This window comes from Biomphalaria glabrata, chromosome 7 (genome assembly GCF_947242115.1).
Source record: "Biomphalaria glabrata chromosome 7, xgBioGlab47.1, whole genome shotgun sequence".
In the NCBI taxonomy this organism is placed as follows: Eukaryota; Metazoa; Mollusca; class Gastropoda; family Planorbidae; genus Biomphalaria; species Biomphalaria glabrata.
In genome coordinates, this window is record NC_074717.1 from 20,689,332 (window position 1) to 20,977,689 (window position 288,358).

Here is a 288,358-nt window from a genome sequence, read left to right on the forward strand (position 1 = left end):
TGATAAGCACACATTTATTTGACACTAAATACAGCTAGAAACGTCTGGGATTCGCGCCTAATGGGACATTATAATAAGGGGTCGCGGAACTAAAAAGGTTGAGAACCGCTGCAGTAGAAGAAGGTTGAATACTTTACTGTCTTAAGGAATCCAAAAATAAATTCATTCGAGTAGTCTATACTTTTCTTTTTTTTTTTTTTTTTTAGAAAAAAAATTCATCGTTTAATAGAATATAGCAACAAGGGTTTATACAAAAACACAAGACTCTTTTTATACAAACAAAAATATAAGAAAAACATTTTTTTTAAATACTAAAAAAGAGAGGAAAAGATGAAGTTTCAATGTAGTGTAAGTGTATCAATGAGTCAAGTCATTACATTTGTAATAGATTCAATAACTCTGTGATATTAGAAATATTTTTACCAATTATTTTTTTTAGCGCTATTTCATGCTTTTAGCTCTCTCAATGGGCTATGATCCTATCACTTATCTGGACCAGTTGGAACCATGAGGGGGGGGGGAGAAAGAAAATATCTGGGTGGTTTTTACTGTCATTGGTTTTTAAAAGCATTTACAAAAAAAAAAAAAGAAAGAAATAAACGAGGGAACGACCTGATTTCGAACTCGTGTCTCACGCCTCCTCTCGCCGACGTGCTAACCACTCTGCCAGTGATGTACTTATAACTAGAGAAGATTATATAGTTATATAATGTTTGTTTCAATTTACAGCGGCGACCTAAAACGGGGACTAATTCAGCTCAACTCAGTCCATTTCTTTCCCTTGTTCGAGATACCAAACAAAATAATTAGTTACCAATAGTTAATTATCTAATTGGTTAATTTTCTAAAATTGATTCTTGTGCTAAATTTCTGCTTGATCCGATATGGGGTGTCGGACAAATAACGTGTACAAACTTTTTACACGCCAGACAGACAAACAGACGGACAGATTGAATTGATATAAGCTTTGTAAAAATAGGAACATACTAGATCTATATTACAACCCTAAAACACACATAGAAAACGACATTAAGAATGATATAACATTTTAAACATTTTGATAGAATTTCATTAAAAAATGTAAATATATAGATCTATTTATTAACTGTGAATAATATGTTCCAATATTTATCCACGGTCGTTAATTTTTTTAAAAATTGTCAGTTATTCCCAGAGTGCATTTTTTTACTTGGGTGTCACCCACCTAACGGATGTCACCCGGTGTGGACCGCGTCCCCCGGACCCCCCTAGTGACGCCACTGGTCTTTTCCCCTTTCAGGGTCGCTAAAATAAATACTTTTATCCTGTTTAAATAAAAGTTTAAATAAAGAAATAGTTTTGTGTTTCTTTATTGTCTTTTAATTATCAAATCAATAATGTAAAACTACTATTTACTAATCACCTTCACCTATCTACTAGTCTGTTGGACCGTTGGGCCACCTTTACAAGATCTGTTGACTGTCTTTCTCCATTCCTCTTTGTCTTTTGTCTTCTTCACTAGTGCTATTAGAGCATGGAATGGGTTGCTTGAGCCAGCCAGGAAAACTAGTGACTTGGCAGAATCTAAGTCATAGGTTAACATGTATGACTAGATGCATGACGCGTAGGACGTAATCATCTTTTTTGAAGTAGCGTCTGTATTTTATAAGATAAGATAAGGAAAGAGTCTCTTTCAATGACAGACCCGTCCATTCTTAAATGTTGTCTTCCCATCGCTTTCTATGTCTGCCTCTTCATCTTTGTCCTGGTACTGTTCCTCGAAGGAACATAGAATTTTAGCTTGCGTTTTTTTTTTTACAGTATTTAGCAGGTCATTGTGGGGTCATATCGCTGTACTAATCATGCCTCCAGTCTCTTCGTTTGTGATGCGGTTTTTAGTCTGTGATACCTGCAGGGAGGGCAGGCGGGGCTACAGAGAGACAAATATATTTGAATCTCGAGGGGTCAGAATCTTTAAGGTTTTTTTTAACGTTTTCTTTTTCGCATTTTTTAGGGCTGGCAAAAATGTCGTGATTAAGAAGTGTCCGCTTATAGCATGCTTGGATACAGCTCCGGATTTACGACAGTGCATCTACCAAGGGCCTTACCCTCCACAGACTCATAAATATTCACTTTTTTATACTAAAATATGCATATTAAATATTTTTCAAAAGGAAAGTGAGATAAAATTTACAAGAAATCTTGATAATATAATGATAATTTTGATACCCAGTCCGCCCCTGTCTCGGAGTACGGTGTAAAAGTACCTTACAGTTCTCATAACATTTCTCGGAGTACGGTGTAAAAGTACCTTACAGTTCTCATAACATCTCTCGGAGTACGGTGTAAAAGTACCGTACAGTTCTCATAACATGAGTACGGTGTAAAAGTACCTTACAGTTCTCATAACATCTCTCGGAGTACGGTGTAAAAGTACCTTACAGTTCTCATAACATCTCTCGGAGTACGATGTAAAAGTACCTTACAGTTCTCATAACATCTCTCGAAGTACGGTGTAAAAGTACCTTACAGTTCTCATAACATCTCTCGGAGTACGGTGTAAAAGTACCTTACAGTTCTCATAACATCTCTCGGAGTACGGTGTAAAAGTACCTTACAGTTCTCATAACATCTCTTGGAGTACGGCGTATACGTTTATTTTAGTCTCACAAAGAATCGAAAACATTACCTCAAACTTTAGACTCTTTGTAATCTATGGGCGTGAGAGTTTTTAATGCAAAGCGAAAAGAAAGTCATTCAAAATGTCAGAAAACCAGGATGCTCTAATAAAATCTAATAGAAAACAAACATAGAATACATCTTATGTCTAGTAATATAAGTCTTACATTGAGCCTATTATGTAACATTGCCTAACATATTTTTAGTGGTCCTCAAAAAGGGAAAAGCTGCTATTAGTTTTATGTGTTCTGTCCGTCCAACCGCATGTCCCGTTTAGAACACAACAATAGAAAAGATATTAAAAATTATAGGCCTATACAGTGGCGTAGCTACCAATGTGCGGGTGGTGCGGGCCGCACAGGGCACCAAGTGGAGAGGGGCACCAAAATTCCCCCAGTGTGTATTAATTTCCTATTTCCCTGAGCTTTTCAGTAAAAACGACTAATTGTATGGACACGAACAAACATAAACTAGTGTATTTTAAACATGAACGATTTATTAACTAGCCATGTCGCTATTTTGTTTCATCTCCTTGACTATTTCTTCCATACAATGTAAGCTATAGAACAGTTTGAATCTAATTTACTAGATTTATTTCGGACACACGGTGCATGTTGTTACTACACTGATCAATGCTCTGTAATATAAAGAAGAAGAAGATAGACCAACCTTTTTTTACTTCATTGTTTAGTCCAATGGTTTAATCTAGATACCGGTATTGAGTTTACAGATATATTTCTAAACTCTAGCTCTAAACAATTGTCTTAGTTTATTCATTTCTTTATGATTCTTTATAGTTTAATTTTGGAAATAATTCTATTGTAATGTCAATATTAAGCTAACCTTTGTTTTCTAAGAGTTGTTTTTTTTTTAAACTAACTAGTTCATTGTAATACTGTAACGTAAACAAAATGATGAACAGTGCTCAAGACTGACTTGCGCCTCACAACCCTTTTAAGCTCAGACGGAGAAATCGGCATTTCTGGTTCTGTCCGGTCTGGGTAGATTATAAGGGCCCCATACCCAGATCTATCGGGGTCCTTCATTACCGACCCATCGGTATAGCAGAAAATGGCATCTGATGGGTAGGACTTTAGTGTAGCTGATGCCAAGTTTTGGAGTATGGCAGGCGTTAATCGCCTCTTGGTGGCTCCCTCTTGCCCTATAAGGGACATGTTTATTTGTGGAGCCGGCATCTCCTCCACGGAGGGCAAGTAATAATTCTTCTAATAGGAATTCTATCAGCGGAGAGCCCAGCTGATTTTGACAAATTGGCCGCAATGTGGAGGAACGATCGCATTTTTATGCGGTTCCTCTCTCTTCACTGTTGCACTAAGATTGAGGTGGGTAGCCTAGAGTCGCCCCTTTTGTAGCTCTCGTAGGCCGTAAGTACCGCCTTCTCCCTCCTTAAATGTAAAGGGGCCACGTTTGTTAAGATTTCAGCAGCGTTTGTTGGGCTTGTCCGAAAGGTGCCACAAATGAACCTTAGTGCCTGTGATTGTACTCGGTCGAGTGATTCGAGGGCAGTTTTACTAGCATGTACTTGAACTGTATAGCTGTACTCAATTTGTGATCTGACTGCCCCTAAGTACAATGTGCGTAGCATGTCAGCTTTGGCACCCCACTTTGTGCTGGCCAGCTTTCTTAGTAACGCTAACTTCTCCGAGGCTTTTCTTTCAACATCCTGGACGTGCTGGAACATTGACAACTTTCTATCCAGGGTTACCCCTAGATATTTTGGCGTGTTTTCACGTTGAAGTCGCAGCCCACCGAGTTGAAGGCTGAACAGGGACCAGGTCTTTTTGGCTACGTATATCTGGATCTGTCATTTGTCGCAATACGAGGAGATGGTTTGGAGGTCTGCTTGTAATGCCGCCTGTATTTGGTCCGCTTTATTCACGGTTTACCAGAGGACAATATCATCCTCATAAAGCAGTTTCTTTGACCGCAGTGAGGTGAGTTTCTTAAATTTCTTAAGTCTAAAGAAGCATCGAGACAATTTCAAGTCACACCATTGCCAGCGTCCACCGACTATAGGCGAGCTGTTATTGGGTATGAATTAACTGAACAATTAAAAGCAACAAAGCAAGATGAGACGGTTATCATTTAATCCAGAAAAAAATGATGAGGCCGACATCCTGAATGATGAAAAAGAAGAAAATACTTCAATACTGCAGGTTCTAGAGACTAAAGGACAGCACACAAGCATGTCTTTAGTACACTCCTCAAAAATTCATACTGAAGAAGCTGAACCATCAGACAGTGTAAACAATCAGAAAGCAGGATAATAAACTCTAGACTGAACGGCATTGGAGATTGGCCTGATGTCATCACAGATAATATTCGCATACACCTTGTCACTCAAGGATCTGAAACAGTTCAGCGTATGGACAGTCAATTCAGAGAGGCGCATAGACATCAAGAATCAGCAAAAGAAAAGGCTAGAAAGCTTTCAATGGCTTGGTATTTCCGGCAAATGTCAAACGGCTAGAAAGTGGATGTGTTATTTGCCAAAAAAAAAAGAATCCTTATTTTGCTTCCCCTGCATACCTTTCTCAACAACATCAAGTACCAAATCTTCATTTAACTCCAAAGATGGATTCAATGAGTGGTGGAGGTTATGCCCGAAAATAGAAAAACATGAGACCAGCAGAGCTCACATTCAGTCATCGCTTGCTTGGAGGGAACTTGAAGTTCGCCTGAGAGTAGGGAACAATATTGACAACAAGGCCCAAGATTTGATTATACAAGAGACGAAAATTTGGAGAGTTAGTAAAATTACTATCAAAGTACGATCCACTCTTGAGGGAGCATGTGCTTCGAACTAAGTTTTGTTCCAGACCGAATACATACATGTCTCCACAAATACAAAAGGAATTTATTACAATATTGGGGGATCACGCTAAAAAACAAATCATACAGCAAGTAAAACAAACCAAATATTGCTCTATAATTTTTGACAGTACACCTGACATCTTAAAGCTGGATCAAACTTCCCAAATTTTACGGTACGTTGTCATGTATAATGACGGGGTGCAGATTCCTGAGTCTTTTGTTGACTTCATCGACACAAAGGACAAGCATGCTGCTGGAATCGCTGAGATGATTCTAGAGAAACTGCGTTCGGATGGCTTTGACATAATGGACTGCAGGGGTCAAGGTTATGGTAATGCTGCGGTCATGAAAGGTCAAAACTACGGTGTCCAAAAATGTATTCTAGAAGTCACTATTTATTGCCTGCTCAAACCATTCTCTTAATTTAGCAGAAATTCGAGCTCCTGAAGCTGAAGTCGATTCGGTAACATTTTTTGGTACACTGGACCGTTTACACGCCTTTTTCTCAACTTCAACACACCGCTGGGATATCCTCATCAAAATAACCGAACTAGCCTTAAACGTTTAGTTGAGACCCGCTGGAGCGCCAGAGGAAAAGCCTTCAAGATGGTTAGGGATACATTTTCTAAAATTATAGAAACTCTGGAGACATTAACTAGCAGAGATAAAAATTCATCGACTAGATCTGAAGCAGGTGGATTATTGGTTGTTATTCAGTCTTTTAATTTTCTCACCTATCTTGGATTTTGGGCTCCTGTATTAACTGAAATTAATGATGCGCAAGTCTACCTTCAAAAACAAGGATTGTCTATTCGAGACTGCTCACTCAAACTAAAAACATTAAGAGACATTTTTAAGTAGTAATCGAGAGGACATCGCTGAAGCCAGCATTACATTTGTGCTCAGATCTGAGAATCAGTACAGAACCTCAAAAACGTATTGGCCATAAGAAAAAGATGCCTGGTGAGAAAAGAAACTACTCTGTACTTACATACGAAGGGAAATTTATTCTACCTTGGACAGGATTGTTCAAGAAATAATCACCCGATTCGAGCAACTTCATGATGTAGCAGATAGATTTGAATTTTTGTCGCCTTCCCAGCCATGGGCGTAGCCAGGATTTTTTTTCGGGGAGGGTTTTGGGGGGGGGGGAGGGGGAACCCCCCCTCCCGGGCGAAAAAAAAATATATGTGTGTGTGTACATAATTAATCTTTATTACATTCTGACCCTTTCTGAAGACGTTTATTGTTTATTGTAGACTCCCCGCCCTTGCTAGCAAGGGGGTCTGGGGGAGTTCGCAGTGCTCCCCCAGCGCGGAACGAAGCCCCGCCGCCGAGCACTATTTCTGGTATTGAAAGCCAACAAAATACATATTCTGAGGTATCTACAGTGCATTATCTTGCTATTAAAAAGTTTTGTTTCAAAAAACCTAATGTGCTATTCTTACTGACTAAGACCCTCTCGCGCCGTTCGGCGCATTTTCCGGCAAGCTTTTTCCGCAACTCTTATTTTGCGTAATTCATTTTGTGTGAGAACATGTCCCGCAAAACCTCATGCGACGCTCTGTCACAACCTTACTAAGGATTCGACTCCCAGTTCGGCATATGATTTCTTTGATTTAGACCCGATCTCTATGACTGACTCCTAAAATCTGTCTTAACCATCTTTGTTGAGACACATTTAATGATTTTCAATTTCGGCAGAAGACTATTCACACTTTATTAATGGAGCCCAAGCCACTGGTAGAAATTTGTAACCTTTCTTGACTACGCTCTTGGAATTACATGCCTGTATTTCGCTTTAGATTTTATATCGAAAAGGAAAGTTTTTTCGTCAAATCATCTGTTGAGGGGTTTTGAACTAAGAAATCTCTGGAGTTTTTCTGTTTTGTTTTTAATTCAAAACCCCATTTAGCTACGATCTTAGAATTTGGTGACTGTAGTTTGCTTTAAAATAATATTGAAGAGAGAGGTTTTCAACTCTAAACGCTCTGTAAGGGAATTTTAAACTCAAAACCATCTGGAGGGGTTTTAAACTTTAAAGAAAAAGCCATCTGGAGGAGGGGGATTTAAACTCAAAACCCCTTTGGCTACGCTCATAGATTTTATAGTGTGTAATTTGCTTTTTTTTTATATTGAAGAGGTACTTTTTAGCTTCAAACCCCAACTGGAGGGGCTGGGGTTTAAACTCAAAACCCCTTTCGCTACGCTCATAGAATTTATAGTGTGTAATTTGCTTTTTTTATATTGAAGATGGGGTTTATCGTAAATTTTGGAAGGGGGTTTAAAATCAAAATCTTCCTCAACTGTGCTGTTGGAATTTGGGGATTGTTGTTTGCATTTTTTTTTGTTTTGTTTTATAGAAGAGGGGGATTAAACTGCAAAAACCTCTGGTAGGGGGTTTAAAATTCAAAACCCCCTGTAGGGGGTTTTAAACTCAAAGCCCCCTGGTAGAGGGATTTGTATCTCAAAACCCCCTGATAGGGTTTTTTTAAATCTCAAAACCCCCTGGTAGGGGGATTTAAACTCAAAACCCCCTGGTAGAGGGTTTTTTAACTCAAAACTGCCTCGGCTGTGCTGTGGTAAGTGATGATTTAGTATTAAAATCTCACCTAAAATAAACAAAATGAAAGCAAAAATCAGTCACTTAATTCCGTTCCCCCCCCCCCTGCGGGGGGGATTTCATTTCGGGGGGGGGGTTTGAACCCCAAGAACCCCCCCTGGCTACGCCCATGTCCTAGATACCCCCCACTGGTCCACAAATGAGATTGGACCAAAAGCGCTCTGAGCAGGCTATAAGCATGAAAGTAGCGCTATATAAAAGCTATAATAATTCTTTTTTTTTTTAAATCAGGTTTTGCTTATTTTAAGTGCAGAAAAACAGATCGTCCCAACTCCCGTATGTAGATGTAATCACAAAGCAGTGGACATCGATGTTGACTATTAGGAAGACATAGACAGAGAAAGTGAAAGTTTTGATCAGTGAAAAAGCGAGCCAAATGAAACAAGTAAAATAAAAAATAAAAATCCTTTAAAAAAGGCTTATCTAAGGGGAAGAACGCCACTTTTACAACTATATCTCTCAATAATGCAGAAGTTATTTCCCTTTTCGATATCAAATAACAAAAAATAATGTTACGTATTTCTGATTTTCTGGCTAAATGTGCTAGTAGGCACACACAAAAAAACACTGCAAAGAACTTGATGACTCAACTTTCAGTTTCATATAAATTTATTGACTATTAACTCTAACAATTCGTCACTGTAACATGTAGCGTAGAAGACTGTACAATATCTGTCAGTTTACAGTTAGCTATACTTCGTTGCAATTCATCTCTTCTCAACTTGCATCGAGCCGTACTCCACAGAACAGACCACCGACACACTTCCCAGTGTCGCTCCAGGTCTCCCAAAGCTGAACCAAGTCGTACTCAAGTCTACCGAATCAGAGCTGTACACGTCTTACATCGACTGTATCGACTGTAACGGCTCAAGTCCACTGTAGTTCGCTGTATAGACTTTAACGACAGTAGTCCACTCCAGTTAACTCTACCCTAGTTAACTTGCATCGAGTCGTACACATCTCTCTTCCACTGTCTCGCACAGTAGACAACAGTAACGACAACTGTACCTACGACTTCATACGACTGAATTTTTACATTAACTCTCTGGTTTATATAGAGTCCCTAATCGCTTGTCCAAAGTTGCACAAACACTGCTAGTATCTTCTGGAACAACACGTGAGGATACGTCACATCCTGCCTTTGTTTATACACGTACATTCCAGAGAACACTCGCTGCTGTGTTATCTCGCCGGGGTAACAAGTTAACCTCTTTCTGTCACTGGTCATTTGTAACAATAATTACAAATAATAAATAAATTAGTAGGTTTTTTAAATTGATCCATGTCATGTCTATGCCAATGAATATTTGTGCAAAGTTTCAACTTGATACGAGATAGGTTGTGGGAGAAATAGCCTGTACAATTATTATTATTATTATGTTAGAAACGAACGAGTATTTATTCTCTGGTGCTGCCAGGGTCGAGTTTCTTTAAAGAAAAACAAAATTTAATGTAGTCCCTTTATCAGTTTCCACCGAGGATTTTTCTGATGATGTGGCAGGTCTGCAGCACAGTACCGCCCTCTTAAAGGCAACGAGGATGTTCCTAGGAATGTTAAGGGCCTTGACGGTATCTGTAAGATCAGTTATTATTTTTATTTTTATTTTTATTATTATTATTATTATTATTATTATTATTATTATTATTATTATTATGGTTATGTAGGGTTAAGGAGTTTACGGAAAAAAGATCTATTCAGAAATTAGAAACTCATCATTTTATTTTCAGCTATAAAATTATCCACCAATAAAGTCAAAATAAATTTTATTCAGTTTGTAGTTCAATTGAAATAATATTATTTATTATTTGTAAATCGATCATACAGCAAAATGTTATCATTTTCCATCAATGTTGTAACGAAAACGGATGTCGCCTCTAAAAGTTTTAGAATACATCTCAACATCTTGACGTCTTCCTAACAATTCTTATTGAACAGAAGACATTATTCTCTACGTTTACTGTCCATGTTTCTCGACAAATTTAAACACCGTGTTCAGATCAATGATAAGTAGGTGCGAAGTCATTAATTGTCAAACACCAAGACGATATTTACAAATTTGACGTGTGAACTTTGAGTTGGCAAGTGAGTAGGTGATAATTGTGGTAGAGACCAAATTTGGCCCCGAGGGGCGGGGGGGGGGGCAGGGGAAGAATAGCATTCATTGATTTTTAGGATCGCGGGTATCCATTAAAACAAAGCAAACAATGTAGTCTGCACACAGACTATTTATAGGGTATTTTCTAGTAGACTAATTGCCTAATTAGGTTAAACATGCGACAATTTTTTTAACAAATGTTATTAGTAGGCCCCTATTATATTAAAATTTTGTTCTCTTAAAATGTTTAACTGACAATTTTTTAACATTTGATTATTTTTTATCAGATGTAGTAGCATAAGAGAGATGTGTTTAACAGACTGCATGCATTGTTGAACACACTCTGGTACAGTGGAACACTTTCATATCTAACAGACTTAAAGTCTGCGTCCTCCACAGTCCACCTTATTGCAGAATAAACAGTCAGATTCATGCAGTGTAAATAATGATTTGTAATGTGTGATACATTCATTTACAATATCTGCAGTCTATGTTACATCTCAAAGAACTTCTCTATAGCAAACTATTACAACCTTGAGTTTGATGATACTAATTACAGATCGCTTGCTTGAAGGTAGCCATATCAAATGAAGCAAGACAAGGTCGGCTAAATATATCTGCACTTGAACATTGTATTATACAAGATCTCATTGATAATTCGTAATGTGTCCACAGTTTGAAGCAAGATTCTCACAATGTATTGACTAACTATAGATCTGTTCTAGTTATGAGCTATGGTAGTGACCTACATTTCGTGAATTCTAATCACTTAATTTCCGGTCTGTTTGAAAACAAAAGTTCTGTAGTTACCGACATCAGTTAAAATCTTTTAATTGTATTGAAGAAGACGACACCCTATTATATTGAAGAAGACGACACCCTATTATATTTTGCATTAGGATAACAAGTAAAAAAAATCGATTCGAAATATATGTTCGTAACGTAGGATTTAAAATAAAAACATACATTCAAATATAAAGATTGATAATGGCTTGGGTAATGGCAGGCAGGAATGGTCTATTATTTTGATGACATATACAAATCTTACACCTCCAATGCTATTATGAAAACTCCGATGAGAAAATCAATATTCCATCATGTAGTTATTATTTTCCTTCAAATGAAATGAACCCAAATCGAAAAAGATCTTTGGTTCAGATAAGTTTTAATAAAAAAAAAAGACTATTATACTTCTACAAACAATGTTTTCATTCAACTTGTGGGTAACATCTTCAGAACAGAACGAAAGTGGAACTTGTACTTAATTAATATGCAAGTCCAGTGATGTGTAACGATACGGAATTTCAATTAGGAAATCAATTAGTCGGGGGGTGTGGTGGCTGAATGGTTTAGCGCTTGCCTTCTGAACCTGGGGTCCTGGGTTCGATTCTCGATGAAGACTGGGATTTTGAGTTTCAGATCTTTTTTTTGCACTCCTGGGTTCACCCAACTCTAATGGGTACCTCACAATAATTGGGGAAAAGTAAAGGCGGTCGGTCGTTGTGCTGGCCACTTGACACCCTGCTCGCTAACCGTAAGCCCAAAAGAAACGGATGACCTTAACATCATCTGCCTATAGATCGCAAGGTCTGAAAGGGGAACTTGACTTGACTATTACGTTATTAATGGCAAGAAAATACAAAGGCCATGAAACTAAGAGTCAAGATAATGGTATTCATCTGTCAAAAGACAAGGTTTATACGTCTCGTTCTGTTTTGTTTAAGGGTCATATTTCTTCTTAAGATTGTAGGTTGACGACATTGCCAAACTAGGATTAGATTATTAACGACTATTGGCTATAAACTTACTGTAATCATAGATCTAGTATCGTCTGCATTGCATGCCTCGATCGCTTCAAGAATGAACAACTTTACCGAAGGATTCGCTTTGATGGATACAGACTTCCCCTCGGATCCTATATTAGACGTAGTAATTGGCGAATGGTCAACTATTGTCGGGGGAGTCTTTCTAGGGAGCGTCAGCTTGCTAGGGGTCATCTTCAATGCTGTCAACGTCATCGTCTACGCCAAGATGGGTCAAGAAGACTCGGTCAATATCGCTCTTCTAGCACTGTCCCTGTCCGAGCTGGGTGCCTCAATCGTCCTCCTACTGATCAGTTGCTTTGGCGCCCCACAGCTGGCGGCCAGTAATGTTCCTGTGATTTACTTAATCAGCTGGTTCCACGTGATCTTCTCCCGCGTCGCCAGCTGCCTCACCGCGTTTATCACACTTGAGAGGTACCTCTGCGTGGCGATGCCCCTGAAAGTGAAACTGTACATCACAATGAAGAGAACGATTGTTATTGTCTCTGTTATTTACGCTGGTATGACGATCAGCATGGTTCCGCCGTTTTTCTCCAGAAAGATTGAATCAGTCTTGATGCCCGGAACTAACTGGACAGTGCTTACATTCTTCTTCAGGGACGAGAATAGCCAGGGTATGGAGAGAATTTCTATTACTGTCAATAACGTGACATTGTTGCTGGCTTTTGCTGTCGTGTTTATCTCTACGTTGCTTCTTGTCGTCACACTGAAAAGAAAGTCGAGATGGCGCAGTGAAGCCTCGTCGGCTTCGCGAAGTGACGTCACTTCCAGTCGAGATCAAAGAGTGATAAAGATGATAACTTTAATCGCCCTTATTTTCATCGTGAGTTACCTGCCCGTCGCTTTGACAACAGCGGCTATGCTTGGCGTCCCTGGATACAGCATGGAAGGAAAATATAACAAGATATTCTCCATAACTTGGGGAATAGATTTCTTTTTAGAAGGCACCAACGCTACAGCCAGTATCTTTGTTTACCTGACAATGAGCTCAAGATATAGGTCAGTGCTCAGGAAGCTGCTGAAATGGAATACCCACATCAGTTCCACTCGACTACCCTGATTCTGGTCATAACGGGTCATATCACTGACACTTTTCTTTCTTAAGTTCGACATTTTCGGAAACCATACATAAACTACATCCACACTTTCGTAGGATAGATCGGTGCCAAACAATTACAGTACAGTCTACTTGACATGTTCTTTCATCTTCAATATTGACATTTCTTATGCATAGAAGTGCAATGCTTGATGAGATGAAATGCGTTATTTTTTTTTTTACAAAGCTTATATCAACTCTGTCTGACTGGTAAAAAGTGTGCACATTCTCGGATCAAGGTGAAACTTTGCATAATTATTCATTGACATAGACAAAACATGAATCAAATTTTAAAAAAGTAACCAACTAGACAATTAGGTACTGGTAATTAATTTTTGTTATTTAATAGCAACAAAGAAACGAATAGGCCTACTTCAGTATTCACAGAGATGGCTACATGTGTTGGGTTTAGTCCCCTTCAAGAAGAGTTCACGCTATTTCTCCTTCACACATTCTCCGATCAAGTTGAGACTTTAAACAATTATTTACTGTTTCTAACAAAACATGAATCAATAAACAAAACTACTCAATTATTCACTTAATTATTGGTAATTAATTATTTTGTTTGATATCGAACAAGGAAAATAGCTTGTAAATTATTGGTAGATACTCCCCCTGTACTTCTGAGATACAGTTTACGTACTTTAAGGCTATGTGGGACACTAAATTTAGGTAAAAAGGTCACAAATTTCGATTTTCAGTTTTAACCTAATTTAAATAGCCCAACCATTTCTGGATATAAAAATATCATTTTCATGATTGGCAAATAATTACTTATTTTTTAATATCTTTTTTTGTAAGGTATATACAGCTGTCTCTTTTCCAATTTTGTTCGTTGTTTTCGATTTTCTCAAAATACTATTTTTATTCACTTTTTTTTTGTTTCGTTGTTTTCGATTTTCTCAAAATACTATTTTTATTCACTTTTTTTTTACTACTCCTTCACTAATTCTGCATAGAATTCAATCAAACTTGTCCTGCTTATTACTTACACCACGTACAACTTCTTGCTTACATTTTCTTAGTCTGAATTAATATTTTGTCTTAATTGCAATAAAATACTTGAAAAATGAAAAAAATTATGTTTTTCTATAGTAAGGTTAGAAAATTTTTTATTAAAAAAAAGGTTTTACTATATTTAGAAACTAAATGCTAGAAAATGTTCCGGTATGATTGATTTACACATTGTATATTTTTGTTTGGCAATAGCTTCAATAGTTTTAGAGCCTCAGCGATTTAAAAACGATAAACAAAAATCCAATATGGCGGCCGTTGCCATGACAACCATTATAAGAAAACAATTTTAACCACTTTTTTTTATGGTTATTCATAGGGATTATACATATAAAGTTTAGAGTAATTTGATCAATAAATTTTTAAAAAGTGTCAAGTGTCCCACATTGTCATTTTGCTGTAAATCGCAATTTATAAATTTTATGTATGAAAATCAACTTTTTTTTTTGATTGTTTGATTGTTGGAACACAACGAGTACAAAACATAGGCTAACCCAATGTTTGATTCTACTCTACGTTGACTAGATCTGTGTTACATTAATGTCATATTGATGTAAAGTAGTTCTCATTTTGTAAACAATCTCAAAGAGAAAGTGTCTCTATCCCAGTCATCTTTGCTTTGTTCAATCTTTGACGTTTTCGTGAAGGTGTGAACAGTGAGACAAGGGAGATAATCCTTTTTCACTCTGGGCACTTCAACATTATTTACTAGGTCGTCACGGACTGTATCACATCTAACAAATGGATGAGCCCAATGGAGCTGAGCCTTGAGGTTTCATTATACTCTGTGGGCAGAAGTTCCGGTGGCAGGGTTGGGTTTGTTTTGGCATCACTGCAAAGCAAATGTAGAAATGTAATGGCAATGCAATGGAGCTTCACTAAAAACGAATAGCATACGCCAAAAAGTTTCATATTTATGTGTTTGCCCCTTTCTATGATAATGCCAGGATTACCTCTCTTGTATGTGTAGACCTCCAGACAAAATTTAATTATTAGATTATTATATTTTGAAAAATTATAACGGTCAAACCAGTGTTTTTCCTTGTCTGGCATTTGCCACAATTCTCATATAGTCGGCCGTGGTATCAACATAATCTTAAGTGACTCCCCTCCCCCTTTCCGATCCAGAAGGTCAGATTATGTCCAATAAATTAGGGAATGACACTGAGATTACAAGTGGTTTAAGTGCGTCCCTTTTCGGTGTGATCGTCATGCGATCATCTTTATACTGTCCAACATTTCCTGTAGCGGGCCTCTGGTTTGATCAGTGAAAAGAACGGTGGTGTACAGCTCGGGAGAAATTTGATCTTTTTATCTGAAACGTAAGACGGCTGTCAGAGACACAATCCAATCTTGGTAAAATAAGTTTTGTGTTGAAATTTATGAGTACAATGCCAATACAACCAATTGTTTAGTCCCATTGCGAACCCACGTTCTCGGCAGGTCAAGTCCCACAGTTTGAGAAACACTGGTCTAGGACCGGGGTCGGCAACCTGTGGCTCGCGAGCCACATCCGGCTCTTTGGATGTGAAAATGCGGCTCTTTAGTTCCATAAGCAAATATAATTTATCTTCTTGAAACATTTTTTAAAATAGTTATGAATCGTTTGACGAGGATTAGGCACCGAGTCTATCTCTGAGACACTTGTACTCGCTTTTCACCACACCCCTCCCCCATTACAGCGTCGTCACTGTTGACAGTCCGACGGAAGCTCTCGGCCGTCGTCGAATGTTTCTATGTAGGTTTTAATTCGCTTTCTTGACGCAAGAAAAATTGGCATCTACATCACAGAGCTTTGGCTGTGATGTATAGTTTGTTGTTTCAAGTAAATGACTTAGAAGCGATTATCTTCTCAAACTACAAGTAATGTTAATCTGGCAAGCTTTGCGGTACTACTAGAATTTGCACAAAGACTGCTTCCTACATGCATCTGAAGAACTTTTTCTTCATTTAGAAAACAAACCAGAAATCTTGGAAAAAACATAACAAAACTATCCCCTAAAACAATACACGATAGAATAGCCAAAAATGTCTTCAAATGTAATATATTTGCGGGTAGAAGATATTGAACTTTCTTCTGTCTCATTACATTCTGACTCTTGACCCTTCATTCTTTTAGAGGATGTTTATTGTTCTTCCTGGATTGAGTGGATTAACTATACAGATGAGTCTTGTGACATAAAGACACGGCACAGGTTGTTATGTATATGTCTTCATAAGGTTTAAAAGAAGAACTTCTAGAATTGCTACCGCTCTCATGACAAACTAGAGGTGAAGATAGAGAAAAACCTGCAAAAAAAAAACGCCTTGAGGACAATAAGATCGATTGGAATAAAATCGTTTGGAGATAGAAATGTGGCAGGAAAAATAAAGGGGGGGGGGGCAACTACGATGGTTCGGAGAAAACTAAACCACGAAATCCTTACGTCTCATTGACAACAAGAAGCACTTTGTGCCCAAAACGTTTCCTACCGAAATAGTTGAGGTCATAAATTTGGTAATCAAGATTGTTAACAGCATCTTGTCAAAAGCACTCTACCATCGTCAGTTTAAACTTGAAACGAAATGGAGACTCAGTATTCCGAGCTCCTTCTTCCCAATCAAGTGAGATGTCGCGATAAAATCAGTGAAACTTTTGACACAAATTACTTCAGCACAGTTATAAAAAGTAAAACCAAAGATGAATTTCTTAATAGATTTGAGCTGTTCAAAACCAACAAACATTCTAGCATTCATAGTAAATCCTCTCAACACAAATAGTAATGAAATCCACATTGATCCATTTGGAATGAATACTGGATCTCTAGAAATGCAATGGATTGATTTCAAAAGTAAAGCTTTATAAGGTGGACAATTGACTGAGTTGAACATCAAGTTGGAAGTGTTGCAGGTCCAGAAATGTATTAAACACAACAAAAGTGGACAGCTTTAAAAGAAATGCTGCTAGATTGCTAAAGTAAGGTGACGAAGTTGACCTTTGCAGTGCTGCGTATCTTTGAATCGACATATTCGTGCGAGCAAGCGTTCTCTTGCAGGAATAGAATTAAAAGTAAAGTAAGAAGCCAACTCACAAATGAAAATTAAGATTCGTATTTGAAACTAAAAACAATAAGTTATGAGCCAAATTTATCCAAACTTTCTAAAACCATGCAAAGCCAATGCTCCCATTGAATTTGTTTGTCTAAGTGTTAGTTCTTGAAGTTAGTTAGTTAGTACAAGTTAGTGTTGTAAGTAAATGTTTTATTTTAATTGTTACAAAAATAAAAAAAATAATGATCTAATAATGCCATATATACATGGGCGTAGCCTCGATTTTTTTTCGGGGGGGGGGGGTTTGGGGGAGATTTTTCTTCTCCCACCCCCGCCCCCCTCGCAAAAAATATATTTATATGTATGTATGTGTGTGTATGTACATAATATTTATTACATTCTGACTCTTTTGTGCCCTAGAATTTCTTCCTGGAGTTAGTGGAAAAATTGATGACTCCCCGCCATTGCCAGCAAGAGGGTCTGGGGGAGCGCTAGCAGCTATTGAAAGCCAACAAAATGCATATTCTGAGGTATCTACAGTGCATTTTCCTGCTAGTAAAAAGTTTTATTTAAAAAACCTAATGTGCTATTCTTACAGACTTAGACCCTCCCGCACCGTTCGGCGCATTTGCCGCCAAGCTGTTTCCACAAAAAATTGTCACTGGTAATGTCTGAAGCCTCTTCCCACCTGCTCTGAGGACCTCCATAAATGTGTGGCGCCAAGTTGTACTTCATAGAATGTCATCGCAACTCTTATTATGCGTAATTCATTTTGTCGGAGAACATGTCCCGCAAACCTCATGCGACGCTCTGTCGAAATCTTATTAAGGGGTCGACTCCCAGTTCGGCATAGGATTTCCTTGATTTAGATACATTTCAATTTCGCAGATGACTATTCACTGCACTTTATTAATGGAGCCCCGCCACTGGTAGAACCTCTCTTGAATACGCTATTGGAATTTGGTGACTGTAGTTTGCTTTAGATTTTATATCGAAAAGGGAAGTTTTATTGTCAAATTTATCTGTTGGGGGTTTTAAACTAAAAAATCTCTGGAGTTTTTTTTTTTTTTAAATTCAAACTCATTTAGCTACGGTCATAGAATTTGGTAACTGTAGTTTGCTTTAGAATAATATTGAAGATAGAGGTTTTCCACCTCAAAACGCTCTGTAAGGGGATTTTAAACTCAAAACCATCTGGAGGGGTTTTAAACTTAAAAAAAAAAAGCCATCTGTAGGAGAGGGGTTTGAACTCAAAACCCCCAATTGGCTTGGCTACGCTCAAATATTTTTAGTGTGTAATTATTATTATTTTTTATTGAAGAGGTATAGCATCGAACCCCTCTGAAAGGGGTTTAAACTCAAAACCCCTTTTGGCAACGCACATAGCATTTTGAGTGCGTAATTTGCTTTTTTTTTTACATTGAAGATGTATTTTTTAGCTTCAAACCCCGATGGCGGGGGGGGGGGGGGGGGGGAGGGGGGTTAAACTCAAAACCCCTTATTGGCTATGCTCATAGATTTTAGAGTGTGTAATTTGCTTTTTTTTATATTGAAAAGGTATTTTTTAGCTTTAAAATCCACTGGAGGGGAGTTTAAACTCAAAACTGAGTCAAAACAAATTTTGCTACGCTCATAACATTTTGAGTGCATAATTAGCTTTTTTAGATTAAAGAGGTATTTTTTCAAACCCTACTGAAGCGGGAGGGAGGGGGGTTAAACTCAAAACCCCTTCAAAATTTTAATAGTGTAATTTACTTTTTTTATATTGAAGAGGGGGTTTATCGTAAATTTTGGAGGAGGTTTTAAAATCAAAATCTTCCTTAACTGTGCTTTTGGAGTTTGGGGATTGTCGTTTACATTTTTTTTTTTGGTTTTGTTTTATAGAAGAGGGGGATTTAACTGCTAAAACTCCTGGTAGGGGGTTTTAAACTCAAAACCCCCTGGTAGAGAGTTTTAAACTCAAAACCCCCTGGTGGGGGGTTTTAAACTCAAAACCCTATGGTAGGGTTTTTTAAACTCAAACCCCTTTGTAGGGGTTTTAAGCTCAAAACCCCCTGGTAAAGGGTTTTAAACTCAAAAACCCTTGGCTGTGATGGGGCAAGTGATGGTTTGGTATTAAAATCTCACCTAAAATAAACAAAATCAAAGCAAAAATCAGTCACTAAATTCCGATCCCCCCTGCCGGGGGGGGGGGATTTTTCATTTTGGGGGGGGGTGAACCCCAAAATCCCCCTTGGCTACGCCCATGCATATATTATCTAATTTGTTGTGAAAAACACTACTTATATATGAATAAATAGATTTTTTTTTTTCACAAAAAAAATTGTGTGAGTACTTTATTGTTGGCAAGAAAAAAAAATTGTGGCTCTTCTAAAACTTTAAAATTGTGTAAATCTTAATTTTTGGCTCTTTCGACTCAAAAGGTTGCCGACCCCTGGTCTAGGAGACGGTAATAATCTACCCAAATGATAGGCCCATGTAGGTTACATGTATGTCCGAATGTACAAAATACTTACGTTAGTTTTGATAGGACTTCCACATAAGGGAACAAAATATCATAAGTTGAAGTTTTGTTATCTCTGTATAATATCTGTGCTGAGTAATAAACCTAAAGCAATGTAGGCCTACTAACACAAAATAATATTGATACGACTAATATTTTTTTATGATTATATTGCCTTCTAATGAAAGATAAGTGTCATGGGTGGAGCATTATTAGGGCTTAATATGAGGGAATGATACCAACTTTAACAAATTAGATATCTTTGATTGAATCCTCACTTTGCAGGTCTCTAGAGCCAGTCCTAAGTCATCCAGTTTTCACAACGCTTATATCAGCTCTGTCTGGGAAAATGTTTGTACCATAGACGTAGGCCTATATTATATCTAGATTGGAAACTGGAAATAAATTCTTATCCGCGATTGATCGAGTCACAGACCTATACATATATGTACGTAAACTCTTTTTTCGGGCTCTAACACAAGGGGAGTCGCCCCAATCAATCTATTCTGTCTTAGAAAAGTAATGATCTTTAGTTTTCAAAGTTTAGAAAAAATGCAAAATCATTTCTCGGATATTGACGCAAATATATGAAACAAACCTATTTCCTGTTTGTTTCCATTGAGATAATGTTTCAAAAATCCTAGATGGAAATAATTCATGTTGATTTCAATCATCTTATGTACATTTAAATAGATTGATTACCTAGATCTTTCTAGATTATGTATCTAAAAATTGCAAAATAATAATTATAAGACGAGAGTACTCTTATTTTTTTATCTTCAATTACTAGATCTAGAAATTAAATTATATGTCACATTGGTTAGAGTTAGAAAAAAAAAAAAAACTTCTTTTGGTTACTTTACAAAACAACGCCTTGATCCAACTTTCTACAAAATTTTCACATTTTTTGTAGTGTTAAAAATCTCCATGTCCAGTCTAGAGTACTATATATACGTATATGGTTTGAACATATTATTTGTTCCACACTCAATCTTGGATAAGTTGAACTTTTGCACACTATTCCCTGTACCTGACAAAACAAAAATCAATAAAATAAAATAACGAATTAATTAACAATTGGTTATTTACTATTGTACTTGATTGATGCGGTTGTTAAGTTGAATTAGTCCCTTTGAGGAGGCTTGAGCTCTGAGTTGAATTCAAGAACAACTTTCTTTTTATGCATTTAAAAAGCGATCACTGTAACATTTATCCAGATAAACAACTGGTCCATGGTCCAGACAAGTGAGAGGATCATAGCGTCTAAGGAAAGTAAATAATAAATAGTGGTGCTATTTAGTCAGGTCATTCTAATCAATAATCAACAATACCAACCTAACCTTGAGTTAAACAACCAAGATTTCCCTCAATGGTTGGTCAAACACATCAGTTACCCAAATTGAAGTGATAACATTTACTGCCTACTATCTATTACTCACTTCATGACAAGGATATACAAAGAACAACAAAAGACTAGAGCAATGATTATATATGTTTTTATATGTAAAAAAAATTTTTTTTTCAAGAAAATGACATTTCTTTTTCAACTTCAGTTTGACAAAATGATATATATAAAAATAGTCAACAGAGTTTTTAAAAAAATTGTTTGTAATATTTGTTTTGACAAATGAAACAATTCAACATGAGAAAAAAAAAAAAGACTTTAAAACTTGAGTGCTAAGGGAAGTCAACTGCTGTGCTATTTCTCTACACAACTCTAAAGAAAGGATCACTGTCCAACTCTACAGTGAAGAACTGAAACACAACTAGACACTAGACCAGATCAATCCATTTTAAAACTAGTCACAGAATACAATACAAAAAACATTGACACAAGGTTAGGTGTCCCATTGATTTGAGACACATGGTTAGATGTCCATTTTTCACTTGAAACATTATGACTAGGAAAGAAATTCAAAGAACGCTTGATGTTGACAAACAAAGTAAAAAAAATGTGTTAAAAAACAAATGATGAAAAGATACATTTGAACTAATGGCAAATACAACTTGAAAAATATCTTGTGAAACCTAAAACAAAACCACAGAATGCTAGGTAACACTTTCAGAACAAAATGTTGAATTCATTCACAAATATTCAAGGCAATCCCCCAGATATTTTTTACCCAAGCGATTTGAATCCTAATCACCTTATGTTTTGTTTCAAGACCAATTGTCTCCTACCACTGCAATGTAAACATTAAATTGCTTGAATGTCAAGGTAACCATTGCTGCTCAAAATGACATCAATCAAAGACATTTCTGAAAGAGCACTTGGATCAATTGTACAAAAGTGTGTGTATTTCTATAAAAATACACATTTCATTTTTATATCTTTTCAGGTTTAGAAATACATTAACTTCATCAAGTGACAAGTCCAAACAGTTAAAGCTCATCCTATAGATTTGTTGTGAAAACAATTTGATTATGACTATTTAAACAATTATTTTGATATTGTTTTTCTGCATAATTAGTTTGTCCAAACATAAGATATAAGAACAAGTTTAATAACGATATTGACATTTCAGAGAGTAATCATAGTTTAGAAACTATTTATAGAAGTACTCTTTTCTAAACAACAAAGTTGCTCTAGATTTGATTCGCTATATAAACATATCACTGTATTTTAAATGAATAAATATTCACATGTGCAACTTTACAAATAGTTATTGCATAGAAAACACATTGTGTTCAAATGAAAAGCACTTGAGTCAAAAACTGTGCAAGGCAATGGACGGCTGCAAATCCAAACATTTACAAAACATCTTTTTTTGTCTTCAAATACTGCTTAGACACAAAGCCAGACAAAATATCCATTTCATTAAATTTTCATAAAATTATAAAATTAAATTAAAATCAAAGATCAATTTTAAGCTGTTATTTTTTTTATTTATTTGTCATTTATGTCCACAAAATCTGATTTATTTCATCTAATAAAAAATGTATTTTGACTTCTTGAAGACTCTTATAAGGCAATATAAAACTTGGTTAAATAATATTTTAAAATGAACATGTGTCCAGACAATTTGTTTCAATAAAATCGAGATTCCCTTAACTTGTCTGCTAATAAAATTTACAACCTAATAAAATAACTTGATGCCAGATGTGATAAAAATTATGCTAGAAATACAGAAAACAAAATGTAACTATTAAAGATTTGCAAAAACTTGTTTAGTTAAAGATATGTGTTGAGATATTTGAATCTCTTGAACCAGGTAGCAGAACACAAGCAAACAGTGACAAAAAATGAATGTATAAAAAAATATGGGTATACCTATTAAGTGTGCACCTACATTACCTATATCTTTCTTAGTGTATGTGTTTTTGTACAAGTCTTCCATGCAAGCATAAGAAGCTGAATGAAACATTCAAAATGAATAAGGTCAATGAGACAGATCTAGTGGAAAGACAAAACTAAAACCATTGCAAAAGTGGGAAGTTTATGAACAGTAGTCAACAGCATTGTAACAAAGAAACTGGGTTGTCAGTCAGAGTGTTTTAACTCCAGTGACTTCAACTACACACTTTAGCAACAAAAAAATGAACAAAAAATGTGTATTCATAACCAAACAATTAAAATATTAACAAAAAGCTTTTCAACTATTTACTGATCTATTACAGTTGTTTTTTTTGCTCAAAGCAAAAAAAAAAAAAAATGAGCCCCAAGGGCCAGTGGCCATATTGCACATGAATAGGTTGAATATAAATATTTAAATAGCTACGTCAATGACGTGGATGCTGATATACAGATATATATATATCCCATGATGCCACACTCAATGTACATGAAGATAAGCAAGCAAAGCAACCAAGTTTTAGGAGAAATTAAAAAAACTTTCTTCTAATGAATGAAATAATGTGATACTATCATTCTGCTAAACATTGCTACATTGTGTTATGTTCAAGATCAATCATCATAGCTGCATCATCAAAACAAAGAAAATAATGAACAAAAGTATATTTATTTTGTTACTATCGAAGGGCTAAAACAAAATCTCGCTAAATGTTTGAAATTCAACAGAAGAATTCTGTGAAAGACTTCATTCAATTTGATCCAGTCTTTTTCTTTTGGGACTGTACAATTTATAGCTTATATGAACAAAATGCATAAACATTGAATTAGAGAAACAATGGGAATTATATATTATAAATACATATGTATATATCTGATGTATAACACTTTTTCAGAGTAATTTGTGATAGAAAACACAAAGTCAGCCTACCAGTTTTAAACTCTAGCTACTAAATAATATGCAGATAAATTAGTAACCAAACGTATAATGCTCAAAGTTCTGTAGATCTATTAAAACAGATCAGTCCTGATCTAGTGAAGATTTACACCTAACAGTGTCAAACATGATCTGCATAGGAGTTGATCACCATCATTTCCTCTGAGTCCAGGCCTCCTTTCAGCGTTCGTCTCACTGAAACAAAAAGGAAAATTAATAAACCAGTGACCAACTATAAACACAAAAGCAGACAAAAGAACAACAATAACAACAAGATGACAAATTAACTTTATTCAAACAAAAAGGAAGATTGTAGAACAAAATGCTTCTAAAGAAAAATGCAACTTTAAAAAACTATTTACAAGTTGGCTATACGACCATTAATTGTTTTGTTGAAGATCTAATGACAAGGTCTATATGATACATCCTACTGTAAAGATAGATCAATGGTAAAGACAGATGCTGAACATTCTAATAGGCTGAGCTACAGTTATAATTACACAAACATCAATGTTAAAGGATTATTCCATTTTTTTTTAAAACTCAAAACTTAAGACAAAAATAAAACATATTATTTATAGATAACTTAACAGAAGTAATATATTCTGTAGCTAATTTGAATTATCTTAAAAGAGTCTTCATATAATGTAACAGTAATGGAAAACAAATCTATTATATAAAAAAAAAAGCAAGTTGTTGAAAAGATACAGAGATCTACTAAGGTGAATTGTTAATTGCATTTGGATAGAGAGAACAGAAATACAGAAGTAGATAGAAACAAACATTGCATGCTGGGATCCAGAATGGACACGCACAAACCTCATGAAGACAATTTATTATCTGGATTCTTATGTTTCTTTGATCTTCTAAAACTCACACTATTTCAAACAAGAAATGCAAGAGACAAAAAATCAATCCCTAATGTTTCTATTGGAGATTTAAATTCCGCCAAAAATAGCAAGCTTTTAGTGTACTGGTGTGTACGGGTTAGGGAAGTATTTGAATTAACCAGTTCATCATTTGTGTGTGCACTAATCAACACTGTAGAATCAAAGTTCAAAAGACTTTTGCATGTAGCTTAAAGTAAATGCATGACTAGATGGACCTAGGGACATGTGTAGAACGAAATCTTCTTTTTGAAGTAACGTCTGTAGTTTATAGGATAGGATCAATTATACTATTTAGTTGGCAACAGTGATCTTTTAATATGATGTCCTTGACATTGTTTAGTTTGTCTTATTATTTCAAAATCTTTCCACAACTTTCTCTTTCCTATGTCTGACATTTTTGTTTAGCTTCCATTATATTGCCACCACATATCTTCATTTTGTTTTCTTTTTCTCACTTCCTGTAGCCTTTTAGTCTATTGTTTGAGGAATGTAAACAGCTTCTTAAAAATCAAAAATAAAAACAAAGAGGAGATTACTGTCATTAACTTTGAATGCCATTGTCCAAATGTATCTAACAGAAAATCTGAAATCTCAGATTACTATTACTAGGATGGGTATACCCCCTTCTACTAAGATAACTTGTACTAGATGGATCTTTGTACTTATTGTATTTTTAAAAAAGGTAAGGAAATAGTTTTAGTAAAGTTATTAAAAGTACATCTACCATCACATGCCTTAGTACTTCTCTGAGCACTGGACATGCAGATATGAGAACCTACTTGTTCATAAAATACTAATTAATCAGATTAAATTCAGATAACCAAAAAAAAAAAAAAACATTAACCAAAAAGTGATTACATGAATGGAAAAGCTTTGAATCTTATTCGACTCTTGTGTTAACTCAAGTGTACAATAAGTTCAAGAAATGAAAAAGACCAAAAAAAATGTTCTAATTAAGATGAAATATATTTTAGAGCTAAAAATTACAATTAATTGAGTTGAAGACTAAGGATTAATGAAAGCATCATCATTAGAGCCATGCAGAATAGAGAAGCCAGATTAATTTTTTTTTCTGAAGGACTGTAGGAAAGTTCAACACTAGTTTGCAATGCTGGTCACAGGACTCCTGCCAACTTCAAGCAATCAACAAATCACATTAGTCCACATATTTTTTGTTATACCCAAATTTAAACTATTCTCTAAAATGAAGATTTGAGCCAGAATAATTTTTCAAATTCAAAAGAAAACATCTCTGTTGTAAAAAGGCCAACCTTAATGTGGATAGTGTTGGCATAAGTTGTAACAAAAATAACATTTCCATCAAACAAAACTTCAATGCATCAATGACAGCAACAACAAAAAGTGTCTAGCAATAAACCAAACAACAGAAAAAAAAAAAAAAAAACTAAATAAATTTAAAATTCAAAAAAAATTTTTTGAGACAAGACAGTATCAGTCTGTTACCTAGAAATCACTGTCCCAAAAAGCTGAGGAGAAGAGGACAGATTAATTGTCACATTGGCCACAAAATATAAGTAGAAACATACAGTCAAATCTCTTTATACAGGGTCGTGCTAAATAATTCATCACACTGAAATCTTAAAGTCAGAAATGAAATGGATTCCAATTTGTTTAAAGATTATACACATAAAGTGGTCTTTTATTCTCACATGATGGATTTTGGACAAAGTCACTTTAAGCTTTTAGCCACAGTCATCTTTTAGCCGACATGAATTTGGAATAATCGAATGAAATGGTCAACCAGTATGACCTATATATTGAGGTTTGACTGTAAGATCTTTGAGTTGATGGCAATAAAGACCAAAAAGTAAATACCAATGACAAAACTACAAAATATTTAAGTATGCATGAGTGAAAACAAATTTCTGTGAAAAGATTCAGTTCAAAACGAAAATATTAAGAAGTAATGAGCTGTGATGTAAAAACATGTCAAGAGCAGCAGATTGAATTGATACTTACAAGACTTTCTTTGACTGCGAGACCTCTTTCGTTCCCGCTGTGGTCGAGATGTGGGTGCAGTGGCAGTCCTGACACAAGCTTCTAAGATTTCATCATCACCAGTGTCATACATGTCAGAATCTGTTGTCATGCCACCTCTAGTGGAGCCCATGGACCTGGCATCTGTACAATGGATGAGTGACAACATGAACTTTAGTGGCTACATATCATAGGCTGATGTAAACACATTTTAAATGATGCCAAGAAGGACAACAAATAAAAACTGGCTAATATATTGAAGAATTAGTCGGATGCGAGACCCAGTGGCATCTACTGCATCGATACCTAACATGAGGACTTGAGTTTGAATCCCGATGGAGGCAAGAAATTTTGAATTTGACTCAGAGGGGTCCAAAGAAATCTGGATTCAAAACTGCAGTCTTCATTGAAATTCAAACCCCAAAACCCCTCTGGTTCAGAAGCCAAGCACTTAACCACTCAGCCACCAGGTACCCTAAACAAAAAGTAAAAACCTTGTACTTTAAATTTCAAGTAGATGGTAAGACAAAAAAGGTTTAATGGTTGATTTCTCAGATCACTGCATTTTACAATTGATAAAACCTATATCTACTAATAACCAACAAATGACCTATTTATCTTGATGAAGAAAAAGAGAAAAAAAAGAGAAAGTATTAACCTAGTTTTCTGCGATTTTTCTGTCCTGGTAAACCTCTTTCATCTGCACTTGTGTATCCATTTTTCAAAATTGCATTCAGAGCATCATCATTAGCTGCATCTTTACCCTTAAAATTTTCCGTCTGTGAAAATAAGTATCATAGAGTAATTCAAGATTATAAGACTGCATACTAAGAAAGAAATTATGAAAGTATTTTTTTTTAAATTTCAATGAAACAAAATAAAAGTTCATTTTTTAGAAGAATTAATAACCTCTTAACCTCAAGTACACTAGTGAATACTCACATCAATAACTGATATTGCTATCAGTGTAAGACCCTAAAGTGTACTGGGTACTCACATCAATAAATGATATTGCTATCAGTGTAAGACCCTAAAGTGTACTGGGTACTCACATCAATAAATGATATTGCTATCAAAGTAATAACCTCTTAACCTCCAGTACACTAGTGAATACTCACATCAATAAATGATATTGCTATCAGTGTAAGACCCTAAAGTGTACTGGGTACTCACATCAACAATCATCTTGCCCCTGGTCTTCTTTCTCTCCCTCTGGTTTGCCTTCTTCTGCAGCATCTGTAAGACTTTGTCCCTTGTGGTCCTGTACTCTAGAGCAAACTCACTGATGACTTTACAGAAGTGGTTGATCTTCATCTCTCTGGCATCATGAACAGCAAAGCCAAGAAACAGTAGCAGCTTGCTGTATCTGTAATGAGAACACAGTGGCATTAGGTTACCTGATTATGTTTTAGCATTAATGCCAGTAAACAGACTTGAAACAGACAGAAATACCTGTTTAAAATTCTCCTGTAAATAATGTGCAGTATCATGATTCTTTCAGCTGCATCAGCCAGAAATAATGACATTCTAGAAATGGAAATATTATCATAGAATTTAAAAACAAATTCACAAACTTTGGGTTGAGAATGTTAAGAGCATAAAGAAGCACAACTTTATTATAGTGTAAACTTTTGAAAAAGTTATATAGTGTAACAGGTAAAATCTAGATCCCACATCAGAAACCTACTGAAGTTTGTTATACAGCACTTCACAAAGGAAACCAAATGTACAATGACAATAAACTGAGATAATGTCTTGGCAAGCAGAATACATTAGTCTTGAGCACAACTTTACAGACACAAAAAGAAGGCAAGTAATGACAAACAATAATGTTTCAGTTTTATTTGACAAGTATTTATTGACTCACTTTCCCTTCAGATCTGTAGAGCTGCCGTCATGTTTCAAAATGGCACGGAGGTGATCCCAGGATGCTTTGCAATCATACTCCATTTTGTCCAGCTTCCTGGCAATTTCTTCCCAATCAACCTTTAAAAAACAAAACCATCAAGTTTTACCAACAATATAAGCCCCGCCTCAGTACCACATAAATGACATACACTGATCAAATGTCAATGATAATACAACTCTACTGGATGATTCCAAATGAAGTTCAGAAAACTATAAGTCTGATGGTTTACAATTATAAGCAATGGCACAGATATTTTAATCTAATATTAGGCATTACTAATTACTATTTTTTTGCAAGTGATAGAGTTCACCATACCACAAAAGGTTCACACAAAAAAGACACCAATTTTAAATTACACATGTTACTTAACAAAAAAAGATTCACTTAGGAGTACACTTCACTTGAAGTGCAAAGTTGATTTTCCTTGCAGATTAAAGCAGTCTATTCTATTCATAAATAGCAAGTGGAAGTGAAAGTGATTGGAGTGCTGGGACAAGTCCCAAAAAGCCAGCGGACTCTAGGAGTGCATGAGGCGCCCTGACCACACTTCCCTATGGAGGAGGCTGTCCAGGCCTGAGCAAGCTATTATAGCACAGTGTAGGACAGGCAGCTGTCCTGTTGGCTCATATTTCTCAGAGCTATGGCCCAACTTTGACTCACTGTGCCCTTGCTGTAGAAAACTGGAAAAAGTGTCTCATTTTCTGTTTGACTGCCCCAGACTTGCTGATCTCCATCTCTACAGTTCTGGGAAACCAAAAATTCTCGACCTGTACGCTGACTTATATGCACTACGCAAGACAGCAGGGTTTCTGTCCAGGGATTTTGCAAGAGGATTTGAGCCTCTCAAGCCCTGACTCAAATGGAATTTGATGATGAGGATTCATAAATGGCACTTGGAAAGTAACAAATAGAAATGCAAATAGAAAAAGAAAAAAATGTATTTGTTGTTTTTGTTCTGAGTATTTTAGTAGCTTACGTTTAGTATTAAAAACAAAGTTTAAATTGAAGGTTAGTTCTTGTGCAAATGAGATTCACATTTCTGTAAAACTTTGATATAAAATTTTAGCAACTAAGTTGTTTTAATATGGCTGTTCAGTATAAAGTTTATGTAAGCAAGCACTCACCCTGGAACACCTTGTGATTGGCCCAATGTCAGAATACAAGTCTGTGGAGTCTGGGAATTGCTCAATAATGAGTGTACACAAATGATGGAGCAGTGAGTGCTTATGTACAGTGTCTTTTATTTCTGGCACACGCTGCAGGAACTCTACACTGAATGCATGAACCTGAAACAGATGCGCCTTGAAGTTATTTTCTTGGTAGTCTACTCTCTTCATGCTTTTAGAAGCCATAACATTATTCAATTTAAAGCCAACTTTTTTGTTTTCAGGACCAAGTAGAGGGGATCAGTTAAGAAAGGATTCTGTATTTGTATTAATAATAAACTGAATGAATAAATGGCTAATGGTACGTGGTAATGGTTTGTGGTATTAGGTTCTAGTATGTCCACACAGGCTATATCTCAGAAAAAGCCATGTGACGTCAGGTCTAATGTGGGCAACATCTAAGACAAAGCCACACAAAGTCAGGAGTCTTGTTTACTGAACCACATGCACTTTCACAAACAGCACAAAAACTGGAATAACTCCATTTTTCAATTGTCCATTCAGAACTCTCATGGATTTATCAATTGAATCTGTGCCAAGTTTCCCACTAGCTTGAAGATTTTTTCCACAAAATGGGTAGGCTTTGGTCTAGCAGGATGTTATATAGGATGCATATTCTATACATTTGAAATTAAGAGTCAAAAGATTTTTTGCAATACCTTTTACAAAAAAAATTTGAATCAGTGGGAAATGGGTAGGCCAGCTTTAGAATATAATTATTTAAAAACAATTCTCATTTTTCAGCACAAAAGTGTAGAAGTTGGCTTTAACTTGAACTTGATTTAAATAAAGTTTATATGATAACTAAATATTCAATGAACATGAAATTCACAGAAAAGATCAAGTCTAAAAACTGAATGACAAAAAGAAAATACAAATAAAATTGACTCCCACCACACTTCTTGACTCATTTTTTTGGTTATGTCCAAAGTGGCGTTATGCTGCTGTGCCTATTTTTAGGTATTTGATATTACATGATTAAAAAACAACTAACCATTCAGAAATAAACCTATGTTTAGCTATTGCAAATGTCTGTCCCTGTGTAATTACATTGGATAGGGTTAAAAGAAAAATGTCTTCAAACATTTGCAATAAACATGAACCAGCTAAGTAAACAGTTGGTCTTTAGTTGATGGACATTTGGTTGAATTAAGACTCTTTTGAATCAGAATTTTGTTAAGAAGAAAAGAAAGAGACAATGAGAGCTTGATTGATACCAAAAATCATAATTTTAATTACATCTAGTGCTTCAAAAATTGTAAGAAAAAAAAAAACGAGGGAGGGGGGTGGTGGTCTCAGTAGCTCAGGAATAATGGTTAGGCTTAGGAGCTCTAATTGGGTCAAGGGTATTTGAACTTACCAACTTTTAAACATTATTAATTTTCTTGTATAAACAAAATGAAATCTGCTATAAAAGTATTTCTATGTTTGTAAATGTTCTGTTTTTAATGGTTAAAAAGTAAGAAGCATTGACTTACAGATGCACCATTCAAAAAATTTCCCATGGCTAAAATTCCTGAGAGAATACATCTGAAAGTTTTGTTCTTTTGGAGATCAACAATCCCTTTCTTCAGATCCATCAATGGTTCTGCTACTTCCTACAAACAAACAAAGTGAAAACAAACTAAATGCCTAGTAGAGAGAGAGAGGAATTGGATATCAACAGGTAAGAAAATAAGAAGGAAAGAGAGACAGAGAAAGGAGAGAGTGTGTTGTGTGTGTTACATGTTTTGGATGTTCCTTCAGAGATGAAGATAATTTACTTCCTAGTCCAATCCTCCCGCAGGACGACAGGGTATAGCAGCAGGCAGGGTATGAACCCGGGGACCATCAATAAGTCTGAATGATAGTCCAACACGCATACCCCAGGACCAGGCAGTGTACTGAACATAAAATGAATACTATGGATGCTGCTGCTTTCAGTTTATGTCAATTCAATTACCATGTGTTGTGATACAAGAAGAAAACAAAGTGTATTGTTTCAGATGATTATTTACTACTTCAAAGATATCATCCTCAGTTCTGGATTGAGATAGAATTTGCAAACTATTGCTAGAGAAAGAAATTCTAATAGTTTGCTGATTGCTGCAATAAGGGACTAGACTCACCTGTTCTAACTGTTCATAGTCTAACTTAAACAACCAGAGCTTCAGTCTAGCCTCAAGTTCAAATATTGAGGATAAGGTCAAAAGAAATTGTTCCGCAGTTCCCAGAGGTATATCGGGGTTGGCCATCTGTGCCTCCAATATTTTAGACTTTTCCTCTTCTGTTGGTATCATCATTGTCAAAATTTTCTATTAAAAAAAAAAGGAATTAATTTTTGTTGTTCTAACAAATATCCTTGAAAACACAACTATAGAAGTAGTCTAATTAACCAATTCTATTTTTTAGGCTGGTAGCATTTACAATGGTATATTATACATTTCTATAACAATTAGATGCAAATTAAAAAGCTTAAAAGCATGAGTTCGACATTCAATAGAAAAAGCCAAATTTTCTTTTCAGAAGGTTTTAGAACAACTTTGACATACTAGAATTAACTTAACAATGTATGATACTTGGCATCCATTAGTAAGATAAAAAAAAAAAAACAGAATTTTAGCTGCAGCACAACTACCATGAATGACCTTGGTCTTAGGCCACCTTCATAAGTTCTCTGTAATAGGGTAAAAACTAAAGTCCTATTTTACACATTTCTACAACTCAAACATGTACAGTTAAAAATGTATGGGATCGCCTACAACACACTGTGACCAAACAAGAGAGACAAATCAAAATGGGAGAAATCCTTGAGAAGTTAGTACAATGAGAGCTAGATCCACATCAAAATAGACCACCAAGATGAGTGAAAGAGAATGGGGAGTATTGAAATAGATTTTCTTAACTCTTATGTTGGCAGAATCAAGCCTATCTCTAAGCTTTGGTCATTTGAGCACAAACAGTTCTTCCACTTTTGTTAAGAAATAATAATTATTAGCCAAAAGAAAATCCAGTATAATGAAACTTTTCATTTTTCACTTCTGGTGCATAAGGTTCCCCTTTCAGAACTTGCAGTCTATAGGGCAGATGATGTAAAGATGCTTGACATTGTTTAATTATTATTAATTATTATTACAGCTTTTATATAGCGCTACTTTCATGCTTATAGCATGCTCAGAGCGCTTTTGGTCCAATCTCATTTATGGACCAGTGGGGGGGGGGGGGGTATCTAGAAGTTGGTTTTCCGTGCTGCCTTTAGGCGCTTAGTAAACACAACTCTGTCCCCGAGTCAGGTGTCGAACCTTGAGGTGGTTAAGCCAAGCCAAGTTCAATTATAATTAAAGTTATTAGAGAATTATTTTTTTTTACAAAATGTTTGATTTAAAGCCTTACCTCAATTCCTTCTTTGTTCATAATTGAGTTATCCATCTTTAGAATGGCTGCTTTGATGGCACGGGGTGGTGGTAGCACTGTCAGGCCAATGTTGATTGCATTAGATCTCTTAGGGTCTAGGACTGTTATCTCTTTCTTGCCAGTTGCATCTTGTTTCTACATTTAATTTTATATAATTGTTAGATAGCCTATGTTTTAATTTATGAAATAGCCAAATATAGCCAAACTAATAAGAATGATTCATTACAATAATTTTTTAAAAAAATGTAATTAAGAATGTTCACAATGTAAGGAAGTGATACAAATGAGACTAATCAACACAACATAAGGTTAATCCCAAAAATATTTTGTCCACATATTAATTTTAATACACTAATTATACTAGAACATACTTTTTTTTCATACTTTTATATTACTGTAAAACAAATTGTAATTAGCTTCAGAAACTTAAACATTTTTTAGACGTTTTTTCCCAAAACCAAAAAAAAATAAATAAAATGTACATGTAAGTGTAAGAAGAAAAAAAATAGTTTGGACTTGTAGTTGGACTGCAAGCAAAGTTAATAGGAAGGAACAGGTGGAGCCAATTTTCACAAAGGATAAGATAGGAATGATAATAAGAGGCAAGGAAAAAAAAACTATCACCCATATCTGGAATAAATAATTCAGGGAATAAACAAAAAAACATAAAAAAAAAAAGCCTAGCCAAAAAAAAAAGCAATAGGTCAAATATTGATAAGTTGCTTGTCAAGTTTTTAATTCAACATGCTTATTGATTTATATATATATTTATATACTGAAAGTTTCAAAATAAATTGTGTATATTGATATGATTATATGTAGCTCTTTCAACATCAATTCTACTTACAAGAGTTTTTATGACGCAGGGAATAAAAAGGAAAAAGAAACATGAATAAAAGAACGTACAAAATTATATAAAGATGACCAAAGTTTATTTCACAACTGTAGGTGGATACTAACAGCTAAGTTTCTAAGTTTTTTGTGAGTTTTAATTTTGGAGTTGTGCAATGTGAGATCTAAAAAAAAAAGGAAATCAGAAATTCTAGATTCAGTTGATATTAATACAAATTAGTTTATTTATTTTTCTTTCATTTATTTCTATTATATTTCTATTATAATTCTGGAATATTCTGAATGAAGATGAAACAGATGATGGTCAGTTGCGTGAGTTATATAAAAAATGTTTTTAGTTAGCCTAGCTGGCACAGCACACAAACTCGAGCATCACATTTTGTTTTGTTATAGCAAAAAAAACAAAACAACAACAATAAACAAACCCTGGTCTGTTACATTTTGTGTTTCCACACTTTTAAGCTTCCAAAGATAAAAACTATTTCCTATTACCACATTCAAAAGCTAATTAGAGCATAAAAAATGAAAATCTTATTTTCTTATGATGTGGCATAATTTATCATGCTTTTAGAAGACAACTGCTTCAGTCCATTGAGTTCATTCGTAGGTGGAAACAGAGTTTCAAGGGGATTTCAAGGAAAGAAACAAAAAGAATACAAACTATAAAAAGAGAAATATCTTACCACTTCCTGTGATATAAATGCATAGAACATGCAACATGTTTTTTAGACGCCAGTCAACTCATCCCAAGTCATGGAGAAAAGAAGAAACAATTAAAATCTACTTGCAAAAATAAAAAAAATAAAGCCTGGCCAACTGACTGTTCACAACACAGGTTATTGGCTTATTAATAAAACATAAGTCATGTTGCAGTACAAACCAGTCACTTGGTCAATATATATGTATAATTTTGCCTGATAGCAATCATAATGAACAAAAATCTGGAAAAAGGAAAGGTAAAATTACTAATTTTCTTTTCCCAAAATGTTAAGAATTTAAAAAATCCAGATCCTAACCCTAAAAAAAAAACAACTAAAGTTCACTTCTGCCTTTCACCAAGTGACTGATTGTATCAAGCACTGACACATATATGAAATATATTTAACCTATAAGCTACCCAGCAACCAAATGTTATTGCTCAATATCTAAATAAGTTGATTTTTCTGAAGTGGCTAAACTTGTTTTGAAATGCATTTCTTATGAAATTTCTAAAATACTAATATTTTTTTTTTAACTTTAAATTTAAACTTTTCTTATACCAAAAAAATAAATCATTTTTTTTCTTTTCCAATATTTCTTTATACAATAATTGTTAAGATGTCCAACAATTAATCCGACTGAAACCATCTCTTGGGCTCAGCAATTAGTGTGACAATGTTAAAGTGACAACAGTGACATAATATAATGACTAAAAAATAAAAAACACTTCTATCAAAGCACTCTTAGTTAAGCACTTGTCTTTGAGAAATAAAAAAATATTCAATATCCATATTGATAAGTTATAGATTTCTTGGTAAATTCGTTAAAATGAGTTGATATTTAAAAAAAAAATAAAATTATCTAGCCATCTCTAGTTAGTTGTATTTGTGGATTTCTTTTTTTTACAAAAGCAAGATGTGTGAAATATAATTAGCAGCTATAAATAAATTTTTAAAAATCTTCAGCTAGCAAATGTAATATTAAAAGAAATATACAATGGAAAAATGTGTTTGAAGTTTTATTTGAAGTTAAAGCAAAAGTTCTAACAATTCTATTCTATCTTATGACAGAATAAGACTATGTTTAGTGTTGCTTCACAACAACCAGTGCCCTAAGCTAGTGAGACCATTGTATTAGTTCAATCTTGAATACATACTGCGCTATTCATAAGCACACATTGGAGATAAGGAGAGATGGATGAAAATGTAAACACAATGATAATATTTCTACATAAATTGCAGGATTTATTTTAATTGCAAAGTTTAAAAATTATGAACTTTTTAATTCAAGTTATATGATAGTTAATATTGCAGATAGAAATGTGAAATTAGTTTGCAATAATAATAAGAAAGAAAAAAAAGTATTGAATTTGTTTTTTTAGTATTTTATAAGTAGCATTGAAGAAGTCAACTAGTAGTTAGAAGTAGACTAAAACTTGCCTTAGTTTTCATCTCTGTAGTTTTGGTCTCAAAAAGATGCTCTAATTTGTCTGTGTCTATCTTGATGGGAACTAACTGTTTCCAGATGATTTCCCCCTTCAGGGAAGGATGAGGCTCTACACCTAAGGTGCGCCAATGAAGGCGGACAGTTTTTTTGTTTTTCTTCAGGTTAGCACCGGGAGGAGGGGGTAGAGCTGGGGAGTTTGATGCTGGAGGTGGGGGAGGGCCTCTACCCCCTGGAGGGGGTGGGGGTGGAGGGAATCCACCTGGGGGAGGAGGCACACAACCTGGTGGGGGCGGAGGAGGTGGCATTCCTCCCATGGGTGGCGGAGGTGGTAAAGGAGGCATTCCTGGTGGAGGCGGAGGACCGAATGAATTATCTAAAAACATTTTTGGAGGAGAGAAGACATCCTCATCATCTTCATCTTTAAGGTCTGTGAAGTCCATGTCTTTGATCATCAGCTGCCTCTTCAATCTCCTCTGTATCCTGTCCCACTGTAGGTCACTCTCAGTTTTCTTCTCAGGCTCTGGTGCTGGGGCCTCTTTTGGCACGAACTGCCGGTTGAGCCCATCTTTTGCTGCAGAGATAAGCCCGCTGGTGTCTCCAGCTGGCCGCTGGGGGGATTCTTTCGGTACAGGAAGATCCACACCTTTCAGCTTGTTCAGCATGCCTTTTACCTGCCCTTCCCCTGCTGGAGGAAATCCATTCTCCACTTTGGGGGGTCCCACCTTGCTGCCCACATCCCCTGGGTGACCCTGCTTGTACATTTGCCACCGCTGATTGTTGGACTGTGTGGGATCATTGTGCTCTTCATTGATGGCATTGTTTCTGGCTTCCATGGAGTTGGAGTCCAGCTGGGCCTCAGCAAAACTGTGGTAGCCTGACTCATTATAGCTTGGAGAAGGATGACCTTTACCTTGAAAACTTTTCTGGTCTGAAAAATATTTACAGGTTTTGATGAATGGTAGAATTAATTAAGAACAAAGAAAAATAGTAGACATGAGACAGCAGACAAGACATAAGACAAAAAACATATGACAGAAGATAAGACTTGAGACAGGAGAAAAGTTAAAGAATGTTTCTAATTCATTTTAATTATACCCAAAAATAAAATTGTTCATTGCAATTATTGCTTATAAAATGTATTTAGTTTTACAATCATACTTTCAAATAAAAATTTAAGTATAAATGTTTGTATAGTCACACTTTAATTTGATAAATGTGAATCTTCATTGCTTAATAATTATAATAATAACTGCATTTCTATAGCTCAGTCAAGAAACATAATGTAGACTCAAGGTGCTGTGTGAACAAAACAAAAACCTGGGAGTTAAAATTACAAACTTATCATAAGTTTTGAACAAGCAGGACTTAATTTTCTTCTGAATTGAGTGTAGTGGTGTGTCTGACTTTAAAGGGGTACGAGTTGCTTTAGCAATAAATTCATTCAACATAACAATAGCAACAAAGATTTGTAAAATATTATATAAAGGAAGTCTAATAATGAAATGGTTTCACATAAACTTCAACATAATTTATTATTAATAATTTAATATAATTTAATCAATATGTATTTCTCTAAAAATGTTTTTAAATTAAATTTTTTTTTTCAAAAGTTAAAATCTATCTTTTCTGTCAATATAAAAACAAATAAAAGCATGCACTTAGTTATCAAGATGCAGGAGGATGAAAAATGGTTAACACAAGACTAATAAAACAAGGCTAAAAATTAATATCTCTATTGAAATAAAAAGTCTATTTGATAAAACTTTAAACCTTACCCACACCCTGGTCATCAAACTTATTAGACAGGACTGTCCACTTCTGGTCTTCACTGCTTGTGCTGTCCTGCTTGTAAATACGGCTCTGGTCATCTCTGTTAAAGTTTTCCTGTTTGTAAATACGGTTTTGATGATTGTAAAAATTGGGGTGGTGGGGCTTGCTCTCCTGGTTTGGGGCCTCCTTCACTTGGGATCCCCTGGAGGGGTATGTCATCTCCTGCATCTGGAGATGGTCACCAAAAGACCAAGTGTCCACACCGGTGTGCACTGTGTAGTTTGCTGGGACAGACAACTGCGGTGGATGATGCTCTGAGGTGACTGGGGTTTCATTCTGAGAAGAGTCTGACCTGCTCAACCGCAGTTCTACAGGATACCTGGAGAACTGTGAATGATTGGTGTTGGACTGATATGGGTTATAATTTTCTGGTGTCTGAGTCCTGTTCAAATATGAATCACTATTTCTATTTTCAACAGCTCCCCCTTTCTGTCTGAACATTTTATTTGCCTCTCGACTTAATCTAGTACTAGAACTCTCCTCATTGTTATTGTTGTAAATATCTTTTTCCATTACTAGGTTAGTATCAGTTTCCTGGTTATTGGCCACCCAGCTGGTGTTAGCTCGGTTAGAATAATTGTCTAAGCTGGTTCTGTTGAGATTTCTCTCTGTATCATTGCTCTGATTGCTTCCCATGGTGTTATAAAGAGCCCTCTCCCTTCTTTGAGCATTAAAATTTTTGAGGTCCTCGATCACGTCCTTGTTACGAGTATAGTTACTTTCACCCCAGCTCCTACTGGAGCTATCTCTACCCACTGTCGTCAAAGGATCAGTGGGGGGGTATATGATGCTTGATTCCGGGCCGGCATTTGTAGACAAAGAGGAGGAAGACGATGTGGACATTGGTGAAGAGGGAGTGGGCGAGTGAGAGCCGGATGAGTAGCCCAGTTGGGGGAAGATGGCTGGAAGGCTGTGCCTTGGCCGACAAGGTGCTGTCCCCAAAGGTTCAGCTGACATGACCTCATGGTGAATCGGCTTGTCCTGTTGAAGCTCTTGTTGCTCCTGTATAAGGGTACGCTGTCGATATCTCCGCATGTTTCTTGAACCTAGATGCAAGCAGGAGACAAGGCATGGGGTAGAGCATGCATGTTAGTCAACTACTACACAAACAGAATTCGTTAAGTACTCTAACTGCTCTATCAAAACAAAATAAATCTTCTTATAAATACAGTGAATTAAATATTGACTATTACTTATAAAATATATTATGAACTACCATTCCATTATAATCATGAAATGATGTTTAAGCATGACTTTTTTATTTTTATTATCAACACAAAAAACAAGGGAAATAAAGAAAATAGCATGCCAAAATTCCTTCTCTACTCTCCAATGGAAGCATTTGATACTATCCGAATAGGATGCACAAGAAACAATCATAGTAAGTTTAATTTAGCCAGGAAATAGATAAATAGCTGCTGTCTTTTGCAAGTGTTTAAAATAGTAAATTCTGTAATGTGTGAGGATAGTCCATTCAATGGAAGATGAGAAGCAAGCTACATCCTTCAAAGTTAAAAATGTTTCCCATTAAGTACAAATGTAACAAATATTTTTTCTTTTGTTTAAAATATTATAAAATGTAAGAGTAAAAAAAATGTTGTTATGCCAATATTAAATTAGCCAAAAGTCCCACATAATCACAGTTCACTATTTTTCAGTTTAATTTGTCCAAAAAGGTCACACAGAATCTAATGCCTTCTGCTTTACTAATGGATACTGGAGAATCCAGTACATGGGTGCTCCTTATTCAAACAGTTAAACCAAACTTCTTAAGATAATTAAAAACTCCTTCAGTTAAAACAAAATTCATTATCAAAGCTTATTTATAATGTTATTTGCCAATATTTATTTTCAATGTTTGAAAAACAAATCAAAGATAAAAGCTTTACAACTTCACACCATCAATTATTGTTGCCTAGGTCTTTAAAAGATCAAGCTTTACCTTCATATCAAGCCATTCTATTTCATATCTAAACTAGATGTCCAAATAAGCATGCTTAACAAGAAGTTTGTCTACTCAACTACTGGTGCAGAGAACACACAGAATTATTTATATGCACACACAAACTTTCTTCTTATCTTATTTAATACAGACGTTACTTCAAAAAAGAAGATGCCAAAAATAAACTTAAAATTATTGATTAAAGTAAAGTCAGATTTTTTGAAAGTCTGAAGGAAAGTATCAGGAAATGATACACCAGCTACATAGAAATTGATGCCTGAATGTCATCACTATTGTCAATGTTATATATATATATAATTATTATCCAACACAATACTTACTCTGAGGTGAAGTATTGCTGATTCCTGCAGGCTCAGGCATGGCTCTATCATTAGCCATTGGTCTTTTGGGTTTCTGGTCGATTGGCTCATCAAATGCATTAGCTGCTGGTGCCCCAAACTCTCTGAAGATTCACAAATACAGAAAAAAGTTATTTTAGTGCTCTACTAAAAGTCAGTGACATGACTACTTCACTCCTTTTGTTCTCTAATCCAAAGAAATAGGTAACTGATCAAAGAGAATAAATAGCTTGATATAGTTTGTCATTGATGTGTCAGTGCTAAGACAAACACTTGGTGCATTAGGTTTCAAAGACTTTTAAATAGTTAACAAGATTTATGTGACTATTAATAACAGTTACCCATGATGCTAAAATGATTACAAATACTCTTGAATTTGTATGTCTATATTTCAAAATGTTTAATATTATTTTCTTTTTTCCTATTACTTTCAACATTGATAGGACATTATTATTTTTTAAAAATCAGCCTTAGCCTCTCATCTCTAAAATGATTATTCTAGAAGAAAGAAATTTGACAGTATCAAATGAACAGGTGGCAGAACAGAATAGAAACTTATATACGCAAAAGCTCTTCATCCAGCTCTGTAATATGATCTATAATGTAACTGTACAGACAATAACACCAAATACTAAATGTACAACATACTCTTTCTGCTGCTGCCTTCTCCTCCTAAAAGCTTCTGCTGGACTCTCTTGCCCAGTGGCTTGGGGGATGTTGGATGTACTCTGAGCTTTGCTCAATTTTTTACCTCCATCAAGAGCATGTCTCTTGGACTTGCGAGGCTGACCTTCACTCTTCTGCCGAGGAACTCGCCTACATCCATTCAAAAAATGTTTTATAGAATTAAATGTGCTAAATGAAAAATATATATAAAATATCTAAATACCATTATTGTCTTGGACCCTCACCTAAAGAACCTTTTACCATGTATTTATAATGCATAGGAACAATTCCATAGAAGTTCTAAGGATGAAGTTAAGATACATTTCTAAATTCAACAGTTTTGGGGCTTTTAGGAGTCCAGCACAATATTGTAACAACCTGTTCTGATGTTGTATGCTTATACTAAAAGGGGGCGAAGGACTCAAAATCTTAATGTCAACTGAGACATTTGATATCAAAAATGAAGGTATTCCCCACCAAATCCCTTATTTTAATAGGCATACTGAGGTACCTCAAATTTTCCACTTGTGCTATCTCTGAAGAATCATCTCCATCTTCATGTTTTAAAGCACTCTGGGAAAAAGGAATCAAAATGTGAAGCAATTTATTTTCTGTACGTAAATATATTTATTTAAGGCAGAGCAACTTTTTTTTTTTTTTAACAAAAGTATGGTCTCCTTACCTCATAAAGCTGGAACTGAGTTAAAAGATCAAGGTCAGCCCCTTGCTTGTTCATGTGCCTCTGTGTGATGATATCCATGCCAAGTTCTTCCAATGCATCTGTAACATCATAGAAGGTATCTTGGTCTGGAATAGCACTGATCACCTGCAAGAGTGTGAACATTGTTATTAAAACGCCTCCATAATGTGTTGACTATGTCATTTTCTCATAAAACATAAAATCTTAAGTTTCTATTAATTTTTGTTCTAATTTCCATAGTTTTATAGTGTTGTAGTGACTCGGGCATTTACTATGATATTTTTTCCTTCATTATTTTACAAATTAATTTTAAATATTTGATACAAAACAACAGTCTTGAGCCTGAATCCCTTTCCCTAATACTACATTGTAAAACAGTAAAACACAATCCAAATAAAGTAATTAGAGCCCAGTGTCAAGACAAACTGTTCTATGGCTCATAAAAATCTTTTTTTTATTCATGACTCTGTTTGCAATACACCACCTTCCCTCTACTCTGATAAGTTTTTTTCTTCCTTTAAAACAACTGGGCTGGAAAACCTTTTTTTTTTCTTATTCAAACTACTAGGTTGGATAACATGTTTTCTATAAGAGCCACTGAGCTGTATCAAATCATTCTTCTCTTAAAACCACTGGGTTAAGTGTTCACCCAAGTTTGAATGACTGTTGGTGAGTTGATGGAGTGCAGTGTTCACAGACTCACCTTGTTGACAAGTGTCATGGCATACACTAAAAGCTCAGAGTCCGCCCCATCCTTCTCACTCAAGATGGTCATGATGTTGGTCCACGGGTGAAGCCCTCTGCGACTGTCCACTGTATTGACCGCCTTGATTAGCTGGTTGGTATTGGTCTCAGTATACTCAACAAACACCAGCAACAGCTTGAGTGCTGTCTTGACCACCAGCCGTCCCTGCAAGGTGGATGTACAGAGACATTTAATTATATATACAAGATACAATATCCTAGACAATAAACTAAATTTTACTGCAAATACTGATTATATCAGCAAAAAAGGGCAGCAAAGATTACGATTACTAAGAAAACTGTCCTCGTTTAATGTTAGTGAAAAGGCCTTGGCTATGTTTTAACACGCTCATATCTGCAATATTTTAAGTTTCAATATCACTGCCTGGTATGGCAATCTGAGCATTAAAAATAAACTTTATAGAATCCTAAATGCTGCTGGTAAAATCATTGGCAAAAAACAAACCCCATTTGGGCAGTTGTTTGAGACAAATATCTATAAAAAAGCTAAGAAGATCCTCGAAATAAAGAATCACCCTTTGTGTCAGGATTTTGTGATTTTACCATCACAAAAGAGATACAAGACACCGATAGCAAAGACAAACAGTCACAAACACTCTTTTGTTCCCCTGGCAATCAAATCATTAAATAAGAACAATCTGGTATAAACTTTGTCACATGTAAATTATGAGTGAGTCTGGTGTGAAAGTACACTTTGGTTTCTTATAGTTATAATGTTTTTTGTTTGGTGTAATGCACAAATTGTAAGACAATTATTATTATTATTATTATTAAGATAAAACATTTTATTAACTTTCTCAGCAATAATGCATAACTAACACATTTCATACAAACTCTTTAATGTTTCAATTAAGATTTACATTTTAAAATGTACAAACTAAATACTTTTTCTCAAAGATTTTTACTTAAGATTTTTTCATGAACAGGAAAACTATTTCTCCAGAAAATCAGAAACAATAAAAAGGCAACAGATATTAACAATTTAATGTTGTTATAACCAATTTGTTTAAAACGTTATAATATCAACAAAAATAATAACTCAGGCAAACAAATGTTTGACAGAAAGTAAAAAAAAAAGGTGGGTTACCTTTGAAGCCAGCAAAGAGTAGAGCCACTGCACTGTAGCATTGTGTCGTATAACACCTTCCATCCCATCCACATATAACATAACCTGACCCAAAGCTGTCAGAGACAAATAGATACAAATATGTATGCTTCATATGTTAACATACAGATGGAGCCTTTTTATCAAACACAATTGTAATTCAATAAAGCATCAATTTGCATTCAAGTTTTAAATAATAAGGCATTCTAGAAAGTTTTCCCCTAGTTCAGTTTGTTTCCTTTAAAAAGGACATTAAGTGAACTTTCTCCATTGTACCCAGAACAGCTTCACATAGCTCTGAACACAGATTTGTAATAGCATTGACTTACAATCTCAAGTTCCACTATTTCTCAACTACCAACAAAGTCAGCATGTACAAGCAAAGAGCTGAGTGATATTGGATAAACTAGTTTGCTTACCTCTAAGGATGTAGTTCTGATAGTTCTGATCAGCTTCTGTGCCGACCTTGATGAGACAGTCCAAACCATCATTGTTAACAAATTCATGGACAAGATCTTTATCATCCTTTGATAAAACAAACAAAATATTTAGATTTGAAGACTTGACTATAGTCTACAAGACAATGCAACAGCTGGCTAAATTAAAAAACATTTAACTTTGATAAAGCATAGCTAAAATCAATGTTAGAAATTGAAACACATATCTTAAAGCAACATCAAGTTAGCCAAAGATGTCTACTGAAATGTACATTAGTAGGTGAAAACATATTTCCTTAGTTTTCTACTAAATGTATACATAGTGAAAAAAATGTGTTTCATATTTACAAAACATTCTTTTGATTCTAACATCTTACAATAAACTTAATTTACATTTTTACCTGGAAAATTTGTTTCAGAGAAAACAAAGCCCTTCTCAATTCCCTGCCAGTTGAATTCAATAATTTTTCTGAAGAATAAAATGAAATGGAGGAGTCATTAAACATGGAATATTAAAGAATTAGGAAATAATTTAATCAATATAACCCTGAAATTTCCTTTAATAAAAAAATTTTAAAAATTAAGTGTTTAGTGAGAAATTTCAATATTTGTGTCTATATTCAAGTCACATGACTGAATGATTGTGTGGTATGCACTCAGGACCTCAATAGTCCTGGGTTCCAACCCTGTCTGCTGCCATCCCCTTCACTTCTTCATGTCAAAACTTGGCTATGATAATTGAAAGCTAAATATCCATGGCAATAAATGTATCTAGAATTAATGACTAAGACCAGAGGAATACTGAACTAAGAATAACTTATTTGGACCATAAGTTATCTTACACTTAGCAAACTGAAGTTTAAGTCAACAGACAGGGTAAGAGTTAAGTACAATATCAGTACAAAAATGTTTGTGGAAACAGATCAATGTGGTTAAGAACTGTTGAGTTTATGAAATAAAGTAGTACAACTATTCAAGATGGACATCAGGGAAAACAAAAAAGCTGATGTAAATTACATCTGACCAATTGACCATAAATAAAGTCAGAAAAGGTCTTGAGAAATAGAAAGAAAATATTTTCTCTCTTTCTCCCGGTGTATGTGTCAGACCATAAAGAAAAAAAACACAATAGTGAGAAGCCCAGCACAGAGAACAGAATTCAAGCCTTATGTGGAAAAAAATGACATCTTAATTGCGAACCATCTAATTAGAACTGTCAGTGCCATCACTTGCTGAGATGACCCCAGCAAACAGTGCATGTACTTGATGACATCAATGTCAATAAGTCAACAGACACACAAAGAAACTCAAGTGAGCTTGTTCTAGAGCAGTGCTTCTTACACGGATGGACTAAGAGCTTCTAAGGTTCTATTTATACACAAAAGTTTTCTTTTTTTATATCATTTGTGAATACAAAGTCTTGACTCAGACAAAGATAGATCACACTTTTAAAGTTGAGTTATTGCTAACACAAACACATGTATTCATACTATCCTACATTCTAAAGATTTTATTTGTATGATCAGTTTCCCATCTGTTAGCTTTGATCTCATTTAGACCACCCTTGTAGAGTAGTATTTGCTGAGTGGCTTTGAGAAAGATCCACTTGAGATTTCTGTTGATGACACCAGTAAGATTGAAGAGCTCAAGTAGCAACTCAAAACTGTCAAACAAAAAGTACTTGTAGTACAACTGGTTTGATTGAATAACTTCTGGAGGTAGCATTAGACAATAGTACACATTTAGAAAGATAGTCATTGTTCTAGTATAATTGTACATCTGTTTAGGGTTTAGATTAGAATTACATATTTTTTTAATGTCAGCAGTATAATAGTAGGCTCAAGTGATCGGCAGCCATAGTGTATATACAAGTGATCAGCAGCCATAGTGTATATACAAGTGATCAGCAGACATAGTGTATATACAAGTGATCAGCAGCCATAGTGTATATACAAGTGATCAGCAGCTACAGTGTAGATACAGGTGATCAGTAACTATACAGTATTGAATCTGTGTGTAATTACTACTTCCCAATGATCATCAGTTCAGAAATAGGACAGGAGAACAACATTATTCCTGCTAACACACAAGACTCCAGGAGATGTATTGATCTCTTCTTGTGGAGAGTGCAGTCACATTGAACATAGAAAGGGAACCATGGTTGGGGTACGGACTTGATCAAAGAAACCAGAAACAAAACAAGCAAAAGAAAAAAAATACTTACAAAAAACAAAGCGTGTCTAAGGGTTTAGCTCCCTTTCTGCTATATAAGACTAAATTAATTAATTAGTGCTAATCGGTTAACTAATTGGTTAATTTTTTTTATTGATTCGTGAATTGTCATGGACTATGAATAATTACGCAAAGTTTCAACTTGATCCGAGAATGGAAAGTGAGAGAAAAAAACATGTTCCAACTTTTGAACAGACAGACAGACAGAGTTAAAAAAAAAAAAAAAAAGATCTAGATTTACTTATTTCCAAAACGCTAATTTTAAGTCTTTCCCACTCTGATACAAAATTGAAAACGACGGTGATAAAAAAGAAAACAAAGTCTGTCGATACAGAAGTAACGCCTTTACGTAGCACTGCTGCGAGGTAACGTCTAGACCAGCATATGTACGTGACTATCGACTGGTTGGATGGAGATGCATTACGGCATAATTTAGTGAACATGGCCATGACAGGGTGAAGCAGATTTAATGTGGACCTGATGGTACTAGAGTCACGTTGGCAAACAGACAATGATACACAGAGAAATGTGATGGGAAACAAGGAAAGGTTCAAACAAGAAAATTAAAGTTATCATGTTTATACTCGAAGTATGATTGTTGTTGAAATGTTTGTCAAATGTTTGACATGTTCAGAGTTGATGATAATCTACTTCCTAGCCCAAACCTCTCGCAGGACGTCCGAGGATGGCAGCGGACAAGGTATGAACTCTGAACCATCGAGACAATCGAACGACGGTCCACGCCCATGCCGCATGACCAGGCAACTAAATGTCTAGTCAAAACACCGTAGTAACATGGATTGGATGTGTCCACATGGCAAAGGAACAATGGATTGGATGTGTCGACATGGCAAAGGAACAGTGGATTGGATGTGACGACATAGCAAAGGAACAATGGATTGGATGTGTCGACATAGCAAAGGAACAATGGATTGGATGTGTCGACATGGCAAAGGAACAGTGGATTGGATGTGTCGACATGGCAAAGGAACAATGGATTGGATGTGTCGACATAGCAAAGGAACAATGGATTGGATGTGTCGACATGGCAAAGGAACAACGGATTGGATGTGTCCACATAGCAAAGGAACAATGGATTGGATGTGTCGACATGGCAAAGGAACAATGGATTGGATGTGTCGACATGGCAAAGGAACAATGGATTGGATGTGTCGACATAGCAAAGGAACAATGGATTGGATGTGTCGACATGGCAAAGGAACAACGGATTGGATGTGTCCACATAGCAAAGGAACAATGGATTGGATGTGTCGACATGGCAAAGGAACAATGGATTGGATGTGTCGACATAGCAAAGGAACAATGGATTGGATGTGTCCACATAGCAAAGGAACAATGGATTGGATGTGTCCACATAGCAAAGGAACAATGGATTGGATGTGTCGACATGGCAAAGGAACAATGGATTGGATGTGTCGACATAGAAAAGGAACAATGGATTGTATGTGTCGAAATAGCAAAGGAACAATGGATTGTATGTGTCGACATAGCAAAGGAACAATGGATTGGATGTGTCGACATAGCAAAGGAACAATGGATTGGATGTGTCGACATGGCAAAGGAACAATGGATTGGATGTGTCGACATGGCAAAGGAACAACGGATTGAATGTGTCCACATAGCAAAGGAACAATGGATTGGATGTGTCGACATGGCAAAGGAACAATGGATTGGATGTGTCGACATGGCAAAGGAACAATGGATTGGATGTGTCGACATAGCAAAGGAACAATGGATTGGATGTGTCCACATAGCAAAGGAACAATGGATTGGATGTGTCGACATGGCAAAGGAACAATGGATTGGATGTGTCGACATAGCAAAGGAACAATGGATTGGATGTGTCGACATAGCAAAGGAACAATGGATTGGATGTGTCGACATAGCAAAGGAACAATGGATTGGATGTGTCGACATGGCAAAGGAACAATGGATTGGATGTGTCGACATAGCAAAGGAACAATGGATTGGATGTGTCGACATGGCAAAGGAACAATGGATTGGATGTGTCGACATAGCAAAGGAACAATGGATTGTATGTGTCGACATAGCAAAGGAACAATGGATTGAATGTGTCGACATAGCAAAGGAACAATGGATTGGATGTGTCGACATAGCAAAGGAACAATGGATTGGATGTGTCGACATAGCAAAGGAACAATGGATTGGATGTGTCGACATGGCAAAGGAACAATGGATTGGATGTGTCGACATAGCAAAGGAACAATGGATTGGATGTGTCGACATAGCAAAGGAACAATGGATTGGATGTGTCGACATGGCAAAGGAACAATGGATTGGATGTGTCGACATAGCAAAGGAACAATGGATTGGATGTGTCGACATGGCAAAGGAACAATGGATTGGATGTGTCGACATAGCAAAGGAACAATGGATTGAATGTGTCGACATGGCAAAGGAACAATGGATTTAATGTGTCGACATAGCAAAGGAACAATGGATTGGATGTGTCGACATGGCAAAGGAACAACGGATTGAATGTGTCCACATAACAAAGGAACAATGGATTGGATGTGTCGACATGGCAAAGGAACAATGGATTGGATGTGTCGACATGGCAAAGGAACAATGGATTGTATGTGTCGACATGGCAAAGGAACAATGGATTGTATGTGTCGACATAGCAAAGGAACAATGGATTGGATGTGTCGACATAACAAAGGAACAATGGATTGGATGTGTCGACATGGCAAAGGAACAATGGATTGTATGTGTCGACATAGCAAAGGAACAATGGATTGGATGTGTCGACATAGCAAAGGAACAATGGATTGGATGTGTCGACATAGCAAAGGAACAATGGATTGGATGTGTCGACATAGCAAAGGAACAATGGATTGGATGTGTCGACATAGCAAAGGAACAATGGATTGGATGTGTCGACATAGCAAAGGAACAATGGATTGGATGTGTCGACATAGCAAAGGAACAATGGATTGGATGTGTCGACATAGCAAAGGAACAATGGATTGGATGTGTCGACATAGCAAAGGAACAATGGATTGGATGTGTCGACATAGCAAAGGAACAATGGATTGGATGTGTCGACATAGCAAAGGAACAATGGATTGGATGTGTCGACATAGCAAAGGAACAATGGATTGGATGTGTCGACATAGCAAAGGAACAATGGATTGGATGTGTCGACATAGCAAAGGAACAATAAGATAAATGTATTGACCTCATATAGATCTAGTACCAGAGTATTACCAAATCAAAATTCGTCACAGTTAAGGTCCAGCAGACCAAAGGATAGGTGAAAGTGAATGTGAAGTTAGATGTGAACCTGGCCTAACTAATGTCTTATAATAAATAAATAATTGATCTAATTGTTTTGTAAAGGGACAAACTCTTATTCCAAAAGAATAAAACATTTCCGTAAAAATAAAAAAAATAAGAACATTTTTTTTCTTTGGTTAGGTGAGGTCACAGCATTGCAGTTCGCGCAATAATATGAAAAAATACTGATTTATTGTTTTAAATTATGTCTGACTTATATACTAAATAGATTTTTTCTCTTTAAAAAAATAATAAACATTTTTGTGCGTGTAAATATAGTACTTAGTATAACAGAACTTACATAACAATAACAATATATTTTTAAAAATTTTGACTAAAATCTACAACCGTTTGCATAAATGTGTTAAAAATATGGTTAAAGTGTATATCAATAATAAAGAGCCTCAAGTGTTTGTTACTATTAAAAATGAATAGTTGTAAAAGTGGTGTATTTTTATGAAAAAAAAAAACTGCTTGCATAAGTGATTTAAAAAATGAGATTTTTCGCTTTCAGAAAAGAAAAAAGTAGCCGTTGCGTCAGAACTTTGAATGATCTAAAATATTGTGATGTCGGATTTTCACTCTTTTCTAGTTTACGAGATCTAAACTGGACGGACGGACAAACAGGCCACACAAAACTAATAGCGTCTTTTCATTTTTCGGGGGCCGCTAAAAAAATGAGAAATACACTTATTGTCAGGTTTGATGGGGCTCAGAGACGTCCTAAAAATTCCGAAATTAAAAATCCATCTTCACCAAGCCTCGAACCCAAACTCAGGAAGCGAAGCGCTTTGACCACTCAGCCCCAACTCCCCCCCCCCCCAACACACACAAAACGTCTTCCCCCCCCCCCCCCACATACACACTGACAACTAATCCTATACACACGAGATTTAAAATAGCGCTTGATTGCCAAGGTTACTGGGGTATTAGGTAGAAAAGTAGTCGTGCTTTACTCTAATGGAGATATCGACATCTTAGTTAAGTATCTGACTACGTTGAGCACAATGATAATGAGGACTTAGAAAATATGTCTCAGTTCTTACGTGAACGTTGACAGCCCCAAGCAGATCATAATCACCCCCTCCACACACACATTTTCCCAAGCGCACACCCAGTGACATTTCATTTTCAACTGAGACCTGATTTAATCGGCGACTTCCTCATTCGCATGACCTACTTCTAAGGTCATGTGACAGACAAACGTAAAATAGACATTTAATAACCAGTTAACGGAAGCCGTGAATAGAAACTTAACAAGACTTGAATTCTTGATGTGAGCCATTTATTGCCTATAATTCTTCCAATCCAAAAGATATCACAAAATTATCAATAATTATAAAATTAATTTTTAAAATTTGTCCTAAAACACAAAAGGATTATATGGTGTCATTCTCTTGTAATTACAATGGTAGGCCTTTTGTCTTCGCAAGTCTACATGGTTTCTTAGTGACAGTTCCTCCAAGTCTACATGGTTTCTTAGTGACAGTTCCTCCAAGTCTACATGGTTTCTTAGTGACAGTTCCTCCAAGTCTAGATGGTTTCTTAGTGACAGTTCCTCCAAGTCTAGATGGTTTCTTAGTGACCTGAGATGAACTCCTATTGAAAAATCAGAGCAGGAAGGACTAGTCCTCCCGTAGTGCTCTGGCAAGAAACTTAGCCGTCCGGCTTAGTGCCTCATAGCTACCATACAAGTCGAGTGACTGCACAGGCAAGTCCCCCCTTAGCTCGCGGAGCTGGGGACACTCGTACAAGACATGCGACACTGTTTCGACGCTCTCTCCACAGTGACGGCATCGGGAGTCAAAGTAAGTATGCCCCAATAGGACAGTGTTCCGTCCTGCACTGCGCAACTATTGACTGCTCTGACCTCCTCAGTCGCCACCATGGATCGTCGCGATCTGGGTGACGCATGCGCTGCCAGACACCACGTGCTCTGTCGGATTCCTCCCAGGACTTTAACCACTTCTCATGAATGAGTGCTCGGATTTGTGCCGTTGCTTGTAAGTACGTGCTTGGTGCTTCGAGGTGTGTGGCTGCCATTGCACCCTCCCTTGCGAGGGCGTCTGCCGTTTCATTGCCCCTCACACCGCAATGTGAAGGCGCCCACTGCATATAAACGACAGCTCCAATAGCTCGGCGGATGTTATCTGCGGCGCCGATTGCCTCTTCTATTACGGGCGACCCCCCCCCCCCCCCCCCCGCCGCCACCCATAACTAGGAGACTGGAGCGAGAGTCAGTGACCAACACCACCGTAGTGGCGCTAGTCTCGCGTTGGAGCATTCGGGCCCTAATGGCCTCGAACGCCCTAGTTATCCCTGTAAGTTCGGCATCCATGGAGCATGCAGCGTAGCCGCATGGACCAGAGAGCCTATCTGGTTCAGTCCGGTCGGGGTAGACAATAAGGGCCCCATACCCCGATCTATCGGGGTCCCTCATTACCGACCCATCGGTATAACAGAATATGGCATCTGATGGGTAGAATTTTATGGTTATGGATGCCAAATTTTGAAGAATGGCAGGTGTTAATCGCCTCTTGGTGGCTCCTTCTTGCCCTAACAGGGACAGGTTTATTTGTGGGGCCGGCAATCTCCTCCACGGAGGGCACGTACTGATTCTCCTAATAGGGATTCTATCAGTGGAGAGTCCAGCTGTATTTCACAAATTGGCCGCTATATGTAGGAACGATCGCATTTTAATGCGGTTCCTCTCTCTCCACTGTCGCACTAAAATTGAGGTGGGTAGCCTAGAGTCGCCCCTTTTATAGCGCTCGTAGGCCGTAAGTAATGCCCTCTCCCTCCTAAGATGTAAGGGTGCCACGTTTGTAAAGATTTCAGCAGCGTTTGTTGGGCTTGTCCTAAAGGTGCCACAGATGAACCGTAGAGCCTGTGCTTGTACCCGGTCGAGTGATTCGAGGGTAGTTTTACTAGCGTATACTTGAACTGTATAGCTGTATTCAATTTGTGATCTGACTGCCCCTAGATACAATGTGCGTAGCATGTCAGCTTTGGCACCCCACTTTGTGCTGGCCAGCTTTCTTAGTAACGCTAACTTCTCCGAGGCTTTTCGTTCAACTTCCTGGACGTGCTGGAGCATTGACAGTTTTCTATCCAGGGTCACCCCTAGGTATTTTGGCGTATTTTCACGCTGGAGTCGCAGCCCACCGAGTTGAAGCTCGAATGGAGCCTTAAGGATGTCGATTCCTAGGCTGAACAGGGACCAGGTCGTTTTGGCAACGTTTATCTGAATCTGCCATTTGTCGCAATACGAGGAGATGGTATGGAGGTCTGCGTGAAGTGCCGCCTGAATTTGGTCGGCTTTCTTCCCGGTTGACCAGAGGACAATATCGTCAGCATATAGCAGTTTTTTGGACCGTAGTGAGCTGGGCAAATCATTAAGAAAGGCTATGAAAAGTGTACAGGACAGGGCAGAGCCCTGAGGCAGGCCATTAAGTTGTTGTTTTGGCTTGCTAAGGGAGTGCTGGTATTTTGTACGTGTGCTCCTCCCAGACAGAAAGGATTGTATCCAATTGTATATCTTGCCCCGCACACCCATAGCTCTTAGCTTAAGATAGAGGCCTTGCTTCCACACACGATCGTAGGCCTGTTTTAGGTCTATGAACACCGCGTATGTGCTCTCGGACCTCTGGAACCCGTCGGCCACCTCCTGTGCGAATGTCGTGACCTGATCGATCGGGCTCAAGCCTGCCCTAAAGCCGGCCTGTTCTGGCGCCAGGATACCGGCACTCTCAAAGCACCAAACTAGCCGCTCGTTAACCATTCGCTCAGCAATTTTGCCAAGGGTTGAGGTTAGTGAAATGGGTCTGTAGGACTCCACGTTAGTCGCGTCTTTTCCCTTCTTAAGGACTGGCACAATGACAGCACTCTTCCAGGCCCCGGGCAGTCTGGACTCTGCCCTGGTTCGATTCATAAACTCCAGGAGTTTATCTCTCGCAATGCCCCCAAGGTGTTTTACCATCTCGGGGGTAACCTTATCTGGCCCCGGAGCTTTTCGGTTTTTGCACTTAGCTATCGCTCTGTCCAGCTCAGCACGACAGAAGGGCGCGTTGCACGTTGCTTGGCTTTCCGGCTCATCTGTTTCTTAGTGACAGTTCCTCCAAGTCTAGATGGTTTCTTAGTGACATTTCCTCCAATTCTAGATGTTTTCTTAGTGACAGTTCCTCCAAGTCTACATGTTTTCTTAGTGACAAAAGGATTATATGGTGTCTTTTTTCTTAGTGACAGTTCCTCCAAGTCTACATGGTTTCTAAGTCTAGATGTCACACAGTTCTTCCAAGGTATGAAGACAGCCTTGTTTAGCAAGTGTTAATTGAGATACTTTGCACATTGTCTGCTTTCCTGATATAAGATTAACATTAGAACCCCGAGTCTGTATCCTTAGTGTGTTGTCTCTAAAGTTTTACACAAAAAAATCTTATATTATGCATTCTTTTAAAGTCATAGTATCAAGCATATAATAATATCACGTTTTTTTAGCGGCCCCCGTAAGGGGAAAAAGCCGCTATTAGGTTTGTGCAAAATGTCCGTTTGTCCGTCTGTCACACTCAGATCACGAAAACTAGAAGAGATATGAAAAATATTATTTCATCATTAAATGCGGCTTGAAAATTTTAGGTGCAACGGCTACTTTTGGTTTTCTAAAAGCAATTTATAAAATTAATTATGCAAGCGATTTTTTCAAAAAAAATACACCAATTCTAAAACAATTACGTAAATGTAAGGGAGGCAATGTTACAATATGCTAACAAAGATGAACGATTCTCGTGTATTTTCAGTATCATTAAGTCAAATATATTTATAAAATGTACAGGAAATATAAATAATAGTTAAAGATGTTTTTTCTAGTCAACTAGCTGCTAAAGTAAAAATAAATTATTTCTGTTTGTTTATAAAGGCTAATAATGCACTTTGAATGTAAACATCACGCACATTTTTTAAAATGGACTCTTTATTCAGCAACTTTCGTGCAGTATCGTAACGTCGCAACATGACGTGGTGCTAAACCAATTCCTTAAACTTTAAAAAAAAATCAGATTTTATTTATTTTTTGTTTAGTGCCCCCATCCGAATAAAAAAAGATTATTTTTGTGCGTTTTGTCTGTTATATTCCTTGACACTACGTCCCTATTGTTTATTTATCAATATCAATTGTTCCGAATTTATAACTTAACCAAATTTATGTCAAATAATTTTTTTTTCTTCAAAAATATCGACAATATTCAGGATTTTAAAATAAGAAAGTAATTTACTAGAAACGATTATTGAAAATCACTTTTTAGACTTATTTTACAGTTAATTTTCTTGCCGAAACATAATAAAAGTTGTTTAATCGGTAAAGAATGTTCCGGATTTTGTTTCGAAAAAGAAATCGACCTACATTACCTTTATTTTCTACAAATCGTCGCCAAAATGATCCGAATTTTATATGAAAAATCTAATAACGCTAATAAATGAAATGCTAAAAGATCTCACTCGGTGCACCAATGTCTATGAACACTCGACAAGCTGCTCGTATAGAAGACATTTTTTAGTCTAACTAGGACGTGTGACGTAATGGAATTTTTTTCCTTTGACGTCATATGGAGTTAATTCTTTAAATGAAATGCTAAAAGAACTCACTCGGTGCACCAATGTCTATGAACCCTCAACAAGCTGCTCGTATAGATGCTATTTAGTCTAACTAGGCCGTGTGACGTAGTAGATTTTTTTCCTTTGACGTCATATGGAATAAATTCTTTAAATGCTAAAACAACTCGGTATAGTAATGTTTATTAAACCTCGTAATATGACTCGTTTTTAAAAAGACATAATAGCTAGAATTAGATCTAATCTAGATTTTTTACACTAGATCTAGATTTTTGTAATACTAGAGCTAGATTTTTTTACACTAGATCTAGATTTTTTTACACTAGAGCTAGATTTTTAAAAATAGATTTATATTCTAATTAAAATTATTGTAGATTCTAGATCTAGAATTTCTTGGTCTAGTTTAGAATGTTTGTTGTTTTACATGTTTCGGATGTTCCTTCAGAGTTGTAGTCCAAACCTCCTGTAGGACGACGTGGGATGGGAGTGGGCAGGGTTTGAACCTGGGACCATCGATGAATCAAAACGACAGTCCAGTGCGTAAACCGCACTACCAGACAGCCATGATTTAGACTAGATCAAGATCTATAATTTTAATTTCTAGGCTTAAAGTGTAGATTTTTATTTCTAACGTCTTGATTGTCAATATTGCAATGTTATAAAATACTAAAACTAATCTACTATTTTAATATTTCATATTGCAATTAGTCTATTAATTGATTATCTAGTGTTTTTTTTTATATAAATCTTATCTAAATTACATCTACATTATCCCAAATATATAGGCCTATTTTAGATCTAGATCTAGTAGATATAGATATTGAGAGTGCTAAATTAGTAGTTTAATTTAGGTAGATCTACATCCTCATTCTAGTTCCATTTAAATGAAAATACTCAATAACAAAAGATTATCTAAAATCGCTCTTCTGACATATTGTACATATCCGGTAGTTGTCATTCCGTAATGTGTAGGTATATTATCAATAGTAGGCTATTAGTTTGTAACCAGTTTGTCATTAGATTAAGAGCAATGCCTGGTCGTGCGGTTAGCGCGCAGGACTGATTATCTCTACGATCTCGGTTTCATACCCTGCTCGATGCCATCCTCAGTCGACCAGCGAATATGCGGATCCGACTCCCACGGGGGCCGCCTCTGAGTTTGTGTGGCAGCACAAACTCTCTTTGTAATCTTGTTCTTCTTAATTTCATCTTTTTTTCTAATTAAACATAGTTGCAAATTTCTAATGGAAGGAGAAAAAAATGCATTGTTGAAGGAATAAAACAATGTCATTTGTCTAAAAGGCTCAATTTACTGAGGTCTCCAATCGGCTCAATGTTTTACACAACTATACGTAGAAAATGGAGGAAGCTCCCCAAGTGAGCACTAAAATTGTGCACAAAGTATTATACTCATTATAAAAGATTTGGGGGGGGGGGGGGCAACACTCTATGATTCATGCGTGTGTGGAAGAGATGGCCTAATGCTTTCCAATTATATTACCTTTGCCTTAGTGTGGAACAGGAAACTCGCGCGCGCACACACACACACACACACGAACTCTCTGGTATACAGCTTATATCAGTTCGTTTGGCTGTGTGTGCACAAGTACTTTAACGTTAATCTTAAGTCAGATAAATATTTCCCACAGGAGACTAAGGTAGCGCAATGTAGCGCTCACACCATACAAGATAAAAATACATTTCACCTAGAAGAGATTTATTTTTCTGATAAAGTAAAGTGAAATAGTCATTGCATCTCCTCGTAAGACTCAATCTATAAACAGGTTATAGAAGAAGTTGTCTTTATTACAGCAAAATCTGTCACTATTTATGACAACAAAACCGATACATGGATTAGAGAAAGTTATGTTTATTACAAAGAAATCTAAACGAAATTAGGAGAAATCTTTTTTTTTTTTACATCAGATATTATGTGGATAGTCTTTGATTAAAATTGTAGCATAAATGTAATAAAACACAAAAAATGTTTATCCTTTCATTGACTTTATACAACATAAGAAAATCAATGCTGTCCTGTGGCCCAAACAGACTACTGGCCTCCTTTTATACAGAACAAAATCTTTTCGCATGCTATGCCTCTGAGATATGTTTGCTAACAAACCCTTGAAGAGAGGTTACAGCTGTGAGGATGATCCGAGGAGATTAACTAACAATGCTCTTGCTGTCCGTCAATATGAATGTCAATCACACACAGCATTCAGCTCTAACAAGACCGTTATTGATAGCAGACATGCGGCTCTAAGACCAATAATCCTTGTTTTGCTTTTTTTTTTAAGCCCAAGTTATTGGTTCCTATTATGTTACAGTGCTATTTATAGAATAAGACTCAAGTCAAAGCCATGCACAACTACATTTGTATGTAAAGCATATCGTCTGACGCAATGGAGCACAAGAGTCTTAGGACTAAAGTTCACCACCCAAAAGTCACAGAAAGAAATGGGGACGAACATAACCATACATAAGACAATGTAGATATGGGCGCGACGCTGACATACCATTATGGAAGGTGGTGCACTGAATGTAGTTTAATGAACTGGAGCTGCTGAAGAAGGATGTTAAGAAAGGGGAGGGGTGGGTGTCCATTAAATGATGACCTTAGTAACCCCCTACAGCTTCTACGTCCTGAGAGAACTGTAGCAATGCATCGTTTCTGACCTACCACACCTAACAATACACATCTCATTCTTTCAACCTCCTGCAGGGACACCAGTTTCAACGGACTACGTATAGTACTCAACACAAGTTGTGTGGGAGCAGGACTAGTCTAAATACTCAACACAAGTAAAATTGTGTGAGAGCAGGACTAGTCTAAATACTCAACACTAGTAAAGTTGTGTGGGAGCAGGACTAGGCTATATACTCAACACAAGTAAAATTGTGTGGGAGCAGGACTAGTCTTAATACTCAACACAAGTAAAATTGTGCCGGAGCAGGCCTAGTCTGAAAACTCAACACAAGTAAAATTGTGTGGGAGCAGGACTAGTCTAAATACTCAACACAAGTAAAGTTGTGTGGGAGCAGGACTAGTCGTAATACTCAACACAAGAAAAGTGTGGGAGCAGGACTAGTCGTAATACTCAACACAAGAAAAATTGTGTGGGAGCAGTACTAGTCTTAATACTCAACACAAGTAAAATTGTGTGAGAAAAGGACTAGTCTAAATATTCAGCACAAGTAAATTTGTGTGGGAGCAGGACTAGTCTTAATACTCAACACAAGAAAAATTGTGTGGGAGCAGTACTAGTCGTAATACTCAACACAAGAAAAGTGTGGGAGCAGGACTAGTCGTAATACTCAACACAAGAAAAATTGTGTGGGAGCAGTACTAGTCTTAATACTCAACACAAGTAAAATTGTGTGAGAAAAGGACTAGTCTAAATATTCAGCACAAGTAAATTTGTGTGGGAGCAGGACTAGTCTTAATACTCAACACAAGAAAAATTGTGTGGGAGCAGTACTAGTCTTAATACTCAACACAAGTAAAATTGTGTGAGAAAAGGACTAGTCTAAATATTCAGCACAAGTAAATTTGTGTGGGAGCAGGACTAGTCTGAATACTCAACACAAGTAAAGCTGTGTGGGAGCAGGACTAGTCTATATACTCAACACAAGTAAAGCTGTGTGGGAGCAGGACTAGTCTATATACTCAACACAAGTAAAGCTGTGTGGGAGCAGGACTAGTCTATATACTCAACACAAGTAAAGCTGTGTGGGAGCAGGACTAGTCTGAATACTCAACACAAGTAAAGCTGTGTGGGAGCAGGACTAGTCTATATACTCAACACAAGTAAAGCTGTGTGGGAGCAGGACTAGTCTATATACTCAACACAAGTAAAGCTGTGTGGGAGCAGGACTAGTCTATATACTCAACACAAGCTTTTTTTTTTTTGTGCGAGGAAACAATGCAGCCACCAATCCAAAATGTTCTAATTTCAAAGTCGTGTAATGTTTAGCTATAAGGCTGTCATAGATAATCGACTTATATTCACAGGGTTGATCGTGATCGAAGTGGTTTGAACGACGAGACCAAAAAAAATATTCTGTAATCGATTGAACACATTTCTATAGGGTTAACAGAGTGCATTTACTATGTAGCAACATCTCTAGAGATCTATGGGCCACCTGATGGTAAGGCGTCCTGTGTCAGGACAAGTGATATCAATAGGGGATAGCTCCTCCAGGATAATTGATTGTAACAGAGGATATCTCCTCCAGTACAAGTGATTGTAACAGAGGATATCTCCTCCAGTACAAGTGATTGTAACAGAGGGTATCTCCTCCAGTACAAGTGATTGTAACAGAGGGTATCTCCTCCAGTACAAGTGATTGTAACAGAGGATATCTCCTCCAGTACAAGTGATTGTAACAGAGGATATCTCCTCCAGTACAAGTGATTGTAACAGAGGGTATCTCCTTCAGTACAAGTGATTGTAACAGAGGATATCTCCTCCAGTACAAGTGATTGTAACAGAGGGTATCTCCTCCAGTACAAGTGATTGTAACAGAGGGTATCTCCTTCAGTACAAGTGATTGTAACAGAGGATATCTCCTCCAGTACAAGTGATTGTAACAGAGGATATCTCCTTCAGTACACGTGATTGTAACAGAGGGTATCTCCTTCAGTACACGTGATTGTAACAGAGGGTATCTCCTCCAGTACAAGTGATTGTAACAGAGGGTATCTCCTTCAGTACACGTGATTGTAACAGAGGGTATCTTCTTCAGTACAAGTGATTGTAACAGAGGATATCTCCTTCAGTACACGTGATTGTAACAGAGGGTATCTCCTTCAGTACACGTGATTGTAACAGAGGGTATCTCCTTCAGTACACGTGATTGTAACAGAGGGTATCTCCTTCAGTACAAGTGATTGTAACAGAGGGTATCTCCTTCAGTACACGTGATTGTAACAGAGGGTATCTCCTCCAGTACACGTGATTGTAACAGAGGGTATCTCCTTCAGTACAAGTGATTGTAACAGAGGGTATCTCCTTCAGTACAAGTGATTGTAACAGAGGGTATCTCCTCCAGTACAAGTGATTGTAACAGAGGGTATCTCCTTCAGTACACGTGATTGTAACAGAGGGTATCTCCTCCAGTACAAGTGATTGTAACAGAGGGTATCTCCTCCAGTACAAGTGATTGTAACAGAGGGTATCTCCTCCAGTACACGTGATTGTAACAGAGGGTATCTCCTTCAGTACACGTGATTGTAACAGAGGGTATCTCCTTCAGTACAAGTGATTGTAACAGAGGGTATCTCCTCCAGTACAAGTGATTGTAACAGAGGGTATCTCCTCAAACTTCAAGGATCTTGACTCAGGCTGAAAAGGGTGGTGAAGGGCACATGTGCTTCAAGAATTCTTTTATTTACATTTAGAGCAGAAATAACTAGATCTGAATTGCTACCACCAAGTGCCATTAGTTTCAAGTGTTTGAGAAGAACTGTTAAGAGAAACAAAGTCTTGGTCTTTGTCAATAGTATATACTTAGAGTGTAACAAATCGCTGAGACACTACAAATACATTCATTCCAATGTAGATTCAAGTCACTAGCGATGTATTCCATGTATTCCTTGAAACACGCGTTGAGTGGGATTGGAAAGTGTTCAGTGTGTTTAGTGGCGTTGGGGAGTGCTTAGTGTGGTGGGAAGTGTTTAGTGAAGTGGGCAGTGCTTAGTGGAGGTGGGCAGTGTTTAGTGGAGGTGGGCAGTGTTTAATGGGGGGGTGGGCAGTGTTTAATGGGGGGTGGGCAGTGTTTAGTGGGGGTGGGCAGTGTTTAGTGGGGTTGGGAAGTGTTTAGTGGAGTGGGCAGTGTTTAGTGGAGTTTCTTTTTCCTACTTTTCTTGGACTTACTACGTTCTATGTGTTGATGGTATTGACCAGCATGACACCTTGGAGTCAATACTAAAACCTAAACACAGTTCTACCTAAGAGTTTCATTACCGCCTAGTTTACATCTAAGTATATTCTAGCACAGCTAAATAATGAATGGCGATAAAACTGTCAACCGCACCAATCAGATAATGACGTAAGCCGCTATTTATAGTATCATATTTGGCTGAAGCAGCGGGAAAAAAAATCGTCTGCAAGTGTGGCGCTCGGAATCAAAAGTGAACAACCACGGAATTCTGACCTTTGACACGGACCAATCGTTTTCATATAAAACTAAACAGATCGAATAGCTATCGGCTGGAACTAAACATTTTAAACGGGCTAGTGTATTGCTCGTCTATACAATTTAGTTCAATGTGAGACCAGGGAAGTGTTTTCCAATATACACTACCTAAAAGACATTTTCAACACTACCATGAACTTTAGTGACCCCCCATTTACAAGCCTGAGTAGAATCAGCAGCTAGACTGAATCTCAGTTCTAATAAGCAGGGCTAGTTTCTCAGATCTAGATCTCCAGCGTAGTCAGTTGAATGAGCGTAGTGGTCCAGGTACAGCAGAAGCAAGTTCTCTCTCACACATATACTCACACAAATATAGGTTTAAAGTAACAGATAATTAGTTAACATTGCTAGATAGGTTCTACTTTGTTAGGGTATTTACAGACAAAAGCTGAAGATTTAATGAATAGTTTTGTAATAAGGCTTCAAGCCAAGGCACGTGTCACCAAAATATATCAGACAAATGAGCGACATCTAGACCTCTCTTGTGGTGAACGTTGATTTCAATATAATTTACATATTTAAAACTAAGGACCCCTTTCGGACCTTGCGATCTATAGAGCAGATAATGTTAATGTCATCTGTTTCTATGGCCGACCGGTAACGAGGATGTCAAGTGGTTAGCCCAACAACCAACGCATTTACTCTCCCCAACGAATTAAGAGTTGGGTGTATTTAAACAAACTTAAATACATATTGCTTTGTGCCTACAAGTGCAATGCAAATACCAGCATACTTTTTTTTTTTTACGGTCCGCTAAGAATACAAATCTACTAGACGCCCCCTCCATATGCACATAATCAAAGAAAAAAAAAGACATTTATTTATTTGACAAAACAAAACAAAAAACATAGCGAAGAAAGGGGGTGGGGGGATGAACTGTTCGTGGATATTCGGAGCTACATTAAGTACAACGTTACCGCCCACTCCCCACCCTATGCCTCTATCAAATAGCAAAGCTTGCAGTGGACGTTCCCTTGTGATGGTCTACATTGTTACTGATCGATGGTCCAGAGGCTAGTGATCAACATACCACCGTCCTCTCAACATGGAACACTGCATTACAGCACGATACATAAATGCAGTGTTTCCGAAATTATGTTTCGCCTCACCGGAGGCCTGAATAGGTGTTCCGCGAACTACTGGACTAATAAACTAGTAGGCCACTATGTGAAGTAATCTCTCTCAAAAACAAAAACGTGTTCCATAAACTACTTGACTAATAAACGAGTAGGCCACTACGTGAAGTAATCTCTCTCAAAAACAAAAACGTGTTCCATGAACTACTGGACTAATAAACGAGTAGGCCACTACGTGAAGTAATCTCTCTCAAAAACAAAAACGTGTTCCATAAACTACTTGACTAATAAACGAGTAGGCCACTACGTGAAGTAATCTCTCTCAAAAACAAAAACGTGTTCCGCGAACTACTGGACTAATAAACGAGTAGGCCACTACGTGAAGTAATCTCTCTCAAAAACAAAAACGTGTTCCGCGAACTACTCAGAATGTGCGAAGTGTTCCGTCACAGAACAAGATTGGGTAACAATGCATGGTGCATAAGTGGCGCTGCATACAGCAGGTACAGACAAATAGAAAACAAAAGTGACTAGTGAACTCGCTCAAATCAAGGAAATCTAGGTCAAACTGTTCTGTATTTTAAAAAAGGTATTGAGAGAAAGTAACATTGAGAGAAAGTAACATTGAGAAAAAAGTAACATTCACAACAGAGATAGTAACAATGAGAGGAGAAAGAGTTTGATTGCAACAGGGGAAAAAATGAGAAAAAGACAGTAGAGAGAAGAGTGAGATAGCACTATAGAGAAGCAAGAAGAAGGAGACTGCAACAGTAAGAAAAGAGATGAGAAAAAGGCAATAGAGAAAAGAGAGAGTATATTGATAAGGATAGACTGGGGAGAGAAGAGTAAGATAACAATTTAGTGAGGAGAGAGGAGAAACAAAACAATAGAGAAAAGAAAGGAAAAGAACATGGAGAAGAGAGTGAAAAAAAAGAGAGCCTGAAGAGACACAAATTAAAAAACAACAACTTTAAGATAGAAACTAAAGCAAAGAAAGTGATTTCCCTTGGATCATGGCGACTAGAAATATTTACAGAATGAAAGTCTTATAATACAAGAGAAACCTGAACTCGAATTTCCCTGCCAATGTATCGATCCTAACCTCCCTGCGCCTAAGCCACCAAAGTGCAATAAACATCAAGTATATTTTCTATTTACATACATTAACCCAACAATGTGTGACCAGGGGCAATGCAGCTTAACATTCTACACTTGACAATCACAAGGAATTGCTACACAAGATGTCAGCGATACACAAGCTGTTATAGAGAAGCGATCAAATGCACAACAAAGCCAACAACGTAAGAGATATATTTAGCAACAAGATGAACTGCCGTAAAGGGAAATAATTCACTTGTATATAAAAATACATTTTTTTATGGTTACACTGGAGAATACAGCTATAAAGTTACGTCAGGCTTGAGAATCAAGGACACTGAATCTACCGGAAGGAACTTATCCCGACCAATAAAAGTTGACTACTTTTTATAAACAGCCGATTGTAGGTCTTGGTTTACTCAGCAGGTTAACACCACAGAATGGTAAATACAGAACAGTGGGCCGCCCCAAAAAATCATCTGAATTACGAAGATTTCACTGCTATGAAACGACAACCATATTTAGACTGGAAAACGGTAACAAATTTTTATCCGATAATGATCAGCAGATCATAGACCTATATATATATACTCCCTTTCCGTAAGGGAGGTCGCCTAAAATCTAGGAAAATCGATATTTTCTGTCCTAGTTTTCAAAGTTTAGAAATAATGCGTATTTTTGCGGATATTAATCACAGAACTATATATTTACGAAAATCTATGAGTTTGGGAATTACCGACCAAGAGTTATGGGCATTGAAAGATTGCTCAAAAGTAAACATGTACAATGAAGGCTAAGTGGTTGAGGCGATGATATGTTAATGATGAAGACTCACCTATAATTGCGTGGACTCTGACTGTCAGCTGTGTTCGTAAAATCAGTGTGTTTTTCCTCCTGAAATAGAAGAGTATTGGAATGTCAAGGTCAATGTTGCCATTGGTAACCCCTTCATTGTCATTCACGTCTGTAACTTTCGTCCGGAACGGTTTTTTACTGACGTGGCTATTGAACGTGTTTTGGTGGCCATTGTTTTGATAGATGTCGGGTCCGTTGGTTTCTGGTTGGGCCACCGTGTTGTTTCTATGGTGATGTAAGGCAGTGCCATTGTACAAGTGGTCTCTATTGTCCAGACAGTACCCTGTGTGGGGCATTTCACTGCCCAGCACCCCATCCAGGGTGGTATAGCGCTCGTAACCCATATCATATCTCGTTCTGTGCCCGTTGCTGGAGCACTGACCGGTGGACTCCCCTGAATGACCGTCACCCCACTTGCTACTGTGACCGTCCACGCTCCGGTCAGTAAACCCTTGTTTGCGCACGGTGGGGTCAAATCCACTGGCCCAGCTGTTGACACTACCATTCGTCCAGTTGACAGAGTCGCTATGGTAGTCACCGCCTTCTGGAGTCTCCTGCTCACTTTCATAAATAATGTCTCGGTCACACCGGCGGTGATGGTGTTTAGACGTACAGGCTTCGTTGACCGATCTGCTGCCCTCGCTGTAGTAGCTAACCGATGGAAGGAGTTGATCTTTTCGTCGTAACATAGTCAAGAGCCATTAACCACTAGCAATGGCGGGGCGAAAACACAGGAAATAAAGCCGCTCTTAGATGACCACCAAGCAAACCGGAAACACAAATTGATTTAACTCAGAAACAAACAACGACTGTGTTCCGTCACATGAACGTCTGCAGTTTGGGGCAAGTAAACATTACGGTGTTAAGCTTCCGCCAGGTTTCTCATCAGAACGTGCTTATGTCACATTTGTAACATGAGGGAAGAACCAGCATCCACCAGGAGAACTGGACACAACTGAGTCACATACGTGGGTCCAGGTCACGTAACGGTTTTCAGCAACACGCCAACTAGTCCTTGAAAGATCGTACGTTCAACTGCACTAGTCTTAAAGATGTAGATTGGTCAGGAAACGAAACAAATGATTGCATTTCGAGCTCACATTTAATGACACCTAAACTCCACTCAAGCACGTCACATTACTTGCTGCATTTGAAAGGAATACACCTGGCAACAAAAACTAAACATACATTCTGGAGCTCAACAACGTCAGAACATACCATTCTGCGTACGTGAGTACTCAACATAACACGTGACAGGGCAATCCACAAGTGGCATGACGACACATTAACACCGGAAGCACCCGACCGGGAACGGACTTATGGCGATTGTGTATGAAAAACTTCTTGATTCCTATCAAACAACGTTGCAGCTACTGCCAGAGATCACTACAACCAGAGATCCACCGGGAGCCGCTGGTCCCCAGCTCCAGGCCTAATTTACAATTACAGATGTACGACCGTTAGTTTTAAATGTGGCGCCAACGACGGCGGCAAAATTCACAGCAGAAAACATGGCACACACACACAAAAAATCGCCCCACCAAATTCAGAAAAAAAAGGGGGGGGGGGGAACATACAAAAAAAATGTTGGGACATCATGAAAGATAGGTAGCCCTGATATTAATGACGTAGTCAACAAGGTAGCGGGGGGGGGGGAAGGAGGGGGTTATACGGGATATCAAAGCTGCGTTTAGAACCATAATCTCTGTATTTTTCCCGCTTTGAGTCACCCTGGCTTCTGATAACGTACCGGTTTACTGCTCACGCAGCTTCCGTTGCTCGGATTGAGAACTCCCATACATCAGAGCAAGGTTTCATGGCTGCTACACCGACTGCAACACCCTCAGACACCGCCTCGTCATTTCTGACCTGATTTTCTATATTAGTGATAGCCTGTTATACGTCTTTGAGAAAAAATAACTTTTTTTTATATTCCGTGAACAAAGCATTGTCTCATTTTTGTTTTCCACCTTGCTTTCATTTCATAACTAAAAGAAAAATGTGTGAACCTTTTCAATCATCATCTGAAGAACAATATTTTGTTCTATAGTGAATGCAGATATTAGACATAATATCGATCCATGAGTCTAAAATGAAACATTCAAAACACTAGAATTTTTCTTTTTTTCAATAAAGTTTTTTTTTTCTTTATCGAGTTTCGACTGTCCTGGCAGCATTGGTAGAAGAACAATCAACAGTCAAGGCAATCCACACTGACTCCAGCTACAATAGCAAACCCAGTTTGCAGTCAAACATTTAGGCTCAGATCATTTTTACAAGTCACATAATTGCAGAGTGAAGCCCTTAGTTACCTGGATGACAGCTGTGGTCTTCATCGTATTGATGGATGAAATACACATACCTTAACAAAAGAACCAAATGAAATACACATACCTTAACAAAAGAACCAAATGAAATACATGTACTTCACCAAAAGAACCAAATGAAATACATGTACTTTACCAAAAGAACCAAATGAAATACATGTACTTCAGCAAATGAACCAAATGAAATACATGTACTTTACCAAAAGAACCAAATGAAATACATGTACTTTACCAAAAGAACCAAATGAAATACATGTACTTCACCAAAAGAACCAAATGAAATACATGTACTTTACCAAAAGAACCAAATGAAATACATGTACTTCACCAAAAGAACCAAATGAAATACATGTACTTCACCAAAAGAACCAAATGAAATACATGTACTTCACCAAAAGAACCAAATGAAATACATGTACTTCACCAAAAGAACCAAATGAAATACATGTACTTCACCAAAAGAACCAAATGAAATACAAGTACTTCACCAAAAGAACCAAATGAAATACAAGTACTTCAACAAATGAACCAAATGAAATACATGTACTTCACCAAATGAAATACAAGCCCCTCACCAAATGAACAGATGTGCATACAATTTGTGGACAGCTGAACACTGTGCAAAAAGCTGTGCACACACTATGTTCAATGTTTTACATTGGGCTTCTAAAAGTAGCTAGGGATTACTTATTCAAACCAGAAACGTACAAACTAGGGGTTTCATTAATTAGAGTCACTATCCCCCCCCCCACCCCCATCATGTTAAATTTCAATTACAGGCAGATTTACTTTTTTTTTTTGCTGGGAATATCAAAATGTTGAGAAAACCACCGCCACCACCACTTATTTACTGCCACTACTATTTTCTTGGAGACAACATCCTCGAACCTCACCCCCCCTATCTTTAAGTCACTATTTCGAGCCTCCCTTTCCATTAATGAAGTGAACACATTTCCTCAGTTCAGAACATGGCTTGGTGATGGAACTCAGGACCTTACAAGGCTCCCTCAGAACCTCCAGTTGGTCAAGTGGGCAGTGAACCAAACCCTTTTTTTGTCTGAGGTGGTCACAAAGAAAAAGGTTGAGAAACACTCACAGAGAGCTAAGTATATTTAACATAGTCTAAAACAATGCATTATTTCAAATTAATTTGCTTTTGTTTGCAAGCTTTTTTTGTGTGTGTGTGTGCAGTAGTGCAGAGAATAGAGTCAACAATATCCAATCTCTGTCCCTAAATGGAAGTCCCCACTCTTGAGAGAACACATTACAGTGGTCTGGTGCTGAGAAACTACAAAACACGATGAAAGGTCAGGTGGCCAGTACTCTGCAAGAGATAGACTCAAGTGGAAGGGGCTACCAGTCTAGTCTAGGGTGCTAATTTAACTCATTAATGGTAAGAGTTGGCATTTAGCCCAACTCTTAAAGAAAGAATATACCATTAGGATGCTTTCAAACAGAGTTGAGTGGCATTTTAATGTGAGTTGATAGAAGCCTAGCTTAATTCTGCCTAATTAAATGTACAACTTTATCTTTATAAACATTGTTCAACTATCTTTTATGTATTGAATTTATTGAATTGAATTCTGTAACAAATAAAATGAACACTGATTACATTGTAATTTAGAATGACATTTATATGAATAAACTTTGTTTTTGAAGAAGGTGAGGAGGATTCCAAATATAATCAGTACAAGATCAAAGAAGCAAGATACTTCTAATTCATTCATGTAACAGATTATTAGCATTATAAGATTAATTGCATATAAAGCACTAAAAAAAATGTAAAAAATGTTTAACACAGCTGTGAATATGAATACATTATAGGACAGTGTTTTAGAGTAGAATATAGATGAATCGTTTACAGCAGTATTCAGGTCATCTACACTTTTTCTTTTTGTACAAGTTGGTATATAAATACACTTGAGATTTCTAACCAGGCCTAAACACTCTAAGATTGGCTATCAGAAGGATGAACACTCACCAATTTTTTTGGAGACCAGACATTAACATCCTTTACTGTTGATGGAATGACTATTAGTCATAAATATGTCTTGTAAAGGGATGAATGAGGTGTGTGTTTTTTTTTTTTATATTTCAAATTAATCTAGACAAAGGTTTAGAAACTTGTAAAACTAAATATTACTGCTAGAAGTTCAAGGAGCTACATGATCTCACTGTGACTTAAGTCACATGATAGCTGAAGTATGACTTAATGACTTTAGTAATCAGGATAGCTGCAGTATCAAGAGATACTTAAATAGCTGAACAAAAAGGAATTCAAACTTACTGATCATTAAATCCTTCAAGTTCATCTGCCTGTTCATCTAAAGTAGATTCTAAGTCTAAATATGTTCCAAAGTCTGCCTGCCCACCACTGTGATATCTGTAGATTTGTAATGCACAGTCTTCAAGCTGAAAAACAAAAGGATATAAACCAATGCTGGCTATAAAAATTGATCAATGATTCCAGGTCATAGACTATATATTTCATGTCATTACTGTAAACTAAAAATTTCAGTTTATCAGTGTTTTCCAAGACTATTTAGACTTTTTTTTTTCTTACATTTAACAGATATTCTATTTATAAATAAATAAAAGATTACTTTTTAACAAATATTTATGATTATTTCAGATTTTTTTAAAGTACAGGCTACCATCACCTAAGATTAATTTTTAAAATACCAGTAACCAGATGTTTAACACATTTTTAAGTCTATTAAATATTAGTCAAAATGCAGGGGGCCCCAAAGAGGTCAATCCCCCCAAGCTCCAAAACGATGGAAAATTCCTAGCTACGCCCCTGGTCATACATCTCACAATGTCACATTTAGCTTCCTGCCTTAAACTATTACTTTGTATACTTGTCACTATCTCCATTGATTACAATAGCATCATACTAATTAGAGTCTGCATGAACAATAGAACTTATTTACTTGTCAGTCTCACAGATTAAGGATAAATTTGAGTGTAGAACAATTTAAATATATTTTTGTTTTGCTTTACACATATTTATTTAAGTAAACATTGTCCTATCTAACAGTTAAGATTATTATAATATATATTGCTAAACATTAATCCTAAATTCTAAAGCTATCACTTTTGTAGATATCTAGATTATTGTACTGGTGCGTACCGTCACAAAATAAAACACTATATATACATATAGGCTACATAAATCTGTCTAAATCTTGAAGGCCCATATATATATCTAGATTCTAGTACAGTAGCTTTTTGATTAAAATGATTTATCTATGGAGTCCTCACGAATGTCCTGAGTTACTAGATCTCTTTATAATATATTTATCTTTTTATATTTACAATGCATATGAAAAGAGTAAAAAAGACAGAGTTAGTATCTATATCTAGACTCTAGACCTCTAAATATAGTCCATATATATGTAGTAGTAATTGTATTTTTTTTGTTTTATAATTATATGAAGTCATATTTGTTTCAGTTTTTTAGTTCATCTTAATAACTGACATGATATTTTTTTGGCTGGAAAGACATATAAATATGCTCCAAGTAGATCTATAGCCTATATCTAGATCTATACAGACAATAATATAGAGATATTTATTATTGATCTATAGACTCTACTCTATTGACTATATAAAGAATTTATAACAGAAATAAAAATATTAATTCAATAAATCTCAATAATCTAGATCTATTCAGACTATTTCTAATATAATGTAGAATGTACATCTAGATCAAATTAATATTATAGACCAATTAGTGACTATAGAATAGATCTAGAGATATAAATATAGATATATAGATATAAATGTAAAAATATATATACGACTTATATAGATCTATAAATAATTCTAGAGAAATTCTAGACATCTATAATTATAATATATATATATACAAATATAGATTGTAGATCCATAGAATGTTTATTTATTATATAAAATGTTTAATTAGATCTAGAATCTAGATATATAGATATATATATATTAAAATATTATTTTATTACTACTCATACTAGATTCTAGTCTAGTCTAGTAGATTTAGATAGAAGGTATAGATCATAATCAAATCATATAATCTAGATCTAGATCTATATTCTATTAATATATATTATATATATATTATTATTATTATAATTATTAAATAATATATAATATTTAAAATATTAGTAACTATTAGAATTTAAGGAGTTTATGTTTAGAATTTAGAGTCTATTTGTCACTAAGACTAGACTAGAGTCTAGAATTAGAGTCACTAGACTGTCACTAGAGACAATAGACAGATCTAGATCACTACTACACTAGAGTCACTAGAGTCTAGAGAGACTAGAGACAGTCTACTATAACTATACTACTATAACTATACTCTATAGATCTAGATCTATTACTATAGTCTTCTATAGACTACTACAGGCATAGGATCTAATAGGATAGTGAATCATAGTGATCATTGTCTATAGTTATAGTATATTATATATTATAATATATAAAAGCTAGATCTAGATAGATCTACTACTAGCTAGATCTAGATGATAACTTAAATAACTAAAATTTAAAGTGTTAATAATTTATTTTATTAACTATCTACTATCTAGATTAGATTAGATCTTTTTAATTCTTTTAATTAATCTAGATCTAGACATACGTAGAATTTAGATCGCCTAATTAGATAAATTTAAATCTCCTTGACTCTAGATTTATATTGACATTAAATTAGGATTATCTAGACCTACAATTTCTTTTCGACAGACCTAAGACTAAGAATAAGAACAAAAAATGCGATACTTGAATTGCACTGGTGACTGGTGACCGTGACTGTGTTAATCCATATATAAAAAATAAGTCTTATTAGGGGCAATACTGCCAATAATAGGGCCTAAACAAACAGACAAATTACTTACTCGATGTGGCGCCTGTAATAATCGGTGTATTCCGGCTATTTGATTTATTAAAGGCACATCGTCTAGAAACGGATACGTTGGGGGTCTTGTAGGTTCTGGAAAGTTTGTATTAGCAAAAGGATCCCTATCATCAAGGAACTGAACACGGCAAGAAAACGTCGCCATGATGGTTTATGATCTTAAAGTTTAGGACACCTGTCAACTTTGACCTCAATATTCTTGCGCATAGTGTCAACACAAACGTCTCCTAACAGATTTACCAAATGGCTAATGTCAGCAAGCGTTATGGGAAATTGTTTACTAGATCTAGATTTAGATCAATATCTAGACTTAGAATCATCTAAATCTAAACTACGTTTCTTTTACTCTACCTTTTTAAATACTTATTTTACACTTTTATTGATATTGGAATGTTGCGATTTATTATAAATAGAAGATTGTTTTATAACCGCCTTTTTTTAACAACACGCATTCTAGACTCGACTATATAAAGATTCAGTCAGACCTAGAATCTAGATCTTTAATCCATATATTTTGTATACCTATAATGATGTATCTTTCTGTTGCTGATGTAAACAATAAGCATATAATATACTACGCTGTGGGTTACCGCGATAAGTGACAAAATGACCAGTTTTATTTATAGCTTTAGATTCTACCTGTGGCTACGTTGGTCTGTAAAAGAACATTAACATAATTATAATTTCCGATTCCGCGTCCATGCGTAAATGCCTTAAACAAGCTATTTTATCTATAAATTAGATATAATTAACCCTGTTTTACTATACAACCCTAGCCAAGCCATATGGTGCTATAATAGCTAGCGCAATATAAATCTAGATCTAAATGTAGGCCAACTAATTTGATTCTTCAATAAAAAAAAAATACACACTATATATAGGCATAGCCTAGGAGTATAAATTTGTATTTTAAAAGGCTGGATTTAAATTGTGTTAAAAATGAATGCAAGATACAACATTGTAATGTCCTATATGTGTATATTTACTTTACATTCAACATACATTTTACAGGCAATTTTTCTTTTAATGTACTATAGTGCCTCAAATCCACCCGCATATTTATATAAGACCTACCCTCCTCCTTTACACACCCAAATCAACATTTTATCGATAACAATAACATTTGTAAGCAAAAAAGGCTATCAGCTAATAATTATTTGATATCATTTGACGTTTAATTAGGCCTATATGCCAGCAATTTTTTTTCGCGTTTGAATAAGTCGTGGTAAAAAGAAAAAAAAAAGGGGGGGGGGGGGGGGAGAGGGACAGAGAATAACATCCAAAGAACGAGAACTCGAACATTCCTTATTTTACGACCAATTAGCGAGTGTTATCGCCCGTGACTATAGACGAGCTTCAACACTGTGACAAATGAGGCGTTATGATGTTAAGTCTTATTCGCGACTCTAACAATCAAATTCATAAATCTTTTTTGTTGCTTAATAAGAAAAATATCTGCCACATGTGTGTGTCCATGTGGATGTATTTAATAAATAATGAGTGCAATGTGCTTGAAAACGTTTAAAATAAAATGACCAAAGACTCATTCTGACTGTTTTTACAACGATCTGTTTTTATAATTTACACTACATATTTTGAAATAGGGTTATCTATCTATCCATCTATCTATCTGACAGACTCACCGTATGTACGTATTGCACTGACTGTAAGTATAAATAAATGCAATTATCAGTCTGAACTAACCCTTTACACTTTAGCAAGTTACAGATCAGTTTAATTTATATCAATTAGAAATTTGTTTAAGAAATACAGTTTTCTAATGTAACAATAAAATGATCAAATACGACTGACAAAACTATACATTAAGTAAATTGGTAATAACACTATTAATCAAACTTACCATCCTAATATCGACGCCCATGTTCTCCAGCAAATCCTCAGCGTTCTTGTATCCAGAGAAGTCATTCTCATCCGCCACTGGCACTGTGATGAGCTTCCTCTGTGGAGGTGGCTTTTCGCAAAGGCTGAGGAAATCTGTGATGGTCACCAGGCCCTTCTTGGCCTGGAGGATGCCCCACATCTGCTTGGCAGTAGCTGAGACTTGTTTGGGGCCCCTGGGCTGCTTGCTGTTGGTCTGGCCCGAGTTAGGCGGGGCCGATAGGTTTCCGGCGCGCTGCGCTTCCATGACGTCATCGTCGAGGTCGATGAGCTTGTCCCCGTGGGACTTGGATTGCTTGATATTGTTTCCACCGTGCTTCTTGTCCTTCTCAAAGGCGTAGCTGTTTGGCCTGGCCCTCCTGTCGCCGTCCTGCCCGGGGCTCAAAGGAGAAGCCGGGGCTGGCTTGAGTGGGTAGTGAGAGGTGTGAGGCACTGGTTCGTCCATGATGTTCTGGCCCCCTCTCGTAGATCTATTCCTGCTGTTCAACACGTTGTCAATGTCATCCACATCTCCTATCATGCCAGACTTCTGTCCCTTGTACTGCCTCTTCTGTTTCTGGTCCACCCACTCGTTCCCTGGACTGGGAACAATGTCGGGCAAGGACTGTTGAGACACTGATTGCGAAACCCTTCCGGCATCGCCGCTTACTCCAAGCTGACTTGGTCTTTGTCTGGCCGAGTTTTGTCCCCTTTCGTCCAGCACGTCCTCTCTAGAACCTGGGCGGCTACTCTTACCATGCTTGCTGTTTCTTCTGTTGGGAGATTCCTCCCTGTTAAATCCAAACTGCGATCCATTGCTGTCGCTCACCTCGTTGTCGTGTTGTTCGCGCCGAGAGCGGCGCCTGTCGTCTAAATTTTCTCGAGAGTTATCTCTGTTTAAGCGCTTGTGGTCTTCCGTTGCCTGTCTCGGGATGCCACTGTGACGGTGTCGGCTTGGGGAGTCTTCTTTCGAAAAAGCTTCTGAGGAGCTTCCCGATTTTTTCACCTTTTGGCTGTAGTCGTAGCCGTCGCTACGACGCTGTTTTCTCTTGTAGTCTGTAGGCGAAACATCTCTCTCGAAACTATCGGGATCTTCGTAGAAATGTTCGGCTTTGTTCAACTCTGACTTTCTGAAGTCTTTATTCGGAAGTCGTGGGTCTATTTCCTCTTCGTCTTCGTCATCAAGAATGCTGTCGTTAGAGGCGTGTCGGGAGACACGATGCCTTGATCGTCTGGATGGAGAGTTATCTCTGGAGTGTGGTGGAGATTCGTCTCGGTTGCTGTACTGCCTTGACAGGCGCGAGCGCCCGTCTCTGGGTGTTTCCTCGTATACTTCCTTTTTAACCTCAGCCCCTACGCCTGGGTGTCGTTTTGTGTGCCTGGCGTCAGGTGAAAGTGGTTCTGGAGGTGGAAGGTTTTGTTTCCATTGATGGACTTTCTCAATGCTGTCTCTTAAAGAAAGCGTTTCTGGAGTCAAGGGTGCATTTTCCCCTCCTTCAGGCTCATCAAGAAGCTCTTTGCTGGAGTGTCTCTTTCTGCGTGGGCGCTCATCGAGCATGTCCTCCCTGGAGCTTGACCTGGAAGTCTTCGACTTGCGTGACGATCTCTTGTCTTCTGTAGCACTGCCAATTTCCGCTTCCCTGTCTCGAAGTGTGCTAGGCGTGCTGGTGCGTGGTCCCTCCTTGCGACGGCGCCCGTGGCGGCTGCTCCTGTCGTCCGTATCGTCCTCTTCGTTCTCTAGGTCATCCTCTCGGCGCGTACTTCCACGCGAGGGAGGTTCTCCATACACTGACTGCCTCCACGAGCGTTCGTTAGGCGGAGTGCTTACCCCTTCGTCACCGTAGCCTCGCCTAGGCTCATCTTTAGCTGTTGACCTTGAACTGGTGCGCGATAGAGGTGCGGAAGAAGAAGGCTTGCTGTAGGAAGGTGCTGCCGGCCCGCTCCCTTTACCATAGCCATGTCCGGGGGCGGGCCCGCCCAACACCTTGTCTCTGTACTTGTAAAACGTCTCTCCCGGTTGGTTTGAGTTTCCTGAACCGGTTCCACCACCGGCTGGAGCGAAACTGGAGTTGGACGAAGTCCTCTGTCTTCGAGACTGTGGTTGGTCCAAATTGGTCTGTATTGCACAGTCTACTGTGCCCTTTTCGGTGATAATTTTTTTGCCACTATGTTTGTCTATACCAGCAGGACTCTGGTCTGGGACTCGGATTCGTCTTGTTCTCGAAATACTGGCTCTGTCCTTGACTTTGGCCTCCTTAGGTTCTCCCTCTGGTATCGGGGACGTCCCTCTACAGATAAGATACCGAACGGTCTGATCTCGTTTCTCTGCCTCCGGTGCGCTGTCGTCTGACTCACTACTCGCCACCGAGACCCCTCGCCTACCCCGCTTGCTGCTGGCTTCCTGCCTACCTGCAGGTAATCCAGGCACTCTTCCAGCACCTGTTCCACCCCCTCCGCCCACGGGAGACGTTTTCGCATCCCCGTTACCTGGCGTTTCGTAATTTCGAGATGATTGTCGCTCGTATGATCTTGCCGACGTTTTGGGGACGGGCGAGGCGTCGGAGCCGCTTTTATAGGAGGAGTATGTAGAGTAAGGGCCTGAGGCGCTGCTGCTGTAGTCATAGCGGGAAGACCTCGTGCTGACAGGGGACGCCTCTCGACTTCCCCCGCCGTAACGGCTGTTCGAACTTTTGGTCGAGGCTCTGTCCCAAGAGCCGTACGGACTTCCACCACCGTAATCGGACATGTAACCGCTTCTGTTTGAATACCTATCCAGGCTTGGGTATTTGTCTGACTGGTACCTATCAGTTCCGTAGGCCGGTGTTGAGTACTTTGTGTCAGATGAGCCGAACTTTTTAATGGCGTCGCTCACGTTGGCACTCCGGTATTTTGGTGGGTCGTAGCTGGAGGTACGTGCGTAGGACGGTCGTGAGGCGGCAGGAGTGTACGCTCGAGAGGACGGCGTATACGAAGAGGATGGGGTGTAGTTTTTACCTGTACCCATGTCGTACAGCTGTAACAGAAAGAAACAAAAAAAATATATTTCAATTTTTACTAATTTAATTTGGCATGTATTTTTAAAAATGTTAAATGAGATATTTTATTCACAAATTATGACGTCATGTTTCGATGTGCGTACTTCACAAGCCTTAGCATTGTTTCATCTAGTTAGTATGACGTCAAGTCTCATTCGCAGTTGAGAGAGAGAAAAGAAGAGAGTGTGTGTGTGTGTGTCTAAAAGAGAGGAAAATAAAAGAGTGAGAGATAGACAGCAAGACAGAGAAGCAAGGGAAAGATATTACAAAAGAGACAGTAGGAAGATAGGCGAAAGAGAGAAGAGACAGAAGAGAGAGAGACAGAAGAGAGAGATAGGAGAGACAGAAGAGAGAGACATTAGAGACAGAAGAGAGAGACAGGAGAGAGAGACAAGAGAGAGACAGAGGTCTGGGAAAATTCACTGTATAAGATGATGTACTAGAATGCGTCAATTCGGAACGAAAGATAAATTAAAAGTGATGTGACGGAGAACAAGATGAAAGAGGGGAGAGAAAAAGGGCTTTATTTATCAAGATTTAATTCCCTTTTTTGAGTTTGTAAAGCAGGTGCTAAACTATTTCACTTCTGTTTCTTTACGACATACTTGCAAAAACTTGTGAAGTCTTAGGAGAACAGTGAACAAATATATATTGGCTTCTCTCTCTAGCAACACTACAATAACTTAATAAATAGCTTTATCTATCTATCTATCTATCTATCTATCTATCTATCAATCTATCTATCAGCATGTATAAATACTAATAGCAACTCACACACACAACCCTGTTTACATAAACAGACTAAAGACAGTTTGTTTGTTCTACAAGTTTCGGATGTTCCTTCAGATTGAAAGATTGTTACTTCCTAACCAAACCTCCCACAGGACAGCGGGAAGATGGCGGCGGACAGGGGTTCAAACCCGGGACCATCGAGATGACTAACCAGAGTGCATACCGCACGACCAGGCAGCTATCCCTACAATAACCAACATTTATTAAACTATATTTAATACAATCTTCATAGATTACTTTCAGTCAGTTATTATCTTTTATCTTTTTCATTATCTGTTTAGACTTTCTCTTATTTTTTCCACCTAAATTTTTACACGCACTCCATTCGAAAAGAAATATATCTCTCTGAACTCTCTAAGTTATACCCCCCCCCCCCCTTTTTTTTTCCTCTTCTCATCACTCACGCTCCACTCCACCCCCCCCCCACCCCCCCCCAACATACACACGCAAACTTTTTTCCTGCACTTTTAATAGCTTCATTCTGATTGGATACCAGTTTACTCCCAAGTTTTGTAAAACTTCCGTCTTTTCCAGTAGTCTAGATGTTATCTTTAAACAAAAGAAAGAGAGGGAGAGAGAGAGAGAAAGAGGTTAAACGATTAAAGAGGAAGCTACTGAAACGAATCCGGGGAGGGTGTGTGTGTGTGTTGGGAGTGCACCGCTAAATGTCAGTTCTCCAGGTAAAACTAAAGAGGCTGCGATACAGTAATAACTCTGAAGTCCAACTAAAATAAAAATGTTTCCGTTTGTTTGTATGTTTGTAGCAAATCTACGTCATCTGTGCCGTCCTTTCATTTCATCCTACACGTGCAGTGCGTGGGCTGGTGTTTTGGTGTTTGGCTACTCGGCATCAACAGTTGATGGTCAGTCGTTCGATCTAAGTATTGAATTCTAGATCATTTATTCCTTTTATCGACTATCATAGAGCCGCCTTTGCTACAAAGACGCTAGTATAAGTTGGACATATAAAATTCGCATGTTTTATATTTCTACTGACAATTAAATGAGATTTGTTGACTGAATTTGAAATATTTAATGGTTTTTCTTTTTGCTACTATTTATACACAAAAGGGTAAAACAAATATATTACACTAAACAAGCAAAAAAAAAAAACAAAAAAAAAAAAACGTATCCAAGGGAAAGAACTCTGCACGTTAAACCATATCCCTCGATAAGGTAGAAGTTATTTCCCGTATTCAATATCAAACACAATTATTAATTACCAATTACTAATTCGTACATTTTAAAATTGATTCTGGTTTTGTTATGTACAATATATAATGGTTTAAAATTTCAGCTTGATCAGAGAATGGGTGTGGGAGAAAAAATGTGAACAATTGTAAAATGAGAACCAAATCCTACTTATTTAGCTATATTTGTGGATACTAAAAGATTGGTTTCCCTTGTTGGTATCAAACAAAATAATTAGTTACCATTAATTGACTATCTAGTTCGTTAATTTCTTTTATTGGTTCATGTTTTGTCTACGCCAATGAATAGTTGTGCCAAGTTTCAACTTGATCTGAGACTGGGTGTAGGAGAAATAACGTGTTCAAACTTTTTACCAGACAGACAGAGCCAGTAGATATACGCTTTGTAACAACAGACTCCTAAGATGACTGCAATTAGAAGTAGAGCAACTAGCCAACAGATCATCACTCTTTCACGAGTCAACAAAGTAAGCCTACACTCACTACAAAACTCCATTGAAGTCACTGTTGATATTTTAAACAAGTAAAATATTTAAAATACTTTAAAAACAAGGTTACAAAGACAGTTTGTGTGAAAACACAAACTTAAAATCGGCCCCCGAACTGGTCCACCCAGGCAGGCTTCAATATTTTCAGAAAGAACATCCAAATGAAATTATATCAAAGACAAATGAGAGATAAGAATGGAGAAAGAAGGTTGACAGATCTTGTGTAGTGCCCCAATGGTGCTGCAGATCAAAGGATAGGTGCAAGTGAATGCGAAGTTAGATGTGAACCTGGCCTAATTAGTTCCCCTTTCAGACCTTGTGGTCTATAGGGCAGATGATGTAAAGTTCATCTGTTTTTGTGGCCTACTGTTAACGAGGGTGTCATGTAGCCAGCACAACGACCAAACGTCTTTACTTTTCCCCAACTAATGTCAGGTACCCATTAGAGCTGGGTAGACTCAGAGGCGCCCAAGGATTCCGAAGTTGAAAATCCCAGTCTTCACCAGGATTTGAACCTGGGACCCTCGGTTCGGAAACTAAGCGCTTTACCGAGCCTCTCCTGGTCATTATATAATGTAATTATTTTGAAGAGACGTAGTCTTTTATTCGAATTCTCAAAATACAATTTATAAAAAAAAATGTTCAAGAAAATGAAATTTATAAGATTACTATTCGTTTTAAATTAGGTCTAACTTATAATGCATACTAATTAGCTTTTTCTCTTTAAAAAACTGCTTGCATAACTGATTTTAAGAATTAGATTTTTCGCTTTCAGGAAAAACAAAAGTAGCCGTTGCATCAGAACTTTGAATGGTCTAAAATATTGTGATGTCGGATTTTCAATATCTTTTCTAGTTTACGAGATCTAAACGGGACAGACGGACAGACATTTCGCACAAAACTAATAGCGTCTTTTCCCTTTTCGGGGGCCGCTAAAAAACGACGCTTATATTGAGTGAAATTGCATTAAATTATTTTTAATCAATCATGTCATTAATTTTTAATTGATCTAAAAAATCAATAATAAACTTGTACGATTGGAAATGTTTTTACTAATTGTTTTTGTAACTTTCATGCTTGTAAAATGCTCATAGCGATATGGTCCAATCACTTTTGTGGACCAGTTGGGGGAGGGGGGAAGGGGATGTCTGCGAGAACATTTTCCCTGCTGGTTTTTTAAAAGTTGGTCGAGTGTCGAGTCTGAATTCGAACTAGACGTCTGGAGTCTCCATGATGGAAGATCGACGCCTTAAATAATACTAATCTTTATGATATGCCTACATGTTGAAATTAGTCTTAATGAGCTATTCAAGAACTTAAACAAATAGAAGGCTTCATATTCTATGGTTTGTTTCAAATTTTTTGCGAACAAACTAATTCTCTACACAAAGGTTATCTTCTCTTAACTACGTACATTTTCTATATAAAACAAAATTATAATTAATTGATGAAATAACTGGTGTTATTTGATTGATTCATGTGTTGTCATCGACAATGAATAATTGTGCAAACTTTCAACTGGATTCGATACATGCGAATGGTGAGAAATAATACGTTAAAGATTCCAGACCAAATGAGTCAATATAAGCTTTAGTACAAAGTTTTAAAAGGACGACTAAGAAGATTAAATTTATTAGCAAGTATAATATTTATTATTAAAATTAAACAGCAATTAGATTCAACAGTGCTAAATATGCCAAAATGTATTACATGGTTTTAAATATAGATTTCTGAGTCTGTTCTCCGGATACACCAAAAGCTTATTATTTATGGATTTGCCTCCCTTTTATTGAAACTATCCAGTACACCTCTTTCCATTTAATAGTTCAGAAAAACAAAAGTTCATTTGTATGCAATGTCTAATAGGCCTACATGATGGAAATTTTACAGACTTATTCCTAGATTTTATAGACTGCAATACGCTATATCTATTTTAAAATAAATCTTCATTTGCTTATATATATATATATATATATATATATATATATATATATATATATATATAAGCAAATGAATATATATATGAATATATACATATTGGTAATAACTTACACCATCTTACCGGTAGAACTTTATAAACTCTCACACACACACACAGATCTACTGCTAGAGGTAAACAAACACAACTTTAAATGCGGTCATGTCAGGGAAACGAACGAGAAGCTTAGCAAACTAGGTCAGGAGGCACTTCTGCCAAGATTTCAGGCCTCAAGAACTAGGCTTGTACAACGCTCACCAGGTAATAAAAAAAAAGGTTGAGGAAAAAAATCACTTTTCAACGTTAATTTCCTACTAATCAACCAACACAGTTGTCTACCTTTGAGATCTAGTTAGAGAATCGGCATTTTTTAAAGTTAAATTGTTTCCTTTACTTTGATGGGGAACATGGGATAAATACTTTCTATCTTATCTATCTATCTATCTATCTATCTATCTCTCTGTCTATCTATCTATCTATCTCTCTGTCTATCTATCTGTCTATCTATCTATCTTTTAGAACACATTCGTATAAGTGCACCTTCTTAGAGGATGGAATCAGCCAAGAGAACCAACGACTTAGCAGATTTTAAGTCACTGATCAACATCAACATCATGCAGGACTAGATTGACACATGAAATGCGTAGGACATAATTATTATTATTATTTGAAGTAACGTCTGTAATCTTTAAGATAAAAACTACTGGTCTAGAGATGTAGATTTTAAAAGTGACCTGTGATGGAGAAGTAAGGCGTATGTATGTATGTAAACTACGTATGGTATGTATGTATGTCCCGAATACAAATCAAAACCGTTTGACCAATCCTGATTAAACTTGGCATAAATGCTCCTTAGAGCATAGCGGAGACCGTAGTGTATGTTTAATGTTTAATCTATAAATATAGATTTCAGTAGTGGCTAATATGACTATAAATGTGACAATAGATGTGGACTACAAATGTGAATACAGATATAGCCTAGAATGCAAATATTAGAAGACATGCAAACAGGCTGACCCGATAGCACGAGAGTATTGGTCATCCGAGACTATGACCCTCTTCCTTAACTCTACCACAACTCAATGCTATTTAGAATTTCTTAAAGTTCAAGTAAAAATCCTGGCTGGCCAGTAAAGAGTTTGAACAAAAAATGTCGGGTTGGGGCCCCACACGGACTTCCACTCATCCACCTTATATTTTCTTTCGGAAGAGCTGCAAACATTGTTTTACTGAAGAAATAGTAAGACCACGAATTAAAGATTTAAAAAAATTAAATTTTTAAAGAATAAGATCCAATAGGAGAAGGGGCAGAACGAGGTATGCCAACAACAGACGATTGGATAAAACGAATATTTTTCATTCGAAATGAGCATTAGTGTCATAACTAAAGTGATATCAGCTAACTGTAGACTGGTTATGTAATGAACGGATACGTATTTAGACTGGGCGTGTCACAGATGGCGTCCAAATACGACAAATTTATATAGGTCTAGATAAACATTTTTGCACTGGCTCCAGACAAATAAACAATGCAGATAGAAATATGTAATATAATTTCTAATATACACTAGCGGATCCAGAACTTTGGAGTGGGGGGGGGGGGGCGATTTTTTTCCAAACCCTAACCCTAACGCCCAGTAAACCCTAACCCTACGCATAAACGTGCATACAGAGCGCGCGCGCGCACACACACACACACACGCGAACACACACGCGCGCGCGCGCACACACACACACACATATATATGTGTATATAAATATGAGAATAAAAAAAGCAGCATTTCTCAACCTTCGGCGAAAAACAAAACAACTGGGGCAGCGCTATAAGGTTCTCTGGTGAAGTTCGGGGCGAAGCCCCGACGCCATAAGCGTTTTCTTGCTTTTTTTTACTGCAGAAACGCATTCTCCTGACAAGTACAGCTCATTATTCATCAATGGAGTTCGGGGCGAAGCCCCGACCCCATAAGCGTTTTCTTGCTTTTTTGACTGCAGATACGCATTCTCCTGACAAGTACAGCTCATTCTTCACAATGTAGTTCGGGGCGAAGCCCCCACGCCAAAAGCGTTTTCTTGCTTTTTTCACTGCAGAAACGCACTCTCCTGACAAGTACAGCTCATTATTCATCAATGGAGTACGGGGCTTCGCCCCGACGCCAAAAGCGTTTTCTTGCATTCTTCATTGCAGAAACGCATTCTCCTGACATCTACAACTCATTACCCATAAATGAATTTCGGGGCGAAGCCCCGACGCCAAAAGCCTTGTCTTGCATTCTTCTCTGCAGAAACGCATTCTCCTGACATCTACAACTCATTACCCATAAATGAAGTTCGGGGCGAAGCCCAGACGCCAAAAGCGTTTTCTTGCATTATTCATTGCAGAAACGCATTCTCCTGACCTGAAGCTCATTATTCATACTATTAAAAAACGACCTTTCGAATAATGTTGTACTTGAAAAATATTCTAATTTGAATTTATAGGCCCATAATAGGCCTACATTGCAAATAAAACCGATTTGTTCCTTGAAAAGATAGGATACCCCACGTATTTAGATTTTTGATTTGAGGATCGCCGCCGAAAAAAAACTTATTCGATAAATAGTATTCATGGAAACTATGGTATAAATTGTGAGTTATAGTCCCAAAATTTTTTAGCTAGAAAAATATCAGATTGAGTAAAGGTTGGGAAAAGGTGACTATGAAAATGTTATTTGAGTTTAGAACTCATCTCAATCATGACTCTTATACTGAAAAATTTCGTTTGAATTCTAACTTTTCCAATGCAAAGTCTTTCTTAAAATACTTCTGATAACTTCATGTGAAAACTCTGTCTGGAAATGGGAATGACGGTAGAGTGAAAACGATTAATCCTCTCTCCTTTACTAATTTCTGCTAAAGATTGCATTTGGCATTAAAGAATAGGTATGGGGCGACTCGATATAAGAATTTAATTTATAGCATATATAAATTATATTAGTGATAGATTTTTTTAATTTTGTAATTTCTTAACTATAATACAAAAAGAAAAAGTATTGATTTGTCCGATGGGGGAAATGCGATTGCATGTATCGCCCCTACCACCTGGTACAACCCTTTTTCATTTAAATTTACTAATGATACAATTTGAGATTAGAGTGTGGTACGACATATTTACAATGGGTCACATATCAATACGTAGTTTATATTATATAACTAATTTTATTCAAAAACTATGATTATCCACAAAAATAGGACCGCCCCCCCCCCAGCACTTAGAGTGGGCTAGAGTGGGGAGGGCAGTACATGCAATCACCCCCCCCCCTCACCCCACCAGAAAGGGAGCGACATAATATAAAATTTATATATTAATTCAACTAATTTTGTTCACAAACTATGATTTCTCCATAAAAACGGACCGCCCCCCCCCCACTCAAAGGGTTTAGGTGGGAAGGGCAGAAGAGGTATTCGTCCCCCCCCCCCCCCAACCAATCGGCAAACAAGGAACGACATAATATAAAGATCGGTTAAAATATCAATAACAAGTCACAAAGATATAGATATTTGATTGATTTGTTAGCAGGCTGTGATTTCTACCAATAAATTGGACCGCCCCCCCCACTCGAAAGTGTAGGGGGGGGGGCGGGATTGATACCATCGCCCCCTCCCGACCCCACCAAATCGGCCAACATACTAGAGGGGGGGGCGAAATAATCTAAAAATAGGTTGAAATATAAATAATTAGTATATATTTTTAACATAAGTAATAAATTCGTATGCAAATTGTGTGAATCCTATACTAAAGTTCGTCCGCCCCCCCCCCTTCGGGGGGGGGGGGGGGGTCGGTCGAGTGGGGGGGGGCGATCGCCCCTACCGCCCCCCCCCTGGATCCGCCAGTGCTAATATAAGCTGGATTTTTGTGGTTCCAGTTTTCCTTAATTAAAATAAAGCTCGTTTGAAGTCAATAGAGAGTGCTAAAAATTGCATAATAATTATCAGACACGTTTTAAAAAACATATCTAATCAGACACCTTTTAAAAAACATATCTTATCAGACACCTTTTAAAACACATATCTAATCAGACACCTTTTAAAAAACATATCTTATCAGACACCTTTTAAACACATATCTTATCAGACACCTTTTAAAAAACATACCTTATCAGACACCTTTTAAAAAACATATCTTATCTGACACCTTTTAACAAACATATCTTATCAGACACCTTTTAAAAAACATATCTTATCAGACACCTTTTAAAAAACATATCTTATCAGACACCTTTTAAAACACATATCTTATCAGGCACCTTTTAAAAAACATATCTTATCAGGCACCTTTTAAAAAACATATCTTATCAGAAACCTTTTAACAAACATATCTTATCAGACATCTTTTAACAAACATATCTTATCAGACACCTTTTAAAAAACATATCTTATCAGACACCTTTTAAAAACATATTTTATCAGACACCTTTTAAAACAAATATCTTATCAGACACCTTTTAAAAAACATATCTTATCAGGCACCTTTTAAAAAACATATCTTATCAGACACCTATTAAAAAACATATCTTATCAGACACCTTTTAACAAACATATCTTATCAGACACCTTTTAAAAAACATATCTTATCAGACACCTTTTAAAACACATATCTTCTCAGACACCTTTTAAAAACATATCTTATCAGACACCTTTTAAAAAACATATCTTATCAGACACCTTTTAAAACACATATCTTATCAGACACCTTTTAAAAAACAAACATGTCTCATCAGACACCTTTTAAAAAACAAACATATCTTATCAGACACCTTTTAAAAAACATATCTTATCAGACACCTTTTAAAGCACATATCTTATCAGACACCTTTTAAAACACATATCTTATCAGACACCTTTTAAAACACATATCTTATCAGAAACCTTTTAAAAAACAAACATATCTTATCAGACACCTTTTAAAACACATATCTTATCAGACACCTTTTAAAACACATATCTTATCAGACACCTTTTAAAACACATATCTTATCAGACACCTTTTAAAACACATATCTTATCAGAAACCTTTTAAACACATATATTATCAGCACCTTTTAAAACACATATCTTATCAGACACCTTTTAAAACACATATCTTATCAGACACCTTTTAAAACACATATCTTATCAGACACCTTTTAAAACACATATTTTATCAGACACCTTTTAAAACACATATCTTATCAGACACCTTTTAAAACACATATCTTATCAGACACCTTTTAAAACACATATCTTATCAGACACCTTTTAAAACACATATCTTACCAGACACCTTTTAAAACACATATCTTATCAGACACCTTTTAAAACACATATCTTATCAGACATCTTTTAAAACACATATCTTATCAGACACCTTTTAAAACACATATCTTATCAGACACCTTTTAAAAACATATCTTATCAGACACCTTTTAAAACACATATCTTATCAGACACCTTTTAAAACACATATCTTATCAGACACCTTTTAAAACACATATCTTATCAGACATCTTTTAAAACACATATCTTATCAGACACCTTTTAAAACACATATCTTACCAGCACCTTTTAAAACACATATCTTATCAGACACCTTTTAAAACACATATCTTATCAGACACCTTTTAAAACACATATCTTATCAGACATCTTTTAAAACACATATCTTATCAGACACCTTTTAAAACACATATCTTATCAGACACCTTTTAAAGCACATATCTTATCAGACACCTTTTAAAACACATATCTTATCAGACATCTTTTAAAACACATATCTTATCAGACACCTTTTAAAACACATATCTTATCAGACACCTTTTAAAACACATATCTTATCAGACACCTTTTAAAACACATATCTTATCAGACATCTTTTAAAACACATATCTTATCAGAGACCTTTTAAAACACATATCTTATCAGACATCTTTTAAAACACATATCTTATCAGACACCTTTTAAAACACATATCTTATCAGACACCTTTTAAAACACATATCTTATCAGACACCTTTTAAAACACATATCTTATCAGACACCTTTTAAAACACATATCTTATCAGACATCTTTTAAAACACATATCTTATCAGACACCTTTTAAAACACATATCTTATCAGACACCTTTTAAAAAACATATCTTATCAGACACCTTTTAAAACACATATCTTATCAGACACCTTTTAAAACACATATCTTATCAGACACCTTTTAAAACACATATCTTATCAGACACCTTTTAAAAAACATATCTTATCAGACACCTTTTAACAAACATATCTTATCAGACACCTTTTAAAACACATATCTTATCAGACACCTTTTAAAAAACATATCTTATCAGACACCTTTTAAAACACATATCTTATCAGACACCTTTTAAAACACATATCTTATCAGACACCTTTTAAAAAACATATCTTATCAGACACCTTTTAAAACACATATCTTATCAGACACCTTTTAAAACACATATCTTATCAGACACCTTTTAAAACACATATCTTATCAGACACCTTTTAAAAAACATATCTTATCAGACACCTTTTAACAAACATATCTTATCAGACACCTTTTAAAACACATATCTTATCAGACACCTTTTAAAAAACATATCTTATCAGACACCTTTTAACAAACATATCTTATCAGACACCTTTTAAAACACATATCTTATCAGACACCTTTTAAAACACATATCTTATCAGACACCTTTTAAAACACATATCTTATCAGACACCTTTTAAAACACATATCTTATCAGACACCTTTTAAAACACATATCTTATCAGACACCTTTTTTTATTTTGTACACCGGATACACCATGAAAGATGATAGTTTGTCCGCCATGTTTGAAAATCTCCATTAGGTTTAAAATTTACCAATATTCTTTTTTTTTTTTTTAAAGAGAACAGAATGAGACAACAGACATTCTGTGAAATGAACATTAAGACTGGTGTCAGAAGAGAATGCTGATCACATTCTTCATCCCTATCAGAGGCCCGAATACTAGTCCCAGAACAATCCTTTAAGAGACCAACAGTATAAAGAGAACTAGTTAACTGAATCTCCTCAACTTGATAATGAGAAGGAAGAAGAAGGAGAAGAAAAATAAAGTCCATACCTATTTATAGACCTGTCACAAATGACTATTAAAAAATACCTCTTCATAGACCTGTCACAAATGTCCATAAAAATACCTATTTATAGACCTGTCACAAATGACCATAAAAAATACCTATTTATAGACCTGTCACAAATGACCATAAAAAATACCTATTTATAGACCTGTCACAAATGACCACAAAAAATACCTATTTATAGACCTGTCACAAATGACTATTAAAAAATACCTATTTATAGACCTGTCACAAATGACCATAAAAAATACCTATTTATAGACCTGTCACAAATGACCATAAAAATACCTATTTATAGACCTGTCACAAATGACCATAAAAAATACCTATTTATAGACCTGTCACAAATGACCACAAAAAAATACGTATTTATAGACCTGTCACAAATGACCATAAAAAAATAACAGCTCTTTTTAGTAAAATGGTGTTTCAATGATAACGAAAACTGTTGCACACTCCACCCTCAAGAACATTTGTTTTAGAGGCCCTTAGTTTCAAGATTTCTTTGAATATACTTTCCTTCTTTTTCTTGCTATGTTCTTCCCTTATTCTTTGGTTTCTAAGACATTGCCTTGTGTTCTAGACAGTCGCACGATACAATGCAATAAACATTTAGTGGAACTCGGAACTCTGCAAATGGTTATTCCGAATCTATCTCAAGTTAAAAAAAAAGATAAAGATAAAATAATTTGATTGATCCAATCAAATGAAAATTCAGTTTGACTACAATTAAATAAAATGTTAAATTTAATATACTAAATAATTGTGTCTTCTAGATTGTCTGCTAATAGCAACAAGTCAATAAGTACATTAAAGTAAAAAAAAATCAAAGTTTATCTATAACTAGACATATGTTACCCGCGACCCGCGGGTCTTTATTTGAGCATTACTTTCGATATAGTCACTGAGAGTGTTTTGTAAACAATTAAACGAAATAATAATGTAATAAGTAAAGCGAATGTGTCAATGTTAAAATAGTGTGAATGAAGCTATCAAATCAAAATAGCTAATAGGCTTAATTAAATCCATTTTTTTTTTCAAATTAAAACATTTGCTTGTAGGCCTACATATATTTGATTAAAATTTGAGATGAATAGACTAAATTTTGTATGTTCATGTGTATAAAGTATAAAGTAGATCTTGAGGTAGACGTAGATCTAAATCTACACTAATCTAGAGTTCTGTGCTGCGCATGCGTGAACTTTTTTTCATGAATGAATATAGGCCTACCTCAACACGGCTACGCAGCTTTAGCGAACAGCGAACGAATGTATTAAAAATGCTTTAGAAAAACAAATTTGAATGTTAATTGATTAAAATATGAAATGAATGGACAATAATTAGTATGTTTATGTGTTAAAGCATAAAACTATCTTTGCGAATTGAAGTTTTATCATCTTAGAGTTCAGTAAGAGTTTTAGACCTAGGCCTAGGAATAGACTCAGACCTCAGAAGAGAGATGTGTTAATGTGTAACCATTTGGTAATGTCTAATGAAAGAATGTTCGCCAGGAAATCTGTAGATATCAGGAACTAATTTATGTAAAAAATGCTTTTGAATAATCTAGTGGATTGGATTTATAGGCCTATGTATGTTAAACTTAGCTAATGATCCTTTCACGTTATTTCTCTTTCGCTACGAAAATAAAATTAGGTTTGCGAAAATGGGTTTACCCGAAGTCGATACATTCTTATATATTAAAAACGAAAAGAGCGATAGCTTTGTTAAATGAATGGGATTATAAAGTGATCAATTAAACGAAATAATATTTAGTACGCGATTCATGAATGAATATAATAGATCTAGGCCTATCTCAACTCGGCTTCGCAGCTTTCGTACACGAATGTAGCTTTAGAAAACCAAATTTGAATGTTTATTTGATCAAAATATGAAATGAATGGACTTTAATTAATATGTTTATGTGTTAAAGTATAAAACTATCTGTGCGAAGAGAAGTTTTATCATCTTAGAGTTGAATTAGAGTTTTAGATCTAGGGATGGGATTATAAAGTAAACAATTAAACGAATTAATATTTAGTACGCGATTCATTACGGTATTGTCTAATGAAAGAATGTTCGTCAGGAAATCTGTCGTCACAGATATAAGGAACTAATTTATGTAAAAAATGCTTTTGAAACACAAAATTGAAGGTTAATTTTATTATATAATGAAATCAATGGATCTTCTTTTGTATTTTCATGTGTCAAAGTAAAAAACTATCTGCGCAAAGTGTATTTCTTAAAATTAGATCTAGGTCTAAATCCTTTCTATCTTTTCTAATGTCAACATTGTAGACATGGCCTAGATCCATAAAATACTATAGCTGTAATAGAGTCGGACAACATTATTTTTTTTTTAGGGTCTTACGTTTGTTTTAGGGCTACAATACATACACTAAGGTCTAAGTTGGTACCCAAGAAACATTCCTGCCAAGTTTTATCAAGATTGGTCAAGCGGTTTTGATGTCTATAAGTAACATACATACATACACCACACATTCTACTTTATAATATAGATTAAATAATGTTTAAAATCGACATCTTCAGAATGACTAGTAGACCTACTAATGTCTCCGTATTGATTCCTTCTTTTACAACGATTGTTGTAGACAGGTTTTGTATTGGTCTAGCCAGTGAAGTGTTCTCACAAACTTTGGGGACCAAGGGTGACACTATAGTATCTTATCACACTCATCAAATGTCTTTTTAATAGTTTTATAAGGTTGTAAAGTTAGACACTATAGTATCTTATCACACTCATTAAATGTCTTTTTAATAGTTTTATAAGGGTGTAAAGTTGAACACTATAGTATCTTATCACACTCATTAAATGTCTTTTTAATAGTTTTATAAGGGTGTAAAGTTAGACACTATAGTATCTTATCACACTCATTAAATGTCTTTTTAATAGTTTTATAAGGGTGTAAAGTTAGACACTATAGTATCTTATCACACTCATTAAATGTCTTTTTAATAGTTTTATAAGGGTGTAAAGTTAGACACTATAGTATCTTATCACACTCATTAAATGTCTTTTTAATAGTTTTATAAGGGTGTAAAGTTAGACACTATAGTATCTTATCACACTCATTAAATGTCTTTTTAATAGTTTTATAAGGGTGTAAAGTTAGACACTATAGTATCTTATCACACTCATTAAATGTCTTTTTAATAGTTTTATAAGGTTGTAAAGTTAGACACTATAGTATCTTATCACACTCATTAAATGTCTTTTTAATAGTTTTATAAGGGTGTAAAGTTAGACACTATAGTATCTTATCACACTCATTAAATGTCTTTTTAATAGTTTTATAAGGGTGTAAAGTTAGACACTATAGTATCTTATCACACTCATTAAATGTCTTTTTAATAGTTTTATAAGGGTGTAAAGTTAGACTACTTGTTAGTTTTAAGTTTCGGATGTAGCTTCAGATTTGAAGATACTTACATCCAAACCTCCCGCAGGACGGCGGGGGATAGCCGCACAAAGGGTTCAAACCCGGGACCATCGAATCCACGGAACGACAGTCCCGAGGACATACCACACAGCCAGGCAGCCATTTTGTATCTGGTACACATTTATTTGAAAGTTTCAGGTGATTCAGTCAATCAGTGATCCAATTACTCGGTCACAGTCATTCAATTAAACAGTCATTCAGTTAGTTACACAATCTCTGTAATACAACAGAGTCATTTCATCTTCTCAAATCTTACGTAGTTACCACGTGACTATCGATCAAAAGGTTATATAAATTCTACTCACCATGGTTAATTAAGTGCTTAAGAGAAATGCATCCACAAGAGAACACTTTTCCTCAACTAAGTCAAGTCTTTGCTCCCAAAGAAAAGCTAACTGCACCCTACCTTGCAATCCAACAATGAATAAAAATAAAACAAGAGTCTATCCCAAAAGGAGTCAGAACTCAGGAACTGTGCAAATTAATTCAGTGTATTGTTTCCAGACTCAAGTTACAAAGGAAAGGTGTAGTCTATATATATCTATACAGCTGTACAGACAGAATATAGAAACACAATCATCCTTGCCTTGAACAACAAAAGCGACTCCCTCCCCCCCCTTTTTTTTCGTGAGCGCACACACATATACACAGAATGTCTTTTTTACATCTACCTGTTGAAACTCCTCCTTAAAAGTAGGCCCTGCCGAGACCCCACCCTTGCACGTCTTCTCACCTACATAGGCGAGTGACCATTAGAAGTTGAAAACTACGCACGTTGGAGTCGGTTTTTTTTTTTAATTAGGCCAACGGTTCTCATATGTGTAAACGTAGTCTTCTTTAATTATAGTAGTTGAGAAACGATCCTTCCCTTTAGCGACGCGTCATCCTTCTCTCCCCCCCCCCCCGCTTTCTGCTCCACACACACCAACCTCACACAACACTCATGCACTCTTAGTGGGTAAATGTGTGGAAGTGTCGATGACGTAGCCCAGCAGTTGCTGACTCTTTCGACTTCTGCTTTTGTTTTCATTTAGTTGTTTTGGGGTCGTTTGATCCTGCCTACCTCAGTCTTCCTGCACACTTACAGCCTCCTCCTTCATAAGCTGATTGTTTTGACACTTGTGTACATTTTATGTGTAGTTTTTATTGGCCAAAGATACCATGAGACAAACACGAATTCGTAAATAAAGAAAATATAGCTCTAGCTATTTGTCATAAAGCCGCTTTGTTTATTTAGTTATATTAAAGTGTGTTTTACTTTTGTTAGTGTATCATTAGAGGTAGCACAATCTATACAAATCTAGATAGTTGGTGTACTCGGTGGTCAGAATATGGAGGTATTTATAAGTTTAGCAATTTTTACAATACAATTTAAGTCAGACATTCGGAGTGGGCAAAAGCTCCAATCTTCTGGGTGGACATGGTTCTCGAAAACGGCTGTAATGATAGTCCTAGAAATTTGACAGTTGATGTATATCGTTAGGAAAAGAATGACCAGCTCGTTGGCCACATTGATAAGACTCTAGTTTGACTGTTATAAGTTTTAAACGTTTAAATAATAATTTAAATAATTTAAATTAGTCTAGAGGACTAGAAAATTCTTATCTTGAATAGGCTATACGTTTTCGGGTATTTCCGAATCATGATCAGAAACATTTTGCGCACCGTCCTCTCAGTCTGGATCTAAAATCTTATCACTAGAATATTATAAAGTCTAGTAGATTTGTACATTCGACCAAGAATTTTCCTAGGGGGGGGGGGGGTGATGGAGTAAAAAATGTTCCTTTTTTAAAAATCTAACATTCATTAGTTCTTAATAGAAAAAGAATCGCAGCCCCTGTATAAGATGTATAAATGAGGTATTGTCACTCTTTAAAAGTTATTTTGTAATGCATTTCATGTTTAAAAAGAATTTAATAGTTATTTTTGTGCAATTTTCTAATAACCACTAATAAATTAATAAATTATACACTAGTTGGTTAACTAATTGTTTAATTTTGCATTGATTCACGTATTGCCATCCACTATGTATCATTATGGAAAAATTTGAACTTGATCCGAGAATTGGAAGTGGGAAAACGTGTACAAACGTTAAAAGGAAAATAATTCAACATATACAGCCACAACTCTCAACGAGTAGCATTTATTTCCCTTTTTCAATACCAAGAAGCATAATTATTAATTAACTTATTTATTTATTTTTTTGTTTGATTCATGTTTTTTTTTTTAGGTACAACTAATAATAGTGTTATTTCAACTTGATCCGAGAATAGGTGTGAGAGAAATAACGTGTACAAAATGTGTACCAAACAGAAAGACAGACAGACAGACTGATAGACAAACAAACAGAGTGAGTTAATATAAGCTTTGTAAAAAATAAATAATTTTCGAACGCACGAGTTCACATCGGTTTGAAATGTGAGGGACATAAAACTAATATAATACTGGGTGTGATTGTCTGAGGCACCACTGCGCATGTCAATGTTTCGCCACAGATCTCACCTTTAGTCTACACATGGTGAACACAACAGATTTGTATGATTACAAATTTAGACAAGACACATGGTCGAAATAGGTCTACTTTTGCTAATTCACTAATGTTGCTTTGAGAGGGGTCTGGAAGAAACATTTTTAGGACTGCTTAAAGGCGATCGATAGATTGGACACCACAGTGACCTGCTAACTATCGTAAAATAAACGCACGCTAAAAAAGGGATCGCAAAGACCTTCCTTCACGAAAAAGTACCAAGCAAAAGAAGAAGAGGCAGACAGAGAAAGCAATGGAAAGACAACATAAAAAATTGGACTGGCCTGCCATTGAAACAGTTTCTATCTAAGGCAAAAAAAAAAGAGAGGAATGGAGAAAGATGGTCGTCAAATTTTGCATGGTGCCCCAACGGTTCAACATACTAAAGAATATGTAATTTTAAATATAAAAAAAAGGCGTTCAGCTCTATTCGGCCAATTATTGTGTGATTGCATCATGTCAACTATCACGTCTGCTGAGACTGAGGTATTGTTAGACATTAGTAAGGACGGAAGTCTGAAATATATAGATCAGTTCGTTGGAAAAACAAAATGTTAAAAGAGTAAGCTAGCACATATCATGTATATACAAGTGTCATATCTGCAATAAATAGGGAATCTTACAAAGTAAATTGAAGCGGGCAAACTAATTTGACCGGCTTAGAACTGGTTGGATTGAAAACAAAGGCAATTAGCGAGCGGCAATTGATCATTGGCTAAAAAAGGATTAACGGATTAGACAAATGAGTGCCCACCTTGAGAGATTGCTAAACGTAATTGAATTTAATTTGAGGGATTTGATTATTTTGTTAAAAAGGTAATCATGAAGCCACATTAAAACTCGGCATTGATCCAAATGTTTTCACTAAAACCTATCAAACTAATCTTGTACGTTTCGTCACTTTACAATTTAGGTTAAGATAAACACTAATATCTAATGAAAAAAAGACAATTGCATATTTAAAAAACTACAAGAAGTATTTTTAAGAAACAAAACACTATTTAACCACTCACATTTCCTTGCCATTCTGAGCACAAGGTACATTTGTGTTACGCCTGCCTACCTGTTCAGGTGTTCAACTTATCCTCATTCACTCCAGCTTTCCATCATCTCGAAGAAGCGGGATTTCCAGTCAGCAGAAGTCATTTGTTTGCCCAAGGGTGTTTTAGTATTCTAGCGAAGGTTCTATACACTAGGTTATAGGTATTTGTTCTACAATACCACTAATTATCTTTCCACGTGGATATTAACCTTTTCGCATCCACAGACAGTAGAAAACTACGTGACTATTAACCCTTTTGCACCCACAAACAGTAGAAACCTACGTGGCTATTAACCCTTTTGCACCCACAAACAGCAGAAACCTACGTGGCTATTAACCCTTTTGCACCCAAAAACAGTAGAAAACTACGTGGATATTAACATTTTCGCATCCACAAACAGTAGAAACCTACGTGGCTATTAACCCTTTTGCACGACAAACAGTAGAAAAACTACGTGGCTATTAACCAAACAAAACCTAATGAAGTACTCAGAAAGATACAAAGAAAGAGGCACATTTCTTATTCCATACGCCAGAACACATTCGTACAAGCACTTCTTTCTTCCCTAATGCCATTAGAGAATGGAATGGAATGGGTTGCCTAAATCAGCCGGGAAAACCAACGACTTAGCAGAGTTTAAGTCATTGATTAACATGTATGACTAGATTGACACATGAAATGCTTAGGACTTAATTATCTTCTTTTTTTTTTTTTTGAAGTAACGTCTGTCCTTTACTAATCGGTGATCTCCCCTTTTGATAGATTTCTAAAATGTTCTTTAATTCTAATAAAACCCCAGAGGATGAGTTTAGGGGAGAATAAATTATCATTTCTTACCTAACAAACATTGAGGTTGGGATGCCTTAGGTCCGACACTCATTTTTAACGCGATCCGAATCTTTTCTAATCATTGTAAACATTGTCAGTTGCGCTACTCGTTATTGCAGACTATGCATGAAGGTTGTCAAAATAACGGTTCTTCAAAGGATAGTGAGTTCTTATCTTAGTGCACATCTGACTTCCAGGTAGAAAGTAGATCTACAGTGCAAAGCAAAACGTTTGGTGTAAAAACTTCAGGAGTCTGCTTTATTCTCTGTTCATATCAACTCAACAACCACACGTACACAATTAACTTCTGACACGTTACCTTCTCAAAGGTTTAGGTATTAAAAACACAAGTCTGGGTAGAAAGTTGCAGCAAGCAATTCAGAGTCTGGCATTTCGCAGTTCATCAATGTCATTCAGGCATTCTTCCACTTCTTTTTTTCAATTACTGATTTTCCTGCCACCACACTTACAACAAACTTCTTGAGTACTTCCTTGCAGTACCGAACACATGCCATCTACAATCTACACAATCGCTCTTCCCGAGTGTACAAAGAGATCAATCAAAGTCTTGTTCATGTGAAACCAATTCAACTTTCTTTACACCAATAGCTCTGGCGGAATTGTGCGAATAAACTTAGTTTTAGGGCAAGTTATAAATCTTCAGTGATTCTCAATTATATTGATAAGTATCTTTTGAATTTTTGTGCATTTAAAAGAAATAGCAGTAACCAAATGTAGAACGGACATTCATGTTAATACTCCGTGTGAATTGTCCAAGAATGTACATACACCGAAACTATATACCCTATAACTATATGTTGTAAGTGGAGATTTTCACACTATGATTTATAAGATTCCATTGACGCTCTTTAAGCACAGAGTGTGACAAAGAAAAGAAGAAGGCAATATGACGAAATGTAGTGGAACCTCAAGACAAACGTAAGAAAATTTAAACAGAAAAAAAGAGGGGGGAGACATGTATAGAATTTAAACATCGTTCCAAATTCAATCAACAAAGTTAAGGACGCCATATTGAACGATCACTGTTCCCAAGTAAATAATAAAACCGACATTTTGCTACTAGCTACTTCGAAGTTTGCTGCTACAAGAAGTGTTCTGTACACCGGAAACACCTCGCAATTCTTGGATCGTCCTCCACATAGGCAACTCTTTATCAAATTATACATATTTTAACAATAAGTATTAACATCTTTTTGATCAATAGATTTCTAAATATTAGTTAGTAAATACAATTGTACTTCCTTTACAGCGTTATGTCATTTTGACACCAGCAACGCCCATCTAGCCCATTAAAAACATAATTAAACATAAATGCCAGCTTGCACTTTACAGAATGTCGAACTTCAGGTTGGCCAGATTTCTAAACTAAATAAATTCAATGTTTTTTTTTTATGTTTTAATAATTGTAAATAAATTGTTTATATAAGAAGATTAAACAGAGCCAGCAACTTTCAAGAAAAGGTAAGACAAAAACTCTAAATATAAGAACCTTTAAGCTGCGTTCCAAATGATACTTTCTGTTCATTAATATCAAGGAAATTAAAGGTAAGCCACATTTCAAACAAATGTCAGATCTTTTTAGAAGTAGAATTTTTCGTTATGTAAAACCTCCAGATGAGACTCTAGGCTAATACACACGTGGACGGTGTATATAATTAAACACACATTTAGTGACGTTTCCAAAAATTGTATTGTTAATGCACCTATTTTTTTTTTTTACTTTTTAAGTTATGTTATTAACAGATGTCATGGGCGTAGCCGGGGGGGGGGGGGGTTGGGGGTTCAAACCCCACCCCCGAAATGAAATCTTCCCCCCCCCCCCCACCCCGAAGGGAGGGGGAACGGAATTCAGTGACTGATTTTTTGCTTTCATTTTGTTTATTTTAGGTGAGATTTTAATACTAAATCATCACTTACCACAGCACAGCCGAAGGGGTTTTGAGTTTAAAGCCCTCTACCAGGGGTTTTGAGTTTAAAACCCCCTACCAGGGGTTTTGAGTTTAAAAACCCCTACCAGGGGTTTTGAGTTTAAAACCCCCTACATGTGTTTAGAGTTTAAAATCCCCTACCAGGGATTTTGCAGTTAAATCCCCCTCTTCTATCAACAAAACTAAAAAAAATGCAAACGACAATCCCAAATTGCAAGAAAACAGCTAAGGAAGATTTCGACTTTAAAACCGCCTCCAAAAATTACGATAAACTCTCAATATAAAAAAAAAGCAAATTACACACTCAAATTTCTATGAGCGTAGCCAAAGGGGTTTTGAGCGTAGTCAAAGGGGGGTTTGAGTTTAAATCCCCCTTCAGAGGGTTTTGATGCTAAAAAATACCTCTTCAATATAAAAGAAGCAAATTACACACTAAAATTCTTTGAGCGTAGCTAAGCTAATGAGGGGTTTTGAGTTTAAATCCCCCTCCTCCAGATGGCTTTTTAAAAAATTAAAAACCCTTTCAGATGGTTTTGAGTTTAAAATTCCCCATACAGAGCGTTTTGAGTTGAAAACCTCTCTCTTCAATATTATTTTAAAGCAAACTACAGTCACCAAATTCTATGACCGTAGCTAAATGGGGTTTTGAATTAAAAAAAACAAACTCCGGAGATTTTTTATTTAAAACCCCTCAACAGATGATTTTGACATTAAAACTTTCCTTATCGATATAAAATCTAATCAAAATGCAGGCATGTAATTTCAAGAACGTAGTCAAGAGAGGTTACACATTTCTCAGTGGCTGGGCTCCATTAATAAAGTGTGAATAATCATCTGCCGAAATTGAAAAACACTAAATGTGGCTCAACAAAGATGGCTAAGACAGATTTTCGGAGTCAGTTATAGAGATCGGGTCTAAATCAAGGAAATCATATGGCAAACTGGGAGTCGAACCCTTAGTAAGGTTGTGCGAGAGCGTCGCATGAGGTTTTGCAGAACATGTTCTCCAACAAAATAAATTACGCATAATAAGAGTTGCGGAAACAGCTTGCCGGAAAATGCGCCGAACGGCGAGAGAGGGTCTAAGTCAGTAAGAATAGCACATTACTTTTTAATAGCAAGATAATGCACTGTAGATACCTCAGAATATGCATTTTTTTGGCTTTCAATACCAGAAATAGTGCTCGGCGGCGGGGCATCGCCCCGCACTGGGGGAGCACTGCGAGCTCCCCCAGACCCCCTTGCTAGCAAGGGCGGGGAGTCTACAAGATTTCCACTAATTCCAGGAAGAACCTATTCAAAGGCACAATAAACGTCTTCCGAAAGGGTCAGAATGTAATAAAGATTAATTATGTACACACACACACATATATAATTTTTTTCCGCGGTTTCTGTGCCAATGCTGTTTTGATTTCCTTCACTAAACTTACTTTGTTGCTGTTGTATTTAGTAGTTTGTTCTCTCGCTGAGAAAAACAAAATGAAAGTGCTACCCTTGTCTAAGAAATTCTGTATTTAAAGAAAGAAAAAATCAAACTTCGTTTGTTGGTAGGCTTTAGAGTGAGTCAGGAGTTAGCACAGCTGACAACTCATTTTTTTTTAACGAAATTTTCTTTTACATTCTATCTAACAGAGTTACTCACCTGTAATGCATCAGAAAGGGGAGATTATATATTGTTTCCTATTACAAGTGACTCAACCAATAAACACAAATATTGAGTAGTGGATAGAATAGAGTCGTGGGTGGGAGGAAATAGTAAAAAAGTACGTAGTATGAGGATACGTCATGGCTTTATGAGTGACGCCACGACCCTAGTGCTGGAATCTTTTAATTGGAGGTAGAACTAATTAGTCTACAAATAACGATATAGATACATCTGGTCTAGTAAATCTACCTCTAGTGGAAACTACAACAGAACTAATATAGAAAACCTCTCTTGAATGATGTCCTTGATATAGACTGAAAGTGTTTTAATATCCGCAACTGACTATTTACACGAACATTAGCAGTACATTGTCATTATAGTATTTACACAACTTCTTTTTAGTGTTGAAATAGGTTTCAATTTGTCAGATTGTCTAGAAGATTTGATTCCAAGAGAGTACAGTCTTCACGGCTTCACTATTGCTCACCAAGACTTACCTAAACGTGAGAGGTGTGAGGTGCATGAAGAGAGAGTTTCTCCATTGTTTACAATTTACTGAAAGTGTAAACAAATGCAGTGTTTTTTGTTGTTGTTGTTTTTTTGTGACGGTACGCACCGGTACGACGTACCGGCACCATTTTCAATGTTGGGAAAAAGTATCACTTTTCTTGTATTTTAACGTCTATTATTAATTTATTAGTAGTTAAAAGTTAGGCCATCTATCACTGAGTACCGGCACCTATTTCTTTGTACAAAAAAAAAAAAAAAAGCACTGAACTCATGTGTGAGCTTGCGCTCCCAGAGCTATTTTTGTGTATTTTATTTTTATAGGCTAGTGCCAAATTTATTATGTGTACTTCCCCCTATTGTTATGTAGGTTGGTTATTACTGCTGTTTTAACTGCTGAATAGAACTGCTGAACTACATGCTGCTATTACTCTGCTGTGCTATAACTGCTATCACTCTGCTGTAGATCTAGATTTATTTTGTGTCTGTAGTGTTGCCTTAGTGGCTTAGTTATAGTCTGTTTCTGTTCTTAGTGAATACTAATAGTAAGGTACTAAGACTAAGGTGTTCTTGTTTTAGTGTTATGGGTTGGTTGTAGTAGTAGGATATTGTAGATCTAGACTAGTTTATTGTAGTGTGTTTGTGTAGATCTAGGTCTAGCGAGTAGTAGTGGTAGTGGTTTAGTTAGATAGTTGGTTTGATCTGTTTGTGTTAGATAGTTGGTTTGATCTGTTTGTGTTAGATAGTTGGTTTGATCAGTTTGTGTTAGATAGTTGGTTTGATCAGTTTGTGTTAGATAGTTGGTTTGATCTGATTGTGTTAGATAGTTGGTTCGATCAGTTTGTGTTAGATAGTTGGTTTGATCTGTTTGTGTTAGATAGTTGGTTCGATCAGTTTGTGTTAGATAGTTGGTTTGATCAGTTTGTGTTAGATAGTTGGTTTGATCTGTTTGTGTTAGATAGTTGGTTTGATCAGTTTGTGTTAGATAGTTGGTTTGATCTGTTTGTGTTAGATAGTTGGTTTGATCTGTTTGTGTTAGATAGTTGGTTTGATCAGTTTGTGTTAGATAGTTGGTTCGATCAGTTTGTGTTAGATAGTTGGTTTGATCTGTTTGTGTTAGATAGTTGGTTTGATCTGTTTGTGTTAGATAGTTGGTTTAATCTGTTTGTGTTAGATAGTTGGTTTGATCTGTTTGTGTTAGATAGTTGGTTTGATCTGTTTGTGTTAGATAGTTGGTTTGATCAGTTTATGTTAGATAGTTGGTTTGATCTGTTTGTGTTAGATAGTTTGTTTGATCTGTTTGTGTTAGATAGTTGGTTTGATCAGTTTGTGTTAGATAGTTGGTTTGATCTGTTTGTGTTAGATAGTTGGTTTGATCTGTTTGTGTTAGATAGTTGGTTTGATCTGTTTGTGTTAGATAGTTGGTTTGATCTGTTTGTGTTAGATAGTTGGTTTGATCAGTTTGTGTTAGATAGTTGGTTTGATCTGTTTGTGTTAGATAGTTGGTTTGATCTGTTTGTGTTAGATAGTTGGTTTGATCTGTTTGTGTTAGATAGTTGGTTTGATCTGTTTGTGTTAGATAGTTGGTTTGATCTGTTTGTGTTAGATAGTTGGTTTGATCTGTTTGTGTTAGATAGTTGGTTTGATCTGTTTGTGTTAGATAGTTGGTTTGATCTGTTTGTGTTAGATAGTTGGTTTGATCAGTTTGTTGGTGTTTTTAGTGGTGTAAAGGGGGGTTAGTATTAGTTGTAGTGGTTAGTGTGTATATTATATTTTATTATTGATTTATTTTTTTGTATGTTAATAAAGTTTCGTTTTGTTTATTTATCCTAAACTAAAGTTTCGTTTGTGCTTTCATTTAGTATAGTTTAGTATGTCTGGTTACTTAGGTGACTCTAGCCCCTTGGTCGTAGACTGAGGTGTCACAGACTGAGCCCACCCAGTAGCGCTAACATCTGCCTACTGTATAAAATTTAATGTTGAGCAGAGAAAAGGTCTCCACTCGAGCGCCTCCTGACCTGCTCACACATGTAACACCAACAGCTATTGGTTGAAATTTATGTCGAGGTAAAACTGAAATTTTGATTGATCTTCTTTATCAGAAATTAAGCTATAAAATAACATCACAGAATTACTTCCTTCATTTAAAGTTCAAACTGACTTGAATTTAAGTGCGTAGTATGAGCATGCTACAGTAAGACAGAGCTGGTTAGGAATCAAGAATAAAGCAATTAGTGGAACAGTAAGACAGAGCAAGATGTGAGTGAAATAATTAGTGGAACAGGTTCCAGACGACACTCTTTTGTGTCCATCACGTTATTACTTATGATGGTTAGTTGTTTTTCTTTTAGAGAAAACATGGCACGGAGAATGTGTTTACAACCTTTTGTGTTGGCCTGTCTATTAGGGAAAGAATCGACACGTTTTGCCGGCTGTTTAAAGAAATCTACTGAACAAAACAAAATCTCTAAGTCTTCTTAGCATGGGTGTAGCCAGGTGGTGAGTGTTTTCAGGGTTCAATCCCCACCCAGAAATAAAAATAAACTTCCCATCAACACGTTGCCATTATTGTAGCCTATTGTGAGGTTAACCTTGACCTTACCTCCAATAATAAAAAAAAAACTCAAGCAAATCTACAGTCACCAAAATCATGGGCATAACCGGGGTGAGGGTGGTGGGTAAGAAGGATAAATCCCTCCAATAAAAAATGAAGCAAAACTACAATCACCAAATTCTCATGGTCATAGCCGGACAAGAGGTTCATCTACAGTCACCAAATTCTTTGATCGCTACCCAGGAGATTCAACTCCTTCCCCATTAAAAGTCGCTGGGGTCCCTGCCCTCTACTGCTCTAAAAAATTCAGGACAACGCCTATACTTTATCGTACTTGTTTTTCAAATCTTAAACTTTATAATTTGGCTAGAAACATTGATCCAGCATTGCCGTGGTTTTTCACGTAAGGTTAAAACTGCTTTCGTTGGCTATAAAAGAAGAAAAGGTTATGCCAGACTTTGAAATCAATGACCTGACTTACGGTCAAAATATTTGATGTCACTGGACGCTGGAAACTGAATGTTACGTTCATGTACAAAAAAAAGTCTTCTTAAAGATTTGGTTTCAGAAAAATTAAAATGAATACGAAATAAAGAGAGAGAGAGGGAGAGAGAAAGAGAAAGAGAGAAACAAGAAAGAAAGAGCGCGAGAGAGAAACAGACATGTCTTAAACAATATTTAAAGGTAAAACATGAAAATATTTTAAAAAATACTTTAACAAAAAAAAATATATTAAGTATAGTTGTATCAATTAGTTTGGGATCATTTATGTAATTAAATTTTTAATAGGTATAGACAAACAATGAAAAAGCATTTAAAAAAATAATTTTTGCATTCATCGACGACAGTGCCTTAGGATTTCCTAGCATACAGGATGTGAACTTTGACCAATATCTAGGTATTACGGTTACACACCATACAAGCGGTGAACTTTGATTGCTCAATAACCTCCATATGTGAACTCGGTGTATGCAGTATTGCCAAGACAACAGACGCCATGACAAAAGAAGCGTGCAGATTGTTTACCCTAGTTACCTCAGGACGTAGTTAACAATGTGCCCAGAGGGAGTGAAAGAGACCTATCAAATAAATCGTCTGGTCAAAGCTCAGGTGCAGGTGAGAAATACAAATAAAGAAACAAAACAAAAACAAACAAGAACAATAAAAACAATAGCATCATTAGGGTGCTACAGTAGCTAGAACGATGTTTATTCCTAGGACTTTGTCAAGATAGTTGTGGCAACACACTTTGTGTCAGTGGTCATATTCGAAGGTACACAGTTAACATTTCTGATGTTTACATTTATTGTACATCCATATAACCCTCATCTCTTCCATTCAATTAGTTCTCTGCATTGATATATGATTATTTTCTACCAGTCGTGTAGCTATGAATTTTGGGGCCCTAGGGCTTGACCTTTTTAGAGGCACCTGCATTTTTACATTCGACATCATGACATGAGATAATGGTAAAATATTTAATGTAAAAACACATTTTGGGCATTCCTTTGGGGTCCCCCCTCATGTGGGTGCCCGAGGGGGATTTTCACATTTGTCCCTCCCTCTCACCCTAGCTACGCCACTGCTTTTAGCTTGTCTATGGAAATATTCCCTCTTACAAAAAAAAAATTGTAGTAACTTGGTCAATAAAACTAGAAATCTGGTTTCTCAAGTAAACATGCAGTTTTTATTTTCAAGTTTGTTTTTAAAAGCCATTACTCATGCATCCACGTTGAACTGTGAATATATTATTTATACACTAGAGAGACGTCTCAATAAATTCTATGAAACCCATTCAAAGTCACAAAGTTATAACAATGTATATGTGAAGTTATTGTATGTTATAAACACATCTGCAGCTTTTCTGTAATACAGTGTCGCAAGATGTCTTTACTAACATATTGCTTTCCAGAACATTCAGATTTTTAAACAAAAGATTGGAGAAAGAAAGGGAGATAATTAGAAATTAAAAGCTTTACTTTATTTCTTGTTTGAGGTGTGTCTATTTAAAAACCTATTTACTTCATAGCTTACACCAGAGTCTGTCAATCACTAAGTTTTAAGCTTCATGTTGAATTAAACGTCATATTAAAATTTAGTACTATTTTATGTTAACACTACACAATCTTTTGATTTCTACTGAAGTGTTTTATTTCGTCAAATGGAATTCTGTTGTTTAATTTCGTATCATAATGAACATTTCCGGCATACCTTGGACATCAGATATAACTTCTGAAAATATGTACCAACCAGTGCACTCCTCCAATACATCCAGGAGTAGAAATATCTTTTTTTAAAGAATACTATTGCAATAGTACATGGTATAAGAATAACAACAGCGACAAAACCACTTATCTAGAAGACACCAATAATTCAAAATGAACAGATAGAACATTAAATAAAAAATTCAAGTCGTCTAGAATAAACAATACCGATAGTTTAGTACATAATGGTATTACCGGTATAATAAAATTATCTAAAATATCTAAATCATAACAACAACAAAACCAGTGATATACAACACTAAAACCATTATACCGCAAATGGTCAAGAATACAAAAAGAAACTACCAGTGGTCAACAACCCTAAAACAAAACCAACTCGGTCTTCAAATGAACGTGTGTTATTTACCTGCATAAGTCTTTGGAAATAGCCAGCACTAAGCGGACTAGAGAATGTGATTAGAATTTATTAGTCCAGAAAGAGAAATAAAATTGTCAATTTTTTAAATGTGTGTTTGTTTATAAGTTGTATAAAAAAAGTACACATAAGTCTGCTCGTTTCAGGTGAGTTCTTTTTTTTTTTTTTAGGGTTGATTAGTCGAGCTGTGCCTGGCACTCCTCTGAATGTAAGGGAGAGAAGGGCGAGAGAGAACTTTAAGAACGTAAACACAAAATTCTAGAAAGGGGGGAAGGGTAAGGAGTGAATCTTGGCAAATTTTTTCTAAAGTAGCAAAACCTTATTCTATTTCTCTGTCTAACTGTCTTTATCTGACTCTCTTATACATTATTACATTGTACAAAAAAGTAGGTTCCGGTACTCAGCGATGGATTACCTAACTTTCAACTACTAATAAATTGATAATAAACGTTAAAATACAACACCAATGATATTCGCCATGACAAAATTTAAAAAGATGCCTGTACGCCGTACCGGCGCATACCGTCATAAAAAGCACTGTATATATATATATATATATATATATATATATTCATTATTTGATTAACTAAGGCTTAAGAGTTCGTATATTTGTATTTCAATCCGTCCATCTATCATTCTACCTTGATCAGTATGGCTGCTTAGTCTTTTAATTAAGTTTTATTAACTCACTCCTTCTGTCTGTCTTTCTGTCTGTCTGGTACAAATCTTATAGTTGTTATTTCCTCCAATTCTCATTCCCGGATCAAGTTGAAACTTTGTGCAACTCTTCATTGTCGAAAAAAAACATTAAACATTAAACAATTAATTACCAATTAATTAATTAATTAGTGGTAATTAATACATTTTGCTTTATATACGAAAAAAGAAATAAATCTTGCAGTATTAAGAGATAATTGTGCAGCTCTTTCCCTTTTACAAGGTTTAATTTTAATATATATATATATAAATAAAGTTGTTTGCTTTTTTGTTTTTTCTAATTTGTTCGTTGTTTGTCTTTTAGATCGTGGTTCGATTGACTGATTCTATGTTTTTATATGCTCTATCGTCGTATTCCTCTAATTGTAGTATTTGTCCTAAATTTCTTTGCTACACCTTATTTCTCATAATATATCCTCTCTCTCTCTCTCTCTCTCTCTCTTGACTGCACCTGGACATGCCAACTTGTATAAGCAAACAGTACGTACTCTCTAAAGTCTTGGAAGGAAGAAGTGTTTAGAGAGGCGAACAGAAAGCGGAGATAAGCTGCAAATGAGTTGATTAGATCAAAGAGTTGTATCCCCTTTACTGACGAGCAGCGGTCAATTGGAGAGAAACATCTCTCTCAGGCTGCCTACGTGTGGATCTAAATATCTTAATCTTCTATATTAAACTCGGTTGGCAGGGCCGGATTTAAGAGAGAGCAGGAGTGTCTACAGCCTCTGGGGGGGGGGGGGGGCTCCACATGAGAGGGGTTCCACACAATACAATAAGAAACGAAAAATATAAAAAATGTCGACGGGTCAGCAAAATTTTTCGTTTTTGTAAAATATAGACTTTTTAAAACCTTTTTTACCGACAATACTTTCAATCTTACGGTTGACAACACTTTTGTGGTTAAGAAGTATCAGCTTGTAGTGGGCTTGTAATTTTTAAAATGAAGCTATGAATTTACTGTGTCAACCCATGACCTTACCCGCCACAAACTCAAAAGTCTAAAAAAAACCTTTTCTTTTTTACTTAAATATGCATACTAAATATATAAAAAAAGAAAAATGAGCTTATACAATATACTTATATTTATAAAACTCGATTTCAGTCTTCTAAAACAAGATATGGTTTGACTATAAGTCATTCTTATTATTAATTGGATTTTTATGAAAGTTTTCCCTATGTGCTGATATATCTGATCTATTTTTAGAAAATAAACAATCAATAACGAGAAACAGGAGAAGATTATTTGGCATGTACTTTCAAAACAAGATTGGAATTAAAAAGGGAAGGGGATGGGTTGTTCTGAAGGCTCTGCCCCTGCCCACAGCTGATGCTCAGCTGGTCTTGATCATTAGCGTCCAGGGTTTCTGAGTGTGATTAGCTGGAGAAGGAAAGGGTGTGAAATTGGCTCGCGTACATTGGACATGTCAGTCTGACCTGCTCGCTTTACATTTCACAGCCCATGTGTAGCATACTATCTGTCTCTTTGACTCTCTTTCTCTCTCTGACTCTTTTTGTCTCTATCTCAGATTCTTTCTTTCTTTCTTTGACTCTTTCTTTTTCGCTGTGTGTCTTTCTGTGTCTCTCTCTCATACTCTCTCTCTCTCTCTCTATATATATATATATATATTTATATGACGCTCTCTCACTCTCTCTCTGTGTGTCTCTCTCACACACCCTCTCTATCTCTTTCTCTCTCTCTCTCTTTCTCTCTCTCTCTCTCCCTCTTTCTCTCTCTCTCTCTCTCTCTCTCTCTCTCTCTGACTGTGTGTCCTTTTATCTTTATGTGAATTACGTTAATGTATTTTGATATTGAAATACTTATACAAAAAATGTTATAAAATACAAGCTTTTTATTATTCTTAAGTTTGAAGTTCAAATTTATTTTGTAATATAAAAAAAAATTGAGTTCAATTATACGCACAAATTATTTGAATTTAATTTTTTAATACAATTTCTAAAAGTCATGAAATAGCATATAATTACAACTAAATTAGTGCTTTTATATTTTTGTTATGTTTGCGGATGTCATAAAGAATAATCTCCCATATTCCGTTGCATGGTCATCAATACAAAAATAGCTTATCATTACACCTATGGCTACAAAGATTGATTGACATTTCCTTATGTCCGAGGAGAAGTGGGGGGGGGGCAAGGCTGCAGTTGAAGGCTCTGTCTCACTACCTCCAGCCACCCTAACCCTAACTCCAAAGACATGTCCACACAGTCAAGCTCCATAAACAACTTTTCTCTACTATACAATCTGAGAGAGATACATAGATACATAAAGAGAGAGACGTAGATAGATAGATAGATCGATAGATAGATAGATAGATAGATAGATAGATAGATAGATAGATAGATAGATAGTAGATAGATAGATAGATAGATAGATAGATAGATAGATAGATAGATAGATAGATAGATAGATAGATAGACAGATAGATTGATAGATTGATCGAGAGAGTAGATAGATATATAGATATATATATAGATATATAAATAGAGAGAGAGAGAGAGTATATTAGAGAGACAGAGAGAGTACGAAGAAGGGAGAGAATCACTACTTCATTAAACAACGCCATTTTTTAAAACCCCAACGTAAGCATAAATAGAATGACGAAGACACAGATGAAGTACTTCCTCAAACCAAAACGACATCTTTCAGTCTAAAAAGTTCACATTAGTCATTCAAATCAATCAAACACATAGACACGAAAACACACACACACACACACCGATGAGTAAGTTAGGGCCCAAGGTGAGCACTCTAGAACATTAGTCAAGCTGCAAGTACAAGCTGCGCAGTCGACATTGACGTCATAGGGCGGTGAGCCTCACACCAACTCCCCAACTCAGTTCTGCTGCCGCCTACGTGAACTCTGAAGGTTGAAACTGATTTGACATTGTTATCTTAAGCCCGATAGAATCACAGCTTCTGCCAGTTCTGCATTGAGTTCTATACGCTGTTTGGGGGGAGCCATTTTAACTGTCAAAAGAAAACTGAGTATTCGAAATTTTTAATACAACAGCTTTTCCCCCTAAGTATTATACTAGATCTAATCATAACCCTAACCCTAACTGTAAGCCTAAGCCATAAACTGACCCTAAATAGAGGAAAAAAGGAGAAGCTGTTAAACCTTAATTAAGCTCAAATAGAATCATAGCTTCTGACCTTGGTTCTAAAATTTATTTGGAGGTACTAGTGATAATTGCACTCTGAAAGAAAACTTAAGCTGCATTCGAAATTTCAGGTACAAGATTGTTACAAATCTTATATCAACACACTCTGTCTGTCTGTCGGTTAAAAATTGAACATGTTTTTCTCCCATTTCCCATTCTCGGATCAAGTTAAAACTTTGCAAAATTATTTATTGACCCTGACAAGACATTTATAAAAAAAATAAAAAATCTACCATTTATTTAATTAATTAATGGTGATAAATTATTGTGTTTGATATAGAAATAAAGGGAAATAAAAACTGCTTAACGAGAGATGTGGATGTATATATGGATTTTGTCCCCTTATAACGTTTTGACAATTTTTTCTCCCACTTCCCATTCTCGGATCAATTTGAAATTTTGCAAAATTATTCATTGTCTATGACAAAACATGAATCAATCCAAAAATTATCAATTATTTAACCATTTAGTATAAAATAAATACTGTTTTATATAGCTTAAAGGGGGCTGAACCCTGTAATTTTCAGATCAATGGCAGTAATTAATGGTTCTTTCTCTTAAATAAGCTTTCTTTTGAAGTTTTCTATTTGCTTGTTTATTCCATTATAATAACTCAAAGCCTACATCTAACTCGGAAATCTTTTTTTTAAATTAATTGTGATTTCAATGGAGGTCCTTGGGAAACTCACACATTACCTTACACGCGAATTCAATTCATTGGCCGTGAATAGGCCAGTAAGAGACTATAATTATCATTGAATATGACGCTGCTGCAGATGGGGAAATGACGAAAAAGAAATTCAGAACTAGTTCAATGTTCAAAGCAAGTTAGTTCTACACAGGTCCACATAGCCCACTGTGGAGCTCCCAGTCCACACAGCATTGGTGATTTTCATCCTTAAATACTTTTTTGTTTGGTGTATCCGGTGAACAGAAAAAAAAAAAGCTGTTTTCTTGTTTAAAAATCTATTTTAATTTGTTTGCACTTCTGTCACTTCTTAGCTCTGCAGAATCAAATTCTCCAAACACTTCTGATTGTAGCACAAACTAATGTCAATCTGGAGTGTGTGTTAGACCTTCACTCTCTGACAGTGTATGTGTTAGACTTTCACTCTCTGACAGTGTATGTGTTAGACTTTCACTCTCTCACAGAGCATGTGTTAGACCTTCACTCTCTGACACAGTATGTGTTAGACATTCACTCTCTGACACAGTATGTGTTAGACCTTCACTGTCTGACACAGTCTGTGTTACACCTTCACTCTCTGACAGAGCACAACAAACAGCGTATTTCAATTCCACTGGGCAACAAGCAACAAAACATATCGATAGGAAGATCAACTGCTACACTTTAGACAGTGTGGGGACAGAAGAGAATGCACTGCCACTGTGATGGCAATAGAAAATTATTCTGGTACGTAGAGTGTAGTCAAATTATGTTCTTCAGAGAAGGTGCAATTTTAAAATCATCACGATTAAAAGTGTGCATTTTAGAATTGTAGGCCAGTGCATTCATATAATAAAATTAAATTTAAAATAATAGCTCACTTTTCATTTACTTGGCAACTGTGATTTAACGTCTAGGTGTTTAGTTTATCGTTGAATCCCCAAGAAGTGTGATAGTCCATTTGGTAAAACAATACAAAAGAAATAATTGAACAGATGGGATCACTCAAATTAAGTACAAAACAAAATGGCAACAAAAACAAAAGATGCCATCACAGATGACACATGCTTCAAACAGTTGAATGCCGCCCTGTACGCCCCATTGTGCTGTGTAAACAAGTCACAGACAACAGCCTGTAAACAGCACAACAGGGGAGCTGTGCCAGATTGTGTACAGATCTCTTAGACTTTGGGTAAATTGTTAGCGAATGTTTATTTGATTGGCTCGTGTTACTCACGTGCAGTGAGAGGATTTTTTAAAGGAAATTTTTAAAGCTCCATTTTATTTTTAAGCGCAGTATTCCAATGCAGACGCAATATTCAGATGCAGATGCAGTATTCAGATGCAGCATTAGACGCTGACACAGTTTTAGTCGAAATATTCAGACGAAGACGCAGTATTAGTTGACGCATTCAGACGAAGACGCAGTATTAGTTGACGCATTCAGACGAAGACGCAGTATAAGGACGCAGTATTTGTGTATGCCAATTGGGGGCGCGGTGGCTGAATGGTTAAGCGCTTGGCTTCCGAACCTAGGGTCCAGGGATCGAATCTCGGTGAAGACTGGGATTTTGAATTTCGGGATTTTTAGGGCGCCCCTGAGTCCACCCAACTCTAATGGGTACCTGACTTTAGTTGGGGAAAGTAAAGGCGGTTGGTCGTTGTGCTTGCCACATGACACCCTGCTAGTTAACCGTTGGCCAAAGAAACAGATGACCTTAACATCATCCGGTCTGAAAGGGGAACTTAACTTTTATTTGTGTATGCGCACTTGTATAGCAACATCCAAGAAAACGTTCAATACTAAGAGTAAGACTTAAAGTGGACAATCTAAACTCACATGGACTTCCTACCAACACGTTCAATATGTAAGAGTAAGACTTAAAGTGGACAATCTAAACTAACATGGACTGCCTACCAACACGTTCAATATGTAAGAGTAAGACTTAAAGTGGACAATCTAAACTAACATGGACTGCCTACCAACACGTTCAATATGTAAGAGTAAGACTTAAAGTGGACAATCTAAACTCACATGGACTTCCTACCAACACGTTCAATACTAAGAGTAAGACTTAAAGTGGACAATCTAAACTCACATGGACTGCCTACCAACACGTTCAATATGTAAGAGTAAGACTTAAAGTGGACAATTTAAACTCACATGGACTTCCTACCAACACGTTCAATATGTAAGAGTAAGACTTAAAGTGGACAATCTAAACTCACATGGACTGCCTACCAACACGTTCAATATGTAAGAGTAAGACTTAAAGTGGACAATCTAAACTCACATGGACTGCCTACCAACATGTTCAATATGTAAGAGTAAGACTTAAAGTGGACAATCTAAACTCACATGGACTGCCTACCAAGATGCACTTTTTGAATCTTTCTCTTCTCATTTTGGGTTGATCTCATCTCTTTTGAAACTCCCAGCAACTAATACACACATTGCTAGGGATTTAATAACAAATCAAAGTTGTGAACTCTCTTAGACACTCCTCCACAAGAGAATGATCTCTCTTTCTCTCTCTCTCTCCTTCTCTCTTTCCAAAAGTATGAATATAAATAACAGAAATAATGAAATCATATATATATATATATATATATATATAGAGAGAGAGAGAGAGAGAGAGAGAGATAGATAGATAGATAGATAGATAGATAGATAGATAGAGATAGATAGGTAGATAGATAGATAGACAGTGCTTTTTTTGTAAAAAAAAATAGACGCCGGTAGTCAGTGATGGATTGCCTAACTTTTAACTACTAATAAATTAATAAACTTTAAAATAAAACAAAAGTAATAATTTTTCCCCACATTGAAAAAGGTGCGGTACGCCGTACTGGTGCGTACTATACCAAAAAAACACTGTAGATATATAGATAGCTAGATAAAGATCCATTAGAGAATGGAATGGGTTGCCTGAATCAGACTGAAAAACAAATGACTTAGCAGAGTCTAAGTGACTGAATCACATGCATGACTAGATGGACACATGAAATGCTTTATAATCAAATACAACAAATTCAGTTTTATATTCTAATACAACAATAACTAAATATATCCCAATAAATTAAATCAATTGTAATTCTGTATGTATGTCTTATTAAGCCTACTTGTGTCAGAGACTACGAAATGAAGCGGCTGTGATTGCCAGCGACCTTGACATTGTCGTCGACAGTTGAAACAAAAAAAGCGATGAAGTAAAAACAAACAATGAAAGAAAACAAAAAACTATTTCGAAATATTTATTTTTAACCTGGTTACCTTGGCAACAAGGGCAGTGAACTTATCCCCGCCAAAAGTTCCAATCTATTATTTCTGCGCGGTAAAATCTTGAGTAACGAAGACCTGAGTTGCCTCCTTTTCTTAGCTTATTTTCTTGTCTACCTGCTCACCTTGTCTTTCCCTCTACCCAGCATCCCCCAAGCCTCACATGATCGCTGCGGCGTGTGCCACGAAATACAAACCCAGGAGAAGTTAAAAAAACACACGTCCTCAAAACCTGTGTGCCCCCTTGGTAGCCTCGTTCTCCTACCTAACGAGTTTTGCCAAAGAAGCACTTTTCTCGTGGTTCATTAAGCGTATTAAAGCCAAGGTATACAGAGGAATCCTCCACCCGAGCTTAACCCTCTGAAGAAGGGAGGCCAACCCCACATTGCTTGTACGTATTCAGTCCCTTGGGGGGTCAAATTGTTTAGCAAAGCACTCGACTACAAAGTCATTTTTTAAAAATATTTTTTAACACCAGATGGAAAAAAAAATGTCTGTGTAAAATGTTATTTCCTAAGTAGTAAAACAGCAGCATAGATCTGTGAAGATCTCCCAATCACTGTCTATATTTATCTACTTGTGGTACAGTATATTACCTTTCTACTGAGTCGTGTTCCGAGAGCGGTGAAATACAAGGGGAATAACTCATTATAAGACGTTAAAGCGGTATGAAAAGAGTCGTTTCCCCTGAATTAACAAGTAGTGGATTTGTAAAGTAAGAAAATAAAAGAAGTACATATGTAATACAGAATGTTCTATTTGAGATACAACGACTGTCTAGAGCGTGCTGGAAGTATCTTGCAAAGTTAATTCAGTTCTTCTACAAGAGAATCCATTTTTGGAATGAGTTAGTAATTTTTTAATATATTTTTTTCTTTATCTACATTTCAAATACAGTTTTTTTTTAAATTCAATTACTCTTTTCGTTAACGGATCTGCGTCAAGACTTTAAAACACGATGAAGCGGTCAACTGTATCGTGAGAATGTGTATACTTTAAACATTGAGTAGTGCGGAACCTCCAAGACTTCTGAAATAATCCGAAATTGGATACTGCGAGACTAAGTAGTGCAAGAAAGTGTTTTTTTTTTGTTTTTTTTTTTAAATACAAAAGTTATGAGCACTTGAAATATTCTTTAGAACAGATTTACCAAAATCTAGACAACTGCCTCATTACGAAAAAACTTCATAGGCCAAAGGGTTGCAACAGAATCTGTAATAAAAGAAATTCTATAATGGCTTATATGACCGCTCGAAAGGCGCTGGATAAGAACCAAAAGGGAAGTAATAAGTTGTTTTTTTTTAAATTAGAACTTCACAATGTTACTTCTCTTTTTTGTTAAGTTTTAATGCAGGCATATCAGACATTTACACGCAGTATGAAAAACTTTCTTTGAACTTAGGGGCCGCAGAAAAAAAACCTGTTGCAAAATAGCCTACTAGTTTTATGTTAATTAGAAATAATATAATAGAATACAATAATTAATGGCATACCTGTACCTCAACTCATTTAATTTGTAATGCTTTATCTTAATTAAACATTACAATGGTTACGCATTATCCACATTGTCCTGATGCTTGACATCTTTTCTAGGATACAAGTCTACCAATGTCAGGTTGAAGTTTGTTTGCCACTGAAACTTTTATCAATGATGACCAATTTTGATCAGATAATCTCGAACGGTGAGGTATTTTTGTAGCTTTCATTATGGAAAAGAACTGCTCACAGAAATCAGTGCTTGCAAACATAGCTAGAATTCTGGCTGCAAATTTTCGCACGTATCGTTCAGGGTAAAAACTGTAAAATTTTGGCACAGCCACTTCTATCTATTTCTCTTTCCACAAAGACTCTGACTGCTATTCTATCAGCTCTAGTTGCACATTACCAGCAGCATTTTCAGAAGCAAATGAGAATGGAAATACAAAGAAACTTCTTGCTCGTGTGAAACACAGTCATGAAAACGGTCATTGAAAGCATCTAATAACGATTGCAGGTGTAAGACATATTAACTAAATGTTGCAGCCGTTTTTAATCTTTTCCGTTCCTGACATGTTAAGAAGTGAACACGATGTTCATATTTGGTTTATCCACAGTCGTCACTTTGCTTGAAAACACTTCACATGAAGTCGTCACTTTGCTTGAAAACACTTCACATGATTACACGCAGTTGTGACAATTTTGTCTTTACCTTAAAGTTTCAAATTCAAGTATTGCAGTGGGCTCAACTGCTAATGCCAAATCCCGAACCCATTCGTCAGTTTGGAAATGTTCAACAGGTTCACCTTTCATGTTCAGAAACAGTATAAAAACAGTGCAAACAAATCTCTTCAATACTTATGACATAAGAGCCAGCGGACTTCTGTGTAGTAGGGAACACAATCAAATTCGTGTCCAATGTCATCCAGAAACATTGAAAATTGGGCGATCATTGAAGCCAAGGGCACGAATACAATTGAGAGCGACTGAAAACGGTCTTATGACATGTTGAAACTGTAATTGCTTTGCGCAGAATGTTTCTTTGTGAATAATGCACTGAAAATGAGCAAATTTAAAATTAGCAACAGTCTCCCTTATTTTTGAAAGTAGCTTTGCATAAAAACAACTTCATTTCATGGTTGGTGCGCCATCCGTTGTTAGACTAGCTAGCTTTACCAAAGATAAATTGAACTGCAATATCACCTTTTGTTATTTCTCAAAAAAACATCCTCCCTTGTTGTTGTGTTATGCATAGGACAGAACTCAAGTAACTTCTCATGTATCTCAAAATTCCTGTCACAAGTCCTTATGAATATAACCAACTGTGCTACACCCGTTACATCAGTGGCCTCATCGAGAGCCAATGAAAATAATTCAAAACCAACTATTTTGTTCTTTAATTGTTCACGCAAGCTGACTAACATGTCATTTATTCTATCTGCCACAGTGTTCCTAAATGCTTTCACCTTTTCTGGACAAATTACTTCCGCAGCTTTAACGACACACGCCTTAATAAAATCACATTTACTAAAAGATTTGCTATGGCTTGCAATTAAGTTTGACAAAATGTAGCTGGCTTTAACTGCAGACTCACCCTCGTTTTTCAGTTTAAACAAATACTATTTTTCAATTGAAGTAGCTTGTCATCTCTTAATTTCCAGCGTAATTGTTTAACATTATTTTGATAATTTTTTAGGTGGCCAAGCGGGCCGCATGCAAAGTGGTCACGGGTCGCATGCGGCCCCCGAACGCCGTGTTTGACATGCCTGGTCTAATGGATTAAAATCAGTCACCATGCCGTACTTATAAACAAAAAACTGAACGTTAAAAAGCTCTAAAAGCTCTATTGTATTTTTTTTATACAATGATAATTCAAACATTTATTTTACCCACTTGGATTTGAATGTTATAATTAGAGTCTCACGCCTGTGTGAGTACACATACATAAACCTGTATCCACGTGCGTTTGTTCTAATCACTGCTCACCAAGAATAAAAGGTGATACCAAACAAATTGGAGATGATAAAGATAGACTGAGAGTAGAGAATCCTGATGGCGTTTTGGAAGGTACTATGTTCGAATCCTTAGGGTCATCCAATGTTAACCTAGATAATTGGACTAAAAAATAAATCACTTCGACACGTGATTAGCATCAGGTCTTGACTTAAAATGTGGATTGGAGTGTGATTCTGTTCAAATAAAATCTTGTCCTATTCTATTAATGGACATTATGAAATGCAAATGACTAAAGATAGTGTAATTTCATACGCAGGAGTGATCAATTCCAATTGCTTTCAAGTTGTGCTCAGCATTAGTATGGAATGACTTGCTTGTAAGAGCATTATGAAATTATATTATTTTTATTTTATTTCATTTGTGTGGAAGACCTATAAAGCAAAACATCGGCGCCTTCTGAACAATCTATATTTAGTAAGATTGTATCATTTATTATCAAGTATATTAGTATATTATGTGAGGCGCTGGAAGAGTTGGAAAGCTTCACCTATCTCGGCAGTATTCTAGACCACCATGGAGGAACAGATGAAGATGTCAGAACCCGCATTGGTAAAGCTCGAGCAGCCTTCCATCAGCTGAAGAACACCTGGGGATCTAGGGAAATAAGCACCACCACCAAGATCAGGCTCGTTAATACCATTGTTAAGCCGATACAACTTTATGGAGCAGAGACCTGGAGAACCACCATCACCACCGTCAAGAAATCCAGGTATTCAACAATACCTGCCTGAGGAAGAGTCTTATAATCCCCTGGCCAGACAAGATCTCGAATGAGGAACAGTGGCAAAGAAGAAACCAGCAACCCATTGAAGTAGATATCCTTCAGAAACGCTAGAGATGGATAGGTCACACCCTTCGCAAGCCTGCATTCAACATAACAAAGAAAGCCCTAACCTGGAACCCCTAAGGAAAGAGGAAGAGGGGACGGTCCAGGAATACATGGCGCCGCGATCTGGAATCAGATGTCAAGCAGATAGGCAAGACAGTTGGAGAGACTCGCCCAGAACCGAGATGCCTGGAGGAAGCTGGTTGGTGGCCTAGGCCCCAGAAGGGACCACTGGCAGAGATGATAATGACGATATTAGCCACGCTAAGTCCGTCTATTTTTGTTTATATTATATGGTTAGTATATGTGAGAACCGCTGTAAGTTGCTCTATTGTTATTATAGCTTTACAATACTTGGACACATTGACTGAAGTAATAAATGTAAGTGGTTCATAACGTCACCTCGCTACATTATAGACTAGCCGGATTACTTTAACCAACAAACTGACATTAAAAACGATTTAGAGCGCGTTCTATTTGAAGGAACTACTTTGACCTAACAGCATTCTGCATGTGCCTGCCCTTTCTAACCTTGAGAAGAATAGGTTAGGTTACATACAAGGCTCAAAATGCCAGAAATTGCAGCCTCTCTCTCTCTCTCTCACACACACACACTATCTCTCTCTCTCTCTTACATACATCATCATATATACTAAGACACATTGAAACCTACAAGAAGGCTTTATATGAAAGCGCTAGTTTGCACTAAGACTAGGGCTGGGGCTAGGCAGGATGCCTTGAAAGTTGTGTGAGAGTCATAAAAAGGAGATGGGGGGGGGGGTGGAGGCAGAGGGAAGATAGGAGCCTGTACTCAACAGGTAGCAATCTAATCTAAACATTAAGTCACTGATAAGAAAAAAAAAAGGTTTTGTCTGGAATACGATCCTAAATTGTACTGGCAATCTGGTAACAATGTGTCTTTAAGAACAACGTGGGGCTTGGGGGAATCTTTGGAGAGGGGAGAGGTTAGAGTGAGGGTATTCAAGGATATCGATGAGGGTGAATACCATTGTAAAGTCATCGACTACTAGATAACATTTCATGTAACAATCGTACCGTTAAAGCAAATAGTAAATCCCTACATATCATGGAAATATTGGAAGGAGGGAGAAGGACTTGTGGTAGTGTTTACTATCGTACAGTAAGGCTGTACATACAAACTTGAAATAATATTAAAATAAGTTTAAAAATATAAAATGAGTAACTGTGTATTCATGTTGATATTCTTAAAATCAAATTGAGTTTGTAAAACAAAACCAAAAAATAAATTATCGGCTTTGGAATATCCCGTTTCTAAATATAAGTTATGCTAGTTTATATGTTAATAAGAATAACTTGGAAAATATATAAATATTGAATGGATGATAAGTTGGGAGTTATCTTATTATCATCCCCCTGATGGGTTGTAGCCTAGTGACGTCACTGTTGTAGCCTACAAGGAAAGTGGAGGCCGGAATAGGTTCATAGATGCTTTGGGCTACTGCCAATACTAACATAGTGATCTTGTTTATAGAGATGGTGGAACTCTATTGTAGTGTAAGTCACGGAACGATATTACAGTGTATGAGAGAGAGAGAGACAGAGAGAGAGAGAGAGACAGAGAGAGAGAGACAGAGACAGAGAGACAGAGACAGAATAATGTTGCCAAAATAAAAAAAAAAAGCAGAAGAGAGATAAATAGAAAGGATAAAATATATCGAGAGAGGGTGAATATGAGCAACAGAGAGAGAGAGAGAAAGAGAGAGAGAGAAGGAAAGAGAAGAGATAAAATGAGAAGTAATCTCTCTCTCTCTCTCTCTCTCTCTCATATATATATATATATATATATATATATATATATATATATATATATATATATATATATACTAGACATATGTTACCCGCGACCCGCGGTCGCGGGTAACATATTTTACGCAAAAGATGGATTACGCAAAAGATGGATTGTAAAACTATAAGACGGATGTGAGATGTGGTTGGTCTAGACTATAGGAGGACTTAAGAGACTTTATATTTAATCGCGTGTGCAATTACATTTAGAACTAACAGAACACTAAAGCGACTCTTCAGATTAGTAGTCTTTATCTGATCGTTCATTTTTGTAATTACAACAATAGCCCAATAGTTTTACGCGAAAGAAGCAATGTAAAACGTTAAGACGTGAGCTGTGGTTTTCTATAGGCCTACTGTTGGGGGGACTTTCTATTCAAATCGCCATGTACAATTACATTGAGAACTGACAGAACGAAAAATCAACTCTTCGGATTGAGTCTTTACCCGATCGTTCATTTTCGTAATTACAACAATATTCCCAAAATGACTTCGGGTATATATCCTTCCTTCACAAATTATTCATCCGAGCGAGGCTCGGTCACCTGATATTCTATTAAAAACGAAAAGAGCGATAGCTTTGTTAAATGATTGGGATTATAAAGTGAACAATTAAACGAAATTATATTTAGTACGCGATTCATGAATGAATATAGATCTAGGCCTATCTCAACTCGGCTTCGCAGCTTTAGTAAACGAATGTAGCTTTAGAAAACCAAATTTGAATGTTTATTTGATCAAAATATGAAATGAATGGACTTTAATTAATATGTTTATATGTTAAAGTATAAAACTATCTGTTCGAAGAGAAGTTTTATCATCTTAGAGTTGAATTAGAGTTTTAGATCTAGGGATGGGATTATAAAGTAAACAATTAAACGAATTAATATTTAGTACGCGATTCATTACGGAATTGTCTAATGAAAGAATGTTCGTCAGGAAATCTGTAATCACAGATATAAGGAACTAATTAATGTAAAAAATGCTTTTGAAACACAAAATTGAAGGTTAATTTTATTATATAATGAAATCAATGGATCTTCTTTTGTATTTTCATGTGTCAAAGTAAAAAACTATCTGCGCAAAGTGTATTTCTTAAAATTAGATCTAGGTCTAAATCCTTTCAATCTTTTCTCATGTCAACATTGTAGACATGGCCTAGATCCATAAAATACTATTGCTGTAATAGAGTCGGACAACTTTATTTTTTTTGAGGGTCTTAAGTTTGTTTTAGGGCTACAATACATACACTACGGTCTAAGTTGGTACCCAAGGAACATTCCTGCCTAGTTTTATCAAGATTGGTCAAGCGGTTTTGATGTCTATAAGTAACATACATCCATACACCACACATTCTACTTTATAATATAGATATACTAGACATATGTTACCCGCGGGTCTTTATTTGCGCATTACTGTCGATATAGTCACTTAGAGTGTTTTGTAAACAATTAAACGAAATAATAATGTAATAAGTAAAGCGAATGTGTCAATGTAAAAATAGTGTGAATGAAGCTATCAAATCAGAATAGATAATAGGCTTAAATCCATTTTTTTTTTTTAAATTAAAACATTTGCTTGTAGGCCTACATATATTTGATTAAAATTTGAGATGAATAGACTAAATTTTGTATGTTCATGTGTATAAAGTATAAAGTAGATCTTGAGGTAGACATAGATCTAAATCTACACTAATCTAGAGCTTTAATAGACTATTGAGTTCATTCTGTGCTGCGCATGCGTGAACTTTTTTTCATGAATGAATATAGGCCTATCTCAACACGGCTACGCAGCTTTAGCGAACAGCGAACGAATATATTAAAATGCTTTAGAAAAACAAATTTGAATGTTAATTGATTAAAATATGAAATGAATGGACAATAATTAGTATGTTTATGTGTTAAAGCATAAAACTATCTTTGCGAATTGAAGTTTTATCATCTTAGAGTTCAATAAGAGTTTTAGACCTAGGCCTAGGAATAGACTCAGTAGAGAGATGTGTTAATGTGTAACCATTAGGTAATGTCTAATGAAATAATGTTCGCCAGGAAATCTGTAGTCACAGATATCAGGAACTAATTTATGTAAAAATTGCTTTTGGGTAATCTAGTGGATTGGATTTAGATGTATGTTAAACGTAGCTAATGATCCTTTCACGTTATTTCTCTTTCGCTACGAAAATAAAATTAGTTTTGAGAAAATGGATTTACCCGAAGTTGATACATTCTTATCCTATACTCTTAAACGAGCAATTCTTGTATGTATGTATATATATTTATATATATATATATATATATATATAAATTTTATTTCAAAAACGGCTCTAACGATTTTCTTTAAAATTTCAAGGTATGTGCATATTAGTGAGAAAAAAATTCTTAACTCATTGGCCACATCGGGAAAACTCGAGGTCGACCGTTATATCGGTTTGAAAATGCCTCATTATCGAAAAATTAATTTTGGCTAGAATGTTTTATGAATGAAAATTTTCCATGACGTAAACGGGAAAAACGCTGCTTACGTCACTAGGCTTACAGCAGTATACTAAAATATTTCTTTGCAAACAAGAACAAGTTTTAAAGAACCATTAGACCTAATTAAACATTTGCGCACCATCTTACTGTAGATTGATTTAGTATTTGAACTATGAAAGAGAAGTAATGAAATTAAATGTGCCGATGTATGATTAGTTATTGTGTTTTAAGTGCTTAATAAATTGTTTACTCTTTAATTGCGTAGAGTGGTGTAGATACCTTTTACATTGTTGTTTGTTTTGCTGGTGACCTCCAGCTGTCTCGTTCTGTGCTATCTTCTATGTCAGCTAAGGCAAGTTGGCGCCTAAACTGGTCTTTTAAGCGTTACGGTGTTACGTCGACCACTTTTTAGCTCACCAAAAAAGACTGCCTTTGGCATACGTTCGTCTGAGATTCGTCTCCCATACAGGATACTGCTCTGTCCATCGTAACTGTCGGACTTAAAGAATTCCATCTATACAAAGGACGCGGATACACATTTGAGACCAAAATAAAATCTGCTGCCTAGGACAGACGCAGACGCTAAAAGAAAATCTTAATCGATCACCGCGGACAATGGTTATGCTTGCCCTGTATGTGGCAAAATATGTAGGTCACATCTGCAATCCTCATTAATTTTCGGACTCGAAGACAAGGCTTATTATTATTATTATTTTGCTGGTGAATTATTACCATGTGTTCATGCTTCGGTGTCTACTGTCCTGTACCAAAACAAAGGAAATGGTCATAACACAGCTTCTCTGCGCCTTACTTGCTCACACTAAACATGATATCCATTTAGCGGTCAACGAGTTTGCGTACGATGCAGCCTCTTTTGATTTAATTATAAACCTCGGTAAAAAGCTTGGAATTAGGGCGTGTTGACGCATGGCTTAGGAGAGATCTGAATGGAGAGATCTGTAAAAGCAGTCCATATCCCTCCACGGGCTGTAGCACCACTGGGATGGATGGATGACAAAAGCCGGTATGAACTTCTTATAGTCCCACAGTCAGGCTGAACAGGGCACGTATCCCGTATGGGGGACGAACATATTTTTCGTCGAAACATTGTTGCCCCACGGAAACATTTCTTTAGAAAACTAATGCAATGGTTTAAGTCTATTAAGAAAAAATTTGCCAAATCTGAATGGAGAGATCTGTAAAAACAGGCCATATCCCCCCACGGGCTGTAGCACCACTGGGATGGATGGATGGATGACAAAAGCGGTTATGAACTTCTTATAGTCCGACAGTCAGGCTAGGCAGGGCATGTATCTCGTATGGGGGACGAAGAATATTTTTTCGGCGTAACAGAGGTGCCCCACGGAAACGTTTCTTTAGAAAACTAATGCAATGATTTAAGTCTATTAAGAAATAAATTGCCATTTTACTTTGTCACAAGTGCCTGTTTTACCCTATAACGTAGAGATTTGCGTCACTTGATGTTTCGTACTAAAGCCATAATGAATGTATACTAATTCCATAATTAAATGTCTGAACGTAACCATCTAAGAAGTAACATTGCAAAGACTTTCTTCCAAGCCAATAATAGTAGGCCTACAATAGTTTTACGCAAAAGATGGATTGTAAAACTATAAGACGGATGTGAGATGTGGTTGGTCTAGACTATAGGAGGACTTAAGAGACTTTATATTTAATCGCGTGTGCAATTACATTTAGAACTAACAGAACACTAAAGCAACTCTTCAGATTAGTAGTCTTTATCTGATCGTTCATTTTTGTAATTACAACAATAGCCCAATAGTTTTACGCGAAAGAAGCAATGTAAAACGTTAAGACGTGAGCTGTGGTTTTCTATAGGCCTACTGTTGGGGGGACTTTCTATTCAAATCGCCATGTACAATTACATTGAGAACTGACAGAACGAAAAATCAACTCTTCGGATTGAGTCTTTACCCGATCGTTCATTTTCGTAATTACAACAATATTCCCAAAATGACTTCGGGTATATATCCTTCCTTCACAAATTATTCATCCGAGCGAGGCTCGGTCACCTGATATTCTATTAAAAACGAAAAGAGCGATAGCTTTGTTAAATGATTGGGATTATAAAGTGAACAATTAAACGAAATTATATTTAGTACGCGATTCATGAATGAATATAGATCTAGGCCTATCTCAACTCGGCTTCGCAGCTTTAGTAAACGAATGTAGCTTTAGAAAACCAAATTTGAATGTTTATTTGATCAAAATATGAAATGAATGGACTTTAATTAATATGTTTATATGTTAAAGTATAAAACTATCTGTTCGAAGAGAAGTTTTATCATCTTAGAGTTGAATTAGAGTTTTAGATCTAGGGATGGGATTATAAAGTAAACAATTAAACGAATTAATATTTAGTACGCGATTCATTACGGAATTGTCTAATGAAAGAATGTTCGTCAGGAAATCTGTAATCACAGATATAAGGAACTAATTAATGTAAAAAATGCTTTTGAAACACAAAATTGAAGGTTAATTTTATTATATAATGAAATCAATGGATCTTCTTTTGTATTTTCATGTGTCAAAGTAAAAAACTATCTGCGCAAAGTGTATTTCTTAAAATTAGATCTAGGTCTAAATCCTTTCAATCTTTTCTCATGTCAACATTGTAGACATGGCCTAGATCCATAAAATACTATTGCTGTAATAGAGTCGGACAACTTTATTTTTTTTGAGGGTCTTAAGTTTGTTTTAGGGCTACAATACATACACTACGGTCTAAGTTGGTACCCAAGGAACATTCCTGCCTAGTTTTATCAAGATTGGTCAAGCGGTTTTGATGTCTATAAGTAACATACATCCATACACCACACATTCTACTTTATAATATAGATATACTAGACATATGTTACCCGCGGGTCTTTATTTGCGCATTACTGTCGATATAGTCACTTAGAGTGTTTTGTAAACAATTAAACGAAATAATAATGTAATAAGTAAAGCGAATGTGTCAATGTAAAAATAGTGTGAATGAAGCTATCAAATCAGAATAGCTAATAGGCTTAAATCCATTTTTTTTTTAAAATTAAAACATTTGCTTGTAGGCCTACATATATTTGATTAAAATTTGAGATGAATAGACTAAATTTTGTATGTTCATGTGTATAAAGTATAAAGTAGATCTTGAGGTAGACATAGATCTAAATCTACACTAATCTAGAGCTTTAATAGACTATTGAGTTCATTCTGTGCTGCGCATGCGTGAACTTTTTTTCATGAATGAATATAGGCCTATCTCAACACGGCTACGCAGCTTTAGCGAACAGCGAACGAATATATTAAAATGCTTTAGAAAAACAAATTTGAATGTTAATTGATTAAAATATGAAATGAATGGACAATAATTAGTATGTTTATGTGTTAAAGCATAAAACTATCTTTGCGAATTGAAGTTTTATCATCTTAGAGTTCAATAAGAGTTTTAGACCTAGGCCTAGGAATAGACTCAGTAGAGAGATGTGTTAATGTGTAACCATTAGGTAATGTCTAATGAAATAATGTTCGCCAGGAAATCTGTAGTCACAGATATCAGGAACTAATTTATGTAAAAATTGCTTTTGGGTAATCTAGTGGATTGGATTTAGATGTATGTTAAACGTAGCTAATGATCCTTTCACGTTATTTCTCTTTCGCTACGAAAATAAAATTAGTTTTGAGAAAATGGGTTTACCCGAAGTTGATACATTCTTATCCTATACTCTTAAACGAGCAATTCTTGTATGTATGTATATATATTTATATATATATATATATATAAATTTTATTTCAAAAACGGCTCTAACGATTTTCTTTAAAATTTCAAGGTATGTGCATATTAGTGAGAAAAAAATTTTAACTCATTGGCCACATCGGGAAAACTCGAGGTCGACCGTTATATCGGTTTGAAAATGCCTCATTATCGAAAAATTAATTTTGGCTAGAATGTTTTATGAATGAAAATTTTCCATGACGTAAACGGGAAAAACGCTGCTTACGTCACTAGGCTTACAGCAGTATACTAAAATATTTCTTTGCAAACAAGAACAAGTTTTAAAGAACCATTAGACCTAATTAAACATTTGCGCACCATCTTACTGTAGATTGATTTAGTATTTGAACTATGAAAGAGAAGTAATGAAATTAAATGTGCCGATGTATGATTAGTTATTGTGTTTTAAGTGCTTAATAAATTGTTTACTCTTTAATTGCGTAGAGTGGTGTAGATACCTTTTACATTGTTGTTTGTTTTGCTGGTGACCTCCAGCTGTCTCGTTCTGTGCTATCTTCTATGTCAGCTAAGGCAAGTTGGCGCCTAAACTGGTCTTTTAAGCGTTACGGTGTTACGTCGACCACTTTTTAGCTCACCAAAAAAGACTGCCTTTGGCATACGTTCGTCTGAGATTCGTCTCCCATACAGGATACTGCTCTGTCCATCGTAACTGTCGGACTTAAAGAATTCCATCTATACAAAGGACGCGGATACACATTTGAGACCAAAATAAAATCTGCTGCCTAGGACAGACGCAGACGCTAAAAGAAAATCTTAATCGATCACCGCGGACAATGGTTATGCTTGCCCTGTATGTGGCAAAATATGTAGGTCACATCTGCAATCCTCATTAATTTTCGGACTCGAAGACAAGGCTTATTATTATTATTATTTTGCTGGTGAATTATTACCATGTGTTCATGCTTCGGTGTCTACTGTCCTGTACCAAAACAAAGGAAATGGTCATAACACAGCTTCTCTGCGCCTTACTTGCTCACACTAAACATGATATCCATTTAGCGGTCAACGAGTTTGCGTACGATGCAGCCTCTTTTGATTTAATTATAAACCTCGGTAAAAAGCTTGGAATTAGGGCGTGTTGACGCATGGCTTAGGAGAGATCTGAATGGAGAGATCTGTAAAAGCAGTCCATATCCCTCCACGGGCTGTAGCACCACTGGGATGGATGGATGACAAAAGCCGGTATGAACTTCTTATAGTCCCACAGTCAGGCTGAACAGGGCACGTATCCCGTATGGGGGACGAACATATTTTTCGTCGAAACATTGTTGCCCCACGGAAACATTTCCTTAGAAAACTAATGCAATGGTTTAAGTCTATTAAGAAAAAATTTGCCAAATCTGAATGGAGAGATCTGTAAAAACAGGCCATATCCCCCCACGGGCTGTAGCACCACTGGGATGGATGGATGGATGACAAAAGCGGTTATGAACTTCTTATAGTCCGACAGTCAGGCTAGGCAGGGCATGTATCTCGTATGGGGGACGAAGAATATTTTTTCGGCGTAACAGAGGTGCCCCACGGAAACGTTTCTTTAGAAAACTAATGCAATGATTTAAGTCTATTAAGAAATAAATTGCCATTTTACTTTGTCACAAGTGCCTGTTTTACCCTATAACGTAGAGATTTGCGTCACTTGATGTTTCGTACTAAAGCCATAATGAATGTATACTAATTCCATAATTAAATGTCTGAACGTAACCATCTAAGAAGTAACATTGCAAAGACTTTCTTCCAAGCCAATAATAGTAGGCCTACAATAGTTTTACGCAAAAGATGGATTGTAAAACTATAAGACGGATGTGAGATGTGGTTGGTCTAGACTATAGGAGGACTTAAGAGACTTTATATTTAATCGCGTGTGCAATTACATTTAGAACTAACAGAACACTAAAGCAACTCTTCAGATTAGTAGTCTTTATCTGATCGTTCATTTTTGTAATTACAACAATAGCCCAATAGTTTTACGCGAAAGAAGCAATGTAAAACGTTAAGACGTGAGCTGTGGTTTTCTATAGGCCTACTGTTGGGGGGACTTTCTATTCAAATCGCCATGTACAATTACATTGAGAACTGACAGAACGAAAAATCAACTCTTCGGATTGAGTCTTTACCCGATCGTTCATTTTCGTAATTACAACAATATTCCCAAAATGACTTCGGGTATATATCCTTCCTTCACAAATTATTCATCCGAGCGAGGCTCGGTCACCTGATATTCTATTAAAAACGAAAAGAGCGATAGCTTTGTTAAATGATTGGGATTATAAAGTGAACAATTAAACGAAATTATATTTAGTACGCGATTCATGAATGAATATAGATCTAGGCCTATCTCAACTCGGCTTCGCAGCTTTAGTAAACGAATGTAGCTTTAGAAAACCAAATTTGAATGTTTATTTGATCAAAATATGAAATGAATGGACTTTAATTAATATGTTTATATGTTAAAGTATAAAACTATCTGTTCGAAGAGAAGTTTTATCATCTTAGAGTTGAATTAGAGTTTTAGATCTAGGGATGGGATTATAAAGTAAACAATTAAACGAATTAATATTTAGTACGCGATTCATTACGGAATTGTCTAATGAAAGAATGTTCGTCAGGAAATCTGTAATCACAGATATAAGGAACTAATTAATGTAAAAAATGCTTTTGAAACACAAAATTGAAGGTTAATTTTATTATATAATGAAATCAATGGATCTTCTTTTGTATTTTCATGTGTCAAAGTAAAAAACTATCTGCGCAAAGTGTATTTCTTAAAATTAGATCTAGGTCTAAATCCTTTCAATCTTTTCTCATGTCAACATTGTAGACATGGCCTAGATCCATAAAATACTATTGCTGTAATAGAGTCGGACAACTTTATTTTTTTTGAGGGTCTTAAGTTTGTTTTAGGGCTACAATACATACACTACGGTCTAAGTTGGTACCCAAGGAACATTCCTGCCTAGTTTTATCAAGATTGGTCAAGCGGTTTTGATGTCTATAAGTAACATACATCCATACACCACACATTCTACTTTATAATATAGATATACTAGACATATGTTACCCGCGACCCGCGGGTCTTTATTTGCGCATTACTGTCGATATAGTCACTTAGAGTGTTTTGTAAACAATTAAACGAAATAATAATGTAATAAGTAAAGCGAATGTGTCAATGTAAAAATAGTGTGAATGAAGCTATCAAATCAGAATAGCTAATAGGCTTAAATCCATTTATTCAAATTAAAACATTAGCTTGTAGGCCTACATATATTTGATTAAAATTTGAGACGAATAGACTTAATTTTGTATGTTCATGTGTTACAGTATAAAGTTTAATAATAATAATATAGTAGATCTTGAGGTAGACATAGATCTAAATCTACACTAATCTAGAGGCTTATATAGAGTTCATTCTGTGTTGCGCATGCGTGACCTTTTTTCATGAATGAATATAGGCCTATCTCAACACGGCTACGCAGCTTTATTTAGCGAACGAATGTATTAAAAATACTTTAGAAAAACAAATTTTAATGCTAATTTGATTAAAATATGAAATGAATGGACAATAATTAGTATGTTTATGTGTTAAAGCATAAAACTATCTTTGCGAAAAGAAGTTTTATCATCTTAGAGTTCAATTAGAGTTTTGGACCTAGGCCTAGGAATAGACTCAGTAGAGAGATGTGTTAATCACTGTTAATGTGTAACCATTTGGTAATGTCTAATGAAAGCATGTTCGCCAGACATTACCCGCGGCCTGCGGGTCTAAGTTTGTGCTTACCACTCTAGTCAGTCTAGTGGATTGGATTTAGATGTTTGTTAAACGTAGCTAATGATCCTTTCACGTTATTTCTCTTTCGCTACGAAAATAAAATTAGTTTTGCGAAAATCGGTTTACCCGAAGTCGATACATTCTTATCTATTAAAAACGAAAAGAGCGATAGCTTTTTTATATAAATGTGATTATAAAGTGAACAAGTTAAACGAAATAATTTTTAGTACGCGATTCATGAATGAATATAGATCTAGGTCTTTAACTCGGCTTCGCAGCTTTTGTAAATGTATGTAGCTTTAGAAAACCAAATTTGAATGTTTATTTGATAAAAATATGAAGTGAATGGACTTTAATTAATATGTTTATGTGTTAAAGTATAAAACTATCTGTGCGAAGAGAAGTTTTATCATCTTAGAGTTGAATTAGACTTTTAGATCTAGGGATGGGATTATAAAGTAAACAATTAAACGAATTAATATTTAGTACGCGATTCATTACTGAATTGTCTAATGAAAGAATGTTTGTCAGGAAATCTGTAATCACAGATATAAGGAACTAATTAATGTAAAAAATGCTTTTGAAACACAAAATTGAAGGTTAATTTTATTATATAATGAAATCAATGGATCTTCTTTTGTATTTTTATGTGTAAAAGTAAAAAACTATCTGCGCAAAGTGTATTTCTTAAAATTAGATCTAGGTCTAAATCCTTTCTATCTTTTCTCATGTCAACATTGTAGACATGGCCTAGATCCATAAAATACTATAGCTGTAATAGAGTCGGACAACTTTATTTTTTTTGAGGGTCTTACATTTGTTTTAGGGCTACAATACATTCACTAAGGTCTAAGTTGGTACCCAAGGAACATTCCTGCCTAGTTTTATCAAGATTGGTCAAGCGGTTTTGATGTCTATAAGTAACATACATACATACATACATACATACATACATACATACCCCTCACATTCTACTTTATAATATACTAGACATATGTTACCCGCGACCCGCGGGTCTTTATTTGCGCATTACTTTCGATATAGTCACTGAGAGTGTTTTTTAAACAATTAAACGAAATAATAATGTAATAAGTAAAGCGAATGTGTCATTGTAAAAATAGCTAATAGGCTTAAATCCATATTTTTTTAAATTAAAACATTTGCTTTTGAATAATCTAGTGGATTGGATTTAGATGTATGTTAAACGTAGCTAGCTAATGATCTTTTCACGTTATTTCTCTTTCGCTACGAAAATAAAATTAGTTTTGCGAAAATGGTTTACCCGAAGTCGATACATTCTTATCTATTAAAAACGAAAAGAGCGATAGCCTTGTTAAATAAATGGGATTATAAAGTGAACAATTAAACGAAATAATTTTTAGTACGCGATTCATGAATGAATATAGATCTAGGCCTATCTCAACTCGGCTTCGCAGCTTTCGTAAATGAATGTAGCCTTAGAAAACCAAATTTGAATGTTTATTTGATCAAAATATGAAATGAATGGACTTTAATTAATATATTTATGTGTTAAAGTATAAAACTATCTGTGCGAAGAGAAGTTTTATCATCTTAGAGTTGGATTAGAGTTTTAGATCTAGGGATGGGATTATAAAGTAAACAATTAAACGAAATAATTTTTAGTACGCGATTCATGAATGAATATAGATCTAGGCCTATCTCAACTCGGCTTCGCAGCTTTCGTAAACGAATGTAGGCCTAGCTTTAGAAAACCAAATTTGAATGTTTATTTGATCAAAATATGAAATGAATGAACTTTAATTAATATATTTATGTGTTTAAGTATAAAACTATCTGTGCGAACAGAAGTTTTATCATCTTAGAGTTGAATTAGAGTTTTAGATCTAGGGATGGGATTATAAAGTAAACAATTAAACGAATTAATATTTAGTACGCGATTCATTACGGAATTGTCTAATGAAAGAATGTTCGTCAGGAAATCTGTAGACACAGATATAAGGAACTAATTTATGTAAAAAATGCTTTCGAAACACAAAATCGAAGGTTAATTTTATTATATAATGAAATCAATGGATCTTCTTTTGTATTTTCATGTGTCAAAGTAAAAAACTATCTGCGCAAAGTGTATTTCTTAAAATTAGATCTAGGTCTAAATTCTTTCTATCTTTTCTCATGTCAACATTGTAGACATGGCCTAGATCCATAAAATACTATAGCTTAATAGAGTTGGACAACTTTTTTTTTTTTGAGGGTCTTAAGTTTGTTTTAGGGCTACAATACATACACTACGGTCTAAGTTGGTACCCAAGGAACATTTCTGCCTAGTTTTATCAAGATTGGTCAAGTGGTTTTGATGTCTATAAGTAACATACATACATACATACATACCCCTCACATTCTACTTTATAATATAGATATATATATATATATATATATATATATATAACGAGATAAGGAAAATAATAATAAAATCTCTAAGGAATTAGCAACAAATGTGAAAGAAATGAAATAATTGAGAAGTCGGAAGAGTGAGAGAGAAACTATTGGGATAAGGAAATAAAGAGACATGGAGAGAAGAAGACAATAAATAAGAGAAAAAAGACAAACAGTGAAACAGACACATGTAGTACAATTGACTGTGTCCAGACCTAGAGAGACAATCACATTTGAGTTTCACATACTATACGAGTTATCTTTCAAATCGCAACCCCACTCGGCCGACCCCCTTCTGGGGGCGGACGAATTTGTTATAGAATTCACACAGTTTGTATACGAATTTATTGCTTATGTTTATAATATATACTAATTTTTTTATTTTAACCTATTTTTAGATTATTTTGCCCCCCTCTAGTATGTTGGCCGATTTGGTGGGGTCGGGAGGGGGCAATGGCATCAATCCCGACCCCATAAGCTTATGAGTGGAGGGGGTCGGTCCAATTTATTTGAAGAAATCACAGCTTGCTAACAGAATTAATTAAATATCTATATGATTAAAACTTGTTATTGGCGATTTAACCGATCTTTATATTATGTCGTTCCCCTGTTGGCCGATTGGGATGGGGGGGGGGGGCAAAGGCCTCTACTGACCACCTAAACCCTTTGAGTGGGGGGGCGGTCCTTCTTTTATGGGAAATCATAATTTGTGAACAAAATTAGTTGAATTAAAATAGAATTTTTAGATAATGTCACTCCCCTTCTGGTATCTTGAGCGATTCGGTGAGGTGGGGGGGGGCGATTGCATCTACTCTAGCCCTCTTAGTGGGTGGGCGGTCCTGTATTTATGGAGAAATCATAGTTTGTGAACAAAATTAGTTGAATATCTATATAATATAAGCTACATATTGATATGTGAATCCATTTGTATATTATGTAATGTGCAAGCTCTAATCTCAAATTTTATCATCAGTAAATATAAAATGAAAAAGGATTGAACCAGGTGTAAGGGGCGATACATGCCATCGCCTTCCGCCCATCGGACAAACTAATACCTTTTCTGTTTGGGCAATATAGTTAAGAAATTACAAAAATAAAAGAAAAATGTGTCACTAATACAATTTGGATATGCTATAAATTAAATTATTATATCGAGTCGCCTCACCCCTATTCTTTAATGCAAAATGTAATCATTAGCATAGTCAACATAGCGACAGAAATTATGTAATTTCATATGAATTTATCACAATTTTTCAAAGAAAGACTTTGCTTTGGAAAATTTAGAATTCATACGAAATTTTTCTGTATAAGAGTAAGATTGAGAAGAGTTCTGAACCCAGATATTCTTTTCTTAGTCGCCTTTTTCCAACCTTTACTCAATCTGCTATTTTTCTAGTTAAATAAATTTAGGAATAATGCTCACAATTTATATTTGAATCCTAAAAATGCAAAAACATTTAGAGTAGAATCTAATTGGTCCACTTCATTTCTCCTCCCACTTCCGATTTTTTGTGTTAAAGTTTTGAATTATAATTTTAAAACAAAACAAAGTTACAAACATGCCTATTTAACAAAATGTATCACTTACAAATGAGCTTTTTTTTTTAAATATTATTTTATATATTATTCAAATATTTTTTTTTCGGAGGCGATCCTCAAAGCCTTAATCTAAATATGTGGGGTAACTTCAAATCGTTTTATTTGCAATGTAGTAAGGGCCTATAAATTCATATTAGAATATTTTTTTTCAAGTAAAACATTATTGAAAAGGTCAGATTTTAATAGGATGAATAATGAACTGTAGATATCAGGAGAATGCGTTTCTGCAGTGAAGAATGCTAGAAAACGCTAATAAATAATGAGCTAGAAATGTCAGGAGAATGCGTTTCTGCAGTGAAGAATTTAAAAAATGCTTTTGGCTTCGGAACTTCGCCCCGAACCTCACTGATGAATAATGAGCTATAGTTGTCAGGAGAATGCGTTTCTGCAGTGAAGAATGTAAAAAAAAAACGCTTTTGGCGTTGGGACTTCGCCCCGAACCCCACTGACGAATAATGAGCTGTAGATGTCAGGAGAATGAATTTCAGCAGTGAAGAATGCAACAAAACGCTTTTGACGTCGGGGCTTCGCCCCGAAACCCGCTGAGTAGTCTTACAGCGCTTCACCAGACCCCTAAGCAATCAGGAGAAAAAGCTCAATATGATTGTTTTTTTTTCGCAGAAAGTTGCGAAACACTGCTTTTTTTAAATTCTCACTCACACATATATATATATATGCTGTACCGCACGTTCATCCCTCCCCCCCACACCAAAGCTCTGGATCCGCTAGTGGGCCAAAGTAGTGTACTTAGTACAGGACTAATTAAGTTTAGGAGACATTACTAATTTTACATATCAAAAATGTATAAATGTACACTTTAAATATTTATTTTGTTACTTTATAATACAGTTTTTATGTTTCTGCATAATACTTTAAAAAAAAAATTGCCTTAATCAAGACCATAGACTTTATATGATCAAAGCAAAAACCAGCTTTGTAATTTATTGTATATCTTATAATAATAAGAAGCGATGGATTTAAATATAGGCAACGTAAGTATTAGCTCATGGTCTTCATTTTGCTGGCGGCACCCAAGTATTGTTTTGAAGAAATAGAGGAGAATACATTCCCTTATGTCAGGTGTCGGCAACCTGCGACTTGCGAGCCACAAGCGGCTCTTTTGATGTTAAGCTGCGGCTCCTAACTTCCATACTCAAATATTATTTATTTTATCGAATTAAAATTAAATTGATTAACTAAGACTAGGCACCGATCCTATCTCTCAGCCACTTGTACTTGTTTTTCACCTCACACCGCCCCATGTCTTCAAATGTAACATATTTGCAGGTAGAAGAACTCAACTTTCTTCTGCCTTATCAATGATATAGATACGTCTTGCGACATAAAAAAAAAACAACAACCGCACAAGTTGGCTTTCTGTCAGGTATATGTCTTCCCAAGGATTGCTAGCGCTTTCGTGACAAACTAGAATAAAAGATTTAGCGAATGCTGTGCAAAAATGCCTTGAAGACAATAAGATCGATTTAAATAAACTCGTTTCAATGGCAACTGATGCAGCCAGAAGTATGAAAGGAAAAAATAAAAGAGAATCTGCGAGTCTCCACGTATTTCTTACTTTTCATTGCCTACTCCACCAAGAAGTGCTGGTTAATAGCACTCTACCATCGTCAGTTTAAAGAATTCTTTAACGAAATGGAGACAGTATTCCGACCATAGTAGTATATATAAGTCTTTGATTCCGACCTCCTTCTTCCCAATAAATGCGATGGCTTTCTACAGGTATGGTGTTGAAACTTCTAGCTTTGTGATTGAATGAAATAAATACATTCCTAAATGAGAAACGTATTAATCACCCTGAGTTAGAGAACGACAATTGGTTGCAAAACATTACTTTATGATGGATATATCAGCAAAAGTAAATGAGCTGAATCTAAAACTATAGGAAATAGAAAACCCAGCCGATGTTTTGGTAGAAGATAAGAGCGGTGGCTGAATAGTAAAGCGATTGGCTTCCGAACCGAGGTCCCGAGTTCGAATCTTGTTGACTGTGATTTTTCAACTCTGGATATTTTTTAGCGCTTCTAAATCCACCCAGCTCTAATAGGTACCTGACAGTTGGGGAAAGTAAAGGAGGTTGGTCGTTGTGCTGGCCACATGACACCCTCGTTAACCGTGGATCACAGAAACAGATGACCTTTACATCATCTGCCCTATAGATCGCAAGGTCTGAAAGAGGAACTTTACTTAATCAGAACGATAAATGCTGTTATCGATAATGGATAATTGTGCGAAATGTCAACTTGATCCGAGAATGGGAAATTGGGGAAATACCGTCTACAAAATTTAAACCAAACATACAGAGCTAGGTAAAAAAAAATATAGCTCTATCAACTATGGTTCATTTTAGGGTTTTGAAGTTATATGAAGCAACATTTCGTTTACAGCGGTTTATTTCGAAATTGGGGCTACTCTATGATTAAAAAAAAAGAACATCCCAGCTGTAGAGATGAAAAGATTGCCAGAAGACAACATTCAGGGCCTTATCTCACTCCGACACATAAACACAATCCATTGGTGTCTGCTTGCTTCTGTTTTATGCTTGCATACCTTCCCTAAGTAGGAACCACATTCCACCACCACACACACACACACCAAAAAAAAATCTACATATTTGTCTACACATTAATCTTTAATCTCTACATTAACAATCCTTCACAGTGATTCTCAATCGAGGGCATGCGGGCCATATCCTTGACAAGGTGCACGAAGCGGCACAGATTCAATTCTATTGGACGGTGATGCGGCACATGGCAGGAGGATCAGAAACTGAATGGCTCCAAGGCTGAACAGGTTTAAGCACCAATACTCTATTCTTGTTTTATTTTCTTTCAAATATTCTGTAAATGTCCAAGGCTGAAGCACCAATACTCTATCCTTGTTTTATTTTCTTTCAAATATTCTGTAAATGTCCAAGGCTATCCCCACAACCTATACAAGCAGATCGTAATCGCATGATCTTCTAGGATCCAGCATATTGAATTTCAGTTCTGCTATGTTCCCAATCCCGCTCCGCCCTCAACTCAATATTCTGATCTCTTCCTGTTTCTCTCTCACCTATTGTCCCGCCTTGTACGTTAGATATTTAGCGACATAAAAGTTTGTATCTGGTTTTACAAATGGATTTAAAAAGAAAATGGATTCTAACGGAATTAAGCGGGTTTTCATGAGCACAGAGAGAGTTAAAATGAAAAATAACCAATTAAAAAAAAAGGATGTTAAAAAAAGCAACGAGTCAAAACAAAACAAACAAAAAAGGATCTACACTATTCAAGTGCACCATCTAAAAAACGCACACGCCAAACATTAGGGGATGTGGAAGGTTAAAGGTTATCAAGGGTCAAGGTCAGTGAACTCGGATGCTCCCTAACCTGTTCAAGGACGCAGAAAACTGGATGCAGAGCTGATTTGGAGAGTATGCATCCCCCCGTGGTTGTTACATTTTTGCCCGGGATCAGCCCGAGCTGTCTGCACTGGATACGGATGACGGACCGCAAGGATGTGACCGGAAGATGATGGCTAAGGTCACGTGACATGCCCAGTAAGGACAAGATCTTAAGTAACTTGCTCATCTCTGGGTTGACTTTGAAACAATGTTTTCCGTTCGACTTCAGTTCAGTTTTGAGCAATTCGTCATTTAGAAATGAGAAGCCCTCTTCCTTTTCACTCAGTCGATGTGGCTGTCCATTGTGTATTGAGCCTTCTTCCTTTTCACTCAGTCGATGTGGCTGTCCATTGTGTATTGACCTAACAATTAAATAGTCCTTAAACCGCGGTGAAATCCCGGCCGGCTCTCTGAGATTGAAACTCAGTGCGTCCTCGAATCGTTCGAGTTCTTCCTCGTCGCTGACGTCATTGCTTTGAAGGTGATCAGCATCGTCCTCGTAGATAACCGGAAGTACTTTGAGCTTGGTGTTTTTCATGACATTGACGAACTCTTCTTCCGAGGAGTCGTCATCGTCGTCGCCGCTTTCGTAGCTACTACTGTTTTCGTCCTCTTCTATGAGCTGATCGTCGAAGAAGCACGTGTAGTCTAGTTCCGGTTTCTTGGGACTCGCAGACGTCAAAGTGGGGTGACGCGGAATCAAGTCGAGTGGAATGTTAGCACTGGGAGAAACAAAGTTAACAAAGATGATGTCGTCTACATCTTCAGAGTCGTTGCTCTCGCTATAGACTGCTTCATCTTCCTCTTTTTCCGACTCTGAAGAATCACTTTCATCGCTGAGAGTGATGGCGCTCACCTCAGCGGAGTCTCCGGAAGTCACCACTATGTCACTTCCGCTTAAGCTGAGAGGGATACCTAGCGTGTAGTAGTTACTATCACACTGGTCAATCTCTAATGTTGTCGACGATTGTCGACGATCCTCGGCACAGCTGCTGGGCTCAGATGCAGAGTTACTGGAAATAATGTTTTTATTGTCTGTAGGGAGAAATATTTTATAGTCACAAGAAATAGTCGACATGTCTGTATCACAAACTGGGATGAAATCTACTGGCTCAGCCAAAGGAGGAGACTTTAGAGATTCCTGGCTGCTTTTATTTACCATATTTATTTCTAATGTACCCGTTTGTTTTATTTTATCTTCTGGTATTCCTGGCGTCTCAATTATTATTCGTACATCCGATTGTATCAAATTATTATCACGCTTATGTTCAGATGATGTATTTGTTAGGTTTGCATCATTTTCTGAGAATTCTGCATCAACTTTCGCTAATTCATTTGAATCACTCTTTGTTCCAATGTTTGAATTTAAAGTTGCTTTATCAACATTACTATTGGGTTTATCCACATCATCTTTATTAGTTTGGGCGCAATCAGTTGAATTACTGAGAGTTTTAGTTTCTTTGTTGACACATTTTGTACCCAAGAATACTTTCTTGTCATGAAGAGTAGCAGAAGTATTGCTATCAGGACTTAAGTTACTGCGACATACTTTTTCTTTGATAAAAACTTCACCATCTCTTTGATGTAGAAGATCTTCTTCTTTGAGTGTTTCAACATCGCTGAGTGTCTGATTGACTTCTTTGAGTGTTTCAACATTGCTAAGTGTCTGATTGACTTCTTTAAGAGTTTCAACATCGTTGAGTGTCTGATTGACTTCTTTAAGAGTTTCAACATTGCTAAGTGTCTGATTTACTTCTTTAAGAGTTTCAACATTGCTGAGTGTCTGATTGACTTCTTTAAGAGTTTCAACATTGCTAAGTGTCTGATTGACTTCTTTAAGAGTTTCAACATTGCTGAGTGTCTGATTGACTTCTTTAAGAGTTTCAACATTGCTAAGTGTCTGATTTACTTCTTTAAGAGTTTCAACATTGCTGAGTGTCTGATTGACTTCTTTAAGAGTTTCAACATTGCTAAGTGTCTGATTGACTTCTTTAAGAGTTTCAACATTGCTGAGTGTCTGATTGACTTCTTTAAGAGTTTCAACATTGCTAAGTGTCTGATTGACTTCTTTAAGAGTTTCAACATTGCTGAGTGTCTGATTGACTTCTTTAAGAGTTTCAACATTGCTAAGTGTCTGATTGACTTCTTTAAGAGTTTCAACATCGCTAAGTGTCTGATTGACTTCTTTAAGAGTTTCAACATTGCTAAGTGTCTGATTGACTTCTTTAAGAGTTTCAACATCGCTAAGTGTCTGATTGACTTCTTTAAGAGTTTCAACATCGCTGAGTGTCTGATTGACTTCTTTAAGAGTTTCAACATCGCTAAGTGTCTGATTGACTTCTTTAAGAGTTTCAACATCGCTGAGTGTCTGATTGACTTCTTTAAGAGTTTCAACATCGCTAAGTGTCTGATTGACTTCTTTAAGAGTTTCAACATCGCTAAGTGTCTGATTGACTTCTTTAAGAGTTTCAACATCGCTAAGTGTCTGATTGACTTCTTTAAGAGTTTCAACATCGCTAAGTGTCTGATTGACTTCTTTAAGAGTTTCAACATCGCTAAGTGTCTGATTGACTTCTTTAAGAGTTTCAACATCGCTAAGTGTCTGATTGACTTCTTTAAGAGTTTCAACATCGCTAAGTGTCTGATTGACTTCTTTGAGAGTTTTAACATTGCTAAGTGTCTGATTATCTTCATTAAAAGTCTTAACATCGCAGAGCGTATTGTTCCAATCTTTGATTGTTTTATCATTACCTATTATATGATTCCTCTCTTCGATTGTTTGATTATTTGTTTGAATCATATCTTTATCCGTTTTAATATTATTTATTTTAGTTTTAGTGTTATTTATTCCTGATCGCTTATCAATAGGAACAGAAATATTTTCTGTCTTAGTGCGTGTCCGTTGATCATCATTGTATGTGGTAGTGCTACTGTTTGATAATCCAATATTTTCTTTCTGAGGGGAATCATTCTTATCACTGGCTGGTCTAAAGCATGTAGTAAGCTCTTCTAGAGATTCAGTGTCATTGTACGCTGGCTTAGAGCATGAAGACTGCACCCCGCTGTTGGGTACTTTCACAGTTAGCTCTTCTTCTAGAGATTCAGTGTTATTACAAGCTGGTCTTGAGCATGTAGTTGGCCCTTCTAGAGATTCAGTGTTATTACAAGCTGGTCTAGAGCATGTAGTTGGCCCTTCTAGAGATTCAGTGTTATTACAAGCTGGTCTAGAGCATGTAGTTGGCCCTTCTAGATATTCAGTGTTATTACAAGCTGGTCTAGAGCATGTAGTTGGCCCTTCTAGAGATTCAGTGTTATTACAAGCTGGTCTAGAGCATGTAGTTGGCCCTTCTAGAGATTCAGTGTTATTACAAGCTGGTCTAGAGCATGTAGTTGGCCCTTCTAGAGATTCAGTGTTATTACAAGCTGGTCTAGAGCATGTTGTAAGCCCTTCTAGAGATTCAGTGTTATTACAAGCTGGTCTAGAGCATGTTGTTAGCCCTTCTAGAGATTCAGTGTTATTACAAGCTGGTTTAGAGCATATTGTTAGCCTTTCTAAAGATTCAGTGTTATTGCACGTCTCTGAGAGAGTTTCACCATTCCATTGTGCTGAACACAGGTCTCGGTTGCTGTTGTCACCACAATATAATGAAGTTGTCTGCGGTTCACTTACATTCTCATTGACAATAAGGTCATGTTGACAACAATGTGGGTGGTCACTTTCTTCTCGAATACAATTGGCTGTTTTGTGACTATTGGGTAGCCCTTGGTCTGTTAAGCAACTCTCCGAATTTTGCTGATCTTCGACGCCTTGATAAACGATATCTGACGTTTGGTTAATTGTTGATTGATGTTGTGAAGAGTGGGGTCCAACTATTGCGTCTTGCGTTACAGGGGAATGTGTAAAAACGTCTGCTGATTGTTTACTTACTTCTGCCAAGTTGTCTTTGCATAGAAGAGTTGATGCGCTTGGAGGGTTCTGTGTGATGTTTTTAATGGCAGATAACTCAGGTTGATCTTTTGTTCTTAAAGCTTTTTGTCCTGGCAATTTAAATGCAATGTCGTTGCCCCGAAGTGATGAAGGAATCACTTCAGGGTCAGCAATGTTATCAGGGCTGAGCCCGCTAGTGAGGGTCTCAAATATATCGACATTAGTTGAATTTGATGCCGATCCATCGATCTGACAATTGTCGACGCTCGAATTAAAATGTTCACAATAATTACACTCCGTGAATACATTCTCTGAATTTTGTTCAGAAATTGTACAATCTTTTGATGATGTTGTTTTCAAAGAGTTGCATCCTTCAATATCTTTTTGTGTCTGAATGGATGGGCTCACAACTGAATCAGTCAATGAATGGTTCAAATTACAATCACACATATTTTGCTGAGCCCCAGCAGGTGGCCGCCGCTGCTGTACATCGTTACATACTTCTGGGATCAAGTCCGCGTTTAACTTGGCTGGGGTAGAGGAATGTTTAGGGGGCATCTCTTCTGTATCCAGTGTCCGCCCCTCTGAGATAAGCTTTTCTTTTTCTGGGATGTTTTGGTGTTTACCAGCAACTTCCTCTTGGTAAACGATGTGACGCGGATGACCTTTAGTGTCGATCGTGTGCAGATTTAAACCACGTGGCTCATTAATTAGAATGCATTGGTCTCTATTTTCTATAATTGCATTGAAAGCAGGGATGGATAACTCGTGGTTAATTACTTCCGTCTGATCTTCGCAGGCGTCTTCAAACATGAAGTCCGCGTCGGACAAGCCGGACACTACGCTCAGCTTTCTGCTTTCCGTCCCGGATTGAACTTCACTGTATTCAGAGTCCGAAAACGCGCTGTAATTTCTGCTCGCGTTGAACGTCCAGTCGTCCGGCTCAGCGTCGGAGGGTATGAAAGAGTAGACGCTGACCTTGCGGTAAGTGGGAACCAGGTCCACAATTCCAGACAAGTCGTCGGTCCAGCAGACCTGACTGGAGGAGTCGGAGGATCTCGGGAGGATCTTGATGCACTCCCCCCTCTGTAAACTGTCGATGTCGTTGTTACGACAAACAATAGTCTCGTCGTCAAACACATCCGGGTATTCAACCTCGTCATCCTCCGCCTCGCTGAAAACACTTTCGTTAGCGGCCAAAGCTGCAGTCACTGGGGCAGCCGATGCCACTTTCTCGCAGGCGTCGTCTCTCTTCTTCGTTTTGCTGGTCTTTGAGACATTCTGGCTCCCGCGACCGCGGGTCACGTTGACAAATATGCGCCTGACGTAAGCGGCTACCATATCCATCGTGAGCGAGCCTTGTCGTCCTCTAATGCACGCGCATCTCTGGCTTCGAAGTAAAATAATTCGAGCTAATTGTCAGCACTCATTTATGCAGCAAATTTGTGTATTCCGTTGTCATGGAGATAGTTTCGATTTCTTTTGAAATTTAAATGTAAATAAAGCAATTTTCCACAACATGCTGCTCATTTTATTTACAAAAGTAATTTTTTAAAAAGTCCTTTCTTTCTCGTGGACTGTATTGTTTTTGTGAACAGTTTCTTCAATACCTTATACCAGTTTGATTGCTAATTAGTGTGAACATTATAGTGGAATTCTTATCAACGTTCGTTACTAGTTTCTCACCTACATATTTCCAAACAGTTTCTGCACGTTGTAAACACGAGGCTTTTCTTCTACAATTTATAAATAGTAAAGTTTTAATCTCTGCTCTCTGGTTTACTTTATACTGTTATAGCTTGCATTCATATGCAATATTAATGTTATTAATTAGCTTTGCAAGATGTGGCATATATAGCATAGGAAGCATTAATGTTATAAACATTGATCAAATAATCACTCACTGGCAAGTCACGGTGAACACACGAGGAAGCTGCACCACAGACACATTGCCTGAAATACTAGAAGCCATGGCGACACACAATGAATTTATAAGCACAGTCTCAGCAGCGATAATTAAGAAGTTTTAAGCAAAAGTCAATCACAAAGCACATAGAGTATAGATTTTTTTTTTAAAGCTGACACAGCGTTTTTATAGAAGAAAGAAATCAAGTGCAAGTACACAGTAACACAAGCACACTACACGTAGTAACACATACACAGAGCCGGTACTTGCATCTTCAGCTGAGACGAGAACAGAAAAAAAAAAGGAAATAAGGTAACTGATGGCACAAATTCCTTCCGGTTCAGAAACTTCTCCTTCGATGACCTAAATCTACCTCTACCCCCTTCGAACCCATTTCTACCTCTCATCTCGATCTTTGTTTCTATGCAGGTAGAAAGAAAAGGTAGAAAGAACATGTCTGGAGAACTCTAATAATATATATATATATATATAAAACCCAGAAAAGTGCGAAAAAAAACGCGTTGCAGACGATATTTTACAAGGAGAGATAACTCCTTGTTGTCTGGCAACTATGTTTACAGGAGCTCGTCTGAACATGTATTACAAGAAAAGGTGTTACCTGAACATGCATTAAATGAATATATTTTACAAGCATAAGAATGTGTGAGGCGTTGAGATGTCTAGTAAAGTGTGCAAGATTATTGAAACAAATAGGAAAGTTGACTATCATAACTAATTTATTTTTCTCTCCTTGTGCACTAATTGAATAAGTATACTTTTGATGTAGAAAAAATATATACACTGGCAAACATCTTGGAACAACCTTTGTAATACAAAACGTGAATAAGGTTTTCACGATTCTCTTCTTCACACGAAGTTTATGAAAAATACGCACCATAAACACTAAGACACCATTCTGATGCGTCCAAGTTATACAACTAAACACTAGCAGATCTCATAGCCAGCTGATGAGGTCATCAATAAAAGAGGAGTAGATCATTGCTACGTAACAAATGGGATGTTGCTAGCTAAAACTCTGAGTATCATACGTACATTTGATTTATTTTTTTTCTCGGAAGTACAAGTCCTACCCATATTGCTTGGATTATTGCTCGTTACTACTCTCCCTTTCTCTCTAAGCACACGATTTAAAACAAAATAGTTTTCTAGTTCAAGAGAGTGGTACATAAATACGAACTTGTGCCGCCCAAGTCAAAGCAGAAGTATAGGAAACATTCCAATATTAAAAAAAAGTTCTCTACTCCATTATATGTGCAGATTTAAACCTAAGTCTTTGTCCCCCCAACGAGTTCCCACTCCCCCCAACCCTCTGATGCCCACATGCCCACATGCAAATACATCCTACCATCACTGTTTTTATTCTAGACGTTTTGATGCACAACAATGGCTGTTCTGGCAGGTGCTGCACAATTGACGCCATCCGACTAAACAGATGGACGGCACACCCACACGTTTCATTACGCGTCGCCATCGTTACTGAATCTAATTATAATTCAAACGCCATTGATGCTAGTCTATCGGGATATAGATTTATATTTAGACTGCAGTGCACGCGCTCCTAAACTGTAATAGACTAATAGACCTTGGGACCTATCTAGTACATTTGAGTTATCTGATCTATACCTTTAGAAAAATGGCTTTCATTTATATAGCACTGTTAACAACCATAAAGCGAGTTCAAAAGATCAAGCGTTTAGGACACTATGAGAAGAAGATGTAGAGGTTGACATAAGAAGTCAAACTAAAGTAAGTATTGGGCTGCAGTAGGTCTTGGTGCTGAAAGAAGAGAAGCATTTCGTTAGAAGGCCACTGGGAAGCGAGTGCCACGACCTTATTCCATGAACTGAAAAAACCCTAGAAGTCTATGATGTCTAGGGATCTCTGAGGGACATATAACGTGATTAGTTCTTTGTGTACTTGGGCTTTTCATCATTAAAAAAAAGCCGTTATGAAAAAGTAGGACCAAATTGTAAGTTTTTCTTGCACTCGCAGGGTTCAAGAAATACAATCTTTCACTGGCAGATAGAAGGAGAAGGTGATGTGTGTCCCCTGACCCTAGAGACATGCTGGGAACATTCAACAGACATGTGTTGTAGGACTTTTAGAATGGAGGCTCATTAACAACTCGTGTTTTTGTTTTTGTTTGTTTTGTTTTGTGGTGTTTCAGGTGCACAGACTAATATTGATACCTATTCCAAAAGAAGGCCTACGTAATTAAATAATATATTTTTCGGCCAGGGCCGCCGCGAGGGTTGTGGCCGCCTGCGTACGAAATTAAAAAATACCGCCCTCCCCTTTTTTTATAGAAAAAATCCATTAAGACTGACCTAGTAACTGTTCTAAAAGTGGCTTTTGATTTAAATTCATTTTTTTGTAGACCATTCCATATCATATTCGCAGAGTTGTTGTACCCTTCAAGTACAACTATAAATCATGCACTAGGAACAATTTCGGATAGACATGCCTACAGAAATCTGAGATCTTGGTGTTTTGTGATAAACTTCAAAAACTAATCTCGTTCTGACTACTCGCTTACGCTCCTGTTTTACATTATAATTATTACAATATTACAATGAACGGTGTAAATGATCATGATCATTATATACAATATCTCGATGACAGCTCAACAGTGTTACATAGTCTGGACGTGGATATTTTAACTTGTTTGTTATTGTACGTTACAGTATCTTTAAAGAAAAGCTCGAAATACAAAAGTCATTGACAGTGGAACTTTTCAACGTTCGTACACTTTCATAATAATTATCACGATTGTATTTTGGAGAGATGTGCATTGTATCCACAATCATCTGACATACACGGATTCAAAGTCGCCAACAAATTTATCCAGCAAATGAAACAACTCAGCGCTGAATATTTGTCTTTGACTTGAATACAAAGAAACTAATCCAGAATACAAGTCACTTATACAATGACTTGAAATAAAACAGTATTTCTCACATTCCCGGGTGGCGACTCCCTAGATAACATTTTCGTTCGAACCCGTTTTAGAAGCTGGAGCCCAGAGGAGGATAAAGACTAACACAGTGAGGTCTGTGAGTTGTTTTAAGAAAAGAAAAGAAACTTAGTCACAATTTTAATGCTATATTTTTCATTTCTATTCATTTCATTGTGTGTATAGAAAAAGTTTATTGAGAAGTTCTTGTTCTTTTCGGAAATTGTATTGCATACATCATTTAAAGCGTTGTAACAAATTCCTGGAGATAGAATTGAAGATGCGGCAGGTTTTCGCTCAAGTCGGTAACGGGTCTGAAACTTTTTTTTTTGCCGCTCCACCCCAACCCACCCCCTTGTTGGTCGATTGTTGGCTTGTAGCTCCCAACAGCTAGTATAATTGAACCGACGAAGACGTTTTATATTTTTTAATAAATAAACTTTCAACAAACTTCTTTGTGAACAAAAACTCAATAGAACTGTTAGTATTCACGATTTAACTTGAGATGAAATCTAGATCTAAGAGTCATGAAACAGACTGATATTTAAACAAAATCTAGCGCACAGCAAAAGTCTTTACTCTTTCATGTCTTAAGATTGTCTCACATTTGCACTAGGTACGTTAATTTCATCATTGTCACTGCCGCACCAATCAATCGTCTTCTCACGGCCGCTTAGGAAGCACACGCACTCCACAACACCCCTTTTGTCAGGACTTTGCGCCCTCCCCCCTCCATATGAGAGGAACTAGCGCCCCACCCCCAGTGAAAATGTTGTTAAACTTGACTTTTTGATTACCGGTAATAGATCTACTTACAGAGCGGGATTTTCGACTCAAAACAAATATTACAAACAAAGCGCGAAAATTCAAGGCCAGAAATGAGTAGGCGTTCAGTTTACACCAACCACTTTCTGAGTGAATTTCAACCACTTGATTGGACCTCATCATCCTTTCCTTGGTTGTACATACATGCTACTCTATACCCACACTTTTTTTTTATACCCGACTCACACATTCCTGTTGAGCTATGATGGTCTGGCAAGGGAAGCAACTGTATTTTTTGTTCAAAGTTTACCTGCAAGTATTGAGTACCTTCCCTTTAAACGAGAGCAAAATAAATGTTCCTCCACCTTTCTCCTCCTCATGAAATTAAATTAAGGACTTGAGAACAGAAGGAGTTGAAATCTGGGTTGTTGTACTGGCTGGCTCAAAGGTTGTCAAAAGTGCATTTAAAATGACACTTCTAAAACATTACAGTTAGTGTGTGTGTGCGCGCGTGTGCGTGTGTGTGTGAGAGAATAGGTTGTGCATTAGTGAGAGGAGAACACATAGTCATATAAAGCCTCGAGTCTTATTAAACAAACTCGGACAATATTAATTATAATATTATTACAGCAGAGACGTGGGTTTCATGGGACATAATCTTGAGGCAATGGTATATCCATACATAGCTCTAGATTACACTGTGTGGTGCAGAGGTAACATGGGACTGTGAGAGGGAATACATAGCTCTAGATCACACTGTGTGGTGCAGAGGTAACATGGGACTGTGAGAGGGAATACATAGCTCTAGATCACACTGTGTGGTGCAGAGGTAACATGGGACTGTGAGAGGGAATACATAGCTTTAGATCACACTGTGTGGTGCAGAGGTAACATGGGACTGTGAGAGGGAATACATGGCTCTAGATCACACTGTGTGGTGCAGAGGTAACATGGGACTGTGAGAGGGAATACATAGCTCTAGATCACACTGTGTGGTGCAGAGGTAACATGGGACTGTGAGAGGGAATACATAGCTCTAGATCACACTGTGTGGTGCAGAGGTAACAGGGGACTGTGAGAGGGAATACATAGCTCTAGATCACACTGTGTGGTGCAGAGGTAACAGGGGACTGTGACAGGGAATACATAGCTCTAGATCACACTGTGTGGTGCAGAGGTAACAGGGGACTGTGAGAGGGAATACATAGCTCTAGATCACACTGTGTGGTGCAGAGGTAACAGGGGACTGTGACAGGGAATACATAGCTCTAGATCACACTGTGTGGTGCAGAGGTAACAGGGGACTGTGACAGGGAATACATAGCTCTAGATCACACTGTGTGGTGCAGAGGTAACAGGGGACTGTGACAGGGAATACATAGCTCTAGATCACACTGTGTGGTGCAGAGGTAACATGGGACTGTGAGAGGGAATACATAGCTCTAGATTACACTGTGTGGTGCAGAGGTAACAGGGGACTGTGACAGGGAATACATAGCTCTAGATCACACTGTGTGGTGCAGAGGTAACATGGGACTGTGAGAGGGAATACATAGCTCTAGATCACACTGTGTGGTGCAGAGGTAACAGGGGACTGTGACAGGGAATACATAGCTCTAGATCACACTGTGTGGTGCAGAGGTAACAGGGGACTGTGACAGGGAATACATAGCTCTAGATCACACTGTGTGGTGCAGAGGTAACATGGGACTGTGAGAGGGAATACATAGCTCTAGATTACACTGTGTGGTGCAGAGGTAACAGGGGACTGTGACAGGGAATACATAGCTCTAGATCACACTGTGTGGTGCAGAGGTAACATGGGACTGTGAGAGGGAATACATAGCTCTAGATCACACTGTGTGGTGCAGAGGTAACAGGGGACTGTGAGAGGGAATACATAGCTCTAGATCACACTGTGTGGTGCAGAGGTAACATGGGACTGTGAGAGGGAATACATAGCTCTAGATCACACTGTGTGGTGCAGAGGTAACATGGGACTGTGAGAGGGAATACATAGCTCTAGATTACACTGTGTGGTGCAGAGGTAACATGGGACTGTGAGAGGGAATACATAGCTCTAGATCACACTGTGTGGTGCAGAGGTAACATGGGACTGTGAGAGGGAATACATAGCTCTAGATCACACTGTGTGGTGCAGAGGTAACATGGGACTGTGAGAGGGAATGAATAGCTCTAGATCACACTGTGTGGTGCAGAGGTAACATGGGACTGTGAGAGGGAATACATAGCTCTAGATCACACTGTGTGGTGCAGAGGTAACAGGGGACTGTGAGAGGGAATACATAGCTCTAGATCACACTGTGTGGTGCAGAGGTAACAGGGGACTGTGACAGGGAATACATAGCTCTAGATCACACTGTGTGGTGCAGAGGTAACAGGGGACTGTGAGAGGGAATACATAGCTCTAGATCACACTGTGTGGTGCAGAGGTAACAGGGGACTGTGACAGGGAATACATAGCTCTAGATCACACTGTGTGGTGCAGAGGTAACAGGGGACTGTGACAGGGAATACATAGCTCTAGATCACACTGTGTGGTGCAGAGGTAACAGGGGACTGTGACAGGGAATACATAGCTCTAGATCACACTGTGTGGTGCAGAGGTAACATGGGACTGTGAGAGGGAATACATAGCTCTAGATCACACTGTGTGGTGCAGAGGTAACAGGGGACTGTGAGAGGGAATACATAGCTCTAGATCACACTGTGTGGTGCAGAGGTAACAGGGGACTGTGACAGGGAATACATAGCTCTAGATCACACTGTGTGGTGCAGAGGTAACAGGGGACTGTGACAGGGAATACATAGCTCTAGATCACACTGTGTGGTGCAGAGGTAACAGGGGACTGTGACAGGGAATACATAGCTCTAGATCACACTGTGTGGTGCAGAGGTAACATGGGACTGTGAGAGGGAATACATAGCTCTAGATTACACTGTGTGGTGCAGAGGTAACAGGGGACTGTGACAGGGAATACATAGCTCTAGATCACACTGTGTGGTGCAGAGGTAACATGGGACTGTGAGAGGGAATACATAGCTCTAGATCACACTGTGTGGTGCAGAGGTAACAGGGGACTGTGAGAGGGAATACATAGCTCTAGATCACACTGTGTGGTGCAGAGGTAACATGGGACTGTGAGAGGGAATACATAGCTCTAGATCACACTGTGTGGTGCAGAGGTAACATGGGACTGTGAGAGGGAATACATAGCTCTAGATTACACTGTGTGGTGCAGAGGTAACATGGGACTGTGAGAGGGAATACATAGCTCTAGATCACACTGTGTGGTGCAGAGGTAACATGGGACTGTGAGAGGGAATACATAGCTCTAGATCACACTGTGTGGTGCAGAGGTAACATGGGACTGTGAGAGGGAATGAATAGCTCTAGATCACACTGTGTGGTGCAGAGGTAACATGGGACTGTGAGAGGGAATACATAGCTCTAGATCACACTGTGTGGTGCAGAGGTAACATGGGACTGTGAGAGGGAATACATAGCTCTAGATCACACTGTGTGGTGCAGAGGTAACATGGGACTGTGAGAGGGAATGAATAGCTCTAGATCACACTGTGTGGTGCAGAGGTAACATGGGACTGTGAGAGGGAATACATAGCTCTAGATCACACTGTGTGGTGCAGAGGTAACATGGGACTGTGAGAGGGAATACATAGCTCTAGATCACACTGTGTGGTGCAGAGGTAACATGGGACTGTGAGAGGGAATACATAGCTCTAGATCACACTGTGTGGTGCAGAGGTAACATGGGACTGTGACAGGGAATACATAGCTCTAGATCACACTGTGTGGTGCAGAGGTAACATGGGACTGTGAGAGGGAATGAATAGCTCTAGATCACACTGTGTGGTGCAGAGGTAACATGGGACTGTGAGAGGGAATACATAGCTCTAGATCACACTGTGTGGTGCAGAGGTAACATGGGACTGTGAGAGGGAATACATAGCTCTAGATCACACTGTGTGGTGCAGAGGTAACATGGGACTGTGAGAGGGAATACATAGCTCTAGATCACACTGTGTGGTGCAGAGGTAACATGGGACTGTGAGAGGGAATACATAGCTCTAGATCACACTGTGTGGTGCAGAGGTAACATGGGACTGTGAGAGGGAATACATAGCTCTAGATCACACTGTGTGGTGCAGAGGTAACATGGGACTGTGAGAGGGAATACATAGCTCTAGATTACACTGTGTGGTGCAGAGGTAACATGGGACTGTGAGAGGGAATACATAGCTCTAGATCACACTGTGTGGTGCAGAGGTAACATGGGACTGTGAGAGGGAATACATAGCTCTAGATCACACTGTGTGGTGCAGAGGTAACATGGGACTGTGAGAGGGAATACATAGCTCTAGATCACACTGTGTGGTGCAGAGGTAACATGGGACTGTGAGAGGGAATACATAGCTCTAGATCACACTGTGTGGTGCAGAGGGGTGGTAACATGGGACTGTGAGAGGGAATACATAGCTCTAGATCACACTGTGTGGTGCAGAGGTAACATGGGACTGTGAGAGGGAATACATAGCTCTAGATCACACTGTGTGGTGCAGAGGGGTGGTAACATGGGACTGTGAGAGGGAATACATAGCTCTAGATCACACTGTGTGGTGCAGAGGTAACATGGGACTGTGAGAGGGAAGCAAGTCAAACAACACCAAACGAAATATAAACACGCATACTAAAAATAAAATCCTTTTAAATAAACAAACAAAGCATTTCTAAGGGAGAGAACTCCACACTATATCTCTAGGCTATATCTCTTTTTCAATATTTAACAAAATAAATAGTTACCACTACTTCATTGACTAATAGGTTGATATTTTAATTGTTTCATGTTTTGTAAGGTACAATACATACTTGCTTACTTGTTTTAACTTGATCCGACAATGGGTGTGGGAGAAATAACGAGTTCAATTATTCGAGAGAATAAAAACACGAAATATTTAAACATATCTGTGAATACTTAAGGATTAATATCCCTTGTTGGTATAAGGGTAGAGCACAAAATAACCGGTATTTGAATCTCGTAATATGTGTTTTTATTGATTATTAATTATCTACACCAGTGTTTCCAAAACTTTTTCCTTAACGGAACACCTCGCACATTCTGAGTATTGAACAGAACACTTCACACATTCTGAGTATTGAACAGAACACTTCGCACATTCTGAGTATTGAACAGAACACTTCACACATTCTGAGTATTGAACAGAACACTTCGCACATTCTGAGTATTGAACAGAACACCTCGCACATTCTGAGTATTGAACAGAACACTTCGCACATTCTGAGTATTGAACAGAACACTTCGCACATTCTGAGTATTGAACAGAACACTTCGCACATTCTGAGTATTGAACAGAACACTTCGCACATTCTGAGTATTGAACAGAACACTTCACACATTCTGAGTATTGAACAGAACACTTCGCACATTCTGAGTATTGAACAGAACACCTCGCACATTCTGAGTATTGAACAGAACACTTCGCACATTCTGAGTATTGAACAGAACACTTCGCACATTCTGAGTATTGAACAGAACACTTCGCACATTCTGAGTATTGAACAGAACACTTCGCACATTCTGAGTATTGAACAGAACACTTCGCACATTCTGAGTATTGAACAGAACACTTCGCACATTCTGAGTATTGAACAGAACACCTCGCACATTCTGAGTATTGAACAGAACACTTCGCACATTCTGAGTATTGAACAGAACACTTCGCACATTCTGAGTATTGAACAGAACACTTCACACATTCTGAGTATTGAACAGAACACTTCGCACATTCTGAGTATTGAACAGAACACTTCACACATTCTGAGTATTGAACAGAACACTTCGCACATTCTGAGTATTGAACAGAACACTTCGCACATTCTGAGTATTGAACAGAACACTTCGCACATTCTGAGTATTGAACAGAACACTTCGCACATTCTGAGTATTGAACAGAACACTTCGCACATTCTGAGTATTGAACGGAACACTTCGCACATTCTGAGTATTGAACAGAACACTTCGCACATTCTGAGTATTGAACAGAACACTTCGCACATTCTGAGTATTGAACAGAACACTTCACACATTCTGAGTATTGAACAGAACACTTCGCACATTCTGAGTATTGAACAGAACACTTCACACATTCTGAGTATTGAACAGAACACTTCGCACATTCTGAGTATTGAACAGAACACTTCACACATTCTGAGTATTGAACAGAACACTTCGCACATTCTGAGTATTGAACAGAACACTTCGCACATTCTGAGTATTGAACAGAACACTTCGCACATTCTGAGTATTGAACAGAACACTTCGCACATTCTGAGTATTGAACAGAACACTTCACACATTCTGAGTATTGAACAGAACACTTCGCACATTCTGAGTATTGAACAGAACACTTCGCACATTCTGAGTATTGAACAGAACACTTCACACATTCTGAGTATTGAACAGAACACTTCGCACATTCTGAGTATTGAACAGAACACTTCACACATTCTGAGTATTGAACAGAACACTTCGCACATTCTGAGTATTGAACAGAACACTTCGCACATTCTGAGTATTGAACAGAACACTTCACACATTCTGAGTATTGAACAGAACACTTCGCACATTCTGAGTATTGAACAGAACACTTCGCACATTCTGAGTATTGAACAGAACACTTCGCACATTCTGAGTATTGAACAGAACACTTCGCACATTCTGAGTATTGAACAGAACACTTCACACATTCTGAGTATTGAACAGAACACTTCGCACATTCTGAGTATTGAACAGAACACTTCGCACATTCTGAGTATTGAACAGAACACTTCACACATTCTGAGTATTGAACAGAACACTTCGCACATTCTGAGTATTGAACAGAACACTTCGCACATTCTGAGTATTGAACAGAACACTTTGCATTTTTTAGAGAGATTAATTCACGTGGTGGTCTACTAGGAACAACGATTGAGGAACACAAGGGTTCAGCGGAACACAGTTTGGGAAACACTGGTCTACGCCAATGAATAATTGTGCACAATTTCAACTTGATTCAAGAATGGGTGTGGGAAAAATAACGTGTGCAAACTTTTGACCAGACAGACAGACAAGAAAGACAGACAGAGTGACTTGATATAAGCTTTTTAAAAATATACAAGTTTCAAATAAAACATTGTAATTTGAGGACATTAGTTTGCAACTCATTTCACTTTGTCTAGAAACAAATCTTGTTTATGTTCTAACTAATCCTAGTGTTTCCTTCTCCAGCCAATACAAGATGGATCAGTCTAGTCTGTCACTCTGTTCACATAGTATTGTGAGGACTGAGCACAGGAGTCAAATCGAGATTAAACTAAAACCGTATCTTTATTGCCACAAATATAGTTGTATTCTATTGAATCATTATACTGGAAAAATATATTCCTATTTATAGTATACATTGTAGTCAAAGTCATGAAACTTTCTGGTTCCAGCCTACAAATACAGAAAGTGGCACAAAACGTCTGGCTCATTGTAACATGCAGATTAATGTGACGTTTGTTCATTGCAAGTGAGTCAAGTATCAACTCACCAAACTAACAATATTTCTTATCCAGAATATGCTGTGTTCATTTATCTAGTTTTAGGTGAGCTACGTTTATTGTAAGAGTCAGAGGGTAGAAGGCCCTTAGAATAAAACTCTAGAACTAAAGAGCTAATAAAGCAATGGTAATGAACATTTAAAATAAGAATTTAGCCATTTAGGCTATTGTCCATAAAGATATTTTTGGGGATTATCACAATCTATAATATTGATATATAATGAAATTCACCTAAGTTGTGTTTTCATAATATATTTTTTTCTTTCTATGTTGTTTATTCTGGGTTTTTCTTTTCTTCTAGTATTGATTATAATAGTCTTTCGTTTTCATCTCTCAGAATCTCTGCCCTTGACCTTACACCCCAGCCCACCCCCCTGTTGAAGTTGATAAGCCTACCTGTTATTCACTTGTTCTTTCATCACATCTCCACACAGCCCTTAACTTCCCCATCCCCTACTCCCTCCCGGCCTAACATTTCAATCCACAGCCTTGCGGGCACGTCAGTCTGTAAACAAAGTTAGAACCGCTGACGAGCTGTTCTACAGCTTCTAATCCTCCAGTTGTTTTTTGTTTTTTTGTTTTTGTTATTAGTTTCACTGAAATTACAAAACAACTTCATCTGGCTCCATGTGAGGACAATTTCATGTGTCTCATTCATCTACTAAATGTAGTATCTACCAAGATATGATAAAAGTTTATGCGATCCTCAGGAAACTACTGTTGCATGTGTCAAGGAGTTGTACACACTTCGTTCATTGACTTGTACACTTACACTTTCAAGTTTTCAACCGTGGCAATGACTACTGAAGATCATGTCTCTAAATAAACAGTTCTCTAATAACTAAGCGATAACTTTATCCGAACATAGTGAAAGGTTTAGTTATATCCGAACTAATGAAATAATGAGTCAGTCTTACGAACTAAAACGACCTACAAATCATCTAACTAAACTGAAACGTCAATATTTGAATACTGCTTCCATTGTCCGAAATGTATGAGTCAATATTCGAATTAGTTATCGAGAGGCTAAGTACGCTTGAACGTAGCTTGGCTTGGCTACCTATGAAGGGGGCTCGAGGTTCGACACTCGACTCGGGCAGAGTTGTGTTTACTGAGCGCCCAAAGGCAGCACGGAAGACTACTCCTAGATACCCCCATCGCCCCACAGGTCCACAACTGAGATTGGACCATAGCGCTCTGAGCAAGCTAAAAGCATGAAAGTAGCGCTATATAAAAGCTATAATTTAATTTTTTTAAATTTCATTGTCTGTAATGTATGAGTCAATATTCGAATTCTGCTTCCATTGCCAGCAATGTGCGAGTAAGAATGATTTCGATATTTGAGCAACTTCTTAAAACAATTACAACGAATTCGAAGGCTGATGGTGAGCGCAATGTTGAACGTAAACCCAAAGATCGACCAAACGTGAAGAAGTAAAAACAACGAGTTCTCACGTGACATGCCAAGTATGGGGGTCTCAAAAGGTTTTTGCCCGATAATAAAAAAAATAAAGCAGACATATTAAATTAAAATAAAACCTACAGACTCCCTAACAAGGCGAACAAATTGACTTAGTTGATTCGTAAATGTATATTTATAGCCCAAAGTATCAAACCTTGTCCCATCTAGTAAACTTTTCTTTCTCCAGGTTTTGTATGACCTTTGAAGAGTTTACAAACAGCTTGAGACTCAGCCTAACTTTGATGTATTGTTCAATATGTTCACACTTTCAAAAATAACAACGAGTGGCATCACTGTGTGTGTGTGTGTGTGTGTGTATGTGTGTGTGTGTGTGTGTGTGTGAGGGGTGCGGACCGCATCGGGTGACACCAACTCAAGTGACCCCACTGCCAAATAGAAAAGTAAAGACTTTGTTGCAAACAGGTGTTGAATGAGACACTAAAAGTCTAGTAAAAATGTTGCCAACTTAAATGCTTCATGAAAATGGTGAGACACAGTTATCAGTCTTGCAGTAGGTCTTTGTCAGAGTAATCTGTCGTCTTCTGAATTAAAATAAAGTACTTTGATAAGAGTTATCTTCTACTTATCAACAGCGATATATTTGTAGTTTATTTTTAAAATAAACTTTCCCGAGGTTCAAGTGGCGGTAAACACATGTATGCTGTTTTGTCTTTGAAGTTTATCTAGGTCTAGGTCAAAAATTTATGTCAGCCTTTACAGCTAAAATGAGGACAAGTATAATGCTGTATAACTAACTGTACGTAACTGTATAAAAAAAAAAAGATATTCCCCATTGGACAAAGATTGTCTTTCTCTATTTGGTACTTATGTAATTGTATAGTTAGTACATATAAATAAAAGATAATTATTGCCAACTATTTAATAAAAATTACTTTCATTCCATTGATGTTACAGCGCTAAAAAGTGCCAAATAATCCTACATCTATCAAATCCATAGTTTATTAACATCTATCAAATACATAGTTTATTAACATCTATCAAATACATAGTTTATTAACATCTATCAAATACATAGTTTATTAACATCTATCAAATACATAGTTTATTAACATCTATCAAATACATAGTTTATTAACATCTATCAAATACATAGTTTATTAACATCTATCAAATACATAGTTTATTAACATCTATCAAATACATAGTTTATTAACATCTATCAAATACATAGTTTATTAACATCTATCAAATCCATAGTTTATTAACATCTATCAAATCCATAGTTTATTAACATCTATCAAATCCATAGTTTATTAACATCTATCAAATCCATAGTTTATTAACATCTATCAAATCCATAGTTTATTAACATCTATCAAATCCATAGTTTATTAACATCTATCAAATACATAGTTTATTAACATCTATCAAATACATAGTTTATTAACATCTATCAAATACATAGTTTATTAACATCTATCAAATACATAGTTTATTAACATCTATCAAATACATAGTTTATTAACATCTATCAAATACATAGTTTATTAACATCTATCAAATACATAGTTTATTAACATCTATCAAATACATAGTTTATTAACATCTATCAAATACATAGTTTATTAACATCTATCAAATCCATAGTTTATTAACATCTATCAAATCCATAGTTTATTAACATCTATCAAATCCATAGTTTATTAACATCTATCAAATACATAGTTTATTAACATCTATCAAATACATAGTTTATTAACATCTATCAAATACATAGTTTATTAACATCTATCAAATACATAGTTTATTAACATCTATCAAATACATAGTTTATTAACATCTATCAAATACATAGTTTATTAACATCTATCAAATACATAGTTTATTAACATCTATCAAATACATAGTTTATTAACATCTATCAAATACATAGTTTATTAACATCTATCAAATACATAGTTTATTAACATCTATCAAATACATAGTTTATTAACATCTATCAAATCCATAGTTTATTAACATCTATCAAATCCATAGTTTATTAACATCTATCAAATACATAGTTTATTAACATCTATCAAATACATAGTTTATTAACATCTATCAAATACATAGTTTATTAACATCTATCAAATACATAGTTTATTAACATCTATCAAATACATAGTTTATTAACATCTATCAAATACATAGTTTATTAACATCTATCAAATACATAGTTTATTAACATCTATCAAATACATAGTTTATTAACATCTATCAAATACATAGTTTATTAACATCTATCAAATACATAGTTTATTAACATCTATCAAATACATAGTTTATTAACATCTATCAAATACATAGTTTATTAACATCTATCAAATACATAGTTTATTAACATCTATCAAATACATAGTTTATTAACATCTATCAAATACATAGTTTATTAACATCTATCAAATACATAGTTTATTAACATCTATCAAATACATAGTTTATTAACATCTATCAAATACATAGTTTATTAACATCTATCAAATACATAGTTTATTAACATCTATCAAATACATAGTTTATTAACATCTATCAAATACATAGTTTATTAACATCTATCAAATACATAGTTTATTAACATCTATCAAATACATAGTTTATTAACATCTATCAAATACATAGTTTATTAACATCTATCAAATACATAGTTTATTAACATCTATAAAATACATAGTTTATTAACATCTATCAAATACATAGTTTATTAACATCTATCAAATACATAGTTTATTAACATCTATCAAATACATAGTTTATTAACATCTATCAAATACATAGTTTATTAACATCTATCAAATACATAGTTTATTAACATCTATCAAATACATAGTTTATTAACATCTATCAAATACATAGTTTATTAACATCTATCAAATACATAGTTTATTAACATCTATCAAATACATAGTTTATTAACATCTATCAAATACATAGTTTATTAACATCTATCAAATACATAGTTTATTAACATCTATCAAATACATAGTTTATTAACATCTATCAAATACATAGTTTATTAACATCTATCAAATACATAGTTTATTAACATCTATCAAATACATAGTTTATTAACATCTATCAAATACATAGTTTATTAACATCTATCAAATACATAGTTTATTAACATCTATCAAATACATAGTTTATTAACATCTATCAAATACATAGTTTATTAACATCTATCAAATACATAGTTTATTAACATCTATCAAATACATAGTTTATTAACATCTATCAAATACATGGGACTCAACCAACTCTACCGACTCTGCTGACTCTACTAATTCTACCGACTGTGCTGACTTTACCAACTCTACCAATTCGACCAGCTCTACCGAATTTACCAACTCTACCAATTCGACCAGCTCTACCAAATTTACCAACTCTACCAATTCGACCAGCTCTACCGAATTTACCAACTCTACCAATTCGACCAGCTCTACCGAATTTACCAACTCTACCAACTCAATCAAAGCTCGATCAGCTCTACGACTCTACCAAATCTACCGAATTTACAAATCTACCGAATTTACAAATCTACCGAATTTACAAATCTACCGAATTTACCAACTCTACCAACTCAATCAAAGCTCGATCAGCTCTACGACTCTACCAAATCTACCGAATTTACAAATCTACCGAATTTACAAATCTACCGAATTTACAAATCTACCGAATTTACAAATCTACCGAATTTACAAATCTACCGACTTTACAAATCTACCGACTTTACAAATCTACCGAATTTACAAATCTACCGAATTTACAAATCTACCGAATTTACAAATCTACCGACTTTACAAATCTACCGACTTTACAAATCTACCGAATTTACAAATCTACCGACTTTACAAATCTACCGACTTTACAAATCTACCGACTTTACAAATCTACCGACTTTACAAATCTACCGAATTTACAAATCTACCGAATTTACAAATCTACCGAATTTACAAATCTACCGACTTTACAAATCTACCAAATTTACAAATCTACCGAATTTACAAATCTACCGAATTTACAAATCTACCGAATTTACAAATCTACCGACTTTACAAATCTACCGAATTTACAAATCTACCGAATTTACAAATCTACCGAATTTACAAATCTACCGACTTTACAAATCTACCGAATTTACAAATCTACCGAATTTACAAATCTACCGAATTTACAAATCTACCGACTTTACAAATCTACCGACTTTACAAATCTACCGACTTTACAAATCTACCGAATTTACAAATCTACCGACTTTACAAATCTACCGAATTTACAAATCTACCGACTTTACAAATCTACCGACTTTACAAATCTACCGACTTTACAAATCTACCGAATTTAGAAATCTACCGACTTTACAAATCTACCGAATTTACAAATCTACCGAATTTACAAATCTACCGAATTTACAAATCTACCGACTTTACAAATCTACCGAATTTACAAATCTACCGAATTTACAAATCTACCGAATTTACAAATCTACCGACTTTACAAATCTACCGAATTTACAAATCTACCGAATTTACAAATCTACCGAATTTACAAATCTACCGAATTTACAAATCTACCGAATTTACAAATCTACCGAATTTACAAATCTACCGAATTTACAAATCTACCGACTTTACAAATCTACCAAATTTACAAATCTACCGAATTTACAAATCTACCGAATTTACAAATCTACCGACTTTACAAATCTACCGACTTTACAAATCTACCGAATTTACAAATCTACCGAATTTACAAATCTACCGACTTTACAAATCTACCGAATTTACAAATCTACCGAATTTACAAATCTACCGAATTTACAAATCTACCGACTTTACAAATCTACCGACTTTACAAATCTACCGACTTTACAAATCTACCGAATTTACAAATCTACCGACTTTACAAATCTACCGAATTTACAAATCTACCGACTTTACAAATCTACCGACTTTACAAATCTACCGACTTTACAAATCTACCGAATTTACAAATCTACCGACTTTACAAATCTACCGACTTTACAAATCTACCGAATTTACAAATCTACCGAATTTACAAATCTACCGACTTTACAAATCTACCTAATTTACAAATCTACCGAATTTACAAATCTACCGAATTTACAAATCTACCGACTTTACAAATCTACCGAATTTACAAATCTACCGAATTTACAAATCTACCGAATTTACAAATCTACCGAATTTACAAATCTACCGAATTTACAAATCTACCGAATTTACAAATCTACCGACTTTACAAATCTACCGAATTTACAAATCTACCGAATTTACAAATCTAACGAATTTACAAATCACCGACTTTACAAATCTACCGACTTTACAAATCTACCGAATTTACAAATCTACCGACTTTACAAATCTACCGAATTTACAAATCTACCGAATTTACAAATCTACCGAATTTACAAATCTACCGAATTTACAAATCTACCGACTTTACAAATCTACCGACTTTACAAATCTACCGAATTTACAAATCTACCGAATTTACAAATCTACCGAATTTACAAATCTACCGAATTTACAAATCTATACCGAATTTACAAATCTACCGAATTTACCAACTCTACCAACTCAATCAAAGCTCGATCAGCTCTACGACTCTACCAAATCTACCGAATTTACAAATCTACCGACTTTACAAATCTACCGAATTTACAAATCTACCGAATTTACAAATCTACCGACTTTACAAATCTACCAAGAAAACTTCGATATTCTTAGTGTTAAACGTAAGCTGTAAATAACATTGCACTACATAAATAAAGTGTTTGTTTCCCTCCAGTGGATGTAGATATCAGATGTAAGCGTGCAGTACAAAGCAGTGGATGTAGATATCAGACTTAAGCGTGCAGTACAAAGCATTGGATGTAGATATCAGATGTAAGCGTGCAGTACAAAGCAGTGGATGTAGATATCAGACTTAAGCGTGCAGTACAAGGCAGTGGATGTAGATATCAGATGTAAGCGTGCAGTACAAAGCAGTGGATGTAGATATCAGACTTAAGCGTGCAGTACAAAGCAGTGGATGTAGATATCAGATGTAAGCGTGCAGTACAAAGCAGTGGATGTAGATATCAGATGTAAGCGTGCAGTACAAAGCAGTGGATGTAGATATCAGATGTAAGCGTGCAGTACAAAGCAGTGGATGTAGATATCAGATGTAAGCGTGAAGTACAAAGGATTGGATGTAGATATCAGATGTAAGCGTGCAGTACAAAGCAGTGGATGTAGATATCAGATGTAAGCGTGCAGTACAAAGCAGTGGATGTAGATATCAGATGTAAGCGTGCAGTACAAAGCAGTGGATGTAGATATCAGATGTAAGCGCGAAGTACAAAGCATTGGATGTAGATATCAGATGTAAGCGTGCAGTACAAAGCAGTGGATGTAGATATCAGATGTAAGCGTGCAGTACAAAGCAGTGGATGTAGATATCAGATGTAAGCGTGCAGTACAAAGCAGTGGATGTAGATATCAGATGTAGAGTCTAGTTGAAACACTTTTTTTTAAACAGACCAAATTTCTCGATCTCACTCCTTGTAGATCGCAGTAAGACTAAAAGTTTCACCTGCCACTTTGTTCAGATCTCACTCCTCGTAGATCTCAGTAAGACTAAAAGTTTGACCAGCCACTTTGTTCAGATCTCACTCCTCGTAGATCTCAGTAAGACTAAAAGTTTCACTTGCCACTTTGTTCAGATCTCACTCCTCGTAGATCTCAGTAAGACTAAAAGTTTCACCTGCCACTTTGTTCAGATCTCACTCCTCGTAGATCTCAGTAAGACTAAAAGTTTCACCTGCCACTTTGTTCAGATCTCACAGTTTATAAAAAGAAATCCCTTCAGAATTGTCTTTACATGATATTTGTGAAGTCTTGAAAAGTGCCTTAAGCCAACCAGACATTATGTTTGAACCAGGCGATGGAAACAGAAAGTACATGACGTTAACATGAAAAGCAATTTGTCACAACTGAACTCGTAGATTCACCCAAGTCAGACGGTGGAACTACACGAAGCAATCTTTACGAAGTTTATCTAAGGGGTAGAAATACACATTTACAACTATATCTTGCAATATTGTAGATTTTTTTCCCTTTTTCGATATCAAACAAAATAATTTATTACCAATAATTAATTGGTTAATATTTTTTAGTTGATTCATATTTTTTGGGTACAATAAATTATCTTGGAATTATTTTTATATTTCAATGTGCACCTATCAAACCAATAGTACCCCTTTTACGTGGGTTAAAATTGTTGACTTTCTATAGAGCGTTTTACGATTGTTCAGTTGATGTCTTCTGCTGACCAAAACAGACCTACTACAAGAGGATTCACTTTACATGAAGATAATCTTACGATGATTATGGCATAGAAAGATATATTTATGCTACATATCTCTCGATAGTCACTCACGCTTCTGTATGTGCCAGTACCCCCCCCCCCCACCAGGGACGGCCTTAGATAATTGAAGGCCCCTAGCTGAAATGAATTTGGTGTCCCCAAATGAAATAAAAAAAAAAATAAACAGCGAAAAAATACAATTAGGCCATTTCACTTTAACCCTAGTGTACCCCAACAATAACATTGGGCATACGTGTCGTCGCTATGTCTTCTCTAACAAAATTCGTTTGGAGTTCTGTGCGAGGCTCCCATCAATCGGAGGTCCTAGGCGGCTGCCTAGTTAACCTATGCATAAAACCGGCCCTGCCTTCACCTTATTTTTTTTCACTCAGTTTGACCTGTCGTTATAATAGGATGGACAATGAACGGTAGACGTCATGAGAAGGCGTTTAAGCATCTATTAAATTAAGAAAGCCCTTGGCGTCTGAGCTCCTTCTCGACGAAGTGCGTAAGACGTTGCTTTCAATTCATATCAATCTATATGTATTTAAGTGTGTGTGTGTGTCTGTGTCTGTGTGTTTATCCATAGAGTTAGGGTTTACGTAAGGTTGGGATAAGAGTTTGCACAAAATTGCCCTAAATCCATTGTTCTGGATCCGTTATTGCTGCACACCTTGTCTAAAACTCAAGCTTACGTTCTTAGATTCAAAAGATGTCTACACAAATTGCCTAATTCTAGCCACGTTTAAAGATAAGGTGAAATATTTCGTCATAAACAAGGATATAAAGAGCACCACTCATTGGTTGAAACAGATTGAAACTTTCAAGAAATAAAAACACAACATTGAAATTGATATCGACCAGGTTCCGGTTTCCTTTATCATCCATCGTCTGCACCATTTCTGTATTTTTTTTATCATCAAGCTAGCGCACACTCGTCTGATTACTTGGAAAAGATCTAAGGGCGTATACACACCTTCCTAAAAATGATGCTAATAATCTCTCCTGGCTACACCCAGAATAAAGTGTTTAGTATCAGCATTAGTCGCTAGTTTGACCACAGCTAGGAAATGTCAGCGTGACCACAGCTAGGAAATGAAAACTCAACTTTAATGTCAGCGTGACCACAGCTATTAAATTGAAGTTCAATATTGTAAATTTCTTTCACAACGATCAGCGTTAAAAACATAAAGAAAAATCTTGACAGACAACGAGCTGAGGCTACCATCAACAAGACAGACGCAAATCTCTCCCTCTCTCTTTCTCTCTCTTTTTGTCTCTATGTTTCTTCTTTGATGCTGCTCCTTCTTTTTAAATTAAAATTTCCTAAATGTCATTTGGATGTAGTTTTTTTTTTCAATAAGGTTGTGGAATCGAGAGGGGGGGTTAGAGAGAGAGAGAGAGAGAAAGTCTCCTAACGAAATAGAGTACTTTGACTGGTGTTTTAAAAGTGAAAAACAAAGAATCTGATTGCACATAATAATACATTGTGCTCACGACGGAATGTTAAAATGTTACTATAAGGCTGTAATTGTAACTAGTTTGAATCTGCTGTGCTAGAGAATACAAACTTCCATTTTTTTGGATGTTGACTGCGGGGCATGTGTTGACTGCGGGCCATGTGTTGACTGCGGGGCATGTTTTATTCAGCAGAATTTTCTGTCAATGTGTCGACATAAGTCAACAACAACAAAACATTCCTAAATACATGCATTCATAGCAACAACCTTGACCTTCTCAACCCCATTTAGAAAGTACACTCTACATCATTCTGCATTCTTTTCTTCAAAAATTTTCCAATCTCTCCCAAAGATCATCACTCAAGTCTAATGGAAGCCTGGGTTTCCAAGCTCTCCCAAAGATCATCTCTCAAGTGTAATGGAAGCCTGGGTTTCCAAGCTCTCCCAAAGATCATCTCCCAAGTGTAATGGAAGCCTGGGTTTCCAATCTCTGCCAAAGATCATCTCTCAAGTCTAATGGAAGCCTGGGTTTCCAATCTCTGCCAAAGATCATCTCTCAAGTCTAATGGAAGCCTGGGTTTCCAATCTCTGCCAAAGATCATCTCTCAAGTCTAATGGAAGCCTGGGTTTCCAATCTCTGCCAAAGATCATCTCTCAAGTGTAATGGAAGCCTGGGTTTCCAAGCTCTCCCAAAGATCATCTCTCAAGTCTAATGGAAGCCTGGGTTTCCAAGCTCTCTCAAAGACCATCTCTCAAGTCTAATGGAAGCCTGGGTTTCCAAGCTCTCCCAAAGATCATCTCCCAAGTCTAATGGAAGCCTGGGTTTGATATAATAACCTGCATTGATGCTTGCGCATCCGTCAGCCTGACGAGTGAATGTTTTCTGAAAAAGTAAAGCTGCACTGATGTTTTATCAACTATCTGTCGCTGAGAGATAAATGCTCGAATGTTGTTATTCATTGTGTATTTAGCCTTTAGCTGAAACATCACGTTTGTGAAGTGTTCCGTGACTGATGTATGAGAGTTTGATATAGTACTTTTACTTTTTAACAATAAAAGCAAACAGGTTTTTAAAATAAGCTTAGAAAATTATTTAAAATTATACTCTAAGAAAATAATTCCAGGATCAATATTAGAAAATAATCATTCAAATGAACTTCGGAAAATAACCTTATAAAATAATTTTAGGACGTAGAAACTTATAAAATACCGGTAACCTTCGAAATATTAGAAAATGACCTTTGCAAAATAACTACATGAAATAACCTAAGAATATAACCAAGTAATTAGCCTTTGAATATAACCAAAGGAAATAACCTAAGAATATAACCTAATTGAATAACATTAAAATATAACCTAAGAAAATACCAGTCCTCACCGAGATTTGAACCCAGGACTCTAGGTTCGGAAGCCAAGATTCTGATTCAAATTAACTTCAAACGTAGCTATCGATATTATTGTAATCTAGTCTGGAGCCTAAACTGCAGCGCAAAGCAAAGAGATCTTTTTTTTTTTTGTTTGGTAACTTCGAAATTCTGAATACCCCACATTTATTTTAAAATTTCTAATCTCCATTAGTTTATAGGTCGGAGAAATATCTAGAAACTAATTGTCTGTTTTAGCTGGCTTAGCATTCTTTTCCTTTCACATTCACAACTAAATTAATTGACCCAATTGGATCATCATCACGCATTTCATTGGTAGGATTAAGAAAGGAACCTGGGACTTTTCAGTGAATGACTCACACGTTTATGTCAGGCTACTTCATTGTACTCAGTCAAATAGTAAATTAGGTCTATCAAAACAATGCATAGAAGAAAAAAACAACAAAGACAAGCACTACACGTTGCCTGTATTTCTTGTAAATACTGTAATGAAGTGTAATGCACGCACAGATTTAATATGTTTCAATAGATTTATTTTAGTTGACTGGTGGAGTGCTGGCTCTTCTGCAAACATCAAGGCATGATAAACCCTAACAGCGCCACAAGAGCGCACTCGCAATTCTACTGGGATACCTTAAAGATAACTCTAATAATATAAACTGTAACTTATACAAACAAAGTATCAGGAAGCCAATATATCTATAGTTAGTAATTGAACTAAGACAGATCAATCAATACAACACGTGAGTTGATCCAAACAAGTTCCAATTGGAGTTTCCATTTTTGTATGTTTCCAAACAGAATATAAATATAAATATTTCATTTCAAATATTTTGTTGCGTTTAGTAACAATTATTATATTTGCCAATTGAATTATTTTCATGATATAAATAAATAAAGGTCAGAAGATTAGTGTGGAATGTAGTATTTCCTATGGCCACGAAGGCCTATTTGCGACTTACATGTGACATATATATATTAACACAAATGTCCTGTTAAGGGCTATTGTTAACCTGAATTATTTTTTTTCTGATATTATTCTATCATACATGAAAATGTATAATACAGGCGCGACATAAAAAGCAAATGTGAACCAACACCAATCTATTTTTAGAATTAAAGAAACCAGTTCATATCAGACTGGTAGTCACCAGTATATAAAAGAAAATTGCTTACATAAAAGAAAATTGCTTACATAAAAGAAAATTGCTTACCTAAAAAAGATGAAAAACGGACAAACAAACCGAACACCGTTTGATTCCGAAAGTTGTCTGCGTTGAATTGGACAAGTTATCGCCCTTGCTTCCCTTGTAGTTTTGTCTTTCTGCCTCCGCCAAATGTTCTCCCCTTCGTTCTTCTTTTTTTCCCTCTTCCCCCAAAAAACAAGAATACACCCCCCTCCCCTCAATAGATAGAGATCGGTGCTAAAGTACGCTGGCATTTTCAGGAGGTCGCGAAGAAAACAAAGTCTGGTCTATTACATTGGAACTGATCTCTACAAGAAGTCAATTTATTGGGCGACTTTCTGGAGCTACTGGTGTAAATACATTATCACTACATCGTGGGAGTCTCAAGACTTATTTCCCTAACGTATGGCAGTTAGGCCTTCAGTAAGGTGGCGTTATACTTCACTAGGGTGACCGATATGGCTTCACTAGGGTGACCATTATGGCTTCACTAGGATGACCATTATGGCTTCACTAGGGTGACGGTTATGGCTTCACTAGGGTGACGTTTATGGCTTCACTAGGGTGACGGTTATGGCTTCCTTAGGTTGACCGTTATGGCTTCCTTAGGTTGACCGTTATGGCTTCACTAGGTTGACCGTTATGGCTTCCTTAGGTTGACCGTTATGCCTTCATTAGGATGACCGTTATGCCTTCACTAGGATGACCGTTATGGCTGTAATACGATGACCGTTATGGCCGTAATAAGATGACCGTTATGGCTTCCTTAGGTTGATCGTTATTGCTTCCTTAGGTTGACCGTTATGCCTTCATTAGGATGACCGTTATGCCTTCACTAGGATGACCGTTATGGCTGTAATACGATGACCGTTATGGCCGTAATAAGATGACCGTTATGGCTTCACTAGGATGGCCATTTGTTATGGAGTATGTGTGTGTGTTTTTAGGGTAACGGTGGGAAGAGGTTAGTTATACAGTATGCATGATGCAAGATAAGGACAGACGACTTCAGAACGTCAGACTGAAAAGACGTTTTTGTAGTGTGTTAGTTTTAAAAAAAACTGCATTTTTGTATTATTATTAAAGTCTACTACATTTATTTGATTTGATCTCAAATTGATTTTGTCGACACTGTTATTAATGTTATATTTTGTATTTTCACATAGAAGTTATTCAAGTTATTTCAAATTTGTCAATCTAAATTCTTATACTCCTACAGCGGTTTAGTTGTCTACCAGAAGTTTGGTGCTACACGTCAACGACGGTCAAGCTTCAGGAAGTTGGACGTTATGTCTTCAGGAAGTTGGACGTTATGTCTTCAGGAAGTTGGACGTTATGTCTTCAGGAAGTTGGACGTTATGTCTTCAGGAAGTTGGACGTTATGTCTTCAGGAAGTCGGACAGAAAGATCCTAGCAATGGAACTAAGATGCTACGGAAAGATCCTAGCAATGGAACTAAGATGCTACAGAAAGATCCTAGCAATGGAACTAAGATGCTACAGAAAGATCCTAGCAATGGAACTAAGATGCTAAATAAAGATCCTAGCAATGGAACTAAGATGCTACAGAAAGATCCTAGCAATGGAACTAAGATGCTACGGAAAGATCCTAGCAATGGAACTAAGATGCTACAGAAAGATCCTAGCAATGGAACTAAGATGCTACAGAAAGATCCTAGCAATGGAACTAAGATGCTACAGAAAGATCCTAGCAATGGAACCAAGATGCTACAGAAAGATCCTAGCAATGGAACTAAGATGCTACAGAAAGATCCTAGGCATCACATACAAAGACAGCATCACAAATGAAGAGATTAGAAACATGATTAATACAGTTAATTGACCCCACGATAACCTGCTAACCACTGTCAAAAAACGTTAAGTCAAGCTATTTGGCCAAATCACATGGTCCTCAGGGCTCGCAAAAACCTTCCTTCAGGGAACAGCACCAGGAAAAAGAAGAGGCAGTCAGAGAAAGAGATGGGAAGGCAAGATAAAATAATGGACGGGCCTGTCATTGAATGAAGTTCTATTCAAGGCAAAAGACAGACAGGAATGTAGAACGACGATCAACTGATCTTGTATGGTGCCCCAACGGTTTAACAGACTAAGGGATAGGTGAAGGAAGGTGAATCATTCTCTATGCCACGATACGCCACGCCACGATATGTAACAAAATGCTGATAACTAATGAGTCATTATCATAACTAGAGAAGAATATTTTCACAGTGATGGCCTTCATAGATAGCGGGGCGATAGAGAGCACGGTCTCCTCTTACCTTTCTCTTCACTCTCCCTAGTTACACTCTCCCTAGTTACACTCTCCCTAGTTACACTTTCCCTAGTTACACTATCCCACGAGATGTGCTCTACGTTCGAATTACTCACACCACTATCAGTTGTTGTTTTTTTTTTTTGTCTGGACTTGATGTACACCTCCTCATCTCCAAGACATTAACGGACACCTCCACAACTCCAAGACATTAGCGGACACCTCAACAACTAGTGTTTGTTTTTTCTTTTTGCCACACCTTTCTCTTCAACCCACCCCACCTCCCAGGGCGATCCCCAGACACAAAGTGGCTAACTTATCTGGCTTGATCAAATATATCCATTGACGCTACGCAGACACAAAGAGGGAACAATGGCGGTGGCTGTTTCAAAGGCTTAAACTGCAGAAGTGGCGCATTCACAAGACCAGCCCTGGCGTCCTATTGCAAAATAGCCATTGAAAAAAAATAATTTTATGATCATTTTGAATTAACCCTGACATTTTATACTGACCTTTCTTAAGGTAATACAGACCTTTTATAACTTAATTTTTATTAGCTTTTTAAAATTCAACAACTACATTTTCAACGTTTACCTCAGACCTTTTAAAGTAAACCCTGATTTTACTTTAAGCTAAACTAGGATTTTTTTAAAAGTCATCCTGATCTTTTAAAAGAGAAATTCGAGTATCAACTGTTGCGTTCAGCAGACGACATAGATTGTGTAGGGCGAACAGGAGAAAACTTAGACTACTGGGCGTTGATGTATGATATATGTGTGTCTCAGATAAAATAGTGAACTTATTGTATTTTGTTATATTTAGGTGAACCTTGATAAAAATATAATATGTGAACACTTGGGACGTATGAGAAAGAGAGAGTTTAGCTTACTAGTGAAGTGACAATGGAAGAAGAAAGTCAGTTAACCAAGTAGTCATGTAACAGTAAGTTAATCAAGTAGTCATGTAACGGTAAGTTAACCAAGTAGTCATGTAACAGTAAGTTAACCAAGTAGTCATGTAACAGTAAGTTAACCAAGTAGTCATGTAACAGTAAGTTAACCAATTAGTCGTGTATCAGTAAGTTAACCAAGTAGTCATGTAACAGTAAGTTAACCAAGTAGTCATGTAACAGTAAGTTAACCAAGTAGTCGTGTAACAGTAAGTTAACCAAGTAGTCATGTAACAGTAGGTTAACCAAGTAGTCATGTAACAGTAAGTTAACCAAGTAGTCATGTAACAGTAAGTTAACCAAGTAGTCATGTAACAGTAAGTTAACCAAGTAGTCGTGTAACAGTAAGTTAACCAAGTAGTCATGTAACAGTAGGTTAACCAAGTAGTCATGTAACAGTAAGTTAACCAAGTAGTCATGTAACAGTAAGTTAACCAAGTAGTCATGTAACAGTAAGTTAACCAAGTAGTCGTGTAACAGTAAGTTAACCAAGTAGTCATGTAACAGTAAGTTAACCAAGAGACCATGTAACAGTAAGTTAAACAAGTAGTCATAACCGTAAGTTAACCAAGTGGTCATGTAACAGTAAGTTAACCAAGTAGTCGTGTAACAGTAAGTTAACCAAGTAGTCATGTAACAGTAAGTTAACCAAGTAGTCATGTAACAGTAAGTTAACCAATTAGTCGTGTATCAGTAAGTTAACCAAGTAGTCATGTAACAGTAAGTTAACCAAGTAGTCATGAAACAGTAAGTTAACCAAGTAGTCATGTAACAGTAAGTTAACCAAGAGACCATGTAACAGTAAGTTAAACAAGTAGTCATAACCGTAAGTTAACCAAGTAGTCGTGTAACAGTAAGTTAACAAAGTAGTCATGTAACAGTAAGTTAACCAAGTAGTCATGTAACAGTAAGTTAACCAAGTAGTCATGTAACAGTAAGTTAACCAAGTAGTCGTGTAACAGTAAGTTAACCAAGTAGTCATGTAACAGTAAGTTAACCAAGTAGTCATGTAACAGTAAGTTAACCAAGTAGTCATGTAACAGTAAGTTAACCAAGTAGTCATGTAACAGTAAGTTAACCAAGTAGTCATGTAACAGTAAGTTAACCAAGTAGTCATGTAACAGTAAGTTAACCAAGTAGTCATGTAACAGTAAGTTAACCAAGTAGTCATGTAACAGTAAGTTAACCAAGTAGTCATGTAACAGTAAGTTAACCAAGTAGTCATGTAACAGTAAGTTAACCAATTAGTCGTGTATCAGTAAGTTAACCAAGTAGTCATGTAACAGTAAGTTAACCAAGTAGTCATGAAACAGTAAGTTAACCAAGTAGTCATGTAACAGTAAGTTAACCAAGTAGTCGTGTAACAGTAAGCTAACCAAGTAGTCATGTAACAGTAAGTTAACCAAGTAGTCATGTAACAGTAAGTTAACCAAGTAGTCAAGTAACAGTAAGTTAACCAATTAGTCGTGTATCAGTAAGTTAACCAAGTAGTCATGTAACAGTAAGTTAACCAAGTAGTCATGTAACAGTAAGTTAACCAAGTAGTCATGTAACAGTAAGCTAACCAAGTAGTCATGTAGCAGTAAGTTAAACAAGTAGTCATAACCGTAAATTAAACAACTAGTTATGTAACAGTAAGTTAACCAAGTAGTCATGTAACAGTAAGTTAACCAAGTAGTCATGTAACAGTAAGTTAATCAAGTAGTCATGTAACGGTAAGTTAACCAAGTAGTCATGTAACAGTAAGTTAACCAAGTAGTCATGTAACAGTAGGTTAACCAAGTAGTCATGTAACAGTAAGTTAACCAAGTAGTCATGTAACAGTAAGTTAACCAAGTAGTCATGTAACAGTAAGTTTACCAAGTAGTCATAACCGTAAGTTAACCAAGTAGTCATGTAACAGTAAGTTGACCAAGTAGTCATAACCGTAAGTTAACCTAGTAGTCATGTAACAGTAAGTTGACCAAGTAGTCATAACCGTAAGTTAACCTAGTAGTCATGTAACAGTAAGTTGACCAAGTAGTCATGTAGCAGACAGTCTAGTTTAAGATGTAAGCTAACGAAGTAACAATGTAGTAAGATATTTTATAGTCAGTCTTGTACCAATTAAATATATATACTAAAGTTAATAATACCAGTGTGTATTTCAAGGAAGTATCAATGATATCAATCAGTTATGTTCCTAGAAGTTGGATCGATCTTGTAACATGTTACAGTAACATTCATCCAACTGTATCGTCATGTCAAGTTGGATGGATCTTGTAACATGTTACAGTAACATTCATAGAGCTGTATCGTCATGTCAAGTTGGATCGATCTTGTAACATGTTACAGTAACATTCATAGAGCTGTATCGTCATGTCAAGTTGGATCGATCTTGTAACATGTTACAGTAACATTCATAGAGCTGTATCGTCATGTCAAGTTGGATCGATCTTGTAACATGTTACAGTAACATTCATAGAGCTGTATCGTCATGTCAAGTTGGATCGATCTTGTAACATGTTACAGTAACATTCATAGAGCTGTATCGTCATGTCAAGTTGGATCGATCTTGTAACATGTTACAGTAACATTCATAGAGCTGTATCGTCATGTCAAGTTGGATCGATCTTGTAACATGTTACAGTAACATTCATAGAGCTGTATCGTCATGTCAAGTTGGATCGATCTTGTAACATGTTACAGTAACATTCATAGATCTGCAAGTACGTCTGCAAGTAGTTCCTGGGATTAATGTCCAGTCTCCGGACAGTAATTGTGAGCACAACTGCTATGCTTACAAATAGGTCATCTTGTAGCAAGATCTAAATTAACCATATTTATTGACAAGGGGACTGACACATCAACGCACAGAAACAAATAGACGATGAACCAAAGTGTCCAATACTTCAACGACGAATTCAAAATCGAATTCGGAGACCGGAAACTGGTAGATAGAAAAAAAGGTTAAAAAGTTGAGATGAAACATCAAGATTTGAACTAAAACTTCTTAGACCTCTGCGACAACAGCGAAAGTAAAAAACAAGAAAACAGTATAGTGCTAGGCAAAGATGAAATTGATATGCCCCTTGGTATTCAATGTGATTTCAATGATAAGTTTCAGGTCTGATTATAAATAAAATAATAAATAAATAGAAACATTGTTATAAATAAAAAAAAATAATGAAATAAAACAATCAAAATAAAAACAAAACTTTAAAAAAGCTATGAACTGCAGAACTAATGCGATATTATAACTCAATATTGCAATATTTATCTCCTTTTGCTACATAAAACAAATTTAATTAATTACCAAATCCATCTTTAATTTATGTAAGAATGTTGAATGCTTGTGCTTGTAAGATTTATTGTTTTGCTATTTTTAACAGATTTTAAAGTTTTCCAAAGCGTCCAAATACATATTTAAATGACATGTTATTTTGATGAATTTACAGATTAATTTCCAGCGCGTTGGAGTCAGCTTCACGATCATAGATTTAAACCCTGGTCTATCAGGATCTTGCACTTCTTGCTCTTAGACAAATAGAGACTCTTGTTGAAACATGATTTTATTCGACGCCCTGGTGCTACGTCACGAGTTGTTGATCCTCTTGTTTCTACCTCTCTTGGAGTCTAGTCAAAGGTGATACAATAACAGGAAGTGAACAACTGAGTTGAAGGTTGGTCATAAACTAGATTCGTGAATGAAAACACCGCTACTTTGGACTACGCTACGCTAGCCACACACAGAAAAGACGTATAGCCCCCCCCCCCCCCACTTCCCAAAATAAACCAACCAAGAAAAATAAAAAAATACAACTTATCACTCCCTGTCACGTGCAAGACTAGATAAAAAAAAAGATATCAATAAAATTCAGGCTGCTAAAAATAAAATTTAAAACAAACTTCTGTTTGATAAAGGAAGATGAAATGAGGCTATTTATAGTGCAATGAAATAAAGCTGGTGTATCTTCACAGTTCACGTTCAGATTGCCAAGTCGCGAGGTGGAGACTTCAAGAGTTCGAAGCTAGAGACACTTAGACGCCACGACTGATTTTTTGAACAATTTTATACTAGTAATGGTTTGGTGCAATCAGGATCATACAGTTTTTAAAGATATCACTTCGACAAATAATTGTAGTCGTTTATTTATTTTGGTTTGAACACGGTCAGTATCAGAAATAGAAGTCGCCAAGTTAGCATCGATCATAGAAAGATACAAAAAAAGTTGATGTCGTATTTGACAATAACTTTAGAGTTTAATCAATAACTCTACAATACTACTGTTTCTAATTTACATAAATGCCCTACCAAATTGTACTAGTTCAGTAACAAAAGTATTTGCACATCATTAAAACATTAAAAACAACACAAGATAATGAAATTGTGCAAAAAATAATTAGAAGAATTACAGAAATGGGGATCAAATTAGAGCACGTCTTTCCACCCAGAAAAATGCCAGTTATTAAGAGTAACGAAACAATTAAAACCAAAAAAAACTACATATTTTATTCAGGGTATTCCAATAACTCAGACTAAAAACTCAAAATATCTAGGTGTAATAATACATGAAAATTTATCATGGAATCCCCATATTGATGAAATTATTTAAAAATCAAGCAAAACATTAGGATTTATTAAGACAAATTTTTGTATAACTCAAATAAGAACATAAAACTAAAATTAACTGTTTAAATTTATTTGGGGCGATATTAGAATATACATCCTCTGTTTGGGATCCCACAACTCAAGAAAACTTTAAGAAACTTGAACAAATACAAAATAGAGCAGTAAGATTTACAACAGTCCAATATTCAAATTTGATTACAGTAACACCATTAGTAAAATCACTTAAACTTAAAGACACTAGAGGACAGAAGAATAAAAGTAAAGTGGCAATAATACATAAAACACCGAAATAAAATTTACAAATAAATAAAACAAAGCCAAATAAAATACTCAGAAAGACACAAAGATAGAGGCACATTGTTTATTGCATACACTATGACAAATTCATACAAGTGCTCCTTCTTACCTGGTGCCATTAGAGAATTGAAAGGGTTGCCTGAATCAGTCAGGAAAACCAACGACTAAGCAACGTTTAATTCATTGATTAACATACGTGACTAGATTGACACACGAAATATATAGGACATAAATATCTTCTTTGTTGAAGATAGGATAAAACACTCAATAAACAAAGTGACTGTTTTGTATAGTATTTTTTCAATGGACCTCATTCACCAATCGTAAACAAACAACATTTAGTCACGTGATAATATTGATAAACCAACGGAAAAAAACAATCACGTGATAGCCATTGTGTATTAAAAATTAGATCGTAATTTGTATAGAAGAGATAGAGAATCACGTGGCTAAATGTTGTTTGTTTAAGATTGGTGAATGAGGTCCATTGTATCCATTGTCATCATTACCGAGTGATTATTTTTTTAAAGTATTTTATGAATAGTATTTCAATCATGAGTTTGTTTTTCTTTCTTTCAAACTTTTATCTCCAGTAGCTGTCAGCAGCTTCCAGATCAACAAGCTATCATTGCAAACATAAATCTACACATGACCACACCTTTTTTTTTTATAAATCTACGTGCTAGGCTAATAATAGAATCTTTTATATTTCCGTTTCCTGAAGTACATTCACCTCAACCACCCCCGCACACACACACACACAACCACTCAACGTTTTTAGCATTAGGACTTTTATATATCGCCTATACACTGCAGGTAATGGTGTAGAAGTTACTTTACATTGACAATGCATTTGATTAAAGTTAACTTACATTTTCTTGTTGGCCTCCTTCAGACTTAGACTTTGGTTGATCTCGTAGAACACTCTTTCATGTGAATGTAGAACCCATTTCTCGATAAGTATTCCAGTCTACATATAACGCAGGTTAAAACTTACAAAGCAGATTTTATTCAGGTTAGATTTAACATCTAAACGGGAAATAATCACATATTTATTTGAAAACAAGGTTACAAAGACAGTTTGTGTTAGAACACAAACTCAATATCGGCCCCCGAAGTGATCCACCAAAGTCGGTAAAAAGGCGGGTTTCAATATTTTCAGAAAGAATATCAGAATGAAATTCAATCAAAGTCAAATGACAAAGAAGAATGGTTAAAGAAGGTTGACAGATCTTGTGTAGTGCCCCAATGGTTCAGCAGACCAAAGGATAGGTGAGTGAAAGTGAAGGAGAAGTTAGATGTGAACCTGGCCTAACAAATGTCCTATAATAATTATCTAATTGATCTAATTGTTCTTATTCAAAGCCTCAAGAAAAAAAACAACATTTCCGTAAAAAAAATATCAAAACGTTCTCCCCTTCCTTTAGTTCAGTATCTTGCGTTTCTGCTGTTGAATTGCTGTTCAAGCGATAATATGAGAAACTACTTATAAATTGTTGCTTTAAATTATGTTCCACTTATATGCATACTAAATAGGATTTTTTTCATCTAAAATAAAAGTAAACATTTCTTTTTGCAAATGTAGTAGTTAGTAGGACAGGACGTACTTTAACGTAGCAATACAACTGTAAACAAAATATTTTTTTTTTTGACAAAAATCTAAAACCGTTTGCATAAATGTGTTAAAAATATGGTAAATAGTCATCTTCTTTACTAATTAGCCTCCCGTGTTTGTTACTATTAATAGTTAACAGTTGTAAAAATGGTGTAAGTTTATGAAAAATAAAACTGATTTTAAATTAAAATTTTCACTTTCAGAAAAGAAAAAAAGTAGCCGTTGCATCAGAACTTTGAATGATCTAAAATATCATGATGTCGGATTTTCAATATCTTTTCTAGTTTACGAGATCTAAACGGGACGGACGGACGGACTGACATTCCACACAAAACTAATAGCGTCTATTCCCCTATCGGGGGCCGCTAAAAAAAAAAACAAGATTATGCACTTTATCAAATAAATCAGATTTGATCACTTTTATATTTAAAGTGTTCAATAAAAGTGACAATACTAGAAAATAAAGCTTAAAATAAGGATGAATTTAAACTTTTAGTTATATCTACCTTCCACCAATTTTCATAGAAGACCTAAATATTTACCTTCAACGTCACAACCTGTAGGAAGTGGAGACCAATACCTCTATGGCTCGTCACAGGTCTGTCACAGGTTGATGTCTGTTGAGGCTTTCTATAACTTGTGGTCTTGACTAAGTAATTAGATCTAAATACATTCTGATTCTGTTAAATTGGAGGGACCACATTAAGCGCAATTCATTTTGTTCCTAATGATTTTAGCGTTCGATTACACAAACACTTCTGCTCTCAAACAAACACGTCTGATCTCGCACAAACAGTCTGCGCTCATACAAACACGTCTGCTCTCATACAAACACGTCTGCTCTCTGACGGTTTCATTACTTTAGAATTCGGTCGAATTAGTCAGTGGTCCGATTACTAACATTTCTGCTATCACACAAAACTTCTGCTCTCACACAAACAGTCTGTTCTAATACAAACACGCCTGCTCTCATACAAACACGTCTGCTCTCATACAAACACGTCTGCTCTCATACAAACACTTCTGCTCTCGTACAAACATGTCTGCTCTCACACAAACACGTCTGCTCTCACACAAACACGTCTGCTCTCTGACGGTTTCATTACTTTAGAATTCGGTCGAATTAGTCAGTGGTCCGATTAAGCGATGGTCCCATTAACCGAATGCCATTGTATAAAAAAGCCATATAAGATAACCAATTATAAGACACAATTAGCATGTTAAAATATTGCTCTTCCCGTGAATTCAGTATAACGGATAATGCTCTCTTAGTCTTAATCTCTAAATCTCTGTCGTTAATCCAAAGTTACTTTTGATTCTCAGTCCTTAGATTGTAGCCCCAGACAGCTAGTACAACTACATCGGTGTGGCCGTTTTATCGTTTTAATCAACTTGAGCAGACATAGTTTTAAAATACAAACTAATTATAACTTTTTTTTTTCAAATACAGACAGCTTTCTGTTTCAATATACATGTATGTAGAAACAACGAAAATCGTTACAGCCGTTTTCAAGATACCCGTTGAGATGCCCATCCAGAGTCCAGGGTCCACACAGTTTTCTTGAGGAGTTTGACGTAATGGAATAATAGGAGGTATTCCAACAAGAAGATTGATATGCAAAGACATTGAAACCATTCAAAGAATTTACATTATTTTGCATATTTCAAAGTCGAAGTCAACCTTGTTAGGTCATAAAATGTGAAATATTAACAAAATGTTTAAAAAACTTTGAAATATTTTTCAATATAAGACAAACATCGATTATGGCTATGTGGAAAACTGATCCTAGTTCTGTTAACTTGTAAATGTAATTAATCAGTCCAGTTATTATGTTCACTTAAACACTCTATACCCTGGTTACAATATTTAAATTGAAAACACGTACGTGCGGTGTAAAGTCTTTCAAAGACTGTTGGTGGGCTATGACTTTGTTTTTAAAGCGATCTCTTGTCAAAGGATAACCGCTGATTAGTGTATATTTCTCGGAATGTGTACATTAAATTTGTTGGAAAGTGTCTGCAAGCCGTAACTTATGACAATCTTATTAACCAGGAATAATATACAATTAGTCGACCGGCCATTTTGCAGGGCCGGCCTTAGCGACCTATGCGACCGCATTGGGCCCCGGACTTTCATAGGGCTCGCGCTAATTCTAGGTGTATAAATTATTAAATAAAAACTAATTTATAACTTATAACAGATTTCCCGCGGCCTCCTGTCGATTTACCAGGAGATTCTAGAAATCTCCTGAAATTGCAAAATATACGAAAAAGTCTTGGAAATATCTGGAAATTATTAAAATCTTTAGAAAACTCATACAAATCTCCTGAAATATATAGACAAAAATTGTCATTTGGGGTGTCATTCAATATGGAAAACGCCAATCCTACGAGCGATAAAACATTTGGTAATTCTTGCTATTGACCGTGATCTATGTAGGAAATATAATTTTTATGATATACTGTGAAAAATAATTTGTATGATATACTGTGTATGACTTCGCTACACGCAAGGCTCGTAAAGTAATTCTGTACGTAGAAAAGAATGAATAAAATGCAAAGACGAATGTATTTTCTATTATAAACTCTTTACTTTTCACGTATAACCCGTATCCCTACCCAAACTGGGCCCCGCGAATTCTGTTTCGCATAGGGCCCAACAATGGTTAAGTCCGGCCCTGCTATTTAGTGACGGGTGAATACAGAGTAGATTATTTGTTCTCCTCCCCCCTCTTTTTTTGGCGGTAAAATTACGTGGGGTAGAAATAAAAAAGAGTGATCTTTCACTGACTTCTTGGTCACAACGGTTTAGTCCGGCCCTGCTATTTTGTGACGGGTGAATACAATTTGTTCTCCCCCCCCCCTTCTTTTTTTTTCGTAGGGTAACTCTAGTCCGACTTGCAGAAATAAAAGAGTGATCTTTCCTTTACTTCTTTTCCAAACTCTTGAGCCATGAAGAGAATTATATACAGAGATTTATAACTAACGTTTGCTTGGCTCTTACGGGGGACCAAAACAGTGTCAGTGTTTGTCTTGTGTTTCATGGAATTGAAATAAATACGAACAAAATAATAAAGCTGAAAAATGTTTGAATGAATGGTGACACTGACTCTTTTGACTAGTGCAAGATTTTATTGGAAATTCGTTCATAGGAAACCTTCTGCACACCACAACTCTATTTCTTCTCTGTATTATAAACAACCAGCCGGATAAGACCCGCAGCAGCGGACCCTATGTCGAGTATTACTGTTCTGCTGGGTTGAATGTAGATCTATGTTAAACTTCAAATTTTTTGTGTGTGTTATTTTGTCACGAAAAGAAAAGTAGAGTATGAAATAGAGTTTACCCTTTCAGCAGACATCCTCATATCAAAGATATATTTCTGTGAAAACGGGTTTACCCGCTTTGTAAAAAAAAGTTTCGTTATTTAAAAGAGATACAATTAGGTACTTTTTGTCTATTTATAGGCACCCCAGGTTGTGGGAGGATCAATAAACATACATTACGCCATGATCTAAGGAACCTTTGTGCCAAGTTTTATCAGGATTGGTCAAACGGTTTTGATTTTTATTAGGAACATACATAGGCCTTACTTTCTGATTTATATTATAGATAAAAACTGTCTACATAATTGAGAGGCAAAAAGCTTTTGTCTCTGGTAAAGTAGAATCCGAAAATAAAATGTGTCAGTTGTATTACATATAATAGAATGAAAGCTGTAGCAACGAAAGGCCTATAACTCTTTACGAATATAAACGTAACATAAATATATGTAGAGCTATGAATTTAAAGATCTTTAGCGTTCACCTGGAGTCCTTGAAGATTGCTTTAAGAAAAAATTGTAAATGTATGTGAAGTTTTTTTTTGTTTTTTCTCTCAAAAGATGTTTTCTTCTAAGAGTTGTGCGCGTAAGAAAGACAAGCAGGCGATAAGACACCTGAATGAGTTGCTCGTCCTGTGACGCCATCAAAGTTGTGAGTGATTCATCGGGTACTCACGTGTCTACGTCATGGAAGATAGGGTAAATATATTACTCACACACAAGCGAGGGTCAAGGGGAGATACCTTTAGAACTGTAACAGATGATTACTGTTCTTACCTTATTTACTTTAAGTAATAGCTGAGTACTGATCTCACGTAATTAGCTTCAGCTGAGTACTGATTTCAGGTATGTAACTTAAGCTGAGTATTGATCTATCATAGATATCCTTTAGCAGTCTTCTCCACATCCATTGGTTATATTTCAAAGTAGTTTTTATGTCACTAAAACGTTTGATCAGAGGGGGGGGGGGACGGTTATATTATTTGGGGCTATATTATTATGAACAAGTTGATACTTGTGATGGTTCGCTTGAGCAGAGAAGTTTACAGAGAGAAGATGCGATTAAACTAATCGGACATTGTCAGTTACATCCCTATTGTTAGGGAGTGTGGGTGTGTTTCCTAGGTGATATGGAAAGGGAGTATTTATTGTTAGTTGTAGAGAGAGAGAGAGCATTAATTTAAAATTTTAGTCTTGTAGAATGATGCAAGATAATTGGAACTGTCGTAAGCTGTTTTAAGTACGCCAGACGACTCCAGAATGCCAGAGTGTAAAGACGTGTTTTTATTTTTATGCGTTAGATTTGTTTAAATATTAGTTTATTTTATTTCATATCAAGTTGAAATTGTTTATAGATTGTAATAAAAGTTTTATTTAGTTTCGTTCACAAAGTCGTTGTTGAAGTTTTATCTCAAATTTCATAAGTCCAAATATCCTACGACTACAGCGGTTTACTTGTTTACCGGCCAGTTGGTTGCATAAAAGTGAACGACCGTCAAAAACTCTTTTCAATGAACTAATAATCCAAGCACATGGAAAGAGAACTCAGGAATGATAGACACTGTGTAGGCAACATTAGAAGAAGATGACATTTCATCAGCACTCTTGCATCCAGCAGGACACCTTCTTTGCAGAAACAGAAAGATTAATCAAGCCTGATTGATTCAATGACAGTCTAGGATTTTTCAAAAGTACTTTTAGCTTATTTATCAAATTAACTGCAGTAGAGCTTTGTTGCTAGTCTATATCAAATTGACTGCAGTAGAGCTTTGTGGCTAGTCTATATCAAATTGACTGCAGTAGAGCTTTGTGGCTAGTCTATATCAAAGTGACTGCAGTAGAGCTTTGTGGCTAGTCTATCTCTTACATGTTGTTAAATTGTCCACATAATTGTGTGCGCTACACCAAGTCTATACTAGGCCTCATCGAGTTCTTTGTGAGGTCTCCGCGAGGTCTGAGGTCATTATGAGGTCTATGTGATATTGTGAGGTCTTCGCAAGGTCTTTGTGATATATATATTTATATATATATATATATTTATATATATATATATACTAGACATATGTTACCCGCGACCCGCGGGTCTTTATTTGCGCATTACTGTCGATATAGTCACTGAGAGTGTTTTGTAAACAATTAAACGAAATAATAATGTAATAAGTAAAGCGAATGTGTCAATGTAAAAATAGAGTGAATGAAGCTATCAAATCAAAATAGCTAATAGGCTTAATTAAATCCATTTTTTTTTCAAATTAAAACATTTGCTTGTAGGCCTACATATATTTGATTAAAATTTGAGATGAATAAACTAAATTTTGTATGTTCATGTGTATAAAGTATAAAGTAGATCTTGAGGTAGACGTAGATCTAAATCTACACTAATCTAGAGTTCTGTGCTGCGCATGCGTGAACTTTTTTTCATGAATGAATATAGGCCTATCTCAACACGGCTACGCAGCTTTAGCGAACAGCGAACGAATATATTAAAAATGCTTTAGAAAAACAAATTTGAATGTTAATTTGATTAAAATATCAAATGAATGGACAATAGTTAGTATGTTTATGTGTTAAAGCTTAAAACTATCTTTGCGAAAAGAAGTTTTATCATCTTAGAGTTCAGTAAGAGTTTTAGACCTAGGCCTAGGAATAGACTCAGACCTCAGAAGAGAGATGTGTTAATGTGTAACCATTTGGTAATGTCTAATGAAAGAATGTTCGCCAGGAAATCTGTAGATATCAGGAACTAATTTATGTAAAAAATGCTTTTGAATAATCTAGTGGATTGGATTTATATGTATGTTAAACTTAGCTAATGATCCTTTCACGTTATTTCTCTTTCGCTACGAAAACAAAATTAGGTTTGCGAAAATGGGTTTACCCGAAGTCGATACATTCTTATCTATTAAAAACGAAAAGAGCGATAGCTTTGTTAAATGGATGGGATTATAAAGCAAACAATTAAACGAAATAATTTTTAGTACGCGATTCCTGAATGAATATAGATTTAGGCCTATCTCAACTCGGCTTCGCAGCTTTCGTATATGAATGTAGCTTTAGAAAACCAAATTTGAATGTTTATTTGATCAAAATATGAAATGAATGGACTTTAATTAATATGTTTATGTGTTAAAGTATAAAACTATTTTATCATCTTAGAGTTGAATTAGAGTTTTAGATCTAGGGATGGGATTATAAAGTAAACAATTAAACGAATTAATATTTAGTACGCGATTCATTACGGAATTGTCTAATGAAAGAATGTTCGTCAGGAAATCTGTAATCACAGATATCTATATTATAAAGTAGAATGTGTGGTGTATGTATGTATGTATGTTACTTATAGACATCAAAACCGCTTGACCAATCTTGATAAAACTAGGCAGGAATGTTCCTTGGGTACCAACTTAGACCGTAGTGTATGTATTGTAGCCCTAAAACAAACTTAAGACCCTCAAAAAAAATGAAGTTGTCCGACTCTATTACAGCTATAGTATTTTATGGATCTAGGCCATGTCTACAATGTTGACATAAGAAAAGATAGAAAGGATTTAGACCTAGATCTAATTTTAAGAAATACACTTTGCGCAGATAGTTTTTTACTTTGACACATGAAAATGCAAAAGAAGATCCATTGATTTCATTATATAATAAAATTAACCTTCAATTTTGTGTTTCAAAAGCATTTTTTACATAAATTAGTTCCTGATATCTGTGACTACAGATTTCCTGACGAACATTCTTTCATTAGACAATACCGTAATGAATCGCGTACTAAAAATTAATTCGTTTAATTGTTTACTTTATAATCCCATCCCTAGATCTAAAACTCTTATTCAACTCTAAGATGATAAAACTTCTCTTCGCACAGATAGTTTTATACTTTAACACATAAACATATTAATTAAAGTCCATTCATTTCATATTTTGATCAAATAAACATTCAAATTTGGTTTTCTAAAGCTACATTCGTTTACGAAAGCTGCGAAGCCGAGTTGAGATAGGCCTAGATCTATATTCATTCATGAATCGCGTACTAAAAATTATTTCGTTTAATTGTTCACTTTATAATCCCATCATTTAACAAAGCTATCGCTCTTTTCGTTTTTAATAGATAATGTATCGACTGCGGGTAAACCCATTTTCGCAAAACTAATTTTATTTTCGTAGAGAAAGAGAAATAACGTGAAAGGATCATTAGCTAATTAACATACATCTAAATCCAATCCACTAGATTATTCAAAAGCATTTTTTACATAAATTAGTTCCTGATAGGCCTATCTGTGACTACAGATTTCCTGGCGAACATTCTTTCATTGGACATTACCAAATGGTTACACATTAACACATCTCTCTACTGAGTCTATTCCTAGGCGTAGGTCTAAAACTCTTATTGAACTCTAAGATCATGGGCGTAGCCAGGGGGGGGGGGTTCTTGGGGTTCAACCCCCCCCCCCCCGAAATGAAATCCCCCCCCCCTAAGGGGGGGGGCGGAATTTAGAGACTGGTTTTTGCTTTCATTTTGTTTATTTTAGGTGAGATTTTAATACTAAATCATCACTTACCACAGCACAGCCGAGGCAGTTTTGAGTTAAAAACCCTCTACCAGGGGGTTTTGAGTTTAAATCCCCCTACCAGGGGGTTTTGAGATTTTAAAAACCACCATCAGGGGGTTTTGAGATACAAATCCCTTTACAAGGGGGCTTTGAGTTTAAAACCCCCTACCAGGGGGTTTTGAGATTTTAAAAACCACTATCAGGGGGTTTTGAGATACAAATCCCTTTACAAGGGGGCTTTGAGTTTAAAACCCCCTACAGGGGGTTTTGAGTTTTAAACCCCCTACCAGAGGTTTTTGCAGTTAAATCCCCCTCTTCTATAAAAAAAAACAAAAAAAATGCAAACAACAATCCCCATATTCCAACAGCACAGTTGAAGAAGATTTTGATTTTAAAACCCCATCCAAAATTTACGATAACCCCATCTTCAATATAAAAAAAGCAAATTACACACTAAAAATTCTATGAGCGTAGCCAAAGGGGTTTTGAGTTTAACCCCCCCTCCCCCTTCCAGTTGGGGTTTGAAGCTAAAAAGTACCTCTTCAATATAAAAAAAAGCAAATTACACACTATAAAATCTATGAGCGTAGCCAAAGGGGTTTTGAGTTGATGGCTTTTTCTTTAAAGTTTAAAACCCCTCCAGATGGTTTTGAGTTTAAAATTCCCCTACAGAGCGTTTAGAGTTGAAAACCTCTCTCTTCAATATTATTTTAAAGCAAACTACAGTCACCAAATTCTATGATCGAAGCTAAATGGGGTTTTGAATTAAAAACAAAACAAAAAAAAAAAACAGAGATTTTTTAGTTTAAAACCCCTCAACAGATGATTTGACGAAAAAACTTTCCTTTTCGATATAAAATCTAAAGCGAAATACAGGCATGTAATTTCAAGAGCGTAGTCAAGAAAGGTTACAAATTTCTACCAGTGACTTGGGCTCCATTAATTAGTGTGAATAGTCTTCTGCCGAAATTGAAAATCATTAAATGTGTCTCAACAAAGATGGCTAAGACAGATTTTAGGAGTCAGTCATAGAGATCGGGTCTAAATCAAAGAAATCATATGCCGAACTGGGAGTCGAATCCTTAGTAAGGTTGTGACAGAGCGTCGCATGAGGTTTTGCGGGACATGTTTTCCGACAAAATGAATTACGCAAAATAAGAGTTGCGGAAACAGCTTGCCGGAAAAAGCGCAACACGGCGCAATAGGGTCTAAGTCAGTAAGAATAGCACATTAGGTTTTTGCAATAAAACTTTTTAATAGCAAGATAATGCACTGTAGATACCTCAGAATATGCATTTTGTTGGCTTTCAATACCAGAAATAGTGCTCGGCGGCGGGGCTTCGCCCCGCGCTAGCGGAGCGCTGCAAACTCCCCCAGACCCCCTTGCTAATAGGGCGGGGAGTCTACAATAAACGTCTTCCGAAAAGGTCAGAATGTAATAAAGATTAATTATGTACACACACACACACACACACATATATATATATATATATATAACTTTTTTCCGCGGCGGGGGGGGGGGGGGGGGAGGTCGCCCCCCCCCCCCCAAAACCCTCCCCGAAAAAAAATCCTGGCTACGCCCATGTAGATGATAAAACTTCTTTTCGCAAAGATAGTTTTATGCTTTAACACATAAACATACTAATTATTGTCCATTCATTTCATATTTTAATCAATTTAACATTCAAATTTGTTTTTCTAAAGCATTTTTAATACATTCGTTCGCTGTTCGCTAAAGCTGCGTAGCCGTGTTGAGATAGGCCTATATTCATTCATGAAAAAAAGGTCACGCATGCGCAGCACGAGAATGAACTCTATAAAAGCCAATTTTTAACTCTAGATTAGTGTAGATTTAGATCTATGTCTACCTCAAGATCTACTTTATACTTTAACACACGAACATACAAAATTAAGTCTATTCATCTCAAATTTTAATCAAATATATGTAGGCCTACAAGCAAATGTTTTAATTTGAAAAAAAAATGGATTTAAGCCTATTAGCTATTTTGATTTGATATATAGCTCCATTCACACTATTTTTACATTGACACATTCGCTTTACTTATTACATTATTATTTCGTTTAATTGTTTACAAAACACACTATATCGAAAGTAATGCGCAAATAAAGACTCGCGGGTCGCGGGTAACATATGTCTAGTATATATATATATATTATTTGTTCAAATCTCCACCATAATCCAATATTTTCTTTCAGTAGGTGTCATCAAATCGTTTCAATTGTTTCCATGTCATTTTGATGTCTATTTTCCTTAATTAACTTGGTATCAAACACAACTTTGGAACTCTACCGACTATCTAGTGCAAACCTTTACCTTACCAATACGCACCTGTTTCCAGTTGCCTCATCTCCTTGTCCGCCCCCCACCATCAGCATCAAAAGAAACCTGACCTCCCTCCCTCACCCCTACGTCTTCTAGTCCAACCTTTTTTTTTTTCGCCCGTTACCTTGGCAACAGTATCAAAGCGTTGGAGGAAGTTATTTATTCTTCTTGATATCTGACAGGCCGCCGAAAACAACCCTGCTCCCCGGCGTCCCCGCATCTCTGTGCACTTAATATATGACTTAGGTGTGCAAGTGTGCTAGTGTGTGAGTACAGTGTGTGTGTGTATGTGCTACAGTCAATATACATGTGGGCGTGTGTGCATTTCTTTTAAAGTTTCTTTCTTGGCCTGTGTATGTGTGTGAATTGGTCAATACTGAAACGCTTGTGCTTTCAAGGGCCAGCTGCATCAATAAATGTATTTCATACGAAGGGTGAATTTTGTGTGTGTCCTAGGTGGTAGGTGAAAAAAGAAACTGGTGGGGGGGGGATTGTTAACTCATCAGGTGGACAATGCAGCGGGTTCATAACAAGTGCTACAGAAGTTTAACAGGTCACCATGTGTCCAACAATTTACGCTCTATGCACGCACACCTGTATGAGGGACGTTACGCCTTTCTTTCTGGAAGGTGTGTGTGTGTGTGTTGGTGATGTGTAAGTTGAAGGGCGTTGTTTCCCTTAGCACATGGCGTCCACGCTTCTTTGAACTTTATGACAAAAGAGTCACAGCGTGCCACCACAAGTCAGAGCCGCAGAGAGTCATGTCATGGAGCTCAGGGAGAGATACAGCTACTTTTAAATACAACTTCTGGAAATCGAAATAACATTCTTAGTGATACTCCTGCCGCCGCTCTATCAACTCATTATAGTTTACTCGTCTGTCATGTTCTTTAACATTTGTTCTACTGAAATGTTTTGAGGTGCCCGTGTCTTTCTCTGTGTGTGTGTGTGTGTGTGGTAATTTGTAATAGACGTTTCTTCTTAGAATGAAAAGTCTGTTTGCAGCTCTGTAGTTATTACAATACAAAAATATGGATCATTGATGTCGTGTCACCTTTATGTGTACAGTCTGGGTTCCATGTCTTAGACTAATACGTGGTACTTAAAGCTAAAGATTAAGGAAGAATGTTAGACAAACTTACAATCAAGATCTACAGTCACGCCTATTTAGGATGGCAGGTTTATTTATTTATTTTACATCTTCTTTTCGTAAGTCTAAGAACGATGTGTCTTGGCTTAATGTCATAGAGTATTACATTGAAATGTGTTGCTAGTGTCTGATTTTATTCTGTTTAGATTTACTTTAAAACGTAAGGAGATCCAGAGTTACTAAACGTCCAAGCAGTACCCAACACTGACGACTATCCAATTCTTCGCTTGGAAGTAGCATCAGCGGTGAAAGTCCTGATAAAGGAAAATCACTATGATTTGCTACAAGATCTGGCAACCTGGAAAATGGCCTAAGCCCAGTCACTCATCATCACCCTGCCAAAGAAAAGTAATTTGCAACTCTGCCAAAACTACTGTATTGTCCAGCTCTAAGTCAACCCAACGAAGTCTTGTTAAAAATCATATTGAAAAGTCTAAAAGATTTTGTATCTACAAAAACATCAATACAAAACATTGGACCAGGTATTTTACAGTTTAAAGAAAAACAAGAAAGTAAAAAAAAAAAATACTTTTGAAAAAGGAAAGTTTATATTAAGCATAATTACATCAATTAATTTTGATCAGTTATGTAATTAAATTTGTAAAAATTCTAGACTAACAATAAAAAAAAAAAACATTAATAAAATATAAAAGGGGGGGAGGGGAATGACCGGAATTTGAATTCATGGCTCAAGCCTTCTTAAGCTTCTTATGCGAACACAGTAACCACTCTGCTAGTGGAGAAGATTTGAACAGTGAGGATTGTATAGTTATCAATTGTTTCTATAGTCTAGTCCTATTTTTCATGTTTTGTTCACCTAGACTCAGAAGAAGACCTATAAAGGGGACTAATTCAGTTTACTTAAGCCAAGTAAAATTTTTTTCCCTTGTTCCAGATACCAAACAAAATAATGTATTACCAATAATTAATGAACTAAATGGTTAATATTTTTTAATTGATTCTTGTCTTATCAGGTAAAAAAAAATAAGTGTGCTAAAATTTAGCTAGATCCGAGATTGGCTGGGGTCGTGTGGGAGAAATAACAGAAAGACAGAAAGACAGAAAGACAGACAGACAGAAAGACAGAAAGACAGAAAGACAGACTTGCTGTAAGCTGACAGACAAACACTCGTGTGGTGCTTCATACGCTCAGCGACAATGCCGGAAAACAAACGACGGAGTTCAAACTGAAGAGTTCTGTCTCTAAACGAAGAAATGGAAGTCGTAATAGACTTATTCACTAATACTGTTGAAAAAAAAAAGGAACTATCCAAATGGACATTCACACCCATATCCTGTAAGATTTATTTACCTTTTTCGGTAATAAACAGACATTTCTAAATTATCACTATTTAGTTGACTAATTATTTTATTCTTTTTAATTGATTCATGTTGTGTTAGAAACTAGGAATAATTTTACAAAGTTTCAACTTGTGACCCCCGAATGAGGAGTGGGGGAAGCAAGGTGTTCAAAACTTGTTTCAGACCGAGTCAGTCGATATGTGTACAAATATCAGTTAGTGTTAAGACTATAAAGCAAGGCACAATGATATAGAAAATTATTGAATTATATTTGGAGCTAATACATGAGAAATGAAAGATTTTGAAGACGATCATGTGACCGGAAGACGTAAATGTAGAAGACATTAGTCGACATAGAGTACTGACACACATCAGGGAAAGTCTGGATTTTATTGTTAAAAATGAAAACGTCGATTTTACTACTAGAAGTTATCTGATTCACTAAATTATTTTTTTTGTCATTCCCTAGTGACATTAGAAAATGGAATGGGTTGCCTGAATCAGCCAGGAAAACCAACGACTTAGCAGATAACTACTGATAAGCATGCATGACTAGATTGAAACATTGAAATGCGTAGGGCGAAATTAACAACTTTTTTAAAGTAACGTCTGTAATCTATAAGATAAGATGATACTATTTTATATAGTAAGATGTTAATATAAGCTCAATAGTAAATTGAAGTGTAATATATAATTAATATTTCTTTCATTACTGGATATATTGTTATAGTTTAAACACTTTATCGTATACGTATGCTGTGCTGAATCTAAATGATAGTTTTTTGTTACACTCAAATTGAGTCCCTGTGTATTATGAATCCCGATTGCGATAGTGTGGCTGAAGATAGTTCCTGCTCTAGGCTGATATTGTTACTGGGCTACCCGCTACACCTTAGCGGCTACAATAATGTAATAAAAGTCACTGCCATATAGTTACAGGTACATCTAAATGTCTTGCTAGTGCACGGTCTGAAGTAAGACACTACATCCGCCTTGGGTCAAACAAATTCACACTCTAATATACACTGACATGTCATTCACTATCGTGACAATCTTTGACATGACTGTGACATGACGTAAAGGCTACTCACCGTCCCGTAGGTCCTGCCACTGGACAAGCTGCCATATCTGTCGTAGGAAGGCTAAAAATAACAAAAATAAAAATAATAATTAGTTTATATTATTAGTAAAACTAAAAAAAATAATACATATTAAAATTAAAAGTATGTCTACTAATTGAAAATTGATAAAGATATTTGTAAAAAATATATTGTTTGTCTGCGTTGAATATGACAATCAAATATATTTTAGCTATGTAAATTTGTCAATTACTGCACCAATTATATATATTGTGATATTTAAGGTAAAATATCAGGTCAAAATGTGGCAAATGAAAACTGGCAAAGGGTCAAAAAAATGAAACTCTGCTGTAGACAATAGTACATGTATTGACCTTCCTTGTTGTTGTTTAGAAGTATAAACTGATTTATAAAATAAAAAAGTAAGTTTTACTAAGTATAACAATATTTTACCTTAATACCTAAAAGTCCAAGCTAATTTACTTAATTCTACACTCACACACACTGACAGACACTGACAGACGAACTATACAAAATATCATATTTTACAACATTGAATAAAACAACATTTTCATTAAAAAACTACTAAAGGAACTTTGTAACATAATTTTAAAAAGTAAAGTAAAAAAAAAAAATAATTTAAAACATGTGAATTGTATAAGACTTACAAATAAGCGCAGGTTTAACTTAAAATACTATGAAACAGGATCATATTTAATCAAAAGTTATTAGTCCATTAGTGCAATATTATTTTAATGGCATACATATAAATAACATACATTTTAACGATATAGACTTATAGTAGGAACATGTCAAAGCAGTTAGTTGACTATGAAATAGACACTGCTAAAATGGAAAAAATAATTATTTAAAATGCATCTAATATTTCTAGAGTTAGGAGTAAATTCAATTTTAAAAATTTTAATTCGGAGTAAGGATTCGTATGTTTCTTTTAAGAATCAGAAAATATGATAAAAAGATAGTATCTTTCAATTCTGTATAAATTATTATTGAAAATCAACAAACGAATATTCACATTTGATTAGAGTAACAGCTAGTAAAATCTCTCAACTTAAGAGACCCTTCAGGACAGAAGACTCAAAAGTAAATTAGCATTTATACATAAAACCCTCAACCTAATTTACAAATGCAAAACGTAATAAATACCCAGACACAAAATAAAAGCACATACGTGACGAATGTATAAAGATCAAATTTGTACAAATGCTCCTTCTTCAACAGACTTGAAACAAGACTGAATCATCCAGGAAAAATAATGATTTAGCAGAGCTTAAGTCTCTAATAGACATGCATGACTAAGTATTAGACGTAATCATCTCCTCTTTTGAAGGAAAATGTGTAATTATAAGATAAGATAAGATATTCATGTTTCGTTTTTTTTTTAGAGATACATCTGATTGTAAATTTTAAATAAATCATTAACACAGGTTGTGTCATAGATCCAATCAAAAGTTGGAAAGAGACATCAAGAAACATGAATGCGGAAACACGAACATCTGGAAATATAAGATAAGATAAGATAAGAATATAAACAGCATTAGCTACATGGAGAAGCAAGAATGTTACAAACAACAACTAGCCCCACCCTCTCTCTCCCAAGCCAACAACAACTAGCCCCACCCTCTCTCTCCCAAGCCAACAACAACTAGCCCCACCCTCTCTCTCCCAAGCCAACAGCAACTAGAAGCAACTAGAATGAGCACAAGAAAAGCGTCTCAAGTGTTAGCACCAATAAAGCAATGCAATATGTAAGCATTAGACACACACACTAGAAGCCAGCGACTACTTCAAAACACCATCATGACACCATCATGACACCATTATGACACCATTATGACAAGTTTTTAGATGATTACCATTTGTATTGAAAGACTTTCTCAATAGCTTTCAGTGTTGGAGATTGAATGATACGCAAAGCTTGATTTGAAAGTACCAACTATTGGTCTAGAAAATAAGGAAAAATATTATTTACATAAGTGAAATTGATTGTGTGTTAAGTAAAAAAAAAATAAATGAAAAAATGTGTTAGTAGCGGATGTAAAGACAAAGAGAAATAACTAAACCTATGATTAAGTCAGAGAATGTTGTCTGTAAGTAGTGTCCCTTGAATAGTTGTAATGACGTTTTCTCAGGTGTAAAAATAAAAGTATTCAGAAATATTTCTTGATTTTAGTGAAAGGTCGCTTAGAAAAGAAAAAAAAAGACTACATAAAATACTTTTTGTGACTTTTAAAGTCATGCGTGGATTTTTGTTTTAACTATGGCATAATAAACACTCTCGTAGTTACAATAACATTAATCTTGATTACTCTTCCCCACCCCATCCCATCCTAACCTATTATTCATATCTCAACCATCCCTAGACCTTTACAAATCCAATGGCGTTACAAGAAGAATAAGCTTATTGGTTCCCTGATAAATTACAAGATATTAGATTTTCTAATTTTTTCTTCCTCCAAAAGTCAATAGATAGAAACATACATAGATAGGGGGATTAAGATATATAGAGACTACAAATAAAAAAAAAACAAACAAATATTTATTTTTAATATTAAAATTGCATCAAAATCTTTCTTATTTTAAGTGTTTTGATACATTATTCTATGGACGCAACTGTTTTTAAGTTGAATAGCAGCTGCATTTGGGGTTTCGTTATTATCAGGATGATCATCGGAGTACACTTATACCACTACTAGCCTGTACAGGAAGAAACATACAAAAGTACAAAGTTTTAACTCTATCATTCCAAATATTAAACGAGGCTCGAACTCACCTGCATAAATTTGTTGTTTTTTTAAGCTGCTATCTATCTGTTTGAGCTAAATTTAGATAATTCAAACGAAGAAAAAAATACTGCTGAAAGCGCTATCTGTAATACATGATGTACATTTAGTGACTAGAATATCAGAAAATAGTTGGATTTTGTTTCCCTTTATAGACTTCTACATTTTGTGGAAAAGAAAAATAAAACTATTGACTTATTCTGGTGAAAGCGGCTATTAGATTTTCGTGCTATGGCAGCTCTGTCAGTTCAGTAAAGAACTCAAACACTAGCCAAAAGTAAATCAGTTCAGTAAAGAACTCAAACACTAGCCAAAAGTAAATCAGTTCAGTAAAGAACTCAAACACTAGCCAAAAGTAAATCAGTTCAGTAAAGAACTCAAACACTAGCCAAAAGTAAATCAGTTCAGTAAAGAACTCAAACACTAGCCAAAAGTAAATCAGTTCAGTAAAGAACTCAAACACTAGCCAAAAGTAAATCAGTTCAGTAAAGAACTCAAACACTAGCCAAAAGTAAATCAGTTCAGTAAAGAACTCAAACACTAGCCAAAAGTAAATCAGTTCAGTAAAGAACTCAAACACTAGCCAAAAGTAAATCAGTTCAGTAAAGAACTCAAACACTAGCCAAAAGTAAATCAGTTCAGTAAAGAACTCAAACACTAGCCAAAAGTAAATCAGTTCAGTAAAGAACTCAAACACTAGCCAAAAGTAAATCAGTTCAGTAAAGAACTCAAACACTAGCCAAAAGTAAATCAGTTCAGTAAAGAACTCAAACACTAGCCAAAAGTAAATCAGTTCAGTAAAGAACTCAAACACTAGCCAAAAGTAAATCAGTTCAGTAAAGAACTCAAACACTAGCCAAAAGTAAATCAGTTCAGTAAAGAACTCAAACACTAGCCAAAAGATATTTTGCAGCTTGCAAACTTCTGATGCAACAGTTTGACTTGTTCTCTTCCGAAGCGAGTGGTTCTTGTTTTTGTTTTGAAATGAAATATGTAACGCCCTTTTTCAAAAATAAAATACATCATTTTTAAAACTATGAACTATGAAAAGTAAAGAGCAAAAATTGAATTTAAAAAATATGACATTGAAATAAAATAATTGATAGACAATATGTTTAACTTCTTTGCTTACGGCTTTTCATTTAACATACTAAAGTTATAAATTGTATAAATATTAAAATTAAGTGTATTTTTGTTATACGTAATAATTTACTGATTTTCTAGATAAAGAAATAATGCATTTTGTATGCAACTCGATATACTTCACCAAAGGGTATGACTTTTTCTTAGGACATGAATGGTAGTTATTATCCAGAAAGTAGCCATTTTAATCATAAAAACAAGAAAATAAATAAAAAAAATACTTTAAAAGAGAAAGCTTATATTGAGCGTAAAAAAAAGGGGGGGGGGGGAGAAGCATGTATCTGTGTGAATGTTACCGTGATCGCTTATTTAAGTGCAATAAAAAAAAATGTTGAACGATCAGAATTCGAACTCGAGAGATCAAGCCTCATCATGACACCCTCATACCTGATTTTAGTTGGGGAATGGTCGTTGTACTGGCCGCATGACACCCTCATACCTGATTTTAGTTGGGGAATGGTCGTTGTACTGGCCACATGGCACCCTCATACCTGATTTTAGTTGGGGAATGGTCGTTGTACTGGCCACATGGCACCCTCATACCTGATTTTAGTTGGGGAATGGTCGTTGTAATGACCACATGATACCCTCATTAACCGTGGTCCGTAGAAACAGATGACCTTTACATCATCTGTCCTATAGATCGCAAGGTCTGAAAGGGGAACTTTGTTAGCTTCAAACTTTAAAAGCGGTGACTTATTTCTCTCTACAAAGTATAAAGGGGACTTGTTCAACTTATACTACGACATCGGTCATGTACAATTTCTTAATTACCAATAATTATTAAATAATTGGTTCAATTTTTTTAATGGAATCTTAGTATGTCAGGTAAAAGAAATAATTGTGCGAAATTTCATCTTGAAGCTACTAGTCTATTTCTCTGTGCGCTTACGCCCTATCATTGGTGTGGCAATGTCTATGATATTTACGTAGTGGTCTACAGGTGCTCAGCAAACAGGGCTCAGCACGAGCTAAATAACGAATCAAAGATTTTTTTTTAAAAATGAGCGGTTTTTGCCACAGCCCTTTAAAAAAGCAACTCCTATGAGATCAACAGCAGTTTGATATTTATATTTAAAACAACGTTTGCTTTGGTGTATCCAGGATTCATCAATTTGAGACCTTATTAAATGCACGCTAATTAAATGTCATCACAGAATAAATTAGTCCCGACCATTATATTCCGTGAGTACCTGGTCCACAGAAATGTTCCCAGCTGTTTCCTGTTTATCGCCCATTCCGCCTCCTCCCGTAACTTCTAACAGCCTCACCTCCACCTCACACATACACACACACATACACACACACATCTACTAGCATAACCTGGCCTGAGACACGCGACTATCTAAGTATGACTTTATCTAACCACTTGGGAGTGTTGCTATCTACACTGCTCTATCTGAACACTTGAGTAGTACATCTTTAAGTTTTTGTGGGGGTTTTTTTTTGGTTTGACCATCTGGAAGTGATGTCTAGGGGTAGTTGGAAGAAACGTATCACCTCTGAACAAATCTTTTAGATACTAAAGGAAAAAGACCAATGAAAGAGTTTGATTTCAAAAATTGGATGATGACTGTTGAATGACTGTTAAATGACTGTTGGATGACTATTAAATGACTGTTGAAAGAGTGGCAAATGACTGTTGGATGACTATTAAAGGACTGTTGAATGACTGTTAAATGACAGTTGAATGTATGACTTTTGAAAGAGTGGTGAGGGACCGTTAAAAGACTGTTGGATGACTGTTGAAAGAGTGGTGAATAACTGTTGAATGGCTGTTAAATGACAGTTGAATAACTGTTGAATGACTGTTGGATGACTGTGTGAATGACTGGTGAAGGACTGGTAAAGGACTGATGGGTGACTGTTGAATGACTGTTGGATGACTGTTAAAAGAGTGGTTAATGACTGTTAAATGACTGTTAAATGACAGTTGAATAAAAGTTGAATGACTGTTGGATGACTGTTGAATGATTGTTGAATGACTGTTAAATGGCGGTTGAATGACTGTTAAATGACTGTTAAATGACTGGTGAATGACTGGTGAATGATCATACGGACATGTGGGGTGTCAACGGGCTGTTGGTCTAAACTGCCCACAGGTTGTGACGTTGTATGTCAGTGTTCAGGCCTACTATAATGACGGACCTCGGTTAAACACTCTAGCTGATTGACTATCTAGGCAGGCGAAAGAATTCTACAACGTTTTCACATTCAAATAAATGGACCCACACAAAAGTCACGTGTCGAACCAGAGCTTTTTGTTGTTACAATGTTTATGTCAAATCACTCTGGTAACATAAAATGTGAACATGTTATTTCTCACATACACATTCTTGATCGACTTGACACAATTATTTGTTGTAAGTAACATGAATGTAAAAAAAAATATATTCAATTAATAAATCAATTACTAGTAATTATTTATTTTGTTTGATACCAACAATGGCAAAAAATCTTTCAGTATTAATAGACATGCGTCTAAATATGTGGGGTTGTGTCCCCTTACGTAATTGTACATGTCATTTCTCCCACACCCATTCTCGGATCAAGTTCAAACTTTCTAAAATTATTTATTTTACCCTAAAAAAAGAGCATGAATCAATTAAAAAATTTACCGATTGGTCAATTAAATATTGGTAATTTATTATTTTGTTTGATATTGAAAAAAAAGGGAAATTTATTCTACATTACTGAGAGATATAGTTGTAATGTAGAGTTCTCCCCCTTAGATACATTTTATTTAAACAAACATTTTAGTGTTTTGTTTGTTTGGCTTTTTGTTTGAGGCTGAACTATATTTGTGTTGAACTAATAAGTGAATGAACAAGTCACTCGATACAATGGACAAGACTGCATGCTTTTAGCCACGTGTTGATAGACATGACACAGAGCCATGTTTAAGTTCAACAGATTGTATTACAGGAGTGAAGGGGAGAGGAAACAGTTCCTGGAAAGATCAAATCACATCGACCGACAAGAAACTTATCGGATACATACATCTTTCAATCGTGTTTACTTCCGGTTTAGACATTTTTAAAAAGTGGACGGTGGAGCGACAAAAGAAAACAAAAAATAAATAAAATAAATAAACTTAGTAATTTATGACTGTTATATCTCTTTGTAATGTTCGTCCTACACAGAACATACTTGGGTCACAAGTTGGGTGCTTGTTATTTTGGAGAGATCATCAGAACAAAGTAAAAACGTATCCTGGGAACTGGCTATTATAGAGATTGGCTTTATGTAGTTTTGTCTGTATTAGGTCTCATAGAAAATGTACTCATCCCTAATTGTCGGAATCGAAGACATTGCCATTATTAATATACATCAGAGCGCCAGTCAGTCTTCCCCCCTCCCCCCAGTCCAAAGAACATTCCTTATATCTAGACTGTTGTTTGTTGTGTTTTACCCATTCTAATTTAGACTTACCGATTTGAAAGTACTAGTATGGTCCCAGGAGGGGCGACGGCTGTACATAGTCTTTCCCCCTGCCTGGACCAAATTGTGAAGATTAGATTCTGAAGGCTCCGGGAAATGACGTCACTTCCTGTATGTTATTTGTGTTCATCAACCACCAACAGAAAGTGAAGCTACCTCCACCTGCCAGATATAGATGTAAATATACATGTATACAGGATATTTCAAACTGGTGACCCCCTCCTAGAGTTCCCAGACACCCAAAAGCCCAGAGGAAGACACAAAGGAGGCCCAAACCCTTAAAAAAAAGAAGGGCGAAAGACAAAATAAATTTTAACAAGAAAAACAAAACAAAATAATTTTTTGAAACACTAGGCTTAAGTTAAGTGTAATTGTATCACTTAGTTTGGATCAGTCATGTAACTATAATCTCTATATATGATAGACTCAGACATATAAATCTGTGCTATAGAAATATTTTTAGCTATTGTTTTGTTAGGCTTTTAGCTTTCTCAGTACGCTATGATCCTATCACTTTCTCAGTACGCTATGATCCTATCACTTTCTCAGTACGCTATGATCCTATCACTTTCTCAGTACGCTATGATCCTATCACTTTCTCAGTACGCTATGATCCTATCACTTTCTCAGTACGCTATGATCCTATCACTTTCTCAGTGCGCTCTGATCCTATCACTTTCTCAGTACGCTATGATCCTATCACTTTCTCAGTACGCTATGATCCTATCACTTTCTCAGTACGCTATGATCCTATCACTTGTCTGGACCAGTTGGGGAAAAGGGTATTCTTTGTGAATGTTTACATAATCGTTTTTTAAATGTATGTTTAGGTCAATCAATTGCATGACTGGTCCAAACTAATTGATACAATTACACTTAATATAAGCATTTTTTTAGAACTAGTTTTTATTTTTCTTCTTGTTATTTTAATTTAAGTCTGAGTTTATTGCGTGTTAAAACTAGAAGTGACAGAAGATGTGAAGGATTGTTGAATAATATTTGATTATATTAAGCAATACACCAAAAGCCGAAGCTCAAGTTAGGCCAATGCCTGCCAGACGTCAAAACCTTCCAACCTTTCCTAGCGCCACCAAAACACAATGTTACGATCGCGCCTGCTTGAGTGTCTTAAATGTAATTATTATCATGTTCACACTGCATGGGAGACGCAGAAAAAACCCAGATATATTACATCATTAATTCACCTGTCTTCAATTTGTTTTTTTAATCAGTGCATTTAATCCCATTCCGAGGCAAGCTTCACAACGGGTAACGACGACAAGCGTTGTCCTGCTCTTTCTGCTTCCAAAGTTCTTTCCCCTGGCGCACTCTGTCACTTAAAGCAAGTAGGACGGGCAGATGTGAGAGACGGTACATCTTGGAGTTGGCTACATTTAGAGTTGGCTACATTTGGAGTTGGGCTACACTTGGAGTTGGCTACATTTGGAGTTGGATTTGTTCCTCAAGACGTATGATAGTGGACCTGTTTTTGTTCGTACAAAACAATATTAACTCAGCAACTCAAAGTTACTCTGGAGAGAGTTCGCTTATGTACTTCTAGAATCACACTGGCGAAGACTTATTGAAAACATTTCTTTGTAAAAACTTTTAAATCGTTTTTGTGGTTGGCACCAACCCCCCCTTTCTCAATGACTCAATGTGAAAGTTACTACGTGGAATTTAATTAACTTTTACATTTTTTTAAACGTCAATAGTTATTACTTGATTAATTCCAAAATTGTGAATGATAACTAGACTGCAATACGACAGAGCTTTGAAAAAGAAAACAAAGACATCATTCACTTTTGTCATAACCAGAGTTTTATATCTTCACGAAATACTATGCTGCTTATGTCTTGACAAAAGAGAAGATTTCAGCACATTTCTATTCACATAGATTTGAACTAGGTGGATTAACATCGCTATAAATGTGATTTAAAAAAAAAGAATTTTGAAATGAAAGTTTACAAGTAAAAAGAAACCTATTGGAAGCCAAATAATGTCTTTGCCAAACTTTTCTACTGAAGAATTTCGTTTTCCAACTAGAAATACTCTCTATGTCTCTCTCTCTTCCTCACATCCACCCGCTCTCTCTCTCTTTCTCTTGACCTCTCAATCTCTCACTCTTCCCCTCTCTCTTCCCCTTCCCTCTCTCTCTATCAAGAGAGATAGGGGCAGAGAGGAGACAGAGAGAGAGAGACAGAGAGAAAGGGAGGAGGCAAAGAGAGGCAGAGAGAGAGAGACAGAGGCAGAGAGAGAGGCAAAGAGAGGCAGAGAGGAGGCAGAGAGAGAGAGAGACAGAGGCAGAGAGAGAGGCAGATAGAGAGGCAGAGAGAGAGGCAGAGAGAGGCTTGTAAAAGAAGTCAGAAACATTTCAAATTTAATTTCATAGAAACAAGTTTTAAAAGTTTGCGTAATTTTAGAACAGGTCATTTGTTAGGCGCGGTGGCTGAGTGGTAAAGTGCTTGGCATCCAAACATGAGGGTCCTGGGTTCAAATCTAGGTGAATACTGAGATTTTTAATTTCGGGCTCTTTAGGGTGCCTCTAAATCCACCCAGCTGTAATGGGTAGCTGACATTAGTTGGAGACAAACTAAAGATGGATGGTCACATGAACTCCTCGTTAACCGTGGGCTATAGAACCAGACTACCTAAGATTATCTTCTCTTTAGACCGCATGCTCTGAAAGGGGTCCTTACTTTTTGGTCTCATAGTTTGTACCAGGTGTGAGGCGATCGGCCAGTGACTGTATTATACGTAAAGTGGTGTAAAAGATGCTTATATTAAGCGTACTTGTATCAGTTAGTTGGATCAGTCATGCAATAAATTTGTAATAGGTCTAGAATAACAATAAAAAGCTTTTATACAAAAATGTAAAAAGAGAAACGATCTGAATTCGAATTCATGGCTAAAGCCTTTTCAGGCTTCTCAAACCAACACGCTAACCACTCAGATAGTGAAGAGCTTATGAACATGGAATATTGTATAGTTATCTAGTATTTCAATAGTCTCGACCTATTTTTCAGCATTGTGTTCACTCAGACTCACGACGACCTATAAAGGGGACTAATTCAGTTAATACCACCACTTCAATCAATTACAATTACTTTAAATTGTTCCAGATACCAAGCAAAATAATTTTTTTCCAATAGTCAATAAACTAATTGGTAATTTTTTTTATTGATTCTTGTGTTGCCTGTTAAAAAAATAATTGAGCAGAATTTTGGCTTGATCTGAGATGAGGTGTGGGAGAAACAACGTGTAATCTACACAATGTTTAAGACAGAAAGACAGCCAGGGTGAGCTGATAGAGGCTTTGAATCAAGATGTTACTTCATATTCCAAACCAATTGATACAATTACGCGTGATAATAAGTTTTATTTTAAATATTTTTATGTCTTTCTTTTATGTATATACTGTCACTATAGCTAACTCTTTTTATAATTGTGTGTATTGTTTTTGTCCAGTCAACACAAGTGTGTTTACGAATCTTTGAAAATAAGTGTATGTCTAATTTGTATTGCATTACATCTAATCTTACTTAAACTAACTAGGTCTTAAGGTAAATGAAAAAAGTTATCATGGAATCCCCATATTGACGAAATTATTTCAGAATCCATCAAAAGCATTCGGATTTATTAAAAGACATTTTTACGAATTAAACAGGAACATTAAACTGCAATGCTATTGTACCTTGGTTAGTATACATGTTTAGCCCAATATTAAAATATGCATCCTCTGTTCGAGACCCCTCAGAAAATATAAAGAAACTAGAACAGACGCAAAACAGAGCCGTGAGATTTATTACAAACAAATGTTCACATTTGATTAGGGTAGTACTGTGGGTAAAATCACTAAAGCTAGAGACTCTTCAGGACAGAAGAATGAAAAGTAAAGTAGGTATATAGGCTGATACATGAAACATTGAATTGACAAACAGAAAACAAAGCCTAAATGAAACATTGAATTGACAAACAGAAAACAAAGCCTAAATGAAACATTGAATTGACAAACAGAAAACAAAGCCTAAATGAAACATTCTAAAGACACAAAGATATAGGTACGTTTCTTTCTCCATTTGCTAGGAAAAAATCTTACAAGTTCTCCTTCTTCACTTTTGTCATTAGAGCATGGCATTGGGTTTCCTAAATCAGCCAGAAAAACGTACAACTTAGCAGACTTTAAAATTCGTGACAAGATTGTTACAGGGACACGCGTATTTTCTCTTATGAAGTAACGTAAGTATTTCATTAAAAAAATATTTTTAGTTTACAATAATTCAGTATCTTCTGGTTGTATCACGTGTGATCAGTAGCACAAGAACCAATCATCTCTCTTATATCATTTACGAGAATAAATTATAATCACGAAAGGTTACCAAGGACACCGTATTTATTGATGGTTTACAGATGATCTATAGTTGCTAAATTTTAAAAACTAACAAAATATGTAAAGTTCTGGGACTAGAGCATACCAAATCAGAAACAGATATTTATTTAATTAATTAAATTACTAAATGAGAGCACATGTCTCTATCCACCGATCACACCGAAATTCTTCCACAGTAATTCAGCTATAATCCTTGCATTGAATGTGTTGGATGGCACATTATTTACTCAGCATATGGTTCACTTCATAACTGCTTGGTTGGACAAATGGTACACAGGAAAATAATTCACTTGCCAAATGATTTACTTGATAATAGATTCACTCAAGAATTGGTTCACCCAGTTGAAGACAATTGGTTCACAAAGGTTTCACTAGAAAATGGTTTCTTCGACAAAAAGTTCAATTCGCAAATATTACACCAAAACATCGTTTGACAGACAAGTGATTGACAGACAAGTGATTGACAGACAAGTGATTGACCGACAAGTGGTTGACAGATAAGTGATTAACAGACAAGTGATTCACAGAGAAGTGATTGACAGACAAGTGATTGACAGACATGTGGTTGACAGATAAGTGATTAACAGACAAGTGATTGACAGACAAGTGATTGACAGACAAGTAGTTGACAGACAAGTGATTGACAGACAAGTGGTTGACAGACAATTGGTTGACAGACAAGTGATTGACAGACAAGTGATTGACAGACATGTGGTTGACAGACAAGTGATTGACAGACAAGTGGTTGACAGACAAGTGGTTGACAGACAAGTGATTGAAAGACAAGTGGTTGACAGACAAGTGGTTGACAGACAAGTGATTGACAGATAAGTGATTGACAGACATGTGGTTGACAGACAAGTGGTTGACAGAAAAGTGGTTGACAGACATGTGGTTGACAGACTAGTGATTGACAGACAAGTGGTTGACAGACAAGTGATTGACAGACAAGTGGTTGACAGACAAGTGGTTGACAGACAAGTGGTTGACAGACAAGTGGTTGACAGACAAGTGATTGACAGATAAGTGATTGACAGACATGTGGTTGACAGACAAGTGGTTGACAAACAAGTGGTTGACAGACAAGTGGTTGACAGACAAGTGATTGACAGACATGTGGTTGACAGACAAGTGATTGACAGACAAGTGGTTGACAGACAAGTGGTTGACAAACAAGTTGTTGACAGACAAGTGATTGACAGATAAGTGATTGACAGACATGTGGTTGACAGACAAGTGGTTGACAGACAAGTGATTGACAGACATGTGGTTGACAGACAAGTGATTGACAGACATGTGGTTGAAAGACAAGTGGTTGACAGACAAGTGATTGAAAGACAAGTGATTGACAGACAAGTGATTGACAGACAAGTGATTGACAGACAAGTGATTGACAGACAAGTGATTGACAGACATGTGGTTGACAGATAAGTGGTTGACAGACATGTGATTGACAGACAAGTGATTGCCAGACATGTGGTTGAGAGATAAGTGATTGACAGACATTTGGTTGACAGATATGTGGTTGACAGGCATGTGGATGACAGACATGTGGTTGGCAGACAAGTGATTGACAGACAAGTTATTATTAGACAAGTGGTTGACAGACAAGTGATTGACAGACATATGGTTAAGTTGACAGACAAGTGGTTGACAGACAAGTGGTTGACAGACAAGTGATTGATGGACAAGTGATTGACAGACAAGTGATTGACGGATAAGTGATTGTCAGACAAGTAGTTGACAGACAAGTGATTGGTAGACTAGTGATTGACAGATAAGTGATTGACAGATAAGTGATAAACAGACAAGTCATTATCAGACAAGTGGTTGACGGACAAGTGATTGACAGACAAGTGGTTGATGGACAAGTGGTTGGCAGACAAGTGGTTGGCAGACAAGTAGTTGACAAACAAGTGATTGACAGACAAGTGATTGACAGACAAGTGGTTGACAGACAAGTGATTGACAGACAAGTGGTTGACAGACAAGTGGTTGACGGACAAGTGGTTGGCAGACAAGTGGTTGGCAGACAAGTAGTTGACAGACAAGTGATTGACAGACAAGTGATTGACAGACAAGTGGTTGACAGACAAGTGATTGACAGACAAGTGGTTGACAGACAAGTGATTGACAGACAAGTAGTTGACAGACAAGTGATTGACAGACAAGTGGTTGACAAATATGTGATTGACAGACAAGTGGTGTTGACATATATGTGATTGACAGACAAGTGGTGGTTGACAGACAAGTGATTGACAGAGAAGTGATTGACAGACAAGTGTTGGTTGACAGATATGTGATTGACAGAGAAGTGGTTGACATACAAGTGATTGACAGACATGTGGTTTACAGACAAGTGGTTGACAGATATATTGATTGACAGACAAGTGGTGGTTGACAGAAAAGTGGTTGACAGACAAGTGGTTGACAGACAAGTGGTTGACAGACAAGTGGTTGACAGACAAGTGATTGACAGACAAGTGGTTGACGGACAAGTGATTGACAGACAAGTGGTTGACAGACACGTGATTGGTAGACTAGTGATTGACAGATAAGTGATTGACAGATAAGTGATAAACAGACAAGTTATTATCAGACAAGTGGTTGACGGACAAGTGGTTGACAGATAAGTGATTGACAGACATGTGGTTGACAGACAAGTTATTGACAGATATGTGATTGACAGACAATTGGTGGTTGACAGACAAGTGGTTGACAGATATGTGGTTGGCAGATAAGTGGTTGACAGACATTTGGTTGACAGAAAAGTGGTTGACAGATATGTGGTTGACAGATAAGTGGTTGACAGACATGTCATTGACAGACAGGTGGTTGACAGATATGTGATTGACAGACAAGTGATTGATAGAGAAGAGGTTGACAGACAAGTTGTTGACAGACATGTAGTTGACAGACATGTGATTGACAGACATGTGATTGACAGACAAGTGGTTGACAGACAAGTTATTGACAGACAAGTGATTGACAGAAATGTGGTTGACAGACAAGTGATTGACAGATAAGTTATTATCAGACAAGTGGTTGACAGACAAGTGATTGACAGACATGTGGTTAACAGATAAGTGGTTGACAGACATGTGGTTGACAGACATGTGGTTGGCAGACAAGTGGTTGACAGACAAGTGGTTGACAGACAAGTGATTGATGGATAAGTGATTGGCAGACAAGTAGTTGACAGACAAGTGATTGACAGACAAGTGATTTACAGACAAGTGATTGACAGACAAGTGATTGGTAGACTAGTGATTGACAGATAAGTGATTTACAGATAAGTGATAAACAGACAAGTTATTATCAGACAAGTGGTTGACGGACAAGTGATTGACAGACAAGTGGTTGACGAACAAGTGGTTGGCAGACAAGTGGTTGGCAGACAAGTAGTTGACAGACAAGTGCTTGACAGACAAGTGGTTGACAGACAAGTGGTTGACAGACAAGTGATTGACAGACAAGTGGTTGACAGACAAGTGATTGACAGACAAGTAGTTAACAGACAAGTGATTGACAGACAAGTAGTTGACAGACAAGTGATTGACAGACACGTGATTGACAGACATGTGATTAACAGACAAGTGATTGACAGAGAAGTGATTGACAGACAAGTGATTGACAGACAAGTGGTTGACAAATATGTGATTGACAGACAAGTGGTGTTGACATATATGTGATTGACAGACAAGTGGTGGTTGACAGACAAGTGATTGACAGAGAAGTGATTGACAGACAAGTGTTGGTTGACAGATATGTGATTGACAGAGAAGTGGTTGACAGACAAGTGATTGACAGACATTTGGTTGACAGACAAGTTGTTGACAGATATATTGATTGACAGACAAGTGGTGGTTGACAGACAAGTGGTTGACAGACAAGTGGTTGACAGACAAGTGGTTGACAGACAAGTGGTTGACAGACAAGTGATTGACAGACAAGTGATTGACAGACAAGTGATTGACGGATAAGTGATTGGCAGACACGTAGTTGACAGACACGTGATTGACAGACAAGTGATTGACAGACACGTGATTGACAGACATGTAATTGACAGACATGTGATTGACAGACAAGTGATTGACAGACACGTGATTGACAGACAAGTGATTGACAGACACGTGATTGACAGACATGTGATTGACAGACATGTGGTTGACAGACAAGTGATTGACAGACAAGTGATTGACAGACAAGTGGTTGACAGATATGTTATTGACAGACATGTTGTTGACTGACATGTGGTTGACAGACAAGTGATTGACAGATATGTGATTGACAGACAAGGGGTGGTTTACTGACAAGTGGTTGACAGATAAGTGGTTTACAGACATGTGGTTGACAGACAAGTTATTGACAGATATGTGATTGACAGAAAATTGGTGGTTGACAGACAAGTGGTTGACAGATATGTGGTTGGCAGATAAGTGGTTGACAGACATTTGGTTGACAGAAAAGTGGTTGACAGATATGTGGTTGACAGATAAGTGGTTGACAGACATGTCATGACAGACAGGTGGTTGACAGATATGTGATTGACAGACAAGTGATTGATAGAGAAGAGGTTGACAGACAAGTTGTTGACAGACATGTAGTTGACAGACATGTGATTGACAGACATGTGATTGACAGACAAGTGATTGATAGAGAAGATGTTGACAGACAAGTTGTTGACAGACAAGTGATTGACAGACAAGTGGTTGACAGACAAGTGATTGACAGACAAGTGATTGACAGACATGTGATTGACAGACAAGTGATAGATAAAGAAGAGGTTGACAGACAAGTGGTTGACAATCAAGTGGTTGACAGACATGTGATTGACAGACAAGTGATTGATAGAGAAGAGGTTGACAGACAAGTTGTTGACAGACAAGTTGTTGACAGACAAGTTGTTGACAGACATGTAGTTGACAGACATGTGATTGACAGACATGTGATTGACAGACAAGTGATTGATAGAGAAGATGTTGACAGACAAGTTGTTGACAGACAAGTGATTGACAGACAAGTGGTTGACAGACAAGTGATTGACAGACAAGTGATTGACAGACATGTGATTGATAGACAAGTTATAGATAAAGAAGAGGTTGACAGACAAGTGGTTGACAATCAAGTGGTTGACAGACATGTGATTGACAGACAAGTGATTGATAGAGAAGAGGTTGACAGACAAGTTGTTGACAGACAAGTTGTTGACAGACAAGTTGTTGACAGACATGTAGTTGACAGACATGTGATTGACAGACATGTGATTGATAGAGAAGAGGTTGACAGACAAGTTGTTGACAGACATGTAGTTGACAGACATTGAATTTGAAGAAAAAAATTTTCAGAACACTTGTTTGAACTTAAATATTTAAGGTGTAATATTCAAAATATATTTAAAAATTATATCGCTGTGATAGTCTAATACTCTGTATCATATCTATCCCAGTATCAACCACTCAGGTTTACTCTTGTTAATTGTCCGAGTGTGTTTTGTTTATGGTTAACCTCTATAATCTAGATCGTCACAGGTAATTTTATTTTCTATTTCTTATTGATAAGGGATGTGTGACTGAGAAACTTAAGCCGCTTGACTACCTATCAAGGCGGGCTCCAGTTCGACACCCGAGTCGAGCTAAGTTATGTTTGCTTAACGCCTAAAGGCTGCAAGGAAAACCTTCTCCCAGATACCCCTCTACCACACAGGTCGACAAAAGAACTTGGACGATAACACACTAAGCAGGCTATAAGCATGTTGCGCTGTATAAAAGCAATTTAAAAAATCTTGAGTTGAAGGTTATTTAGAAGTTACACTCGGTTTGCGTAGTCGGAATGGAAGACATTGTCATTTTAACCATTATTATAGCATAAAATCATGTACCTACAGCTGTTCTGTCATAGTCTTACAGTAAACCCAGACCAAAACCTTTGTCTACTTGAAATGTTTCAAACTATGTAGGTCAAACCTGAGTCCACATATTCACTTTTATTGGTCAAAGTCATGGGTCAAAGTCATTGATAAACCTGCTGGAATGAAAGGAAACAAGATGCTCATTGGATTAACGGCTCGCAGTTCCATAAATGTGTATTTATCTTGAGAAGTGTTTCTCTGTTCATAAGTCACCCAAATGACAACAAACTGTCGTGTACATATGCAACAGTCTAGATGTGGTAAAAGTCGTGGACACAGTTACCTGTAAACACACTTGTCCTCAAAACATGACTCGATTAAAGTCTCCGGAAGAACCGCACACACGATTGCACGCTACACACTCCCTCGGCTAATTGTTGACACTCGCTGATGACGGAAGTTAGTTAACAAAAAACAACAAACAAACAAAAAACCTTGAAATGATGATCACAGAAGTAAGTCAACAAAGAAAGAAAAGTTCTACATTTCTTTACACTAATGGCGAGACAACTCACACATGGTACTCACACTTGTAATTATCTCCCCCTTTGCACGACCAGACGTCAGGCAACGCATACAATGTTTGGTAGTTCCCCCTGACCTCCAATCACAACAGCACAGGCTTGACTCCAGCAACTAATGGCCCACAGAAAACACAAGACCAATAGACACTCAAAGAGGGGGAGAGAAAAAAAAATTCTTATTTCTGAGGTGGGAATTTCCTCTTCGAACTCTCTTTTTTTTTCTCTTTTATCTTCTTTCTCTCTCTCTCTCTCCAGCTCAGGTGTATGTTGCTCTCACCCCCCCCCATTCCACGTTTCATGTGTGTTATCGTGTCAGAAGCTCAAGTTTTTAATGGAGATACGGGGTGGGGTGAGGTGAGGGTCGAATTCACCTCGTACTTTGGTGAGCACAGGGCAGGACGCGCGTGCCGTTACATCTTGTTCTCCTGGTAATGAGACGAGATTACATGTAAGTAGGAGGTAAGGGTAAGAGGAGGAGGAGACGAAGAGACAGTCAGAGACAGAGAGAGAAAGAGAGATAGAAAGAAGGACAAACTAGTGAGATAGACAGACAAAACTAGTGAGACATACATACAGACAGAACTAGTGGGAGAGATAGAGAGAGAGAAATAGTGAGACACAAAACTAGTGAGACATACATACATACAGAACTAGTGTGACAGACAGAGAGACAGAACTAGTGAGACAGACAGAGAGACAGAACTAGTGAGACAGACAGAGAGACAGAACTAATGAGACTGACAGAGAGACAGAACTAATGAGACAGACAGAGAGACAGAACTAATGAGACAGACAGAGAGACAAAGGGCATAAAGAAAGCAAAAGTTGGAAGAAACTAAAGCCAATGTATACATATTCAAAACAGAACTGAGTAGAAGACTGAAACAAATCAGAGAATAGAAAGAATTCAAAGAGAAAGCAAACGAAATAGATAGAAAATAAAAAGAAAGAAACAGAAAAAAAAAGAAATAGTCTAAACCTTAGTCTACATGTACAATCTTATTAGCCAGTCCTGAGTCAAAGTCATTGATAAACATGCCGGAATGAAACGCGATGCTCATTGGATTAACCATTGAATTCAACAAATGAGAAAGTACGACAAAAAGAGATGAGCTTCAAACAAATGCAATGTACATCATTCGAGTGGGTCTGGTGTCAACGTCCATTTTGGTCTTCGATAGTTCTAATAGTTGGTTTTGATGTAATGTACATTTTTATGAATAAAAAAAAAGAATATTATTAAAGTGTGGAGATAACTCTGAGTTTGGGGAGATAACTCTGAGTATGGGAAAAGGAAGGCAGAAAAATAAAAATTATCTTTAAAAGTAGAAAACAAAAAAGATACGAGGCGGTAGGATTATTGCCAAACTGTAGGTAAGATAAGTTATAAATTATGATTTGTGTTATCTTGTGCGCTATGCAGTCGTCAGGTCTACCGATAGTACTCACCTAGAAACATCGGCTGCACGTACTGGGTGTCATGAGTACGTCTATCTTGGTTAGCTCAGAGTCATGTCTCGCAAGGTCTCGAGATGTCTCGTAATGTGTCGAGATGTTGATGTTTTGACTAAAGTCTCATTTTATAATGAGTTGTGTCAGTTGTTTTAAAACCAGTGTTTAGACGTTCTGCGACTCACAGTGACTTGATGTTTGATCACATTCCTAGACAATGTTGACAGAGAATAGCTGTTAACAGTGATGTTGAAACAGTTGCAGCCAGACAACTTTTAATTACAAACATACATGTAAGTCAACATATTGACCTGTTTATATCTGCCGGTTATTATCTTAATACTTAATGACTGATTTTTTTTTTGAAGGGCGAGACTCAAAACTAACAGCTGGTATAGCTCTGAATATTAATCATAGTCCTAGGTTGGGAAGGTCACCTTGAAAGAATGTCAGAGAAAAGGGGAGCGAAAATTGTAACCAGACAAAAATCAAAAGGCAGGAGACCCAAAGGCAGACCCCAAATACGATGGATTGATGATGTGGAAGCAGATCTGCAACAACTTGAGGTTAGGGCGTGGAGACGACATCTGAATGGAAAGATGTGCTGAAGCAGGCCAGAGCCCTCCATGGTTTGTAAGCGCCGCTGATATGGATGGATGGATGGATGGATTAGTCCTATTTCTAATCGGAATATTTCGTTCAAGAGAGTTGAATTTTTGTAGAAATGTAACCAACTTGCCTCATAAGTTAAGCCCCTGAAGCTGTTTTGGATGGTCTCTTAAAACCTGCCATTGGTGATGTTTTGATGACCTCAAAAGATCTGGCACTGACTCTGAGTCGATGGCCTCATAAGATTTGGCAATGATCATCTTTGAAATTATACTAACGGAAAATAAACGAAAATGTCAAGGTGTAACTTTTTTGTTTTGTTTTTAATGGATACGATAAATACTGAAACACTAGTGCTTTAATATTCCCATCTAAAGACTAAGGCAGTGACCCTGTATTTTACATGTTGTTGTTTTTTTATATGTTTTTGATTCGACATTTATTTAAAAACCCAAACAAACTAAGAAACGAAACTTATTAAAATCCAAGAATGCTGTTGCAGAGTAAAGTTAAATTACAAATGTCACAATCATGTGATATTGATAACAATGAAACTAAAACAAATTTACTCCGGGCTATTTGTTTTTCTCTTATTCTACATACAAACATTTAGAAAGATCCAAATCCCGGGTCAGTGAAATAAATATTCCTTGAAGTCTCTCTTTTTGATTCATACAGAATAGCTTGCTTCTTAGACATTCACAACTTTTGATAAATCGGCATACATTTTATCATGCTGGCATTTGCTTTGAAAGTAAGAGCTTCATCTCATTGTATAAAAGCTCAAAGAAAAATGCGCATCTGCTGAGACCTGAAAGGAAGGAAAGACATCTCACTTTAACATGCGTAGACAAACTAATGAACTGTTTACTGTTATATAGTGTATTGTTCTATTAAGATAATTAGGTCACATGTGTTTCGCCCCAACTCTGGATGCCACACTCTACTTCTGTTTTGTATACAAATGTAAATAATTAAGGAAGTATGAACCTTAAGAAATAACTTCGAACATATAATTATACAAAAAACCACCCCTGATATAGCAAAACTCTCTGACTCCTGACTGGAAGGTTGAACAAATAAACACTTAAACAATAAAGTAAAGTCTGTTCAGCTCACCAAATTGAACAAGAATGCTGTTGAAGAGTACAAAAGAAAGTTCCACATTTCAAAATCATCTGATATTGATAACAATGAAGATATAGCAATTTTCCTCCGGCTTTTATATATATACATATATATATATATAATGCCTTACACTCAGAAATTTCTCAAAGCGATAGCCCTTTCAAGAACGCGATAGTCCTTTCAAAACAGATGTTGGATCTAGACCTAGATTTACATACATTTATTTTTTACTTTGAAAAATTATAACGGTCAAACTAGAGTTTTCCCCATGTAGCCAACGAGCTAGTCATTCTTTTCTCAGCCATATACATCAACTGTTACATTTCTAGGAAAATTATTAGAACCATTTTTGACATCAGCGCTCGCCCACCCGGTTTCCATGAAGGAGTGACATGAATAGAGATACTATACAAAATACAAATATCGGATATGGGTATTTTATAGTGCTGGTTACTGCTGTATAATGAAACTTTCAGCAAAAAACTTGCGCCAACAAAATCTTTACGTTGGTCCAGTATATTCATGTTTTTCAAACCAACACAATTCTCTTTGGCCAGATTTTTTTTTATCTATAAAGATAACTATATCAAAACTGAAAAATAAATACTAGCAATAATGCTTTTACCCGTAATTTCACAACAAAATCTGCAAAGAATAAAATTACATATTACAAAAAGGTCAATAAAAAACGTACAATGTAAGGGTTAACCAACTATAAGGTGAAAAAAACAAAACAAAAAACAAGCAAAATATATAAATTATTTTGTGAAATCAAAGCTTATCTAAAAGGGAAGAAAAAAAAAGTCCAGTGGACTAAACCCAACAAATGTAGCCATATCAATGAATACTGAAGTAATAGTTTCCCTTGCTGCTATTAAATAAAATAGTTAATTACCAGACAGACAGACAGACATAGTAGATGTAAGCTTAATAAAAAAGATCAAGTGACATGTGGAAATGTGATGGAGCTACTACAGTGTCAAGTTATTTGTAAGACTTGAGACTTTGAAGCTATGGAGACATTTTGAACTAGACAAACTCAACCATGTCATGGACGTATTATATAAGACCACTGTTGCCCAGTGTGGCCGAGTGTTGCCCAGTGTGGCCAACAACTAATAAAACGTACTTTGCGCCACTGGCGAAAGGGCTTAGAAATTGTATTCTACAGTAATGTGTTTTATTCAAACACTTGGCTAAACATAGGTACCTCCCCTAGCCTGTACACCGGAAAGTAGTGTATACACCAAAAAGCTTGTTATTTATGAATTAGCTCCCATGTATGACATTCTCCAGTAGGAACATTAGATTAGTAATAATTTTTTGACATAATTTTATGAGCACAAAATGTTGGATATATATATATATATATATATATATTATATATATATATGCGTGTGTCCACATGTGTCTGTGTGTGTCTGATAATATAAGATAGGTGTTGGGGGAATGTTATGCCCGTCCTAAATATATGGATAAGATCTAGCTCTGATATTTCATTATTACAAATCTGTCTGTGATAATGTTGTTGTAAAAGGTCTTAGAACTCAAACGAATTATTTAAAAGGAAGTTCATTCTTTGAGCGAGTTCCAAGTGCCATCCAACATTTTTCCCGTGAGTTTTTGATCATAAACTTGTTTATTTTAATCTTTCTCTCGAGTAAGTACAGGAGTAGATAACTCCATGTTTATAGAAGACTAAATGTTACCCCTTTTTTAACAGAGATATTTGTATATATTTAAGTTACAATGCTGTATGAAGGTTAAACCTCATTAGAACAACGGAGGAGGAGGTCAGAGTTCATAATTATCTATCAAAGACAAAAGTTATAACAATATGGAGAGGACGCGTGTAGCTCCAAGTGATTTGAAAAGATATAAATGGAGAGCGTGGTCATGTCCGCCAGGCTCTTTACCTGCACGGGCTGCAAATGTGTTTAACTGTCAACCAAATAACTAGGAATGTACAAACAGTCAAGCTTGTGGGAGTCTAACATTGATTAATGCCACTGTCAAAATGTATTTGTGACTAATTCAATTATTTTCAAATCTATACAACAAGCTCAGGTAAATACCTGCAATAAATAATAATAACAACAATAACAAAGTTAGTATGGAAGTTGTCAACAATATTCATTGTTTGATATCAGACGTAAAGGTGAGGTCAAACGACTTTGCAGACATCTTTGAGGACCATAACATACTAGGAATATTCTCGTCAGCTTTCAGAGGGCGGTACTAATACAACTACAGACCATATCAATACAACTACAGACCACATCAATACAACTACAGACCACATCAATACAACTACAGACCACATCAATACAACTACAGGCCACATCAATACAACTACAGACCACATCAATACAACTACAGACAACATCAATACAACTACAGACCACATCAATACAACTACAGACCACATCAATACAACTACAGACCACATCAATACAACTACAGAGTAGACCACATCAATACAACTACAGGCCACATCAATACAACTACAGGCCACATCAATACAACTACAGGCCACATCAATACAACTACAGACCACATCAATACAACTACAGAGTAGACCACATCAATACAACTACAGACCACATCAATACAACTACAGACCACATCAATACAACTACAGACCACATCAATACAACTACAGACCACATCAATACAACTACAGACCACATCAATACAACTACAGACCACATCAATACAACTACAGAGTAGACCACATCAATACAACTACAGACCACATCAATACAACTACAGACCACATCAATACAACTACAGAGTAGACCACATCAATACAACTACAGACCACATCAATACAACTACAGACCACATCAATACAACTACAGAGTAGACCACATCAATACAACTACAGACCACATCAATACAACTACAGACCACATCAATACAACTACAGAGTAGACCACATCAATACAACTACAGGCCACATCAATACAACTACAGACCACATCAATACAACTACAGACCACATCAATACAACTACAGACCACATCAATACAACTACAGAGTAGACCACATCAATACAACTACAGACCACATCAATACAACTACAGACCACATCAATACAACTACAGACCACATCAATACAACTACAGGCCACATCAATACAACTACAGGCCACATCAATACAACTACAGGCCACATCAATACAACTACAGACCACATCAATACAACTACAGACCACATCAATACAACTACAGACCACATCAATACAACTACAGGCAACATCAATACAACTACAGACCACATCAATACAACTACAGACCACATCAATACAACATTTTCTTGATTTACAAATTAATTAAATGGTCCCCCATACATTGTCTAGGTCAGTGGTTCTCAACCTTTTTAGTGCCGCGACTCCCTAATACGAATCTTCACTAAGCAGCGACCCCCAACCGTATTTTGTTTTCGCTCATAGGCCTTGGTAAATGTAAATTTGCTAATGTATACAATTGCTATCGTAATGCCTATATCTGATCTATGACGTATGTATTTTCATTGATAGAAGTCAAACAGCGAAAAAAGTTTTGGTAATTGTAAATAGTATAAAATAAATGTGTTTTATATTTAACTTGCCAACAAAAAGTTTAGCTTTATAAGTAGCATTTTGAACTTTTTTGTTCTCTACTTGACAATTTGAAAAAGGAGCATGCTATTAAATAATGTAAATGACCTTGCTACACATTTGTAAATACGCCAACTCAGAGCCGGTCTTTTGGGCACTGCAACCGCAGTAGGCCCCGCACTTTCATAGGTCCCACGCTAATCCTAGATTAATTAAACCATTTTATAACTTATAATAGATTTTCCGCGGCCTCCTTATTTACCAGGAGAGCATGGAAATTTCCCAAAATTGCAAAATATACGAAAAATTCCTGGGAATCTCCGGAAATTATTAAAATCTTTTGAAAACTCATACAAATATCCTGAAATATATAGACAAACATTGTCATTTTGGGGGTTTCATTTAATATGGAAAATGCCAATCCTACACGCGATAAAAAAACGGAATAACCGTAATTGTAGAATCTGGTGAAAAAAGCTTCTCGCGCTTCAAACTAACGAAGAATTACTTGAGGTCAACAATTCTCAAAGATAGATTGAAACATTTGGTAGTTCTTGCTATTGAGCCTGATCTATGTAAGAAACATAATTCTTATGATATACTTCTTCGCTACACGCAACGTTCATCAAGTAATTCTATTCGTAGTGAAGATTGAATAAAATGCAAAGACGAATTTATTTTCTAATACTCTTAATTTTCACTTATTATCCGTATCCCTACCCAAACTGGGCCCTGCGCAATCCGTTTAGCATAGGCCCCGCAAAGATAAAGTCCAGCCCTGCTATTTATTTGCGGGTGAATATTACTTGTTCCCCCCCCCCCGCCCTTTCTTTTTTTTTTTTCGCCGCAAAAGTTACGTGTGGTAACTCTAGTCCGACTTACAGAAATAAAAGAGTGATCTTTCCATGACTTCTTGGTGGTGTCAGGAATGGTTGAGCCATGGAGAGAATTATATATATATATATATTTGAAAAGTGTATTCTGCGCATCGAACCCTCCCCACCCACAATTTTAAGGATCCACTAACATCGTTTTCACCCACGATTTCTATTCTACGACATTGAATTAGATCGACTTGTATCGACCTCCCAGACTGAAACACATACTTCTAGCCTGGACATTCTAGTCTTACATTTCTCACTCTCTCTGTCACTAACCCTAAAAAGAAAAAAATATCCACACTGTCACTGACTTTTCTTTGGCTTTTAAATTCAATATCAAAGTATTTCATAGGCTCTATTTTGCTTTTGGTCGGAGCCTTTTTTGTTATTACTAACGCTCTCTCACCCAAGAATTCAAGAAACATCTCCCTCAGTATGTAAATCCATAGAGTTAAACCGACATTTCATTTTGTTTTATAATTTTTACACACATAAACATATACCTGGTCAATGTGTCCTTCATATGACCAACAAGAAAAATATTTAAAAAAAAAAAATGTTTAAAAAAAACTTATATTAAGTGTAATTGTATCAATTAGTTTTTTTTTATTACGATTATTAGTTTAGATCGGTTATGTAGTTGTATATATATGACAAAATCTGTGCGATTAGAAATATTTTACCAATTGTTTTTCTTTAGCTTTTGGCTTTGTCATTGCCTAATGATCCTATGAATTGTCTGGACCAGCAAGGGAGGGAAGGGGGTGTCTTGGTGAAGGTTTACATGATCGTTTTTCTTTTAAATGTATAAGAAAAATGTTCACTAAGGGTTCAACAGACCTCAAGGGGACTATTTCAGCTTATACCACCACATCTGTCAAGTACGATTTCCTTCCCTTGTTCAAGATACCAAACAAAATAATTTATTACCAATAGTTTATTAACTTATGGTTTAATTTTTATTGATTCTTGTGTTGTCGGGGAAAAGAAATAATTGCGCACAATTTTAGCTTGATCCGAGATAGTGGAAGGTGTGGAAGAGAAAAACCAGAGTAAGTAGATGAAGTAAGTTGATGAAGTAAGTTGATGAAGTAAGTTGATGAAGTAGATGAAGTAAGTAGATGAAGTAGATGAAGTAAGTTGATGAAGTAAGTTGCTGAAGTAAGTTGCTGAAGTAAGTTGATGAAGTAAGTTGATGAAATAAGTTGATAAAGTAGATGAAGTAAGTTAATGAAGTGAGTTGATGAAATAAGTTGAAGAAGTAAGTTGATAAAGTAACTTGATAAAGTAGATGAAGTAAGTTGATGAAGTAAGCTGATCAAGTAAGCAGATGAAGTAAGTTGATGAAGTAAGTTGATGAAGTAAGTTGATGAAGTAGATGAAGTAAGTTGATGAAGTAAGTTGCTGAAGTAAGTTGATGAAGTAAGTTGATGAAATAAGTTGATAAAGTAGATGAAGTAAGTTGGTGAAGTAAGTTCATGAAGTAAGTTGATGAAGTAAGTTAATGAAGTAAGTTGATGAAGTAAGTTGATAAATTAGATGAAGTAAGGTGATGAAGTAAGTTGATGAAGTAAGTTGATGATATAAGGTTTGAAAAAAAGATTTTTGTAATACAATGTCTATAAAAGGAAGTTTCGCGCCAAGGAGTGCTATGGAATTTAAACAGAGGAGTACTCAATGTGTAACTTTACACAACTAAAATAACACATTCTTATGTTTCACTTGTTTTAAACTGCCACCTGGAGATCCTAGCAACCAAAATAGATTTATCTAGTTCAATTTCATTCACAGTCTTTCTGACCTTCACCTTGTCTACCCAAGACACTCACTCTTGAAAATAAACGTTTTTAACGCCCCATCTGCTGACACACAAGCAGACTTGTACTTTTCCCACTCTGCTCACGTCTGCTATGACATCAGACACTAGTACGTATTTCTGCTGTCTCGAGAAGTTCTCGCGCGCTCCAGTCTGAAATAATGAGCTTGTGCTTACAACGAGATAAATCAAAGCATGGGGCAGAAAAAAATGCCATTTAACAAAATATTGTGAAAAAATATTTATATATAAAATGACTCGTTAAAAGGGGGTTAAAAATGTATAAAAAAATATATAAAAAATGAATAAAAAATATTATTGACTCTACTCTAAAAGGTATCTGACATTCGCTGAGAAAGTAAAGACGGTTGTTCTTTATACTGGCCACATGACACCAACACCCAATATGACCGTTGTCATAGAAAGAGATAAGCTCCATAGACTGGGGCTCCTAGAAGGGTACGATGCCGTATCACATTATTTGTCATTTCTTTATCGTTTGTTCTTGTTCTATTATTATTATTATTGAGTTAATTTTATTATATTTAATTATTTAATTATTACTCAGGCTATATGTCTGTCACGTACTAATTTTGTACACGTCCAACTTCCCATTCTCGGATCAATTTAAAACTTTGCACAATCATTCATTGCCCTAACAAAACACGAATCAGTCGAAAAAAAATGTAGCTTTTACAGGATTTGTTATTTCCCTTTTTCTCAATTATGATTTTCACAAAGGATTTCCAATATTGATATACATTCATCAATTCCATCGCCACCTATCTACATTTAAACAGACCCAATCCAATGGAATCAAACCAATAATAATGTTCATTAATAAACTTATAATCGTAATGATATTAAAATGCATTAAAAAGTAGGAAGTGGAAATTTTGCTCAATTATGAAATGTAAACAATTAAACAATTATTTAGTCGATTAATGGTAATTATTTAATTGTGTCTTACACAGACAAATGGAGTTTTTTAGTATTGAAATATAGGCAAGGGATTGTTTTCCTCCTTTGAAAAGCTTTTGTTTTTTTAAAAGCATGTTTACAAAGCTTATATTAACTCACTCTGTCTGTTTGGTAAAAAGTTTGTACACGTTATTTCTCCAACAAAACAAGAATCAATTAAACTAAGTTTAAAAAAAACAATATGTAAATATTCAATATTTTATTTTTCGTAAGCGCCGCACTAGCAGAGTGGTTAGTATGTCGACTGGATGAGACTTGAGCCATTTTCTCTTTTTTTTTTATAAAATTTACCCAGATATCTCTTTCTCTCCCCCCGCCCGGTCCCATTGTCCCAAGTGGTTCAGATAAGTGGTAGGATAATAATGTATTGAGAAAGCTAAAAGCATGAGATTTCGCTAAACAAAAAAAAAAATATTTATAATCGCACAGATTTATTGTTGTTTGTCTAGAGCTATAACAAACTTAATTACACGCCTGATTCAAATTAATTGATATAATTACACTTCGCAAAAGTTATGTTTTAAAAGTATTTTTATGTTTTTCTTTACAAAAATATTGGAAGTGTATTGTTGTATTAAAACTATTACAATATTATTATTATTTTTATTGGTTATTTTAATAAGTTTTGCTATTTTTCCATTATTTATTTTGCTGTTGCCGTATCTCATATTATTTTTGTACTTTTTGAAGTGGTTCCCTCGAAGCAAATGACTATATTGACACTTCATGATGTCTGAGTTTTAACCTTTTCTAAAAAATTTTAGGCTAAACCTTTCCTGGTGTTTTTCTCATCACTGTCTGTGCAATAGATGTTACATTGTTAAATGTCAAACCAAAGGGAAATTACGTCTGTGTCAAGAGAAGACAATCACTTCCTACTAACCTTAGAAGTGCTCCCAATGGAGACATTCCAGAAAAATGGTTCCATGATTAAAAAGAAAAGAAATAATGAAGAAGGAAACTATAGGCCTACTTGTCTCTTGTGTACATCTACTTGTCTCTTGTGTAGACCTACTTGTCTCTTGTGTACATCTACTTGTCTCTTGTGTACATCTACTTGTCTCTTGTGTAGACCTACTTGTCTCTTGTGTACATCTACTTGTCTCTTGTGTAGACCTACTTGTCTCTTGTGTAGGCCTACTTGTCTCTTGTGTAGACCTACTTGTCTCTTGTATAGACCTACTTGTCTCTTGTGTACATCTACTTGTCTCTTGTGTAGACCTACTTGTCTCTTGTGTACATCTACTTGTCTCTTGTGTACATCTACTTGTCTCTTGTGTAGACCTACTTGTCTCTTGTGTACATCTACTTGTCTCTTGTGTAGACCTACTTGTCTCTTGTGTAGACCTACTTGTCTCTTGTGTAGGCCTACTTGTCTCTTGTGTACATCTACTTGTCTCTTGTGTAGACCTACTTGTCTCTTGTGTACATCTACTTGTCTCTTGTGTAGACCTACTTGTCTCTTGTGTAGGCCTACTTGTCTCTTGTGTAGACCTACTTGTCTCTTGTATAGACCTACTTGTCTCTTGTGTAGACCTACTTGTCTCTTGTGTACATCTACTTGTCTCTTGTGTAGGCCTACTTGTCTCTTGTGTAGACCTACTTGTCTCTTGTGTACATCTACTTGTCTCTTGTGTACATCTACTTGTCTCTTGTATAGACCCACTTGTCTCTTGTGTAGACCTACTTGTCTCTTGTGTAGACCTACTTGTCTCTTGTATAGACCTACTTGTCTCTTGTGTAGACCTACTTGTCTCTTGCGTAGACCTACTTGTCTCTTGTATAGACCTACTTGTCTCTTGTATAGATCTACTTGTCTCTTGTATAGGCCTACGTGTCTCTTGTGTAGACCTACTTGTCTCTTGTATAGACCTACTTGTCTCTTGTGTAGACCTACTTGTCTCTTGTGTAGACCTACTTGTCTCTTGTATAGACCTACTTGTCTCTTGTATAGATCTACTTGTCTCTTGTGTAGGCCTACTTGTCTCTTGTGTAGACCTACTTTCTCTTGTGTAGACCTACTTGTCTCTTGTGTAGATCTACTTGTCTCTTGTGTAGACCTACTTGTCTCTTGTATAGATCTACTTGTCTCTTGTGTAGACATACTTGTCTCTTGTATAGATCTACTTGTCTCTTGTGTAGACCTACTTGTCTCTTGTGTAGACCTACTTGTCTCTTGTATAGATCTACTTGTCTCTTGTGTAGACATACTTGTCTCTTGTATAGATCTACTTGTCTCTTGTGTAGACATACTTGTCTCTTGTGTAGACATACTTGTCTCTTGTATATATCTACTTGTCTCTTGTGTAGACCTACTTGTCTCTTGTGTAGACCTACTTGTCTCTTGTATAGATCTACTTGTCTCTTGTGTAGACATACTTGTCTCTTGTATAGATCTACTTGTCTCTTGTGTAGACATACTTGTCTCTTGTATAGATCTACTTGTCTCTTGTATAGATCTACTTGTCTCTTGTGTAGACCTACTTGTCTCTTGTGTAGGCCTACTTGTCTCTTGTATAGATCTACTTGTCTCTTGTGTAGACCTACTTGTCTCTTGTATAGATCTACTTGTCTCTTGTGTAGACATACTTGTCTCTTGTATAGATCTACTTGTCTCTTGTATAGATCTACTTGTCTCTTGTATAGATCTACTTGTCTCTTGTGTAGACATACTTGTCTCTTGTATAGATCTACTTGTCTCTTGTGTAGACCTACTTGTCTCTTGTGTAGGCCTACTTGTCTCTTGTATAGATCTACTTGTCTCTTGTGTAGACCTACTTGTCTCTTGTATAGATCTACTTGTCTCTTGTGTAGACATACTTGTCTCTTGTATAGATCTACTTGTCTCTTGTATAGATCTACTTGTCTCTTGTGTAGACCTACTTGTCTCTTGTGTAGGCCTACTTGTCTCTTGTATAGATCTACTTGTCTCTTGTATAGATCTACTTGTCTCTTGTATAGACCTACTTGTCTCTTGTATAGACATACTTGTCTCTTGTATAGATCTTCTTGTCTCTTGTGTAGGCCTACTTGTCTCTTGTATAGGCCTAAATGTCTCTTGTGTAGACCTTCTTGTCTTTTTTGTAGACCTACCTGTATCTTGTAGTATTCTGGCTAGCTTTCCGAAATCTTTTGAAATACTGAGTGTTCCACGGGTGAGAGTTTCTAACTGCTTGTGTAAAAAGAAAGTCTATAAATATAAAAAAAACAACTATATATATATATATTAGGGGTGCACCGGATAGTCCCTCCGGCTCCGGCTTCTGCCGAATATCCGGCATTTTTTACTATCCGGTGCTATTCGGCTCCGGTCGGATATCACTACCGGATAGTAAACCGGATAGTAAAAAGTACATAATTTAATATGCATAAAGTGGACCTAGTTCCATTACTGTCTGTTATAGAATGTATTAATATTTATATGAAAACAAAATAATGTGCTTAAAAATAGAGCCATTATGAATATGCATCAAACATCGTTTATTATAAAGACAAGGCGTGTTAATAACTTAATATAAATAGAGATGAAACTTTACATCATAAATGCGCTTTACATACAGAGCAGCAATGGCTGGCACTTTTTTCAATTTGTCTTGACCTTTGAGTAAGTTAGTTAACATGTTAAAATGCTACATTCCTTGACTACGTCATGCTGACCAGACGTCTGTCTAGCTGTGCGGGTATATCTCCAGAGGTAGAGATGAACAACTCCCACCCCCTTTTATTTGTTTAGTCCATCACAATGAGTTTTTTATGGGTGGGTAACCACAAGTTAAATACGATGGACGTAGGTTTAATGTCAGCGTATTCGAGGGAACTGAGTTTGTTTACTTAGTAGTTAATCTTTATTAGGGGGGGGGGGCTGGACTACAAGAGCCACACCTCTAAGGTAACCAGGTATATTTCTAGATGAACAACTCCCTCCCCCTTTTATTTGTTTAGCCCATCACATTGAGTTCATTGATTGACAGGTGGCCCCAAGTCAGATACGATGGACGTAAGCACTCTCTAGAGGTCACACGAGGGAACTAGGTTTGTTATTGGGGGGGGGGACTAGACTTTACATTATAAATTCGTATTACATACGTAGCAGCGATGTCTGGCACATTTTAAAAGCTTATCTTGACCTTTGAGTGGTCTTGTAAACACGTAATATTCCTTAACTACGTCACGCTGATAATCTGTCTAGATGTGCGAGTATATCTCCAGAGGTAGAGATGAGCACCCCCACCTCCTTTTGTTTGTTTAGTCCATAACATTGAGTTCACGGATAGACAGCTGACCACATTAAGCCAGATGTCAACGTGTTGACACTTTCTAGAGGTCACATCTTATGAGGGAACTGAGTTTGTTTACTTGGAGTAGAATTTTTATTAGGGGCGGGACTACAAGCTAAATCTCTATAAGGTTAATCTGGTATGAGTTTGTTTATTATTATTACCCACTATACAACTTAGATTGTACTTAAGAAAGATTTACGCTATAAAACCAAGAGTGAAATTTACCTTTGAAAGATTTACATTAGTTACTTATAAGTTTATATATTCTGCATGAGTTATCCCACATTCTACTTTACAATACATACGCACACACCATCTCATGTTACAAAGATTAGTTTATGATAAGCATATCTGTAAAAAAAAATGCTGTTCATTTTAATTTATCGATCAGTGATAGAGTTTAAAGTAAGAAAATAATATGAATATAGGTATGTTATATAGAAGATTTGCAAAAACTTCAGTAAAACGAGCTGTTTGAGTCATGTAGGTATCCGGCTCCGGCTCTGGCTCCGGCCGAATATCTAATTTTACTATCCGGTTATATCCGGCTCCGGCCGGATATCAAAAAGTACTATCCGGTGCACCCCTAATATATATATATATCACAGGGGCCGCCAACGAGATTGTGTTTAATTCAAACTGTGTTTATTTTTTTTAATGAAAGTAAGCACACAGCTTCAGAGTGAATACATAAACAATGTAATATCTAAAGATAACAACAAAAATCTATGGTCATACATTTAGTCTAAGAAAATGGAAACAACAGGCATAGCGCCATTAAAATGAGAAGATAACTTAACACACAATGATAATGAAACTAAAGCTAACATCCTAAATAAATACTTTGCATCAGCATTATCAGCCACAGGAGACAAAGATATATTACTTTATTTGAACCAAGTAGACAACATAGGAGATATAGAAGTACAAAAAAATGGAATTCAAAAACTATTAGCCAACACCAAACCAAATAAAGCGTCTGGACTTGATGGTATTCCAGCTAGATTACTCAAAGAACTAAGCAATGAGCTAGCACCAGCGTTTAAAATAGTTTTTCAGGCATCGCTTAACCAGGGCAGAGTACCAAGGGACTGGAAAGAAGCTAATGTCCCCCCACCCCACCCCAATTTAAAAAAGGAGAAAAATCTGACCCAGGAACTACAGACCAGTATCACTTTCCAGCATCACATGTAAAATCCTAGAACACATAATATGTAGCAACATCATAAACCACTTAGACAAACATAACGTCCTTACTCCATACCAACATGGCTTTAGGAAATATAGATCATGTGAAACAACTCATAGGACTAATTGATGATTTTTCAAAAGGTTTAGATGATAGTGAGCAAATAGATTTTATCTTACTAGATTTTTCTAAGGCTTTTGACAAAGTTCACCACCATAGTTTGCTTAAAAAATTAAAATATTTTGGCATTGATGGTCCATTGCATCAGTGGATTAAAGATTCTCTGATATGGAGAGAACAAACTGTAATAATAAATGGCTCTAAATCAACACCGATAACAGTAAACTCAGGCGTATCTCAGGGAACAGTCTTAGGTCCACTACTATTTTTAATTTACATAAATGATTTACCGAATTGCAATAGTTCAGGAACAAAAGTCAGATTATTTGCAGACGATTGCATAAAATATAAAACAATAACAACACAAGATAAAGAAATTTTACAAAGAGAATTAGATGAATTATAGAAATGGGAATCAAATTGGAGCATGTCTTTCCACCTAGAAAAATGTCAGTTATTAAGAGTAACAAAAAACTAAAACAGATTAATTCCACATATTTTATTCATGGTAAACCAGTAACACAGACTAAAAATGCAAAATACCGAGGTGTTATAATAAATGAAAAACTGTCATGGAATCCCCATATTAATGAAATTATCAAAAAATCAAACAGCATTAGGGTTTATTAAAATATAAATTTCTATAAATCAAATAAGAACATAAAACTGAAATGTTATTTAACCTATGTTACGCCAATAATAGAATATGCATCCTTTGCTTGGGTCCCTTCAGCTCAAAATAACATTAAGAAACTGGAACACACACAAAATAAAGCGGTGAGAATCATAACAAATGAATATTTACATTTGACTAGAGTAACACCTTTAGTAAAATCACTAAATTTAGAAAGCCTTCAGGACAGAAGACTTAAAAGTAAAGTAGCAATTATACATAAGACACTGAACCATAATTTTCAAACACAAAAACAACATTTAATAAAATACTCTGAAAGACACAAAGATAAAGGCACATTCCTCGTCCCATATGCTAGGACAAATTTGTACAAACGCTCTTTCTCCACTAGTGCTATTAGAGCATGGAATGGGTTGCCTGAGCTAGCCAGGAAAACCAGTGACTTGGCATAATTTAGGCCATTGGTTAATATGCATGACTAAATGCATGACGCGTAGGACGTAATCATCTTCTTTTTTGAAGTAATATCTGTGTCATATAAGATAAGAAGATAATCTTTATTGCTGTAATCCCCTATTAGATCAACAAATACCCTTCTAAATCTAGATTTAGGTATTACTGGCAATAGAAACCAGTTCTCATCTGTTCATTCATATCGACAAGTTTTCTGATTTTTTTTCCTTTCCTGAGCTAGTCATCCATCTCGTGAAGTGCTAAAAGTTTTCTTGCACACATTGACACGACTCCAGGACCTTTTAACCCAAGAATAACATGGCCGTGTGCCTCTCCATTTGTTAGGTTCTATAACATCCTATTTGTATACCTCAACAATATTCACCATAGTTAACTTGGGATAATCACAAAATTAACCAATACTACTTCAGTGACGTATGCTAATAATACCAAACCAGAGTTCAATTAAAATCCAGCTTGAAGGTCAAGGTGAATAGAGTTACGTCAGTACCTTTGCCTGGTTGGCGCTCCACGCTGAGAGATATTGTTGAAGATTGGTGATACGAACATACACACTTACACATCTAAACACAGAGACATAACATCAAGTCTTGGGTGCCAGACAACAATACGAAGGTAACACATTCTCACTTTACATAAACACACACACATAAACACATAGCCAACATCAGCACAGGCACATAGCCACATACACATATTCAGCAGGATGGAACACCGCAAAGCACACTGTTCATCTAAAATCTAAATCAACAAATGTTGTGTTCAGTAGAAACTCTCTCTCTCTCTCTCTCTCGCTTTCACGCTCTCTCTCTCTCTCTCTCTCTCTCAAACACACACACACACTATCTGCTTGTGTATTACAACAATAAAAAAATCATCAATGTAATAATAGCAGATAACTTCAAAACTATTAAGATATTTTTTTCCATTAAAACTTTCTTCTACTTAATAATATGTTTTACTTAGTCTAGTGTACTTCGTATTCTACTGCACTTCGTAGTCTAGTGTACTTCGTAGTCTGGTGCACATCTTAGTCTAGCGTACTTCGTAGTCTAGTGTACATCTTAGTATAGTGTACTTCGTAGTCTAGTGTACTTCTTAGTCTGGTGTACATCTTAGTCTAGTGTACATCTTAGTCTAGTGTACATCTTAGTATAGTGTACTTCGTAGTCTAGTGTACTTCTTAGTCTGGTGTACATCTTAGTCTAGTGTACATCTTAGTCTAGTGTACATCTTAGTCTAGTGTACTTCTTAGTCTAGTGTACATCTTAGTCTAGTGTACTTCGTAGTCTAGTGTTTTTCATAATAAAGTGTAATTTACAGTCTCTCCTAACAAGTATTTGTAAAAGTAAACATTTTTTCCAATATTGTTAAATATTCCTTTTATATTTTTAAAAGGAATAGAAACATTTCGATTAACTTTTACTGTACAGTGTCAATCAAATACTAGAAATAGTTACTATAACTTTTAACGACAGTTACAAAACTCAAGTATACAGTCACCAGGCTAGGCCAAGGAACACGACAGTTACAAAACTCAAGTATACAGTACACCAGGCTAGGCCAAGGAACACGACAGTTACAAAACTCAAGTATACAGTACACCAGGCTAGGCCAAGAAACACGACAGTTACAAAACTCAAGTATACAGTACACCAGGCTGGGCCAAGGAACACGACAGTTACAAAACTCAAGTATACAGTACACCAGGCTAGGTCAAGGAACACTACAGTTACAAAACTCAAGTATACGGTCACCAGGCTAGGCCAAGGAACACGACAGTTACAAAACTCAAGTATACGGTCACCAGGCTAGGCCAAGGAACACGACAGTTACAAAACTCAAGTATACGGTCACCAGGCTAGGCCAAGGAACACGACAGTTACAAAACTCAAGTATACAGTACACCAGGCTAGGCCAAGGAACACTACAGTTACAAAACTTAAGTATACAGTATACCAGGCTAGGCCAAGGAACACGACAGTTACAAAACTCAAGTATACGGTCACCAGGCTAGGCCAAGAAACACGACAGTTACAAAACTCAAGTATACAGTACACCAGGCTAGGCCAAGGAACACTACAGTTACAAAACTCAAGTATACAGTACACCAGGCTAGGCCAAGGAACACTACAGTTACAAAACTCAAGTATACAGTATACCAGGCTAGGCCAAGGAACACTACAGTTACAAAACTCAAGTATACAGTATACAAGGCTAGGCCAAGGAACACTACAGTTACAAAACTCAAGTATACAGTATACCCGACTAGGCCGAGGAACAGGACAGTTACAAAACTCAAGTATACAGTACACCAGGCTAGGCCAAGGAACACGACAGTTACAAAACTCAAGTACACAGTATACCAGTCTAGGCCAAGGAACACGACAGTTACAAAACTCAAGTATACGGTCACCAGGCTAGGCCAAGGAACACGACAGTTACAAAACTCAAGTATACAGCATACCAGGCTAGGCCAAGGAACACGACAGTTACAAAACACAAGTATACAGTATACCAGGCTAGGCCAAGGAACACGACAGTTACAAAACTCAAGTATACAGTACACCAGGCTAGGCCAAGTAACACGACAGTTACAAAACTCAAGTATACGGTCACCAGGCTAGGCCAAGGAACACGACAGTTAAAAAACTCAAGTATACAGTATACCAGGCTAGGCCAAGGAACACTACAGTTACAAAACTTAAGTATACAGTATACCAGGCTGGGCCAAGGAACATGACAGTTACAAAACTTAAGTATACGGTCACCAGGCTAGGCGAAAGAACACGACAGTTACAAAACTTAAGTATACAGTATACCAGGCTAGGCCAAGGAACACGACAGTTACAAAACTCAAGTATACAGTACACCAGGCTAGGCCAAGGAACACGACAGTTACAAAATTTAAGTATACAGTACACCAGGCTAGGCCAAGGAACACGACAGTTACAAAACTCAAGTATACGGTCACCAGGCTAGGCCAAGGAACACGACAGTTACAAAACTCAAGTATACGGTCACCAGGCTAGGCCAAGGAACACGACAGTTACAAAACTCAAGTATACAGTACACCAGGCTAGGCCAAGGAACACGACAGTTACAAAACTCAAGTATACGGTCACCAGGCTAGTCCAAGGAACACGACAGTTACAAAACTTAAGTATACAGTATACCAGGCTAGGCCAAGGAACACTACAGTTACAAAACTTAAGTATACAGTATACCAGGCTAGATTAAGGAACACGACAGTTACAAAACTCAAGTATACGGTACACCAGGCTAGGCCAAGGAACACGACAGTTACAAAACTCAAGTATACGGTCACCAGGCTAGGCCAAGGAACACGACAGTTACAAAACTCAAGTATACAGTACACCAGGCTAGGCCAAGGAACACGACAGTTACAAAACTCAAGTATACAGTACACCAGGCTAGGCCAAGGAACACGACAGTTACAAAACTCAAGTATACAGTACACCAGGCTAGGCCAAGGAACACGACAGTTACAAAACTCAAGTATACGGTCACCAGGCTAGGCCAAGGAACACGACAGTTACAAAACTCAAGTATACGGTCACCATGCTAGGCCAAGGAACACGACAGTTACAAAACTCAAGTATACAGTATACCAGGCTAGGCCAAGGAACACGACAGTTACAAAACTCAAGTATACAGTACACCAGGCTAGGCCAAGGAACACGACAGTTACAAAACTCAAGTATACGGTCACCAGGCTAGGCCAAGGAACACGACAGTTACAAAACTCAAGTATACGGTCACCAGGCTAGGCCAAGGAACACGACAGTTACAAAACTCAAGTATACGGTCACCAGGCTAGGCCAAGGAACACGACAGTTACAAAACTCAAGTATACGGTCATTAGGCTAGGCCAAGGAACACGACAGTTACAAAACTCAAGTATACGGTCACCAGGATAGGCCAAGGAACACGACAGTTACAAAACTTAAGTATACGGTCACCAGGCTAGGCCAAGGAACACGACAGTTACAAAACTCAAGTATACGGTCACAAGGCTAGGCCAAGGAACACGACAGTTACAAAACTTAAGTATACAGTACACCAGGCTAGGCCAAGGAACACGACAGTTACAAAACTCAAGTATACGGTCACCAGGCTAGGCCAAGGAACACGACAGTTACAAAACTCAAGTATACAGTATACCAGGCTAGGCCAAGGAACACGACAGTTACAAAACTCAAGTATACAGTATACCAGGCTAGGCCAAGGAACACTACAGTTACAAAACTCAAGTATACGGTCACCAGGCTAGGCCAAGGAACACTACAGTTACAAAACTCAAGTATACAGTACACCAGGCTAGGCCAAGGAACACTACAGTTACAAAACTCAAGTATACAGTATACCAGGCTAGGCCAAGGAACACTACAGTTACAAAACTCAAGTATACAGTATACCAGGCTAGGCCAAGGAACACTACAGTTACAAAACTCAAGTATACAGTACACCAGGCTAGGCCAAGGAACACTACAGTTACAAAACTCAAGTATACAGTACACCAGGCTAGGCCAAAGAACACTACAGTTAAAAAACTCAAGTATACAGTATACCAGGCTAGGCCGAGGAACAGGACAGTTACAAAACTCAAGTACACAGTATACCAGGCTAGGCCAAGGAACACGACAGTTACAAAACTCAAGTATACGGTCACCAGGCTAGGCCAAGGAACACGACAGTTACAAAACTCAAGTATACAGCATACCAGGCTAGGCCAAGGAACACGACAGTTACAAAACACAAGTATACAGTATACCAGGCTAGGCCAAGGAACACTACAGTTACAAAACTCAAGTATACAGTACACCAGGCTAGGCCAAGGAACACGACAGAGGAAATATTGCAATTAAAAAAAAACAAGTATAATATAAAAATCCTATTTTAAAAAATCAAATTTTGTTTGATATGTAATAGTATTATTTTTTAAACCAATTGTGTATTTCATTTGTAATAGATCTAGAGATCTAGACCAACATTAATAAAACCTGTACTATCGGAAATATTTTTATCAATTGATTTGTTTAGCGCAATTTTATGCTTTGAGCATACCCATTGGCTTATGCACTAATGAATTAAAAGGTTTCCGTTATTGCGTTTATATTAAAACTATTTTTACAAAGTTGTTTGTCCTGAATTTGAACTTGAGGGCTCAAGCCGACACACAAGCCCACACACAAGCCAACACACACGCCACTGAGTCAGCCAAGTGCTTATGAAAATAAAATGTTTTATTTATTGTTAGTTTCAAATTTGTAGGCGACGACCTAATTCTGTACACAAGGCTTATCTAAAGTTAACTAGTACTGCCTCTATATCAAACGAAATTAATTAATTAGTTTGATTGATGAAATAATTGGTCAATATTTCAACCGATTTTTGTTTTTTTAGGGGCGATGTATAATTGTTTAAAGTTTCAACTTCATCCGAGAATGGAGAATGGGGGAAATAACGTGTACGAGATTCTATTCAGTCCAACAGACAAAGTAAGTTGATATAAGCCTTAGCTTTGTACAAAGACTTCTCTACATGTTGCTAGCTACCTCATTTCCTGAAGATGTTCGTGCTTGAAATATTAAATTAAAAAATCAACATGTACACAATATACACCATCTGATCGACCTGTACACAATATAATTGTCATATACACCTCCTAATCAACATGTACACCTCCTAATCCACATGTACACCTCCTAATCCACATGTACACCACCAAATCAACATGTACACCTCCTAATCAACATGTACACCTCCTACTCAACATGTACACCTCCTAATCCACATGTACACCTCCTAATCAACATGTACACCTCCTAATCAACATGTACACCTCCTAATCCACATGTACAACTCCTAATCAACATGTACACCTCCTAATCAACATGTACACCTCTTAATCCACATGTACACCTCCTAATCAACATGTACACCTCCTAATCAACATGTACACCTCCTAATCAACATGTACACCTCCTAATCCACATGTACACCTCCTAATCCACATGTACACCTCCTACTCAACATGTACACCTCCTAATCCACATGTACACCTCCTAATCAACATGTACACCTCCTACTCAACATGTACATCTCCTACTCAACATGTACACCTCCTAATCCACATGTACACCTCCTAATCAACATGTACACCTCCTAATCAACATGTACACCTCCTAATCAACATGTACACCTCCTAATCCACATGTTCACCTCCTACTCAACATGTACACCTCCTAATCCACATGTACACCTCCTAATCAACATGTACACCTCCTAATCCACATGTACACCTCCTACTCAACATGTACACTACCAAATCAACATGTACAACTCCTAATCCACATGTACACCTCCTACTCCTAATCAACATGTACACCTCCTACTCCTAATCAACATGTACACCTCCTAATCAACATGTACACCTCCTAATCAACATGTACACCTCCTAATCAACATGTACACCTCCTAATCAACATGTACACCTCCTAATCAACATGTACACCTCCTAATCAACATGTACACCTCCTAATCAACATGTACACCTCCTAATCAACATGTACACCTCCTACTCCTAATCAACATGTACACCTCCTACTCCTAATCAACATGTACACCTCCTAATCAACATGTACACCTCCTACTCCTAATCAACATGTACACCTCCTAATCAACATGTACACCTCCTACTCCTAATCAACATGTACACCTCCTAATCAACATGTACACCTCCTACTCCTAATCAACATGTACACCTCCTACTCCTAATCAACATGTACACCTCCTAATCAACATGTACACCTCCTAATTAACATGTACACCTCCTAATCAACATGTACACCTCCTAATCAACATGTACACCTCCTAATCAACATGTACACCTCCTACTCCTAATCAACATGTACACCTCCTAATCAACATGTACACCTCCTAATTAACATGTACACCTCCTAATTAACATGTACACCTCCTACTCCTAATTAACATGTACACCTCCTAATCAACATGTACACCTCCTAATCAACATGTACACCTCCTAATTAACATGTACACCTCCTACTCCTAATCAACATGTACACCTCCTAATCAACATGTACACCTCCTAATTAACATGTACACCTCCTACTCCTAATTAACATGTACACCTCCTAATCAACATGTACACCTCCTAATCAACATGTACACCTCCTAATTAACATGTACACCTCCTAATCAACATGTACACCTCCTAATCAACATGTACACCTCCTAATCAACATGTACACCACCTAATCAACATGTACACCACCTAATCAAAATGTACACCTCCTAATCAACATGTACACCTCCTAATCAAAATGCACACCTCCTAATCAACATGTACACCTCCTAATCAACATGTACACCACCTAATCAAAATGTACACCTCCTAATCAACATGTACACCTCCTAATCAACATGTACACCACCTAATCAACATGTACACCACCAAATCAACATGCACACCACCAAATCAACATGTACATCACCAAATCAACATGTACACCACCAAATCAACATGTACACCACCAAATCAACATGTATACCATATTCCGAATTGAGTATTATTGTGTATTGCAAAAAAAAAAAAGATAAATAACAAAATTATCATTTAAGCATCTATTTGATAACAAGAGTAAAATAAGATGCAATTACATTTGAATAGCAAAAAAAGAACAAACAAAACAAAAAAAAACGTGTTGGAGAAATAACGTGTACAAACCTTTTTTTACCAGACAGACAGAGTGAGTTAATATAAACTATGTAAAATTATATAAATTTAGAATTTCTTTCTATATATTCGCTAAATCTATTTCGCCAACAAAAAAAAACAATACAACTGTTACTTTAGACTGTCTACGATGCGTGTTCCCAGCTCGTGCGGTCTCCCCACACAATGCACTGGAGTTTATCGTCTGTTGACTTTAACGTGACCTCAGGCTCTGTGTTTGTAATCTGTGAGCAAGATTTCTTCTCTTAAATGCCCTGTTTGTTTCTGTAGACTTCAAGATTATCACTTTTAAAAGACCCTCTCCCACCCCTTCCAAGATATCTGTGAAATTGAGGAGGGCAATTAGGATTAGGTGCAACCCAAACAAAACTAATGTAAGGGGTTTCAATTAATATTTAAAGCTTGATATATTTGATATTGACTTTAATACTATCTAAGCTGGAAAGACAGAGAACAGGGCCGCCGCTACCTATTGTGAAATGTGCATTGCACGTAGGCGGCCGAATGTAGGGAACATTATTCAAGGTTACTTACTTTTTTTTTAAATATTTTAGTTTAATTTTCAAAAATACTCGAATTTTTAAATATTTGTTATAAATTCTTATTATTCCATTATCTTTCAAAAACTATTTAATAAAAAAAAAACGATAATCGTACATAAGAGGATATTTTGGATACTTGTTAATAAGAAAAAATGCAGGGGCGTGCGAGGGATTCCCACGGGTTTTACCATGGGTGCCTATTCATTTCTGACCATGAATTTTCGCAGGTTATCTGTAATATTTGTTTACATTACCTTTGCCCCCTTTTCTTATATTAGCTCTCTCTGTATCCTACTTGGATGTTTGGACTTTTCTGCAATTGATATTTCGACCACTTTTACACATTTAACCATCATCAAATTTCGCATTTAAGCTCATGATCGATGACAACACATGAACAAGAAAAAAAAACAATTAATTAAAAAATTAGTTGTAATTAATTAATTTTGTTTTAATATAGAATGTATAGGAAAAAAAAAGAAACGCAGTAAGCTAGGGGAGATAAGCCTTGTGAAAAGAATTAGTGATAAGAATTGCAAGATAGCTAGTGGAAAATAAAGTAATTAAATTCTAATGTAAAAATTAAGTCAAAGACTGTTATGTATATGTATATATGTATGTATATGTATATATATATATATGTATGTATATGTATAGGTACATTGACTTATAGGTTCAAGTTTATGTTATTTTGAGATATAGCTCAAAATGTGCTCGATTCTTTGATACATATTAGAAAAACTGAAACAGAGCAGAAGTTACCATTAGTACTATCGAGGGCATCCACAACACACAAATTACGATGATTTGGGAGTATCTCTGTTTCTCGAATGAATAAACAAACTTATGTAGCTCTTAGTCGAGCTACATCTCTAGAATACTCCAAAGTACGTGACTTGGTCAGGAATCCCCCTTAAATAGGGAAGTGACATTAGCTTCTTTCCAGTCCCGAGGTACCCTGTCTTGATTTAGTGATGGCTGAAATAGTATTTTGAACACTGGTGCTAGCCTAGCTCGTGGCCTACTTCTTTGAGCAATCTATACGGAATAACATCAGGTCCAGAAGCTTTATTTAGTTGTAGCTAATAGTTTTTGACTCCCTTTTTCTTGTACATTTATATCTCCTATGTTTTCTTATTGATTTAAATTTATTAATATGTCTTCTTCTCCTGGGGCTGAGAATGCTGATGCCAAATATTTATTAAGAATGTTAACTTTAATTTATTTCATTATAAGTTATCTTCAATTTTTAAAGGGGGTAGTCCCGTTGTTTTCATTTTTTTTTAGATTAAATGTAGAATTTTGTTGTCTTTAGATATGACTTTATGTCTTCACTCTGCAGCTGTCTGGTAACTTTTAGGGTTAGGTGTTTAGAGTTAGGTGTTTAGAGTTAGGTGTTTAGAGTTAGGTGTTTAGGGTACGGTGTTTAATTTCAGGTACTTTTTGTCATAGACACATTAGAAACAACTATAATCTAATCTCAACTAACACATGACTTTATTCGATGTGCATTCTTATCTCTCAATCCATTCGGATCTCTTTTCCACCCAGGCCTGACTTACACACTCTCTTAGCTGTTCACTCATCCATGTAGAATGAAGGTCAACTGGTCTTACACACTCTCTTAGCTGTTCACTCATCCATGTAGAATGAAGGTCAACTGGACTTACACACTCTCTTAGCTGTTCACTCATCCATGTACAATGAAGGTCAACTGGACTTACACACTCTCTTAGCTGTTCACTCATCCATGTAGAATGAAGGTCAACTGGTCTTACACACTCTCTTAGCTGTTCACTCATCCATGTACAATGAAGGTCAACTGGTCTTACACACTCTCTTAGCTGTTCACTCATCCATGTAGAATGAAGGTCAACTGGTCTTACACACTCTCTTAGCTGTTCACTCATCCATGTAGAATGAAGGTCAACTGGTCTTACACACTCTCTTAGCTGTTCACTCATCCATGTAGAATGAAGGTCAACTGGTCTTACACACTCTCTTAGCTGTTCTCTCATCCATGTAGAATGAAGGTCAACTGGACTTACACACTCTCTTAGCTGTTCACTCATCCATGTAGAATGAAGGTCAACTGGTCTTACACACTCTCTTAGCTGTTCTCTCATCCATGTAGAATGAAGGTCAACTGGACTTACACACTCTCTTAGCTGTTCACTCATCCATGTAGAATGAAGGTCAACTGGTCTTACACACTCTCTTAGCTGTTCACTCATCCATGTAGAATGAAGGTCAACTGGTCTTACACACTCTCTTAGCTGTTCACTCATCCATGTAGAATGAAGGTCAACTGGACTTACACACTCTCTTAGCTGTTCACTCATCCATGTAGAATGAAGGTCAACTGGTCTTACACACTCTCTTAGCTGTTCACTCATCCATGTAGAATGAAGGTCAACTGGTCTTACACACTCTCTTAGCTGTTCACTCATCCATGTAGAATGAAGGTCAACTGGTCTTACACACTCTCTTAGCTGTTCACTCATCCATGTAGAATGAAGGTCAACTGGTCTTACACACTCTCTTAGCTGTTCACTCATCTATGTACAATGAAGGTCAACTGGACTTACACACTCTCTTAGCTGTTCACTCATCCATGTAGAATGAAGGTCAACTGGACTTACACACTCTCTTAGCTGTTCACTCATCCATGTAGAATGAAGGTCAACTGGTCTTACACACTCTCTTAGCTGTTCACTCATCCATGTACAATGAAGGTCAACTGGACTTACACACTCTCTTAGCTGTTCACTCATCCATGTAGAATGAAGGTCAACTGGTCTTACACACTCTCTTAGCTGTTCACTCATCCATGTACAATGAAGGTCAACTGGACTTACACACTCTCTTAGATTTTCACTCATCCATGTAGAATGAAGGTCAACTGGACTTACACACTCTCGTAGCTGTTCACTCATCCATGTACAATGAAGTTCAACTGGACTTACACACTCTCTTAGCTGTTCACTTATCCATGTACAATGAAGGTCAACTGGTCTTACACACTCTCTTAGCTGTTCACTCATCCATGTAGAATGAAGGTCAACTGGACTTACACACTCTCTTAGCTGTTCACTCATCCATGTACAATGAAGGTCAACTGGTCTTACACACTCTCTTAGCTGTTCACTCATCCATGTAGAATGAAGGTCAACTGGTCTTACACTCTACAGTCACACCCAATTCACAACTACTCAAAACAAACACACTTACTTACCTTAGTTTCTTTACAGTTTTTATAGAGAGTTTCCTTCTGTTCGTAAAATTTCTTTAATTTATGATTAAACCAGCATTTATTTAATTTGTGTGATGTGTATTTAGTTGCTGTTTGATTTTCTATATTGTTTTAAAAATGCTTTTAATGACAGTCCAGATGTTTGATGTAGTTATTGTCTTCTATCTGATGACGTCATCAACAACAAAGAAATGTGCAAACGTAAGTGTGCCACCCAAGTCCATGGTGTTGTGACTGAGTTCCAGAAGGGTTTCACAGAGATATGTCTTTTGTACTGTTTTATACTAGTCTTCACCTTTGCAGCGTTATTTTTTTTTCATTTTACCAGAAATAAAGACGTCAGGTCAATAGTACGTTATTTGTCATCAGATTAATGGCAAATATTTAGTGAGAACTTGACTTCTTAATGTGCATTATTATATTGTTTTCAAACTTGATGACTTGTTATATTACTTACCAATATTTTATAGTTGTGGGAAATACATGTTATATTACTTGCCAATATTTTATAGTTGTGGGAGTTTAAATTTTATGCAATATTTAAAAAATATATCAAATTAAAAGAACATTTTAAAAGGTACTTATTATGGTGGCTTTCTTGGTTTTTCAGAGTTTGTTAAGGTGTGAAAGACAAAATCAGGGAGACAACTCTTCTCAACACTAGGGTAGATTTTATTTCTTTCGGTTATCTTCTCATAGCTGGCTCTACATATCTTGTCCAACTCTAGACGTATTAAACAGCTGTTAAGAAATATCAACAGAACACGTCTTTCTCATAGGAAATGTTTTATAAGTATGTTTATAACTTAACGTCTTTAGAAGATGAACTGTAATCAAATGTATTGCTAACAATGATACTGAAATAAAGCAATATAATAACAATAGGTCAGTCAATAACAACAAAGTTTTTTTCCCTAGTTCCCAACATACATATTATTGCTGTAACAACAGTGATCTTAAAACTAGAAAAACATTTTTTTTTAAATTTTTTTTTTTACAAAAACAAAGCGTATATTAAGTGTAATTGTATCTATTAGATTGGATCAGTCACGTGATTATATGAGTTAATAACCTAGACATAATAAATCTGTACAATTAGAAATATTCAACACAAGCTTTTTTAGTCTTTAGCTTTCTCAATGTGCTATGATCCATCCCTTATCTGGACAAGATGTTAAGGGGGAGGGAAGAAGTGGGTATCTTGTGAATGTTAACATTCACTCAAGGCCCAGGTACCTCAACTTATACCACCACATCTGTCAAGTACGATTTCTTTCCTTTGTTCGGGATACTAATTAAAATAATTAATTATCAATTGTTGTTAAATAAGGTTAATTATTTAATTGATTCTTGTGTTGTCAAGTAAAAGAAATAATTTTGCAAAATTTCAGCTTGATCCAAGATTGGGAGTGGGAGAAATGTGTACAAACTTTTGACCATACAGACAGACAGATACACAGATAGACAGACACACAGACAGACAGAGTGTGTTGATGTAAGCTTTGTAAAAACAAACACTTAATGCTGTTCTCATGAGTTTGTGTTGTTCTAGTTGTAATTCTAAATAATTTCAAGGCTGACTCTGTCACTATTTGATAGTTGATAGTCTATTCATACTTCGTGAACTTGTCAGCAAAAAAAAAGACAAAAACAATAAACAATCACAAACTGTATATATGTAACTGTGTCAACACTGAATGTTCGGCACTTTTGGTAGTTTGAATTCTTAATTATAATACAATTAATACAATATAATAAATACATAAGTAGAAATACAACCATTAAAAATAACATGCCAGAATTAGTTTTGTGAGATTCTGAATTCCAAAAATTTCATTTTTTTAAAGCAGTTTGATTGCGTATTAATTTTAGTTAGTAAAAAAAAGGAATTTCACATAACATTTAGAAGAAAAAAGTATGTGTGTAAATTGTTGACACTCATGCATCAGATTCAATGTAATAATACCCACACGAAATTTTTCGATTATCAACTATCAAGTATAATTATTCTTGACTTTTCATACCCAGCGAGCCACATTTTGTTCGTGGCCTCAAAGATTCCAAACAAAGTTTGTGACGCTATAATTATGTAGAAACTAAAACACATTTTGTTTTTTTTTAAATAATTTTAAAGGCCACATTGAAATACTGTGAGCATCATACAGCCAACACGTCGGTGACGTAGTCATCATACAGTCAACACGCCGGTGACGTAGTCATCATACAGTCAACACGTCGGTGACGTAGTCATCATACAGTCAACACGTCGGTGACGTAGTCATCATACAGTCAACACGTCGGTGACGTAGTCATCATACAGTCAACACGTCGGTGACGTAGTCATCATGCAGTCAACATGTCGGTGACGTAGTCATCATACAGTCAACACGTCGGTGACGTAGCCATCATGCAGTCAACATGTCGGTGACGTAGTCATCATACAGTCAACACGTCGGTGACGTAGTCATCATACAGTCAACACGCCGGTGACGTAGTCATCATACAGTCAACACGCCGGTGACGTAGTCATCATGCAGTCAACATGTCGGTGACGTAGTCGTCATACAGTCAACACGTCGGTGACGTAGTCATCATACAGTCAACACGCCGGTGACGTAGTCATCATACAGTCAACACGCCGGTGACGTAGTCATCATACAGTCAACACGCCGGTGACGTAGTCATCATGCAGTCAACATGTCGGTGACGTAGTCATCATGCAGTCAACATGTCGGTGACGTAGTCATCATGCAGTCAACATGTCGGTGACGTAGTCATCATACAGTCAACGCGTCGGTGACGTAGTCATTATGAAGTCAACACGTCAATGACGTAGTCATCATACAGTCAACACGTCGCTGACGTAGTCATCATACGGTCAACACGCCGGTGACGTAGTCATCTTACAGTCAACACGTCGGTGACGTAGTCATCATGCAGTCAACACGTCGGTGACGTAGTCATCATACAGTCAACACGTCGGTGACGTAGTCATAATACAGTCAACACGTCGGTGACGTAGTCATCATACAGTCAACACGTCGGTGACGTAGTCATCATGCAGTCAACACGTCGGTGACGTAGTCATCATACAGTCAACACGTCTGTGACGTAGTCATCATGCAGTCAACACGTCGGTGACGTAGTCATCATACAGTCAACACGTCGGTGACGTAGTCATCATGCAGTCAACACGTCGGTGACGTAGTCATCATACAGTCAACACGTCGGTGACGTAGTCATCATGCAGTCAACACGTCGGTGACGGAGTCATCATACAGTCAACACGTCGGTGACGTAGTCATCATGCAGTCAACACGTCGGTGACGTAGTCATCATACAGTCAACATGTCGGTGACGTAGTCATCATGCAGTCAACACGTCGGTGACGTAGTCATCATGCAGTCAACACGTCGGTGACGTAGTCATCATACAGTCAACACGTCGGTGACGTAGTCATCATGCAGTCAACAAGTCGCTGACGTAGTCATCATGCAGTCAACACGTCGCTGAAATAGTCATCATGCAGTCAACACGTCGGTGACGTAGTCATCATACAGTCAACACGTCGGTGACGTAGTCATCATGCAGTCAACACGTCGCTGACGTAGTCATCATACAGTCAACATGTCGGTGACGTAGTCATCATGCGGTCAACACGTCGGTGACGTAGTCATCATGCAGTTAACACGTCGCTGACTTAGTCATCATACAGTCAACATGTCGGTGACGTAGTCATCATGCAGTCAACACGTCGCTGACGTAGTCATCATGCAGTCAACACGTCGCTGACGTAGTCATCATGCAGTCAACACGTCGGTGACGTAGTCATCATGCAGTCAACACGTCGGTGACGTAGTCATCATTGTCAACACGTCGGTGACGTAGTCGTCATGCGGTCAACACGTCGGTGACGTAGTCATCATACAGTTAACATGTCGGTGACGTAGTCATCATACAGTCAACACGTCGGTGACGTAGTCATCATACAGTCAACACGTCGGTGACGTAGTAATCATACAGTCAACACGTCGGTGACGTAGTCATCATATGTGACGTAGTTATCATACAGTCAACACGTCGGTGACGTAGTCATCATATGTGACGTAGTCATCATACAGTCAACACGTCGGTGACGTAGTCATCATACAGTCAACATGTCGGTGACGTAGTCATCATACGGTCAACATGTCGGTGACGTAGTCATCATACAGTCAACACGTCGGTGACGTAGTCATCATGCGGTCAACACGTCGGTGACGTAGTCATCATGCGGTCAACACGTTGGTGACGTAGTCATCATGCAGTCAACACGTCGATGACGTAGTCATCATACAGTCAACACGTCGGTGACGTAGTCATCATGCAGTCAACACGTCGGTGACGTAGTCATCATGCAGTCAACACGTCGGTGACGTAGTCATCATGCAGTCAACACGTCGGTGACGTAGTCATCATGCAGTCAAACGTCGGTGACGTAGTCATCATGCAGTCAACACGTCGGTGACGTAGTCATCATATAGTCAACACGTCGGTGACGTAGTCATCATACAGTCAACACGTCGGTGACGTAGTCATCATACAGTCAACACGTCGGTGACGTAGTCATCATACAGTCAACATGTCGGTGACGTAGTCATCATGCAGTCAACACGTCGGTGACGTAGTCATCATACAGTCAACACGTCGGTGACGTAGTCATCATACAGTCAACACGTCGGTGACGTAGTCATCATACAGTCAACACGTCGGTGACGTAGTCATCATACAGTCAACATGTCGGTGACGTAGTCATCATAGTCAACACGTCGGTGACGTAGTCATCATGCAGTCAACACGTCGGTGACGTAGTCATCATACAGTGAACACGTCGGTGACGTAGTCATCATGCAGTCAACACGTCGCTGACGTAGTCATCATGCAGTCAACACGTCGCTGACGTAGTCATCATGCAGTCAACACGTTGGTGACGTAGTCATCATGCAGTCAACACGTCGCTGACGTAGTCATCATGCAGTCAACACGTCGGTGACGTAGTCATCATGCAGTCAACACGTCGCTGACGTAGTCATCATGCAGTCAACACGTCGGTGACGTAGTCATCATGCAGTCAACACGTCGGTGACGTAGTCATCATGCAGTCAACACGCCGCTGACGTAGTCATCATGCAGTCAACACGCCGCTGACGTAGTCATCATGCAGTCAACACGTCGGTGACGTAGTCATCATGCAGTCAACACGTCGCTGACGTAGTCATCATGCAGTCAACACGTCGGTGACGTAGTCATCATACAGTCAACACGTCGGTGACGTAGTCATCATGCAGTCAACACGTCGGTGACGTAGTCATCATACGGTCAACACGTCGGTGACGTAGTCATCATACAGTCAACACGTCGGTGACGTAGTCATCATGCAGTCAACACGTCGGTGACGTAGTCATCATGCAGTCAACAAGTAGTACTAATTGTTTACAACATTGTTACTATTTGTTAATAGGACATGGTAACATAGGCCTTTGTTTACAGTGGCAAATAAAAACGTCAATAAGCCTAACGTTCTACAATTATGTATTTTAAGTTCTGGTCAAGCAAAAGGTTCTTGTGAAAATGTGTTTTCAAATCGCAGTTTACCTCATGCATCTTATCGTAGGGACCTGACAATTTCTTTACTCACAGAACTTAACAAATGACCAGGATTATTTTTATATTTTAGACTACACACTTATTCCAAACTCAAGACTAGATTTTTTTTTTTTTTTTGTGGTTCTGAAATGTAACGTTAGAATTATAAATATTAGATCGATCTTTTCTATTTGCTAAGTTTACTGAAGTGCATTGTGTGACTTGTTTCATTGATTCCATTTAGTTGTAAATATACTAGTATGTCTTCTTTCATTGTTGACATTGACATTTCAGTAAATGATGACTTTGTTTTATCAAGTTACAGACACTCTACTTCTGACCTTAGCAAAGGGAAACTATAAACACACAAAAGTAATGCCCTGGAGTCTGAATTATCTCTCTTTGCTACACATTGTAAATGAATCCTGTCACATTCAGAAACCGAACAAATACTATCCATATATTTATAAAACTACTTATACAAATATTTTATATATACGTTAACTCAAGTCTTACACGGCATCATATTTTATTATCTTAGCTAGGTCACTCTTCTTTTTTGAAGTAACGTCTGTAATATATAAGATATAATTTTCATTTCTGTAAGGACAAGTAATAACAATTACATATAAGATTCGACCAAAGACCTTTTATATATATATATATATATAATATTACCTAGACTGGACATTGAGATCTCTAACACTACACAAAGTGTCGTGAAAAACTCTAAAAAGCTGAAACAAGGCGTTGTTTTGTTAAGTAGTTAAAAGAAGTAAAGTGTTATTGTTTTTTCAGCCCTAACCTATGTAATTTAACATAAAAAATAAGATCACTCGATTTCTTATAAAAAATTGTTTTGCGATTATTAGATAGATGATCTAGATCTAGAATGGTCTAGGTAATCAATATATTTAAATGTCAAATCTAGAATCATAAGATGATTAAAATCAACAGACTTGAATTATTTCGATCTAGGATTTTCAGAACATTATCTCAGTGGAAACTAACAGGAAATGGTTTTACATCATAGATTTGCGTAAATATATAGTACTGTGATTAAATTGTAATAATAGACCATTCCATTTAAAATCCGCAAAATGGTATTGCATTTTTTCTTAATTTTGAAAACCAAAGATCATAACTTTTCTTAGGCAGAAAAAAAATCGATTTTCCTAGATTCGGGGCGATTTCCATTACAGCTTGAAAAAAGAGTTACGTATATTGTAATCTGTATAGATATGTCTTTGATCAGATCATTATTGGATAATAATTTGTTTCTGTTTTCTAGTTTAGATATAATGTATATAGGTCTGTTTATACAACATATTTGATTCACAACTTTGATTCAAATTTTATGACCTTAATTGTAAATATTTTGACTAGACAAATGTGCATTAAAAAAACAAGAATAACAGGTCTCTAGTATTGTGTATGAAACTAAGGTAACGTACATTGAAGCCCTGAAATATATTTACATAACATTTTTAGCTTTAAAATGTATGGAACATTATTTCATGTTAATCAAATACAAAGATACTGTCACATGAGGGACTATCTGCTATAGTTACAATGGCTTCTATCCAAACATTGCTAATAAACTTGAAACATAAAACTCATTATTAACAAATCAAAAGAGAATACTATCAGGTTAATAGAATAGTCCAAGCTGTCTAAGTAATTGAAGAAGTAAAAAACAGGGGCGTATGTAAATGAACTAAACAAGATTAATGAGGCATATAGTGTATAAGCTCATTTTAATTCACATACTCGCCATGCCCAAGATAAAAACAAGATTTTCAGTCTAGATATAATATATAAGTCTGTGAATGTAAATAAGGGAGTAGTTATTTTCTTTTGAATTTTGGTTGGAATTACGTCTTGGAAACAAAGTTCTACCGGAAACCATCAAAAGTCTGGTCTAAATAACTCTCTATGCTCCAGTACCTAAACCAAGGAGTAGATTTCAAAGTCATAAACTGTAATACTTACTAGAATTCGACTAGATGTCTTCTTCAACAATGCGGTGACTTAGATATAGAACAAATAATCTCAATATAATAAAACAACAACACTAAAATTGCCACACTTACTTTTAGATGTCCATTTAAGGCTCATTAAAACAAACTCATCTTGATATATCACAATATAAACTATTACATAGCACCCCCACTTGCACAAGACACACACACACACACACACGTTTTCTTTACATTTCCGACGAGTTTATATTACCAGCTTTTTAAAACTAAAAGCTATTAGCTATGTCAGAAAAATAACTATACATATGTCTTCACATTCCAAAATGTACAGCCTAGATAAAAGCGTGGCCCCAGTAAATGCAATAAACATGAGACTATCAGCTTTGCAAGAAAAATTGTTAAGCAACAGTTGCTATGACTGGAACATCGGCTACTGTCAAACAGGCTGTTACATGTATATATGTTTCAACCAAAAATATATCACTTTTAACACATTTAAGAATATCATTTATTTCAATATATTTATAGGGCACTGAAACAGTAAACACATCCAAGAATGTCCTCATTAGATCCATCATAATTCACTTAAATCCGCTATAGTGAACTAAATGTACATCAACTTGAGAAATAAATAGTGTTGAGCAGATTATTTTGAGTAACTGAATTCAAAACACTTTCAGTCAAATGTCTAGCACAAGCTTGGAAGAGATAAGTTGATTTAGTTCATTCAAAACATTCTCTCTCTGAGGGAAACTATTTTCAAATCAGATCGTTATCTTGAACTTGCTTTTTGTCTTTTGATAAACGTTCCATACATTTTATTTGTGTGTGTACTGTTCCCTGGGAAGTAAAAAGTCCATAGAGTTATGCTCTGCAGATGTAGCTCCAATATCGAGCAGCTAAACACTCACCGCTTTCAATGTTAAAAACACCCGTCTTAAGAGACTTGTTCCCTTTTGAACTGTCTCTAAACTTTGGCAGCTCGAGACAAGATTCTGTAAGCCATATCAATAAAGGAAAGTGTGGCCCCCATTTCAAGAAACGAAAGTCTGACCGGGAGAGACTTGTGGCAGTCTTTATGTCCAGGTCCTAAACACTGGCCGCACGCCAATTGTAGCCCCAATGTCCAGAGCCAGTGACTAGTCATTTCAACAAGAGGTGCTCGTACAGGACCATGAAGTCATTCCTCTGACTGTGTCTGTCCAAGACTTCCTGTTCTTCTCTCCCCTTGTCCCGAAGGAAGTAATCCAAGTCATAGCAACGGTCCAGAGGCGGGCTGTGTCTTGGTTGCCTCAAAGAATCATTTCTGATGAGATAATAAAGTCAATTAGTTATATTACATATATTTCAAAATACACTTATATTTTAAATTCATAGATAATTGTCTTTAAATTCCCCACTTTCCAGCAGAATAGAACCCACTATAAGAGATAGAGCAATTTATATAAACTTCACTACATGAAACTCTTTCCCTACTCTATTAGGAACTGAACGCCCGCTAACATTGTTAGAGAGCCAATCCTTACCCTCCAATGTGCAGCACTCAGTTTTGTAATGTAACGCTAGAAGCCTCGTTACTTAGTCAACCTGGAGAAAGCGTAAAGTAGAAGCTAGTCATAGGCCATGACAGCCTACATTGTCACGCATGATTAGCTAGGACTGACTGGTCATGTGACATGCGCTTCAGAATGGGATCGATCCCTGTCAGCCACCATCTCCTGCCTTCCTGGAGAGGCCTCCAAGAGGACGATATAATGTCCGTGTGTGAGTGAACGTCGGAAACTCAATTCATTTGTTAAGAAGTGAAAGTCTGACGGAGCAAAACAAAACAAATGTGTGTCGTGTGACGCTGGGAAGTCACGATGTAATATCTAGATTATAAATAAACATCTCTAATACAAGATAGATATATATATAAATACTTAAAAAAAAAAAAGCTTATATTAGGTAAAGAGACGCATAATTACTGACATAGCTCTAAATACTACAATTTTTATCTCCCTTTTCCATCTAAAACAAAATTAATTACCACTTATTAATTAACTAATTGGATAATCTTTTTTTATCGATTCATGTGTTGTCATCGACAATAAATGCTTGTACAAAGTTTTAACTTGATCTGACATTGGCTGTGGGAGCAATGACGTGTACACAATGTGTACCAGACAGACGGAGTTAATGTCAAGGTTGTAAATAAAAACAACAACAAGCAAGTGACAAACGGTGTGACCCAATTCATAAAACCTGGAATCAAATATTAGCGCTCAAACCATAATTTACGATAACCGCCTCCTTATTAACCCAGAGTTACAAACAAACAGATCAATTACCAGGAGATAAAGGAATCAGGTCATTGATCTAAAATTATAATCTTACTCAAGCATGGCCTGTCAGAGGCTAAAAGATAACCCCCCAACATGTCATTAAACTATGCGTCTCCAGCTTGTGTCGATGTAAAGATTAATTATAACATGCAACATCCAGAGATGTTTTCCCATTCTCCTGAAAGTCTAGGGAGAATGTGGAATCCCTAAATAAAGACATTCTGATGTAAAAGTACACTGTCCTACCAGAGGGATAAAAAAACAAGGACATATCAACAATGTGTAGAGATGTTGACCATGGAATAGAAAAACAACAAGCAAAATATCTAAAATAAATATTTTAAAAAAAGCTCATTTAAGAGGAAGAACTCCGCACTTATTTATGTATATCTCAATAATGTAGAAGTTACTTTCCTTATTCGTTGTAAACCACAATAAAAGTTTTGTTTGAGTACAGTCAATGATAGTTTAAAATTTACCTTGATCCTGACATATTTAACAATTTGTGTAAATACTGAAGGATTAACTTCCCCGGGTTGGTATCATACAAAATAATTAACTACAGGAGATAAATTGACTAATAGTTTAATTTTTTTTTATTGATCTGAGTCTTGTCTGTGCCAATGAATAATCGTGTAAAGTTTCAAATTGGTCCGAACATAGCTATGGTGGAAATAACATGTACAAACCATTTACCAGACAGACAGACAGACAGACAGAATTGATGTGAGCTTTGTAATAAACATGAATCAAAAAGAAAATCCCGCTATCAATTAATAGCTTTATAGCTCATTGGAAACAAAGGGAAACAACAATGATAAAACAAACATTGTAACCAAATTTCTGTAGTTAGGTGTTATTTCTAAAACCACTCGGATCGTCCCAAAAAGGCATACATTGTTTAGGGCAAGTGAGATTACATAGTTATCGGTCTCGAATTTAATTAAGTCTTTCGGCCAATATGTCTGTTCTTTCAGTCTATTTGTCTGTTCTTTATGTCTATCTATCTGTTATTTCATTATGTATCTTATCTTATCTTATATAATACAGACGTTAATTCAAAAAAGAAGATGATTACGTCCTACGCGTCACGCATTAGTCATGCATATTAACCAATGACCTTAATTCTGCCAAGTCACTGGTTTTCCTGGCTAGCTCAGGCAACCCTTTCCATGCTCTAATAGCACTAGGGAAGAAGGAGTATTTGTACAAATTTGTCCTAGCATATGGGACGAGGAATGTGCCTTTATCTTTGTGTCTTTCAGAGTATTTGATTAAACTTTGTTTTTGTATTTGAAGATTATGGTTCAGTGTTTATTGTATAATTGCTACTTTACGTTTGAGCCTTCTGTCCTGAAGGCTTTCTAAATTTAGTGATTTTACTAAAGGTGTTACTCTAGTCAAATGTGAATATTCGTTTGTTATGAATCTCACTGCTCTATTTTGTGTCTGTTCCAGTTTCTTAATGTTTTCTTGAGTAGAGGGGTCCCAAACGGAGGATGCATATTCTATTATTGGCCTAACCAAGGTTAAATAACATTTTAGTTTTATGTTCTTATTTGATTTATAGAAATTTCTTTTAATAAATCCTAATGCTTTGTTTGATTTTTTTGTAGTTTCATCAATACAGTTTTTCATTTATTATAACACCTACTAGGTATTTTGCGTTTTTAGTCTGTGTTACTGGTTTGCCATGAATAAGATAAGTGCAATTAATTTGTTTTAGTTTTTTTGTTACTCTTAACAACTGACATTTTTCTGGGTGGAATTTTGATTCCCATTTCTGTAATTCATCTAATTCTCTTTGTAAAATATCTGTGTCTTGTGTTGTTTTTATTGTTCTATATATTATGCAATCGTCTGCAAATAATCTGACTTTTGTTCCTGAAGTAATGCAATTTGGTAAATCATTTATGTAAATTAAAAATAGTAGTGGACCCAAGACTGTTCCTTGAGGTACACCTGAGTTTACTTTTATCGGTGTTGATTTAGAGCCATTTATTATTACAGTTTGTTCTCTCCCTATCAGAAAATCTTTAATCCACCGATGCAGTGGACCATTAATGCCAAAATATTTTAATTTTTTAAGCAAACTATGGTGGTGAACTTTGTCAAAAGCCTTAGAAAAATCTAGTAAGATAGCATCTATTTGTTCACTATTATCTAAACCCTTTGAAAAATCATCGATTAGTCCTATTAGTTGTGTTTCACATGATCTATATTTCCTAAAGCCATGTTGGTATGGTGTGAGGACATTATGTTTGTCTAAGTGGTTTATGATTTTGCTACATATTATGTGTTCTAGGATTTTACATGTGATGCTGGTAAGTGATACTGGTCTGTAGTTTCCTGGGTCAGATTTTTCTCCTTTTTTAAATAAGGGGGTGACATTAGCTTCTTTCCAGTCCTTTGGTACTCTACCCTGGTTAAGTGAAGCCTGAAAGAGTATTTTGAACACTGGGGCTAGCTCATTGCTTAGTTCTTTGAGTAATCTAAATGGAATACCATCAGGTCTAGACGCTTTATTTGGTTTGATGTTGGCTAATAGTTTTTGAATTCCATTTTCCTGTACTACTATATCTTCTATGTTGTCTACTTGGTTCAAATTCAGTAATATGTCTTTGTCTCCTGGGGCTAAGAATGCTGATGCAAAGTATTTGCTTAGGATGTTTGCTTTAGTTTCATTATCATTATGTATTATGTTATGTTCATCTTTTAATGGCGCTATGCCTGTTGTTTCCATTTTCTTAGACTTAATGTATGACCATAGGTTTTTGTTATCTTTAGATATTACATTGTTTATGTATTCACTCTGCAGCTGTCTGCTTACTTTTTGGGTTAAGTGTTTAATTTTTATATACGTTTTGTAAACTCTTTCTGCATTAGTTTCTTTAAATTTTCTATATAGGTTTTCCTTCTGTTTACAAAGCTTCTTTATTCTATTATTAAACCAGCATTTATTCATTTTGCTTCCTGTGTATTTAGTTGGTATATGATTTTCTATAATGCTTTTAAGATGGTTTTTAATGAAATTCCAGAGGTCATCGACTGGTTGGTTAATGTCTTTTTCTAATAAGAATGTTTGTTGAAAGTTTAGTCCAGCTTTGTGTAGTTGTGTTAGATTACATTTATTCCAGAGTAAGATTTTTCTTTTGGGTTTTTGTATTGGCTACTGCTTTTATCTGACTGTGTATTTTGCTTGTATGTTGGTTCATACAGTCTATATGTTGGTTCATACAGTCTATATGTTGGTTCCTTCAGTCTATATGTTGGTTCATACAGTCTATATGTTGGTTCCTTCAGTCTATATGTTGGTTCATACAGTCTATATGTTGGTTCTTCCAGTCTATATGTTGGTTCTTTCAGCCTATATGTTGGTTCTTCCAGTCTATATGTTGTTTTTTTCAGTCTATATGTTGTTTTTTTCAGTCTATATATTGGTTCATTCAGTCTATATGTTGGTTCTTTCAGCCTATATGTTACTTTTTCAGTTTATATGTTGGTTCTTTAGTCTATATGTTGTTTTTTTCAGTCTATATATTGGTTCTTTCAGTCTATATGTTGGTTCTTTCAGCCTATATGTTACTTTTTCAGTTTATATGTTGTTTCTTTTGGTCTATATGTTGTTTTTTCATTCTTTATGTTGTTTTTTTTAGTCTTTATGTTGGTTCTTTCACTTTATATGTTGTTTTTTCAGTTTATGTGTTGGCTCTTTCACTCTATATGTTGGTTCTTTTAGTCTATATTATTTTTTTCAGTCTAAATATTGTTTTGTCAGTCTACATGTTGGTTCTTTCAGTCTATATCTTGGTTCTTTCATTCTATATTTTGGTTCTTTTAGTACATATGTTGTTTTTTCAGTCTATATGTTGGTTTACTGAAAGATGTATGATAACATTTTATTACGCTATTTAAAGCAGCCTTGGAACTGAAACTTAAATAATAACAGTCCTGTAAGTCTACACGCTTTTTGAAATGTTCATATTTCTCTTTGGCATAATTTCTTTTATAGGAATTCTTTTTCTCTCTTTTTCTCTTTCACTCACTCTCAGTCTTTCTCTTTCTCTTTCTTTTTCTCTCTCTCTCTCTCTCTCTCTCTATCTATCTTCTTCTCGCTAATAATTGCAGGTCTTCTGTTCCGTGGCGTATTTTTCAATAGATATTATCAAAAGACTTTTAACTAATTACCCAATTATCCATTGCAGATATCCAGACCAGTTCCATAAATCTTTTCAGTTGCAATAACAAAAGTTAATAATAGCGCCAGCCGCAGAAAAAAAAACAACTTTCATGTAGGATTAATCAAATCAAAAGTTCACTCTAGACTTTTTCTTCCATGAGGGTAGGAGCGAAGCAGATTCTCTTTTTGGGTGTTCATTGTTTATGCTCCTTCAAACACTGGTGTGTGTCACGTGTTCAGTTTAAATCACGTGTGGTTACGATGGTGGGTAAAACGTTCGAAAATGCGCGAGGCCGTGTGAGTTATGGGACTGGTTTGCAAGAAGAGTTCTCCCTGTAACGTTGAAAAAGCGGCTCTGAAAAACACTGTCGCCTTCCCAGATTGTGTTACGAAAGAAAAGTTGAAAAAGCGTTGAAAATGTGCAAACGTTTAAATACATTAGAACTTTCTTAGACATAAAATTAAACTTTACAAAAAAGGGCAATAAAGATTGCTTAAAAATGTTCTCATTTACTGTTAGAGAAATGACCTTGTCGATGTTTTATCACCTTTTACGTTTGCAATATTTTGCCTTTCAATCTGAACAGTAAACAATGAAAGTAAACTTTTAAAAATACTAAATGCAGCTGGTAAAGTCATTAGCAAAAAAAAACACCATTTCGACAGCTGTTTGAAAAAAACATTCATAAGAAGACTAAAAAGATTCTATAAATAAAGAGAATTACTCTCGAAGTCAGGATTTTGGGATTTTAATATCACAAAGTGATACAAGACACCGGATGCAAAGATAAACGAACACAAAAATCTCTTTTGTTCCCCTGGCAAATCCTGGCAAAGAAATTAATAAAATTAAACCATCACTTTTTGCATGTAAATTATGAGTGAGTCTAGTGTGAATGTATATTTTAATTTTCAATAGTTATCATGTTTTGCTTAGTGTAAAATTGTGAGACATATTTTCTAATGGATAATAACGACTATTATTATTATCATGTCAGAAATGAACGAGTAGTTATTCTCTGGCGCTGCCAGGGTCGAGTTTCGTTCAAGAGAAACAAAATTCATCGTATTCCCTCTAACAGCTTCCACTGAGGAATTTCGAGCCATGTTAAAGCAGCCTTGTCGATGTTGTCCCCATGTAATAAGGCCGGAAATTTTCCGTGGAGTGTTTTTTCTTCCCATTGGCGAATCTCATGCCCTACTGCAGCCCTACGTCGTCCAAACCGACATTGACATCAGCATTGTGTAGGTTCAGAGCGGTTGCTTCGGAGTCATATTTGCGTAGAAAGGAAACTAATTGATTACTGGAGGCGAGCAGTTTTGATCGTATTTTTAAAACTTGCATCTTACACAATTTGAAGATGTTCTGCAATCCACGACCCCCATCCTTCCTGGGCAGGTATAACCTTATGGTGGAGGACTTGGGGTGTAGGCATCGAAATTTGGTTAGTAATTTTCTAGTGAGTCTGTCAATGTCATGTAGGTCGGTGTCAGTCCATTTGATCACACCGAACGTGTAAAGGAGCACTGGGACGGCCCAGCTGTTTATTGCAGCGATGAGATTACTGCCAGACAGTTTGGTGTTGAGGATTTTATTAACTCTTTGCTTATATTTACCAAGAAAGTCCTCTTTTAATTTCTTATGGTTTATCTTGGCATTCTGGTTTATTCCAAGATATTTATAAAGAGAGGCAGAGTTCAATTCCTCGATGCCTTCAAATGCAATGTTGGTGTTCGTTGCCTTGCCCTTTTTAATGCTTATGATGCCACACTTATCCAGGCCAAAAGACAGACAGATATTATTATTATTATTAAGGTACTATTATTGTCCTTATATCCTCTAGAAATGTCAACAGACAGTTTATTGTTTATACAATCTTAAGCTTGACGATTATAACATTACATTAAATACACTAGTCTTCCACCTTAAGAAACAATACAGTGGGGAGGACATGATATACCGGTAGGCTAAGCTTGACCAAGCACCGGTCCACGATTGACCTCTGCCCCGGAAAAACCGCCAAGACAACGATTTAAAAGGCACAACCAAGGTGGCCTTCCTTTTTTCCTGCTGGCATCTTTCTTTCAAACTTGCTGGTACGCACCTACTCCAATACCACCCTGTGTAATCCTGTTGAGTTCTTCATAAGTCCATTGTGTTTACGTATGGCTGCAGGTAATCACATTTTATTTATATATATTAGATTGTAATTTTATTTAGTAGTCTATAATAGAATATCGCTATCCCCGGATTTCGTCCATATTGTTTGAGTATTGTTATTTTTAGAAAACCAGCATGTAAATGATTTCATTTGTTGAATTGTGTACCTTTAGTATACTATACAAATTAGATCCTATATAGAATGTTAAATGTCCATCTTGTTAATCTAATTCTACAACCAGTGTGTAGATACTGGCCTTTTATGAACCAGTTGTTCTATTTAATTGTTATTGTCTTTTATTTTTAGCGGCCCCCGTAAGGGGAAAAAGCCGCTATTAGGTGCAAAATGTCCGTCTGTCCGTCTGTCCGTCTGTCACACTCAGATCTCGAAAACTAGGAGAGATATGAAAAATATTATTTCATCATTAAATCCGGCTTGAAAAGTTTAGGTGCAACGGCTACTTTTGGTTTTCTAAAAGCAAACCGTTTAATTTATAAAATTAATTATGCAAGCGATTTTTTCATAAAAATACACCAATTCTAAAACAATTACGTAAATGTAAGGGAGGCAATGTTACAATATGCTAACAAAGATGGACAGTTTTTGTGTATTTTCAGTATCACTAAGTCAAATATATTTTTAAAATGTACAGGAAATGTTTACAACAAATACAAATAATAGTTAAAGACGTTTTTTCTGGTCAACTAGCTGCTAAAATTAAAAGAAAACATTTCTGTTTGTTTATAAAGGCTAATAATGCACTTTGTATGTAAATATCGCGCACATTTTTATAAATGGACTTTTTATGCAGCGATTTTCGTGCAGTAGCGTAACGTCGCAACATGATCAGGTGCTAAACCAATTCCTTAAACTTTTTTTAAAAATCAGATTTTATTTATTTTTTGTTTAGTGCCCCCATCCGAATAAAAGAAGCTTATTTTTGTGCGTTTTGTCTGTTGGTCGGTCTGTCCGTCACGATTAGATTAAAAAAACTAGAACTCTAAAAGCTATTGAAAATCTGATTTACCCTTTAATGTTCCTCCCATAACATCTCAATAGTTTTAAGTATCTAAAATTGATTGTTCCGGATTTTTTTGTGCAAAACTAATCAACGCCAACAAATGTTTGTTTGCTCTTCTAACTTATATTACATTCAATTTCCATGCTTAAACGTTGCAAAAACACATTATCAATAATATGTTGTTCCGTTTTTTATGTAAATAGCATATTAATGCTAAATCATAATCTCTATACTGACTTATATTTCATTAAGTGTAAAAATGTTCCGGATATTGTTTTATAAAACATGAATTATGCCTAATGATTGTTTGAAATCGCATAATGCTTTCAAAAAAAGTAATTTACTAGAATTGATTACTGAAAATTACTTTTTAGACATTTAATTTTCTTGTAAAACATAACATAGAAGTTTTGTAATCTATAAAGAAAGTTCCGGATTTTGTTTCTTACAAATCGTCGCCAGAAATTTCCGAATTTATTTAAAAATCTACTAACGCCAAATAATTGTTTGAACTCCCTCTTCTAATTAATAAACAAATAATCTTCTCATTTACGAAATAATGTTTTTACGGATTTTTATGAAAAATATTTTAACTCACTACTCTCTTACAGTACATTTAACTTTCTACCTAAAACATTAAAAAATCTAATTATCGTTAATATTATGTTCCGATTTTTAAGGAAAACAGAATCCAAACACCAAAGTAAGGTATGAAAATCTCTCAACGTGGCTGTAGTACATCTAATTTTTTATACGAGACCATCCAAAAAATTTAATTAACGGTATTACATTTATCTGAAATTCTCTTTTTCTTTTACTATTTATACAAACATCCGGAACAATCTATTATATAAACTTTTCAATTGTGTTCATACCTAAAAATTATTGCGATGTTTTGAAACGTAAAATAAAGGTTAATCAATTTTTAATAACTTTTAGTTGTTTTTTTTATATCAAGATAACGGACAGACCGACTGACAGACAAAACGCAAAAACAATGTGGCTTTGATCCTTTTTAAATAATATCTATTAGAACTCAGTGCACCAATGTCTATGAACCCTCGTTAAATATCTCGTGTAAATAAAGACATTTTTTTTTATGGTACCGGTACTAGCCTATTGTGAGGTAATGGAATTTTTTTTCTTTGACGTCATATGAATGGACTCTTTAAATGTAATGTTAAAAGAACGCACTCGGTGCACCGATGTCTATTAACCCTCGAAAAAATTGCTTGTATTAATGAAAACATATTTTAGTCTAACTAAGCCGTGTGACGTAGTGGTTTTTTTTCCTTTGACGTCACATGGAATGAATTCTTTAAATGAAATGCTAAAAGAACGCACTCGGTGCACCAATGTCTATGAACACTCGAGAAATGGCTCGTGTTGATGAAGGTGATTTTTAGTCTAGCTAGGCCTTGTGACGTAGTGTTTTTTTTTTCCTTTGACGTCATATGGAATGAATTCTTTAAATGAAATGCTAAAAGAACGCACTCGGTGCACCAATGTCTATGAACACTCGATAAAAGGCTCGTAATGATGAAGGCGATTTTTATTCTAGCTAGGCCGTGTGACGTAGTGTTTTTTTTTTCCTTTGACGTCATATGGAATGAATTCTTTAAATGAAATGCTAAAAGAACGCACTCGGTGCACCAATGTCTATGAACACTCGATAAAAGGCTCGTATAGATGAAGGCGATTTTTAGTCTAGCTAGGCCGTGTGACGTAGTTTTTTTTTTCCCTCTGACGTTATATGGAATTAATTCTTCAAATGAAATAAAAAAAAGAACTCGGTATAGTAATGTTTATTAAGCCTCGTTATGTGACTCGCGTTTAAAAAAGGAATGATATCTTGATTTAGATCTAATCTAGATTTTTTAAACTAGATCTAGATTTTTATTACAGTATATCTAGATCTGGATTTATATTCTAATTAAAATTATTTTAGAGTCTAGATCTAGAATTTCTAGATCTAGTTTAGACTAAAATAGACTAGATTAAGATGTAGAATTTCAATTTCTAAACTTAAAGTGTAAAAAAAAAGTGTAAATTTTCATTTCCAAACGTTTTGATCAATATTGTAATGTTTTAATATACTAAAACTAATCTACTATTTTTTTATTAAATTTAAATTTAAATTTACGGCAAATGAATCTTTGAAACATTATTACTTTTGACCATCGGATGGCTGCCTTGTCGTGCGGTTTGCGCGCTGGACTGTCGTTCAGATTTATGGATGGCCCAGGGTTCAAACCCTGCCCGCTCCCATCCCCCGTCGTCCTGCGGGAGGTTTGGACTAGGAAGTAATTATCTTCAACTTTGAAGGAACATCCGAAACGTGTAAAACATTTTACATCAAAATTAAATCACCTCTTGAATATTATTTGCGAATATGCAGATCCGACAGGGATCCGACTTCGACGGGGGCCGCCTCTGAGTTTGTGTAACACAAACTCTCTTTGTAATCTTGTTATTATAATGTTTTTGGTGTTCCATATCTCTCTTGTGTTTGTAAAAGAGATGATTGGTTTACACTATAAGATTTTCTTGTTGTTTTTTGTTAGATTTAGTATATTACGCTTCGATATTGTGTGTACAACTTGGTCTAACCATTTAGGCTTATTAATTATGTTTAGTTTATGCCCATGTGTAATTATGTTTTATGTTTGCCTTTGGCAGGTCTTTAGTGTACATAATAAAGAGAATGAAATCGGCCTACGAGTTCCTTTCATCATTTCGAATTGAGTTTGTTCTGTGCCAAACTCACCACACATAGACAATGAATCTTTTGTTTTTTCTAAAGTTTTCTTATTGATAGGTCTGTATTGTTATAGAGTGTGTGTCGGTTGTGTATGTTTGTGTGTGTGTGTGTGTGTGTGTACGTACGCTGATGTAACAGATGTACTATGATTATTATTCTGTTGTTAAAATAAATCGATGCCTACTTTTCCAATTGAAGTGACGTCTGATGACAGAGGAGACGTGTACGCAGACTAAATGGAGATTGTTTGTAGATTGCATTGAGTTAGGTGAAATTGAAACTATTTTCTAAAATACTGCACTTGGTGGCCTAGTCGTGTGGTATGCGCTCTGGACTGTGGTTCAGTGGTCTCAGGTTCCATCGTCCGGAGAGATGTTTGGGCTTGGATTTCATTGTCCGCAAATCTGAAGGAACATCCGCAACATTTAAAACAGTTTGTGTGTGCATTTGTATTTAGAAAAAAATGGAGTTCATTTTGATCTGAAGAATTTCAAGTTTTTTATTGCTTGTCACGTTAATGCATACGCCTACAGAGTAGATTAGATGAATCAGCTGAAGCTACTTCTCAATCCATTAACAACATTTATATAATAGCTTCCATTACTAGAAATATCTAACAAAATAAAAACACTAAATGATGGGGTGGAAACAAGATTAAGGTCGTATGTCTAGAAATAGTTCATACTCACAGAAATAAAAAAGAGTGAAAGAGTTAAAATGTAGAATTTAAACGAAATTGAGCAAAGAAATAAAACAAAAGTGCCAGCACTTTTACAAGATTAATTGAAGAGATTAATTCATTATCTTAAATTGAGACGATGACAAAGAAATGAGGATGTACATTAAAGACCAACATTCCACACACAGTTAGATCTCGATCTGAACACGAGACATGGGTCAAGTGGAGGATATGGACCGACTTGATCACAGGAGAAAAATAGACGCTTGAAAAGTTGACAATTTTGATCTACTTTAGGCACAGATCTCGATCTGAAAACGAGACGCTAAAAGTGGGTGAACAATTTTGACCTACTTTATGCACATATCTCGATCTGAAAATGAGACGCTAAAAGTGGACAATTTTGACTTACTTTCTGCACATATCTCGAGCTGAGCACGAGACACAAACTAAGCTACTCTTTTAGAATGAAGTTTATCCATGATGGCAACATTGAATGGTTCATGGTGTAACAAACTTTGTTGCTGGGGTTCTAGCTCCACTTTTTTTTCTCTCTTGCATATCAATGAGTTGGATTGCACTTACCTAAGTAAATGCTTGGGATTGATGGCCGAGTCGTCGCCCCTGGCATTCCGGTGACGTTTTACACAGCAAATCCAGGCCAGTGCCCGCCGAAATTTTCTGAAACAGGAGAAGATAAATGGGAATTGTGTGTGCAGTCAAATGCGTCATATGTTAACATGCTGTTGGGGGGGGGGAGATGGAGGAGATAATTTATTGTCACGTGAGCTCACAGACATATGCTGCCAAGGAAATGAGAGGATACACACGTTCCATTTCATCTTTCTGGTCTTTGTATATTTTTTCTCTCAATCCCTCCTAAGTGCTCTCTCTCTTTCTCTCTCTTTCTCTTTCTCTCCCTTTCTTTCTCTCTCTCTATCTCTTTCTCTCTCTCTCTCTCTTTCTCTCTCTTTCTCTCTCTCTCTCTCTCCAAATAAAAAGCAACAAAAATGTAAAAGGAAGTTTTTTCGATCTAGGTCTATATAATTATGTTTGTTCATTTCTTGTATCACTGGTCAGCTGACGTTGGTGGCTAGAGAGTTATGGCTAACAACGCAAACGTCGTGGACCTGAGATATTTCATTTAATACATTTTTCATCAACAATTCAAGTAAGAATGTTTCGTTCCTTCTAGTCTGTGAACATAAAGTAGAGAATGTTTCGTTCCTTCTAGTCTGTGAACATAAAGTAGAGAATGTTTCGTTCCTTCTAGTCTGTGAACATAAAGTAGAGAATGTTTCGTTCCTTCTAGTCTGTGAACATAAAGTAGAGAATGTTTCCTTCCTTCTAGTCTGTGAACATAAAGTAGAGAATGTTTCGTTCCTTCTAGTCTGTGAACATAAAGTAGAGAATGTTTCCTTCCTTCTAGTCTGTGAACATAAAGTAGAGAATGTTTCGTTCCTTCTAGTCTGTGAACATAAAGTAGAGAATGTTTTCTTCCTTCTAGTCTGTGAACATAAAGTAGAGAATGTTTCCTTCCTTCTAGTCTGTGAACATAAAGTAGAGAATGTTTCCTTCCTTCTAGTCTGTGAACATAAAGTAGAGAATGTTTCCTTCCTTCTAGTCTGTGAACATAAAGTAGAGAATGTTTCCTTCCTTCTAGTCTGTGAACATAAAGTAGAGAATGTTTCCTTCCTTCTAGTCTGTGAACATAAAGTAGAGAATGTTTCCTTCCTTCTAGTCTGTGAACATAAAGTAGAGAATGTTTCGTTCCTTCTAGTCTGTGAACATAAAGTAGAGAATGTTTCGTTCCTTCTAGTCTGTCAGCATAAAGTAGAGAATGTTTCGTTCCTTCTAGTCTGTGAACATAAAGTAGAGAATGTTTCCTTCCTTCTAGTCTGTGAACATAAAGTAGAGAATGTTTCGTTCCTTCTAGTCTGTGAACATAAAGTAGAGAATGTTTCCTTCCTTCTAGTCTGTGAACATAAAGTAGAGAATGTTTCGTTCCTTCTAGTCTGTGAACATAAAGTAGAGAATGTTTCCTTCCTTCTAGTCTGTGAACATAAAGTAGAGAATGTTTCGTTCCTTCTAGTCTGTGAACATAAAGTAGAGAATGTTTCCTTCCTTCTAGTCTGTGAACATAAAGTAGAGAATGTTTCGTTCCTTCTAGTCTGTGAACATAAAGTAGAGAATGTTTCCTTCCTTCTAGTCTGTGAACATAAAGTAGAGAATGTTTCGTTCCTTCTAGTCTGTGAACATAAAGTAGAGAATGTTTCCTTCCTTCTAGTCTGTGAGCATAAAGTAGAGAATGTTTCCTTCCTTCTAGTCTGTGAGCATAAAGTAGAGAATGTTTCCTTCCTTCTAGTCTGTGAGCATAAAGTAGAGAATGTTTCCTTCCTTCTAGTCTGTGAACATAAAGTAGAGAATGTTTCCTTCCTTCTAGTCTGTGAACATAAAGTAGAGAATGTTTCCTTCCTTCTAGTCTGTGAACATAAAGTAGAGAATGTTTCCTTCCTTCTAGTCTGTGAACATAAAGTAGAGAATGTTTCCTTCCTTCTAGTCTGTGAACATAAAGTAGAGAATGTTTCCTTCCTTCTAGTCTGTGAACATAAAGTAGAGAATGTTTCCTTCCTTCTAGTCTGTCAGCATAAAGTAGAGAATGGATTTCTTTTCATTTCTTGTTTCTCTTTCCTCGTATAGTCGACTTGATTTCTTGACGTATGATTACAAAATGTTTGAACTGATATATTGTAGGCTTTGTCCACCATGAGACATTTCCTTCAAACCTTTTTTTGTTCTGTTCAGAGAGAGCAGAAATACCCTGGAACAGAAATCTCCATGAAAGATTTCGGAAACTGATTTTGAAAAAGCTAGAGAAAGAGAACAAATTCTAATTATTTTGTTCATGTCGGGGGGGGGGGGGGGGGGGGTTCTGCAGTAGACGAGAGACAGGGGCAGATAATAAATGCAGCAGACAAGATTTTTTGTAGATTTCTTTTTATTTTTTAAGCTTCACTCCAGGCTATTTAATGTAGCCACTCTTGAGATATTGGTGCAAGCCAATTCTATGATTGACACATATATCAAACATATATCAAACATATATCAAACATATATCAAACTTACACGTATTAATTCAAGAGTCGAAATGCAGAATTTATAATTTTTTTTTTTTTTTCTAGAGGAGTCGAGGTTATTTTGGGATTCCATTATATTGTATTTTCCTATCTACTGACATAATACCAGAGTCTATTGGACAGAACGAAATAAGAACAGACACAAAAAGATGACATTTGGGGAATGCTGATGTAGTTGACAATGTGTATGAGAGTGTTGTGTGCTCGGCTCGACGACGAGAAGCTTTATAGTTCAACAGATTACATAAGAATCGACATATTTCATAACAATCAAAGGATTTATAATTATAGCTTTTATGTAGCGCTACTTTTTATGTTTATAGCATGCTCAGAGCTCCGAGAACCTCGAGCCCCCCTCCATAGTTAGCCATGTCAAGCTAAGTTCAAGCGTACTTAACCTCTCGACCCCGTTTCATGTCTGCACGACGTAGCAAGGAGCTGTTGGTCTAAACTGCCCACAGGTTGTGACGTTACAGGTCAGTGTTGAGGCCTTCTCTAAAGAATGGGCTCAAGTTATGTTTACTTTTCATTTACTGTACTCTAGTGTTTTTTTAAATGTTACTTCTGATGTGACCGTGATTTGACGTGTGCACCAATGTAACAATTACACTTCACCTTCCCCTACTCCTTAACCTTTAGTCTCTGGGACCGCCCAACTGCACCTGGAAGCTCCTTGCTGGAACAAGTCTTACTTTCCTTTATCAGAACTCTGTTTGCCATGATCTTGGTTTCAGTGTGCGCCCATGTCAACACCCGCTGACCCCACTTTGGGCATGATGTATGGCCGTCAATGTTTTGGGAGAGAAAAGGTTAGACAATAACAAATGAGTTGAATTCAACTGATCTAGAACGGGTTATGTCCCTTCCTATTCCTCCAATCTTACTTTAAGACGTTCACTTTGAAACTTCATGAAAAAATCAACACGCATCAACGTTATCCTGTTTCAATCATCTCCATTCGTGGTTCCCTTACATTTATAGAAGTATACCCCATAAGGTAGGTACAGGGAAAATATAGCAACCATTGATCACCACAAGTTTGGAACCTTGGAATCAGTTCGATATATCACTTCACATCACTTACCTAAACATTACGACTAATGGGGACTTTTTGTTTTAAACAGAGAACTAAATTGGTTTAAATTTCTCAATGCCCTATTTATTTGTCACTACCCTATATATCTTTCACCCTGGCGTGGTACATTCTTGGTGACAAAAAAAAAAACAATGACCCAGACATTCTAACTGAAAAGTGTTTAATGGCTAATTTAATTGCTTGGCTGGACGAACAGTTTTGTTTCCTTTTCGTTCTCTATTGAAATGGATGCGGTTTAAAAAAGATTTGTTTGCCTGTATATCAAATAAAGTGGTTTTAAAGTTACAGAAGACGAGAGGTCAAAGACATCTGTAATACAATATCACAGACTTTTTGTAGGCCATATTTACAAGTCTTTGGAAGAGAGGAAGGGGGGGAACAAAGCTGTCTCAAGGGGACGCGCTTGTATCCCTACCTCAGCCCACTTCAGTTATTTAAATCATTCAGTGGGGAAGCTAGGGATTCGCCATCATTTTGGGGCTCGGGGTGGGTTGACCTCTTTAGGGGCCCCTGTATTTTAACATTCGACATCACGACATGAGATAATGGCATAATATTTAATAATTTATAATAAAAAAAAAATAATTTCGAACACTCATTTGGGGACCTCCTTCAAGTGGGGGCCCGGGGGGGATTTTCAAATTCTTTCCACCATCCCCCTACCATAGCTACGCCAGTGAGATCATGTGATACGATAACAGAACTTCAGGATGTAGAGGAGTCTTAAGTTAGTCTCGCTGTAAGAAGATTTATCATCGGAATCGGTGGTTGTGCTGGCGTTGTTGTCAGCCACAGAAACTGAATGTCCTACTCTCTACTCGAGGTGTTTAAATAAAAATTACATGTCTGGGAACGAGTCGCTTGTATGTGCTATCAACTCTCCTTAAAAAGAAGTTTAGATCTTGGCTTTATTGCTTTCAGGACTGCCAATAGGAACCTAATCAACTCATTGAAACGAGCCCACAAGTGGAAGCTCTCTTTCCAATGTTGCTACACGCTGTGCTCTTCCTTTACCTGGAGACAAAGTTGTACACGAATGGATTGATGGCATGGTTCGAATACAGCAACAGCTTCGTCAGATAGATCATGGTCAAAAAACTTTCAGCGTCCATCGTCTCAGCTTCATGGGCGGGGGAGAACATGGTCCACATGGCGATGGTTCTGTGGACAGAAGGAACAGAGTCCAACAGTCAGATCAAATCAAATCTTGTATTCGTGTGATTATATTCATTCGAGACCAATCGTCCCAGAGGGCCTGTACGCTGACCTGCAACGTCACAACCTGTGAGCAGTTTAGAAATGTTAGACCAAGGTCACAGGTCTGCACGACGTGGCAACGAGCTATTGGTCGCCACTGCCCACAAGTTGAGACGTGGTGGGTCAGTGTTGAGGCCTACTCTAACGATTGGCCTCGGTTCAAACTGATTAGTGAATGTAAACTTTGTAAGAACAACATGATGCACAAGTCTGGGATGTACTCTACAGAAGTCTAACAATTATTGGTAAATATTAAATAGTTGAGTTACTGTATGCAGAATGGGACATATACAACCACCCCCGAACCTCGCGCCAAAGGAGGCCATTTTATCGGGACATTTTTTAGTCACTTTCAGCCTATCATAGTAGTAAGGGGCTTGCCTGTGACACTTGTACACTTACCTGCATTGAACACTAGAGATAAGAGTTTCAGAATTAAGCACTTTAGGCCTAGTTACCGTTATTAAACACTAGAGTGATAACTTCTGGGATATAATGAACTAATGAACCAATTTACCTTTAAGACGTGTGAAAATTATTTAAAATAAACATCAAATAGTTGAGCTATTTACTAAAGCACTAATGAGTTAGATTTATCTGTATCAAACATTAAAGAGTTAGATTTACCTGTATCAAACATTAAAGAGTTATATTTACCTGTATCAAACATCAAAGAGTTAGATTTACCTGTAAGGTGTATGACTTAGAAAGAAGACCAGCACGACTGTAATAATGATTTGTATCATCTGACGTTTTAAATGAATTATCTCCCTTGGGTATTTAAACTTCTCTTGCTCTCGTCTGAATAACATCATCAATTTCATATAAACCTGTATAACAGCAATTTCATATAAACCTGTATAACATCAATTTTATATAAGCCTGTATAATTGTATAACATCATCAACTGCATATAAATATTTAAGGACATTAATTTCATATAGCCTAAACGATTTTTAATCTATACTATAAAGCAGAAAGTAAGGCGTATGTATGTATGTCCCAAATACAAATGAAAACCGTTTGATCAATCTTCATAGAACCTGGTATAAATATTCCTTAGATCGCGGCGGAGACCGTAGTGTATGTTTAATGTTCCTTTCACAACCAGAGGGCCCTAAAAATAAACAAAAAGTACCCAATTGTATATCTATTAAAGAACGAAACTTTTTAACAAATCGGGTAAACCCGTTTTCACAGTATTTTATATTGGATATGGATATGCTGAACCATGGAACTATACTAATGGAACACCAGCTTCGAGTTTTTTTACAAAGCCAAAGAGAGTCGAAGTGCCGTCGCGCATCATTTTTGCGCATGGTGCAATGTGGAGAAATCCATGATGATGCCAAAGAAGAGATTTACTCCGTCAGTCCCTTGCAATGGGTGTAAAACTTTCGTACGCTCTATTTGATTAGATGTGTAAAAACTTCATCCATTTTCTGACTATCTGATATAATAGATACAATTTTCCCGAATAAGAGATCGTCACAAAAGTTATTTTTTTCGACCACCCTATAAAATGCCACATTTTTTCAAAAAAATAGAATCTAAATTCCGAAAATACAATCTTTCAGTGTTTCTGTGTTTGGTTTATTTACACTAAATCTGGATGAAGACCTGTCTACCGTTCCTCTAAATGCGTATTTGTTACGATATACTAAATTGCACGAAATAAAAATAAAAATAGGAGGCCTAATACAGTTTTGACACTCCAAGCTACGCATTTCTAATCGTTTTTTATTATTATTATCGAAAGGACTAGGCTATAGGCATACACGTCTCGTGGGAAAAAAAGTTCATCTCGGTAATATTGTAGCCTAAATAAAATGACAAAAAAAAAAACAACAACTATAGCCTAATCTAAAATGAAATAGATCTAGAGCTAGATTTTCTTGGACGAATGATACAAAATAAGTATAGGCCTAAATAATAAGTCATAGTCATATGAATCTGATAGATCTAAAACAAATACTGATAGTCATTCATTAATTAATTATTAGAATTACTGGACTACCAACTGGGTATTTTTATTGCCAAAATACAATGTATTTTATGTGCATTTATTAAAAACAACAACCAAAAATTAAGCGTTCGACGCAACTAGATCTAATATTAATAATATAGATTCTGGTTCTAGATCTAGATCCAGAAAGCTACTTCTCTAATTCAGTTTTCTAGTTTAATTCTAGTTAGATCTAGATGTCTAGACCAGTAGATCTAAATCTAGCCTGGGTTTTTGTCATGGAATAGATCTATAAACCTGCTGATCACGATATGACAGATACTATTGATGAGATACTCTCTCTACTTCTATATAATATAATATATATAGATCTAGATCTAGTAATCTAGTAGATAACAGTAAAACTCAATGTGTACTTCCGACTTTAGCTCAACAAGTCTACTCCAAAGTATACTAGTAAAGTCACAAAGTGTAAAGGATCATTATATATTCAAATAAAAAATGTATAGGCCTAAATGAATCGAATCGAATAATCAGTCACTGATTTGACTAATCTAAATTGTTATTTTTTAAATGGCAAGTGTTATTGATGACTTCTGACTTGTAAACGAGTTGCAGAGATTCTAGCTTTTATTTTGATGACATGTTACGATATATCAATGATATTTAGATAAATGCAAGTACCTAGAGGAACAGAGAGAAGGACCATTTAATATAAGGCAAAGAAGTAAGATGTTTATAATCCATCAAACTCACAGAGGACTTGTGTCGGCATTTCATGCATTTACAGAAGCTACAAACTATGCTACAAAAATGATAGGCTTGTCTTTGATTCCTAAGACTTATGAGGAATGCTGTTTCCAGAGGCTACTCAGCCCCAGCTGTGACCTACATATTATGCCACACTGAGCACAGGCATAACCATTGTCCACCTGTGGTAGAATCAGTTGTTTTTTTTGCCATCTACCCTTGGCAATTAATTTTCATTGGTGTATACCACACCTTTGTAAGTGACCTCCTGCTGTCTCGTTCTGAAGCTGTATGCAACCAGGTGCTCTCTTATTCTATGTCAGTTAAAGTAAGTTGGCGCCTAAGCATTTCTGTGGTACCTCTTTACGTGCATATGACATGTTAGGCAAATGGTTTAGCCTATCGGAATGCCATTTCGGAAAGTATAGGTGCTTAAAATGAAACTCCAAATATCTGGACTTCCAGTTACCAAGAAAATAAGCTTAGGATTCAAAGAGACGACACTGGCATTTCAGCTAAGACAATCAGTGAAATTAATAGCAACTTTAATTGCAGTCCACCAAACAAGATAAAAAAAAAACAAGTGTGGCTTCAATAGCATTGATATTAAATTTACTTTTATCTCATTTACTAGTATTACTATTTCATTGACTATGGTTTTTTATTGTCAAATAGGCATAAGTACATGTAGTAGTTCCTGCAATTTGATGAAAAATAATAATTAAATTGTGTATAGTCTATATACAAATGTTTATAAGAGATCACAGCTTAGCTTAATTTTACTTAATATTTTAAAACTATGATTTTGTGTTCTGACTCTACTCTAAATAAATTATATTTTATTTTAAGAATGCAAAGTTGGAAATTCTGTTCTGATGAAAAAAAATTATTAAACTAAAGTAGATGTTTATGGTTCTTTTGTATTTATTTTTAAATTATTTATTCATTAAAAATTAATTGCTCATTAACATTTACTTGAAGTAAAGATCAAAAACACAAATTCAATACATGATCAGCTCCCAATTCAAGCAGATCACAGCCCATCACTTAAATGTATTTACTGTCAATTCTACAGACTATTCATTTCAAAATGTTGCTTTAAATTGTTATATGACACAATCAAAGTACTGGTACCTCACATTGATGTAGGACTAAAGCAGCTGAAATAATGACAAATTTTCATTCACTAACTTGTACTGTCATTTATTATCAGACGTGTTAAAACTAATGACCTGTATATATAATTGATTAAGCAGGAGCATCAACAAATCTTGAACAATAATTGTCTACAGAAAAACTTTATTCTTATCCAAACTATATACATTTACAATGTATTTAAACAAGTTAATTTATACAAATCTGTATGGCCTAAAGATTATGGTGTATTTTGAGCATTGTGTGAATACCAAGTTACATTATTACATGAAAATAGTGTACTCATTTTTTAAATATTCTGGGTAATAAAAATTAACAACTAATATGATACAATAAAATTGAAGCATTAGTCAAATAAAAAAAAAAATTCACTCAAGATCTATGTGAACTCTATGCTTGAAAAAAATCATTTTGAAATTAATTTAAAAAAAAATAAAAATTATGGTTCTTTAGTCAATGGAATGATAGCAGCAATTATTTTACAATTTCATGATTATCCATTAATCTCAATATACTTCTAACGGAAAAATAATTCATAAGGTTTAGATACAACCATTTGAAATAATGATTATAATTTTTTTCTTAATTTGCTTAATTCAAATCTAATATAAACAAGAAACAAGATTTCCTCTGTCAAGAAAATTATGAGGGAACAACATGCATGTTCTTCTCAGTAAGTTTTGCAAAGGGAATTAAGAATATATGATGTTGCTTTTTTTTGCCAACATTTTAAACCTTCGCACCAGGTTTTAGTTTTAAGGAGAATGCACCATATTTTATGTTTACTTTTGATAGATTCTTATTTTAATTTTAAAAAAGTAAAATTTCCCTTACATATCTTGCAATCTATGGGGCAGATGATATAAAGTTTATCAGTTTCTGTGCCCCATGGTTAGCGAGGGTGTCATGTACCCAGCACAACAACCAACCACCTTTTGAAAAAAAATCCCATTTCAGACGTCACAATCTATAGGGCAGATGATGTTAAGGTCATTTGATTCTTTGGCCAGTGCATCATGTGGCCAGCACAACAACCAACCATCTTTACTTTCCAAAACAAAAGTCAGCTACCCATTAGAGTTAGGTGCACTCAGGGGCACCCAAAAATCTAAAAAAAATTTTTACCTGAGTCTTCACAGAGATTCAAACCCATGACTTAACCATTCAGCCATGGATCCCCAAACTGCCTTTACTTATTCCTTACTATTGCCATGTATCCCTAGCCTTTTGAATTCTGAAATTGAAAATCCCAGTCTTAATTGAACCCAGGAACCCTCAGTTCAGAAGCCAAGTGCTTTACCACTCATTCACTGCACTCCCTATTGTTTTAATGGGGCTCAGATTAATAGTTTTCAAGTACAATATCAAACAGATTTAAAGAAATACTAAATCCAAACCTGTTGGCTGAATGACAGGATATACATAAATATGTATAGAGCTTACAGTATAATATATATATCTTAAATTAAAATTGGTCCAAGACTTTTATTTTGCAACATGATGGGATTTTCCTTTCTGGTGGTGCTATGCAGGAGTCCAAGAATCTCATCTTTTCTCATAACAGAAAGTTATCTAGTTATAAAAATAAATAAAAGGATTTTAAAAAAATAAAAATATGTGTGACATATGTGTTGACCATGCTAAACATATATATGTTATTAAGTATAATTATATAATTTTGCTATTCTAAAAATAGTCTGTACCTAAAAGGAGCTACTGTGTTAATGTGTAGACATGGCCCTGACCTTAATAGTTATGAATTATTACTAAAGGTGAAGGCAGATATTCAGTTAATTTGATGGACATTGCACTCATCTAATAGCAACTATAACATATATTAGGATTTACATTTTCATGGAAAACTAGTTTTTCAAAAATACAAGTACTTCAGCTTATGAGAAAAGTGCATAGGGAAAAATTGCAGTACCTTACCTTTAAGAGGTGCAACCAATCATTGACTTGTCAGGAATGCATGCCTTTTTCTTGCATTTCCAAACATAACTGTAATCATACAATTAGGCATAATGGCTAATTTCTTTTGAAAACATTAAAATTAAAAAATAATATTATTAAATTGAATACATTGTTGTATCAAACATACAAATTATCAGACATAATTTTGCCTAATTTCATCTAACAGTTTATTGTAAAGGAATGGCCTGCACAACAGCCAAGTATATTAGGCATTCATGAAAGATGAATTTGCTTAAGAGTGTTATAAAAAAAAAAACTAGAGAAAAATGTTAAATTCCATCCCCGATATTTGGATGTTGCTTGACCATGAAAATCACACTTCATAAAACATCTTTTAGATAACTAAAATAAAAATTGTATAGTAGTACTTACAATAAATATTGAATGGATGCCAATATTATTAATGTCTGCCCAGAGAGTAGAAATAGTATAAGTATGATCCTTGAGCCATTCTGGTACATCATCAGAACTGGTTGGCATGGTTCTACTTGTTAATAACTGAAACATTACAAACATTTTTTTAAATTTATAATTTATCACAGACTAGAATAGAAATGTTGCCAGGAAAAATACCAATGGTTAGAATGCACCTGATGATACTTTTGTAGCCTTAAAATGCACCAAAACTTCATTCATTAAATCTGATAAGAAACATATATGTATCACACAAGTCCAAGTTGATCAGAGTGTCATAGCAAATAATTAACTAGATATGAGAGTTTTATATTAAAGTGCTGAATTTCAGGGGATAGATCCAACTTGACACCACATCATTTAGCCTATTATTTCATGAACTCATGGGTCTGGGCATGGCATGGAATGGGAACTATTATTTAATGTATGGGGTGTAGGCGAGGCATGGATTATAAATATTGTCTTGTATAGATTAGATTGGGTAAAACTTCCCATCGAAGGTAACTTTTACTGATAGATCTGGATCAATTATAAATTTATGGGATCTAGGTCTGCATAAATTTTATCTTTTATTTATATATTTTATGTACATAAATAACTAGTCTAGGTTCTATAATTATATCTTAATAATAATTTTTGTAGATGTCATATAATATCTAAAATATTAAGTATAGATCAGTAGATTTAGAATTTTAGCTAGTAAATATTTTTATATTCCAAATCTAAACTGGATCTATATATTGTATATCTATCTAGAATTTAGATCAGTAGATTTAGTATTTTAGCTAGTAAAATACTTTTATATTCTAAATCTAAACTGGATCTAGATCTAATTATTCTAGAAGCTTAGATCTAGAAGACTAGTTGTCAAGATTTGACTACACTATGGCTAAGGCTAATGCACTACTAGCTAAGTAGGCCTACTAGATAGATCAAGAGACAGAGTACTAATAGTAATAGACTCTTGCCTCGTTGGGCCTCTCAAATCAGCTACAGACTTTAGAGAAAATTTAGGAAGGTGAATTTCGATCCAATTCCAAGATCTACAAACTACAGGTTAGAGTCTAGCTAGAGATGCTAGATCTAGTCTAGAAGGCTGATCAATTAAAAATAAAATCAATCATTTCTAAAGTTTGTAAAATTATATTTTATAGATCTAATCTATCTATTTATAATATAGAAATCTATGTCTACTATTTTAATATTTAAAATGATATATGGCTGATGATATTAATTATTTTAATAGAGACATTGACATACTAGTCTAGATTATTATTCGAGATGACCTCAGATGATGATAATCAACTGGTAGAGCTATAAGTCAGTATAAACTATAATATAATCACTGCATTCGTTTCATTCACTGTCTGTATCAATAATCATGTGATGTGAAAGTGAAGTCTAGATTTAGATCTAGATTAGATAGAATTGATAGATTATAAATCTACTTTCTACTATTAAAAAGTATTATTATTATAGATCTACATCTACTAATATTAGTACAGGTACTAGATCTACAGGCAATACACTATTGATTATAGTGACTATAATTACCGTCACTATACACTAATATAATACTAGTAATACAGTTACAGTATAATACAGTCTATAGACTATAGAGTATAGTGACAGTATAGTCAACTATAGTCATGATCGATAGATCTAGAGTTCTAGACGTAGACTAGATCTATAAACATTCATATTGACCTCATGTATGGTCTAGATCTAGAGAAAATAGAGTGGAAATCATGACTTTATTAGATCTGTTGAGTTATTTTTTAAAAAATATCTTTTAAATAGATCTAGAACCATAGTCTAAGTCTGGGTGTTGTAGATCTAGATTATTCTAGATATAAGAGATCTATAGATAAGTTCGGTTTTTTAAAAATGCGCATTCGAAATTTAAAATACCCAGATTTAAGTATTAATATACCCATATTGGTAGGGCCGCGTTAATCATTTATTAGATCTATTAAAGCATGTCTATATAAAAGATATTATTATTTAAAAAAATATATTATTATATAAAAGATATAGTTGTGAATATTTACTAAAAAAATTAAAATAATGAATTTTTTACTTTTGCCAATTAACACTCTGGCTGGCAAAAAGGATGACTCCTCAATACTGTGAAAAGACGATAACTGCATGAGTTGGTTTGGAATTGTATTTTGTAAGACTAACTTTAAAAAAAATATCCTTTAAGAGAATAAACGAAAAAAGGTTTGTCAGAAGAAAAGCTGGCTGGACTACGCAAATAATGGACCAGCCTCTCTCTCTTGTTAAGAACATTGGTGACCGGGAAAAGTGGAGGATTTAGTTACGCGGGACAGATGATAATGATTTAATGTACATAAAAAAAAATCCAGATTTTGTGTAAAATACCCAAATGTGAAAGTACTGAAAACAGCTATTTTAATGGGGTGGCCTTAAAAAAATAACTTTAGTGACGATCCCTTATTCAGGAAAATTTTATAAATCACAAAACATTGTGAGAAAATGGATGAAGTTTTTAGAGATCTAATAAAATAAAGCGTAGGAAAGTTTTACTCTCATTGAAGGTCAGTCCAAGTGACTGGAGGAGTAAATTTCTTCTTTTGCATCCTCCTGAATTTCTCCATATTGCACCATGCGTGAAAATGATGCGCGACGGCACTCCCCTAGTAAAAACTAGGAGCTGTTGTTCCATTAGTATAGTTCCATGGCTGAACGAGTAAACCCATTTCACACTCTACCTTTAATTTTGTGGTAAAATAAAAAAAATGTAAAGAAACATTCTCCAAGTTCGACATAAATCTAAATACAATTCAGTAGATCAGTAATACCCAAACTAAGGCCCACAGGCCTGCGGGTCATAACCGGCTAGAATAATCTAAACAGAACGATATATAATGTTATTTAAGCCTTTTGTGTAATCAACTGATTTAATCAAGACATAAAGAACACCTTGACTTACTTTGGTATACAGCAGTAAAATAAGAAACAAAGGCATGATGTAGAATATTAGATTGCCCAGAACTGTGTAGACCTTGTGCCAGGTCTGATCAATGTTAGTCGTACAGCGCTGGACTGGCGTACCTGGAATAGACACATAAGCCTGGAATAAGTTCTGGTGGGTAGCATGTAAATATTCTTGCTTATTGGCGATAAATCTCTTTCTCTCTATCTCTCTCTCTCTTTCTCTGTATAAATATATATATATAATATATACAGGGCTTTTTTGTGATTTTACCCACCGATACGGCGAACCAGCGCCTTTTTGAAAAAATGATTACTTTTCTTGTATTTTAACGTATATTATTAATTTATAGTAGTTAAAAGTTAGGCAATCAACTACTGAGTACCGGCACCTAATCACTAAGTACCGACACATATTTTTATTTTACAAAAAAAAGCACTATATATATATATATCAGTTAGGAAAATAGAAGAAACTAGAGACATTTCTCAATGGTATGCTTTGTGTGTCTATGGGCTACAACACACTTTCCAGCCATAATAGTTAGGCTAACCTTATTTTGTATAGCAGTGCTCATGGCATCTTACGGCACACGTCCAATTTCTTCTAACTCATTAAATTAGTGAGAGACATTGTGTTTGAGTGAGTGATTGTTTTGGATTGAATTTTATTTACGGCTATTTCATGGTAATATCATAGTGATTTTTAGGACTGGTATAAAGGTTTGATTAAGAATCGTGGTTGTGTTAAAATTATTCTTAAATTGGTTACATCTGAGTTTGTAACTTTTCACTATTTTGATGATATTTAAAAATATTTTCTTCAAACTTTTCAAATCATTCCCTAAACATATTTCAAAATTGTATCTCTCTGTATTCAGGAGGTCGACTTCAATGTCACAGAAGCATAGTAAGGAAACAGAAGTCAGGAGAGTCGCTGGTCGTCAACTCTTACGGTACAGTGATGTAGGCAAACCAGACCTGAAGCTGGGAAAAAACTGGCACATGGACAGCGAAGGGTCCCGGATTGCAGATGTCATACACAACAGTATTAAAAAGAAGGGTCCCGGATTGCAGATGTCATACACAACAGTATTAAAAAGAAGGGTCCCGGATTGCAGATGCCATACACAACAGTATTAAAAAGAAGTGTCCCGGATTGCAGATGTCATACACAACAGTATTAAAAAGAAGGGTCCCGGATTGCAGATGTCATACCCAACAGTATTAAAAAGAAGGGTCCCGGATTGCAGATGTCATACACAACAGTATTAAAAAGAAGGGTCCCGGATTGCAGATGTCATACACAACAGTATTAAAAAGAAGGGTCCCGGATTGCAGATGTCATACACAACAGTATTAAAAAGAAGGGTCCCGGATTGCAGATGTCATACACAACAGTATTAAAAAGAAGGGCCAAAATGCAACGGCGCCCGGTGATTACAGATGCCAAACCTGTTAAAGCAGCTCATGGGAGTAGCGAGGATTTTTTTTCGGGGGGGGGGGATTTTTCTCTCCCCTCCCCCCGCTCTGAGGACCTCCATGAAAGTGTGGCGCCAAGTTGTACTAGGATGTCATCGCAACTCTTCTTATGCGTAATTCATTTTGTCGGAGAACATGTCCCGCAAACCTCATGGGACTCACTGTCACAACCTTACTAAGGGGTCGACTCCCACTTCGGCATAGGATTTCCTTGATTTAGACTCGATCTCAATAACTGACTCCTGAAATCTGTCTTAGCCATCTTTGTAGAACCACATTTGGTGTTTTTCAATTTTGGCAGATGACTCTTCACTGCACTCTATTAATGGAGTCCCGCCACTGGTAGAAATGCGTAACCTCTCCTGAATACGCTCTTGGAATTAGGTGACTATAGTTTGCTTTAGATGTTATATCAAAAAAGGAAGTTTTATCGTCAAAATCATCTGTAGGGGGTTTTAAACTAAAATAAATCTTGAGTTGTGTTTTTTTTTTATTCAAAACCCCATTTAGCTACGTTCATAGAATTTGGTGACTGTAGTTTGCTTTAGAAATAATATTGAAAAGAGAGGCTTTCAAACTTAAAACGCTCTGTAGGGGGATTTTAAACCCAAAACCATCTTGAGGGGTTTTAAACTTTTAAAAAAGCCATCTTGGGTTGAAACTCAAAACCCCCCTTGGCTTGGCTACGCTGAAAGAGTTTTAGTGTGTAATTTGTTTTTTTTTTATATTGAAGAGGTATTTTTACATCAAACCCCTCTGAAGGGAAATTTAAACTCAAAACACCCAATAGGCTTGGCTTCACTCATAGCATTTTAATTGCGAAATTTGCTTTTTTTTTTAAATTGAAGATGTGTTTTTAGCTTCAAACCCAGCTGAATAGGGGTTTAAACTCAAAACCCCTTTGGCTACGCTCATACAATTTTGAGTGTGTAATTTGCTTTTTTATATTGAAGAGGGGTTTATCGTACATTTTGGAGAGGGGTTTAAAATCAAAATCTTCCTTAGATGTGCTCTTGGAATTTAGGGATTATCATTTGCATTTTCTTTTCTTTTATAGATGAGGGGGATTTAAATGCAAACCCCCCTGGTAGGGGCTTTTAAACTCAAAACCCCTGATAGGGGGCTTTAAACTTAAAACCCCCTGGTAGGGGTTTTCAAACTCAAAACCTCCTGGTAGAGGTTTTAAACTCAAAACCCCTGGTAGTAGGTTTTAAACTCAAAACCCACTGGTATGGGGTTTTAAACTCAAAACCCTTTGGTTTGGGGTTTCAAACTCAAAACCCTCTAGTAGGGGTTTTCAAACTCAATACCCCTGGTAGTAGGTTTTAAACTCAAAACCCACTGGTATGGGGTTTCAAACTCAAAACCCCAAACTCAAAACCCATTGGTAGGGGTTTTCAAACTCAAAACCCCTAACCTCAAAACCCATTGGTAGGGGTTTTCAAAATCAAAAACCCCTGGTAGGGGGTTTTAAACTCAAAACCCCTGGTAGGGGGTTTTAAACTCAAAACCCCCTGGTAGGGGGTTTTAAACTCAAAACCCCTGGTATGGGGTTTTAAACTCAAAACCCCCTGGTAGGGGTTTTCAAACTGAAAACCTTCTGGTGGGGGGTTTTAAACTCAAAACCCCCTTGGCTGTGCTAGGGCATGTGATGGTTTAGTATTAAAATTTTACCTAAAATAAAAAAATTAAAACAAAAGATTAGTCACTAAACTCCGACACCCCTCCCTGTGGGGGGGATTTCATTTCGGGGGGGTGGGGGTTTGAACACCCCCCCCCGGCTACACCCATGAAGCAGCTACATATCAAGGATTAGCCGCCAAAGTCACACAAGAAGTTGTAAAGGGAAAGATCGTCTCTCGAGACCTTAAAAATGCCACTCTCTCTCCCTCCCTTTAACTCTCTCTCTCCCTCCCTTTAACTCTCTCTCTCTCTCTGTGAGTACTTCGTCCAGTTTGAATACTCACCATCAGCGAAATGTGAGCTTTGGAATTGTGTTATAAACAAAATGGGCAAGGCGCCCAGGAGTGACGTCAGCCAGATGGCCAGGAAGGACTTGATCACGCTGCAATAGCTGGCCGTGGCCGGCGAGAAATTGTAGGCCACTCGGTGTCGCTCTATGCTGATGGCCAGTATGGTCACCACACTGGCGTTGCCGACCACATTTTCCAAGAGAGTGACTAGACGACCTGAAATCGAAAGTGAAACAAAACAAAATGTGTTGTTCTGTTCTTGTAGAACACATTTATTTTATGCTCTAGCACGCGACAGTGTTCTGGTCCAATAATCTTTGTCAGCATGGGGGTGGGGAGGGGGGGTGGAAGGGGTGATGGTGTTAAGAAATGAAACTCAGATTTATACCACTCAACCAAAATTTCAAGTTTTTTTCCCCAGATCTCTAGATTCGGAAATAGTGATGAAAATGAAACACTGAATATGGAGGTGCTACTGAGTACCAGTGGCGTAGCTAGAGTGGTGGCGAGGTGAGGTCCGAATTCGAAAGTCTCCCGGGCCCCCACTTGAGGAAGGCCCCAAAATGAATGTCCAAATTTCTTTGTGACAATAAATATTAAACATTACGCCACTGTCATGTAACATTGCAATTCATGTATGATTAGCATTCATGGACTACATTGATTCAGAATCTAGATGATGTTATAGATATGAATCGAGTAACTTTAGCATTGCCTTGTCAATAAACAACGGTATTATTCATTAAAAGAGTCTTAATGATATATTTTTTATTAAATTTTACTTATATACTGTTCCAATAGGAATTTAGTCTTATATATTATAATGTACATTATCTCATGCCATAATCTCAAATGTCAAAATGCAGGGGCTCTTAAAAAGTTCAAGCCCGCCGAGCCATCAAATCAATCGCTATGCCACTGCTGAGTACATACGATGTACTCTTAACTTTCTTTCCTCTTATTTACTCGTAGAGAAAAACGAAAATGTTTGCTTGAAATAAAAAACGAAATTGTCCGAAATCAAAAAGTGAACAAACAAGAACAGGAAGAAGAAAAGAGGATACAATTAAAAAAAAACATTTTAAAAAACTTTTTTATAAAGACAATACCTCCTTTATACCTCCTTTATACCTCCTTTATGCAATATTTATACTTCTCTAAATATTAATGTTGGATTTTTAAAACAATGGAATAGTATTTTACCATGCTTCCCCCCCCCCCCCTTTTCTTCCCTAGACCAAACTCCTGCTTAAGCGAACGTATAGATCTAGTACACTCGATAATATTCCAATGATAAGACTTTAGATCTAGATATTTTTAAAAAGAATGTGCCTGAACAGAAAAAGCCTTGCATTCGGAAATTACCGAAAGCGATAGTCATTTCAAGAACGTGATAATCCTTTCAAAACCGATGTTGGATCTAGTGTAGATCTAGATCTCTAGCCAAATTTAAACTTATTTCATTTCTCTTGAAAAAAAAAATGATGACGGTCCCCGTGTGGCCAACAAGCTAATAATCATTATCTCAGCGATAAACTTCAACTGTTACATTTCTAGAAAAATCGTTAGAGTCGTTTTTGAGTAATAGCTTAGATAGAGGTATTTAAAAAAAGAACAAGAAAGCAAAAAAAAAAAATGATTTTAAAAAAGATAAAGAAAAGGAGCATGAAAAGAACAGAGTAAAGAAAAACTTCCATTTGAAAATGTTCTGTTTGGGAAGACTTTCACATTTATTGTCATTATGAAGGAAGTTCTAATGTAGGCCAGACATTACGGCTTGTTTGTACAGGAGAAGCTTCAGAGACATTGGGAAGCATTACAAAGACATTTTGACTTATTCAATAAATCAACAAAACAAGGAGGTCAACATTTTCTAGTCGTTACCCCCACCCCCAGCCCTTCCTTTCTCCTTTTTAACTCGCCAGTAATGTGAAAGTCTGTCTTTTTTTTTTTAAATCAGTAAATATTGCCATGCTTTTAGCGGGAATCCAAAAACAAGGTCAGTCTGTCGACTTAAATGTTTGGTCCAAAAAAAAAAACATGACTTCCGGTCGAAAGAAAAAAAAATTGAGACAGACGTTGTAATATTTTTAAAAAACTTTCTTGTTTCGTTTTGTTTGCTTTGAGTTTTGTAAGAGCTTTGACAAAAAGATCTCATGACCTGTGTACAAGCTGAACTAATTCTGTGACAAAAAAGATCTCATGACCTGTGTACAAGCTGAACTGATTCTGTGACAAAAAAGATCTCATGACCTGTGTACAAGCTGAACTGATTCTGTGACAAAAAGATCTCTTGACCTGTGTACAAGCTAAACTGATTCTGTGACAAAAAAGATCTCTTGACCTGTGTACAAGCTGAACTGATTCTGTGACAAAAAGATCTCATGACCTGTGTACAAGCTGAACTGATTATGTGACAAAAAAGATCTCTTGACCTGTGTACAAGCTGAACTGATCCTGTGACAAAAAAGATCTCTTGACCTGTGTACAAGCTGAACTGATTCTGTGACAAAAAGTTCTCATGACCTGTGTACAAGCTGAACTGATTATGTGACAAAAAAGATTTCATGACCTGTGTACAAGCTGAACTGATTCTGTGACAAAAAAGATTTCATGACCTGTGTACAAGCTGAACTGATTCTGTGACAAAAAGTTCTCATGACCTGTGTACAAGCTGAACTGATTCTGTGACAAAAAGATCTCATGACCTGTGTACAAGCTGAACTGATTCTGTGACAAAAAGTTCTCATGACCTGTGTACAAGCTGAACTGATTCTGTGACAAAAAGATCTCATGACCTGTGTACAAGCTGAACTGATTCTGTGACAAAAAAGATGTCATGACCTGTGTACAAGCTGAACTGATTCTATGACAAAAAGTTCTCATGACCTGTGTACAAGCTGAACTGATTCTGTGACAAAAAAGATTTCATGACCTGTGTACAAGCTGAACTGATTCTGTGACAAAAAGTTCTCATGACCTGTGTACAAGCTGAACTGATTCAGTGACAAAAAAAAAAGATTTCATGACCTGTGTACAAGCTGAACTGATTCTGTGACAAAAAAGATTTCATGACCTGTGTACAAGCTGAACTGATTCTGTGACAAAAAGTTCTCATGACCTGTGTACAAGCTGAACTGATTCTGTGACAAAAAGTTCTCATGACCTGTGTACAAGCTGAACTGATTCTGTGACAAAAAGTTCTCATGACCTGTGTACAAGCTGAACTGATTCTGTGACAAAAAGATCTCATGACCTGTGTACAAGCTGAACTGATTCTGTGACAAAAAAGATGTCATGACCTGTGTACAAGCTGAACTGATTCTATGACAAAAAGTTCTCATGACCTGTGTACAAGCTGAACTGATTCTGTGACAAAAAAGATTTCATGACCTGTGTACAAGCTGAACTGATTCTGTGACAAAAAGTTCTCATGACCTGTGTACAAGCTGAACTGATTCAGTGACAAAAAAAAAAGATTTCATGACCTGTGTACAAGCTGAACTGATTCTGTGACAAAAAAGATTTCATGACCTGTGTACAAGCTGAACTGATTCTGTGACAAAAAGTTCTCATGACCTGTGTACAAGCTGAACTGATTCTGTGACAAAAAGTTCTCATGACCTGTGTACAAGCTGAACTGATTCTGTGACAAAAAGTTCTCATGACCTGTGTACAAGCTGAACTGATTCTGTGACAAAAAGATCTCATGACCTGTGTACAAGCTGAACTGATTCTGTGACAAAAAAGATGTCATGACCTGTGTACAAGCTGAACTGATTCTGTGACAAAAAGTTCTCATGACCTGTGTACAAGCTGAACTGATTCTGTGACAAAAAAGATCTCATGACCTGTGTACAAGCTGAACTGATTCTGGGACTAGTGGTGAAGGAGGAATAGATGGAGTAATTCAGTGTTCCTCAAACTACGGTCAGCGGTCCACATCCGACTCTTGAGGTAATCGCCCCCCCCCCCCCAAAAAAAAAAAAAACAACCTCTGCAAATAGAACTAAAATAAGCCTCTCAATGTTGGTTCCATAAGATTTTATTGATGTGATCCCAAGCCCCCCCCCCCCCCCCCCCAAAAAAAAAAAAAAAAGATGAGATGCAACTTGGGTATTCTGTGTATGTTGTTTGTTAAATCCACGCTAGCCATCAGGTAATAGCGTTGAACTTTCCGTTTTTACCAAACGTCTACTAACTCACTCTGATCAAATCTTTTACAAATTATTTCTCCCACTTTTCTTCGAACAAGTTGAAACTTTTATAAACTTTGTCGAAGACAACACATGAATCAATTTTTTAAAAAATCAACATTTTATTTATTCTAATTAATTAATTTTGTTTTATATGGGATCTTGTTATTGTAATAGGAAGTCAATATATAAGACTCAAATAGGGTTGAAACCATAGACCTATATCTAGACTGGACATGGAAATATTTTAACACTACAAAGAATGTCGTGTAAATGTTTTAAAAAGTTGAAACATGGCGGTTTTTTTTTGTAAAGTAGTTATAAGAAAAAAAAAGTTTGTTTTTTTCAACCCTAACCTATGTAACATATAATTTAATTTTTAGATCTAGATCTAGAAATTGAACATCAAAAATAAGAGTACTCTCGTCTCATAATTATTATTTTGCCATTTTTAGATACATAATCTAGAAAGATCTAGGTAATCAATCTATGTATGTTAAATGTGCATAAGATGATTAGAATGAACAGATATGAATTATTTCGATCAGCGATTTTTGAAACATTATTTCAATGGAAACTAACAGGATATGGCTTGGTTTCATATATTAGCGTGAATATAAAGTTATGTGATTAATAGCCCATTCTAAAGATAATCAGAGAAATGATTTTGCATTATTTCTAAACTTTGAAAACTAAAGATCATGAATTTTTGTAATACAGAAAAGATAGATTTTCCTAAATTTGAGGCGACTTCCCTTACAACTTGAAAAAGTGTTACGTCCATAACAATCTATATTTATAGGTCTGTGAATTGATCAAGCGCGGATAAGAATTTGTTTCCGATTTCCAGTCTATATATAGAGAGATATATGGTTGAAACAGCATTCAAACTTTTTATTTAAGATAATAACTAGCACAGGATACGCCCACTACTAGTTTGAATCTGAAGCTTATCAAAACAAGTCTAAGTATATGTTTACATTTTGAGCCACTACAATTAATTACATGATGGATTTAAAATCATGGATGAAATTTTACTCAATACAATTGAGGCTTTTTTAAAATAAAGTATTGTTTCTATTTAACTTGTTCCTGATAAGATGATTTGATATTTAATCATTTTAATGATGTACTGCGTCAACTTTGCCCACTACATTCGGCAGGATTATCAATATCTAAAATCTTTTTTTTTTCCAGTGTTACATGATTTTACAAGTGAAAGTTTTACAAAATCTTTTAAAAAGTTTAAAAACGGACAACAAAAATTTAAAAAATTCTTTTTTAAAAACAAAGCTTATATTAAATGTAATTGTATCAATTAGTTTAGATCAGTCATGTGATTTAATTTGTAATAGATCTAGTCTAACAAGAATAAATCTGTGCGAGTACAAATATTTCTACCCATTGGTTTTGTTAAGATGTAACGTATATGTGTGTGTGTGTGTGGGTCACTAAGACGTAGACTCGTGCACTGCTGTCAGTGTGTCACTAGCTGGAGTTGTGTATCCATTTAACAAGTAACAAACATGAATAGTATAAACTATCTTGAATGCATCTTTACCAGGCTATGTGTGATCTGTTCAATAATACCTGCAACTTCGTGGTAGTTACACAAAGATAATAAAATATATAGGAATATGATTACATCCGCACAATGTAAAACACAAAATACTACCAGTCCTCTAGAATACAAATAACGTCCGCATCACAGCGGGTAACAGAATCACTTCAATAATATGAATCCAGCTCTAAGTTCAAAAAGCCACTACTAAAAATATGTGTACTGTCTCTGATGACTTAAAGTGACTACCCAACTGAACCAAAGTTACTACTTGACTCAACTGAACTAAAGTTACTACTAACTAAAAGTCAATTTAGTCATTCTTACTTCCTCTTTCTATATCCCGAGGTGAACATATAACATGCAATGTCAAGCAAGACTGTGACACAATTTCTTACTTTTAGTTTTCTCAAAACGTTATGAACCTATCACTTCTCTAGACCAGTTGGAGAAATGTTGTAGGAGAAAGAAAGGACTCAGTTGGAGAAATGTTGTGGGAGAAAGAAAAGACTCAGTTGGAGAAAAGTTGTGGGAGAAAGAAAGGACTCAGTTGGAGAAATGTTGTAGGGGAAAGAAAGGACTCAGTTGGAGAATTGTTGTAGGAGAAAGAAAAGACTCGGAGAAATGTTGTAGGAGAAAGAAAGGACTCGGAGAAATGTTGTAGGAGAAAGAAAAGACTCGGAGAAATGTTGTAGGAGAAAGAAAGGACTCAGTTGGAGAAATGTTGTAGGAGAAAGAAAAGACTCGGAGAAATGTTGTAGGAGAAAGAAAGGACTCAGTTGGAGACTCGGAGAAATGTTGTAGGAGAAAGAAAGGACTCGGAGAAATGTTGTAGGAGAAAGAAAGGACTCAGTTGGAGAAATGTTGTAGGAGAAAGCAAGGACTCAGTTGGAGAAATGTTGTAGGAGAAAGAAAAGACTCGGAGAAATGTTGTAGGAGAAAGAAAGGACTCAGTTGGAGACTCGGAGAAATGTTGTAGGAGAAAGAAAGGACTCAGTTGGAGAAATGTTGTAGGAGAAAGAAAAGACTCGGAGAAATGTTGTGGGAGAAAGAAAGGACTCAGTTGGAGAAATGTTGTAGGAGAAAGAAAAGACTCGGAGAAATGTTGTAGGAGAAAGAAAGGACTCAGTTGGAGAAATGTTGTAGGAGAAAGAAAGGACTCAGTTGAAGAAATGTTGTAGGAGAAAGAAAAGACTCGGAGAAATGTTGTAGGAGAAAGAAAGGACTCAGTTGGAGACTCGGAGAAATGTTGTAGGAGAAAGAAAGGACTCAGTTGGAGAAATGTTGTAGGAGAAAGAAAATACTCGGAGAAATGTTGTGGGAGAAAGAAAGGACTCAGTTGGAGAAATGTTGTAGGAGAAAGAAAAGACTCGGAGAAATGTTGTAGGAGAAAGAAAGGACTCAGTTGGAGAAATGTTGTAGGAGAAAGAAAGGACTCAGTTGGAGAAATGTTGTAGGAGAAAGAAAAGACTCAGTTGGAGAAATGTTGTAGGAGAAAGAAAGGACTCAGTTGGAGAAATGTTGTAGGAGAAAGAAAAGACTCGGAGAAATGTTGTAGGAGAAAGAAAGGACTCAGTTGGAGAAATGTTGTAGGAGAAAGAAAGGACTCAGTTGGAGAAATGTTGTAGGAGACAGAAAAGACTCGGAGAAATGTTGTGGGAGAAAAAAAGGACTCGGAGAAATGTTGTAGGAGAAAGAAAAGACTCGGAGAAATGTTGTAGGAGAAAGAAAGGACTCGGAGAATTGTTGTAGGAGAAAGAAAAGACTCAGTTGGAGAAATGTTGTAGGAGAAAGAAAAGACTCGGAGAAATGTTGTGGGAGAAAGAAAGGACTCGGAGAAATGTTGTAGGAGAAAGAAAGGACTCAGTTGGAGAAATGTTGTAGGAGAAAGAAAGGACTCAGTTGGAGAAATGTTGTAGGAGAAAGAAAAGACTCGGAGAAATGTTGTAGGAGAAAGAAAAGACTCGGAGAAATGTTGTGGGAGAAAGAAAGGACTCGGAGAAATGTTGTGGGAGAAAGAAAGGACTCGGAGAAATGTTGTGGGAGAAAGAAAGGACTCGGAGAAATGTTGTGGGAGAAAGAAAGGACTATTCTCGTGAATGTTACCGTGATCGCTTTTTAAATGTATGAAAAAGAAAATCCAACGACCTTAATTCGAAGACTAAAGTCTTTACAAGCCTGGCACCAAACATGAACTACTGTGGCAGAGACGTGCTGATGAAAGTATAATGTTTTATAGTCTAACTTTTCTCTATACAATGTATAAAGGGGACTAGTTCACCTTATACCACCACATCAGTAAAGTACAATTTCTTTCCCTTCTTCGAGATATCAAACAAAATAATTAATTACCAGTAGTTAATTAACTAATTGGTTATTTTCTTAATTGATTTTTGTTTTGTCAGGTAAAAGAAATAACTCCGAAAAAGTTCAGCTTGATCCGAGATTTAGTGTGGGAGAAATAACGTGTACAACCTTTTTACCAGACAGAGTTAGTTGATATAAGCTTTGTCAAAAGACATTTTAATTCTTTGATCCTTTTATTTAATCCTCTTTCATATCTACCACAAATCAAACTAAAATAATTTGCATTGATCAATGATCTACATATAAAAACATAAGTCCAAGAGATCGAATAAAAAAACATTTTAAAAGTTGTTATTGCATGGACGTAAGGGGCAGGGCATACTCAATCATTACAGATTGCAACATTTTAAAAATATTTATTACTTTTATTTTATTTTATTTTCTACATCTTTGTATGTGTTGTGGAAACGTATCTATCATGATGACATTATTAACATCTCATTTAATTAACAAGAAAATAAAATGTTTTCAGAAACAAACTATTTGTGTCTTCAAATAAAATCTTAAAGTCTAAATAAAATGTGTATTATCAAATTAAAATGTGTATGTTCTCAAAACAAAATCTGTATGTTTAAAAACAGAATCTCTATGTAAGAAATATTTTTGTTTTGTTTTAAAACCTAACGAGTGTTTTAATCAATCCAAATTCAGGGGAGACTACGTTTGTGGCTACAAAGAAAAAATCGATGTGTTTATCGCCCGTCAACGGCAGATCTATATTTTGTGGGGTAAATGGCCAGGTCCATTGCAGACTCTGAATAGCCGTCTCTAGCCATTCAGACCTTCATTCATCTTTATCCAATTAGAACGATGACTTTTTTAATCAATGAGATTCATGTGATTAATGTATTGGCCTGACCTTATCTTGGACTTAGCAGCGACCACCACACCCACACCTTCAAAAAAAAGTAAGAAGGGGAAGAAAAAATGTGCAAGAAAGTCAATCAAAGAATAACACACACACAACAACAAAAAAAGAACAAGAAAAGTATTTTTGAAATATTAAAAAAACAAGCTTATATGAAACGTACTTGTATCCATTAGTCTAGATCAGTCATGTCATTAAATTTGTCATAGATTTAGACTAACAAAAAAAAATTATAGCAAGAAAAAAAGGCCAACACGGTAACCACTCTGCTAGTAAAGAGCTCGTGAGCATGGCAGATAGTATAGTTATCTATTGTTTCTATAGTCTCGTCCTATTTTTTTCAGGTTTGTGTTCACTAAGACTCAGACAACGACCTATAAGGGGACTAATTCAGCGTATGCCAACACTTCAGTCAATCACTATTTCTTTCCCCTATTCGAGATACCAAACAAAAAATTATTACGAAGTTAATTATCTAATTGTTTAATTTTTTTATTGATTCTTGTGTTGTCAGGTAAAAGTAATAATTGTGCGAAATTTCAGCTTGATTCGAGGATTGCTGTGGGAGAAATAACGTGTACAAACATTTTACCAGACAGACACATAGACCGACAGACAGGGTGAGTTGATATAAGCTTTGTAAAAAGAGACCAACGAGATAGAAAAAGAAAGAAATAAACAGAAGAAAGACAAAAGACAAACCACATTGACAAACAAAAAAAAAAGAAAGAAAAAGAGAGAAAGAAGGGAGAAAGAAAAAGAAAGTTTTACGCCCTCTAGTAGACCCCATTAGTTGAACACATTGAATTATATGATTTACAGGCAGTAGACCCCATTAGTTGAACACATTGAATTCTATGATTTACAGGCAGTAGACCCCATTAGTTGAGCACATTGAATTCTAAGATTTACAGGTAGTAGACCCCATTAGTTCAACACATTTAATTCTAAGATTTACAGGTAGTAGACCCTATTAGTTGAGCACATTTAATTCTAAGATTTACAGGCAGTAGACCCCATTAGTTGAACACATTGAATTCTAAGATTTACAGGCAGTAGACCCCATTAGTTGAGCACATTGAATTCTAAGATTTACAGGTAGTAGACCCTATTAGTTGAGCACATTGAATTCTAAGATTTACAGGTAGTAGACCCCATTAGTTGAGCACATTGAATTCTAAGATTTACAGGTAGTAGACCCCATTAGTTGAACACATTGAATTCTAAGATTTACAGGTAGTAGACCCCATTAGTTCAACACATTTAATTCTAAGATTTACAGACAGTAGACCCCATTAGTTCAACACATTTAATTCTAAGATTTACAGGCAGTAGACCCTATTAGTTGAACACATTGAATTCTAAAATCTACAGGCAGTAGACCCCATTAGTTCAACACATTGAATTCTAAGATCTACAGGCAGTAGACCCCATTAGTTCAACACATTTAATTCTAAGATTTACAGGAAGTAGACCCTATTAGTTCAACACATTTAATTCTAAGATTTACAGGCAGTAGACCCCATTAGTTCAACACATTTAATTCTAAGATTTACAGGCAGTAGACCCCATTAGTTCAACATATTTAATTCTAAGATTTAAAGGCAGTAGACCCCAATAGTTCAACACATTTAATTCTAAGATTTACAGGCAGTAGACCCCATTAGTTCAACACATTTAATTATAAGGTTTACAGGTAGTAGACCCCATTAGTTCAACACATTGAATTCTAAGATCTACAGACAGTAGACCCCATTAGTTCAACACATTGAATTCTAAGATCTACAGGCAGTAGACCCCATTAGTTCAACACATTGAATTCTAAGATCTACAGGCAGTAGACCCCATTAGTTCAACACATTGAATTCTAAGATTTACAGGCAGTAGACCCCATTAGTTCAACACATTTAATTCTAAGATCTACAGGCAGTAAACCCCATTAGTTCAACACATTGAATTCTAAGATCTACAGGCAGTAGACCCCATTAGTTCAACACATTGAATTCTAAGATCTACAGGTAGTAGACCCTATTAGTTGAGCACATTGAATTCTAAGATTTACAGGTAGTAGACCCCATTAGTTCAACACATTTAATTCTAAGATTTACAGGTAGTAGACCCCATTAGTTCAACACATTTAATTCTAAGATTTACAGGCAGTAGACCCTATTAGTTGAACACATTTAATTCTAAGATCTACAGGTCTACTTTGGTGTTAACTCTTTCTCTCCTAATTGACCATACCATCGTTGATTTGACCTCATTACATTAAATTAATATTTAATTTGTAAAACTTTTCTTTATGTTCTATAGAAGGAGCATGCATTCCCCTTTAACCCTAGACCAAATAAAACATTTTCTGATCACAACAAACGAAGCTATTGAAATACTAATGAGCAAAATGAAGAATTCCGTCTGAATTTGAAAAAATAATTACGGAGGGAAAGAGTTAAAAACAACAACATATTTTGCGTGGAAACAAAAAAAAACGAATCCCATGCTTCTTTGACATTCTTTTAGTGAAAGCCGACCTATTGTGTCTTGAGCCTTGACACTGGACAACTATTACTGCCTGCATTATTCAACAACAGAAGCGAAACGTTTCAGTGTGTTTTCTAGTAGAGATTTGTCTTCAAAATGAAAAACATTAAAAAAAAATTCTTTACAAAAAAAAGAGAATACCTTGCTTATAGAACTTATAGAGCGATTTTTTTTTTGTCCTTAAATGTTATTGAATGTTAGATTAAAAATAATTTATTTGTTGACCTGCTCGGCGCGAGGAAAAAATCTATTTGAATTTTTAATATTTGAATGATAGTCATTTAGATTTAGACTTAGAAGTCGGTCTGCAAATGTTTCTGAACATCTATAAATCAAATAAGAACATAAAACTAAAATGTTATTTAATATTGGTTAGGCCAATAATAGAATATGCATCCTCTGTTTGGGACCCTCAACTAAAGAAAATATTAAGAAACTGGAACAGACACAAAATAGAGCAGTGAGATTCATAACAAATGAATATTCACATTTGACTAGGTCACTAGAGTAACACCTTTAGTAAAATCACTAAATTTAGAAAGCCTTCAGGACAGAGGACTCAAAAGTAAAGTAGCAATTA

General features: G+C 36.2%; 3 protein-coding genes and 1 long non-coding RNA gene across 14 annotated transcripts; 1 reads left to right on the forward strand and 3 right to left on the reverse strand.

Moving 5' to 3' along the window:
* The first annotated feature begins 12,072 nt into the window (after nucleotides 1-12,072).
* On the forward strand, nucleotides 12,073-13,095 carry LOC106072233 (type-1 angiotensin II receptor-like). The gene has a single exon (XM_013232571.2). The coding sequence runs from the start codon at nucleotides 12,073-12,075 to the stop codon at nucleotides 13,093-13,095; it is 1,023 nt and encodes a 340-aa protein (XP_013088025.2).
* Nucleotides 13,096-21,158: 8,063 nt separating this feature from the next.
* LOC106072235 (FH1/FH2 domain-containing protein 3-like) lies at nucleotides 21,159-208,768 on the reverse strand. 9 transcript variants are annotated; one of them, XM_056036671.1, is made up of 26 exons: nucleotides 208,611-208,768; nucleotides 197,773-197,943; nucleotides 190,406-190,456; nucleotides 73,531-76,560; nucleotides 69,063-69,187; nucleotides 64,429-64,487; nucleotides 44,463-44,530; nucleotides 44,044-44,149; nucleotides 43,607-43,701; nucleotides 42,458-42,664; nucleotides 41,737-41,880; nucleotides 41,566-41,627; nucleotides 41,037-41,204; nucleotides 40,371-40,492; nucleotides 38,033-39,133; nucleotides 36,251-37,185; nucleotides 33,240-33,395; nucleotides 31,976-32,161; nucleotides 31,346-31,465; nucleotides 29,826-29,987; nucleotides 28,660-28,778; nucleotides 28,245-28,319; nucleotides 27,966-28,158; nucleotides 27,451-27,571; nucleotides 26,775-26,936; nucleotides 21,159-24,099 (listed from the first exon to the last, which is right to left on the reverse strand). In XM_056036671.1, the coding sequence occupies exons 2-26, from the start codon at nucleotides 197,818-197,820 to the stop codon at nucleotides 24,026-24,028; spliced, it is 7,689 nt and encodes a 2,562-aa protein (XP_055892646.1). In that variant the 5' UTR covers nucleotides 197,821-197,943; nucleotides 208,611-208,768; the 3' UTR covers nucleotides 21,159-24,025. The 9 variants fall into 9 exon arrangements, with proteins under 9 accessions (XP_055892646.1, XP_055892647.1, XP_055892649.1 ...); XM_056036672.1 differs by lacking the exon at nucleotides 208,611-208,768 and adding an exon at nucleotides 208,366-208,580; XM_056036674.1 differs by lacking the exon at nucleotides 208,611-208,768 and adding an exon at nucleotides 192,271-192,358 and having other exon boundaries at nucleotides 197,773-197,912.
* Nucleotides 208,769-242,630: 33,862 nt separating this feature from the next.
* Nucleotides 242,631-280,002, reverse strand: LOC129927355 (rhodopsin-like). The gene is made up of 10 exons (XM_056035954.1): nucleotides 279,742-280,002; nucleotides 279,284-279,523; nucleotides 278,864-279,065; nucleotides 276,240-276,461; nucleotides 272,789-272,910; nucleotides 264,261-264,403; nucleotides 263,331-263,477; nucleotides 258,669-258,764; nucleotides 245,325-246,262; nucleotides 242,631-245,222 (listed from the first exon to the last, which is right to left on the reverse strand). The coding sequence occupies exons 1-9, from the start codon at nucleotides 280,000-280,002 to the stop codon at nucleotides 246,100-246,102; spliced, it is 1,596 nt and encodes a 531-aa protein (XP_055891929.1). The 3' UTR covers nucleotides 242,631-245,222; nucleotides 245,325-246,099.
* On the reverse strand, nucleotides 267,572-271,860 carry LOC129927386 (uncharacterized). 3 transcript variants are annotated; one of them, XR_008779003.1, is made up of 5 exons: nucleotides 271,540-271,860; nucleotides 271,093-271,245; nucleotides 269,791-269,916; nucleotides 269,377-269,445; nucleotides 267,572-269,016 (listed from the first exon to the last, which is right to left on the reverse strand). It is a non-coding gene; the product is annotated as an uncharacterized LOC129927386 (long non-coding RNA). The 3 variants fall into 3 exon arrangements; XR_008779002.1 differs by lacking the exon at nucleotides 271,540-271,860 and having other exon boundaries at nucleotides 271,093-271,380; XR_008779001.1 differs by lacking the exons at nucleotides 271,093-271,245; nucleotides 271,540-271,860 and having other exon boundaries at nucleotides 269,791-270,376.
* Nucleotides 280,003-288,358: the final 8,356 nt, after the last annotated feature.

Bases quoted from the DNA above. Each gene is read 5' to 3' on its own strand.
- LOC106072235 (XM_056036669.1), bottom strand. From the start codon at position 137,978: ATGGTAAATAAAAGCAGCCAGGAATCTCTAAAGTCTCCTCCTTTGGCT. The intron at 41,881-42,457 runs GTGAGTCTGTGA...ACACTCTTGCAG, and splicing joins CCATGACACTTGTCAACAAG to GTGATCAGTGCTATTCCAGA. The intron at 39,134-40,370 runs GTAAGTATTGTG...GCTTGCATCTAG, and splicing joins CAGCAATACTTCACCTCAGA to GTTCAAGAAACATGCGGAGA.
- LOC106072233 (XM_013232571.2), top strand. From the start codon at position 12,073: ATGAACAACTTTACCGAAGGATTCGCTTTGATGGATACAGACTTCCCC.
- LOC129927355 (XM_056035954.1), bottom strand. From the start codon at position 280,002: ATGACATCTTTTTTGTCACAGAATCAGTTCAGCTTGTACACAGGTCAT. The intron at 279,524-279,741 runs GTACACAGGTCA...TTTTTGTCACAG, and splicing joins TCACAGAATCAGTTCAGCTT to AATCAGTTCAGCTTGTACAC. The intron at 263,478-264,260 runs GTAAATCTAACT...TTCTGTCCACAG, and splicing joins CTAAGTCATACACCTTACAG to AACCATCGCCATGTGGACCA.